The sequence below is a fragment of the Mus caroli genome, unplaced genomic scaffold (genome assembly GCF_978045245.1).
Source record: "Mus caroli unplaced genomic scaffold, Mus_caroli_1 scaffold_4, whole genome shotgun sequence".
Lineage (NCBI taxonomy): Eukaryota > Metazoa > Chordata > Mammalia > Rodentia > Muridae > Mus > Mus caroli.
In genome coordinates, this window is record NW_028227259.1 from 107,612,252 (window position 1) to 107,876,416 (window position 264,165).

At 43.5% G+C, this 264,165-nt stretch overlaps 3 protein-coding genes across 6 annotated transcripts; 1 reads left to right on the top strand and 2 right to left on the bottom strand.

Moving 5' to 3' along the window:
- The first annotated feature begins 8,520 nt into the window (after window positions 1-8,520).
- On the top strand, window positions 8,521-183,672 carry Ptpn13 (protein tyrosine phosphatase non-receptor type 13). 2 transcript variants are annotated; one of them, XM_085836937.1, is made up of 48 exons: window positions 8,521-8,855; window positions 47,601-47,720; window positions 62,336-62,514; window positions 70,466-70,531; window positions 73,719-73,904; window positions 76,321-76,408; window positions 85,777-86,322; window positions 100,629-100,724; window positions 101,795-101,876; window positions 107,985-108,207; window positions 110,329-110,403; window positions 110,508-110,688; window positions 111,567-111,720; window positions 113,358-113,496; window positions 114,229-114,381; window positions 117,870-118,052; window positions 121,367-121,529; window positions 125,474-125,888; window positions 126,027-126,121; window positions 127,915-127,971; window positions 134,544-134,633; window positions 135,064-135,171; window positions 135,368-135,499; window positions 140,408-140,865; window positions 141,797-141,943; window positions 143,417-143,510; window positions 144,671-144,756; window positions 145,418-145,580; window positions 147,456-147,670; window positions 147,804-147,902; window positions 149,642-149,964; window positions 150,725-150,899; window positions 154,049-154,207; window positions 155,454-155,625; window positions 155,722-155,932; window positions 159,792-159,859; window positions 161,890-161,951; window positions 166,052-166,145; window positions 166,873-167,010; window positions 167,851-167,933; window positions 169,937-169,974; window positions 173,717-173,820; window positions 175,054-175,202; window positions 176,890-176,980; window positions 178,025-178,362; window positions 180,518-180,733; window positions 181,830-181,892; window positions 183,024-183,672. In XM_085836937.1, the coding sequence occupies exons 2-48, from the start codon at window positions 47,606-47,608 to the stop codon at window positions 183,114-183,116; spliced, it is 7,365 nt and encodes a 2,454-aa protein (XP_085693063.1). In that variant the 5' UTR covers window positions 8,521-8,855; window positions 47,601-47,605; the 3' UTR covers window positions 183,117-183,672. The 2 variants fall into 2 exon arrangements, with proteins under 2 accessions (XP_085693063.1, XP_021017771.1); XM_021162112.3 differs by having other exon boundaries at window positions 141,797-141,928.
- Window positions 183,673-190,174: 6,502 nt separating this feature from the next.
- Window positions 190,175-214,246, bottom strand: Slc10a6 (solute carrier family 10 member 6). Its single transcript, XM_021163839.3, has 6 exons — window positions 213,630-214,246; window positions 203,094-203,212; window positions 202,370-202,458; window positions 196,920-197,092; window positions 193,488-193,645; window positions 190,175-191,212 (listed from the first exon to the last, which is right to left on the bottom strand). The coding sequence occupies exons 1-6, from the start codon at window positions 214,004-214,006 to the stop codon at window positions 191,007-191,009; spliced, it is 1,122 nt and encodes a 373-aa protein (XP_021019498.1). The 5' UTR covers window positions 214,007-214,246; the 3' UTR covers window positions 190,175-191,006.
- Window positions 214,247-225,608: 11,362 nt separating this feature from the next.
- On the bottom strand, window positions 225,609-233,995 carry CUNH4orf36 (chromosome unknown C4orf36 homolog). 3 transcript variants are annotated; one of them, XR_015046850.1, is made up of 5 exons: window positions 233,848-233,995; window positions 233,226-233,360; window positions 227,832-227,986; window positions 226,926-227,412; window positions 225,609-225,623 (listed from the first exon to the last, which is right to left on the bottom strand). XR_015046850.1 is itself a non-coding variant. In XM_021163312.2 (4 exons), the coding sequence occupies exons 2-4, from the start codon at window positions 233,288-233,290 to the stop codon at window positions 227,279-227,281; spliced, it is 354 nt and encodes a 117-aa protein (XP_021018971.1). In that variant the 5' UTR covers window positions 233,291-233,360; window positions 233,848-233,995; the 3' UTR covers window positions 226,549-227,278. The 3 variants fall into 3 exon arrangements, 2 of the variants coding, with proteins under 2 accessions (XP_021018971.1, XP_085692435.1); XM_021163312.2 differs by lacking the exon at window positions 225,609-225,623 and having other exon boundaries at window positions 226,549-227,412; XM_085836309.1 differs by lacking the exons at window positions 225,609-225,623; window positions 233,848-233,995 and adding an exon at window positions 233,492-233,604 and having other exon boundaries at window positions 226,549-227,412.
- Window positions 233,996-264,165: the final 30,170 nt, after the last annotated feature.

Genomic DNA, 264,165 nt, shown 5'->3' on the forward strand with positions numbered 1-264,165 from the left:
ATGAGTAGATAATTCTGCTTCCAGAAGTCAGAGATTATTAATTGTAAATCTTAGCTCTAGGATAAGCTACCTCCCTACCAGCTGCTGTCCAGGGAGGTCTGGAAAGCCCCCAGGACAATACAGGCGTAGTTACTGCTCTTGGTTGTTTTCTAGAACTAGACCGTAAGATGCTGTTGCTGAGGACATCATACACTCTGGATCCAGAACATAGAGCAGGAACTGGGCTGGAAGAGTCACCTCCCTGACGGCTAGGATTCATGATGCTAGGAAGTGTCATGCAGGCAGCTGGGGGAGAAAGGCCATCAGCTTTTTTCCTGTCTTGGATTGACTTGCACATCAATACACGAACTTAGCTTAGCATTGCTTTGCAGTTTTTAACATGTGCTAAGCCACATAGGCAAAAAACTCCCCAAAACAAAAAGGAAGCTCTATTAAGTGATCTTTTCTCAAACCATTAGTTTAGCCAATGGTACTCCCTTCTCTCTAAAAAGCATCCAGACTATTGCTACGGCCTCTGCATGTTGGAAAATGAGCTGTCTTGTCGGACAGTGCACATTCGTGTCCACTCCAGTTCAATCATCACTGCTAAGGGCCCTTCATTTATTTTCCTAAAGTGTTCAGATATTCACTGTGAACACCCTCCTGGGAGCTGGGATTACAACAGTCAACAAAAAGACACAAGCCCCATCTTCATGACACCTATGGAAAACCCAGCAAGTTTCCCACATGCTTATAATGAAGTCTTAAATTACATTTTATCTTCCTTCTCCTGTGTGTGCATGTGTATGTAGGTTATAGGACAATTTCCAGGAGTCAGTTCTTTCAGTCAATGGTTTGGGTCTTGCATCAAATTCAGAATTCAGCTTGTCAGTCTCGGTACCTTTATCTGCTGAGGCATCTTATTGGCCTCAAACTAAGATTTAGTTTGGGGGGGCGGGGGGGTGGAGGGTGGAGGGGCTAGAGAGATAGCTCAGAGGTTAAGAGCACTGACTCACAACCATCTGTAAATGGGATCCCATGCCCTTCTTCTGGTGTGTCTGAAGACAGGGGCAGTGTATTCATAAACATAAATCTTTTAAAAAGTTGTTTTGGATTTTATGTTAACTTATAAGTGCTTTTGCCTGCATGTCTGTAAGTGCACTGCATGTGTGCCTAGTACCTGTGGAAGCTAAAAGAGGATTATAGATCCCCTGACACTGGAGTTAACAGAAGGTTGTAAGTGACCGTGTAGGTGCTGGGAACTGAACCTATGTCTTCCTCAAGAGAAAGCACGTGTTCTTGAGCCATCTCTCCTGCACCCATATTCTTTTCTAATATAACATTTTAAATTTCTTGTTTGGTAATTTCATATATTCAGACTGACCAACCCCCCAGTTTCTCCTAATTTTATCCCCTCTTTTTTTCTTCAGTAATCCACTAAATTCCAATTAGTGGTTCCCATGTGCACGCGGGGTGGGGCGGGGCCACCCACTGGAACTACACTCCTGAAGAAAACTTTACCGCTCCTCCCCAATCTGTGATGGAATGCGGACTGGCTTGATCCTGTGCAGGTAACCACAGCTGTCAGGAGCGCAGAAGCACAATGGTCCTGTTATGTCTAGACGGCATGGTTTCACCTCAGTCTTCCTCAGTCTCTCGCTCTTACCGTCTGTCTTCCCACCCCGGGTGTTTCCTGAGCCTTATGGGAGGGGTCTAATATGGAGGTACTTTTTAATAGCTGAGCACTCTATAGACACTTTGTTCTCTGAACTTTGGCCAGTTATGAGTCTCTGTGTCAACCACTGTCCACCGCACAATGAAAGTTCTCTGACGAGGCCTGAGAGTCGCCCCTAATCTATGTGTATTTAGAAAGCGGTTTCATATTGTGTCTATTTTGCAAGATAATAGCAGTAGGTTTACATATAGAACCTATGAGGTACCTAGTTGTGGGCTCTCGGTCAGATTTACAGAACCAGGCAACCATGCATGGGTTTCCTTCTGTGGATCAGGCCTTAATGCCAACCAAAAGTCACAGGTTGCCCCTATAACATTCGTGCCACTCACTTGTATTCATGGTCGTATCTTGCCAGGATAGTTGCTGTTGTAGCTGGGTCCACGGCTACAGGAGGCCATTAACGGCTTTTCTCTGCTAGAAGTGTGCCTGTGTATGTTCCTTCCACTCTTATAAAAGCCAGTGAGCAGGGAGGATGCTTCTAGGCAGGTATCAGTTTAGTTTCTCCAAATTCTGTCACCAATGTATGTCTTCGGCAATAGGATCTCACCATCGGATTCTGTTAGGCAACCCAGAGCAACCCCACTAGCCTGCACTGATTTTTGGAGAGGTCTGAGGTCCCCTGACCAACAACTCAAGTAGCAGTGTCACACACCTGGCGCGGAGCTTCTTGGGGGATAGCCTGTAGCTTTGAGGAGAGTTACTCCCTAAGTAGATTAACTCCATTTAAATGTGCATGTGTACTTTTGTAAAACAATAGCTTTCTGCAGGGCTTTCCAAAGGTCCCTAAACTAGCTATCCCCACCCCTCCAACTCGCCCTCCCCTGTTTCCCATAGTCAAAACAAGTTTTACTGCTAATGTAAACAGGTAGTTTGATTTGTATGTACTTAAATAAATATTGGTGGGAAAGATAACTTTTATTGGAAATGAAATCAAGGTCTAAAAATGGTAAAAGTGATTAAGAAAAAAAAAAAACATGTCCTGCATATTCTCCTTCAAGAAGCTGGCCGCTGTTGAAAGGCTCTCCTCAGTTACCATGGGCAAGACAAGTGGGACATATTCCACATGTGCCATTCTAAATCTCGGAAGGTTATCCATTATCCATTCCCTCTAGTAAAACCAAAACAGAACACAGCCGATTCTGCACTCTAGAAAGAAAGCAGCACAGGGCCCTGGCCATGCAGCCTGGGTCAGGATCAGGTTACTTAATGAGTGTAAAAGAGTGCGAGGAGGTACATTGATTCCGTTTTAGAGTTCTCTACATTTGTTTTTACCTAAAGGACCACCTAAGGTAACAATGTCAGCGCAATTGTTAGGTAAGAGTTTCCTCCAGATTGAAACATTCCAGCCTGCAGGAAATTGCCTTCAACAGACTTCAACAACTCAGAATAGCTTCCGGAAGGCCCTGAAACTGGTGAGATCCACGAGGCCCTCCTTGCTAGAGGATAACAATAACAGCTAAGAGCCACTCTCAGAGAAGCCAAGATGCAGAGAAGACTCTTGAGACCTGACCAGAAGGTGGTTACTGCCTGCCTGGAAGAGGCTCAGACCCTGGAAAGGACAGTTTCCAACCTGTTGAGCTGCCTGCAGGCTGTGTCACATGCTGGAGGTTTCCTAGCTTTGTGAGCTGTCACTCATGCTGGGGTGGGCCTTGGAGATTCAGCTGTCTCAAGTCATTTCTGCTAATGTAAGTGACCCCGCACCCATATTACTGTTAGTAACCACCCCACCCCACCCCCAACCACATGGTTCACCAAGTTGGACATCAATGGTATCAAAGGGTTAGGGTTTGATCGGTCTTGGGCTTCCTATCTGAGTAGATGTGTGTTTCATCTCCCCAGGAAAAGCTTTGTCACACAACAAACATTAATTTTCTCCATGTATGTGAATATCATAAGCCCAGGTTGACCCTGAAGTGTTGGTCAGTCTCTGTATGAGACAAGTTTCATTCCGAGCTTCCTAGTAGACATTATTATGAGGGAAATAGAAAAACCAAGATAATCAGCTTCAATTTTTTTTCCCCTAAGAAACCGAAGCCTGGGTTTATTAAACTCCACCCAATGAAGCCTTTAATAATCAGCTCTCCACCCAGGCCTTACTCCCCTCACAGTGTCTCCTTTAAAACAGATCAGAAACTAGACAGCTTCCCTGTGCCTTCATCTCCACTTGGCAGGACACCTTCAATCCAAGATCAGCAGCCCCATGGGCTTTTCTCTACGGGTCCCATTGCCACGACAAAATATTCACATGAGGTTGCTTTGCGGATGTTCTAGCCTGGCTGCATGTAAAACAAAAGTAGTCTCTTGCCGTGCTCTCTTCAACCACGCTGAACAGGCGGTTGCATAACCTGCCGGGACAAGTTGCAGAATGAGTCAGGAAGGGACCAACCCCAGGAAAAATCATGAATTAGGCAGTTTGACTTCAGCGCCGCACCTACAGAACTCCACACACCTCCTTGATCCCTTCCCATGGTATCATTAGCCCTGAGGGTCACCAGCATACCACAAGCCTCTCCCCGGGCACACCAGATTCCTGTCTCCCGGCTGGCTTCTCATCCCTGAAACCGACTTCCCAACTTGCCTCTGCACTAATTAAAATTTACTGCTCCAGTATCTCTCTCCCTCAGGGTTTAAAGTGACAACGACCTAATCTGATAATGCCGGTCCACATTAATGTACAGAGAGAAAGCTAGAAGCTAAAGTGAATTTTAACCATGACCTAAAGATAACGTTAACCTCTGCAGTTGAACTCGTTAGCAGCTTGCAGTGAGAATCCCCCCGCCCCCCCTAAGGAATGTGGAAGAGGAAAATATTGGGGAGCTGGTACAGGCCTCAGCACTGGCAGGCCAAGTGGAAACAGAGGGACCACGTGAGCTAAACATATGGCCAGCACTAATCTGAAGATGAACAATCCCCGATCAAGGTGGCAAGTGAGAGACAAACACAAGAATTAAGTATCGAAAAGCAGCTTGGTGGCCATGGAAGGTTGAACTTTACGCGCGCCACAATTAAATTTTTCTTTCACAGGGCTCGCAAGTCCTAGGACCTACCAGGCGTTTTCCAACTTTTTTTCCTTAGAACAAAACTTACCTTCAAAAACCCTATCATGTAAAACATTCATTCCCCAACCATCTGGCTTCTGTTGTCTGATGGTTTAAACCCCTCCTTTCAAGTTTACAAACAGTTCTCAGACAGATGCGTATCTCAGTTTGATCCGGTGGTATGGTATGTTTCCAATCTCGACGGACAGATGGACGGACGTGCTGATTTATTTACTTCACTTTATGGTAGGAAAAGGAGGGTCAAGGAAGGCAGGCGTCTGGCCAGGATTTGAACCGGCCTTCTCAGCAGAGGGCTGTGTTCTTTTCACCTCTGAGCTGCCAGGCTGCCTCTCAGCATTTAGATTTATCTGTGCCTTTGCTGTCATGTAACCCTTGCATCCTAGGGGGATTCTTGTGTTTTAAAGAGAGTTCAGCTACTCCCCAGAAGAAAATAACCTGTGTATTCAGTGGCCCCGAGGGTACCTGTAGTCCTATCTGATTTCCATTACCACCCCACCCCCTCAGGTAATTCTTCATTCCCTTGGAAGTGTGAGTACCTGCATCTCTCTCACAAAGTCTTTCTTGAGCTGTGGTGCTCCGATTACCTGCTCATGTTTGGGTGGATTACCTATCTTGCCTCTGCTACTCACCTGGGCTGGGTTCCCATCATAGTTGTCTGTTTAGCAAGAAGGAACAATATGTTTCTGGGCTTAACACGAACATAGCTAGTTGAAGCCAGAATACAAGTGTTTCACACAGAGAAGAGCACAAGAAGCCAGCTGGGGAAAACTGGGCTGTTTACAGATGTAGATGAACTCGGAATTCATTTCAACCTTAGAAAAGCAAAAGAAAGACAGAGCTCGTGGAGGGGGTGGGGACGGTATTTCAAAGTGACCGATATTTAAATCACTCAGTCCTAACATTTTAGAGCGCTCGAGACTGCCTGCTTTTGTGGGTTTGTTGGAACATGTAGATGATTTCCGTAGAAGCAAAAGTTAGTTGGGTGCAAAACTTCATTTGGGCCTTGGGTTGTTTATTACTCAGAGACCATGCTTGGGACACACAACGTTCAGAATAGTTTATGCGGCATGGAAAGACCACCCTACAGCAGACCCCAACACTACATTCGAAGTACACGTAATGATAGAAACAGAGAACTCCTTCCACACGGCTTTCCCTTGACGTCCATCCGTATGTGCACACACGCACAATGATAGTAACAATAATAAGTAAGAAGTTTTGGATGAAAAAATAAAGTATAATTAAAAAAAAAGTCCACAAAAGTTTTAGAAGAAAACATGAGAGACTATTTTTTCGTAACGGGAAGTAAAATAGCTAGTAAGCACATAAAAGGAACCAAGATCACTCTGACTAACTTGCACTGTTACATTTAATTTCTCAGTCATGTTTCCTATCTAAGGGCACTATCAGTCTCACTGTTGCATGGTCAGATGGGAACATTCTTGCCTTGTCCCTGTCTGCAGTGGGAATAAATACAGTGTTTCATTATAATGCACATTGCTGGCTTTGTTGTAAAACAGCTATTTTAAAAAATTATCTTTTCCAAAGTAAACTTTTTATTAAGAGTGCTGATGGATATTACAAAAATTTTCAGCATCACTTGTCGAGTATACTATTATTTCCTTTGACCTAGGAACATAGTCAATTATATATTTTTTTTCTATTACTGGACTCTTTCTATATACATAAAATAATTCCTCTTAAATGTGTCATATCACTTGTAAGATGGTTCATGGTCCTGTTTATTAGTTTTTTCTTTGTTTAAAAAAATACAAACTACAGTATATTCAAACAGATTAGCTTGTAGGTTTCTCTTTTGTGTTTCTGGTTTTATTTTTAAGCAAGCCATTCAGCTTCTCCCAAACAGGGGATTACTATAGAAAGAAGCCTGAGGGCAGCCACCTGAAGTGGCTTCACGCAAAAGAAAAGAAATGGCTCACAACAGTATAGCTTATCCTTGTGTGTGTGTGTGTGTGTGTGTGTGTGTGTGTAAGTTTACAGCCACCATTCTCTCTGTACTGTTTCTACCTTCTTTCTGACAGATCACAAGCCATTGCAAGCTTTATGGATGGTTTCTTTCTTTCCAATAAATGTATCAATTTTCTTTCAGTGGCAAGCAGGCAAGTATTCCGTTTTTGTTCCTCTAAACAGGCCTCTCCCTATCTTACCTCCCTGATAAATGAGCCGGAACTTTAAAAACTGGGGGAAGGGCTACAAGTCTTCTCTGTCTCCACTCCCACAAGGCCGGCCCTGCTCAATGTTGTTTTCTGACCTCCTGCTGCTCTCTAGTTTTCTGTGGTGGTTCCCCTTAGCTGCTGTCGCTCAATTTAGCTCCATTCTTAAAGTCCAGATTAAGTTCCCTTCCTCCATTGGTATGCCTTTGCTGCTGTACGAAAACTGGCTAAACCTTTTGGTCCCAGTTTTCAGATTGTTCCTGGAGGGCTAGCTTTCTCCCTCAGGCTCCATGGTTGACTCCTTGAGGACAGGGATTTGGATTTCTGCTCTCATTTTCCATGGAGTTAGAGAGATGCCATTCAGTGCGTATGTGCAAGGCATATTTGAAGACATCCATCACAGCTATTCATTTAGTAAATGAGATAATGAAAACTCAAATAGTAGCCAAAGGTAAATCATTAATTAATTCCCTCATTCATCACACCTGTACCAAAGCCTCAGGGGCTGGGGAACCTGGGATTGCAGCTTGCCTGGAGAAGCCAGACGAGCCTCTTCTCTCCATTTTGAGGAGATCCTTAAAGTAAATAAAGGTCCATATAGGATCTCAGACAAAATCAATCCTGTATGTGTTACTGAATGTATTAGTAACCTTATATAGTACCAAAGAGAACGATAGCAAAACGACAACAACAACAACAACAAAAACCCTTTAAAACCCACATTACAAGATGCTATTCTGCTCGTGAATTCTGCAAGGCTTCCTTGCAAATAATTGAACTTAGAATGTTTTAGTTTGCAGGGAAGAAATCGCTAAGAGGATACACCTTCGCCAAGCTGTTGTGTGTTTAAAGAAATGGTTTATCAATTAGGTGCTTTTACCGTAAAACTTTAAACGCTGGGGTTGCCAAGTTCACAAAATATCAGGACAAAAATCTTGTTTCTCACGAAAACGCGAGTATTTGAGTTTTCCGGGGGGATCTTTGAGGCTGTGCTGTCGCAACACACCTTTGAAAGTCTCTACACAGCTGTGGGAACCCGGCGGAGCCGATTCACTGCCCACACCATTTCTCGGTTGCTGTGTAGCTGGGGGAGCTTGCAGGGCGACGTTCCCTCTCTCTCTACCTTCTTTCATTGCCTGGGTCGCCCGGAGAGAATCTGGGAGCGAGGCTGCGAGGAGAGGGAGGGGCCGGCTGCCTCGCGTCTGTCACTCTTCCTCGCGCGCCTCGGAAAGTTCTGGGTCTGAAGTTGGGGGAGCCCTCGAAGCTTCATCCTCAAGTCTGCGCAGTGGAGAGTGCACACAGCAAAACCCTGCCACGGCGCCATCGACCCCAGCGCGGGGCTACAAAAGAAGAGTGAGGAGTCCGACCCAAGGCACCGGTTGTCATGGCAACCGGGGCGCAGGTCTCCCCAGAGACTCGGTCCCAAGGGAGGAGGCGGGGCGGGGCTCCAGGCGGACCAATTGGGAGAAGCGGAGCGCAGGGTCCCGGACCTGCGGTCCTGTCCGCGCGCGGGCGGGGTTGACTGACAGGGCAAGGGGCGGGGCCGGTGCGTCGGGCCGAGGAGGAGCTGCGCGCCGCGAGGAGCTGGGCCGGGCGCGCCGGGGTGAGGGTGACACACCATGGTCACAGTTCTCGCAGGTCTCCGCGCCGCTGCCGAGCAGCGCTCCCCGGCTCTCTCGTCCGCCTCAGCCTCCTGGACAGCGCCGCGCGCGGGCGGCCGTTATTGAGGCGCTGCGAAGTCGCGGCGGGCCGGCGGGAGCTCGGCGGGGGTCGCCGCCCGGCGATGCTGCTTCTGTCGCCGCCGACCCTCTCTGCGCACGCCCGAAGCAGCTCGGGGAAGAAGAGGCGGCGGCTCTCGGTGCCCGCGCGCTGCGCTCCGGTCGCCGCACCGGGGCTCCCCACGCGCCGGTAAGAAGCACGCGTGGCCGGACCCGGGTGGTGGGATGTGCGGGCCTCTGGGACGTCCCTTCGGCTCCCCTCGGTTCGGATGGTGGCATCCCTGGTGCGCCGAGGGCGGGGAGCGCGAGCTGCTTGCAGTTTCATCCTGGTTGAGACCCCCGAGTGGGAGGGAGCGACGGGCTGTGGGCCACAGCCAGTGACGCTGCCCCGTGGAGCTGGTGCGGACAGCCTTGCGCCGAGCGCGCGGTGGGAAGGGCTCCCGGAGTCTGTTTCTAATTTCTGTAAATGATTGTGGACATGGTGTGGTTAGAAGCCGCCCAGAAGAATGTGTCTGTGTAAGGGCTCGGAGAAGGGGGTAGGGACGGGGACAGGCCCTAGTAAAGTTTGCTTCTCTCTGCTGCAGGCCAGCCTTTCTTTCTCCACTTTGCTCGATAACGTGAGCGCCGAGAGCTGCAAAGTTAAAAGTTAAGCCAAAGTCAAAGAACTTTGGAAATTTAATTTCCTTCTGTTGTGTATTGGAGAAGCGAGGATGGGGAGACACGGGAGCGAGTCACAGCATTGCAGGTTTCTTTCCCTGTGTAAGATCGACACCTCCCTGTATTCGCGACTAATCTTTTAGACAACCTTCTGTCATTTTCGCTTAATTGCATCTTTGAAATAACAAACGCGGTGACTTCATAGGTAGCTGCCTGGAGCTGAGTTTACCTTTCCGAAAATGGGGCAATTGGGTTTGTTTTCAAGGCGGGACATACAGAAAATGTGGGACACCTGATATGTGGGTTGAAGGACGCTGCTAACTAATTAGGAAGATTTAAAAAGGTCTGTCTAGAGAGCTTATTAAAGGACGGGAAGAAAAAAAGTACCTGTATTATGAAACAGGCGTTGGTATTTTCCCAAATTCTTGAACTGGGTTGGCAGGGTCGGGGTGAAAACCTGCTTCATTTTCATTGGCTGCCAGTAGTGGTGATGAGGTACAAGTTATTTTTCACTTGCATTTTTTTTTTTTTACTAAGTTCATAAAGATAGTGGCTCAGTAAATTAATATATTGATAGATAAGTTACCAGTCCCACATGTGTTTTGCAGTGTTTTTGGAACATCATGTTCTAAATTTGATGGTCTCCAGGTTTCCAGGGAGTACCTGTGGGGAGAAGGGAGACAGCTATTAGAATTTAAAGGTAGAAACTATTAAGGCTTCATTAAGAAGGGTACATTTTATGGTGTCTTTCACTTTCAACGTTAGAGAACCGTGGCCCCTTTCTACCATTGGATTTATCTTTGGATTTACACTGTCCCACCAACACTTTCCTAGTGGTATCCAGGCCCGCCCCCGACCCCCCCCCCCCCCCTTTTGAGGCTGATTATCAACATCTAAAAATAAACAGTTTTCATGATGCCTGTAAACACACACACACACACACACACACACACTAAAACCAGGGTCAGTTTGAAGGGCAGATTTGAATACCACAATAGGGTGCAAAAGTTGTAAAACTTGTTTTATCTTCTTTTTTGTTTGCTTTTAGAGATGACTCTTTTTTTATTTTTATTTTTTTTGGTTTTTCGAGACAGGGTTTCTCTGTGTAGCCCTGGCTGTCCTGGAACTCACTTTGTAGACCAGGCTGGCCTCGAACTCAGAAATCCGCCTGCCTCTGCCTCCCAAGTGGTGGGATTAAAGGCGTGCGCCACCACGCCCGGCTTAGACTTGACTCTTAAGTGCAGGATTTCACCAGGAGAATTGGCTAGCCATTTATTTTGGGGTGTTTAAAAGGTGTACATGGGGGAGGGAAAGCGTTGTGAGCTGGCAGGCCCTTATGCAGGCTAGGTGAGTGCTCCCGCTGCATGGAGCCGCATACCCTGCCCCTAAGTCTTTATCTCATTGAGCTTATCTTTTATTTAAGAGAAATGAGTCTAGCCATGTTTCACCTTTAACAGATAAAGAGCCGGGCAGGTGAGCAGTGTTTCTGACTTCAATAGCTGACTGCTTTTACATCTTATCTTGTATCTGGGGGAAACTTCAACATAGTTATCCTTTTTCCTTCCCCCATTTCTTTCTGCCGTTTAAAAAAATTAAGATGTGAACCACTTTCATAGTGTAATCAAATATTTAATCGTCTTTAAAATCGAAGTGAAACACAACCATGCAGCAAGCCAGTCCATTTGTCAGCTCTTATTTTGGAGAGTGTTTTGGGAAGTCAGTACCTCTCTTCAGAACAGTGAGCTGTTTATCAGGCCTCTGATGGAACCCATGTCTGCGTTGAGTTCCTGTCACTTTAAAAGGCCCAGGAAATGAGGAAAACTGCTGCAGCTTAGGGTAGAGAGCTCTTCAGTACTGGGAAAGGTAGAATATTTGCAACTCAGCTCTGGCTTCTCCTCACCCCATCCCTCCTCCTCCCCTGCACGTTTTTCTCCACTTAAAATTTAAAGTGAGTCTTGCACACAGGAACTGTATTTTTAAAAGATAGTTTTCGCCGGGCGTGGTGGCATGCGCCTTTAATCCCACCACTCCGGAGGCAGAGGCAGACGGATTTCTGAGTTCGAGGCCAGCCTGGTCTACAGAGTGAGTTCCAGGAAAGCCAGGGCTACACAGAGAAACCCTGTCTCGAAAAACCAGACCAAACCAAACGAAAACAAAACAAAAAAGATAGTTTTCATCAGTAAGTGGATATCTGATTTTTTTTAAAGATTTATTTATTTTTATGCATATGAGTACACAGTAGCTGTCTTCAGACACACCAGAAGAGTGTATCAGAAACCATTACAGATGGTTGTGAGCCACCATGTGGTTGCTGGGATTTGAACTCAGGACCTTCTGAAGAGCCGACAGTGCTCTTAACTGCTGAGCCATCTCTCCAACCCAGATATCTGATTTTTAATGAGCTAAATTAAAGTTGTAAGTTTTGTGTATTATAACAGAACTGAGGGCAGCCTACTTTGGGAGAGGGGGGCCTTAAAATAATTATTGACTCTAGGGGAAAGTATATGTTTTTTTTTAAAGATCATCTGCTTGTTTTGTTTTGAGACAGGCTCTCTGCAGAGCCCCTGCTGTTCTGAGACTCATTGTGTAGATCAGGCCAGCCTGGAATTGACAGCTTTTGGCAGCCTCTGTCTCCTGAGTGCTGGGATTAAAGGTGTGCACCACCACGCCCTGTTCTAGAGCTTTCTATTCTGGTGTCATGAGCAACTGCTCTCTTCTGCCCACCCCCATTCCTGAATACTTGGCCATCACCAATAGCTTGTGAAGCTATGTAGGAAAGCAATCATTTAGTTATTTACAAAATCCTAAACAAAACAAGACAGTAACTCCTAAGTCATTTGCAAAATCCAACAAAACAAAATAGTAACTCCTAAGCCATAGTATATAAGCCACATCTTGTAGATGTGGTCTTAGACTTCCCATGCTTCCCTCTTCATTTGCTGTCTGACGAACAGGAACTTTCCCAAGAGGAGCTGGTTAGTTACTTGTGTAAATGCTTGACCAAAGAACCTGCTTTCCTATTGTTTGTGTGAAGTGTTTTCAAGCAACTGGAGCAGAGCTTGCTGAGGACTCCACAGCAGCGCCCAACTGTCTGGCAGAGGTATCCAAACGCCAGAGACCTGAAGTTTACATCTGTCAGCTGCCAATAATTTAAGTGTCTACCCTTAGCTTGAAGATGAAATTAAGTTTATGTGCAGACGGGGTCAAGTGCAAATGGACATAGTCTTGTTTAGCCTGTTTGCCTCCATGTTGCCCTCTTACAGAATGAAATAGCATGAAGCTGATGACTGTCTCCTCGGGTCACCTCTGAAGGTCTAGAGCAGATGTTCTCAACCTTCCTAAGGCCTTGACCCCTAGACAGTTGTGGTGACTCTAAACCATAAAATCATTTCATTGTTACCTCATAACTAATTTTGCTACTGTTATGAATGACAATGTAAATATAAGCAGGATATCATATATGTGACCCCTGCTGAGACCCACAGATTGAGAACTGCTGGTCTAGACTGTAAATCATTGAATGTCAGAGCATCGTTTGTTTTGTTTGTTTTTTTTACTTGAATCTGGGTTGTCAAAGGCCACAATGTCTACCTCATGAGCACCCATGTTTCATTTCTAGCTTAGTGGTACCCAGCTGTGCTGTACCTTAGAGTCACTTAGATTTTAATACTTCATATGCTCAGACATTAGCCCATATTAAATAAAACAGTCCTTAGGATAAGATCCAGGCACCCGATTACACCTTACCAAAACTTTGGGAACCAGTGCTCTGGCCTCATCTACACAGTATAGAAAACCTGATTCTCATAAAGGCTGCAGGATTTTGGTGCCACAGTCTTCTCTGTGTATAAGTATGCTATGCTTGTTCATGAGAGCGCCTGCATGCGCACTCGTGTATCGCCTCCGAGTCAGTTTTCCTCCGATTTATCATTTAAGCTGTGTGCAGTCCTATTTGCTGTCTTCTCCAGTGCTGGGGGAACGCCTGGAGACCTGCGCATGTCAGGAAGCATGCTACCACTGACTCCATTCCCATTAACATTGCTTTCATCTGTGTGAATGAGGGAGTATTTTGCCTGCATGCATGTATGTGTACCATGTTTGGGTCTGGTCCATGGAGTCCAGATGGAGAGACCCTGGATACCATGAAACTGGGATTCCAGACACTTGTAAACTTTCACGTGAGTGCTGAGAACTGAGCCTGGCTCCTCTGCAAGAGCAAGAAGTGCTGTAACCCCTGAGCCACCTCTCTAGTCCTTCAAGATTGTTCCTTTTTAAAAAGGATAAATGCCATGTCCTTGTCATTTTATTAATACATCCTGTTCACTGACGATTGCACTGGGGTATATAATGCGTTCCAGTTACGATTCCCTCACCTCTGATCTCCCTCCCACACCTGCCAGTCTCTTTTTCTTTACAAACCTCTTTCCCATATTTGTGACTTTTTGTTTTGTATCTCACAGAGTTTTAGCAGGGCTGTCCCTGTGACCACCGGTTTTTAGCTCTCCACCGGAGCCTGGCGCACTCGCAGTGCCGCCACTGTGCTTTCTCTTGCTCCCCACATGTTTCAACTCGACTACATCTGATACTGACTAAAACCCAAATGTCTGAGCACACCTTTGAGGGATATCACCCCCCCCCCCCTTAATTAAAACATTTTAAGTGGGAAGACTCCCTTCTAACCCAGATCTTTGGGGTGAGAAGATCCACCTTTCATCTGGATCACATGTTCTGCTGACAGTCTATGTCAAGGCCATGGCCAACGGGAGTGTTTCATCTTTGCCTGCTTGCTATTGTACTCGCTGGGAAGTCCATTCCTTCACTAGATTAGAACCTACTGTAGACCGGCATATACTGAAGACCAGCTGAGACATTCAACCTCATAGACTGATTCTGGATTCTGAGGCCATTGTTGGATTAGCTGGACCATAGCCTGTAAGCCATCCTAATAAATTCTGTGTGTGTGTGTGTGTGTGTGTAATGTGTATATGTATATATTTCCCACCTGTAAGTTCTGTTCCTCTAGAGAACCATGCCTAATACTTTCCCAATAAGCAACAGGGCTAACAGGGCTATGGTACTCCTTCCCCATTCCCCACTGACTGTTGGCGTGGATGGAGTTTCTATAGGCCTGGTAGTCATGCTTAGAAAACAGCATTGTGTAGTACCTCTCTTTATCTTCTAGATTTCACAATCTTTGTCCCCTGTTCCGCCATGTTCTTTGAGCCCTAGAAGGGTGGTGTAATTGTTTAGGCTGAGTCCTCAAGTGGCCTTTATTATCAGCATCTTATGCAGCCATAGGTTTCTGCATTTCTTTCTTTTCATTGCAAAAAAGAAGTGACCTCTGAATGAGAATGTCCTTGTATGCTCAGATGTTTGAGTATACGCTTTCATTTGGTGTTTGGGTAGGTATGGGAAGTGTGACCTTGCTGGAGGAAGCATGACCCTGGGGGGCAGGCGGCCTTGAGGTTTCAACACCCCCCCCCCCCCCCCCCCCCGTGCCTCCTGCCTTTGGCGGGATGGGCTGACTCCCTCTCTTTCTGCAGTTGTAAGCCAAAATAAACTCTTTCTTAAGCTTCTGTGGCCTCCACAGTGTCTTGTCATAGCAATAGAAAAGTCACTGATACAGAACCTTTCTCTGATTAAGGCTAAATGGCCTTTGTTTGTAGGTATAAACATTAATGTTTAGAATGTGTTTTGAAGGTATTAATTCAACCAAGCAGCAGTCCAAGGTTTCCTCCTCCCAGGCCTTAAGGCCTCCATCATCATTGGTTTTTTGCACTGGGTATATATACATACATATGTGTGTGTGTGTATATATATATATATATATATATATATATATTTTGCACTGGGTATATATACATACATATGTGTGTGTGTATATATATATATATATATACACACATATATATTTTGCACTGGATATATATACATATATATGTATGTATGTGTGTGTGTGTATATATATATACATATACATACATACATATATATTTTGCACTGGGTATATATACATATATATGTGTGTATATATATATATACATATATATGTGTGTATATATATGTATGTATACATATACGTGGGTGTGTGTGTATATATATGCAAAACATATATAGTGTATATAGTGCAAAACATATAAATAGTATATAAATATATAGTACTAGGGCATGGATTCCCTCTTGTGGAACAGGCCTCAAGTGCCGTCATTAAGCAGTAGTCTACCCCATAACAACTGCACCACTATTCTTTCAGTGGGTACATCTTGCCTGGTACCTACAGGCCAGTATTGTACTGCCCAAGGTTCCTACTGGATAAGACCACTGATGCTCTTACTCCCCAGTAGCCTGTGCACACACAACACCATGCAGCTCTATGAAAACCAGCTACAGGGAGAAAGCTGCTAGCTCAGTTCCAGCTTGATGTGTCTGTAGCTTACATCCGAGGTGTGTGCTCAGCTCACCCACAGGTTCTGAGGAACTGGTTCTGGTGAGTAACTTTTCTAGTGAGCTCTTTCTTGCTCACCTCCAAACCATGTTGGAGGAAAGGGTTTATTTGACTTAGATTTTCATAGTTCATCATTGAGGGAAGTCGAGGCAGGACTGAAGCAGAGGCTACAAGGAATGCTGCTTATTTGCTTGTTCAGCAGCTTTTTAATACAGCTCAGGGCCACCTGCCCAGGACTGTACCACCCACAGTGGGCCCTCCTACAGGATTATTAATGAAGGCGTGCCCACAGGTCAGATCCTCTGTAGAGATACACTCTTCCCAGGTGCCTCCAACTTGGGTTAAGTTGACAAAAATTAACCAGCGCAGTAACCAAGAGAAATGACAAGAATCTGTATCGCTTCTGGGAGCTTCTGGGACCCACTGAGGTATCCGACATTTGGCACTGGGTAGTTTTAGTGACTTTTTACCTAGAACTAGCATTGACTTGGTTCTTTCTGTTGCTTTCAAACTGTCTGTTTTTAAATTGGGTTTCCAGACAGCAGGTTACTGAATGCTTTTCCATGCCCCTTTGTTTTGGTTAACCCTCCCATTCCTTTAGTTTCTCTGCTTGATTCTTGCCCCAGCATTTTCTCTCTCCCTTCACCTCACCTACTACTACTGTGACTCTCACTGAAGGCAACTCTCCACAGCACACACGCTGGACACCAGCATTACCACTGTGCCTGGTTCTAACATGGTTTCCTGAGTGCTCTAAATCCAACTGAATAGCTTAATTCCTCTCAGATGCTAAGCTTCACATGTGGAAATGCAATGCCCCAAACCCCCAAAATAGAAACAGTCCTCATTCTGCCTCCAGCGTTGGGATCAGAGAGCGGTTTCGAGAGTTTCCTTTTGAAGGAATCTCTCTCTCTCTCTCTCTTTTTTTTTCTCTCTTTCTCTTTTTTCTAATTATGCCCAGGAAAACTCTTAGTTATCCAACGACATGATCAGATTTTCAAAAAGAAACTCTTATTTGGTGTTAACATGAGCACACAGATACACAGATTTAAGAGTGACTTTGTGCCTCATCCCCAAAGCCTTCCCTTTAGAGAAAAAAGATTCCCAGAGGATTTTAGGAAATTGGAAGCTGACACCAAACCTTTGAGTTTAATGGTGACTGCCACGTGTCCCCTGCCGATGCCCAGCTTGAAAGAAGTGGTTTAATTTACCCTCCTGCACATATACTTGGGACTCCTAGAAGGATGGCCTTTGTCAAGGTTTCATTGTTTTAATGTAATCTTAGTATAAATGAAAATATATTAAAACTCTGCTGTCTCGGTAGGCCATTCTTTTTTTTTTCATATACTCTTTTCTGCTCCACAGGTGATACAGTGTTGCACACAGAATATTGGATCCCACAGATAACTGTAGTTTTGTTTACAGTACAGCCCACGATGGCTACAGATTCAGTATATATCCTTGATTGACCTTCAACTCGTGATCCACCTGCCTCAGTGGCGGGGCTACAGTGTACATACACAACCACAAGTTCTATGGTCATTGAATAAAAAAGAATCATTCTTACTGAACTAGGTTAGAACAGTTATGCACATGACATTAGAGCAAAGGCACTTGAAGTTGCATTTTGCTTTGTGTTTTGTTGAAAAAATGATATGGGACTTATTTAGAATAAGAGAACTTTTTCAAGAAGGGTAGTTCCCCTTGTTACTGTATTGTTTTCCCTTCTAGAGAAGTAGAACTTGGAGATACTTCAGCTGTCCACTGAAGTAAATAGTGTTTAAAACATTTACCTGAACAATCCCGTACAATCCAGCTTTTAAAGGAAGAGAATAATTAGTAACTTGCAAGAAGCATTTCGGCTTGGGGTAACCCATGATCCTGTCTGTATCTTTCACATGCCTGACATGGGAGCTGATTGTAATCGAGGACTCATTTGAACACAGTATTGATTATACTCAGTTCTCACACATGCTGTTTTATTTTTATGCTGCTTTTTATGTCTAGCTCAAGAAATGAGTTTATGGTAAGGATTCATACGTAATTTATCTTTCTCAGATTATAGAAATTTATCAAAGCCTTAAAAATCCCCCCTTTTCTGTAATTCATGTAATAAGTTGGAAATAGCAGCCTTTTTAAATCTTAAAAAAAAAAAAAAATTAACAAAGCAATTCAGTAACTGTAAAGGAAACCTTAGTTCAGGGATTCAGATCTAAATGGAACAAACCACACTGTGACCTGGAGTTCAGCCTGGCTAAGTGGGTGTCCTATGTAAAAATGAGTGACAAGTGTTACCATATAGTTCCCAGTAATACCAGTTAATATGTCAGTCTGGTGTATTCTCCTGTGCTTATGTTTATAGTACAGAATGTTTAGAGTCACAGTAAATAAATGTCCATCCGGGGATTTCGAATAGATCCTCAATATTAAGGTATAAGGGGGAATTTACTTGAAATTTATTTATTTATTTATTTATTTATTTATTTATTTATTTATTTATTTATTTGAGACTGTGTCTCTGTAGGCCTGGTTTTAAAGGCGTGTGTGCTACCACGCCTAGCTACTTAAACTTTTTTTTTTTTTTTTTTGGTTTTTCGAGACAGGGTTTCTCTGTGTAGCCCTGGCTGTCCTGGCACTCACTTTGTAGACCAGGCTGGCCTCGAACTCAGAAATCCGCCTGCCTCTGCCTCCAGAGTGGTGGGATTAAAGGCGTGCGCCACCACGCCCGGTGCTACTTAAACTTTTAAACAAAGTATTTTAATGTTGTTTCCTAATGTGCCACACTCAGTATACAACAACTACGAAGTAAATGCAGCAATTTTAAAGATTTATTGATTTTATTTATGAGTACACTGCAGCTGTCTTCAGACACAGCAGAACTGGGCATCAGACCCCATTACAGAGCCAACATGTGGTTGCTGGGAATTGAACTCAGGACTTCTGGAAGAGCAGTCAGGGCTCATAACCGCTGAGCTCTAACCCAGTGCAGCAATTTGAAATAACATTTTCTGTAAATCTTTCTTGAAATTTATAGAGCACATCAAACCCCTTACTTCAAAGGGATGCATGCCAAGCTCTAAGTAAGACACAGTTCAGATGTAATTCATAAAGACTACACTGGGATAGGGGCATTGTCTTTCTGCCCAAGTGGGTGCTTGACAACACTGCTGTGGATGGGTGGCTCAGAGTTCTCTAGAGCAGTCGTTGTGCTGTGTAAGGTGAGCTAGCTATATAGTATTCTCACAGTGTTCTCATAGTGCTCCGCTGTTCCTGTTAGGTACCCCCCAGTCTGCTGATGCACAGGGACCCAGGTTCTCCCTCTGCTCACTCAAGATCCTTTTCAGTGAACTACTTGTGCTATTTCATACGGCAGTGAGAAACTGCAGTGGGTAGCTAATGCAAGAAACCCAATGTAATAATGAGCTATGGTTGACTGGGATTTTTCTTTATTAATCACAGAATCTGGGCATAATCCTTTGGAGCTGGTTTGGCAGCTTCTGAAGATGTCATCGACTCTCTAGACATCTGCTTTCCTTCTCCGTTTCTGTACTGCAAAGGTTTCATCTTCAAAATGGCTTCACGGTTGTTTGCAAAATGGCTGCCAGCATGGAAATGTCAACCTTGCAGGCAGATATCCTTCGGATGAAGTGGGAAATCTTACATAGTATGCCTTTCCTCATCCAATGACTTTCATTCTTTTGGAGACCCCAACTTGTTAGGGAAACTGAAAGTTGTAGGTTTTTTTGGGGTAAACATTTGGTTGTGTTAAACAAATTAGAGTAGATATTGGGAATCCAATGACTGTTCTCTCTGGACTCTGCATCCTGTGTGTCTGTGTCTGTGTTTTGTTTTTGAGAGAGATCATCTTGTAGCCCAGGCTCGCCTTGAAGTATTTGTTCTTTGTTATCTCACCAGAGCTAGGATTACATTTGTGGGACCGCACAGGACTTATGGGGGGACCTTGAACACTGCACATGTCCCTTGGGGAGTCTAGCTTATGACTGTAAGGCCACTTGGTACCTTTGTCTTTTGCATTATTTGTATCTCATTCTTGGAAATGTATCATTCATGCATGCAGCTGATCGATCCGTCAGCACTTGGCCTACTACTGACCCACTAAGATGAGTTAGTGCTAACATTTTAAGGTCAGTGTCTATTTGTAGCCATTCATAAATGTTTAGTTCTCGTGGAAATGGAATCTGGAGTGTCATGCTTTGCTTATTCACAGTCGGAGGGAAGTTAGGAAGCAGAGCAGACAGAGTTTACATTTCTGAGTTTAGGTAGTCCTCAGTTTGAGTTTTAGCTCTTAGCCTAGTGATTTTGATTGATTGTTTCTGAATTTGTTTTGTAAAGTGGAAAACATAGTATCTACTCGATAAAGTTCTGTAAGCATTTTTTTCCTTTGGTTTTTCCAGACAGGGTTTCTCAAAACATAGTATCTACTCGATAAAGTTCTGTAAGCATTTTTTTCCTTTGGTTTTTCCAGACAGGGTTTCTCTGTGTAGCCCTGGCTGTCCTGAACTCACTCTGTAGACCAGGCTGGCCTCGGACTCAGAAATCTGCCTGCCTCTGCCTCCCGAGTGCTGGGATTAAAGGCATGCACCACCACGCCCGGCATAAGCTTTATTTTTGAATGACAAATTTATAAATGGTTAGCCAAGCCTACCAGTTGAGTTTGTAAGAGATCTTTGCTGTCATCTCATACTTCTGTATGCCTGAGGAAATCGAAGTTGAAGGAACATGGCCACAGAGCTGAGCCAGAGCCTGTGTTATCTCTCCATCACTCAGGGTTTAGATCTGGTTTACCGAGTTCTGAGGAGGCCTGCCTGTGCTTTTGCTATCAGATTGGTTTTTTCCTGTGAGTTTCTTTACTGCTTGTGCCTAAGCTACTTTAGGATTAAAAAGGAGACAAGATGTGTGACCCTTTGAAGATGGGACTTGAGGCCTTCAGGCATGAGAAAACCAGCTCTCAGTATCTGTTGATTGTAGCTAAGACAGCAACAGTCGTAAATGGTTCTGTAAATCATTGTTCTTTATGTAATCAGTTTACAAGACTGAAGACTTTGATTGGCTACTTTGTGTTTAAGACTACTTTATTTTGAGAAATACTGGAAAAAGAGAGGGTGGATAAAGAAAGAAGGTGGAGGGAGGGAGGAGAATGAGAGAGAAGAAAAGAAAAGGATGGCTTTTACCCCAGAACTCAAAAGTCTAGTTTTTTGGTTTTTTTTTTTTTCTCAAAGAAAAGATAGGAAACCATTGTTTATTGTGCAAAAGTAAGCACAATAAAAGTTCTCACAAATAAAGCGTGGGCTGACGAGAAGAGAGGACTCACGTGGGAAATGACACTTGTGGCCCTTGAGAACGAGTTTGTGGCACTTGGGAAAGAGCTTGCTGTGTCCTAGAGCAAAGCGGGAGAGAGAATGTGGGAGAAAGGAAGTGTCAGGCCGGAAGTGCTGTGGGGCGTGGGGTGGGGCAGGGGCGCTTGAGAAAGTGGAGAGACGGAAAAGGCCAAACCCTGGTTAAAGACCAGGGAAGTCTAATACCGGTGCCTTGGGGAGTCAGTGATTCCCGCTGCGGGCTGCCAGTGAGGTCAGAGTGGAGACAAAGGGCTGCTGGGAGAGTCTGATCCCTGAGCCGAGGGGCTGCGGAAGAGGGAGGAAGCTGTGAAAGAGATTGCACTGCGTGCCCTGCAGAGAGTTGAATGGTCTGGGAGGGTGCAGAAGATAAGAACAGTCGCTATTCTTACCAGGGAAGTGCTAGTCTTCGAGATTCAGAGAGATTGCCAGGAGCGCCTGTCCCGCCCCTCCTCCCCCGCCCCCCAGGCTCTGTCTGGAAGGAAAGGAGTGAGGTTTAGGTGGACGTATTGCTGTAATCAGGACTGCTTTCCCCTGTGAAATGAAGGGAAGGTGCAAAGTGGAAAGCGCTCTATCCAGCACTTTGTAAACTTACACCGTAAGCCAACTATTGGGTGGATTAAATTTATTTAACCTTGTTCTTCTGTCTGCCAGTTGTCAGAACAGATCAAATGTGTAAGGTATTTGCTTCGTTGAAAATGCTTGGTAATAAATTGCCGCTTAATTCACTTAATCTAGGCCTGGAGCTTGTGTTTCACATGAACCAGACAAGCTGTAAATTCAGAAACAGTTTAAATGAAGACAAATCCCGTCCCGTTGTCCAGCGTTCTGCTATCATAGCTGGGTTTAATTTGCCATTAGAGCAGTTGTGCTGTCAGCCTGTGTGCTTATTTATTGACAGTGATAATCACTAGGATTCAAGTCTCAAACAATTGGTAATGCTTTCTGAAAATTGCTTTTACTACAAGAGTTTTCCGCCCTCTTGGAGATTAACATTGGCCTTGGTGTGTGTTTTCTAAAAGTTTTGAAGTGAATCCTTAACTTTCAGTTTAAATCCAGCTAAATGTTGTATCTGGTACATCATTACATGTGAGCCAATAAGCACTTGATGTTTACTTTGTTTTTGTTTTTTTCCAGACAGGGTTTCTCTGTGTAGCCCTGGCTGTTCTGTAGACCAGGCTGGCCTCACACTCAGAAATCCACCTGCCTCTCTCTGCCTCCAAGTGCTGTGATTAAAGGCGTGCGCCACCACTGCCTGGCACTGTTTACTTTAAAAACACTTTAATTTATTGTGTGTGTATGGGTGTGAGTTTTGTATGCTCATGAGTGTGACATAGCACGTGTGGAAGTCGGAGGACAACTCTGGAATTGTTCTGGGGATTGAACCCAGGTCGGGCGGCTTAGCAGCAAGCGCCTTTACATTGAGCCCCCTCGCAGGCCCCTGAGCTACATATTTCATTTTCAGAGACACACGGGATTCCTTCACTGTCTACCAATACTCAATTGATTACTTCTGGTGACCTTGTTGATTCACTTCATCTGGTAACTGCAGATGTGATATAAGGTTCAACAATGTCATCCCCACTAGCCAAGTCATGAAGGAAGGGTCTACGTACTTGCCTCAATTAGTAAGGTGTATCTAATAGTCTTCTAGTGCACTGCCTTTGCTCTGAGTTTTTAAAAAAAGCTATTTTTTAAGGTTTTGAAAAATTACATTTATTGTGTGTGTGACACATACATATGAATGACACAAGCTATTAGCTGTCTTTGTACCTGTCTTGTGAGGTGGCTGCTTGTCCTGGTTAAAGTCATCTCAGAAGAGGAACCTCATTGAGAAAGTGTCTTCAGCGGATTGCCTGTAAGGAAGCCTGCAGGGCATTTTCTTGACTAATGATTGGCATGGGAGGGCTCAGCCTGAGGGCGGTGCCACCTCTGAGCAGGTCGGTCATTGGTGGTATAAGAAAGCAGGCTGAAGCCGGGCGTGGTGGCGCACGCCTTTAATCCCAGCACTCGGGAGGCAGAGGCAGGCAGATTTCTGAGTTCGAGGCCAGCCTGGTCTACAAAGTGAGTTCCAGGACAGCCAGGGCTACACAGAAAAACCCTGTCTCGAAAAAAAACCAAAAAAAAAAAAAAAAAAAAAAGAAAGCAGGCTGAGCAGTGGTCTCTGTTTTAGTTCCTGCCTCCAGGTTTCTTCCTTGAGTTCCTGACTTGGCTTCTCCTGGATGATTGACCCATCTGTAAACCCCCTATCGCTACCCCACCCAAGTTACTTTTGGTCCTGGCATTTTATCAGAGCAATAGAAACCAAACTAAGATACTGCCATTAATCCTACTTTATAGATGAGAACATGAGCTCAGAAATAATTAGCCCCCACAGGTCACACTGCACATTGATAGGGATCTGAACCCAGGTCTCTCTGACTCCCCAGTCAAATATCTTTTCCATAATTTCTCATGTAATTAGTGTCTTGAATTGAGCCGTGTGATGGAATAGGGTCAGAAAGTGATCTCAAAATTTGCAGCGATGGGTGGGATCTGGGCACTCTGACTTAGAACCTACCTTTATACAACATTCCACCAGTGTCTGTTGTGTGCTTTTCAAGGTCTTGACCCACTCACACGTCATGTGTGGTCGCAGCATTGAGTGCCTACAGAGCTAGGAAAGGAAGAAGCTCATAAAGAGGCTGTGAGAATGGTAGATCTCCAGGTGCTCCTTACAGTGCTGGCCAACAGTGATATAAAATTAGGACCAACAGAGTGTGCTTACAGGAAAGGAACGGAGGGAGAGTCTTTAAATTCTTATGTGTATTCTTGTGGTCAGCAAGAATTTGTAATAAAGAACTTTGCTTACATGAAAAGTTTCACGCAAAGGTTAGAAACTGGGGGAGGTACCCAAAACAGTGATTGTGTAAGCGACTATTAGCTTGTGAAGAATCTGTTGAATTGAGAAACGGATTATTATAATATTTGACTTGAAGATGCCTTTTAATTATGAAGTAGGTTAATTGATTCCCGTGTATTGTGTGATTCAGGCAAAGTCTTTTACTATGTAAACAAGAAGTACCTGAGGCTGGCTGACTGCATTACAAAGAAGTTTAGGTGATAACATTATCAACAGCTTCTGAAATACTCTGCTTAATGTAAAAGCTTCATCCCTGAGGGCAATTTATGGCACATGGTTCTGTTGTCTTCTTTCTTACAGATATCCGAAGTTGAGGTGTCACTATTAATTTATGCAAAGCAATGCAGAAAGTAAGTGGGAAAGCCCACGCTGTGTCTACACAGTCTAGTTCCATGCCTGGATACATGAATACTGCACACTAAGTTTTTCAAGGGAAAACCATGCCTAGCTGAGTTGGGGGCTGGAAGCAATGAACTTAGTGAGCTTAGCCTATAGCTTTGGCCACCCCACACTGGGCACCCCATGTGTCTGAAAAGGTCTCTGTTTTGTTTGGCAGCTGCTACTGACAAGCTTCCTTTCCTTTTGAGTCAGCTCTCTCAGGAAGCGCGGGTTCTTACTTTGCTCTTCATTGGATGGAGAGGTGGGGTTTGCACGTAGAGTTCCGCCCCCTTCAGTCTTTTTCTACCTTTCATTTCCGTTCTTAGGAATCATGTACACAGGCAGCAAGTTCACATGATCGATCGCACGACTCTCTCCTAAAACAACCTGGTTGCTGTCCACAGGGAGACAGGGGCCATGTAGACTTAAGTAAGTGCAGTGGATGTTTATTCTGTAGCATCTGACCTGCATCTCTAGAGTAAGAAATCTGTGCACTGTATGGCACTGACAGAATCTGTCACCTTCCTCCTTTACACCTAGGTACCCACCCCCCCCACCCCCCCGCAAAGTGACTTTGTGCATCCATCCCTCCTTCCCCTGGTGTCTGTCACCTGACAGTAAATATGTGGTGCTGGAAAGAATTTCTGCATCGGAAGCCTTCCGTCCTTTTTGTTTTTTCATGGAATAGCATATACTTCTTTTTTCCCCCCTCACATTACCTAATTAGTCAATTTCTGACACTTTTGAACTATTACCACTACTCCCCCCACCCCCTACCCCCACACCTACTGCGGCATTTAAGTTGGAAAATTTCCTTATAATGGTGTTGCTAAATACTGTATAAAACTGAAGCTGGATAATTTTATCTGAATTTTCTTATAGAGGATTAGGGAGCAAACCCCAGCAATTCTCATTTATTTATTTATTTACATACATACATACATATTCTCACTGTAGTCTCACCTGGCTGGCCTGGAACTTGCTATATAGACCAGACCCAGGTTTTACAGAGATCTGCCTGCCTCTGCTGGTGTGCTGGGACTAAAGGCATACATGTCACACCCTGGCTTTATATTTTTGAATTTAAAAACTAAAATTGTATTATTATTGGTGTGTGTATGGTGCACGTGTGCATGCATGTATGTGCGTGTGCATGCTTGCCACCATGTGCATATTGAAATCGGACGGCAACTTCGGGCAGTTGACTCCTTCCACAGGGGATTCTGGGGACCATACTCGGGTCACAGGGCCTGCACAGTAGCACCTTTACACACAGAGTCATCTCACCAGCAAGGCAATTTTTAAAACCATGTTTGTTTTCCTGTTTTTGTTGGTTTAAGCGCAGGGACCAATACTAGAGACTTAGTATGCACTTCTCTTACTGTGTACCTCAGGTTCAGAGTCTCTTCCCTGCCTAAACACCAGTGCATTGAAAAGGACACACCTCAACGTAATCTTCTGATAACATAGTGTCAGCTTTTTCTAAGTACTCTCCATTGCGAACCTTCCAAACAGCCCCGATGTTTCCAACTGTGAGCCGCATCTAACTCGCCTTTTCTGTTTAAACCCTAGAGAACACTTCCTGGAGTCAGAAAGCATCTCTGTCACTTATAACTGTGTTCCAGATGTGGCTTCCCAAGGTTGCTCGGCCTGTGCCTCAGCAGGTAGAACCCGCTAGCCATATCCAAGGCCCTGGGTTCCATCCCCAGCTCTGGGTTAAAAAACAAAACCCATTTTAAAGCCAAATGTGGCTTCCTCTTTTCATGTAGAACAGCATATCTTTTCTGGGGATTCCCCCTCTTAGGGATTGGCTATTTTGATTATGTGTGTATGTATTTCTTTAAGTTAACAACATATAGTTTAATGTGTTGGGACATTACCATTCAGTTTTTTTTTTCTCATAAATATCCAGAGGAGGAGAAAAAAAAAAAAAAAGGCCTAGCACCTGAGCAGTACGATGGAGAGATTTGACAGTGAACGTGGACGCCCTGGCCTATTGCTGCTTATCTTGAGGGCTACCATAACTCTTAACTCTTCTCCAGGATTTTTTGTATGAAGTCTCTTTTAACTTGTGGAATCTTCTAACTTCTAACTATTTGTTTAATATATAATATATGTATATATATATATATATTAACTATTGTGTGGCCAGTCGCCCTGCATGCCTACCAAGGCAAGCCTGTAGGCCAAACCAAGGCCATGGCTTGGCAGCGTGTGTTCTAGCCCGAGTCCTGGCTTCTCTCCCGTGAATTCACTATGTATATATTTTTGACATTTATTGGAGGATAATAGTGATAGGAATGATTCCAGATGGCTGGTCAATATCCCTCCCTTCTATATCACTGAAGTAAACACTGGGTTTTGTGTAAAGATCAGGATAGTCCTCACACACAAGATCTCTCAAGTGTCCATGTATCAGGGACTTGAATTCTCGGATTTCTCTATTGTCGGTCTTCCTCAAGGCCAGCCATTCTTCTTATGCCTGTGCAGTCAGTATCTCTGTGCTGTCTCTGTGAATGTTCTTTTCATTGGCAAGAATTGTAAAAAAAAAAAAAAAAAAAAGAAAGAAAAAGAAAAAAATCCTTCTTAGAGAAACTGTGAGGAAGGAAAATCACGTTGTAATTGACTTTAGCGGCACAAACTTCCAGACATTCTTCCTCATAGCATTAACATTCCTTAGCCTTAATACTATTCCTTTCAAATGTGCCTTTTAAACAGAAGAATGGTCGGCTTTAAGAACGTTAATGAAAAGACCCACAGAAATAATCTAAAGGGCCAACCTCTTAACTGTGTAAGATCTGACCCCAATCCATCAGGGGAGATTGGGCTGAGATGCCATTTACTGTGACTTAGTTTAGAGAAATAACTACAATAATCTTGTGAGAGTTCTGCTTCCAGCAAAGATGGAATAACAGGAATGAATTGTACCCGACTTCCTGCAAAAACTGGAATACAGATAAACTCTACCAAAGAATTTTTTGTACAGTGAACATCAGGTAATACAAGGCAGCGATCCCCAAGGCGAGGGCACAGCTTGCGCTGTGTGATTTTGCAGCTTTCTACATCGAGAGAGTTTCCAGGATGTGGCAGCAGAGAGGATAAACCTGGTAGAGAAATGACTGTCTGGGTTCAGAAAGCTGGTGTCAACGCGCTGAGTAGCGGGGGTGAGGAGGATGCTGGAGCCCCACAGAAGAAGGAGTCTTTGAGTTTCTAGATGAGTAACCAGATTCTCATGTGTGCAGGGAAACTACCCAAGCTTGAAAAAGGAACCAAACAAAAGAATGAGACGAAAAGCATTTGCTTCATGTTAGGCCAGTGATAACAAGACCCCCAAAAGCAGCCTGGAGGACCTCAAGACACCCAGGTATTGGGGTGTGCAGGGGGCAAGTTCCCTGGTAGGAAACAGTTGTTTGTCCCCACTGTGCATTGGCCTGGATAAGCTTAACTTATCTTTAAGACCTAAAAAATATCAAACTTCTAGTTCCTCAGATAATTTCACAGTCAACTGAACATTTTACCAACGTAAAATTCATTAAAAAATGCCCTGGGAGTCAAATAAGCAGAAGAAAAAAATGAGAAGATAACTCAGTAATCAAGACTGACTTATAAATAACAAAAATGTTAAAATTGTTAGATAAATTAAAATAAATTTTATGCTGTATACCAACTGTGCTTCTGTATAAACAAATGCTCAGAGATCCAACGGTTAGGGACATTTGGGGTTTGGTATAAAATGTCCCCAACCAACTGATTTTTACTATTGAGATGACTTACATTTTGACCATGTTCAGTGGTGGGCTAATCCACGGAAAAATTCTTAGCAGAATTATCTATTAGAGGGTGTGGCCTAGTTGGGGCTTGGGCTTCTGGGAGCATAGGTCCCTAAGTTCTCCCTCTCCCCGTGCTTACCGCTCTCTCTCCTCTTCCCTCGCCTTTCCTTCTCCTTCCTGCCCATTGTGAGGTGAGTCCCTTTGCTCCCGCGTGGGCTCCTTACCTGTGCTGTGCCTCACCATAGCTCTCAGTCAGTGGAACCAGATGACCATGGCTGAAACCATGAGCCAAAGTTAGCCATTTCCTCCTTTATGTTGTTGTTGGTGGTTATTGTGTTTGTATTTTTGCCATAGCAACAAAAAATTAACAGAACAATAAATTTATTAAGATTGAAAATAAATAGGATATCAATGAATATGAAAACTGTAAATGACCTAATAATTCATGTGAAATTTGAATCCTTGAGGAAGAGGGCAAAGAGGCATGAAATAAAAACTTGAGAAAATATGGGCTAAAATTTTCTAAATATTGTTAAAAATTAGGAATCGTCATGTATTAGTCAGAATTCTCTAGAGGAACACAACTTATAGAATGAATGCATATATATATATATATATATATATATATATATATATATATATATATACATACATGTGTGTATGCATGCTCAAGGGGCATTTATTAGAATGGCTTACAGGCTGGGGTCCAGCTAGTTCAGCAATGGCTGTATACCATCAAAAAGTCCAAATGTCTAGCAGCTGCTTGTTCTAGGAGGTTGGATGTCACTGATAGTCTTCTGTGTATCCTGGAATCTCAGAGAAGTAGGCTGTAGCACCAGTGAAGGAAGGCACGTTCCTGCAGGGTGAGAGCAAGCAGGCTCAGAGTTAAAGCTTCCTTCCTCTGTGGCCTTCACTTGGCTGCCAGCAGAGGTGCGGCCCACATCAAAGGTGGGTCTTCCCACCTCAAAAGGTCTGGATAAAAAGTGGATCTCATCCACTTCCCATGATTTAATTAAGAAAAAGAATTCCTCACAGGTATACCAGTCACTTCAGTTTTAGTTAGTCCCAAATGTAGTCAGATTGACAGCCAAGAGTAGCTGCCATCCTTCATGATCCTCAAACATATGAAAAAGAAAGGATCACTGAGGTGGTACATCCATAAATAAATTTTCTAAATCTGTGATTAAAAAAAAAGTCACCAAAGAGAAGAGTCACACTGATTTACAGAGGAGCAATGGTAAGAAAGACAGGATACTTTTTGCTGGGAAAAAAAAAAGTCCAAGAAGACAGTGAGGGGCTGGAGAGATGGCTCAGTGATTACGAGCACTAGCTGCTCTTCCAGAGGTCTTTAGTTCAATTCTCAGCAACCACATGGTGGCCCACAACCATCTGTAATGAGATCTGGTGCCTTCTTCTGACCCGAAGGCATACAAGCAGGCAGAATGCTGTATACATAATACATAAATCTTAAAGGAAAAACAAAACAAAACAGAACAATGCAGCCAAACCTTTGAATACTGAAGATTTTCTATCCATAGAAAATGACTTCCATAAACAAAACTACAAGAAACTGTTTTGGAAACACAATAGCTTAAAAGAATTAACCTTAAGCTTGTTGTTCATGCAGAAGGGAGACATTGGTCTCAAATAGATACACGCAACAAAATGAAGCACTGGAAATGATTACATTGACATGAACGCACGCATGCACAGCCCACAATCAATAAAAAGAGAAGAAAAGGAGAGAAACTTGTAAGAATTGAATTAAAAATTAAGAGTCTAATTTGCTTGCCTCTCTTCCCCTGTCCCATTGTTGCTGTGAAATATTACTGAGAATTTGTTATGTTCTGTCCCTGGTAGTTGTAGTGAGTATGACTGCCACTTGCAGGCATTGCCTATAGATATTATTCTAGCTAGCATTGAAGGTCCCTGAGGCTAACCTTGTGTTCCAGGTTTTACTAAGAGAACTAAGCACAAGAATTTCTTGTTGTTGTTTTTGTTTGTTTGTTTGTTTATTTGTTGGTTTTTTTTTTCCCCCCGATACAGGGTTTCTCTGTATAGCCCTGGCTGTCCTGGAACTCACTCTGTAGACCAGGCTGGCCTCGAACTCAGAAATCCACCTGCCTCTGCCTCCCAAGTGCTGGGATTAAAGGTGTGCACAACCACACCCGGCTAGCACAAGATTTTAAATGACAACACAAAGTGAGCTGGGCTGTGGTGGCGCATGCCTTTAATCCCAGCATTTGGGAGGCAGAGGCAGGTGGATTTCTGAGTTCGAGGCCAGCCTGGTCTACAAAGAGTTCCAGGACAGCCAGAGCTATACAGAGAAACCCTGTCTCATAAAAATCAAAAAACCAAAAAAGAACACAAAGTGATTGCAAAGATAAAAAGCAATTGGGCAAAGTCTCTCACTAGAGTCCCACCGAGTATGCTTAATTCCCAGTGGTGAGTTGACAATGTGTGTAAATGTTGCCTTCCTGGGAGTCTCACTGAGAATCAAACCCCAGGTTTTTACCCATAGTTGACTAAGTGGGCACACGTGGTCTGACACATGTTTAAAATCCCAGATTCCCAGGAGTGCTGGCGTCCAGCATAAACCACCTTGTTTGCACAAACCATTTCGACACAGCAAACCACTCAAAAGAGTTCCAGTATTGGGTTCTGGAAGTGGTGAGGACCCTTCTGAACCCTTAAGTTCCCAGAAGCCACCATTGTGACCAGGCTTGCTGTTTTAGCTCTTTTTGTGTGTGTTGCTGTTTGAATAATAACTACTTTCCCTCTCCTGTGTCTTATTAGCAGGAAGGCTTTGCATATGTTTTCCTTTACTAGATTCTGTCTCACTACCATTAGCTAGAGGTAATGACTGTGAAATGGTTATTTGTTTATGTTTTTTTTTTTTGAGAGACAATTTCTATGTGTACCTTTAGCTGTCCTGGAACTCACTCTGTAGACCAGACTGGCCTCAAACTCAGAGATCTGCCTACGTCTGCCCTTAGGATTATACTTGTGCGCCAGGCTTATTTTTATGTGTATGTGTGAAAAAAACTGTCTCTGTGTGGTTGATGTGTGTGTGTGTGTGTGTGTGCGCGCGCGCGCGCGCGCGCGCGCGCGCGCGCGCGCGCGCGCGCGCGCAGATACCAGATGAAGACAGACCTACAGTACCTGGAGTTATAGAGGATTCTGGGAACTGAACTTGGGTCCTATGGAAGAGCAGTAAGTGCTTTCAACTGCTGAGTCATATGTCCAGCCACTTCCTCTGGAGACTCTCTGAAGATAAATGTGGCCAGCAAGAGAAGAACACAGGGTGTGTGTGTGTGTGTGTGTGTGTTGGGAATATCTGTTAGGAAGTGTGTGTGTATGTGTTTAGATATACAAGACAGATTTGTAGACAATACTTTTTTCTTTTTTCTTTTTCTTTTACTTTTTTTCTTTTTTAACCTTTCTTGTATCCTGGGCTTGGCTTGAACTTCCATTGCGCTTAGAATGACCTTGAACTCCTGATCTGTGAGGCTGCACTATACTGACATGGTAGCGGGATCATGAGCAACCGTTTAACGTGGTGCTGGGGATTTAACCCAGGGCCTTGTGCAAGCCTGCTTCCCTGTCGCCCCCTCCCACAATCCTTTCATCCTCCCCCTCCTCCTCCACCCACTCCTCCTCCTCTCTTGGTATCCCACCACTCTGGCAAGTCAAGTCTCTGCGAGGCTAGGTGCCTCCTCTCCCACCAAGGCCAGCCAAGACAGCCCAGCTAGAAGAGCATATGCCGCGGGTCTGTGCTACTATTAAATGCTCATCTTTTATAACATAGGGACATTCGTCATTGCTAAGTTACTATTTCTTGATTTGACTTTTAGGAGTTACCTGTTCTGGAATAGAGCACTTTTGTTGTAGTCAGTTTAACAAGCAGCCAGATTAAATTAAGCTGAAAGCCAGTGTGCTTGTCAGGTGTGTCTGAAATGGGCACTGACAGTGAAACCTAAGTGACCAGAACCCATTCCTCATAGGAAAGCTGTGTGACATCGTGCAGGGTTAGAACCGTTTTTGTAAGGAGCATAGAATTTGCTTATCTTAAAAACCTTAGTGCTGAAGGGAGGCTACCAGTTCTAGGAAGGCACAATAATGTTTGCAAGCACCTGCAATATCAGGTGATAAAGGGGTAGACTTAGGTTTAAGAAAGATGAAATGTTCTTTATTAATAGCACATAGGAATTTTGCGCTCCTCCATCAGCCCTGGGATCAAGGGCAGACTTGTGCTCAAGGTGAACAGCTAGGTCTTGAAATACCTGTTAGGGATCCCGCCAGCAAGGCTCCCAGGAAGGCAGGAGAACCTCTGAGAGTTCCTGCCGATGGCTTTCTGCCTTCTCTACTTCTCTAGGACAACAGCTCTGGTTTCTCTGTGGTATAAGAAACTGTACCGAACTGATCACACCAGCGCAGCTCCGTTCTGCAGCCCGTCAGGTGTACATGGAACACACTGCTGTTTCCAAATGGAAGATGCTTTACCACTAAAAGAAATATCTCAGCCAGGCATGGTGCCACATGCTCATGACCATAAAACTCAGAGGCCGAGGCAAGAAGCCCAGGAGTTTAAGCCAGCCTGGGCTTACACACCAGCGTGCCAATCTCAAGGCTGCTTTTCTGTTTTAACGGAATGAATTCATGGTCTGAGGAACTTTCCGGGGAGTTCAGTGTTGATCTGCTTTATAAGATCTAAGCTGTTTCCAGCCTCAGTTCCTCGTGTGGTCTAACGTGGGCCCTTCAGAGAATTAGCACTGCCTGAGTATGTGTTATATGAATGCGAGAGTAAAAGTTAAACATTAAAAATCTCTACAAAGAACTGCCCCGGGCACATGGGGTCACCATTTAATGAAGCAAACTGTACACTCGATGCGCTTTACATTTTGGTGTGAAAAACATTCAGTGAAGGTCCCGTAACATACTGTCAGGTATTGAAGATGCTGTGAAGCTCCATGTAATTGGATAACGATGTGAGAGAGATTGGGGTTGGGAGGATCGGATAGTGTGACTGCTTTAGACTGAAAAGCCTCTTTGTGAGGAACAGCAGATCTCACATTACTGAATGGAGAGGAGCCCAGCCGATCTCTACAGTTAGAGTTGAGCATGCCATGACCAGAATGGAGAAAGCCAGTGAGTGCTTGCATAGGAGAGAAGCCTGACAAGGAATTGCATAGGGACCCGTAAACTAAAGCAGGGATGGGACGTCACGAAGCAGAGAGATGATGCTGTGATGAGCCAACACCGATAAAGACTCCTACAGCGCAACAGGCATAAGGTGCATGAGAGGACAGAGTCCTGCAGTAGTCTATTTCCATAATGTCTGCACCTGCACTGTGTGGCGTGGTACTCAGAAGTCAGACATGGTCACTGAAATGTACATCAGTCAAATTAAATTAAATTCCAACCTTCATTTTCTCAGTGGCTGCAGTCACATTTCAAAGATTTGTGAGCCTTATGTATCCTGTGCCTGTTTGAGCCGCACAGACGCACGTCAGGCAGCTGTTCTAGTTAGGTAAGAGGCGATGACTTGGTAGTGGAGTTATATTTAAGATACAATTTGGATGTAGAGCCAACAGAAAATTCTAACATATTGCTCCTGGAATACAAGGGAAAATAGCAATTGAATGATGCTAACTAAATCTACTCAGAGCAGAGGGAAGATTGGTTGTTGGTGTCAGAGATTTGCTTTTGTCTTGTTTTGTTTTGTATGGTGCCGGAGAATGACCCTTTTGTGTATGAGACAGATGCTTTGCCACTGGGCTAAATCTCCAGCTCTAAAGCTGTGTTGGTTTGCTGTCCCTGGGAGGCCTGCTCTTTTCTGAAGGGAGGAGGGATCTGGTGGGGCAGGGCTGGGAGCAGTGGAGGGGGGAAGTGTCATTGAGGTGTAATGTATGAGAGAAGAATAAATTTTAAAAAACCTATAAATTTGGGTTTGATAAATGACATTTGTTAGATTGATTATCAGATGAGTGTCATTAGATTTAGCCACCTGGAACTTAGTGCTGTAAAACTTTCAGTTAATGGGTTTTACATTAACTACTGTCACTGTAACATGCCAGGGCTGTGCATTGTGGACTTCCCCTGTCACTGAGGGTACAACTATATGGTCTGTAAATACATCAGAAAAGTCCCCAGATGTCCAACCACTTAAGAAGGTTGTACAGATTTATAAGCGATAATATAGAAACTCATAATTAAGAAGTGAAGTAACTATATCTAGATATTTCAAAAGCTTCCTAGTGGCCTTGAGGAACAGGGGACGTAAAGCAGAGGAAGTTGAGTATAGAAAATGCAGAGTGATTATATGCCCCAGTACAGGGGAATGCCAGGGCCAAAAAGTGGGAGTGGGTGGGTAGGGGAGTGGGTGGGTAGGGAAGTTGGGGGGAGGGTATGGGGGGACTTTTGGGATAGCATTGGAAATGTAAATGAGGAAAATACCTAATTTAAAAAAAAAAAAAAGAAAATGCAGAGTGAGATTCTTGATGCGTACAGAATGAGAGACAAGCAAAACGGAACACAGAACTACACCCACTTCGTTCACAAGCACGGAGTGATTGTGATGGGCATGCTAGGCACGAGGGATATCATGAGTGGTGAGTGTTATTGGAAAGCCTGGCTTGGCAGCCAGTGCCTGTCATCCCAGTTCTCAGGAGATGCAGGCTGGAGGATAACTGTTAACATTGAGGCCAGCCTGGTGCATGTAAGACATTCTAGACCAGCCAGAGCTACACGGTGAGACCCAGTCTGCTTGTTAGCTTTTGTCAACGTGAAACCACCTGAAGAGGACATCTAAACTAAAGAATTGCTTTAGTAAGGTTGTTCTATGGTCATTTTTTGGGGTGTTTTCTTGATTAACGGTTGATGTGGGGTGGCGCCACTCTGGGCAGGTGGTTTTGGGAGATCTAAGAGAGCAGACTGAAAGCCATGAAGAGTGAACCGGTAAGCAGCATTCCTCCGTGGACTCTGCCTGAGTTCCTGCCCTGACTTCTATCAGTGATGGGCTACGATGTGGCTGTGTAAGCCACATAAACCCTCTCCTCCCCAGGCACTTTTGGTCATAGCCTTTATCATGGCAACAGGAACCAAACTGAAACACACCACAACTAAAACATCTCCCACAATTGGGAAAATATGGTAGAGGGAATTACCATGAAATATTAAAGATCAAAGTTGTTTCTAAGATTTTCCTCTACTACCTCTCAAGGAATTGCCTTTTGTACCACATAGAAAATCCATTATCTCTTTTTCCTTTATTCTTTCTTTAATTCCCAGTGGTAGAACTAGGTAGCACAAAATTCAATGGTTTAGGACCACCAAAAAGCAGCGAGACTTAGTGAAAAATATATCTTTATATACCATTTCATTTGTTAAGTAAGAAGTAGAAAATGTACGTAAATAAAGCAGTCTTTGTGAAGAAACTTGAAATTTAACTGGTTGAGGTATGGAGTGTATGTCCATGCTGTCAGCAACATGGCTGTTTGGATGTGAGGTATTGATGTAGTTCTGGGTTATGACCCTTGGAGACAGGATTTCCTGTACTCCTCTGCATCAGTGCATGCACTGCACCAATGAGCCATCCTACCATCTTTATCTTGTCTTAAGAATGGGATTTTCTTCAGCTGTATTTCATGTACAAGTAACATGTATTTGGTATTTTTTGAAATGACTCATGTATACACTTGAAATTCTTTTAATAAATGGATATCATTGATATTAATTATTTCTCTGAATGGAAAAGAAGTAAAATGTTCTATAAGTAGATGGTAAATATAAAGTCGCTACCAACGTGATCCATGAAGTACAGTTCTATAGTTAGATGTGAGTTACGGGAAGAAAGCCTGCCCGTGCAACAACACTCTGACTAAGACATGTCTGTATTTGTTCAAAGAGGAGATTAGCAACAGCAACCACAAACTGGGAGTTCCTCTATTACCCAATCAGAAGAACCAGGAGGGAATTAAGAGAGTAGCTTGCTTATTGTTGGCAAGCTTGTCTAGAATTTAGTAAGAAATGATCTCTTATCATTAGTATCACTCTTAAGAAAAACTGTAGTTTAAGCCAAAGGTGATAATCATACATGTTAGAAAAATGTAGTGTGGTGATAAGAATTCACATTTAGATTTTCCCCTTTCCTCCGCTACTTTTCAGTCTGTTGCATAATAGTCTTCTCCAGGGAAGCTCCTTAAGCAGAAAGGTAAACAACTCAAAATAGCTACAGGAAGTCCCTGAAACTGAGCAGATTCATCATATCCCTCCCCGCCAGAGTAAGCAGTAAATGCTGAAAGTCTCTCTCAGACAAGCCAGGATGCAAAAACTCTGAGACTAGACCACTGCCTGGGAGAAGCAGAAACCAGCCGAGCTGTCTGGAAGAGGTGTAGACCAACTAAGGCACCTGGAAAGGACACTCACTCTCCAACTTGTTGAGCTGCCTGCAGGCTGTACAGTGTGTTCTAGGCTCTCAGCTTTGTGAGTTGTCACCCATGCTGTGGTGAGCTGTGGTGATTCAGTTGTCTTTGAGTAATTTCTACCAATGTGAGTAACCTTTCACCCATATTCCTGTAAATAATGTCCCCTCCTCAAAGAAATCTCCCATAGTTCACTAAGTTGGACTTTGATGGCATCTTAGTCACTGTTCTGTTCTATGAAGAGATGCCATGACCAATACAACTATTATAAGATAAAGCATTTGATTGAGGCCTTGATTACAATTTGGCATTAGAGAAACAAACCAACCAACATATTAAGTTCTTATAACAGGACAGAGAAATTATAACTACTTCCTTTCTCTGTTCATGGCAGTACTAGAAAAAATTCCACATAAGCCTTTTTGAGTAGTTGGTTTTCTCTGTCTCTGTCTCCCTGTCTCTGTCTCTCTCCCTCCCTCCCCCTTTTTGTCTCTTACCACCCTCCACCCCACAAACACACACATATGAGTAAAGATACCTAAAGCTTGGTGATGTTTATCTTACGAGTTTATAAGAGTAACACCAGTATATATTTTAAAAAACCAATGTCAGTAATTCTGTACATGATCCTGAATAAATCAACTAACAAAACTACAACTAACCAAAAAGTAACTTCTTTCTTCTTCTTTTTAATGTGTGTGTATGTGTGTATATGATGTGTGAATGCATTCATGTGTGTGGAGACACGTTGTTGGTTAATGGTGTGTGTATGGAACAACCGTGGGCGTCTGGCCTAACCTCCTTCAAGCTTGGCCTTCAGTGGAATGTTTGAATCGTGATATGGAGAGATCCTTGTATGGACACCCTTTTGCTTTTGCATGGTTCCTCAAACTGCAAGTTAATACTTGGCCCAGCATTTCATCCATCTAGGTATAAAGTCCTTTGTTGGTGTGAACACAGAGGTGTTTCTTAGGCTACTTCCTCCACATAGGCTCTGTCTCTTGTGTTGCATAGACTATAATGTGATTACTGGGAAGTTCACTTTACTGGGCCACATTTCTTCATGTTCATTCATCAAATTCTGATGGTTAAGTTTATTTTCACAATCTAGAACCTTCAAATACCCCAGGTGATCCCAGATAAAATCACTGCAATAGAGGTGATCTTGGAAATAAATGCCAAGTAAGGACGACGGTCACCATTGTTAGCTTCAGCTCTGGTTCTTTCTGAATACCCAGTGCTTATAGCTAATCGATCCTGGGTAATTACAGCTAATCGATCCTGGGGAAAGGTTCTTTTCTTGTCTCTTAAAGAATTGGGCGTTTCTTGTGAAACTTCTAATTCTCCAGAACACATATAACAAACCTGTTGTGTTGTATTGAAACCTCTCACTGGATGTGTCCATCTAATTTCTCTCTTACTGAATTCTGGGCACCGAGCAAGAAGACTGTAAGGCTGGGTTGCATGGCTGGAAGGTTGTGGCAGAAAAAAGTCCCCTGTGGGAAAGTGAAGGTGGTAACAATTCTGGAGTCAAAAACTCTTGTGTTCAGTGTAGGGGATCGAGTGCTTAGTTAAAAGTTGTATTTTCTGTCTCAAAAACAATCTCTGAGTATCATCTGCTTTGCCATATAAACCTTCATTGGTTTCAGTTCTGGCCTCTTCCTTGTTTTGTATCTTTAAATACAATAGAATTTCCTGTCATGGCAGCATGCCGCCTTACCAAATATGTGTTCCTGATCATTGTTAGAAGTAAGAGCATCTTGGGGCTGGAGAGATGGCTCAGCGGTTAAGATCACTGACTGTTCTTCCAGAGGTCCTGAGTTCAATTCCCAGCAACCACATGGTGGCTCGCAACCATCTGTTATGAGATCTGATGCCCTCTTCTGGTGTGTCTGAAGACAGCAACAGTGTACTCATAAATAAAATAAATCTTTTTTTTTTTTTAATAAATCTTTAAAAAAAAGAAGAAGAAGAAGTAAAGTAGCTAGTCATTCGCTCGAGCCCCATTTAAAACATTTATTTATTTACTGGTGGTAAGGCCTGGCTAAGCTGATAGGAAGGAATTATCTGTCCTGCTGGGTGTGCATAGCACTTCCTTCAGAATTGTAGATGGGGTGGATTATGGCACGCTGCCCAGAACTCTGACGGGCTTGTGCTCAGTTTATAATCCGAGAAACTGTTACTACTGAAGCGCACACAGTCCAGAGATTGTCTCTAGTAGTGCCGTCTTGTCTGGGAAGAAGATTGTCTGTATCATATATTAGGCTGCTTACATTTCCTTTTTCTTTCTCATTCTTTTATCAAGTAGTCTTTTAATTGTACAGGATGGCGGGTTTTGTGAGGGCATTCTCGTGTGTGTGAATGGCTCCTGACTGGATTCATTCATTCCCTCCTCATCACCTTCTCTGCCCAAGCTGCCTCTTCTACTTTCATTATTGAGTTTCCACAATAAAACATGAGATACTTGATCTTTCTTTGTTTTGTTTTTGAGAGTCCGGTTTATTTCCTTAACATGATGACCTCTAGTTCTTTTTTTTCTTGAAAACAGCATACTGTTGTTTTTGAAACAAATTGAAATTATTTTTCTTTTATGTGTATGAATGTCTGGCCTGCACAGTATCAGTGCACCATGAGCACGCAGTGCCTGGAGCAGCCTGAAGAGGGTGTCAGACCCTCTGGAGTTAGAGACGCAGAGTTGTGAGCCCCTGTGGGCACTAAATATTGAACCCGGGTCCTCTGCAAGAGCAGCCAGTGCTCTTAGCCACTGAGCTATCTGTCCAGCCCCAGTTTTGTTTTTTGTTTTTTTTTAATGAGTAGAAAATATTTGTGATATTTACATTTTCTTTCCCATTCATTCTTGATAGATGAGATGGAACCTCAGTGTAGTTTTGCACTGTATTACTCTCATTTTTGTAGTATGTTGACATTATTTAGTGTGTGTGCACGTGTACATGTATGTATGTAGCCATACACATGGTTCAGCACCTTGCATACGAAGGTCAGAGGACAACCCACAAGGTCCCCTACTCTGTGGTTCTGGGGATCAAACTCAGATGGTCAGCCTTGACAGCAAGCCCCCATACCCATCTTGCTGGTTTTCCTGTGAGAAATTTTTGTTTCTTTTTTTCCCTTTTGTTGGTAGCCTGATTCCTGATGTGTTTGATGTTTAGGTTTTCATTTGTTTGTTTGTTTTAAATAGAATCTAGATACTAACCTTTTTTTTTAAACTTTTTTTTTTTTTTTTGCTTATTTTTACTTTTTGGAATGTGTATGAATATTGTGCCTGCATGCATGCATGTGTGTGTACCACGTGTGTGCCTGTTGCATACACTGATACTGGGATTGTGAGCTACCATGTGGGTCCTTTGCAAGAGCAATGTATATTGTCTACTGCTGAGCCACCTCTCCAGCCCCCAGTCTTTTCTCATCAGAGTTGGCAAACGTTTCCTCTCATTTTGCCATGGTCTCTGCACTCACTGTTGTGGTCTCCCTTGCTGTTCAGGCGCTGCTGAAGTTCATGCAATGCCTTTGTTGATCCTTGTGGCTGTTCTCCATGTTCCTGGGTCCTTTTCAGGGAGACTTAGAGCAGGTGCTCCTAAATGCTGAGCTGTCTCTCTAGCTCTAGTTCACAAACATTTTGCTGACACATAAATGCCTATATTCATGAAGAAAATAGACGTATTTTTTTTTCCCTTATTGTATCCTTATACAGTTCAGAATGGAAGTAATGTAGACTTGAGAATGATTCAGACACGTTCCACCCCCACCCCCACCCCACCCTCACCCCCACCCTCTGCCCTTTTTCCTCAGGGTAATTTGAGAAGTGTTGAGGGTAGTTCTTTTCAGGTCTGGTAGAATTCAGCAGTGATGAGAACCAGTTGTTGAAGTTGCTGGTTACCAGTGTATTTGGACCTCTCTGTATGGTAGTGTTTATCACATAGAATATAGTGCATCAATATTTGAAGCTTAGATAGTCAATTATTTTATTAGCTTGTTGCCTTCGTCATAATGCAGTAAGCTTTATCAATTTTAACTATGATTTGAGGTTTGGTTTGCCAGTATATTTGTTCTTCCTTGCTTTAAGATTTCACTTATTTAGATATAATTTCCTATCCTTTCCCCCTCAGTCTATACATAATAGTTGGCTCTTGTGTTTGAATCTGTTTAAACAATGTGTCTTTTAACCAGAGAGTTAAGGATTACTTACATTTAGTTACCGGAAGGTCTATGATCATTTCTCTCTTCTTCATTTTGGAGGTTTGTTGCTTTACTGAGTTAATAATGTCTAGCTCTTTCTTAGTTCTTATTCATTTATTTCAACTAGTGAGATTTGCTCCTCGACAAACTTTTGACATCATTTGTCTGTCCTCAGCTTCTCTGTAGTCTTCCCTTATGTGTCATTTGCTCTGCTCAGCTAATGACCATGAATTGCTTTGGTTATGCTCATCATCATCAAGTTTTCGTTCCTCTTTTAACTTTTTTCCTCCCCCCCCCCCCTTCCCTTTCTCCCTCTTGCTCCCTGCTTGTTCTGGGCCCTGCTTGCTCCAACCCATAGGTTCTTTATTTGATTCTCATTACAGATGGCTGTAAGTCACCATGTGGTTGCTGGAATTTGAACTCATGACCTCCGGAAGAGCAGTTGGTGCTCTTAACCACTGAGCCATCTCACCAGCCCCTCTTTTAACTTTTAAGGGATATTTTTGTTGGGTATAATTTCATTGAGGATGGGATATTTTTGTTGGGTATAATAATTTTAGTTGGCAGTTACTTCATTTCAGGGCATGAAATATGTTGGTGTGGGTTCTTCTGGGCTTCATGCTTCTGCTATTGCTTTATCTTGATAGTTTTTGTGAGTAACTTGACAACTCTCTGCTGTCTCATAATTTTTATTTATTCCTTGCTCTTGGTGGCATTTCATCTATAGTATGTCCATGCTAAATGCTTACTATACTTAGATGTCCATTTCTTTTCCTAGATTTGGGGAATTTTATGCTAGTTTCTATGACTATGTTTTTTCTTTTTAATGCCATTAGTTTATATCTTAGTTCCCTCTCCTATAACACAAAGTTGTAAATTAAGCTTCTTAATAATTTTTGGTTTGGGAGCTGAAGAGATGGCTCATCAGTTAAGAACACTGACTGCTTCTCCAGAGTTCAATTTCCAGCAACCACATGGTGGTTCACCATCTGTAATGGGATATGATGCCCTCTCCTGGTGTGTCTGAAGACAGCTGTAGTGTACCCACATGCATAAAATAAATATATAATTCTTTTAAAAATAATTTTTGGTTTTCTTTTTTGTTTGTTTGTTTGTTTTTGATACAGGGTCTCTGTTATTTCAATTTTTTTGTTTGTTTGTTTTGTTTGTTGGTTTTTTGAAACAGGTTCTCTGGGTAGCCCTCACTGTCCTGGAACTCATTTTGTAGACCAGGTTGGCCTTGGAGCTCACAGAGATCTGCCTGCCTCTGGAGGTGTGTGCCATCACCGACCAGCTATTAAGTCAGTTTTTGCCTCAGCTTGTTACCTAACTAAGGATGAGCTTAAGTTCTGATGTTTTAGCCTGTGTCCTACGTGCAGAATTGCAGGCACACTAGGTCTGGTTTTTATGTGGATCAAATTCAGGTCTTGACATTTACAAGACAAGCACCTGAGCCACACTCCCAGTGCCCTCCAGAGGGCTTGGACACTAGTATGGGTGTACTTGCTTTGGTGGGTGTTATCTTAATGTTGTTGCTCTACTTCTTCATTTCCTGGGTCTCTGCTGCCATCTAGATCTATCTTGTTGGTGACTGCTTTCCACTGTTGATTTGATTCATTGAACTTTTTTTTTTTTTGGTTTTTCAAGACAGGGTTTCTCTGTGTAGCCCTGGCTGTCCTGGAACTCACTTTGTAGACCAGGCTGGCCTCGAACTCAGAAATCCACCTGCCTCTGCCTCCCGAGTGCTAGGATTAAAGGCGTGCGCCACCACGCCCGGCTTCATTGAACTTTTTGTTTACAGATTTTTATAGATGTTATTGCTGAACCTTTTTAGTTCATTTTTCTTCACTTAAAAATCTTCAATTGACAAAAATCAATCGTGATTTGAATTACCTTTTTCTTGTTTTAATGAATGTGAATTATAAAAACTAGATAGTTTTGGATTCTTTGGAATTTTCACCATTTCTTTGTTTTGGACTTGGATTTTAGAGAGTTACAAACTTTTGGAGAAGTCCCGTTGCCTCGATTATTCATTTATTTTGTGCTTCTGTGTTGGTATTTGTGTTGTTGAGTTAGAGTAGACTTCTGAGGTTTCTGAAGGTTGTTCTTAGTTAACAGCCTTTCTTGAGAGCTCATCCTCCTGTGCTGCCTGGAGAAATTTTAAGCAAACAAATGAAGCAAACACTTAACTTTGTAGCTGTTATATAGCATATACCAAGAACATAAATGAAATGAAATTGTTTTGCTTATGGAAGAAGCATACCATAGGCAAATAGTGGCAGTTACCTACATGTTCCCACAGTCTCTCACCTACATACATGTCCCAGCACAGTCACTCACCTACATGTCCCTCAGTAGTCACCTACATGTCCCCTGCACAGTGTCTAACTCCATCTCTAAAGGCAATACTTGAAACACCGAACTTTACACTTTTTCTAGCCAATTCTTCCCTTCATTTGTTGACTGCCTTAAAAGTTTCCACAACATTTTATCCTCAGATTGGATGACCAGGTGAGGTAGTTATTAAAAATCTTAAATCTTTTTTTTTTCTAGTAAAGATGTAAACTAAATAAAATCCATTGTGTTATCTTAATGGTACTATTTTGAAAATCAAATATTTTTGTGGTTTTAAACTTTAGCTACAAGAATGCCTAGAAACCTTATACTGAAAACAAACAAACATATTACTTCAAATAAAATTTAACAGATGGTTAATAAAATATAGCTCAGAACCCAGTGGCTCAGCATCAAACCAAGCACGGGAAAAGTTTCCTTGCATGAAAAGATATCTTTTGTTTTAAAAATTCTTTTTCTTCTATATAAGGAGTAAATAAGTGAAGCTTTGAAAACCAGTTTTGTTAAAAGTACAAACAAAAACTTGAAGATTTTAATTTTAGTGAATATATGTGTGTGCATACATACACACCACAAATACATTGCATTCCCAATGGTATGCCTAAGGTAGGATCATAGGTAACTTTGTATAACATTACTTCTCTTTGTTACTCAAAGGGAGTTTCTCTGCCCCTCTATATGAAACCCCAGTCCATCTTCTTCTCTTTACTCTTTGATAGCAGAAATAATTACAGTTACTTAAGTTAGAAGACACAGTGGAGTCCCTAATTAGAAGTACATCCTCAGCATATCATGGGTCAACATTGTTTTAAGCTTGCACCACAAGCTTGAGCTTCTCCCTCCCTAGTTAGGTGCCTGTACTGGCAGGCAGTGCTGACGGCAGCTGCTGTCCCCACTGGTCGGTTGCTCTGACTGTCCACATCACACTGAGAACTGAAAACGAGAGGGAGAGGGAGAAAGGCAGGCAGTCTTCCCCCTCACTCCTTGGTTCTGAACTGGGTATGTGGTTAGGGATGACCTGTGCTGTTTCAAATGGCTTTTAAGAGTCCTTCACTGGAACTACACTGCCTGTGACAGTCCAGAAAGGACAGCTCTCCCTGCAGCTAGCCAGTCTCCTGACCCTGGAGGGCTTCAGCCTGCCTCTCTCTCAGGCCACTCTCTAGTAGTGACTGTGATCCCTGTTCTTCCTTCCCTTTCCTCCTCTTCTCCCTTTATTCCTCTCCTTGTTCTTTCCCAGTTTGGCCTCTTCTCTGCATGCTTATCTTAGTACTTTGGGTAAGTACTTGACCCCCGACCCAGTGCCAAGGGAGGAACCTGTTTCATAAACAACATTTTGACATGAACTTCACAGATCATGCAAGTCACCATGTAGTATATCCCCTCAGTGGCGTTAGTTCCTTTAGGGGCTGTGCAGTACCACTCTAGAGCTGTGCAGCTGCAGTCACTGGGGTACTCAGAAGGGTGTCCGTTGTGTCCACTGTGCAGACTTGCTCCCCGAGTTCTGCTGCCCTGCCTTTCACCTTCCCCATAGAACTGGGGCCCTGCTTTGATATCCCATGCCCCCTCCCTCTTGGGGTACCTCAGGGTGATAACCACTATCTTTATCGGATACTGATCTAGCTGTAGAGAATGCACCAAGCACATCAAGTGGTCCAAATGAAACCTTTCATTCCCTTTAGGTTGAAAGGAAGGCCTCTTCCCACACCCCTTCCTCTATGGCAGACATGAAAACCAGCACAACTCTCTTCAAAGAATCCCTGCTTGTGCAATGTCTTTCTGCAGGGTGTGTAGGCCCAGGAGTCATCCGACCGGTTCTCAGACACTTTGGAAACTCGCTGCAGGGCATTCCCTCTCACAAGCCATGCTAGTATCTGATTGCTAATAGGATCTCCATGCCTCTGTTGAAACATCAGTTTATTAAAACATCTCACGAGGACGATAATAACTCACATATCTCTTAGCCGTGCATCTCCTCTTCTAATGATAGGCTGCTGTAATAATGAAGCACACGGAAACCTAGAAACAGTGTCTGAGAAAACAACCTCATTCCTTACACAAGCCACAGAGAAACTCTAGCTTTCTCAGCAGACTCTTCTGTCTTCCCTGTCAATGTCCATATTATACGTAGAGATAGACTGGTGAGAAGACGAGGCTGGCCTCACTTGTAGATAGAGTTGCTTTTCTTCAGACTAGACTGTAAGTCTAAATTTTTAGGTGTCCACCTTCCATGTTAGCACATCTGTTGGTGTGCTTGTTTGGCTCATTTAAGCATCAATGTTGTTGAGACTTTCTGGGTGTAATTTCTTTTTTGACATTTATAAGAGACACAGTCTCACACAAACTCCCTGTTCTTCTCTGTCTCTTTGACCCTTTGTCACCTCTTTCACAGTGATCCCAAGCCCTACTCTTGTGCAGGCATTGTGTTGTAGATGTGTTAGTTGGTACTGACTCCACAACCTTGCATTTTGATCAGTTGTGCTTGTATGTAACAATCTCTGTTTGTTGCAAAGACAAGATTCCTTGATGAGGGGTGAAGACTACACTTACCTGTGGGTACAAGGACAGGTCTTTATTGATTGTCGTTAGGATTATGCTAGTTTAGTAGCTCAAGAGGTTGTAAATTCTCTAGCATCCATGATTTCACTAGTGCTTGGTTGGCTAGGATTTCAGTACCAGGTATGTTTCTCCTCTTGTTGATTGTTCAGTTAGAGAGCTGCTGGCTACCTTTAAGGTATGAGCGACTACTGCACCCTCAGGGCATCATGCCACGCTGGCTGCTGCTGTGGATCATGGGCATAGTAGCCTGGTAGGACTGTTGGTGGCTTCCCTCCTTTGGATGCTTTCATGGCACCTTCTGGTATCATGAAAGTTAGTTCTCAGGGAGGAGGCATCCGTATCAGACACCTCAGGGTCTCTGGGCCTTGAGTCCAAGTGCACAGTATCTTCAGCAGTAGGGACTTGCCTTCCATCTCTGGGAGAAAGCCAATGGCAGTCGCAGTAAGCTGTGTTTCAGGAGCCTCTTGGACAACTCTGACCAACAGCTCAGTCGAGGACTTCTCATGCGCAGTGTTAGGTTTTTGCTGGTCGATGTATGGCTCTTGTGGAGAGCATTATCAGACTGGATGGAAAGGTTTTATTTAAACTATGTATGTATATCTGTGTACCAACTTACATGCATTGTAGATAGTATTAGGTAGATTAGTGACACTGTGATTGCTTACGGCTTCTTCAGGCACCCTTGCTGTTATTTTACCCTTTCCCTCCCTCCTGTATTTAACTTCCCCTCCCCAGTTAGAGGCACCCCGTTTTTCCCGTTGGCTCCTTCAGATCCCTTGATTGTTTTCTCAGTGGTTGGGTAAATGCAAGTTGACTGTCTAAACCAGATGTCTTTGTGGGCTAATTTTTAAACCTGTAATGACTGTGGTTAAGATAACTGCAATGCTTATTAACACATGCAGCTTCCTTCAGTCTGTTTCCAGCCCCCTGGCTTCTGTCTACCAACAGAGACTCTCCTACAGTGGTATCCCCGTTTATCGGATTTGGGGGAAGCACAAGTCTTAGCCATCACTGTAAAGGATCCATTTCTCTAGGCTATATCAGCTCAGGAATATGCATATGGGAAGATTTTAAGAAGTGATATTTTCTCCTTCCCAAATTAAAGTAGAATTATTGAGCCCAATAGAAAATCTTAAATTTTATGAATATACCACCTATAGAAACACGAGGAAAATTGTGATAAAAGTATAGCCTCAGAGAAACTTTTCTGGTCTTTTGTTAATTTAATTTCTGTAGGATGTTAAATTACAAAACACAGCCTCAGGCATACACTCTTTTCTTGTCATAGATTCCCAAAGGGGCACCACCACCACCACCACCATCATTCCCAGGCCACAGATGGGAAACAGGGGCTGAGGGGCAATGGCTTTCCTAGGAGCAGGAGGGGAATTCGCAGCAAGGCTAAGTGTAGGGGGAGCTGACACTCTCCAGTGTAAAATTGTGGTAATTGAGCATGAGCAATGGGTGTTTCTTATTCCCAGCTTCCTCTTGTGTGGCTGTGGGGGTCCTCTCTCTGCTCCTCTCTGAGTTTGAGATGGAAAGGAGAAAGCTTGCCCTGAGCACTGGAAAGCCTTGGGGGACCTGGTTCATCATCTGCAGGTGAGGACTCCTCTGTGTCCCCCGAGATTTCCTTCTTCCCTCACAAAGTACTCGTCAGTACTTTTCCCAAGAGTCTCTGTGGTTAACACTGTTAGGCAAACCGAGATGTTGTTCTAAGGGGCTTTTGTCCAGTTCCTTCACCTTTTCAAGTTTAAAACTGTAGGGCTGTGGTTAGATTGAAGGGCGCACTAAAGAAATGGGTAGATGAGAGTACACAGCTCGCCCCATATAGCACTTTTACTGATAAACGCACAGTGAAGATGCTCGGGAATTAATCTTCCCCTACTTTTATTTCCTAGATAATATGCATGTGTCACTGGCAGAGGCCCTGGAGGTTCGGGGTGGACCTCTGCAAGAGGAGGAAATATGGGCTGTATTAAATCAGAGTGCTGAAAGCCTGCAAGAAGTATTTAGAAGAGGTAAGTCATTTCTTATATTGCATGCTGAGTAGCTGAAAAACAGGGAACCGTAGTAAAGTAGATTTCTGTTTCAGTGTTCCTGCTTTTGATAGTTTAGAAAAAAATGCCTTATCATGTTTCTCAGACCTTCAAAATTCAACTTGCTCGTATTTATCTGAACACACTGCACATGCCTGTTTCTATACCTGTGGTTCTCAAAAGAAAAGCACTTGCTATTCACTGGGAGCTTATGTTTCAGTATACAGAATAACTAGTAATAAAGTACTGATATAAGCAAATATAGCTGTGGCAAGTGCTGTGAAGACAAGGCCTTCAGTGACTCTGAGATCACAGGGCAGGAGGATTTGACTTGGTATAGGGAGGAGAAGAAAGGCTTCCATGCAGTAAGTTTCCCCAGAGCTCAGGCTTGAAAGAAAAGTAGGAGTCGATCCTGTGAGAGGGAGTAACGAACAGGTTCCTGCCTGGAGAGGAGCAGGTGCAGTCCTGTTGCTGGTCCCTGGGCGACGCTGACTGAACAAGCGGTTCTGTGCTTCCCTCATGAGTGGTTGCTTGGCCCAGAAGGTCGCCTTGTGTTTGGGAGCTTGAAGTCAGCCTTCAGTTGTCTAAACTATTTGCTGAGATGTTGTGCATTCCACGTGGTTGCCACCTGTGTGGACAGGGAGCTTTGTCTAATGGAAGAATGAGTAGATAAACCAGACACAATAAACATGACAGAAATAGGTGACATTGAGGGGAATAATAGTCTGCAAAGTGTGGGATCTGGCTGGGCAGTAGAGTCTCAGTGGAGCCTTGTTAATATGCAAATGCCCAGGCCCACGCCCACGCCACAGACACACTAAAGTAAGAGACTCTCAGGGCAGCCCAGGAGTTTGTGATGAGCCCTTGAGGACACTGATGCACGCTGCAGTTTGAGAACTGTCTTAGGGTAAAATTGCTAACTGGGGATTGCTACGTCTCGGGAAGACGTAGGGATGAGCACATGTAGAAGGAGAGTCCAGAGCAGATGATCAGACTGTTTGGAGACAAGGGCTCGGGACAAATGGCTGACTTTGCTGATACTGTTGATGATTTTCAGTTCAGGGAAGAACTTGAACGAAAAGTACCTGGGCCCAGCTATCGCAGTTTGTCATTCAGGGGCTTGTCCTGAGATGCTTGAAGATCTTTGCTTACAACCAGGGTTAGTCAAAATAACAAAACTCTTTTTACCTGAAATCAGTTACAAAACCTATGTTAGAGAAACACTGTTGTTTGTCTTGTTTACTTTTTCAGAAAATTTAGAATTATAGGCAGTCCAGAGTACAGAACATACAGCCATGCTTCCAAGGTATCTTACTCAATTAGCAGTTAACAATAGTCAATTAACGTTAAGAAACCTCTCCCTGTGAGGTACTGTGGGAGGGGACAAAGAATGGAAGGTGTCATTGTTGCCCCTCGGGCATTGATTCAGATCAGACAGATGCATGTGAGAAACTTATGGCTTCCCAAACAGGGTGCCAGAGGGATGACAAGCAGTGCGCACTACAGATGTTCAGGGAGGGACAGATAGCAGCTCTTTCTTACACCAACTGGTCCTGACTCACAGAGTATGAAGCATCTTGCCTACTCTAAGTACCCTAGGGGGTTTTTCCTTCTTTCAAATTTCATAATGCTGTCAGAGATTGAAAGCTTGTATTCACAGCCTTCGTCACTGAGTGGTGATTGTTGCATAATATATTGGCACTTTACAATAAAAGACATGTTAGATGTGTTGTAAAATTCACTGCAAGGCAGCTGTGCCTCACATACCAACGGGAGTCGCTAGCTGGACGACCCTCAGTGTAAGCAGCAGAGTAATAGCGGTAATGGGAACAAATTAAGTTTGGCCTTGTTGACTGTTGGGAAATCACCAAGGATCTTGGTTCTCAGTTGGGAATTTCCACTTGTTAGGAGGAGCCCAGTGTTTGTTTGAGCTACACTGTCTTCATGCTTGATAATGCAGCGCCATTTTCTCGCAAGCTTTCCTCCTGACCCCATACAAGAAGCTAAAGGAAAATGATTCCTGTCTGGTTAGCTCAGGATGGACTGTGTTTGATGATTTAGATATGTGCATGAGTGACCCTGGGAGTGAGCAGGAGGAGCAGATGGAACGAATGACCTCCATCCGTTTATTTTTCTGAAATAATGTCTGCCCCTCTTGGCCATCTTCATCTCTCTCTGTCCTTGTATGAACCTTTCTCTGGTTCTTGGTGGTGGCTTTCCCCTGTCACCTTGAGCCTGTTGCTCTGTGTCCTTCCAGGACTCACGTGCAGTGTGCTGCTGGAGTCCCATGACGGGAGTGGAAGCAGCACTTGCCTGGGGATTGCTGAGCAAAGGGCCAGAACATAACCCAGGTCTCCTTCCTCGTCATCTTTCTGGCAGCTTAAAGCCAAGATACTTGCTGCCGTTACTCAGAGGGTAATGATGCGGAAGCAAAGCCTTGCTGACAGATAGCATCTTCAAAGGGGTTTCTTCTTGGAAAAGGCAAGATAGGGAATTGTTAGCATTCACTTGTGACACATGGCCGTGGTGGTGGTGGTGGTCTGTTCTCCCTTTGTCCTGGTTTCCCCCTCATGTCATGTCATGTGTAATCTCTGCGATTACCGACAAAGTTTAGAGGATTTCTAGCCGTTGCCATACAATCCAGCTTTGTAATTAGTCTTTGGCAATTTGAAAAGAGCAAGTTCTTTCAGCCTCCAAGCTATAAATCAGCGTTGTTAATGATTGATTCGAAAGGTCTGTAGCCTTCTTACTTTGGATGTGTGAACGGTAGTAATTCTTGGGGATAGTGAATGATGGCAACAGCTTAGAGCATCCCTTTATAACCACTCTACAGCTCAGCACTCGTCCCGATCTGTTCTGACCGTTGCCACCTGTGACCTTCTTCTTTGCCATTTGTGACAGTGCGTCTCTTCTTCCTCCATCTTTATGTGGGCTGTACTGTAACTGAATATTTTTTTGAATATGTAGCAGGGATGACATTTTTGTCTAGATGAGTGGTTGTTATTCTTTAATGTGAATGTGATAATTGAGATGGATTTTCTGGAGGAATTTCATCTAGGGTCACAACACATTGTATCTTCCTAATTGGGAAGCAGAATTCTATGTGCAGGGGAACATATAAATATATATTTTTAAAAACCCTCAATTTCTTCTGCACACTGTCATAAAAAAAGTATCCATAAGTAGCAGCGATGAAAACTTAGAAATTGAAATTTTCAGTTACAATTTTATAGAAATGTAACAATTAAAATAAGAAAATTTAAAATATGAAAAAATGAGAAATAAACCGGAGGAGAAATAAGTGAAGCCCTTCATAATGAAGTTAGAGGCCAGAGTGCATGGAGCTGTGCTGTGTTCCTTGGCGAGAAGGCGCTTTACTAAAGGCCGGCAGATTTCTCTAAATTGATGGTGAGTGTACTTCCAACAGGCTGTGGTTTTGTACAAAGTGAGAGTGGCCTAAAATCCATACAAAATTCTCTGTGCTTAAAAGTAGCCAAAGCATCCTTGCAAAGATAGAAACAAGTGTTGAAGATCACATGTTGATCAATCAACATAATAGTCCAAAAATAAATCCTCATAGATAGTGAACTTGAACCTGGCTTTTGGGACTTTTTCAAAGCCTTTATAGTAATCTATAAGAAGGTTTTATGGACTGAAAAATTTCAAGTAAATTTTTATACAGTAGTTCAGCTTTCAAAAGACCTGGCCCTACCTGATCACTCTTTATTGTATCCCTGTTTATCTGCCATCATACTTTAGTAGATTGAGAGGACTCATCAGTTGTCTCTGGCATGCTACATCTTGTCTTGTATTTGTAAGACCAGAATTAACAGGTCCTTCAAGTTAAATGTGTTTGAACTAGATGAAATTGCCCTATTTGTTCCCTGGAAACAAACCATAAAACAAGAAATTAAATTTAATATTTGACATTCTGAAAATAAGTAGTGTAGGCTGTCTGACAAGTGTGTGAAGCCCTTGTAGAGAACAGGCGGCACCCTGTGCGCTCGCGCGCACGCACACACACACACACACACACACACACTCCTCGGCAGGAGGCAGTGGATCCTCACATTATTTTGACTTTATGCCGTCTAATCAGTTTAAAAATGTAGAGAGCTTATAGGGGAAGGATGCTGCTCTCAAGTCCTATCCCTGGTGAGAAATGCAACATCACCTACTGAGCTTGTTTCTGTTTTGACACTTAGGGGAATTTTTTAAAGGTTGCATAATTTGTATAGTAAACAGTATTATTCTTAATTGTAACAACTGAAAAGGAACAATTTAGATCTCATCTCTCACCTGAATTTATTTCTTATACTATGATTTAATTATAATTTGGGTAAAGTTGTTACTAGTTTACACTTTCTGACTTGTCACAACTCTTTTTTTTTGTCTTACTTGTAGTTTTATAAGCTGCAACAAAAGCACATAAGCATTATTAAGGAACATCAAGCCACATATACTGTATCCTAGGAACATAAATCCACATATACTCTGTCTTAGGAACATACAGCCACATATACTTTATCCTAGGAACATCAAGCCATATACTTTATCCTAGGAACATAAAGCCACGTATACTCTGTCCTAGGAACATACAGCCACATATACTCTATCCTAGGAACATAAAGCCACATATTCTCTATCCTAGGAACATAAAGCCACATATACTCTATCCTAGGAACATAAAACCACATATACTCTGTCCTGGGAACATATAGCCACATATACTCTATCCTGGGAACATAAAGCCACATATACTCTATTCTAGGAACATAAAGCCACATATACTCTATCCTAGGAACATAAAGCCACATATACTCTGTCCTAGGAACATACAGCCACATATACTCTGTCCTAGGAACATAAAGCCACATATACTCTGTCCTGGGAACATACAGCCACATATACTCTATCCTAGGAACATAAAGCCACATATACTCTATCCTAGAAACATAAAGCCACATATACTCTATCCTAGGAACATACAGCCACATATACTCTATCCTAGGAACATACAGCCACATATACTCTATCCTAGGAACATAAAGCCACATATACTCTGTCCTAGGAACATAAAGCCACATATACTCTGTCCTAGGAACATACAGCCACATATACTCTGTCCTAGGAACATAAAGCCACATATACTCTGTCCTAGGAACATAAAGCCACATATACTCTGTCCTAGGAACATAAAGCCACATATATTCTGTCCTAGGAACATAAAGCCACATATACTCTGTCCTGGGAACATATAGCCACATATACTCTATCCTAGGAATATAAAGCCACATATACTCTGTCCTAGGAACATAAAGCCACATATACTCTATCCTAGGAACATAAAGCCATATATACTCTATCCTGTGATGAATTTGTCAATTGACATACAAATATGGATACGAACAAGAAGCAAGTCAGTTGAGCTGTGATACCATCTTTCCATAACAATGATATCCTGCCTGTAAATTGTAGTGATTCCCTCTTGAGGATAGGCTGGTGTGAACTGGTGAAATCCTGTTGGATGACCTGTACCCCTTCTCCTGAATTTGCAAGAAAGGTCTCTATGCTCAGAAACACAGGCCTGTGCTGTTTCTTAATGATGTGAAGCTCTTAAAATCAGACATTTTACAAGTATGTTTGAGTCACAGTTGAAAATCAAGCCTACCAAATAGAAGCATCCGACATGGATACAGTGTTTAGTGTTTTGGTGTTGAAGTTCAAAAACAGTGAAATTAAAAAACATTCCCCCACCTTGTGATCTGAAAATTTCCAAACTGAGGAGTTATCATCACCACAGAGCAGGGATGCAAGACTCACAGAGCAGGGATACAGGACTCACAGAGCAGGGGTGCAGGGCTTCACAGAGCAGGGATGCAGGGCATCACAGAGCAGGGATGCAGGACATCACAGAGCAGGGGTGCAGGGCTTCACAGAGCAGGGATGCAGGGCATCTCAGAGCAGGGATGCAGGGCTTCACAGAGCAGGGATGCAGGGCATCTCAGAGCAGGGATGCAGGGCTTCACAGAGCAGGGATGCAGGGCATCTCAGAGCAGGGATGCAGGGCTTCACAGAGCAGGGATGCACGGCATCTCAGAGCAGGGGTGCGGGGCTTCACAGAGCAGGGATGCAGGACATCACAGAGCAGGGGTGCAGGGCTTCACAGAGCAGGGATGCAGGACATCACAGAGCAGGGATGCAGGGCTTCACAGAGCAGGGATGCAGGGCATCTCAGAGCAGGGATGCAGGGCTTCACAGAGCAGGGATGCAGGGCATCTCAGAGCAGGGATGCAGGGCTTCACAGAGCAGGGATGCAGGGCATCTCAGAGCAGGGATGCAGGGCTTCACAGAGCAGGGATGCACGGCATCTCAGAGCAGGGATGCAGGGCTTCACAGAGCAGGGATGCAGGGCATCTCAGAGCAGGGATGCAGGGCTTCACAGAGCAGGGATGCACGGCATCTCAGAGCAGGGGTGCGGGGCTTCACAGAGCAGGGATGCAGGACATCACAGAGCAGGGGTGCAGGGCTTCACAGAGCAGGGATGCAGGGCATCTCAGAGCAGGGGTGCGGGGCTTCACAGAGCAGGGATGCAGGGCATCTCAGAGCAGGGGTGCAGGGCATCTCAGAGCAGGTGTGCGGGGCTTCACAGAGCAGGGATGCAGGACATCACAGAGCAGGGATGCAGGGCATCACAGAGCAGGGATGCAAGGCATCTTAGAGCAGGGATACAGGGCATCACAGAGCAGGGATGCAGGAAGTCTTTAAAAGCTTGTAGGTCTGTGGAATAGAACTGAAACTGAAGACAGATTGGTTTCTGTCAAGTGCTACCTGCTCTCCACATGTGTGAGTTCCACCCCATGAATTCAGACAACCTTGGAGTGAAAGTCTGACTTTCACTCCACACTGGTGGCTGTGTCTGCACTGAACAGAGGGTTTATCTTGTCATGATTCCTTGAACAATGCAGTACAGCAACTGTTCATAGAGCATTCAGTATTATAGAGATGTTCATAGTTTATATGTAAATAGCATGGATTTTTTATGTATAGGATTTGAGTAGTCCCAGATCTTGGTGTCCATGGAGGGTTCTCTAACCTCTAGGGACACTGACAGACATTTTTAGTATATAATGATGTACCTGATGGTTAGAGAATTCTGTTTTTATTTTTATTTTTTATTTTTTTTGGTTTTTGAGACAGGGTTTCTCTGTATAGTCCTGGCTGTCCTGGAACTCACTTTGTAGACCAGGCTGGCCTCAAACTCAGAAATCCACCTGCCTCTGCCTCCCAAGTGCTGGGATTAAAGGCGAGCACCACCACTGCCCAGCTCAGTTTCTATCCTTAACCACTTAATACTGTAGAAGAAATGTGTGGACTAGAGTTGCAAAGTGTTTTATTTATAACTTGTCATAACTTTTGGTGGTATAATTTTATTGATAATGAAGATTGTTGGTGTCATAGTTTGATTTCTGTGGTTGATAAAACACCATGGCCAGGAGTAACCTGAGGGTGAAAGCGACTTTTTCCATCCTGCACTTTCAGTTAACTGCCTGTCAATGAGGGTGTCAGGACAGGACCCTGAGACAGGAGCCCAAGCAGACAGCAGATGGAGGAACACTGCTTACAGACTTCTTGCTGAGGTTTTACTCAGCCTGCTTTCTTATATAACCCAGGATTACCTGCCCAGGGGTGGGCCCACATCAGGCAAGAAGTGCTCCACAGGCTTGCCTAGAGTGTAACTTTTAGAGACACTTTTTTTTTTTTTTTTTTGGTTTTTCGAGACAGGGTTTCTCTGTATAGCTCTGGCTGTCCTGGAACTCACTTTGTAGACCAGGCTGGCCTCGAACTCAGATTAAAGGCGTGCGCCACCACGCCCGGCTAGACACTTTTTTTTAAAAGATTTATTCATTTATGTATATGAGTACACTGTAGCTGTTTTCAGACACACCAGAAGAGGGCATCAGATCCCATTACAGATGGTGGTGAGCCAGCATTAGGTTGCTGGGAATTGAACTCAGGACCTCTGGGAGAGCAGTCAGTGCTCTCAACTACTGAGCCATCTCTCCAGCCCAGAGGCTCCCCCCGCCCTCCCAGTTTCGGTTCCCTCTTCCCAGATGATCCCAACTAATGTCAAGTTGCAAAACAAAACAAAGCAAAAAAAAAAAAAAAAACAAAAACAAACTAACCAGGACAACTGGGAAGCCAAGGGAAAATTAGAGAGGAATGTCTTATTATGTCGAAAGCTAGAACCGTTCCTGGGAATGTGATGGGGATGGAGAGGGAGAGGGAACTCCCCCTCCCTAGGCTGTTTTAGTTGGGTAGCCAAAGAGGAAAGTAAACCCTGAGGCTTGCTTTCCTCTGCTCGTGGCCAGGCATTAGGCCCTATTATTTTAGAACAATAACTCAGATCTCCCTTCTTCTACATTACCCAGTTGCATGATTGTGGCTCCCCTGAAGAATCTTGTAAGTACTTGAATACAAACTACCAGAAACCTAGTTGATCAGAAGCCATACCAGGGTCGCAGTGGCTGTGGCTTAGGCTGAAACTGCTTGTTTGATGGAGACAAAGAGACAGGAAGGAGGAAGGGAAAGGAAATGGATGGTTTGACTGCCATAGTTAGGAAATAAAGTATTTTAACTGGGCACATGCCATTCATCCCAGCACTCGGGAGACAGAGGCCAGTGGATCTCTCAGTTCAAGACCAGGCTGGTCTACAGAGTGAGTTCCAGGACAACCAGGGCTACAGAAGAGACCCTGTTTCGAAAAAACAAAGAATGAGATAAACAAACAAACAAAAACAAAATAAAATATTTTATCCTATTTTAGTGGGGAAAAAAAAAAAGATCTATCATATTGGAGTGACAGTTTTCTGCAATTTTTGTTACCAGACTTCTACAACTTCAGTTATAAGTAAAACAAATTCCAAAGCTGATACCATGGTGATCTATACTCACATAAATATTTTCACCAACTAAATCATGTTATAGTTTAAGCTAATTGCTAGGTACAGTAAAACATCAATTTGAAAAAGCAGCATAATTAGCTGCTCATGTACTAATTGGCTTGATTGTCAAACCTTAAAACAAGTGCTCTAACTTGAGGACTTTGCTAACTAGGAATGCTGTGCCTTAAGTAGACTACCGAGAGAAGAGACACTCTCAAAGGAGTTTAGTTCTAATTAAAGAATAAATTCATGGGGCTGTACTGAGTTCAATTCCCAGCAACCACATGGTGGCTCACAACCATCTGTAATGGGATCTCATGACCTCTTCTGGTGTGTCTGAAGACAGCAAAAGCTCACTCATATATAAAAAATAAATAATTCTTTTAAAAAATATTTCATATATCACAAAACTTCATTCTTCTAATTGTATTTTTAATATGACTTGTAGGTAAGAGATGCAAAAATAAAAGAGCAAACTCAGAGCTACCAGACACTGAGAGCACAGCAGTGTGATCTGGTTTTGGAACTTCAGGGACTTGTCTGTGGGGTGTTTTCTGCTTCTCCTGGGGGAGAACACAAGTCAACAGCCGATGGGGAGTGAAGCCGAGGTGTACTGTGCACACTAACTGCCTTTGGGGAGAGGTTCCGTGGTAATGAGGGAACTGTCCCATCCCCAGTAATCCTCAAAGCAGCTTCGTGGGCTCAGGACTGCTTTTCAGATGTGGAAGGAAGGGCACGGATCTATTTGCTCTTGAGACCACAGCGGTGAGATCTGAACATCAGGCTGAGGACTTGGAGGTGACTTCTGCTTCAGTCTGACTCTTGACTAGGTCATACTGTGAGGGAAGTATGCACTACTCAGAGTAATGAAGGTGGGTGGCATTTTAGAAGAATGAGAAGAAGCAGGCAGTTTCTCTGGTGTTTTGTACCCTCATGGATAAGTTTGTGGATTTGGGTGATGTCTTTGATCTGCAACCAAGCACAGGATGGTGTAAGTGCTGGAGACTCACAGGTTTATGGGAGCTTATATGAAATGCTTTTCAGTGACTGGCTATCTCAGCTAACGTCAGATGTCTTGTACGAGGTCATCATAGTGAGTTTGCCTTGTCACAGGTACACTGAGAGCATTTGTAAAGCATTTGTGTTGTTGTAGGTACAATGGGAGCATTAGTGTCACAGGTACACTGAGAGCATGAGTGTCACAGGTACACTGAGAGCATGAGTGTCACAGGTACACTGAGAGAACGAGTGTCACAGGTACACTGAGAGCATGAGTGTCACAGGTATGCTGAGAGCATGAGTGTCACAGGTACACTGAGAGCATTTGTCCAGTTTCATTTTAAGAATGGGAATGTTTATTCCATCCTGTTTCATGTTAGAGAAAGTGACATTTTGAAAGTAGGAACAAAATTTAGGAGCAAATAAGTTCTAGATTTATAATTAATCACCCTGTAGTATGTACTATAATTTCAGAAGATCATAATTTATCACAAAATGCTACTATGAGGAAAGAGGAAGGGAGATAAGGTGGCGGAGGGAGGGGGAGGGAGAAAGGAAGAGGCCTAGATGGTGGCGGAGGATGACAGGAAATGGAGAATAGCTGTCCCAAGCAGTTTTTGTTTCAGTATGAAGTTGAATCAGGAGATTGATTTATACGTTATATGGGTTCTAATGCACATATGAAAAGAACTGAGTATTTAGAGAATCCTGTATTATAAGTAGCTTTATCAAATTCTTCAGTTTTGGACAGTAAGCTCTACATAGATTTTTGTCAGCTACCCTAATAGAACATAGAACCAAGAGGTCTGTAAATTCTCTCCATGAACTGCTTGAACTAGAGCAGGAATGTGCACATGAGATGATTTTATTCTGAATTTCTTCATTAGTCCCTGTTGCCTTTGCAACTGTTTCCTTATACCATGTTTTTAGCCCAATTACAAAATCATCTACCTTTTTATTTTATTTATTTTTGGAGACAAGAGTCTTGCTATGCAACCCAAGATGTCCTTAAACTGCTAAATAGCCCAGGTTGTCCTCAGGCTCATAACGTGCCTGCCCTCCAGCCTCAGCATTCTGAGTGCTGGGATTACAGTCGCACAGTCCAAGGTGGAATTCTAAAGGAAATGGCAGGGCCCAAGAAGAAAGAAGGGCTGTTAAATTGTGATAGGTTTTTAGTTTGAGAGAACACTGAAATGTGCTTGAAGTTGTTTCTTTCCATAGCAAGTTTCTAACTGCACCCCTAGCTGATTGAGCTTGAACAGCAGCTCCTCCCCTGGAATGTTAGTAGTCTCCAGAAAGAACCACGCTGACTGCTGGAGTTGGTTCATATCAGGTTGACTTTTTCATAATAATAGCGTTCTTGGAGTGTGGTCAGCGCACAGCCGAAGCACGGGCTTTAGTGCTCACTCTAAGCTTCTGGAACCTACTTTTTGAATATTCTTTGGCCAACATTCTTTGAAGGATTTTGAAAACATTTGCTTTGAGTTCCTTCCGTTTGGTTGTCAGGAAGTGGGAATTAAAGACTGATTCCAGCCGCAACTCTAAAATCCCCTCACTTGTAGGTTTGCATAAGCCTTTATAATTATTTAAAAATATATTCTGTGGTTTGACTACATTACCTCAAGAATCCAGTACTTAAATGTCATGTATATGTTTTGGAAATTGAAAGCAATGCGTTTTGTGGTCACAATTGCTCCAGATTTATTACATGGCACTTTAAAACCACTTCGAAAACATTTGTGGCATTTCTGTGTGTTTTTGAAAGAGAAAAGTCATGCTGCCACCCCCCCCCCAACACACACTTTATAATTCAATTTCTCCGTATTTGGTACCATTTCTCTGCCAAAATTCTTGCTATTCCCTCTCCAGACTTAATTTCCTGATTGCCTTTGAGTCGGCTCTTTCTCTCTGGAAGACAACCATCCGCCATATTCAAGTGGTCATGTTCCTTTTAAAAGGCTACATGTAGTTAAAAAAAGAAACGTTTTGTCTGTACTATGGTTGAATTTTTTTTCTTTATCCACAGAGCTATCTTTTGTATTATCTGTTTCTCAGATGCTTTATGCGTTCTGTCTTCTGTCTGCTTATGTACCTATTCTGTCTCCCTGGTAGTGCCTTGGAGTCAAGTGGTTAATATGCATTAGTTATTTTATAAACGCATGTAAACAGCAGTTGTGTAAGGCAGAAGTTAAAATACTTCCTTTGTTCCCATGGTAATAGTTGTAGTGACCTTGGCTGTACTGACATTTCAGAGTGATAAGCCTTAAACAATGTTTTAAAATTATTACATTATGTACTTATTTAGTGTTTATTTAATATGTGTGGACATGTGCATGCAGAGAAACAGGTGTGGATCAGAGGGCAACATTCAAGAGTCTGTTCTCTCTCTCTCCACCATGAAACTGAGATGGAGCCCAGCTCCAGGCTTGGTAACAAGTGCCTTTACCTGCTGAGCTATCTCACCTGCTCAGTAATGGATTTTTAAAATTTAGTTTTCCTGCCTTGGCCCCCTCCCACCTACCCCTGGCCCTACGCTAGCAGTGGCTTGCTTTATCTTCAGTCCTTTTGAGTTTAGTCTAGTACTGAAGACAGAGCAGAGCTGGTCTCTGGTCATGGCCTGTGGTCAGAGATGCAGAGAATGAGGAGAGCAAGCCCTCTTCTGCTGTGTGTGGAACCCAGCATCAGGATAGCAAGACAGCACGTACACTTTTGGGTAGTATTCATGTGTCTGTGTTAGTTAAGCTAGTTAGTTAAGTTAATTAGTTAGTTAGTTGAAGAGGCTTAGGTAAGATCACAACGCATTGTTTTCAAGTATGAAGATTTCAGAAAATAAATAACAATATTATTTTAAAATAGAATTGGCCCTGAGGATTAGACTCCCAGGCTCCCAGTTCATGTTCAAATCCAGGTACTGTGGAGCTGGACAGAAAGGCCGCTGTGAAGGATGTTTTAATGAACTGTGTTAGGAGTGTGACAACACCTGTCCAGAACTGCTGGAGAAAGGCGGAGAAGGAACAGAGCCTGTGGTAGGAAGACCCCAAGACTCAGACCTAGATCTTCAATTTCTGTCTTAATGTATAGGATCACTGATCAAATCTCATGACTTTCAGTTCCACCCTTTATCCCAAGAAACGTCTATCCAGCCCTGACTCTGCCTCACGCTTCAAATCCAACTGCCTACCTGAAGTTTCCATTTGAACGTACGTAGCCTTGACGTTAGTAAGTCCACAGGAAAGGTGGGCCATTTTCCCAGGCCCCACTGCACAGCCTCTCACCTGTCTCTCTTCTATTAAGGTTGAGTACACCATTTCTCAGTCACTCGATGCCAAACCGTAGCATCACCCATACTCGGCTCCTTCTCTTTAATCTTGGAGGAATGTCTGTTATCACAACCTCTGAAATACATTCCATGCTTGTGCCCTGCTGCTGCCAGCCTGACTTCAGGGCTCCTTGCACATATTGGTGCATTGGCTCCAGCCACTGGCGGCCTGTTCCCCAAGTGGGTAATCTGAAGGGAACTTACACTGCTTTAATAGTGTCTCCAGCACCTCAAGGTTCTGAGTAACATCCTAGCCTTGTTTAAATCATCTTCTAACTGGACTATATGCTGATTGTTCACACCAGAGAGAAAGCTTTTAACAACAACAAAATGTGTACAGCGGCTTGTATTTATTTTTTATTTTTAAACTACATTTTATTTATTTTTGTGTTTATATGTATATGTAGAGCTTGCCTGTGCCACAGCCCGTGTTAGGAGGTCAGAGGATAACTTGTAGAAGTTGATTCTCCCCCTCTCCCAGGTGGAACCCAGGGAGTCAGCTCAGTTTGTCAGACTTGACGGTGAGGGTCTTTACTCAGTGAGCCATCTCACTGGCCTTAATTTTTGTTTAATCTAGATGTAAATATTTGTGAAAGGCAACAATATATGCAGATTGACCCGTTGTTTGGGTGCTGAGACCCCGAGTTTAGATTCCCAGCAGCCATGTGAGAGAACAAGCATGCAGCATGCACCTGTAATACCAGCACGACAGGAGAGCCCTGAGTGGACTGGCCAGCCCTCCCAGCCAGTCTGTGGGCTCCAAGCTCACAGAGAGACACCGTTCACAAGTTAAGGTGGAGAGAGGCACAAAGGAAGACATCTGCTTCTGCTCCAGTCCCCATGTAACCTAACCACATCCCCAAAACAAATGCTCTTAGTCCTCTGGTGTGTCATCCACAAATAAGCAACGGGAAGGTCAGGGAACTGGGACTTTATACATAAGAGCTGTACATGTACAGACAGTGTCTGGAAATGGTAGTTTCCACTGAGTGCTCAAAAGAATCCTTGATGAGAAAGTCCTGGGCCTTCTCCATTTCCATGTATCAGTATAAAATCAGGGTTAGCGTGTGTGAGCAGTTCCTAAGACCTGCCTTCCAGATGTGTAGTGATGACGCCAAATAAGGCCATGACTGTGAACAGTGACCGTGGCTGTATGTGGGTGACATCTATGCACAGGTGACATCCACTCGCATGCCATATTAGCTCTGTGTATGAAACTGTATACTGATGTCTGCAGTTAGGCTGGGATATCTCTTGAGGTGATTATAGATTCTTTGATTCCTAATCTTAAGAGATTATCCTTTCTTCTTTTGGCTTGGTGCACATACAACCAGTGAGCATTGCTGACCCTGCTGCGCTGGGCTTCATCATCTCTCCATGGTCGCTGCTGTTGCTGCCATCGGGCAGTGTGTCCTTTACGGATGAAAATGTCTCCAATCAGGACCTTCGAGCATTCACCGCGCCGGAGGTTCTTCAGAGCCATTCTCTGACTTCTCTCTCAGATGTAGAAAAGGTAAGGCTCAAGGCTTCTGTTTTATTTTCATTCTGTTTCTGATGTTTTATAGAAGTCAGGCAGGTCAAAACAATGGGCTGCCCTTACACAGTTCATGGAAAAATTTCTTTGAATGACTATATGTTTTAAGATTATATATATATTATATATAATTCAGAATTTTTAAGATGTTTTTAAGATTTTAAACCATGTTTTAAGATTTTATCAGAATTCAGCATTTGTATATGTTTAAAATTCAGAGTAATTCCAGGAAAACATATTGACCTAGGAAAAAATACTTTAAAAGGTGAATCATTATTAATTTGTATTTACAAGTAGTTATTAATTGCCTGCTATATATAAAGCAGCGCTTGGGGGAAAACTCAAGAGCTCGAGGTGTAGCTCTTGAGAGACAGCCCGCACTGCGTGAGGTCAGGCCACACTCAGTGTCCACAACAGCGGACATATGTGCAAGCATACTGTAATGTCTCTTAAGATGACTAGTATATACATCTTTACCTTATTTTCACAGTATGCATCCATTAAGTACCCTATACAGTTCACTCGTGCATGTAGTTTTAAAAGATGTGGTACGGTAAATGCAAGCTACTTAAATTAACTCTGTGAGGTTTCTGGTTTAAATTAATCCTGAGTGCCTACAGACCAATGAAGTGGCACACTGAGGTGTGAGCAGGCACTTGAGGGAGAGGGTGTCCCTAAGCATTCGCCCTCTTAAATGGGTGCAGCGACTTCGGGGAGAGATAAAAGAACCACGACATTACCGTGAATATCTCTTCAAAATTGTAAGAGAATCTCACCCTTTAGTTTTCAATAATTTTTGTAGCTATCTATAAATTTGCTCAATAAAAGTTTCAGGTCCATGCTGGGGATACAGTTCCATCAATGGGGGCCTGCTTAGCACTTCTGAGGTCTTGGTTTAATTCTCAGCTTGACATAAGCAGGTATAACAGAGCACACCTGTAACCCCAGTACATGGAGTTAGAGGCAGGAGGCTCAGAAACTCAGTGTCGTCTTCAGGTACATTGTAAGTCTAGCCTAAAGCTAGCCTGAGCTACACGAGACCCTTCCTTCTAAACAACAACAACAACCTCCCAAATAACAGTTAATAAAAAAGAGGCCAAGAAATTGAATGAGAACAAAGAAGATATATTAGACCATAACAAGGGGGACATGATGTTATATTATAATCTCAAAAATAAAAAAGTATTAGTAACAATAAAAACAAAACCAAATAAAATTTTCCAAGTAGGTAAAAACTGCCGTGTATTAGGGATCACACCTCAAACCCTGGCTGCTGTGTGCTCTGCACTGAGTGGCCAGTGCTGGGGATAAGGGGGTGTGGGAAGGTGAAGCTTGTGAGACTAACTCAAACATCTCCCTTGTTTTTTACTTCAGTTTTAATGCAAAACAGAGGTAGATGTCGTAGGATTTTATTGCTGTGAAGAGATACCATTACCAAGGCAACTCTCTTAACAAAGGAAAACATTTAATTGGGGCTGCCATACACTTTCAGAGGTTTAGTCCATTATCATCACGGAGGGAAGCATGGCAGCACGCAGTTAGACATGGTGTTGGAGAAGGAGTTGAGAGTTTTATATCTTGATCCGCAGGCAGCAGAAGGAGACTTTATGTTATAATGGGCATAGCTTGAGCATATGAGACCACAAAGTCCCCGCCTCCACAGTGATTCATTTCCTCCAATAAGGCCACGCATCCTAATAGTACCCTCCCTATGGGCCAAGACTCAAACACCTGAGTGTATGGGGGCCATCCCTACTCAAACCACCTCATTCTACTCCCCAGCCCCCATAGGCTGTGGCTATAACATAATTAAAATGCATTCCATCCAACTTCAGAAGTTCCCATGGTCTAGTCTCAAACCTGTTTTAAAATCTAAAGTTCACAGTCTCAAATTTTGAGATTCATGCAATCTCTTAACTGTAATCCTCTTAAAGTCAAATAAAAAAGCAGACCATATATTTCCAACATAAAATGGCACAGGAGATATATATATTCTCATTCCAAAATGGATTAAAGGAAGATTTTATAGAAATAATAACCGCCCCCCCCCCAAAAAAAAAAGGACCCAAACCAGCTGGGATTCTCCAGACTCTGCATCTCCATGTTTCATGTCAAATGCTCTTCAGATCTCCAACTCCTTTCATCTTTGTTGACTACAACACACTTCTCTTGGGCTGTTCCCACTTTCTGTTAGCAGCTTTCCTGAGCAGGCATCCCATGACTCTGGCATCTCCAACATCCTGGGGTCTCCAGGACAATCCAGGCTTCACCTTCACAGCCTCACACAATGCCCTCTCTGGGCCTCCATGCAGGAACACATGTACAACATGCTTGTCTCAGCAGCTCTCCTTAGTCATGGAGAACCCCCTTAGTCTAGAAAACCCTTTGCTTCTTTCCTCATCTCTAAAGCCAGAATCCCGTGGCTGAAGCTGCTAGGTTCTGCAGCTTGCTGGGGATGGAGTATTGCCCCTTGTTCAGTTATGTCTTCACCAGCTTTCTATTTTTAGTGGTTCCCTTCACTGCCTGAGCTTAGATGTCCTGAAACTTGCTCTGCATGCCTGTCTCCTAAGTGCTAGGATTAAAGGTGTATAGCACCACACCTGGACCTAAATTGTTCTTTAATTCCTTTTCACAAGATGGATGGAAGTTTAGCGGGGTGGGATCTTGCCTGAGGTCACCACTCCACATCTTTAGTCTGTTTATCTCATTAAATGCTGGATTCAGTTTCATTCCACTTCCTGGTGCCCCTTTTCTCCTTGAATCATAAATTTTGTATTCTTTCTTGTTTAGCTTGCTCTGTTTCACAAAAATATGCTTCATAAGAGTGAACCACAGGACAGAGTCTATGCTAGGCTGTTTTGAGATTTTTGCCAATGTAATTAAATCTCTCCACTTTAGTCTCAGGTAGACTCTTTGGACAAGGGCAAAAAGCAGCCACATTCTTCACCAAAATCTCACAAGAATGATCTCTAGGCAACATATCAAAATTCTCCTTTGAAACCTCTTGAGCCAGGCCCCCACAGTTCAAATCACCCTCAGTACCACTGTTTTCAATGTTTCTACTAGTACGGTCCATTAAGCAGTTCTTAAAGCAATCTACTGCTTTCCTAACCCCAAATCCCCAAGTCCACATACCTCCAAGTAAAAGCATGGGTAGGCCTATCATGGCAATACCCTAGTCCCAGTACCAACTCTGTTGTAGTTAGAGTTTTATTGCTGTGATGAGACACCATAACCAAGGGAACTCTTACAAAGTAAAAGACTTGAGATTGGCTTACAGTTTCAGAGGTTTAGTCTGTTACCATCCTGGCACAGAGGGAAGCATGGCAGCACACAGGCAGATATGGTGATGGAGAAGGAGCATCTTGATCAGCAGGCAGCAGAAGGACACTGTGTGCCATAGTAGGCATAGCTTCAGCATGTAAGACCTCAAAGTCCCTGTCCCCACAGTGACATAACTTCCTCCAACAAGGCCACACCTCCCAATAGTGCCGCTCCTTATGGGCCAATTATTCAAACACATAGGTCTGTGGTGGTCATACCTATTCAAACCACCACAACAGGGCCTGTTGCTTGGTCTGTTTATTTGTTTGTTTAAGCCTCATCTGCTTCAGTTTACATGCTGATCAAGGGAAGAACTGTTTTGCTTTTTTTTTTTTTTTTTTTAACCATCACTTTCCTGAACTCTTTATAAAAAACTCTCTACGCTTTGTGATGTGTGAATCTCCATAGCTACAGATTCAGAGATCTCGGATTGAAAATATTCAGGTGAACGGCACATGTAGGTTCTTCCTTCTTGTTTTTTAAACAGTACAGTGTATCATCCACATATTTCGCCTTTATGACTTTTTCCCTTTTACTGGGTAACCTTCTACTCCTTAATATAGTTACTACGAAATAAAAAAAAAAAAACAGAAGTAAGGAAGGATGTAGAAGGCCTAATTACCATGTGATTCTTCAGAATTTCAAAGATACATGCATACACCCATACCTACTGTACATGGTGTGTACTCTTATCAGTCGTGAACATTATGTACCCAGTAGAAGCAATATGAAAACTTGGCTCATGCTACAGCATGAACCTTGATAACTTTTTATTTTTTATTTTTTTATTTTTTTAAATTTTTTTTTTAAAGATTTATTTATTTATTATATGTAAGTACACTGTAGCTGTCTTCAGACACTCCAGAAGAGGGCGCCAGATCTCGTTACGGATGGTTGTGAGCCACCATGTGGTTGCTGGGATTTGAACTCTGGACCTTCGGAAGAGCAGTCGGGTGCTCTTACCCGCTGAGCCATCTCACCAGCCCGATAACTTTTTAAAAAAGGATTTATTTACAAGTATATGATCTCATGAAGTGTAAACTTAAGGGTTCTTTGGAAAGTCAGTTGTGTGAAGGAACATTTTGCTGAAGCAGACACAAGTAAAAGGATGTTTTGCTAAAGCAAGCACATTGTCTTAGTCAGGGTTTCTATTCCTGTACAAACATCATGACCAAGAAGCAGTTGGGGAGGAAAGGGTTTATTCAGCTTACACTTTCCACATTGCTGTTCATCACCAAGGAAGTCAGGACTGGAATTCAAGCAGGTCAGAAAGCAGGAGCTGATGCAGAAGCCATGGAGGGATGTTCTTTACTGGCTTGCTTCCCCTGGCTTGCTCAGCCTGCTGTCTTATAGGACCCAAGACTACCAGCCCAGAGATGGTACCACCCACAAGGGGCCTCTCCCACTTGATCACTAATTGAGAAAATGCCCCACAGCTGGATCTCATGGAGGCATTTCCCCAACTGAAGCTCCTTATTCTGTAATAATTCCAGCTTGTGTCAAGTTGACACAAAACTAGCCAGTACACACGTGAAATGCATGATGAAGGATTCCTTGCTAATGACACACATGTATTAGTTCACCTTCCATGTGATACTGTGCTCCATTTGTCATGACTCCACAGAGAGAAATGCACCCAAAAGACTTGTGGTGGTGCCCTGGCCCAGTTGACAGAGCGATGTCAGCTGGTATAGACTCACATGCTGAGGCAAGACACGTAGTGAGGCAAGACCCATGTAGGACACACCATGTTTGGAAGGAGCATAAATAGAACTCAACAGATTGTGACGGATGTGTGCTTATAGGGATAGCTTTGCAACACTGCTTGGTCTCTTGTCTTTGCTAATCTTTGCTTTGTTCAGAGAGGCACAGCCAAGAACTTCTCATGGCATCCCTGGTGGTCCTAATTCCTCCCACTGATTCATGCCTATTTGGCTGAGGCCTGACTATTTCTCCTAGGTCTTGCTGTTGCCGCTGCTGTCATGACACTACTAAACTGGACTGCTGGTATACTCGTGAAGTGTTTGCACGTGGATTGAGCTTCCCCTGCTGACTTGTGAACTAAACTGCTAAATTTCTGACAGCACAAATGGGATTTGCTCCAAAGAACCATTTCTAAACAAGTCCACTTCCCCCATATCCTAATAACCTTTCTTTTCCACTACCTCTGGTGGGTGGTAGACTCAGGGAACTTTGCTGAGGAGAAGTTGTAGAGATTGTAAGAGCTAGAGAAGATCAGGGGTTTGTTGAGAAATCATGTCTTCTAGTAATGTTAGAATCTACACCTGTAAAATCCCACCAGCACAACTCCCTAAACATGAGCTGAACAAGGAGGGCACCAATGGTCATGTTAACGTGGGCGAGAAAAAGTCGTGGAGGCCTCAGCCCTACACACAGAGCTACAGCTGACAGGAAAGTCAGAAGTGGAAGAGTTGGTCTTTGTGAATGGACCACACAGTGCTGCCCTGAATCTCCCACTCATTTAATTGAACTCAGCAGAGTTATAATATAATTGAATGTATACTCAATGTCCTGTGCTAATAGCTGAGATTGTGCTCCTACAGATAGATGTGTAGGACAGGCTGACTGTGGCACGAGTATCAGCTAACCACTTTACTTAAGATGCAGATGAAATTAATTGTTGTCCAAGGGAGATCGTGTCATCCTGTATAAAATGATTTACACGGTGAAAACATCATCTCTGGCTTATCACCAGTGGGCAGAACTTTAATTGACAAACACACACCATTTTTGGTAAGATGAACAGTGCTTAAGAAAAGTTTGGTCAACAAGCACAAGATAGAACGGAAAAAGAAAAGAGAAAAGCAGAGGCTCGACGAGGTGCTGCAGTGTTAGGTTCCAGTGCACACAGGCAGGCAGGAGGGAAGGGAGCCTAGAATTGCCTGTAGAGTCGAGGTGGGGGTCAGTCAGAGAGAGCTGAACAGGTATTAGAGATAATTTAGAGTTAAGAAAAGTGGAAGTATTGGAAATACTTAAAAATGGAAACTTTTTTCTTATAAGCTGGGAACAACTTTAGGTGGCAATGTAACAAGTCAGATGGAAGTGCTGTGGCCTAGTCAAGTAAAAACATTGTATTTGTACATAGATTTTTCTCCTACCTATTTCTAAAGAGAATTAACGACATCTTATAGAATTTAAAAACAAAGATTAAAAACAGGAACCAAATAAAATACAGGCAATAAAATAAGAAAAAGCTGAAGTACTCGCCCCCTTTCCCCAAGAAAAAACAACCCACCAGAAAACCCTCACATGGTGTTAGGTAAGACTCTCTGAACAACAGAAATAATAAAAATCAATCTAATGGTGTGTGTTTCTAATAAGTGTGTATTTATTAGAAAGCAGACTTACTAGATCTCTAATAAGGGGCATCTGTGCACTGGGATGCAGAGACACTTCGTAACTGCTCAGGACACAGATCTGTTGGCTTCAGCAGCCACTGTTTAGGTTACAGCCCAGAAGTTCTCAGGACACTATGTACTGTGTATTGGAAGCTCCCTGGGCAGTTGGTGATTTGTACTGTATTGGAAAGCTAAGGGCAGCAACAGCAGCAGCAGAACACACAGGCAGGCGGGCAGGCAGGTAGGCTGGTGGGCAGGCCGGCCTTTCTTAAGGTCCCATTCACCATTGCATCTATGTAAGCTCCTATAGTCTCTGCCTCCTGCAGAGACTCCACAGGCCACCTCCTGCCGGCAGGATCAGGAGGATCCCAGTGCCCCCTCCTCTTCAGCCTTTCTAGTGTTCCCCACAGGGCACATGCCAACACCACACTAGATTGTCTTTAAACCAGTGACCTCCTCCTCTCTTCTCTCCCAAACCCACAAATAAGCTAATCAATCCTCCAATTAGATTTTCCCATAACTTTCACACTGGCAAAAATCTAAATCCTATATGGAGACTTCTGTGTCACTAGTTGAAGTAAAAATGATAAAACTAATTTATAAGAAAATGCCACTCATTCATTTGGTCAGGGTGTGCACATTGTGTGTGTGTGTGTGAGTGTGTGTGTGTGTGTGTGTGTGTGTGTGGTATGTATATGTGTGTGTGTGCGTGGTGTGTATTGAAAGTTTTCTACAGGTGTAGCTTCCACATAATTTTGGAATCAACTTAAGAGAAATGTCTGCATATAAAAAATGTTTGCTGAAACACATATCAAAAGTTTGGAAAATCTTTATATTAAAACTGCAATAGACAGTACAATAAAGGATAAGCTCTCCAACAGTTAACATAGACATATCTCTGCTGGTAAATTAAGGAGGCAAGGCCTGACTCATTGTAAATGTCATGTAGAAGAAGGATTAGGAACATACGTTCACAGTTTTTTACGTTTGCATAAAAACCTAAGGAAAAGCAAGCAGCATGATTACTCATTGCACGGAGACTGGACTGCTGATGCGGATGGCGCATCTAGTCTAATCAGGGCCACTCTGATTTCTTATTTTAATCTCTCCAATGCTTTTATGTAAGATATGTAAAATGATTTTTCTCAAATTACATGTTATACTTTCTTTGGAGCAAAAAAAAAAGTATACTTGTTAATTTTTTTTATTTTGCTATAAAGTGACTTCTGTAAAAATTCTCTTCCCAGATCCATATTTATTCTCTTGGAATGACATTGTATTGGGGGGCTGACCATGAAGTACCTCAAAGCCAGGTAAGTCATTTCACATGTGTGATGTTTTTATACTGATACATATCTATACCCTTAAAAACGCTCTTCAGTGTGATTATGTGTATCCTCCTGCATGCCGCCAGGCGAACGGGCGTTTCATACTGATTGCTTATATATGCACTGGCAGGGTCAGAGTGAACTAACAGTGAGTGCTCGTGAAATCACTTTAAAGCTGTCCTAAGGACTGGGGCAGTCACTGCCCAGGTCACTGTCCGTGCCTGAGCCTGTGAGATGGAGACAGGCTCTGCCAGAAGGATTCTAATGTTAGAATACTTAATTTCTCACCACCTATCGATGTAGGATCTAAATGTCCGATGAGTCAGTCTTGCACTGACAGTAGTGAAGTAGCAGTTCTGTACCAGTGTGTTCCGGGAGATGCCACCTCTATCCCAGTCAGCCTGCCACAGCAGAGATATCACCCCCATTGACTCGACCTATTATAGCAGAGATGGCGCCTCTGTGCCATTCGGCTCGTGGTAGGGAAAGCAGGGGCTCTATTCCTGTTTCAGCCCGTTAAGGCTGTGGGAACTTGGATAATTTTGTGCACTTGGAATGTCAGAATCCTACTTCAGTTGCCCCCGCAATAGCAGGCACACACCTGAGGTTAGCTCTCAGACCCTTACTCTGGGGACATCATTAGGCCAGTTTTAGCATTTCTGTTCTAAAATAATTCTGCTTCCTGGAGTCTCAATATAAGCATAATAGAAATCAGGAATGAAAGCATTCAAAACAACTCTTTTTAACATTTAGCATGTCATTTAGGCCTGGGAGGCGGCTCAGATGTAACTTACTTGCCCCATGAACATGCATGGCAGCCTATCTTGGGATCTCTGTCACACACAAAAGCGGAGCATGACCAAGCATATTTGTAACACTGGTGCCTGGGGGATGCAGAGGCATAGTCCTAGGGCTCACTGGTCTGCCAGATGACTAGTGGGTATGCTGCAGTTTTGGTGAGAGACCCTGACTCAAACGGCCGTGTGGAAAAGGATAGTGGAAGAACCCAGTGTCAGCCTCTGGCCTCCACGTGTACACTTATATGTATGCATATCTGTACATATACCTATGTACCTGTGAGCACATACAAAAGGATGAAGAAGAGGAGGAATGAAAAGATGGGTTTATTTTAGTGATTTAGAAATAAAAAACAGGGGCTGGAGATATATATAGCTCAGTTGATAGAGTACTTGCCTCCTGTGTGTAAGGTCCCGGGTTCTAGCCTCAGTACTAGAAATAAAAAACAAAAGCAGTTGCATTTATTGAATATCAGATGAGTTAAATACTTTTAATTAATTTAAATACTTTTAGTATTTGAATAGCTTTTAATCCACAATTTATACATCTTAAAATTCATGAGATAAATGATATTATTCAACATAGCTCAATCTAATTTACCTCTTGGAAATTTTTGTATATTTTCTTTCTTTCCTTAGTTTTAATTCTGTAAATATAAATGAGAAAATCACTTGTTACTGGAGAAAACGATGTTATTTGTCATGCAACATAACTATCATGTAAAATGGAGCAGTCTACAAGTACATTTTATGTTCTTTTTTAATAACTAGAAATAAATTCAATATAAATAATAAAAAATTAGAGGGGTAATATAAAGTTATACTTTATGATCATAAAGCCTTACCATTTTAGTAATACTTTGGCATTAATGTCTGTACTGGCTGGTTTTGTGTGTCAACTTGACACAGCTGGAGTTATCACAGAGAAAGGAGCTTCAGTTGAGGAAATGCCTCCATGAGATCCAACTGTAAGGCATTTTCTCAATTAGTGATCAAGGGGGAAAGACCCCTTGTGGGTGGGACCATCCCTGAGTCTTGGGTTCTATAAGAGAGTAGGCTGAGCAAGCCAGGGGAGGCAAGCCAGTAAAGAACATCCCTCCATGGCCTCTGTATCAGCTCCTGCTCCCTGACCTGTCTGAGTTCCAGTCCTGACTTCCTTTGGTGATGAACAGCAGCATGGAAGTGTAAGCCGAATAAACCCTTTCCTCCCCAACTTGCTTCTTGGTCATGATGTTTGTACAGGAATAGAAACCCTGACTAAGACAATGTCAAAGTATTTAATAAGTAAATTTTTTATCAGACAAAACACTAGACTTTAGACCTACTGATAGGCCATACCTGTGAAATCTACTGGAAGATACAGATAGCTAAATAGATAATGACAATATAATGTAATGAATATTGTGTTAGGGGAAATGGAAAATCCAAGGTTGGATGTCTGATTAGAGCCCAAGAGTAGGTTTTTAAAGGAAATTGAATTTACTGCAACATGAGGGGAAAGTGATACCTCAGTGAATGTGGTGTCACGTGAAGCCATTGGTTAGACCAAATGCATCCACAGTGGCTGGCCAGTATGTAATGTTATTATATTTTAATTTATTAAATACATTCTCAGGGTATTGGAGAATTGAGCCTAGGACTTCACACGTACTGAGCAAGCAGACAGCCAGTGCGTTGCACCCCAGCCCAGAAGTCCCCTCCTGTGTCTGTTTTGTGTTTCTTCATGAATCGTGATGCTGACCATCCTTCTTTATGCTTATGGGCCACTAGCTGTAGTAACTTAAAAATCCTTTTAACTAACAAATGATGTCACAGTCTGACTTGTTTCATCTGAGTACTGAGCATTGCGATTAACTGCTCTCGAGTTACCTCAGCATCTGGAATCTTCCATCATTCAAATCCCAAATTATAGACAGAAGATTTATTGGACAGTGAATATTGAAATGCTGTCCTTATTTCTTAACAAGGATTCCACTTTTGGCAGACATGGCGGCACACACTTTTTAACTCCAGCATGTGGGAGGTGAGGCAGGAATCTCTGTGAGTTCAAGACCAGCCTGGTCTATATAGAGAGATCCAGGTCAGCCAGGGCTATTCAGTGAGACACTGTCAAACAAATGAACTAACAAAATAGAAAAAACCCACACTTCTTCATTATAAAATCAACAGCATTTTTGTTGTTGTTGTTGTTGTTACATTTTATGTCTAGGAAAACATGTTGACTTCCTTCTCTTATAGCTTTTGAATTAAACACATCAGCGAGACATAATTGCCAATAGAAAAGAATTCATTCCTGTGAACATTCGCTGTGTTCCTGAGATCCCATAAAGGCCTTTTATCTATGTTTATTAACATGGCCTTTGCTTTCATTTCAGCCCATCAAGCTGGGGGATCATCTTAATAGCATCCTGCTGGGCATGTGTGAGGATGGTATTTATGCTCGGGTGTCGGTTCGGACCGTCCTGGATGCTTGCAGTGCCCACATCAGGAACAGCAACTGTGCGCCTTCATTTTCTTATGTGAAACAGTTGGTAAAGCTGGTTCTGGGAAATATTTCTGGGGTAAGTAAGCTACAGTTGTAACATGTAAGCATAGTCATACTTGAAAGTCAGCAATATCACAACTTCTCTCTACATGTACAGTACAGTTTTTCAAGATAGAGAATTAAAAATTGGGACTTATTGTTTTAATGTTGATTGTTTACTACAAAAAATACTTTAAAATTTAGAATTCTATGCAGTTAATTAGACCTCCGTGTTATACAGAAACCTCTTTTTAAAGATCTTTATTCTAGAAAAGATTGTAGAAGGGTAACAGTTCTGTCCACCCCTACTTTCCTCCTCTGAGCCTCCCCAGAGATCTCTGAGCACAGCACTGTAAGCATCTTGAGGGAATGCATTCACCCAGAGTGATTTCAGAAACACTTACCCGACCTACTGTTCCCAGACTTCTTTCTTGCCCTCATCTGTCAGGGTCCCCCGAGAACTTCTCAACCTTCCTATCATCCTCTGGTGTGAAAGAATCCATGGTCTGCTGCTTCCTGACATTTGAACATCACCATTCTCTCTCATCCAGAATGAAAAGAACTGGAGAATAAAACCTGTATCTAATGATCCAACCTCTGCTCTTCTTCCCTCCAGTTGTGCTGTCCTGTTCTCTCTGGCTGGGTCTGTCACTTTCTGTGGCTTTCTGATAGGTACACACACACACACACACACACACACACACTCTTACCCACTCCTGCTGCGTGCTGGCCTTCATCCAATGCTTGTCCCTTCTCCATGTGGGATACAGTCTTGTTCTGTCACGTGGTGTTCTTCCTGGTTTCCTCTTAATTCTGAGTATATACATATTCCACATGCTTTGCCATATGGTAAGAAATAGGCTCAGAGGTCTCCTGGTCACATTGTGAACTAAACTTTAGCGATGCTCTGTTGGGGCTGGGGGGGTTGCAGTGGGGCTGATGGATGGAGTTCTCTTGCTCCGGCTGCTCCCATTTTATGCCCCGATGTCCCTTTTGGAAGCAGAACTAAAGCTACTAAAACTGTGCTGTGATATATAGTAAAGACACAGTCAGAAGCTGCACATCTCTGACCACAGGGCCTTGCTGTTCCTGCCTCCAGTGGGCACTGTGATGGTCAAAGGACTTACTTAAGATGAGTCAGCCGTGAGCCAGTCAGCAAGCCAGCTCAAGCGCCTTGGATCCTCTAGTCTTCAGTGCTTTGATCCTAATTTTGACTAACTGTAAGAGCTATGGTTATTACTAAACAGCATCCATCCATGTCACCAGGCATTGTGAAGGTGACAGAGCTGCTGTCAGGCACTCACACAGTGCTGCCACTTCCAAGCGTCTATAACAGCTACGGCAGTAAGAGTGGTGTGCACTACACCGGGTATGGCGTTGATAATATACCGGGTTGCTTTGAGAATTAGGTACGGTGTTGATAATGCACTGTTCAGGGCCTGGCATAACTGGTCGCTAAATGGCAGTTGTTACTGATAGCGGCCTCAAAGCAGGGATTCACATTATCTATAGTATTCACTGTGTTCCTGTTTCTATCGGTGTAGTATGACTGACTAGTTATGTCATTCAAGGACAGCATCATTTCGGAAATACTTCCTTTTAAATCTTCTTTCAAATATGAAATAAATTTCTTTGAGCTGTGAATATGCTAATAGAATTTTTATCTATTCGCAAACTTCAGTAATAAATATTAAAATGTGTGTGCACAGATGCAGGCGAAGGCACATGCCTTTGAACTACACTTTTAGCATCATTGTTCTCATCAACTTTAATCTGTATTTATCCTGTTTTTCTCATCTAAGTAAGCCAGTGTTCTAACTTTCATCCTATATAATATGGAGTTTGACCTAATTTGACATGGCTTACTTTCTATAAGTATGGTTTAAGGCATTGAAATTTCAGACCACTGAAACATGTTGTTATAGAGGATTCCATAATGCATCAGTTTAAATTGTCACTTGACAGCATACCCGGTTTAAAGATTTAGCAGACTATCTAATTATGCAAGCAGTATCTACGAAATTACTTCTGAAATAATTTAAACTAGTATTCTCAACATATAGCTGCAACCAGAGAAAGTTTTATTATACAAATTATTGTAGCCTTAAAATTATGTAAGTCTCAGTTGAGAGATGAAAGTAGTTATCAGAACGAGGAAAACAGAAGGCCGCAGTTACTGCTTTTGGAGCCACTTTTAATCTTGAGTCCCCAGGTACAGCTCGCTCTGTGTTTTGTGGCCTTGTAACTTTCTGAAGATAGACTGGCCAGTCCTGGTGCATATAAGCCTTACCCAAGCCATAGAGATTACAGTCAGATGTGGGGTCTCCTTACTTGCTACTAAACCCTGAAGGTTGGGAAATGTGCTATTCTGTGGACAGTCACTGACCCCCCACTCCCACTCTCCCCCCAAAGGATTATTTTATCAAACTTGATTTTTGATTACCTGTGTACAGACGGATCCGCTTTCCCGTAGCAGTGAACAAAAACCTGACCGGAGCCAGGCCATTCGAGACCGACTGAGAGGAAAAGGATTACCCACAGGTAAGAGAGTGTGGTAGAGCGGTGCTAGGCCTTAATGCCTGTCTCTTGTCCTTGGAAGTATGCTTGCCTGCCTTAGAAACCTGATCAATCAATTGTGACTGTGGTTCATGAGGGTCCAAGGATGCAGAGAGGAAACCCGGGATGGAGAAACACATCAGGCACAGCCATAAACAAACACTGCAGTTATGTAAAACGTTCACTGCCACAATCCCACATGTGCTTCTGCCCTTCCCAAGGCCCTTTGATCAGGACCACTGTCTACTTCATCAGGGCCATTTATATTAAGGTTAGATTTTACAGCATGACCAGATGAGCACATACACGTATTTATAAGCATCAAGACCCATGCAGGAAAAGCTCCAGAAAGCAGCATCGTTCTTCCTGCCCTCTGCTGTCCTCTGTTTTAGCTCCCTTCTAACAATAGGCAGGAGCCACTGAATTGATTCCATGAGGAAGTATTCCAGACCTTGCGCTTGTCAAATACTGCCATAGTTTATTTTGTAAATTACATTTGTTATTTTCTTTTTACTTATCAGGAGTTATTGAAAATAATGATAACATAAACGTTAGCAAGAATATTTTGTACAAAGAAAAAAATAAAAACAAGTATACCCAAATATGTTCTAATGTATGTAATTGTATAAACTAGATTAGAAAATTAGCATTTCTAATTTTTAACAGACAACCAACATTTATCTATCTTATTTAAAACAAAACACAACACAACAGCAAAAAAAGAAACCTGTGAGAAGCCTTTCTTGTCAAATTGATGTATAGACCCTTGTTTATCTGTACTGTTTGCAGAGTTCAGAAACTTCTTCAGCAAAAACTATGTACTCCAAACCAGGGTCCTGTTTCTCCTGAAGTCAATAAGAGCAGTACATAGGCTTTATGGGAATTCTGTGCTGTGCTCTGGTTGGATGTCCGTGTGTTTTGTGGGGGCTCTGCTGTGTTCTGGTTGGTTCGATGTCTGTGTGTTTTGTGGGGACTCTGTGCTGTGCTCTGGTTGGTCAGATGTCTGTTTTGTGGGGACTCTGTGCTGTGCTCTGGTTGGTCAGATGTCTGTGTGTTTTGTGGGGACTCTGTGCTGTGCTCTGGTTGGTCAGATGTCTGTTTTGTGGGGATTGTCTGCCATGCTCTAGTTGGTTAAATGGACATTTTGGTATTTTGCTTTCCTTGCTATAAATAAAGATGGTTATAGTTTCTGAAAAAGTATTTTAACTTTCATTTCAAGATACCAGAGGATTCTTTCTTAATATATATTATTTATATGTGAATAAAAGTACAAAGTGAGGTTTGTCTTAAGTTAGATATTAGAATTTTTGATAGCAGTTATTTTTAATTCCTTCTTTCAAGTCCTCATGTCCCTTGGATGTGTGACACACTGTGGCTAAAAGTCTGCTTCTCTTTGTACTGTATCAGGATTTACACTATGATAATGTATGTTCATTGGTGCAAAGGATCCATCAGTTTCAGCCACTCTCTTTTTTTGGACAGAACAATTATGGGAAATTATTTATGAATGTCAGTAGCAGTCTATAGTCACTCATTTTCCCGGGACTCACACTGACTGAGCATTGAAATAACGAGACATGAGATTGGCAACCTTGTTTTCTGTCTTTCCACTCTTCTTCCCTCTCTCCCCCACTCTCCCCCTTGAATGTTCTCCCCCTCTGGTCCCCTCCCTCATGCCTTCTACACCTCTTCCCTTCTGTGTCCTGATCTGTCCCCAGCCTTCCTGGAGTGTCCCACTATTCGCCACTCCTGCTGGTTACATGGTCGTGCTGTACAGTTAATGTCTCTGTGTTACTAATAAATATAATTTTATATATTAATAATTAATTCTTTTAGATGTTCTGGGTTCTTGCAAGAATGATGTGATATTTTTGTTCTAGTTCATACCAATCAAGGATCTATTGGGGGTAAAAAAAAATGACCCTGCCATTGCCACATTTAGTGTGTGAAGTCTTTTTTTTTTGTTTTGTTTTGTTTTTTTGTTCTTTGAGACAGGGTTTCTCTGTGTAGCCCTGCCTGTCCTGGAACTCACTCTGTAGACCAGGCTGGCCTCGAACTCAGAAATCCGCCTGCCTCTGCCTCCCAAGTGTTGGGATTAAAGGCGTGAACCACCACGCCCAGCTTGTGTGTGAAGTCTTAATGACTGTGAACTGTTAATATAATGCATTTAATTACCTTCAGTGATTCAGAATTTTTAGTGTTTCAGTGTTTTAGTGTTTTAGTGTTCAACTGTTACATGGTCATTTCAGAAGTAACAACTAGAGACTGAATTGAATCTATGTCTACTCTGCAGGCATATCCTAACTAGCAATTTATTACGTGTTTTTAAATAAGAAATTATGTAAGTTTATTTCTCTGGACATAGGGAAAACCCATTGATATATTAAGTGCGATAGGTTGTGTAAATGTTCAGTGAATATCTTTTGACTGTGTGAGCATGAGAAGGAATTGTATCAAAATGTTAGTCAGTGAAATATAGTAGAATCCTTTTTTTATAATCCAGCTTTTTAATGTTTCCATGAATATATGGGACTCCTGGTTAGTTCACTGATTGGGTGATACACGAGATAAAATCAAAGCAGAGCGCCTCGCCGTCTTGGCCTATATTACCTGACTTTTTCTTTAATAATTTTCTTTTTGTCATTTTTATGTGCATTTGTGTCTTGTCTGCACAAATGTGTGTATGGTGGAATCAGATGCCCTGGAACTAGAGTTACAGATGATTGTGAGCTGCCCTATGGATGCTGGGAATTGAACCAGGGTCCTCTGGAAGAGCAGCCAGTGCTCTTAACCATTGAGCCATCTCGCCATACTCTGATCCTTTTCTTACTGTAACAGTAAAAGCATTGTAAGTTGTTTGAGAATAAATTTTAATCCCTTTTAATTTATGGCTTTAATTTTATTCTAAAACGAGGCAATGACAATTCTAATATTCTTTAGGATTGGAGTCATGGACTGTTTCAAAACAGGTGATGAAGGAGTGCTCATGATTTACAAACTAATAGAAATCATTTATAGTTGGTTCACAATCTCTCCTCCCTTTAAACTGAAGAGATTTTGTAAAGAATTAACAATGTGCCACTCAGGTGAAACTGAATTTTTTCTTTTTGTTTTTTTTTGTTTTTTTTGTTTTTTGTTTTTTTTTGGAGTAGTAAAAGAATCAAGCATTTCCTCCAATTACACCCTTTTTGGTGAAGTATAAGGAGGAGGAATCCTGTGTTCCTAGCCAGTGCTTGCATGATAGTAATGATACTGTACAGGAGTCCTTTTGAGTTGTTTTTTCATTAAGGCCTCCATGAAGAGTAGCAATTAGCATCCAGTTGTCATGTACTAATTCAGAAGCTTAAGACTAGAAAAAAAGTTAGCTGTTAAAGAATAGAATTCTGGGGCTGGATAGATGGCTCAGTGATTATGAAGATACCAGATGTTCTTTCAGAGGTCCTGAGTTCAATTCCCAGCACCTACATGGTGGCTCATGACCATCTGTAACAAGATCTCCTCTTCTGACATGCAGGTGTACATGCAGATAGAGTATTCATATACATTAAATAAGTAATCACCATAGATATTCTTCTAGGATGCTGATGTTCCATTGCAGCAGGCTAGCTCACACCCCGGTTACTAGGAGCCAAGTAGCCTGAGCCCCACATTGCCAGTGAAGCATTCTCCTCATTGTTTACCCATTGGCAGTGTCCATGGGTAGGTAGTAGCGTCAGAGTATTAGGATCCAGATCACAGTGTTCAATAAAGAATGCAGTGAGACGTACGGGCAGAGAGATACAGAGGGCAGGTTGAAAGAAGCCAGCTAGTTCAGGGATAATGCCAGGATCTGTTGTGTGATTGCTAAGTTACTACCATTTGCTGTGTCAAGTATGAGTGGACGACCTTGGAGGGTGGCTCATGCATCTTCTGAGATAAGTCACAAAAGTAAACGTCTAAATTTGTGGGCTGTCATCCCCTATGGTTCTTAATGCTGTCATTACTGATTGCATGGTTTCCCTCTACACACATAGACACACACGCACACACATGAATGATTCTTGCCAAGCTTTATTTTAGGGGACACCTATACATACCACCATCAGGTAGGTAGGTCAGCATCATGGCTTCAGAAACCCGGGAGTGTGGATACCCCTGTTTCTTCTCTCTGTGGACTTGAGCACATTTTTAAGGAGAGACGAAGAAATTTTTAACAGTTTAATTGAAATAAATGTGGTACACTCCGTGAAGACTTTTTAAATTCATAAAATCTTTTTGTTTGTTTGTTTGTTTCTTTTTCAAGACAAGGTTTCTCTGTGTAGCCCTGTCTGTCCTGGATCTTGTTCTGTGGAAGTCTGGCTTCTAATTCAAGCTATTCACCTGCCTCTGCCTCTTGTGTTCTGGATTAAAGGGCTTGCCACTTCTGCCCTGATGTTCTTAAGTCTTTTATTTGTAGCTCTTCACTCGATGTTCATTCCTCCCTGTTTGGATTTGAGCAAACTGTGCCGTCTCCAGAAGGAAAGCATTTGTGTCTTCATGGTAAAACTGGATGCTTGTGATTGGTGATGATCCGTGTCCATGAACGGAGATCAGAGCCTCCTGAGAGACCTAACAGTCGCCTTTTATCCTACTGGGAATAGCGTGGCACTCTATTAAAGAAAAGGTCTAAGACTTTTATGGGGACCTTCTGATCTCTGGTCTCATCATTTCTCTCAAAAGAAGTTATAAATCCCCTCTTGGTAGGTAATCATGCCCCCAGGGAAACAAGGCAGAAACAGAAAGGAGAAAGAAAATCTAATTTACTCTGCTGTTGTTGAGAAGAGCTCAGAAAGTTCAGGTGGGTTAGCTCACTGATCCTGTCCTCTGTAAAGCAGACAATGTTAAATCATACCCTCGTGTTGTAGAGGGAAGAAAGGAAAGACATGGAAACTGACTGGCTGGCACAAGCTTGTGGGTGACTTAAAATCAGAGCCTCTCAATAGTAGTCTTTCTGCTCAACGATGCCGCCTAAGCTGGATTGTAAGTTTTAAAATCAATTCACTTGACCACCACTCTCTCCAAAGCTATTTCATAAGGAATTGTAAATATGAAACCAATAAGGCAGTCGCGTATTGTTCTGCCCGGGAGTACACATATGCACAGTTATACAGTATAAGGGATCATCTTTATAGTGAGACAATGTGCTCATTAATACAGGCAGGTCTGCTGTGCTCTGCTGCCTCGGGCTGAGGAACTGCCCCAGTGGCAGGGCTGCCATGCTTCCTTGGAGAGTGCAATGGTATTTATTGCTAACTGTGTAAAATAAGTAGCATGCACGCTTGTTAGCAATATTGGGAAAGCAGTCACCTGGTGTACGTTTTGTTTAGTCTCAAGTACAGATGAGCAGGTGCTGCTGCTGTTACCCGCACATGCTCTTTGGCCAGCAGACTTGAGCATCTAAGAAGCCTGGCATGCATGCCATGTTTCTTCTCACCCATAAGGTTACTAGATTAGTGGATTTTTCCCTAGTGCCTTAACAACGTAAAGCAATTATGCGGCTATACTATATCCTTACTTTATTTAGTGAGATTTGCAGTTTTTCAGAATTGTTATTTTATACCATATCTTGTTTTTATATAAAGAACCATCTTTTATGAAAAATAACTTTTCATCCTGCAATGGGTAAATTAGGCGCTTATGTGTCTGATTGTGTATTTGAAGACAGCAAGAACATCATTAGCATGACAGAGTGTGACTCAGAGTGACAGGCTATGACAGAGTGTGATGATAATCTGGCCAGATAGGAGCAGTTGGTTTAAAAATATTGGTTTAAAATTTTAGTTTAAAAGATAATGTGTTTGGGCCAACCTCCATCTGCTTTTACCATGTGCTGTTTCCATCCCTACCCAAGGACATGTCTCCTTTTCATTCCAAATGTCAATAAAACCAGTCACAGGCCAAGCATGGCAACAACAACCACTCAGCTTTCTTCTTCTCCTCCTCCTCCTCCCCCAGTGGGTTCTTCCTGCTTTAACATTTCTGTGACATACCTTTATAACTCTTAGACTTTTGCATTAGATGACTTATTACAAAGATCCCCCCACTTTAACATTTTTGTAAACTTTATAACTCAGTCTTTTGAATTTAGGTCATTTGTGACACGGATCTCATGCTGGCTTCCCACCTTGTTAGCCCAGCTTCCTCAGGTCTGTCTCCTCTCCTCATCTTTCTTTCTTCTTAGACTGTCTTTTTCTGTGGTCCCATTGGTCTCCAGCTAGACTTCAATTATGAACTGAGATCATCTTTTATAAGTAATTGCTGTGCGAAACTTTTAAGTCCGTGATTATCATCAGATAGGACTTGAAAACTTGAAGAATGAATTGCATATCTGTAGAAACAGAACAAAACTGTGATAATCTTTTAAGTAGATTGTTTTATTTTTCCTGTATATTTTCTTGTTGTTATATATATATATATATATATATATATATATATATATTTGTATTTTATTTGTACGAATGTGTGTCTAGTTTTATTTGAGAACTTCACACGTGACCGTTTGGCCTGCGTCACTCCTGCCTTTCCACCCCGAATTCCTGGCCTCTTCTACTGTGGTGACTGTGGCGTGTATCCAGCTACGTGTGTGTGTGCTCTCGCACAGTCTGCTGAGTCCCTTTAGCACTGGCCATCTTTATGTGTGTCCAGGACTGACCACAGTTTATTGGGATCCTGTCACTGGAGGAAGCTGATCCTTCCCTCCCTCATCAGCCATTGACAACCTAGAGTTCTTCATCTTGGGACAGGATTTGTGAAATTTCCTTCTGTCCATGTTGGCATGTCAACCAGTATTGTCAGGAGGCCACTATTGGTCAGGCAACCGCATAGTTGGGAGTTCATGGGAGTATTTTTATAATGTCTAAGGACTGCCTAGCCCAGCACGAGCACCCTGGTTCTTGGCACTTACAGTGCCTCTGCCCCCATTTCTATGATATGTTCCCTGATCCTTACATTTAAGGATTGCTCTGTAGATGTGTCAGTTGGGGCTGGGCACAGACACACCCTCACCTTAAGAAATTTTAAGTTTGGGAGTTTTAAAATCCCACTTATCAAAAAGATGTTATTTAAAGGATCATTAATAAAAATCTCTAAGGAAAACCTACAACTAAGTGGGGTGTGGGAGTAGTTCTGAACCTGACACTCGAGGAAACCCATTAAAGGATTAGGAAAAATCAAGAGCAGGTTAAGCAGCCTAAGCAGGTAGGGAAGCCACTAGTGATGTGCAAGTAGGGCTGCCGAGGCTGGATGCTGACCCAAGCAGTGGGAAATAGTGAACGGAAAGTAAGGCACTGGAAGAGCGTGGTCAGGAGAAGTGTGGTGATGGGAGGAGTCTGTCTTGGTTTGGTTTGCCATCTGAGAAAAATTAGATGGTATTTCTGTCTTAATGGGAACAGCTCAATAAAAGGGGAGAGATCCTGGCATCGTGTGTGCACAGCAGAGAAGTTAAGCAAGAACAAACACATTTGGTAAAGTAAACAGTGAGGGAAACTCAGATTACATGCTGGGGCCTGGCCTCCACTGCTTGGAAGCACCATGCTTTGAGGCAAGGAAAGTATCTGTACGTGGGTGGGTGGGTAGCCAGAGCCACAGGAGGATGAGGAGGCTCAGAGCCTCGGGAAGGTGCTGTTGCCTTGGTGGGAAGTGATGGGGGGTCACCAGTTCAGTGACAGTGAAAGTGGGCATCTGAAGAAGAGGAAAAGTGGACTCACTGTAGAAAGTGAGTTTACTGTTAGCACATGTTATCAAGGGAACGCAGTGGCTGAGCATGAATTTGTGGTGTCTGTACCCTGCTCAAATTTTCCAAAATTTGTTTGCTTGCCTAGAGTCAGGGTGACCAGAAAGAATGAGGACGGCTGCATTCATGTGTGGCTTGGGATCCCCGATCCTCTCAGTTCTTTTTTTTTTTTTTTTTTTTTTTTAATAGATACGTATTTTGTCAGCTTCCAAGAGTATGTCTTTTTTTCAGTCCATACAATTATTTTAAATTCATTAGTTTCAGGATGTGGTTTGTGTAAAAATTTCACTTACCTCTAAATATCTGTGACATGGCCATACTTACAGCGTTCCAGCTTAGATTAGAAGCTAGATGACCTGCCTGGGTGAGGTGTAGTATGTTTCCTAACGTCCTGTAGTTCCAGTACCTCAGATATGGAAGCTGACCACAGTTGCAGTTAACCAGCTCCGTTCACAGAGATAAGAACAAACAGCAGGGTGTTTGTGTTAATTATTGATCGCATCAGCTGATACGAATGTACTTGTCACTTGTATTGTTAGGGTAAATTTGTTTTCAAATAATTAAAGCTTACAGTCATTCCTGTGAAGAGACAACTGATTGCTTCAAATGAATTTGCAAGCAACTTCTTGTTACTCAGAAAGATCTAGTCATATTACATAGCATATTTGTTTTCAAAGAGAAACCACAGAATATACCAGAGACAATTGTCAGCGTTTTAGGATTATTGAGGTTGTAACTTCAAAATATTTTCTACATTTTTTTTCCTGGTATTGACTGGACAAATACCACTTTGGGTACTGAATATGTGGGTTTATATAATTGATATAGTTGGATGGACATTTTTGTTATGTCTCAAACAGAATAAATACCTAGTTTTAACTATCAGACTATAAAGATGAACCTAAATTTAGTATTGCAGCTAGTTTTTATCTAAATAATAATGTGTAGTGAAAAATTCAATTTCTTTAACAATTTCAATGGAAATGATCTGGGTTTTAGATATACTAAAGTTTTCTAAAAATATATCTGTAGTATAATCTTGAACTTAATAATTACATGCATTACAATTTTCTTTCTATACAGAATAGAAACAGTTTTGTTTTTCAGTTAAACATACCTATTTATAAGATGGGAATATACCAGGGCTTTTTACTTTGGAAACACATGTTTAAGTATTTAGAAGTTAAGAGCATATTTTAGGCATTATATTATCCTAAATCATTCCGTAGGTAATTGTTGTTCTACAAACGTTGCTGCCATTAGCGACTTGACTTCATTTTAAAACTAAATCATTTCCCTTTGATGACAGAAATACTACTCCGTAAATGTAATATATGTGAGCATCACTTGCTGTGTCTTAGGTGTTGTGATGCAGTATAGCTCAGCGGCTGAGTTATTGCATGGAGTGTCTCTGGCTTGGATTTCACCTCAGTATGTATTCAGCGGCCATGTTTCCACCCTTGGCATCCCTGAGGTCATCCGTCTCCCATCCTCCACTGTGTCACTTGGGGAGCTGACAGCACTTCCGTTCTCAGCAGTGGGTTACATGCTAGCTGATTCTCTAAAGATTCTGCTCCTACATGATAGATTCTTATCATTCCAGGAAGAAGCTGCACTTCAGACGCACTAGACATACACAAGGCTCCACTCTCTCAGCAGACCTTTCTTAACAAAGGGCTTAGTAAGTCTATGGGATTTCTGTCCATCAGAGACACACGAGATGAGGAAGATTATCTCAAGGATACTCCATCTGATAATAATTCCAGGCATGAAGAGTCTGAGACTTTCTCTTCCCCTTACCAGTTCAAAACTAGTACTCCACAAATTGATGTACTCTCTAAGAAGAAGACCTGGGCTTCCTCCATGGACTTGCTCTGTGCAGCTGACAGAGACATTTCTGGAGAGACGGGCAGGTACCAACGCTGTGACCCTGAGACAGTGACAGGACGGACGTCCATCACTCCTAGAAAAAAAGAAGGAAGGTACTCTGATGGAAGCATTGCCTTGGATATCTTTGGCCCTCAGAAGGTGGAGCCGGTGATCCACACCCGAGAACTGCCGACCTCCTCCGCGGTATCAAGCGCTTTGGACCGAATTCGAGAGAGACAAAAGAAACTTCAGGTTCTGAGAGAAGCCATGAATGTAGAAGGTTAGTGATTCTCTGTTTGTCTGAGAGATAAATGAATTAAAATATTAAACCATTTCAGCAGTCTAATTTCCATGGCCATCTGGGTCACATTGACTCCTGCCCACTTCTGTTCACTCTCTGATTAAAACTCTTATCAGAGTGCTACAGAGCCCTGCGGCAGGATACTCCCAGGCGCCTCTCTGCACTTTTAAATCTGAGTTCTTCAAGGGTCTGGCAGCTTTGAGTATGTTCTGTCTCTTTGGAGACTCCTGGTGCTGAGAAGCTGTGGGTGAGATCTAACCCATGGATTGAGCGAGCTATGTACAAGCTGGCCTCCAGACTGCTAGCTAGAAGGACCGGGCACACGGGTGTGAGGACAGGCACAGCTGGTGTGAAATAACCTTTGGGATATACATTTCCAAAAGTGTGGTATCTATGGGTGTAGATTTAAATAAAGTCAGTTTAGACTTTTCACGACTATGAGTTAGGTGCTCATCCCTAGTCTGAGTTATGCCACCTTTAAAATGGACCTTTAAAATAGATTAATTAAATAATGAGGGTAACGCGATTAAATAAGCCATTCGTGACATTTTTAATTTGAAGAGTGTAAGCTCAACTTTATAAGTTAGATAGCAAGGTCTCACTGTGCTCCTTTGGCTAGCCTGGAACTTGGAGATAATCTTGCTTGTGCTGTGTGCACCAGTGCTGGTACTCAAGGTATGCACCACCACGCCCAGCACATGTTAAGTTCTTTTATTTTTTTTTATTAAGATTTATTTATTATATGTAAGTACACCGTAGCTGTCTTCAGACACTCCAGAGAAGGGTGCCAGGTCTTATTACAGATGGTTGTGAGCCACCATGTGGTTGCTGGGATTTGAACTCAGGACCTTCAGAAGAGCAGTCAGTGCTCTTAACCACTGAACCATCTCTCCAGCCCCACATGTTAAGTTCCTATCATTCCATGTTAAAGCTGTTTTCAAAATATCCAAGCCACATACAAAAATAAAATCAGTACATTGAATTGAATAAAGTTATGTGTGAAACATATGGATAGTGGCTATTTTGCCATAAATGTATGTAAGAGAAAAGTGGATTTTCAATTAAACTTATATACAGACACACACACACACACACACACACACACGCCACACACAGACACACCTGCCCTGGAACCCATATATAGATCAAGCTGGCCAGATCTTGAATGTATTTGATGATGAAAGCTTTGTAACTTCCTTGTTTCTTAGTCATAAGTGTATTGTCCTTTGTCATAGCCATTGGGAAAACACTTTCTAACACTTTCTACTTAGAGTAAGGAGTACGGTACTTAAGGACATAACTGTCTTCTCTATGTGCAGAGGGATGCTTCTTCATGTGTGTGTAGATGCACATGTATTTGTGTGTATCTGGAGGCCAGAGATCAACCTTGGGTGGTGTTCTTCAGGAGCTAGCCACAGTTTCTCAAAAACAGACCTTGATTTTTAGCACTGTGCATATTTGGGGAGTGTGGCTGTTGTAAATTTGAGTGCAGTACTCTGGAGGCCAAAGGCATCAGATCCCCTAGAGCTGGGAGACATGACATAGGGGATTGGAGCCCAGCTTGGTTCCTTGGAAGAAAGTATATGCCCATAGCTGCTGAGCCATCTCTCCAGCCACCACCTTGTTTTCTGAGTCAGGGCTTCTCTCTGGATTCAAGGCTTTCTATTTAAATAGCAAGACCTAGAGATCTGCTTGTCCTCCATCATTCCCCATGCCAAGGCCCTCCTGCCCACACACAGTGTTAGGATTATTATAAGCCTTGTCCCAAGCATGGCTTTTACGTGGTGCTGGAGACCAGACTCAGGTCCTCATGTGCGCACAGCAGACCCTTGACGAAAGAGTTGCCCATGTCCCCCACACTCATAGCCATCTCAGGCAGTTGGTTCAGTACAGTCATTCCATAGACTGTCTTCTTTCTGCTGAAGGCTTGCTCTTCTGCTGCTTGAGTTGAAGGTATGTGCTCTTTCAGTAAAAGACATATTGCAGAATTTTCTTTAACTCAGAAAGTACTAATTAATAAATCTAGAATTATGGAGGAGATAGTGGATATTTAATTGATATTGTGAGCTTGTGTGTAATATGTATTGTATAAAGTATCAGCCCACCTTATGAGGAAATAAGACATATTCTTTACATGTTTGTGTGAGTGCTTCATGTGTGTCTGCACACTGTGAAGACCAGGAGAGAGCATCAAATCCCCTAGAACCAGAGGCACACATAGTTGTGAGCTTCCATGTGGGTGCTGGAAACCAAACCCAGGTCTTCTACGGGAGCAGCCAGTGCTCCTACCTGGCAAACCATCTCTCCAGCCCTGGTGCTATGTGTTCTTGATCTAAAATGGTTTCAAATCTTTCAGAGATGGGAAATAAAATGATACGTTTGTTCACTCTATCAGTTTTAGCTTTTACAATTGTGACAGCACAGAGCAGGCACCTTCTGTAGCTTGAGAGAAAGGACCGTGCCTTGGAAACTATGTTAGCCCCTGTGCGCTCACGAATAAATAAGACAGCTGTCAGTCAAACAGATGAAACTTACGTGTAACCTACAGAGAGTGAAAGATGCACACAGTCGAAATGAACAACCTACAGATGATATGGAAGTTGCACACAGTCGAGATGAGTATTTCTGACATTTAGAATGAGCAATCATTTTTTAATGTGAACATTCAAATAAAACCACGCAGCTGGATATATCTCAGGCTTTTAATCTCAGCATTTAGGAGGGAGACGATGGCAGATCTGTGAGTTTGAAGCCAGCCCTGTCTATATAGTAAGTTCCAGGCCAGCTAGGGCTACCTAGTGAGCCTCAATATCAATAATAATAGATAATAAATAATAATGATAAAACCATGGATCTGAGATGGCTAAGTGGGTAAGAACATTTTTTCTGTACAAAGTAACAGAATCCACAGAAACAAACATTGTGTAAGGAGCTAGGTGTGAACATACGCACTTGTGACCTCATAGTTTGGGGGCAGAATCCTACAGATCCCGAAACATGCAGCCAGCTTAGCCAAAACAGCAAGCTTCCAGTGTTCAGAGACTCTGCCTTAAGAAAATCCAGTGAAAAGCAGCAGTGCGGGTACCTGTTTTCTTCTGACCTGCACATGAGCAGACACACACACTTGGTACCCGCCTGTATGCACTGCAACACACACACACACACACACACACACACACAGGGAAAAAAAATAGTGTCTATATATTGCCTTTCAAGGATTATTTGCCTTAATATTTTGAAAGTTAATATTAGTATGGATTAGTAAAATTATTTATATTTGAACCTTGGTTTGAGAGCTAAAAGAGATCAAATATGAATGGAATGGGAAATTATAAATTGAACTATGGTTGTCAGCATAATATATTTTGTTTGCATAAGTAACTTTTAATTTGACTACCTATAACAAAATACATAGAGCATGTGATCTATTTGTCTCATGAAGTAGCATCATGCTTTAATAGAACTCAGATATGCAACTTGAGTTCAAACAGGTATTTTTTGAAGATAATATGTAGTATTTTTAAACCTTATTTATTCATATAACTATCTATACAAACATAAAACTAGCTTATACATCCTACCCAGATCTTGAAATTTTATGTTTGTTAGAGGATATAAACAAAAAGGAAAAGCTTTCTTTTTTAAAATTACAACATCTTTGAATTGTTTAACAACTGGACATTTTCCATTCTGAATCTTTCTACTGTGAATATTCCAAAACCATTTGCTGTCACTAAAAGCCTGCCTGTGTTTCCCAGAAGATATTTAAAAACCCAATAAACAAGACCTAAGACTGTGGGTTTGTTGTGCAAATACTTAGGTCATCCTGAATCATCCTCTATCATTATTATATTTAGAAGTAGTGGTAATTCACGCTTGCTTTACCAGCACATTATTTGTGGGAACATTTGAGGTATAGAATTCAAAAGCAAGAATCCTTACTAGTCATTCGTTTGGGGCTGATGGGTTTTCAACTGTGCTGTTTCTCTGCAGATGAGGTAATGGACACTAGCTAAGCAAACAGCAGTGCAGCGGATGTTTTAACTAGTGCACAAAGAAAGAGGAGAACAGAAATGAATCCTGTTTGTCTCACTGAATCCTTACGAAAATAGGGGCTTTATGTGTGATAAGCCAGGCAGAACAGTCTGTGTCACTAATGTACACACTATGTATATTTGTGTATTTCTTCTGTAAATATTCATATTTTAGGTAATTTTAAAATACTCTATTCAGTCTTTTGTGATCTTGAAACTGACAGCTGCTAATGGATTTCAGTAATTTTAGGATTAGATGACATCTTAAAGTGCATCTTCATTCAAACACTGTTTTGGGCTTTAATAGCATACTCAGTATCCCAGATCTGACTGGTGACTGAGTTTCTGTCAACTGGAGGGTGGTTATTTCCTCTCATGGATTTTCACAGTTCCCGAATTGGAGGATGGTTATTTCCACGGATTTCCACAGTTCTGGCTAGAGATTTTCTACTGTTAGTTCACTTAAAAGAAAAAAAAATTCTTGGGGCTGGGGATAGTGGTCCACCTTAAGTTTGATCCCTGGCACCCCCAAAGAAAAGTGATTTAAATGACTGAAACATAAACATAAAAATGATTTTAAACAACCTAACAGAAATGAAGTTGCCACATTTAGTTTGTTCTGTTGGTGTTGCAAGGAAGATCGCTGAACTGACAATCCACACAGGAATCTTCAACTGCAGCGCTTCTCTGGTGCAGAGCTGTCTTCCTGAAAGGGGTCTTTACCTCAGTCAGCTCCTGAAAGGGGTTTTACCTCAGTCAGCTCCATAGCACCTTAGCTGATGTTGGCCATTCAGCTCGCCTGTGGAGTTTGCAGCCACAAAGAGTCTGGGTATATTCGGCTCTCAGCTCATTGCCCAAGGCTTAAATAAATAAATAAATAAATAAATAAATAAATAAAAGTGATTTGCCAAAAGAGATACATGATGCATTCTTTACAGTCAAGCTGTTTTGAATCTGAGCTTCTTGAACCTAAACATAAGAATCTTCCATTGCTCACCCAGATTTCAGGAAGAAAGACCAGATACATTGTTAAGAGTTGTTACTGAGCTGGGCGTGGTGGCCCACGCCTTTAATCCCAGCACTCGGGAAGCAGAGGCGGGCGGATTTCTGAGTTCGAGGCCAGCCTGGTCTACAGAGTGAGTTCCAGGACAGCCAGGGCTACACAGAGAAACCCTGTCTTGAAAAACAAAAACAAACAAACAAAAAAGAGTTGTTACTGCCTGGGACAAAGGACTGTCTCTCCAAAGGTATATACATTGTAATATAATGGCACAAGATAGCATTGGAAAAGGAATGGTGGGAAGGAGATTGGGTTTTGTCTGCAAGTTGCCCTCCTGTGCCAGAGCTGAGACCCTTACTCTCCTGTCATGGGTATTCGGTGAGGTGCTACCATGGAGGAGTATCAGGGGCTAGACCTGCACTGAAGCAACAAAGAAAGGACCTGTCAGATGCTGTGTCTCACTGTGTACTCCAGCGTCTCTGGGAACAATGAGAATGTTAGACTCAACAAAGATCCGATGAAATTATAGTCAAAGCTCAAGGACTATAAGTTATCGATGTTAGGACAACACTTAAGCTTTCAGATAGCTCTACAAGGAAGCCAGACAGAAGGGAAAGGGCTCTGTGATTAAAAAACAGTTTTAAATTTGATGGTACATTCTTTACTGCTAATTCATTTTTTAAAAGAGTGAGCTGGAGAGATGGCTCACTGCTTGCTGCTCCTCCAGAGGACCCATTTCCAAATGCCCACATGATGACATGCAAATGTAGCTCCAGGTACAGGGGATCTAACACCATCTTTTCCTTGGTGGACATGCATGCGCATGATGCACAGATTCACACGCACATAAGACACACACACAAAACACAAATCAACGGGTTTTAAGCTTTATTTCCCTTTATGTCTGAGTGTTTTGTCAGCATGTGTATATATGTAGCACATGTGTGCAGTGCCTGCTGAGGCCAGAAGAGTCCACCGGATCTCCTGAAACAGAGGTTTCAGGTAGTTGTGAGCTGCCACATGGGCGCTGGGAGCCCAACTTCAGTCCTCTGCCGGGGCGTCTGCTGGAGCTCCATCCCCAGGCTTATGTCTTCACTTCAGCAGAAGGCCGCTGCTTTGGTCTTTCTTCCTTAGTGCCAGAATGTTTTCATTTCTATTTTCTGAACTTGGTCTTCATAGCTGTGAAGTTGTCTGGTTGTCACTAGGACTCTCTGACAAACGTCTCGTGTGTTGTAATTACCATTCATAATTATGAATTTTTCACTATGAGACTGATAAAGACACAGGAGGGTGAGGTTCCGACGACGGTCAGGGTTCCACTGCAGTTGGCATAAAACATAACAAGGGTAGATAAGACAATTTTCTTCTAAAATGGCACCTAGATATTATTTAGTTAGTGAGCTGTGCCACCAGTCTACCTAAACATTAGATATTGTGTCTTTTCAGCATTAAGACCTTTGGTCTTTTGAAAGAAGGAAGGAAGGAAGGAAGGGAGGAAGGAAGGAAGGAAGGAGAAGAGAGAGAGAAAGGGAAAGGAGAGAGATTGTTATCTCAAACCATTTGTAAGCCTCTATTGCATTGGTAACCGTTCCACAGAAGTAATTGCCAGTAAGCAGGAAAGTTACACTATTAGTAACTAGCTCTTGGATTCTAGTTACCAGTGACATTAATAGCAAGTGGCCCATGGATTCTAGATACCAATGACCTTATTAGTAAGTGGCCCATGGATCTTAGATACCAGTGGCATTATTATTAGAGCCATCCAGGTACAAGTGGATGCTGCACATTTGAAGCACACTATTGAGGATGAATCAACATGTTGGTTGGAAAGAACAAAGGGTGTGAAGTGCTTCACGGGACTGGCATCATGGAGGACTATTAAGTGCAGGAGATACTGTGTCTGCATGCTTTCTGCCTTTATAGCTGAGAGCCATATGAGGCTAGTCTGCATCAGCTGTGTGCCTGATGCAGCTGAGAAACTGGTTTATATTTTTGACACAGCCACATGGGCCAGGGGCCACCGTAGTCCGGTGTACCTATATAATTTTGTGGGAGACTGCTATTAGAAGCATTTGTTGGGGAGGGAGGATAGCAACAATTACTCTTCGGTATAAGTCACAGTAAATTGACCATAGATATTTCTATTAATTTATAAAATGGAAAAAATATTTTCAAACAAAAAGGATCAGTACAAATGCAAACTTTCTTGACTCTATATGGCTAATAACAAAATGTTAGATTTGGATCTACCAAAACAGTGACAAAACAAAACAAACTCTTTTTGTTAGAAGGCAACTCTAGCCATAGAGCCCTTCACTTAGAGACTCCATTTGGCTTGGGCACACACGCAGAGGCTGACAGACAGGTAGATCTTAAATATATATGTTACAGATGACTCTTGCCAGCAACAGTTCATCACAATATATAAGATCCAGCAATTTATTTGTTTCTTTGTTTGCTTTGTTCTGTTTGGGGTTTTTCTTTGTTTTGTTTTGTTTTAGCCAGAGCCAGCCTCTAACTTGCTGTACAGTTGAGTGATCTCAGTACTAAACCAGCTGAGATCCAGCAGTTTTAATCTGTACGCAGTTGTGTTTCTTCCAAGTACTTCTGTCCCTTTATAGTGTTCTGTCATAGGCAGAGGCTAAGGTCGCCCCTGCCTCTCTCCCTGCCTTATCCTTTAGGCTTTGTCTCCAGTCTCAAACTGTCTGCCTCTTCTTCTTTTCTTTCCCATTCCCTTTCTATAACTGCCTTCCCTTCTGTGTGTGCAGAGAAGGACATAAAGGAATGTGTTCTTACACACTTATATATAAGATGCATAAGGAACCTCCCATGCATTCTGCATATGTATAATATGAGAAAGTCCCGTCCATCTACCTAACAACTAAGCCTTATGGGGCTGTTTTGCATTTTTCATGCCTCCATCCGTGTAGCCACCCATCCTTCAGACTGTCAAATGTTTTAGGCATTGCCTAGTTCTGGGATATTTCTCTGATACCTCAGTTCAGGACAGTGACCTGTATTCATTTAATTGAACTTACTTATTTGTTTGTTTCTCATATTGTAAGCCTCAGAAAAATCTGTTCCAGTTCCCAGCTGTATGCCTGGCATATATCATTGCTCTGGACATACATTGGGTACTACACACGTGTTTGTTAATGTAACCCATATATTGCAGTGTGACTGTTAAAAAAAGTTTAGTGTACTTCATGATGCTACTTTGGAAATGGGATTCAGTGGTATTCTCTGGTCAATTATGGAGGGAATGATAATCTTCTCCTTGTTCACTCTGAGACTGAAGTAAAACACTCTGGGTAGTGAGAATCCTGGATGGCCCTGGATCAGGACTTGGAGTCACCACATAAGGCATGGCCCAGATATGGCCCCTGGGGGAGCCAGACACAGGCTCATCCAGTTCAGAGTACCCAGCAGGGCAACTTGTGTATCTCTGCTGTTTGCTAATTGAAATATTTAACTTATTAGGGCCATTTTCTTTTAAAAAGAGAGGGGGGCTAGAAAAGCAGCCACTGTTGTCATCGTCTCTAAAACTGACATTGTAATGTGAGTTCTATATCAAAGGCAAGCTGAACGTGGATTCCCGTTGCTGGAGTTGGCTGAACGGGCACCTTCTGTGTGTCAGTAATTGGAGCTTGACTATGTATTATAGTTTGTGCTGCCTTGGATTAGTTTAACGTGAAAATGATCCACCAAAAGAGCTTCCTGTAAGCCCAGAATCGTATGCAAGTCTTCATACTTGGAGTCTGGTGCCTAAACTTTGAAGCCACAGTGTTCATGAGTTCATGCCATGATTTCAAGCACCTAAGCCTCTAAGTGTGCTGTTGCACTAGCAGAGATTGTGACTCTTGGTTGTGAGGAGTGAGGTGCTGCTTGTTAATTGCTGTCAGGGAAGTCAGTGTGACCATAGAGTTGGTGCCAGTTCTGCTCACAGGATGAAGCTGTAAGTCAAGGGTAAAAGATGTTCCTATCGTGCTGAAGTAGTATGAGGAATACTCTTCAGGACACTCTTCTTTTTGAAAAAGTACTGTATGTAGTGTCACAAAATGTAACCAAAATTCTCAAAGTCATTCTTCTTTAATGCCTATTGGTTCCAGTGTTTCCTACTGTACAGATGATTTTGGAGCGTGTGTGTGTGCGCGCGTGTGTGTTTGCGGGAGGGCAAGGGGAGCACAGTTGGGTGACTTTGATCTCGCCATGTGCTTTTCAGTGCTCCTGACACTGTGATGACTTGTAGGACTTCATCTACTGCGTCTGAAAACCGCACACCCATAGCCATAGATACAGTTCTCTGAAGAATGAGATAGTCCGGAGTAAATAGACCCTTCTGTACCAGTTTCTTGACTGAAGGTTTTTTGTGCACATTTAATAGCAGATAAAAAAATATATAAACCAACAAATGAGGTATAGAGAGTAGTTTAACCCACCAAAGGTGAATACATTCTTCAGTCATAATGGCAAGAGCACAGAGTTTCCCCACTACACCAGGAAAACTGTGATAAACGTTTTGGGCACGTGGGAATCTTATAGAGTGTATTTTTAGATGTGTATATTGTGGGTTCATCGCATATGATCACTATTTTTATTATTCAGAAGACCTTGTAGTATTCTGTAAATATGTTTTTAAAAGGATCTTTTGGGGCTTTAGAAGTGGGTTAAGGTTTAGGAATGTAGCTCAGTTGCTAAATTAAATGTTTGGGGGGCACACATGACAATTTCATTTCAGTCTTTAGAACCCAAACAGAAGCAGGACATGGTATTGCACACCAACAATCCTAGTACCGGGGAAGTGAGGACAGGCAGATCTATAGGCGTACTGATACGAGCCTACCCAGATCCCTAAGCTCTGGCCTCTATAGGCATCTGTGCAGGTGAGCACATACATGTGTCTATGAGCAAATACATGCATATGCGCACATACATAGGCATGTGCACATAGTACACAAACATAAAATGGTCTGATACCAGTTAAATTCTAGTTGGTATTGAGAAATGTGTTTATGACATTTATCTTGTTTATTTTTCTATATATTTGGGAAATGTCATCATAATTGAGCTTTTTTCTTAATTACCCAATTAATACTACAGTCCTAGGACCTGAACCAAATCCTGAGTGCAAGAATTACACACTGAGATATGGAAAGAAAACACCTCCATTTGCAGTGGTACATGCCTTTAATCCCACCACTTATAAGGCAGGCATACTTCTGTATGTCTGAGGACATCCAGGGCTATAGAGAGAGACCCTGTCTCAAATATCCCAAAAAGAAACAGATAAATATTAGTAGCATTGTGTCTTTTAAAAACAAAATGTCCAATGATGCTAGGAAGCTTTACCAAACAATATGTCCTACCTGCCTGGTACTGACCAGAACAGAGAATGAGACCTGCATTTTTCTGGTCAGCACTGACTGAAACTTCTATGTATGTAGATCATCACTGAGCCAAGAAGTGTTGTGGCCCAAGTGGACTGTAAGGTGGAGCATGGGCTTCTCCATTTCATGTCAGATGGCCTCAACGAAGGACGTGTAATTTTACATTTCTGAAGTGGTTGGTAGTAGTAGCATTTAATGTAGAGAGGGAAAGTGCGTGCTTACAAAGGTCAAAGCTTTTTGCTTCCGCTGTAAGCATGACTATCTGGTAAATTGTGGCTTAGAGCTTTAATCTGATTAGAGACCTTTTCTTCGAAGCATGGTTGAGTAGAAAATATTGTGTGGAAATTTTTAGTTATATCCAGCACGTTATTAGATAAAAAGGATGTGCCTGCGAGCACTTTGACGACACGCAGAATACAAGAAGCTTAGAGAATTAATTCCTTCCATTTCAGCTAACACAGCTCTTGTGTCACACCCCTAGTTGCCCTGCCAGACAAAGGTAGTCGTCTAGAATGTTTCTAGAGAGCCAGGCCTCCAGCGTGTTCATTACATGGTGGACCCCCACCCCTGTGGTCCTGAGAAAGCATCTATGGACAAATGGTATCAGGGGAGAGTGCATCTATGAGAAGAGTGCATCTATGAGAAGTTTTCAGGAGGGTGAAGCAGAGTTGTTCTCATCTTCTTGAAGGAACTGGCTGAAAGGAAAAGAGAAAGCAGAGACCATAAACTAAAGGAAACACAGACGCAAAACAAGACCTTGCAAATGGAACTCAGTTCAGAGTTTAATTGCGATCGCATGCACGCAGCAGAAATACCCCAGAAGCAGTGAATATACAGCTGCTCTGCTCTGAGGCACAGTGTTCACATGTGAGCGCCCTCTCCAGTCAGTTTATTGGACAGGTTCAGGGCTCTTCCTCCTCTGCTGTGAGATAACAGAACTACACAGTCTCTCAGTCTGGGTCCTCTCCTTGGCCTTGCTGGTTTCTCTGTCCTGAAACTTGCATCTTTGGATTTATGATTTGTTTACGGTTCCCTGGAAAATTCCACAAGATTTTAGTGTGAGTGGTTGATAATGATAAAACAAAAGGACTTTGGTGCCTTTGAATGAAATAGTTCTCCTTTCATAACTGTTTAACTTACACATAGTTTATTATGTTATTAAATGGTATCACGTGAAACTTGTTTTCATTGAAACTTACTGTTTTGTTTTGTTTGTTTTGTTCCTCCATGGCCCTTTCAAATCACACTCACATTCAACGAGAGAATTTAAAATCTTATTTTAACATGAGATTTCCCTGTAGTAGAACACCATCATTTACAGAGGACTAGGAGATACTTCCCAATTCTGAAACTTTTTCTATTGATTATTGTTTAATACACGCGTTGACTATACACAAGGCTGGACGGTGCACTCATCGGCTGTAGTATGCCCTGTTCTTCAGATTACTATTATCCTAGGAATTTTCTTTTTAGTTAGTTTATGGCCAGTCCTCTGTTTTTCTTTCTTTTCTTTAAAGTTGTTGCTTTTCTCTCTGTCTAAGTATGTCTGTCTTTCTACCTGCCTACCTGCCTGCCTGCCCATCCCTCTTCCCTCTCATTTCCAGCATTTCACTCCTGGTTCCGCAAGCTTGGCTCTTGTGGTACCCTGTAACCACTCCATTATTCATTAACTCCATTTTCCTTTTAATGTCTCTTGAACACCTTCTAGCACAAACAAGACAATTAAGCCCTACTAAAATTTATGCATCCTAGCTCTAGGGCCACATGAAGATTCCCCGTGGGGTTCGCTGTCCATCACAGTCACAGGATAACGTGTCCCTGGGATCAGGATTCTAGCCACCATGCTCCCAGGACATGACTAGCTCTTTATCACCAGGTGATGCTCTCGCATCAGCAGCTTGAGGTCTCCTCCTCTTCCTTTGTTTATTTTTACCTTATTCTCTGCCCTCCATGTCTATGAAGAAGAACATGCTTCCTTTCTGTGGAGCCTCCCCCTTGTGATTTTCCATCTTTTCTATCCCTGGCACATTTCCCATCAGTCTCTCTGACAAACACCTGCAATTTCACAAATGGGCTTTTTGAAAACCATCTGAGAACATGAAGAGTCTGTGCACGCCAAAGGCTTGCTCACCTCCAAACGCACGGAGACAGCGTACATGGCCTTGTCACGCCTTACCATCCCTCCTCCTGACCTTTCCATTCTGTTTGTGCAACGAAAATTGACTCTTTTAAAGGTCCCCTTTCTGCAACCCTTGTTTTCATTCATTGTCTCAGCAAGTGTGCTGTGCTTGCTGTACACTGGGGCTATGCGGATGTAAGAGGAAGCTCACCTGTTTTTGTGAAAGACCTTGTCTAGTGGCTTAGTAAGAGAGCCGGCAGGGATGGAGGCACAACAGGTAATTAAGCAAAAGGAAATGTCCGTTTTGGGCTTAGTTTACAGAGGGATAAGGAAAAGCTGAAACATCAAAGGGGGTGGGGGCATTTCAGATAAGAGGAACACGGGTGGTACCCAGCATGCACTTCCAGGAAGTTTCTAAGGGCTACCCAGCATGCACTTTCAGGAAGTGCCTAAGGACTACCCAGCATGCACTTTCAGGAAGTGCCTAAGGACTACCCAGCATGCACTTTCAGGAAGTGCCTAAGGACTACCCAGCAACAGGTTTGGTGATATAGAGGAAGAATGTGGTGATGAGTTTGCTATATGAGTTTATTAAATTTCAATGCAAATTTTTGTGAAATGAGTTTGTGACTGTGAACAAAGCTTTGTACTTTCACGTAGAGTCTCACCAGAGTCCAGTCTCAAAATACAAAGAGCCACTGTTTTTATTTAGTGTGGAATGGAGGATACAGTCTTTGAGTAGCAACATGAAGAAATTAGAAACTGTCTTATGATGGATAGCATCCCCACAGGACAAAGGGATGGATAATGCCCACTGCAGGGACAGTGAGGACGAAGAACCAGAGTTGTGGCAGATCATAGCTGGATAGTACAGAGACAGAGGGGATGCGGAGGGCATGGACAGAAGTATGTAGCAAACAGGATGTGGAGTCTGGAGAGATGGCTCAACAGTTAAGAGCGCCGGCTCTCTCAGAGGACCCTCATTCAATTCTAAGCACTCAAGTGGCAGTTTACAGATTGTCTATATAACTCCAGTTCCCGGAGGATTTAATGCCCTCTTCTAGACTCTCGTGCATGCAGGCAAAGCACTCATACACATAAACATTCAAAAAAGGATTTTTTAAAAGCAGGATTTCAGTGTTAGTCTGTGCTTGCCTCTTAGGCCTTAGCCCCTTGCAAGGCACACTCTCTGAACACATCTGAGTCGGAGGCTGTCTTGACTCCGCTCTCCTCACTCTTGCATAAGTGAACATCCTGTCTTGCACTGTGTAGTTTTGTACTTACCTCTCCTATATGGTAAAGTCTCTTAGACTGTGCTCTTGCGTGTTTGATCCCTTATAGTAAGCACCTAACAGAAAACTACATGTGGCATCCTAAAATCTGCCATGAATATTGCTCCTGTAAGAACTGAGTGTTTATTAATTTAATTCTCAGAGTAACCGTATGCACTGTTGCTATAGCGGCCCCCCCCCCCCCTTTTTTGGGCTGAGTCACCGAGACCTTGAACTCTACTTACTGGTATTCAAATCTAGGCAGTTTGTTTTGGAGCAGATGCTCCGAACCCATATGCAGAGCACCTTAACAGTAGAGCCTCATTTCTCATTTTTCAGATACAGTCAGTCTAGTGAGTGGTAAATTTAAAGTAATATATAAAAGTTCTAATCATCCAAGATTGAATATGATGTTTTTTTAAAAAAATGTGTGGCATTGCTAATAAACTATCTCATTTTTAAAAATTCTTTTAGAGCCAGTTCGAAGATACAAAACTTACCACAGCGATATCTTTAGTATTTCCAGTGAAAGCCCATCTGTTATTTCCTCGGAATCAGACTTCAGACAAGGTAAGTGTCATCTGATGCGGGCAAAGTATCCTTTTGAAGAAACTGTTGTTTTTTAATGTTACTTAATGCTGTAGCCTATTTGATTACACTGTGAACCCAAGATTGTATTACTTACTAGATGAAACTGGTTTTTAGTTGTGGTGTAGCTCAGCCTTAGTACACACCTTTAACCCAAGAATTTAATGCTTGAATATTGTAAACAGGATTAAATAACCTGTCAACCATAGGTCAAGAGACAGCAAGCAACCAGTTGATAGGAAGTGAATGTAGTATGTCTAAGAAAAAACCATAGAGAGTAAGAGGGAGTCAGGAGGATGGATAGAGAGACACACAGGAAGTAGAAGGGAGGGACATTCAGTTTGGAGGAAGTTGTTGTTTGCTTTTGTGTTTTGGTTGTTTTGTTTTATTTTGTTTTACATGGATTGTCTGTGGGGATGTCAGTTGAGGAGGAAGGTCATCTGGGTGCTTTCTCTGAGCTAGCAGGCTTTCACCCCAACAGCTGGCTGCTCAGTCTGCCTTGGTAAAATAAATGATTGAGATTTTATAAAAAAAAAAAAAAAAAGAAAACCAAGACACAATAACAAAAACACCACAGTTTAAACAAAAGTTGTCAAAATGTTAAGATTGCAAAATGTTTCCTTTTAAAGGTGTTCTATCAAATAATAAAAGTTTCATAAAACAATGATAGCATTCCATCTTATATGAAGGAAGTCACTGTGTTTAAAACTTACCATGACTAGCCTGACATGGGGCACACAGCTTTAATCCTAGTTCTGAGGAGGCAGAGGCAAACAGATCTCTGTGAGTTCAAGGCCAGCCTGGTCTACAAAGCAAGTTCCTGGCCATCCAGGACTACACAGAGAAACCCTGTCTCAAAAAGAAACAAATCAACAGCAACAACAAAAACTAACATGACCCGACCTCAAAAGACTTGTATACCCTGTCCTTCATCTGTGTACACGATTGTGAGTTGTGTAAGTTACCTTCGTCACTAAGTGCCTGAGTTTTAGATGAGGTCGCTTTCATAGTTTTAACACTTCTGCTATTATTATATTTTTATTCACAATTAGTAAGAAAAAGTGAAGCTTCCAAGAGGTTCGAATCCAGCAGTGGTCTTCCCGGAGTAGATGAAACTGGTCAGTCACGACCAAGGTATGGCTTTGGAGAGCACTGGTTGCTCGTCTCAGGTGGTTGGTTTTGTATTTGTTTGCTTCTTCCTTGTTTGGTTTGGTTCTCATTAATTACAGCTGGCACGTGACTTCTTAAATTGTCAGTGCGAATGGATATAACAATCAAGGTTAAAGGCATGGCACTAAAAATCTGTGAAAACAGTAAACCTTTGTTTCTAAAATGTGAATATTTGATCTGTACCTTGAAAGGCTGGGGCAGGCTCAGGTATTCAGGGTGAAGTGGTTGAATGAATAATTAGATTACTACAATGTGAGCTATCAAGTAAGAAGTTAATTATTGGCTCACTGGTTGGCTTACAGAGCTGCTCTGGCATATTCTAATGCCTGTTTGGAGTTATGTAGCGTCCATGTCCATACTGGAATACTTAACAAGTTTCTTATGAAATGTAAGTGCCTGTGTGTGCTAGATCTGGGGCAGTTGTGCTACAGTTACGTAAACTTTGCTTTGTTTAAACTGAAAGAACAAGTGCTAGGTGTATTGATGTATATCACCGCCACATGCACACAGCTGCCTGGCCGGAACGCAGAGTGCTGAGTTCAGATTTTTAAGGTGACACTTGACATCCAAAGTTGGCTTGAAAGTGTATTTCCTAAGCGTGCAGACTCTAAACTCACTGTTGACTGCAGGTGCTTCTGATGATAGGAGAATCATCTGGAAAATTTCAACTATCTGTCCCTTAGCTAATGAATATGCCAGGCAGTGTCCATACCTGTAAACTGTTAATAGACCATGTGATCCTAGTGGTGTGGTTACAGCAGTTATTCATGGCTATGGTTCAGACAGTCAAGCTCATATACTAAAAAATTACTACTTAGTGGCCCACATTCTTTTCTTTCACTTCTTTTAAATACCTGTAATATTTTTTCTTTGTAGAAAATAATTTTCTGTTTACATAATGCCATTTTAATTACTACTTTGTTATGATGGACTCTTTATTATTTCTGTAGTTCTGTACTCAATATTACATGCTTTCTTGATGAAGCCACAGCGTTGGGATGAGCAGTAAGAAGCCAGTACTAAATTACCTTACAGTCAGTACTGGCCTGAGGGAGAAGTTTGTAGAATTTCCTCCTCTATATGTCCGATTTAGAAAAATTAAATCAGCCCTTTGTAGTTTCAGTAAGAGAAGGAAGAAAGATAACAACTAGAGAGAACATGGGGATTGTGCATTGACTCAAGATTGCAGCCTCTTAATTCAGGACACATTTCTTCAAAATAAGTCATCTTGGAAACTGTGTCCGTCTTCTCAATAAAGAATCTGAAACCCATGAGTCACAAGAGACGTAGTTTTGACGCTCTGAATTTTTTGTAATGAAATGTGAACATGGGGGCCACCTTAATTTGCTAACCCGTGTTGTAAGGGTAAACTGTCTTTAGGGAAGAGGCTTTATCTGGTGTTCACAGCAACTAAAGTAGATATAAATGTGGAGGAGAGAAGTCTGGGGCAGAGTGGTCTACAGTGTGCACATGTCGTCACATGGAAACTGCTGGACTCCCCTCTCCTGCCCATGAAAGTCCATGTCGACTACCGTACTGCCCAAGTTCCTATAGAGGCAGTGTAGGCTCTCCTGGCTGTGGGCCAGGAGCTCCTGATGAGTTCTCCGTGTAGCACTGTAGTTTTGCATGTTGCATGCATGCTTCCTTATGAGAAGTTTTCCATTCCCTTCAGCTAGAGTAAAATGGCGAAACAAAGCCAGTGACTGCTCTGATTTCTGCTGTGGTGTGGGGAAGACATGAACTGGAAATGATGTGTCAGGCGAGGCAGGCAGGATGACTAATTTCTAAGCTATCAAAAGTGTCTTTTAGTGACTAAAAAATATACTGAGAGCTGTTTATAAAGGATATCTCTTAGCCTTTTCTCCTGCTTTTAGCCCATTACCCATTGTCTTTTCCCACTGCCTCGTGCCTCTCTGTCCGGGTGACTCGCCTTCTTTCCCAGCATATTAACAAACTTCTTTCCCGAGTGCGTCAGCAGATAAGACACTCATTCTCCAGCAATGAGATACTTGTCTAGATCTGGAGCTTGTTTTTGTCTTTCTGTTGTTTTTGTTTTGTTTTGTTTTTTATATCTCAAATGCTTCGGTTCTTAATGAAATGTTTTACATCTATATTGAAAGAGATAAACTGATAAGTCTTTTTTACTGTTAAGTTTAGTTCTAGTTAATGAAATCTGCTTAATGAAATGTATTATTTGAGTTACAATGCAAAGACTCAAGTTCTTCCTGCTTTTGACTCCGGGTGAGGTAAATTACAGAAACACATTTACTCATTCACTCAGTGGCTGCTGGGCATTCACCATATACCAGATACTTTGAGGTACCAGAAGCAGAGCTGCGAAATACATATAAGCAAGGCTCACACAAGCACGGCTCACCCTAGGGATTACTAGATTTGAGAGCTGGCCCTCAGACAGTTGGAAGAGGGCAACAACACTCCCGCAGGGCAGCAGGCATGTCAGAGAGTGGGTTCTGGATCCTGCCTTATGTGCTAGTGTTTTCAGAGGAGGTGTCCCTCAAGGGGTGACACTGAGTATAAAATTCAAGTGAAGGAGTGGGAGGGGTGTTCAGATACAGAGGCGCTGAAGTAGGGGAGGGTGCTGGGTAGTTTTATGTCAGCTTGGCACAAGCCAAAGTAATCTGAGAAGAGGGAACCTCAATTTAAAAAAAAAAAAATGCTTCCTTAAGACTAGGCTGGAGGCAAGCCTATAAGGCATTTTCTTAGTTAGTGATGGATGACGAAAGGCCCAGCCCATTGTGGGTGATGCCATTCTTGGACTGTGGTCCTTGGTTCTATAAGAAAGTAGAGTAAGCAAGCCATGGTAGCAAGCCAGGAAGCAGCACCCTGCATGACCTCTGCACCAGCTCCTGTCTGCAGCTTCCTACCCTGTGTGAGTTCCTGTCCTGACTTCCTTCAGTGATAGACTATTCCCACCTGGCTTTTTGGTCATGGCGTTCCATCACAGCAATAACATTCTTCATTAATGAGAGGGAGACATGTCACCTTTCCTGTAATAGTGAAAAAGCAGTGTGCCCACAACAAAATGAATAAAGGACGTTGTACACTAGGGACAGTGGCCAAGAAATCAGGGCTCCAGTGGGTGAGCATGTCACAGATGCTAAGGACTCTACACGTTAGGGAAGCCATGGATCACTGAAGGCACAAAAAGGCAAGATGCAACTTAGCATTGCAGTGTCTGTTGCATGATGTGAAGACCAGAATGGCAGTTGGAAAGTAGGTAGCTTAGACGGCACAGACAGTCACTGCTGGAGGCAATCCAGATGTGGCTCTTATGGGCTATCCCTTCAGGATTCAATGCAAATGAGATTGGTAGTTTATAAGGAAGGAGAAATAAGGATGACTCTTAAGATTGTGTCCTTAGCAAATGGTAAATAATTGCAAGGACAGACACAGGAAGAAAGTAAAATGGCTTTGGTTTAGAAATGTTGAACCTGCTTCAGTCCTTCTTAGAAGGAAAACAAAATACTCACAGGAGCACATATGGAGATAATGTGTAGAGCAGAGACTGAAGGAAAGGCCATCCAGAGACTACCCTACCTGGGGATCCATCCTATATACAGTTACCAAACCGAGACACTATTCTGAATGCCAAGAAGTGCATGCTGATAGGAGCCTGATATAGCTGTCTCCTGAGAGGCCCTGCCAGAGCCTTACAAATAGAGGTGGATGCACACAGCCAACCATTGGACTGAGTGCAGGGTCCCCAATAGAGGAGTTAGAGAAAGGACTGAAGAAGTTGAAGGGGTTTGCAACCCCATAGGAAGAACAACAATAGCAAAAAACCAGACACCCTACCCCAGAGATCCCAGGGACTAAGCCACCAACCAAGGAGTACACATGGCTCCAGCTGCATATTTTGCAGAGGACAGCCTTGTCATGCATCAATGAGAGGAGAGGTCCGTGGTCCTATGAAGGCTCGGTAGATGCCCCAGTGGAGGGGGATTGAAGACAAGGAGGCAGGAGTGGGTGGGTGGGTGAAGGAACACCCACATAGAAGCAGGGGGAGGGAGGATGGAATAGGAGTTTGGGGGGGGGGACCAGGAAAGGTGATAACATTTGAAATGTAAATAAAGAAAATATCCAATAAAAAAGAAAGAAAATGTTAAACCAAAAGTGTATGTTAATATCCAAGTAGGGCACTTGCATTACTCTTTGTTTTAGTGAGAAGAATAAGGAAAAGCCATCTAGTGAGAGGAGGAGAGAGGATTGAAGCTTTAAAAGACAAGACAGCCCATGCTGACGAGGGCCCTGGGAGGTCAGGGAGCCTGGCTCTGTACTTAGCTGATGAGGTTGTACACAAAGAATGATTGCAAAGACGGACCTTAGGCTCCACACCAGGTAGGGCAAGAGGAGAGTAATGGAAGAATGGCCATGCCTTGAGCCAATATACGTCAGTGACTTACCTGACCAGGGAGGCTGGAGCACAGTGAACAAAGTAAGATGATAGAGAACATGGAAGAACATATATATGGAAGCCGTGACTTCTGGAGGCTACATGGTCGCCTGCTGAAGAAGAGAGGTGGTCAGAAGGTTAGAAGACTCCCCAGATCCACACACCATAACCATGAGTGGTGATGGGAGACTCGCATTGTTAGTGAAGGGAGGGAGGGAGGGAGGGAGAAGCAGATTGGAAAACACCCAGGACATGAGCAGGTGTTGTCCTGTCTCGCACTTAACGGGATGGATGGGCAAAGTGCAGTTCGGGCTCAGGACCTGAGTTCTGTCCCTAGGATCCCTGACAAAAGCCAGGGTGGCACATGCTTGGATCTCTGGGGAGCAGACACAGGCAGATCCAAGCTCACTGATCAGCTGGCCTTGATAAATCAGCCAAGCTCAGTTTCTGTCCTCTGTGTCTGAAACAACAAGACAGACATCTCCTAAGGAACGGTGCCTGAGGCTGACCTTTGACCTTCACCCACTTGACCACATCTGCTCACACAGATGAAAATACAACACAAGCAGAATGTCAGTGACCTTCAAGGCCTAGATCTATGGAAAGAAAACAGCCCCCCCGGCCGAGAGAGCTACCGGAAGGGCACTTCTTCTGAGGACCCTGGGGCGCTCCTCAGGAGGAACTAGGAGTGTTGATGGAAGTCTCATTCCACAGGCAATCAGTCTGGTTTTCTCCCCTCCCCTCCCCTCCCCCTCTCCTCTCCCACCCTCTTCCCTCTCCCCTCCTCTCCTCATCTAGGAAAAGTGATAGGAACTAGATTCAAAGACCAAATATCAAAACAAAGATTCTCTGATCACTCTTTTCGCGGGAAATTACAAAACATTACTATTATTTTATCGGGAACTGGACAAACATATATAATGACTATTATATATAAATAGATACAAAATTTATAAAAGATTTTATATATTATTTCTCTTATCATGCCACACTGTATAATACTGGCTCAGGTTCAGTTCTAGGACCCATATTAGACTGTTCACAACTACCTGTAACTCCAGTGCAGGAGGTCTAGTGCTCCTGGCCCCCACAGAGACGCGCACACATGTGGTCTACATAAACTCACATAAGGACACAAATATATACAGTAATTAAAAATAAACAGTCTTTAGAAAAAATAAGTAGATATTTACATTCCTTTTTTTTTTTTTTTGGAGACTGGGTTTCTCTGTATAGCTCTGGCTGTCCTGGAATTCACTCTGTAGACCAGGCTGGCCTTGAACTCAGAAATCTGCCTGTCCCTGCCCCCCCCCCCCCCTCCTTTGCTGGGATTAAAGTCGAGTGCCACCACGCCCAGCCAATATTTACATTCTTTTTTTTTTTTTTTTGGTTTTTCGAGACAGGGTTTCTCTGTATAGCCCTGGCTGTCCTGGCACTCACTTTGTAGACCAGGCTGGCCTCGAACTCAGAAATCCGCCTGCCTCTGCCTCCCGAGTGCTGGGATTAAAGACGTGCGCCACCACGCCCGGCTTATTTACATTCTTAATACCTTACTTGCCATGGAACTTGCTACATTATAGCCTTGAAACAGCTTTGTTTTTTGTTTTTTCTATTTTTTTTGGCCAGACTTTCTTTTTCCTTTTCTCTTTTCTCTGCAGTAGACAATATGAAACATCCCTTGAAGGCAACTTGGTCAATCAGGACATAATGCTAAGGCGTCAAGAGGAAGAAATGATGCAGTTGCAAGCCAGGATGGCTCTCCGACAGTCGCGGCTCAGCCTGTATCCAGGGGACACCGTCAAAGCTTCCATGCTCGACATCTCTAGAGACCCCCTAAGGGAAATGGCCCTGGAGACAGCCATGACCCAGAGGAAGCTCAGGGTGAGGCTGCTCTTGCCCACTGTGTCCAGACTGGCTCTTTGATGGTCAGTAGTAGGTTTTCTTCAGTAGAACAGCCACAGATGAGCTAGCTACCTGTCCTGTGGTAAATAGCCTCTCACACATGTTCCTGTCCGAGACCCTCGCTAAACTCAGCGGGCCACAAAGAACAGGTTTTTAAAAAGACCTGAAAGTAGAAGGAATACTGATTGGGAAGAGGACGGCGGCTGGGGAGGGACGGAAGAGAGGAGTGGATGGAAGTGTCGTGAGGAAACCCATTGTTTATAATTAATATATGCTAAATAAGAAGCTGCTATAGATATCCTTAAGATGCCTGTAAGTGAGATTGAGATTCCAAATTAGTTTTCCCCGGGATTAGATGTCTTGAGTGATAATAAAATCAGTATTTAGCTGCTTCCATGATTTCAGTTTCAGAATGTTACTAGGTGGGTTTAGAGTGGCTTAACTGCATTGTGATTTACATGTGTACCTGGGCATACCTGTCCATTCCTATACTCTGCGCTCAGGAGACTGAGTCAGAGCCATCATGATGCTGAGAGTAACCTGGGTGGCATAGATATCCCGTGGCCAGCCTAGGCTGCACAGCAAGATCACATCTTTCAGAGAGAAATACACATGTATTTCCCGGCATTAGTCTCAGGAGGTTGAAGCAAGCTCATTGTCTAGCAGTGTGAAGAATATCTGAGCAGCAGAGCACACCCATCTCAGGAGAAATGCTTACGAAGAAAACAAAAACAAAACAAAGACAAAAATATGAGTAACACATATATGATCCTTGAGGGCACCTGGCTTTTTTCAGTATAACAGGAAGCCACTTCCTTATAGTAAGGAATCCATTAGCCCATAGTCAACAGATGAGCTGTGGAGGTCAAGGCTGGTTCAGGAGCAGGAATACTTTTGTAAGTCCATCCACCTCTGCTCAGGCATTCAGGGTCCTCACTTACTGAGTCTCTTTTTCTATAAAATTCTCTCACCACCACCACCATCAGTAACATCATCTTACGTGTATGAGTGTTTTCCCTGCATATATGTCTGTGCACGCATGCATGTGTGCTTAGGGCCTGTAGAGGATAAAACACCACACCCTGAGAGTCCCCGAGAGCTGGCGTTTCTAAGGGTTATGAGCTGCCGTGTGGGTACAGGAAAACTGGGCTGCAGTCCCTTCCTTTTAGGAGCAGCCTGTGCTGACTGCCGGGCCCTCTCCCCAGCCCTGCCGAGCCTCTCAGAGACGACTGGACTAATGCCAAGCCTCAGGTTCTCACCCCAGTATTCAAGGCAGGAAGGAAAATGCTGGATCTCACATTCTGATCAGGGAAGGCCTTTCTGTTTGCCATATTCTTCTTTACGTACTAGACCCTGAACAGAACTCTGAACTGGGACTGTTTTCTCAAGGAGTATTGTGAACATTTCATCACCCTAATCTTTTATATGTGGAATTAATTCCTTAGACAATGTACCACTCCAAAGTTTTAGACTGACAATAAAACATGACTAAATGTATTCTGAGGTAAATGGAAGGAATTTGATGAAAGTTTACCAGTTAAATATTATAACCATACCTGTATCAAAAGGAGATGATAAATAGGATGTCATACAAATGATATGGGCTTCAGATGTGATAATTCTCTACAAGCATGGGGGGCACTCACATGCACAGACCCTCTCCCCGCACCTTAGTTTTAGCCACCTACATGAAAATACACACACACACACACACACACAGGGGTGCACGCACACACCATAAAAATCTCTGCATAGTTATGGTTATATATAGTTTTACATATATATATATATATATATATATATATATATATTAACAAGTTTGAAAGGGAATAAAATAAGTATGGTGGGGATTGGAAGTAGGAATGAAAATGGTTTAATTGCAGTTTTTAATTAAAAAATTAAAAGGTTGACTAAAAAAAAAATCTGCATAAAGCATGCTCCACTTCTAAGCAAAAGCCAGTGTCCTTCACTCAAAGTTTCTACACTTGCTTTGCAGCCTCTTCTTCTGATGTGTGCTTTCTTATTACTGCATTGCTGCCTTTTAAATAAGGACCTAGGATAAATAGTAAAAATAATATATTCCGCTTGTATGACTTGCAGAATTTCTTTGGACCTGAGTTTGTGAAGATGACAGTTGAGCCATTTGTATCTTTGGATTTGCCACGGTCTATCCTCGTAAGTAGGAACTCCAACTTCTGTCCCTCTTAGGACATGTGTCTAGTGATTCTCTAAAGCAAGTCTAATGGTCAAGGGCTGCTTTAATAAAGACTTCTTTTCAGTCGCAGACCAAGAAGGGGAAGAGTGAGGACCAGCGGAGGAAAGTGAACATAAGGCTCCTGAGCGGGCAGCGGCTGGAGCTCACCTGCGACACCAAGACCATCTGCAAGGATGTGTTCGACATGGTCGTGGCTCACATCGGCTTGGTGGAGCACCATTTGTTTGCTCTCGCCACCCGCAAAGGTATCTCCATGTTTTGATTCAGAGTTCGCAGTGGAAAACCTGGCATCAAGATGGCACCCTGGACCTCTTATTGAGCCAGGCTTCATTCGGGGGCGGGGGAAAGAGTAATTAAATAGGCAGGTCGGTGGATGCTGAGAAGGAGCAGAAGGCACTTAGAGACTTTTTCCCAGTTTCATTTATTGTGTTTGTGAGGCTCTTTCCATATCTATGTAGTTTTTTTTTAAATGCTTGTGCTTTAAAAATGAATAATCCATCCTGTAGAGTCACCCATTAAGTATGCAATTAAATTAGTACTTTCTTTTTTAATCTCGATTTAAAATAAAGTAGCCCCAGAGGGGTGGAAAGAGCTAGGACTTAACCTCTAGGGCTTACTCACCCCACCCCCATCCTGGACTGACCAAATAGTGTTATCTACCTGCAGATACCTTTGAGACAGATCTCTTTATTTCTTAAACATTCTGTGCACGTCAGGCTTTGTAGACCTGCTGTTTAATTAGTGACTAATAGCTAATACTCACTGCAGACCTGTGCTCTAAGGGTTGCCTTCCAGCGCACTTTATTTTGTCATTGGATTCTTATAATCGCCTACAGTGCAGAATCCAGCATCATCCTGATCTTACCGACAGGGAGATCGATGTCCGGGGTGGAAGAGGAATTTACTCTCACAGGCAGTAAGACGTGGCCGGGATCTCAGTCCAGGTCTGCCTGTCTCCGCCTGATTTTGAAGACTGATCCACACTGAGCCAGCCTTATGCAGCGCTCAGCCCCTGCTGTACTTCTGAAGGGCCTTGTTCTTTTTATTAATACATTCAACAGAAATGAAGACATCAAAGGAAAACTCTCCATGCTTGCTGAATGCCTTTCTCATTCTGTTTCAGAGAATGAATATTTCTTTGTTGATCCTGACTTAAAATTAACCAAAGTGGCCCCGGAGGGGTGGAAGGAAGAACCGAAGAGAAAGGGCAAGGCTGCCGTTGACTTTACGTTGTTTTTCCGAATTAAATTTTTCATGGATGATGTTAGTCTGATACAGTGAGTGCACAAGGCTTTCTCTCTTGCTCTTTCTGGGCCCACTCTGCTGACCTCTAACCGACTGGCACAAACCCCTTGATTTGGATCCAGGACGATCTCTTCTTTTTCATTTAAAAGAAATGTAACGGTCCTCCTTCATCCGTGTTCTTGTGGCCATGGTTTCAGTCACTAGTGCTCATTCATGATCAGACACTGCTCTGGAAAATTCCGTCCACAAACAGTTTTCATTCCTCTCTGTTATGTGATGCTCTGAGTGTTTTGATGAAATCTGTCACCCTTTACACTCGGCCTAGGGCACGAGCTGTCCCTTCACCCCGGGTACCCGTGCAGCGTTCACCTCCTGCCTGTTAATTGCTTAACTGTCTCATGTCATCAGTTCAGTGACACCACTGTGCTCCTGTTGGCGAAGCCACTACTTACTGGTGGCTCCAAAGCACAGGAGTCGTGACTGGCAGCTCTGGCAGGCCAGGGAGCTGTACAGTGCTTCCTTAAAGGGAGCAGGTAAAAGCTCTTGACCTAGTAAGGAAGCGAGAGAGTCTGCGAGACTGAGTTCCCTGTCATCGGTGCTTAGCTTCTTACTGCCCCTAAACTGTACTTTAGCCTTGACCCAGCAAGTGTGCGCTTAGGGAAATGCATTGTACAAGGTCTGGTGCTTTTCATAACTTCAGGCGTTTGCACAGCTCATGGAGTGTTCATATGACCTGCAAACTAAGGGTGCTGTCAGTATTGCCCTTAAACAACTTCTTTTTAAAAAAATTTTTTGTATTGAAAAAAAAAACTATAATTCTGGTCACATTTTCTCCTCCCTTATCTCCCCCAGATTTTCCCCACTTACTCAACTCCTCTCTCATTTTCTCTCTCTCTCTCCCTCTCCTTCTCTCTCTCATAACAAAGTAAATAAACAAGAAAAAGAAATACACACAGAAACCCTCAAAGCCAGAAAGCAAAATACACAAACAAATGACCAAGTAGACAAAATAAACAAGCCCCAACAAAGCAAAATGAAGCAGAAGGTCTACAAACTACCACTGAGTTGGCTTTGTGTTGTCCGCCTACTACTGGGCTTGAACCTGCTCTTAAGTATGGGCGCCACGCCCTGAGAGACTCCATTGGAGAAAATAAGTTTTCCTTTGCAAGCAGGTATCAATTGCAGGTAGCTTTTTGGTTATTGGTAGGAGCCTGTGTCCACTCCCAACTCTCAGGACTGAGACCCTGTCGGACTTGAACCTGTGCAGGCCTGTATGTGCTACCAGTCTCTGTGCACCAGTCCTGGGTCGTGTATGCCCAACACAGAGTCATGCATCTTACAGTGTGTCACCTCCTCTGCCACATGGCTCCCTGAACCCCGAGGGCAGGGTTTGATGGAGACATCCCCTTTAGGACCGAGCGCTCCAAAGCCTCCCACTTTCTGCTCATTATCCTGTCGTGGCTCTCCCTGTTAGTTCCCATTTACTGCACCAAGAAGCTTCCTGATGGTGGCCAAGCAAGGCAGTGGTCAAACTTGCACTGAGTGCCCTAGAACAGCTTAATAACAACCATAGTTGGAAACATGTATGCTAGAAACGATGCATATGATCAGAATCCTCCCAGGGTTCGACCTCTAGTCAAGGTATGCATGTGCATCTGTATTTCAACAGACACGACCTCACGTGCCATCAGTATTACCTTCAGCTGAGGAAAGACCTTCTGGACGAGAGGGTGCACTGTGACGACGAGGCCGCCCTGCTTCTCGCATCCTTGGCTCTCCAGGCAGAGTATGGAGATTATCAGCCAGAGGTAGGCTTGTTTTCCCCATGCCAGATGAAGTAGGTATTGGTAAATGTGTTCATTTTCTGTCTGTGTTTTGCTTTGCTTCGATGATGGCTATCAAAACCAGGGCATGCCAGACAAGCGTTTCCCACCAAGTTACAACATCAGCCTTCGCACTGTTCTTAGCGGAAATCATGGCTGACCTTACGATGATCTTAAACTCCTTTGGTTCCTCATAGTGCCCTGGCACCTATCCCCTAGGTGGACTCTGATTATTCTGTTTAAAACTGTCTTGTTTTGGAGGTTAGGGTTATCGAGTTCCAAACCCTCCATTCCCCATGTTCTAAGCAATAAAGAGACTCAGTAGAGGGTGTATTGGTCAAGCATGGACTTGAGGGACCCTGCCTTTCACACAGTGGCAGGCCATGAGCCAGGCAGAGGCCATGGTACAAAGAACCATGCTCAAAGCTCCATGTTCTTGAATGAAAGAGACCTAGTAGGAAGCAGATGATAGAGCCCACCCCTTGCATTACCACATTATGCTTAAGCTGTAATGGCACAAGGCCCTCTGTGTCCTCCCTTGAGACTTGCCAATAAGTCCAGCTATTCTAACTCACCAAAGAAAAGAGAGATGCATTCTCTAGAGAGAGGTTAAAGCATTTCTTCTCTTGGCAGAGACAAGAACTTTAAGAAGGAGAAAGAGGCCTGCCATCAGCGATAGGCAGGCAGGACTGTTGACAACAGCGTTCTTCCCCCTAGGTTCATGGCGTGTCCTACTTTCGCCTGGAACATTACCTGCCCGCCAGGGTGATGGAGAAGCTGGACGTGTCCTACATTAAAGAAGAGTTACCCAAACTGCATAACACCTATGCAGGCGCTTCCGAGAAGGAGACAGAGCTAGAGTTCTTAAAGGTAAGCATGCAGAGTGACCAGTAATAAGCAGTGTTGCAGGTTCATAGAAGCTGGGGGTTGGTATCTGACCCTCTGCAGTCTCCAGCTGCTTGCTTCTGCTTGCTGCCTGAAACTATAGCAGTTTAATTCTCATCTGTGAAAGAGAAAACAGGGCTCAAAGAAATCATGATGCTTTATGGTCGGGAGCACGGTGAGGGACAGAACTCTTAGTTGAACCCACACCTGCTGCCTGCCTGTGAATCCTGTGTCTTCACCCTGTTCTGTGTCTGAAAAATCAAGCTGTTTCACAAAAAGAAACAGTTGAACTGACTGAGTAGGTGTGAGGGGCAAGTTCACACTCATGCTAGAACTGCTTACCCTTATTCTGCAGATGAGAATTGGTCTTTGTATGAATGATAATTACCTCATAGATACAAAACGTCCGAAAAAAGTGGCTTATGATTTGAGCTTTGCCATCAGCTTACAGGTCAATAAAGTGTATTTATGATAGGAAAGGTTGAACTAATTAAGGTTTCAATATAAGAAGCTTAGAGAACATTCAGTTCCAGCAGCCATGGGGAGAGTATACCTTCTGTTTGCTGATCCATAGTGTAGAGAGCCAAGTTTCTCATTCTACACATATCTCGGAAGAGGCGTCATAACATCTCTAAAGTTTTTTTTATCTTTAAGGGATTCGTGATAAGAAAACCAAAGCAGGTTTGCTTTCAGTGCACACTTGAGGTCAGGCTGTGAACTCAGTTCTCCATAGCCGTTGTGTTCAGTATCTGGACGTGCTCAACAGCAGTGTGTATTTATAAGGATGCTGAAGCTCTGCAGCTCTCTAGCCACCTCCTCAAATGCAGCGCAGGCCCCGCTCTCCGCAGAGACAGCTGTGTCCTCCTCTGCCCTTTCCATCTTAGCCTTGAGGGTGGGTAAGAAGTGATGATGTTTAGGGTATTTAAAGATAGCTTTTAGATTTATTGATTTCTAATATTGCTTGTACATACACACATGTGTGCACACATATGTACATGTTTGTGTCTGTGTGTGTGTGTGCACACGTAAGTGTAGGTATCAATGGAAGCCACAGATGTCCCAGCCTCTAGAGCTGGAGTTATACACCATTGTGATTCACTCTACATGGGTGCTGGGAATCTTGTATAGAGCAGTATGTGATCTTAAGCACTGAGTCATTTCTCCAGCCCCAGAATTACAAGTTTAGTTTGTCTTTCTTATTATTTTCATTGACTATTTTCTTATGTTTCATTTTCCACTTATCTAGCTGCTTTTTTGATATGTATACTTAAACATTTTTCAATTTCCCTCCCATCTGATTGACTCAGCAAAGTATGCTTCCATTATATATTATGGATATAGTTCCTTTGCCAGATGCATGCCTGACATATACTTATTTCTCAGTCTGAGTCTGCCCTTATATTCTGTCACTGACTGTCAGAAGCCATTTAAGAAAAGCTAAAGACATGCAAGTGGATATTCTGGAGATGGCCCACCATTTTTCATGGCCTGCCATGGATGAACTCTAAGAATGCAGGGTCTTTAGAGACTTCATCCCAGGATTGCTTTTTGCAGTTGATATATCTTTCCTGTCACTATTAGACAGCCTAATGATTCCTGGGCATTTGCCCACCCTATTAGGCAGACTTTCTACAAATCAACATGAAGATGTACTCTCATACAGTAATGCTGTGTAGACAAGTTGATGATTTCATAATTCCTAATAATGAATTTATAGAGTTCCTAAATGTATGCAAGTACAGGTCCTCTGTAGTGTAGAAGCTGCAGGTAGAGCTCTGTAGACCTTCATGTGTCACGGGCTAATTGCACTAAAAGAAGAAATCAGGCTTGGAACAAGTTTACGATGAAGGAAAACATTCCTTTAGGTCAGGTATGAGATCATTCCCTGGTCACTAGAGGTCATGAACTGGAAATGGACAAGGACCTGTAGGTACAAGGACAAAAAATAAAGCATTGACTAGTTTATCTATACAAAACTTCAAAACTAGTAACACACAAGGCAAATGATTTGTCTCTTGACAAAACCATGCTAACTTATGGCATAAAAATTTTAGTTTTAAACTTATAATGAACTTATGGGGGGGGGGCTAGTAACAGATAATGAATCTTTAGTGAGATACCAGTCTTAATGGAAAGACATGTAAACAATGTTGCTGTAACTCTTTAGACCTTATCAATCTATGACATGAATCCATGCCTTAAACTTACTATGAAATTATTGGAATGTAAAAGTATTTAGAAAACCATATAATTTATTATCCCACTTTGATGTTTGCCTGACAGTTGTGTGAGATAATCTTAGAGACAGTATATATATATATACTGAGAACAGAAAATCGTGGTTGTTGGAGCTTGCCATATGGAGCTTTGCTCCTCCCACTAAGTAAGTGTGTATGTGTGAGAGAGAGTGTGTGTGTGAGTGTGTGTGTGTGTGAGTGTGTGTGTGTGTGTGTGTGTGTGTGTGTGTGTGTGTGTGTGTGTAAAGTGGTTGGAGCCTTTCTTTCTCTGCTTTATCCAGAATGAGTGTTTTTTCTTAGTGCCTGGATTTTCTCTCATTTCTTTCTTTTATTCTTTTCTTTTCTCTCTGGTTCACGAAGAGTTAAAGAACTCGAACCTCCCACATTTTCAGTGAGGGACCCTAGAGCCAGAGAGAAAAGAGTATATTAACTAAGACTTTTCTTTCCTTTCTCTCTTTCTTTCTTTCTTTCTTTCTTTCTTTCTTTCTTTCTTTCTTTCGTTCTTTCGTTCTTTCGTTCTTTCGTTCTTTCGTTCTTTCGTTCTTTCTTAGATTTATTTTATGAATGCGAGTACACTGTGGCTGTCTTCAGACACATCAGAAGAAGACATCAGATCCCACTACAGATGGGTTGTGAGCCACCATGTGGTTGCTGGAAATTGAACTCAGGGCTCAGAGCCTCTGGAAATGGTTCCAGTTTTCATAACTGCTGAACCATCTCTCAATCCCAAGCTTCCCCCCCACCCCCTTAGTCCCCTGCTGCTAACAGCAGGAGCTAATTATCAGAAGCCAGTGGCTTTTTGTCTTAGAATAGCATAGAGTTAAAGGAAGAGAAAAATTCATAAATAGTAAGCATCTTTAGCCCCACAATCAGAGACAGACAGCCATTGCTTACCTCCCTGGGAAACCTGTGACAGCAGGCTGGTTACCAGCAGCTGACTTCTTTTGTTACTGCTATGACTTCTTGTTGCTTCTTTTAGTGTTTTCCATGTCCTGACTTAGTGCTCTTGGCCTCATCCACCCTTACAAGTTCTTTAAGTGTCAGACACTTGGCTCCTTCCTCTTTTTAGCCCTCTAATGTGGTTTGGGTTTGTTTTCATTTGTCACTTAAAGCGAGTACTGGGAATACATTTTCGGAATATGGATGTCACATGTTACTGAGTGCGCTGACCCAAGTCTAACCCCTCCCCTGTACACCACTGTTAACGCACGTGCATCACTCTGTGTGTTCCAACAGGTCTGCCAAAGGCTGACAGAGTATGGCGTTCACTTTCACCGGGTACACCCTGAGAAGAAGTCACAGACAGGAATACTGCTGGGGGTCTGTTCCAAAGGTGTGCTGGTCTTTGAGGTTCACAATGGAGTCCGTGCCTTGGTCCTTCGCTTCCCGTGGAGGGAAACAAAAAAGATTTCCTTTTCAGTATGTCTATTTTAAGCTCTTTTTGTTATATTGTTAACTGGTGTAACTGATTTTAATTGTAACAGTTTACTGACTTTCCATCGTAAACCTTAGTACTACATAAAGCTCTTTCCCCTTTTTAGTTATAGGTGATCTTACTGAGATTTCGCTTCTGGTTTCTGGTTTTGTTTTGATCTTCCCAAAGCCTAGGGATGCATTCCTAACTGGTTATATGCTCAATTAATTTGAGTTAAATTACAACTGAGTTGGACTCTACTAGATGAGAACTTACTCTACAGCCATAATCCCTCGCGTAGAGGAACACCCCTGATATTTCTAAGATAGATGGTTATCTCCCTTCTAATGAGCCTGTGACGCTCAAGGGTGGGGCTCTCATAGGCCTGTTATGTGAGGCCAGAGGTCCGGTGACCACTGAGCTTCAGAAACTAATGCCATGAATTGCTAAAATTTTAGATTTTAGAGTCTACCCTCTACCGTGATATTATTAGAAAAGTGACTTTTAGCAGGGGGGTGGGAAATGCATTTAAAAAGGTAGTTATCACCAGGCGTGATGGTGCACATCTTTAATCCCAGCACTCAGGAGGCAAAGGCAGGTGGATTTCTGAGTTCGAGGCCAGCCTGGTCTACAAAGTGAGTTCCAGGACAGCAAGGGCTATACAGAGAAACCCTGTCTTGAAGGGAAAAAAAAAAAAAAAAGGTAGTTATCTCCAAAACATATTCTGTTCTTGAATGTGGAGTATCTGAACATTGAAGTGTCATCTGGCACACCTCAGAGCCTCAGAGAAGAACAAAAATACATTTGTGTACTTATGGTCTAATGATATTTGAGGACTACTGATATTTGGGCTGACATAGGTTCTCACAAAAATAATATTCATAAGAATATAAAGATTCTGCTGTATTCTGGATAAGGCGCCTTTAAAATCAGATCTAGACCTTGGGGTTGGTTGCTTCCTATGACATGTAGAGTTTCCCTCTGAGATTGACAGATCTTTCATCATTTTAAAACTGTTGAAACCAAGAAATTACCTGGACTTAATTAATTTTTTCAAGTGGGTATTTAGTAGAACAAATTTATGAAGGAAACTTAGATAAAGTTATCCTGCACCCCTCTCAGTTCTCACAAGCCCTCCCTCGTATGCACTTTCTGTCCATCCAATCAGCCATCGGAACCAAGCATTCTGCTCATTTGTCTCAAACGGCACATTGTGTGTAATGCAGCCTTCTGTAATTACTCTGGACCTCTAGGTCCCTCTGGCGGGGGGCTCTGCCTACCGTTGGCTGTTTATTCTAGATCCCTGTCCTGCAGCTCTTCTGAAGATTGAGTAGATTCTACCTTCCATGCTGATCACTAGATTTACTGCAGTGGATTTTAGTGTCTTGAGAACTCCGTGGCAGTAGTTAAGGGGTACATTTGTTAGGGATAACAATATAGCCAGCCATCTGAACAGTTACTAGGTGTGCCCGTAATCAAGATTCTAGTTTGATGCCACTCTATTTTAACATATTCTCACACTTGCTGGGTTTTATTTTTAACAAAGTGAAGTCAGGTTCCATCCCAGAGATTCAGGAGCACCAATCTCTACCTAGAACTTAAGAATGTTTCTCTAACTTACTGCGTTCATTATAATGTCTTTCCCTTTGTTTTCTAGTGTTCATTTTTATTGTTGCATTTTGTTTATGGTATTAGTATTAGTTTCTAATTAAAATTATAAAAAAAAATTTTTAATTTTATTTTATTTATATGAGTACACTGTAGCTATCTTCAGAGACACCAGAAGAAGGCATCAGATCCCATTACAGATGGTTGTGAGCCACCATATTGTAGCTAGAAATTGAACTCAGGACCTCTGGAAGAGCAGTCAGTGTTCTTAACTGCTGAGCCATCTCTCCAGCCCAAGTATAAAGATCTTTAATGTAAATTTATATAAGAAGTCTATTTAAAATTTTATACATCAGTAAGGCTGCAGTGTTTTAGGTAGTATTCTCATCATATAATTTTGGGCTCTTACTAAATCTGACTTTTCTGTGCCTATTTCTATGTTTGAAGTAAAGATAGTAGAGACTAATTTGCATAGTAGGTAATAGCTGGAATAGAATCTAACCTCACTTAAGTAAATGTCCATTATTTGCTGTGTTCCCTGGCTTGTTAGATGCATCTTTTTTTTAAGGTGTAGGGACCACCTGAAAACTTCAGCACAGACCACAGGTTCTAGGAGGCTCTCTTCGTAAGTTATATCATCTTTCAAGAAATATCAGCCAAAAGAAATTGGTTTATTATTTTTCTACTTTTCTTGAACTTGGTAAAAAATAGCCATCTCTAAATACTAAAGTATTTAAGTCTCAAGTTATATCACTTGGTATCACTTCTGTCATGTGTTTCTTTTCTTTATCCCCACCCCCTTGTTGTCTGGGAGGCCATATGCTCATGCTGCCAACGCTGGTCCTGAGTTTCCAGGCTCCAGTGCTCCTCTTGCCTCCTCCTCCTCTTTCTCTTCCTCCTCCTCTTCCTCCTCCTCCTCCCATGTACCTCCTCCCCTTCCTCCTCCTCCTCCTACCCCGTACCTGGGAATGCGGGGATGGGATGTACCTCCCCTGCCCAGCTGTGCCACCACAGCTTTGTACCCCCCAGACCCTCCTTAGCTGAATCATAACTCTAGCATTACTGTCAATTTTAAAATGTCTTTAACTCTTACATACTCGGGTTACTGAATACATAGTTCTTATCATTCTTAGTAATATTCACGAACATTCCCATCAACTCAAAAGTATAAATGTGATTTCTAAAACTTACTTCAATTTCTGGAAGAAGATGTTCAAAATACATCCATGAACTCAGCCTACATGTATGTCTGTGCCACCTGCATTCAGTGCCTCTGGAGGCCAGAGAGGGTGTTGGGTCCCCTAAGCTGGGGTTACACCTATGTATTAGGTGCTCACAGCCAGGTCCTCTGTCAAAGCAGCCATTGCTTTAACCACTGACTCATCTCTCCAGCTTCCCTGCCACCCCCCGCACCTCCCAGCAGTATTTCAAAATTTTTCTTGATGATGAATCGAGTACAGTGTGATTGAAGCTACAATTGCTGAAAGTGGCAGTTAATACTAATTTATGTGTCAACTTTGCTTAGTTATAGAATCATAGTTCCTACATTTATATTTATATTTGGTATCAGTGAAAGGATGTTAAAGGATACTTATCCTAATAAATGGAAATATAAATATCTCTACATATTAATTATAGGTTAAAATATTTGGTCATATAGAAAGTCATGGGAAAACTTCCTAATTAGAAATACCTCCGGTTACTATTACAGAAGAAGAAAATCACGTTACAGAACACGTCAGATGGAATCAAGCATGCGTTCCAGACAGACAGCAGCAAGGCATGCCAGTACCTGCTGCACTTGTGCTCCTCCCAGCACAAGTTCCAATTGCAGATGAGGGCGCGGCAGAGCAACCAGGATGCCCAAGACATAGGTAAGGGGGCGTGGCCCGCTTCATGTGACTCCGGGGGAGGGGGAAGCCACCTGTCTCCTGTGACTCCGGGAGAGTGGCCTGCTTCACACAGCTGGCACCAGGACGAATGCATGATTTCTGCCACACATTTTTAAAAGAAACTGCGAAAGTGTTTGGATGAAACTTCACAGGGTATCCCTTTGTCTAACTTAAGTCTGTATAGTTGCCAAGCCAGCATCCTGTTCACTTGGAAACAGTACTGCAGAGAAGCATGGACTCTTGAAAAGGGGTTAAAAGCTTTTACCACTGTGGAAGTCTCAGCTCTGAAATGATAATCTGCAGGGAGGTTTTAAATTATCCCATTTCACACATGTGAGTGTTTTGTCTGACTGTATACCACATGTGTACAGGGCTCACAGAAGCCAGGAGAAAGAATCGGCTCCTCTGGAACTATAGTTACAGAGGGTTGTGAACCATCCTGTGTGCTGGGAATCAAACGTGGGTCCTATGGAAGGGCAGCAGCTAGTGCTCCTAATTTCAGAGCCATCTTAAGGAATGATACCGTGTGGGCTCTGGGATCCACATGACTCAAAGGAGGAAGGCCTGAGCTCTGAGAGGTGACAGTTGACTTATGGACTTATGGACTTAAGGACAAATGTTAAAGAGTTTGGAGATCGGCGTGGGAAGAACCATGGCAGACAGGGTCCAGGCAGAGCAAGTGGCACCCCAGCAGTGAATCATCCCTGCCTGGAGGCTGTGATAAGTAACCATAGAAACCAGGACAGTGGGTTTTCTGCTGCAAAAATAACCCAGCTCTAGCAGGAATCTCTCAGACGGGGCTGAGATTTAAAGCTGATTATGCACAATCACATGTTGAGATTAAAGATTTGAAATTGCTTCTTTCTAGTAAATCCTTACAGACTTAAGTGGATCACTCTGAAGTATGTGAGTTAGCATTTAATAACATACATGGGTGACCCATGTTTCTGAATGCTTTTCTGAAACTTTCTCATTCTGAAGTCTTACAGAAAAGGTTTTTCTATCCCATGGCCTAGGGGAAGACAACTGTGAGTACATGTTTCTCACCTCAGGATCAAAGTGGAAACCATGTGTTCCCCTAAGGGAAAGATTCTAGGAGCTTATAGGAACCTGCAAAATCACAATCTTTGGAAGTTGGGTCCCCAGGATCTGCATTTTAACCTAATTGCCTCATATTTTAAAAATATGATAGCCATGCTTTTTAGCAAATTACCTTTTATTGTGTTACTTTGCTCTGCTAAAAATTGTATGTGCTTTTATATATTCTTAAAGTACAAGATACCAATCCTATTATAGCTATCAGCATTCCTGCTTGGATCAATGCTCAGTACAAACCAGAACTGGACCGTGAGAGATCGTACCTTTTCAGTGTGATAGCATAGGGGAATCAGAAGAGAAAAGTCTCAAGTTGAAGCTTGCACAGCATTACACAGAAAGTACAGTTTGTTCTCCCCGATCCAAATTTTGGGTGTGGGGGGACCAAAAATGTTTCATATTTTTCAGTTTTTGAGAGGTTAGAATATCTGCAGACACATATCTGCATGTGAAGGATGGGCCTTAACACTAAAGAGAATCTGTCTCTGCCTCATCTTCACGTTACACGCGTGAGCCTACAGATAATTTTAGATGCTCCGTTTTGTGTTCTGACTAAAATCTGTAAAAGGAAGTCAAGCGCTGAGCTTCCATTTGAAATGTCTGTTCAGCTCTTAGAGGATTTTAGATTTTAGATTTTCACATTAGGGAATGCTTGACTATAGTCATGCATGATTATCATCTGAAGAAAAATTTCTTATGTTTAAACCAGACTGTTAGAGACTCAGAAATCCCAGTCATGCTTCAAAAGTTCTGTTTCTTAGTTCTTCAGTCTGTAAATTATTGTTACAGTGATGGTCTGTGTATCAAAGGGTTGTTTCAAAGTAACATTCATACCTATAGAGCACTTCAAGTGTATCCAGCAGATGGTCTATGTATCAAAGGGTTGTTACAAAGTAACATTCATACCTATAGAGCACTTCAAGTGTATCCAGCAGATGGTCTATGTATCAAAGGGTTGTTACAAAGTAACATTCATACCTATAGAAAACTTCAAGCAGAGCAGACTTGGCCATACATTGAGTGGAAATGAGCTTGTGGCATATGTAAGATCCTGGGTTCAGTCCCCATCAGTCCCTCTACTTACTACTAATCAGTAACATGGTGCCATGAGTGCCAGTAGTAATTGTGGTGGTAGCAGCAGTAGTAGACGCTACACTGGCACTGTGCTGTGTGCTTCTGTGCTCCACACTGCATGCCACACAGCAGGAGCATGGTCATGTACGAACAGTCTTAGGAAAGAAGCTGAATTTTCAGAGTCTCATTTTCTTTCTCCACAGAAGGGAGCACTCTGCACATGTCACAAACTCAGTTGCAGCTACAGGGCTGCAAGCTTCAGTCTGAAACACAGCCCTGCTGTTAGACTCCAGCTCCTGTTGTCTTAACTGTTGGTCCACACTGACATATGTTCCAGTAGAAGGCAGTGGGATGGATGAGATCAACTGTGGTTACATTCACATCCTGTGTCTGAGATGGTAGCTGTGAGCATTTTGCCATGTTTAGGAGACAAAACCTAAGTGAACTGGTCACCATTATTGCTGCCATCAGTGGTGTTTGCCATCTTTGCATTGATTGTTTTCTTCTTAGATTACAGAGTCTTCTCATAGTAAAAGAGAGTACAATGTTAACTGCTCTAATAGAAACCCCACATACCAAGTTTAAGGTGATTAGGAATTCTGTGGTATGAATGAAGATCTTGAATTCTGCTTCAGTCACAGACAAGGACCACTGCCCCTGGTGATAGTGGGGCATGTTAACTCAAGGCTCATTTTGATGCATAAACATTAAAATCACAATTCCTTTCTACCCATTGTAAATACTATTAATCTAGTGTGCAGTAGAAGACAAGAGAAATGGTATCTAAGTCACCTGTCTGACATGATGTCGTACCCCTCTCCCGACAGAGTGCACCTCATCCTATAGTTACAGTGGGACCCAGAGAGCCCAGTGTGGTGCGGTAGCCTAACTCACAAACAGCAAAATCACCCAAGGCTCTGTTGCTTAGTCATCTTCTTGTGCTACAGTGGTTTTGCTAAGAGGTTCAAATGTCAAATACTGCTGTGATGATGGAGAAGAACCAAGGGCGTGATCTAAAAGTTTTCTAAATTTAACTTCTAAAAGCAGGCTTTTTGGTCTTCATTGAGTAGTAAACAATATTTACATATAGACAATTCACGTTTATAAATAGGAAAAGTGGGGAAGTCTGGGGTCTTTGATGGTTCATTTGGAAGGTGGTGGAGACAGGAAGGTGGGATTGGCGTAGTGGTGACATACGTGAGAATGCATCCCAAAGGCTCACCCCAGCATTGCTGAGCTTCAGCGGGCATGGCATACAGTTGTGGTGTACTCATTCATGGTTCCTTTGTGTATCCACGAGGGCTACACCATCTTCTCAGTCTGTACTAAGCTTTTAAAAATATAACAGTGATGAAGGACTTCTCTGGGCAAAGCTCTCCTCCGCAGAGCTGCTTTGGCAGACATTCCCCACTTCTCCCCGTTCTTAGTTTGCTGGTATTTTAGCAGAAACATTGTGAGTGTTAAATGCCCCCTGTAAGTGTGTAAAGCCATAAGGGATTTGGGTGTGCCAGCCTAAGTCATCACGCATGGGATGAAAGAGAGTTCATAGGCGAAGTAGGAAATGGTTAGGCTTAGGCTGGCAAAAGCTCAAAGGATGGAGAGATGTATAAAAGCAGGGCCTTGTAACTCTTTCTGAAACCCTGCCAACTTTGCAGCTACCGGCTAATGCTTAAAACCTGCATGCTGTATCCCACTATTAAAATAACTCTTCTCATAAAGGTGTTTCCGTCATGTAAAGCAATCCTATTTCCTTGTAGAGAGAGCTTCGTTTAGGAGCCTGAACCTGCAAGCAGAGTCTGTTAGAGGATTTAATATGGGCCGCGCGATCAGCACGGGCAGTCTGGCCAGCAGCACCGTCAACAAACTTGCCGTCCGGCCCCTGTCAGCTCAAGCTGAGATTCTGAAGAGGCTGTCCAGCTCAGAGTGGTCGCTTTACCAGCCCCTGCAGAACAGTTCAAAAGAGAAGACTGACAAAGCTTCCTGGGAGGAAAAGCCTAGAGGGATGAGCAAATCGTATCACGATCTCAGTCAGGCCTCTCTCTGTCCTCACCGGAAACAGGTCATTAACATGGAGGCCCTCCCACAAGCCTTTGCGGAGCTGGTGGGAAAACCCTTGTACCCGATGGCAAGATCTGACACAGAGTCACTGGCAGGACTCCCCAAGCTTGATAAGTAAGAGCACGATTGACTAACCCGGAGTAAAGCCTTTGCAGCCCCCACTCCTGTCATGCGTTTGTTTTCCTTTTATTATTTTCACCGTGTTCTTTTTGCATTGACACTCCCCCTCCTGCCTTCCTCTTCCCTCTGTAGTTCAAAGTCTGTTGCCAGTTTAAATAGAAGCCCCGAAAGGAGGAACCATGAATCAGACTCATCCACTGAAGACCCTGGCCAAGCATATGTTGTAGGTCAGCACTGCCAAGCTTTCTTCCCTCTTTCTTTCTTCCCGTAGTGAAGCGAGCAGAGCTGTGCTAACTGCCAGTCTGTTGCTGTGGATTCCGTCATCATCTTCTCCTCGCTCAGACTATGAATGCCTAAAATGCCTCAAGTAAAAATCTGAGTGAATTTGGAACTGCCTCGTGCCCTTAGGTTGCTCTTGGTCGGGGAGACCACGAGGATCCTAGAAAGCACCCAGGCCTCGCACACAGCGCTGCCATCCCCTGGCTGCTTCCCACAAGCCTCTGGGAGTGGGCTCTGATAGTTGTGCTTGCTTCTTGAAGGATACATTAGGTTTCTACTATTTTAAAAGCAGGTTGATGCCCCCCCAAAACCTTAGATAACTTGATGCAAACCTCTGTGGTTGATAGTCGGCAAGTTTTAATTGGCTTAACTTCTCTTCAGATTTTATCTGCTTGTTACTTGGGGCCAGTTAATTACCTTAGATTTTGAAATTGTGTGACTCTCAGTGCAGTGAGGTGTTGTATGTATGTGGTAACTACAGCAGAGGAGACTGAAGTCAGAAGATTGTGAGTTCAAGACCAAGATAGTAAGACCCTGTCCCCATTAAAGGGATGCAAGCTGTTTCTGTGAAAGCGTATGTACATCCATGGTTTTGTGTGTATATCTGAACATCACCATAAGTTGAACAGTTCTTTGCCTCGTGCATCTTAAAAAGGAAATCCCAGTGAAGCCCCACCAAAAAGCGTAGATATGTGAGCACAGGAAGCTAAATTGCTGCCCAGAAGGGGCAGGGAGAAGCAGGACTCCTCCTGACGAGGCATCAAATTCTACTCATTTTTCTCCTTTGAGAAAAGTTGAGTACAAAGTTGAGCCCTAATTATCTGAAGTGCAACTTACTTTGCATTTTGTAGTTGGATTGGACACCACAGGAGAAGTCTGCATGGTAGCTGATAGGTGTTTGCAGCATGCTGCATGGCTTTGTGAATGGAGGCATCAGCATCTTTCAGAGATTGTGCTATCGTCAGTTGAGACAGAGCCAGTGGAAAAGACTGGAGCAGTTACAGGGCGCAACTTCATCCCATAGGGTAACCTTATGTTGAAAATTAGAGTAAGAGAGACCTTCATTATTTCAGGAAATGATTTTCACATTATGCTTCCATATAATGAGGTCTTACGAGCTGTAAGCCTCCCCCATCAGGAAGGCTTCAGTCTGCATGAAAGGTCTGTGATACATCAAGGGAGTTAAGGCTGTTCAGTAAGAAATCCTGGGTACCCTGCCCTGGAAGTGCATGACATGTAGTCCCAGCACCTGTGGGGCAGAGGCAGAGGGTCAAGAGTTCAAGGCTATACAGTGGGCTTGAGGCTAGCCTAAGCTATGTGAGACCCTGTCTCCAAAAAGAAAAACAGAGTAGAGATTCAGAAATAAAGTCAATCTATAAGATCCACTTAATTTTCTGAATTAACTTTTTATTTTATCCATCCTCATTGAATATTACATTTGCTTTTAACATTTGGTCAAGTGTTTTTGAAACTCATTATAAATGTTTCACATTTGATGTATTTGTCATTGTCAGAAACACCACATTTAAATTTATGGGCCCAAACAAGTAAATATGATTAATTACTATTTTTTAAATAGTAAGTGTGCCCCTGGTGATAAGACATTTCTCTCAGCGCAAGTCAAGGAAAACAGTACTGCCTTAATGTTTCATTGATCTTTGTGAATTTTTTCAGGAAAAAAAATACTTCTATAGTTTCTGGCCATTTTATAAAATGTCTAATAATTTAATTTATACCACAGGAATGAGTTTGCCTAGCTCTGGAAAATCTTCATCCCAAGTCCCCTTTAAAGACAATGGTAGGTGTACACGCTGCTCTCCTGATTTCCGTCATATCCTCTCTCTGTTGTTCCGTACGTACTGATCTGGAAGTAAGTGGGGGGATTGTCCCATGCCAAGGATTTAGCCCTGTGGGACAGTAAAGGGGGAGTAGTGTTCTTCCATGTCACCGCAGGGTACTGGTACCTGTGGTTTTGCTATTGCTGACAAAGGAAATGAATGAGAAGTTAGGAAAGGACATTGCTTGGAAGGAAGGCTAAGATGGTAGTCAGGGGAGAGAAAGTTTTGAGGTAATTCTAAAGGGATGCTTGAGCTAATTTTGTTGTTGTTGCTGTTGGTGTTGCTGTTTCAAATATCAAGGGAGTACTCAACAGCCTCACAGAGGAGGGTTTTTCTGGAAGCAGCAGAGATGAGCATTTTAGATCAAGGGCACAGTTTGATTAGAGACATGGAAATATAAGCCAAACTAATAGCAAGAGTGTTGGTGGAAGCTCATGGTGCAGCGTGAGGTCGGGGGACATGGGTGCTGGTGCAGAAGCTTACGGGGCAGCAGGAGGCCGAGGGACATAGGGGTGCTGGTTGGTGCAGAAGCTCACGCGGCAGTGTGAGGTTGGGGACACAGGGATGCTGGTGCAGAAACTCACAGGACAGCGGGAAGTCGGGGGACACAGGGATGCTGGTGCAGAAGCTCACAGGACAGCGGGACGTCGGAGGACACTTTGGGAGCAGTTTTGGGTCTTATCCTGAGTGTTAGAACTAAAGACTTTAAACATGAGTCTTTTCAACTTAGACCCCCAAGAAACAAAGCTGGATTGGGAGACCAGGTGTGGACAGTGACTTCAGTCTGTACTCAGAATTTTTGTAATTTAAATGTAAAGAATTGTTACATCTTACTTGGTCTTTCTAACAGCTTTATGGGTAGGAAAAAAATATTTCATTAGTATCTACCTATACATTACTTTGTTCCAAGTCTTACCCTTAAATCCTGAAAGCTGGGTTAATGAAAAGCCTAGTGAGAATGAAGGAGGTTTGCAAGGAAAATTGGTGATGTCATTGGCTGGCTAGAGCCCTTGTTCTTGCAGAGGACCTGGAGTTGGTCTCCAGCACCCCACGGTGGCTCACAAAGGCCTGTAGCTCCAACTCCAGGGGATCTGATGCCCTCTTCTGGGCTTTTTGGGCACCTGTACCCAGACAAATACCCACAGAGAAATAGACACACATGCACATAATTCAAAATATGAATAATAACATAGCTGAATTTGATGACTCTAAATTTAGTTCTAATTTTCCTAATAGTAAAGGCAAAAAAGGAAATTGTGAAGTTGAACCATGCTGTGGAGTAAGGTTGGACTATATAGCATTGTGCTGTGGAGTAAGGTTGGACCATATAGAATTGTGTTGTGGAGTAAGGTTGGACCATATAGAATTGTGCTGTGGAGTAAGGTTGGACCATGTAGAATTGTGCTGTGGAGTAAGGTTGGACCATGTAGAATTGTGCTGTGGAGTAAGGTTAGACCATATGGAATTGTGCTTCTGTGGCCAAAACTTCCAGCCCCGGCATGCATACATGTTTCATTCCCTCCAGTAGAAATCAACATGCCAGTTACTCAGGGGAAGAGTGTGTAATGGAGACAGTTGATTCAGAGACTATAGATGCTGCCTTCAGTACACATGGGGAATGAAGAAGGGGTGAGGGTTGCTTGTATTCCTTCCCCATTACCAGTCCTCAGAAAAGCTATCATAAGCTAAATGAGCGTGTGCATGGGCCGAGGTCAGGGCGCACCGTGCTGACAATTAGGCTTCTTACCTGGACTGAGGTTTGGTGTCTGTGCAGCTTGTATAATTTCGCTGTGCCACATCCACAGTGGTAATAATCTGCATTGACAGTCCCTGAGGGCTTGCTGTGCCCTCCACCATCCTAAGACTTCAGCTGACTTGTCACGTAGACTCCCGTCTGCTGGGCGCTGATGTTAAGGCCTTTCCACAAATGAGAAACCAGAAATGAGCTCTGCAGAAGGCTGCAGAGCCGAAGAGCAGCGGAGCCGCGATCTGAATGCAGAGATAGACCAAGTTCCGGTCCCCTCCAGACCCTCCTGGCGTGAGACTGTGAACTGTTAGTACATGGGCCAAGCTTGGAAAGGATTGCTAGTACGTGCTCTGTGGTGATAGCACACACGTGTTTTGAGTTAAGTTCTCATAGACGAGAATGTTAATTTGTACCAACTCTCCATGAACTGTAAGAACTTTCTCCCTTTGAATTTCTAGAAGCCTCACCTCACCAGCCAGTCCCCTGGCTACGGAGGGACTCAGTTAATCTTTCTCTTCACAATCCCTTCTGAACCTGCTCAACCAAGGGGGTTAAAACTCTACTGAGAGTTAAAATTTCTGCTGCTGGTGGTGGTGCACACCCTTAGTCCCAGCATTTGGGAACTGAGGGCAGGCAGCTCACTATGAGTTTGAGGTCAGTCTGATCTACAGAGCAAGTTCCAAGACAACCAAACCACACAGAGAAACCCAGTCTCGGAAAAAGAGAAGAAAGAAGAAGAAGAGGAAGAGGAAGGAGGAGGAGGAGGAGGAAGAGGAGGAAAAATAAAAAACCCAGGAACAATAAAGAAAAGAAATAACTCTTGTCCAGAGTAACATAGTACAGGCCCTGAAATTAACTTTATCTAATTTCATGGTAATTATCATGGCCAATGCTAAGTAATACAGTGTTCAAGAATAAATAAAATCCCACAATATACCGTGTTCAGCCTGACATCAAGGACAATTATAATATCTAAAGCTAGTCTTCCTGTGAGGTTCAGTTACAATATCTGCAAAGCTGAAGGTTAAAATTAAAATAAAAGTCCAGAGTGAGCATAAAAACAGAGCAGACAGAAAAACTCACTGGATGCATAAGAAGTAAACTGAGAAGAGACAGGGTCATTTCACTCAGTGTGGAAAAACATTTATACACACCACACCTTTCCAGGATGTGGACTGTGTACATCCAATGGACAGGATATGGTCCCAACTGCCTTAGCAAATATGTAATATGCTGATATAGAAATTTAAAAATAGGGGGCTGGAGAGATGGCTCAGTGGTTGAGCCCTGACTGCTCTCCCAAAGGTCCTGAGTTCAAATCCTAGCAACCACATGGTAGCTCACAACCACCCGTAATGAAATCTGACACTCTCCAATAGAAGACCACACAGCATCCACAGGAACTCCTGGGAGATAAGCAGGTCCTAGTCAGGAGGCCTCCCACACAGTCCTGTCACCCTCTCCTACGTAGACATGACTGGGTATAGCACAGGCTTGCTTTGTGTAAAGAACTGGACATTTCAAGTTTCTTTTTCACTAACAAGTAGTTGCAATTGCTGTAGTATGTATGGTACATATTAATAGGAAAAGATAATTCTTTTAAGGATCTTGGAATAAGCCCTCCTGGTATTTATACTCGCCTTCATGTAGTTAAAAGGCCTGAGAAATGTCTTCATAATTAAGTATCTAGCTCACAGATTCTCCAGCTCTACCTTGAATAGAACCTATAGGCAGATAACTTGAAGTTTGCATGGATGCTTCCTCAGGAACAACAAGTACAAAAGTATGTTGAGCATCTGCAATGTGCAGAGACCTGAGTAAAGACACTGAGCTGGTGCATATGCTGAGGTACCGGCACCTGCATGCGGTCCCACCGGCCGTCCTGACCTGTCACTGCAAACACCACAAGACTGAGGGATCGAGGAGGCTGAAACGGGAGGGTGGCAGAGCCTCCTTGTCTGATCAGTACTCCTTCATCTCCTGCTGGCCAGCTTACCCTTTTCCCCATCTTTCACCTCCAGGCGTCGCTCCGCCTCACCTTCTGTGACCCTCTGATTTGGGACCGAGCAGTTGTTTGGAGCATCCTATCCTGTCACCCCATTGATACCCAGGGAGAAGCTGTCACCTCTGTCAAGGCTGCAGCACTTCCTAGCACTACTCTGTAGGCCTGACACGTGCTTTGGGAATGCAGCCATTTGACTGATATTATTTTTTCCCTTTTATTATCAACACGGGTGTTTTTCTGACAGCAGCAGTCTGGCGCCATCCCACTTGCTGTCCTGCTGGCTCTCATAGCCACAGCCAATGCCCTGTTTTATTTCCCCCAATGCCTAATGATAAACGGCGACAGGAACACTCCCCAGTAGACAATCAGTAGACAGTAGAGTAACTGAATAAAAGAATAAGTACTGAAGTCACAGTCAGGCACCTTTGGATCAGCAGGCTCTGTGGCTTCTAAATAGGGAGAATGTGCACGGGCATGCACACAAACACACATGCACTCACAAACACAAACTGACTCATGCTCGCATGCATGCACATACACACTATTAACCAGACAAGTGTTATAAAGACCTAATCCTGTGAACCCATTAGAAGTAGAAACGAAGAGGCTTGTCTTCTTGCTCTTTGAAAGAAGCCTCTGTGACCTCACAGACACCTCACAAGACCAGTCGTAAAACCGAAGAGAGCAGAAAGACCGGACAAGGTGGACCTTTTCCTGACAACTGTGAGCTGAGTTTCCACTCACAACCTACCCAGGTTTAATGCCTTTCTAGGCTTAAGCTCCAACCAGCAGGAGAATAACCACATTTCCACCTTGCCTAATTTTTATTTTATTTTATCCTGTTCTTACTGACAGGGAATCTGATTTTGTACTAACTGCATGCATTTGGACTTTCCAAGTACCATGGAATAATGTCTTTCATCAGTTTCTAAATCTCCAAATCCCTATGCACTAAGAGTTTAGATCTGAAACTTGTAGCAGGGTTGAAAAGTTCAAAGCCACTGTTACCATTTAATTGTTTTACAGTACACTTTGATTATATCTGGGTTTTTTTTTTCCTAGCCACCTTAATTAAATACTTTTTAAATTTCAGTTATGAATGTGGCCTTGCTTTTGTTTGCTTTATTTTTATGGGTCCTCTTCTGTATTGTTTTATGTTTATTCCAGATGAAAGCTAAAGCTCATTACCTATTTCAGGAAGACCAAGTTGAGAATGTATAGATGATGATGTCAAAGCTGCTCATGAAACAGCTGGTGCATGTTTCTTAGTACCGCCTGTTATAGATGGAGCCTCACAACATTATCCGGTGATGTTGTGTGTAATTTCACCAAAACGTCGTTAGTGATACCACATAGCTACTACTGTTACCGAGTGCCAATGAGTTCTAGTTCCAGAAGAGCGTATGAGCTACAGAGAGCATCCAATTTGTATTAAGATGGCCCTTACGACACAAGGCTAAATTCACTGCTGATAGAAAATAAGGGTTATTGTTTCCTCGGGGTAAAAGATCTTATTTCTAGGCATTGGGGTGTGCTTTTTATTACTAAGGCATCAGTACATACTATGTGTCAGTTACTAGCATATTCATGCTAATTTATGTCCATGCATGGCCTTCAATGTTGAAACACCTATATGGTCTGTAAGGTCTGCATTGACAGTGGTCCTGGTTATTAGAGGAATGTGTGTGGAGCTTTAACTCCAAACAAACTCTGATTTGTGCTTTAGTGAAGCCAGAATGTCTGGGTGTTGTGTTTTGGATGTTTTGTTTTGTTTTTTCAAAAAGCATCAGTGTGGTTAAAAACAATATAGACTTGAATTTAAAATTTTAATTTATAAAAATAGCTGAGTGTTAAAACTCACCTCCACGACCACCTTCATATACAGACCAGTCAGCGTTAACAACACATTTGTGTATGCAAATGCCTATGTGTGTCTGCATGTGTGTGTGTGTGTCTGTCTGTATGCTCAAATTGTTGAATGTAGCAATTTCTTCAGTACTGTTGCAATTAAGTGTTTTACTAAGATCTTTGGAAATGATAAAAAAAATCAAGGAGAAAGTAGAAAAAGCAAATTGTAGCACAGATGTTGAAATTCATTTAAGTAATTGACTTAATTTCCCAATTATTTGTTAGTCATTATTCTAGATGATGAATACCAGCACTGAGATCAGAAAGGTTGAACTGTTTGTGTTCACCTGCAAATAGTGCTTGGAAGTCTTTGGAGTGTGGCTGTGCTAGACAAGTCCGTATCTTATAGAAAATCCACACGAGCAGTAGGATTTTAAAAGCTACATCCTGTTTATTTTATTAGCATTTTATTCAGGAACTTACTAATAATAATTTACTAATTTATAAATAATATGTCAAACATCCCGGAGGGAAATTTTTCTTTTTCTTTTATGAGTCTTGAGTGTTTTACCTGCATGTATGTCAATACAGCACATGCATGCAGTGCCCCCAACAGCTGCCACGTGGGTGCTAGGAACTGAACCCAGGTCCTCTGCAAGAGCAACACCTGCTTTTTGCTATTACTCCATCACCCAGGCCCGGAGAGAAAATTTTAATGTGATAATTGTCAAAGTGAAACAATCTACTATGATGCAACAGAAAGATGGAATCAGAAAAACCTGTGTCTGAAAGTTCAGTGCCCTGCAGTGGTGGCCAACTGTTAGCATGGCTCACAGCATCAGTGCCCTGAGGTCTACTAATATTTATGCTTAATCTAAATGCCTAAATCTATTATGTTTTTTGTTTTTGTTTTTACTGCAAACTCTTAATAGATACACTGCGCAAAAGATGGAGCATTGTCTCGTCACCAGAAAGGGAGATCACACTGGTGAACCTGAAGAAAGATCCAAAGCATGGCTTAGGTGAGTCGCTCTGAGGGTCACAGGAGAGAGCCTGCGCTTAGACATCAGGGCTGATGGCCATCCTCAGCCTCTGGCCGTCACCTTCCCCTCCTGTTGTATATTAACTTACTGGCTAGTGTACAAACCCGTGGGTTTCGTGGCGCCATTTGCAGACACATGCGCCTCTATATGTGCTGCTTCTTGCCCTCCCCTGCCCTCACCTATGTCTGTCTCCTGGGATCCGCTCTCACCAAGATGCTGACTGTCCACTCCAGTCCATCATTTGCCACCCCGGTCATCAAATGCTAGGGATATAGACTTAAACAGGTGGTCTCATCTCCCATATTAATCATTTTATCTCAGAATCTATATTTGTTTCAAGCAGACAAATCATGGAGACATTAAAAGATTCAGTACCATTAAAGTCTCTTTTTAATGTGGTATTTTACAGGATTTCAAATTATCGGTGGGGAAAAAATGGGAAGACTGGATCTAGGAGTGTTTATCAGTGCAGTTACCCCTGGAGGACCTGCTGACCTGGATGGATGCTTAAAGCCTGGTACTTGACGTTTTGATAATTTCCCATGTGCTTTCTAATGAATAAATTTGCACAGAGGACAAAATGTAGACAAAACAACAACAACAACAATAATAATAATAATAATAAAAAGTGATAGTGAGAAAGGGTTAAATTTCTAAGGCTTGATATGAGCTTTGCTTTGTTGCTAATGGACATTGGATGGTGTATTTTCCAGGAGACCGTTTGATATCTGTGAACAGTGTGAGTCTGGAAGGGGTCAGTCACCATGCTGCAGTGGACATTCTGCAGAATGCACCTGACGATGTGACACTTGTCATCTCCCAGCCAAAAGAAAAACCGTCCAAAGGTAATGCATGCTGTGCAAGCCCCATCATAAGTGCCTCGATGTGTCCGTCGGTCCAGCAGACTGGATTGAAGCTGTTAATTTCTCCCCAGCAGTCTGCCACATGCCCTTCTGGTTGCTGTAATTCATGTATCAGTGCAACATTTGTGCCTTCAGTAATATGAACAGAACTGAATTTAGTCGTGTAATTGAGGTCACTTACATTCTGAAATCTTGGTATGTTCCTTCTCTTCTTGCTCCTGTGAGAATTAAAAGAATTAGACCTTTTTGTCATTACTGGTGTGGTTACATAACACTTACCTGTGATGTCCTGTCCAAATGTAAACTGTTCTGAGAAGGAAAATAATAGACCAGAAATTTAATGAAAGCAAAAAGATCATGTTCTTGCTGCTAAAAAAACCAGACAGTAGCCTGCACCCATCCTGCCTGCCTTCCTCACATCACTGAGGACTAGCAAGGACACACACCCTGGAGCACACAGCCTGTGTGTGGGTAAACAGCGCCAGTAGCCAGGCACCAGTCCACAGCAATCTCTGCCACTCGGACTTGACTGAACGCCCTGAGCACATGAAGCCTAACTGTGCTCAGAGAGCAAATGGTGAAATTATATGATCAGTACATTTCAATTACATATTAAGAACTTAAAAGTGTCCATTTTGACTGTCATTATTAATTACAGTTTTCAAAGATAGCACAATGCTAAAGGTTGTATAAGTAACTTGAGTCCTTGAGATACTAGAACTGCATTAATGAATTTAACATTAGAACTGGTGTTGGCTACAATACCTGTCATCCCACCATCGGAGAGGATGAAGCAGAGGCATCAACACAGGAGTGAGGCCATCTTAGGCCACATAACAGTTACCAGGCCATCCAGGGCTACATTGCAAGACCCTAACTCAGTGAATTGGGGAACAAAATAACTAAAAATTCATTGAAAAATAGTTTAGATAGTAAATTCCAGGTACAATATAGATGCTGGGATAAAAGTTGCAAAACCGTCCTGTGCTGTGCTATAGCATAAAGTCTCTTAAATTTCACACCGTTTGTCTAAGGCTTACTCTTGGATTCAGTAACTGTTAAACAGGAGAATGTGCGTATGATTTTAATTTTCTTCTAATAGATGTTCTATGGAAAACGGATCCATTGTTCAGATATTTATTACATGTGTAGAACGTACAAAATACAGAGCCCGTGGCTTCGTAAGCTTTTATCAGAGGAGACAAGTATTAAACACCCAGTGAGAAAATGCTTGGTTAGAGCTGTGCTATGAGAGGTTAGGGTGATAAAACAGCTCGTGATGGGGATGTCACCTTAAGTGCTGACCAACCAAAGAAGGATGTTTTGGTCTGGTTTGTTTTCCAAAACTGAAATGGGATTATGTAATAGTTTTCTTCAGGAAGCTAGATTCATTTTATCATGATGTATATCTATTCTATCCTGTTACTTTAACAAAAGACAAAAGACAAACAAGCCAGAAGTTTTACCAGCGTGTACTCCAGGCTCCCCTCTCAATTACATTACTAAAGAAGGAGGGGTTTGTCTTGGTCCATTTGGTGCTGCTATACCCCCACCCAGTTATATCTGTGGTACAGTAATACAACCACCCAATTATTTATGTGGGGGATAGTTTCTAAAGACAGTCTCCTTTGTAGCCCATGTTTGCCTAGAATTCACTATATAACGTTGTAGGCATAAATTTTTTTTTGCAACCTACTTTCAATAAGGATTCAACCTCTCCTCCAGCCCACCACCAGCAGAGGGAGCAGGAGAGAGAAGCTGTTAGGATCTGGGGGAAGTGGACCTGTTCTTTCGGGGTGAGCTTGATCTTCTTGGGCAGCAGCTCAGTTCTGTAGCAAACACCAAATAAGACTCAGCAGCTGCAGACCAGTCCTCTAGGCAGACAGACAGACACCAGGCAGCTGTAGTTCAATCTTGAAGAAAGCGCCAGGCTTACCAACCAGCCTAAGGCAAGGCCACAGAAGCGGCAAGCTGCCGCAGGAACCTCAGGCAAGGTTCTTGGGAGAGTTTCCCTCAGTGGTGGAGTTATCACACGTTGATTTCAGAGCATGTGTGTTATTAGCCAAGAATAACGAGGCAGAGCCAACCAAACCAAGGTTCACTGCTCTCGCCAGTCTGTGCAGTCATGGTTATACCTCTTCGTCACGGGTCCTTTCAAGTGTTTGCTACATCCAAACATCCTTTTACCTGTGTGCCCCAGCAAAACATCATTTGACATAACTAACCCTGCAAACAACTAGACATTTCCACTTCACAACATAGGCGGGCCTGAAATAGCCATCCTCCTGCTTAGGTTCCCGATTCTGCCATTACAGACATGCACTGCCATGCTAGGCATAACGATGGGTAGTTTAGAGAACAGGTATTTCCTAAAGCTGGGGAGACCAGGGACCGAAGGTCATGACTGCATCATGTGGGGAACGTCTTGCTAAGGCATCCCATGGCAGAGCTTGTACACAGGAGACGCTTTGCTCACACCGGCTATAACCCATTCGTGAGGGTGGAGCCTCCTGGTCGTGACACCTCCATCATAAGCTGCAGCAGTCCCCTGCGCATGCACTTCAAGGGCACATTCTTACTATAGCAGTACACTCATGTGTTCTCTCTCTCTCTCTCTCTCTCTCTCTCTCTCTCTCTCTCTCTCTCTCTCTGTCTCTCTGCAAAATAGGGGAAAGAAGAACCCACATGTTCTTAAGAAATACAATGACTTTTCTTTTATATTTTTAATAATTTATTTAATGTATATAAGTACACTGTAGCTGTCTTCAGACACACCAGAAGAGGGCATCAGATCCCATTCCAGGTGGCGTTGAGCCACCCTGTGGTCGCCGGAACTTGAACTCAGGACCTGTGGAAGAGCAGTCAGTACTCTTAATCTCGGATCCGTCTCTCTAGCCCAGTGACGTCTCTTTATAGACTTATTTCTAAGTTTGTTTAGATTTCTGTCCATGTGTGATATCTTTGTTTCTGAGAAGTTTGCTTTTTTTTTCATTAGATATTTTCTTTATTTACATTTCAAATGCTATCCCGAAAGTTTCCTATACCCTCCCCCCGCCCTGCTCCCCTACCCACCCAATCCCACTTATTGGCCCTGGCATTCCTCTGTACTGGGGCATATAAAGTTTGCAAGACCAAGGGCCTCTCTTCCCAATGATGGCCAACTAGGCCATCGTCTGCTACATATGCAGCTAGAGACACGAGCTTTGGGGGTACTGGTTAGTTCATATTGTTGTTCCACCTATAGGGTTGCAGACCCCTTCAGCTCCTTGGATACTTTCTCTAGCTCCTCCATTTGGGGCCCTGTGTTCCATCCTATAGATGACTGTGAGCATCCACTTCTGTATTTGCCAGGCACTGGCCTAGCCTCACTCGAGGCAGCTATATCAGGGTCCTTTCAGAGCTCCAGAAGCTGGACTCCAGAAATTCAAATAATCCCATTAAAAAATGGGGTACAGAGCTGAACAAAGAATTCTCAAGTGAGGAATACCAAAGGGCTGAGAAGCACCTAAAAAAATGTTAAACATCCTTAATCATCAGGGAAATGCAAATCAAAACAACCTTGAGATTCCACCTCACTCCAGTCAGAATGGCTAAGATCAAAAATTCAGGTGACAGCAGATGCTGGCAAGGATGTGGAGAAAGAGGAACACTCCTCCATTGCTGGTGGGATTGCAAGCTTGTACAACCACTCTGGAAATCAGGCTGGTGGATCCTCAGAAAATTGGACATAGTACTACCAGAAGATCCAGCAATACCTCTCCTGGGCATATACCCAGAAGATGTTCCAACTGGTAATAAGGACACATGCTCCACTATGTTCATAGCAGCCTTATTTATAATAGCCAGAAGCTGGAAAGAACTCAGATGTCCCTCAACAGAGGAATGGATACAGAAAATGTGGTACATTTAGACAATGGAGTACTACTCAGCTATTAAAAATAATGAATTTATGAAATTCTTGGGCAAATGGATATATCTGGAGGATATCATCCTTAGTGAGGTAACCCAGTCACATAAGAAGTCATTAGATATGCACTCACTGATAAGTAGATATTAGCCCAGAAATCTAGAATACCCAAGATACAATTTTTTTAACTGATTGTTTTTGTCTTATTTTTGTTCATTATTCTTTGACTCTTTTACCCTCCGTGTCAATACATAGAAACTGTAATACTTTTATAAATCACATGTGTAGTTCTCACACATGACTTTGGCATAGACTATGCATGAGGATTTAGAGATGGCCCTTCTGAGACATTACCTGGAGTCCAAAACACACAGGCTGGCTGGGCTGAGGCTCTGTGGGAGAGACATGGTTTGCATTCACAAGGCCCTAGGTTTGAGTACTGATACCCTTAAAAATACATAAAATAAAATGAAACAAAAAGACAAGGGCCAGAAACACAGTCTGCCAAGATGATAGAAAGCAAGTATAGATATAAATAGGACCAAATACCTAGGGATGCGGCTCAGGGTAGCATGACTACATAACATGTGTGAGACCCTGGGTGCAGTCCAGTTCTGCAAACAGTCAATTTAATGATCAGATTAATAGTTTTAGAGACTCAACGAAACTGTAAGTTATCTTCAGAAAGGAAAATGGAGATAGGACCAAAGGCATCTTTCATAATGCAGGGCATTTTGAGGAGACAGAAACAAAAGAGTCTCACAGTCTGCTCTGTGTGCTGTGAATGTGATTTCTTCGTAAAGTCTTCCTACCTAGCTTTGTAAAATCTCATGTGTGCATGCACATACACACACACACCATGTGCTTATGTATATGTGTGTGTGTGTGTGTGTTTGAATTTATGTGCTTGTGTGTGTATAGCAGGGTGTGTATTTACAGGCACGTGTCATTGACTTACTATTTTTTTTTTTTTTAACTTTTAGTGCCTTCTACTCCTGTTCATTTTGCCAATGGGATGAAAAGCTACACAAAGAAACCGGCATACATGCAGGACAGTGCTATGGACCCATCAGAGGACCAGCCCTGGCCACGGGGTACTCTGAGGCACATCCCAGAGAGTCCCTTTGGGCTGTCTGGGGGCCTGCGGGAGGGAAGCCTCAGTTCCCAAGATTCCAGGACTGAAAGTGCCAGCCTATCCCAGAGCCAAGTCAACGGCTTCTTTGCCAGCCACTTAGGCGACAGAGGCTGGCAGGAACCACAGCATAGCAGCACATCGCCATCTGTGACAACCAAGGTCAACGAGAAGACCTTCTCCGACAGTAACCGAAGCAAGGCCAAGCGGCGAGGCATCTCTGATTTGATTGAACACCTCGACTGTGCTGATTCCGACAAAGACGATTCCACTTACACCAGCAGTCAAGACCATCAAATGCCAAAACAGGCATGGTTTAATTTTAATCCTTTGGGGAGAGCCACTGTGTTTTCATTTAACGAGCAGAGAGATGGTACATCCATTAGAGAGTGGCATGGCCTGCTATGATGCTCACGTGGTTCTGGGAAGGAAGAAGCAGCTCGTATCTTCCTCTTCTAACTGCTGCTGCATATGATGCTGACTGGCAATCCAAGGCTTTGAATACTAACCCTGAGGTGGCTATGCTCCAATTAAGTTTCATCTCCTACATATTTAAACACATGTCAGTAGAGAACTTTGATATTTGCAGAGCTGCAAATGGTTCATAGTATGGACAGTCAGATTTGCCCAGACCACCTAGGATATTCTGAACTTCTGTGTGGGAGACAGCAGCGGCAGGGGGATAGCCTCATTCTCAACATGTTGGGAACGTAAGCTCACATTCAGAAGCAGTTTCAGAGGGAAGCTCACAGCTCTGCTTCTTGGGGCAGGCGGGGAGGATACACGGGCATTCCACACGGAAGCCCTCCACCCTCAGGAAGAGAGCGCTTAGCTGACATTTAGACTGTGCTTGCACGCAGGAGCAGAGTAAGCCTGAGGCTGGCTAGCCTAGACACCAATTAGTCCGCTTCTTTGGTACATACAGACTCCTAAAGAAAGTGTGCATACGTCAAGCCCAGGACCCGGAGGCATGCGCAGAGGCTCTTCCGAAGCTTAAGTTCTGTTTCCTTCCACCCGGTCCAGCTTCACTTTCTGAGCGTCAGGTGTCTAAACAATAAATGAGTGTTTCCTGACCTGACAGTGTCTGGAAAACCCCCCCAGCCTTCATAGTCTTGATATACTCTATTCCTTCATGCCTTGATTTAGAAAAAAATTTTTTTTTTCAAAAGCGTTTGTTTGCAGTAAGAGTTCGTTTGGGCTCTAATGAGAGATCCTCCTTTGTCTGTTTTTCTTCGTCAAGGAACCTTCCTCCTCACTGAGTACATCGAACAAAACGAGCTTTCCAACCTTGGCTGCGTCACCTCCTAAGCCCGGAGACACGTTTGAGGTTGAGCTGGCTAAAACTGATGGCAGCCTGGGGATAAGTGTCACGGTACTGTTTGACAAGGTTCACGCCTTCTCTTCTTCACCCCCAGCAGACCGTTGTAGCCCAATCTGTTAGCTGAGTTACAGTGGCTCAGATGGGACACTTATCAAATGCTTCCAAAAGCTAAAAATTGGCTATCCGAAAACTCCTTTAAAATGTGTACACTACTCCCCCCCCCCAAATCCCCTGTGGTTTTAAAAAAATTGGGAATTGCTTGTTCTCCATACATTTTTTACTTGCTTAATTTAAGCATATCATGTGCAGAATATGAAATGTATGGTTATTTTTCGTATATTTCTAACAGTGAAGTCATGAGATGACCTCTCTTTAATCTATCCCATGAATAGCTAAAGAATGTGGATATTTATCCGCTAACTCTCTCCAAAATACATATTACCTTGTAACACATTTAAAACCTTAAAAGTAGAGGTTCCAAACTGTCCATATATCTTTAAGATCACAGAGATATCTACAAAGACTATTTGATAACATTATATTACAATTCTATAATATGTTATCCAGGAACTGCAGCATTATATTTGTCACAGTCTAAGATCACTGGTCATTGCATAAAGCCATTAAAGATGTGGTTGAGCCAGCATGGGAGGTGAGACACCCACATTAAAAACAACCAAAACAGGATACACAGTGCACAGTGCAACCCTGCACTGGGGAGACAGAAGGGTTACAGGGCTTGCTGTTCATCCAGTCCAGCCCAGACAGCAGGCTTAGTGTTCAGAGAGAGACCCTAACTCACAAATCAGAGAAGTGATTCAAGAAGACTCCCAGCATCAACCTCTAGACTAACATGCATGCACATGAATGTACACATGCACACCCGTGAATGTGCACCTCCATGCTTGCATGCACAGGCATACACATGAATGTACACCTGCATGGATGTGTGCATGCATACAAATGAGTGTACACCTTCACAAATGCGTGAATTCATGTACACACACACATTTTCTGCCAAAGCTTTCATTTTTTAGTTTAGTTTAGGTTTTTGGGTTTTTTTGTTTTTAGTTTGTTTTGTTTTCTTTTGTTGTGTTTGTTTTGAGACTGAATCTATCCATGTAGCCCTGCCTGGCCTGAGATCACTTGCCTCTGTCTCCCAAGTGCTTGGATTAAAGGTGTATCCCGCCATCCTCCGGCTTTTTTACATTGCTTTCTGCTTGCTCATCATGCGGGACCCAGAAAGGGGCAACAGTTCCTTACTAGTCAAGACACAGCATAGTGACACTTTCTGGACTCAGTAAAGAGGAGAGACAGACAGACAGACACAGAGAGTCAGACTGAAAGAGAGAACAACAAAAGAGCGGGCTGCCTTCAACATTTGGGGCTGTAGCTAGCAGTGCTCCTGGGCATTCAGATAATTTGAACATGCTGATGTGGAGTTGGTTCTGGTGATTTGAACCCTTTTTAGCACTTAACCTTTGAAAGCATGCAAATTATTTTCATGTCAATACGTGCCACTTTGTTTTTTCTATTTAGGGAGGTGTGAATACCAGCGTTCGACATGGTGGTATTTATGTGAAAGCCATTATTCCCAAAGGAGCGGCAGAGTCAGATGGAAGAATTCACAAAGGTATGGTGTCTATATGGATGCAGAAATCACGTGCACAAATATCACAATAAAGAAGAAATTAAGACCAAATGCAGAACATGCTTCTAACCCTAGTACTTGGGAGACTGAAGCAGGCAGATCTCTTGAGTTCTGAGGCCTCTGTAAGGTGAGTTAGAGGTTATCCAGGGCTGCACAGAGAGACCTTGTCTCAGGGGGAAAAAATGAAGACATTACAGAGATTTAAGTCATGAAGGAATATGTTTTGCTGTCAAGCAACATTTAAAAATCTGTGACCTGGAGAGTTGACCCAGTGGTTTGGAACAATTGTTCTTGCAAAGGACCTGAGTTTGATTCCCAGCACCCACCTGGAGGCGCAGCGCTTCCTCAGGGAGCTGGTATGTATGTGGTGCACAGACATACTTGCGAGCAAAGTAATCTTGAATAAAGCAAACCAAAAAATAATTATTAAAAATAGTACTACTTACTTGGGCTAGAGAGATGGCTCAGTGGTTAAGAGCACTGATTGCTCTTCCAGAGGTCCTGAGTTCAATTCCCAGCAACCATGTGGCAGCTCACAATCATCTGTAATGGGCATCCATCCAATGCCCTCTTCTGGTGTGTGTCTGAAGAGTACAGTGTACTCACATACATGATATAAAGTACTACTTGATGCCACAGCAAAACTTCATCTTGCAGCTCATCCCTTAGCAGAGAATGGCTAAGGGTTCCTGTGGCTTCTTACTGCGCTCAGCAATATGGTGCTGAGCAGAGGAGACACAGGAAAAGCGGGCAGCCCCTGACTGAACATCACATAGATCTTGCTAGAAATGGGCTGCCGGTGTGTGCTCAGCATCTCTGTCTTCATGGTTTAAGTCTTGCTATACGTTCTAGCCAGGTGGGTGGTGCATACCTACTGGCCTGACCTTGGGAAGGTGAGGCAGGAGGTCACACATTGTGACCAGCCTGGAGAGGGCAGGGTCTCACTGTCACATCCACTGAGGTTAACAGTGTTTCCTTTCCTCGTTCTTTGGATTACTGGGAACACTTGAGCGACATTCAGTTTTCTCCAGAACCCAGCCAAGTCTCTCCCCAAGTCAGCATAAAACAAGCCCCTAGGTATTAAAAACCCCAAATGTTTGCTTTATAATTCACATCTTCCAAAGCAACCCCCTACCTTGCAGGTGATCGTGTGCTGGCTGTTAATGGAGTCAGTCTGGAAGGAGCTACCCACAAGCAAGCTGTGGAAACGTTAAGAAACACAGGGCAGGTAAGAGGCCATGATATCAAACTGCCACGATCATTAAGAAGACAGTAGCATGGAGATAATATCAAACTCACTGAACCTGTCAGCAAAGCCAGTTCTGCAGACACTCAGCATTCAAGTCAGGTATCCTGAGGAGATTCTCCACTGAGGAGGCCAACCCTCGGTGTTGTGTTTAGCCCTGCTTTAGCAGACGGCCTGATACGAAGTGGTGGAGCCTGCATCTGTAATGTATTGTAAAGGTGTATGAATTTCTAGTGATTTTTCACTCCTCTCATCCCTCAACCCAAAAGCTAGATTCATTGTGTTCAAATACCTTTTCAACCAGGGGTCAACCAAACTGTTTATAATGCTATTTATAATCGCTGCCTAGTGACTTTCTCCGAAAACCCAAATTATCTATAACGTACACACACACAACATACATATGTCTTTGACATGTTTGATAATAGCTTTTTTCCTCTTAATATTTTCATGCAGAAAATAATAAAAAGTTCCATTTTGAGACGTTGAGTTCCGTTTTTCTGCTCCCATGTTGTTTCTCTCTCTGCCTGTATTCTGCTGGAGCAAGCTGTTCCTGTATTATACCTCCCGCTCTTCAAAGTCCTAAAGCATCATCTAGTTCACCATCCTTCTCAGTTCACGATGCACTGTTCTGTTTTCTCAGGTGGTCCATCTGTTGTTAGAAAAGGGGCAGGTGCCAACATCTAGAGAACAAGATCCTGCAGGCCCACAGAGCCCCCCTCCAGACCAAGACGCCCAAAGCCAAGCCCCGGAAAAGATGGCAAAGCAAACACCCCATGTTAAAGACTACAGCTTTGTTACTGAAGGTCAGGCCTTGAGGTTCAGGTCTTGTTATTAAAACTCTGAGCCTATTCAAATTTTGTATGTTGAGTTAGAATTTATGCTTCAGTAGCTCTGTTCCTGTCAGTTACAGAACACAGGTAGCACCAGCCTGACCAACACACCCTTGAAAATCCAGGGTAATGATGTCATGTCTGAATGTGGTCACTTAGTAACATTATAAATACCTGTCAATTATTTCTCCACACAGCAATAGTTTATTCAGAAGCGTGTGTTTAGTTTGTTCAGACACGATTCATTTATCACTAAAGAAAGAGCAGCCCTTGCACCTGAAATAGAATAGTAAACGGTTACAGTATAGAGTTGTTAAATTTTAAATGAAATTTGGTAAGGATAAATTAAGTATATATAATTGAATGGCTTCAAACCCACTTGCACCTTAAATTTTGGTTCATCTGATTTTGATTACAGATCTAACTCCTTAACTCAAGGTGGCCTTGTTACTTATTGTGTAACCAAAGTTGGCCTCTGTTTTCCAAGTACTGGTGTGTTACAAGCATATACAATCACACATAGCTGTTGACTTTTTATATTTCTATTTAGGGTTACCCTAAACAGGAATCTATTATGGTGGTCTTCTTAGAAATGTGCCTGTCTATATAGACACAATAGTAATTGGCAATAAGCAAACAGATGAAGGCAGATGTCCTGTGAGTTCTCACGAGGTTGCTGTGCTCCTAATCCTGGTGTGCCCTTTGCTCTCGGGTCCCTTAAGCAATTCACACACTCTTATTTAGAACTGCTGATACAGTGAATGTTTTTTCTCTACCACAGTTTTATTTCACAAATCTTACTAAACCTGAGTCAGTCCAGAGCACAGACCAGCCCGTGTTTCTGTTCTGACATTGACTTGAAATAGGATGTCTCTACTTGATCACATTCCTCTTTTCTTTCTTGAAGTGGGTACATTTTTTTTTCTGGTTTTAATTCTATTACTGTATTTCCCTTATGAGAATTTTGTCAGAATGTCATTATAGCTTAGTTGGATGAAATTAGGCCTCGAGAAAGCATTGCAATATCTACTTGTCTTCCCTCACGCCATGCTGGCATTAGTTTTAGTCTTCTTCATTGCATACCTGGAATTTCTTGTAATTCTCCCCTCCCCCTTTTTAACTTGTTCTTCTAAAGCACATGGCTCCCCATGAGAGCCTTGTGTATCCAGGCTTCCCACTCGAGCAGCCTACTCAGTTACCTCGAGTTTTATTAGTGGGGTTGGAGGGATGGCTCAGTTAGTCAGGTGTCTGCAAAGCGTGAAGTAAGTTCTGAGTTTGGATCCCCAGCACCCATGTAAAAAGCTGGGCATGGTAGAGCCATCTGTGTCCTTAGAGGTGACAAGGAAGGAATCAGTGGGATCCAGGGTCCACAGAAGACCCTGTCTCAGAAAATACAAAGAATAGAATAGGCAACAGGTGGAGAGGGATGCACTAGACATCAGCATCTGGTTTTTTACACACACTGATACAGACACACACACACACAATGACACATAGACTGAAAAGTAAGGATGAGAGTGAGTGAGTGTATGGAACATGCTGAAGAAAGCATGCCTGAATAAGCTTCCTTAAAGCATGTCTAGGGCTGGAGAGATAGATGCCCCAGCGGTTAAAGGCACTGACAGCTTGTCCAGAGGTCCTGAGTTCAATTCCCAGCAACCACATGGTGACTCACAACCATCTGTAATGGGATCTGATGCCCTCTTCTGGTCTGTCTGAAGAAAGTGACTATACTCACATACACTAAATAAAGAAATCTCTTTTAAAAGCATATCTAAGAGTATGTGTGTTTTTGTATTCATATGTACACAGCTTAATAATATGTAACTTTTTCATCTTTTTCTCTAGATAATACATTTGAGGTCAAGCTGTTTAAAAATAGCTCAGGCCTTGGATTCAGTTTTTCTCGGGAAGATAATCTTATACCAGAGCAAATAAATGGCAGCATAGTAAGGGTTAAAAAGCTCTTCCCTGGACAGCCGGCAGCAGAAAGTGGGAAAATCGATGTTGGAGATGTTATATTGAAAGTTAACGGAGCCCCCTTGAAGGGACTGTCTCAGCAGGTAAGCCAGGAGCCTCAGGCAGGGCAAGGGTTCAGTTTATCTGAGGATGGGCCAGTAGGCGGTGGGCTGGCTCTTTGCCTCCTCCTGGCTTCCCTCCATCATCCTCTGTGACCTTTCCCTTGTGTGCCTCCAGGACGTCATCTCTGCTCTCAGGGGAACAGCTCCAGAAGTGTCCTTGCTCCTCTGCAGACCACCACCTGGTGTGCTACCAGAAATCGATACTACATTTTTGGTAAGGTCGTTTGATACTAATGTCTGTTTTCATAGAATACCAGCTTGCTAATTCAGCTGCATATACTGGGATTCACACCTCCATATTTAACTAGGAAGTATTATCTTGTATTCTGATGGTGTTTTTAAGAAATTCTGCCTTTGGCCTCTCAGCTGAGGAGTTCACTCATAATGCCGTTCTAAGATATGGATGGAAGAGCTGAGGGAGGGAATGTGTGAGAGGGATGTAACAGCAGAGGGGAGTTTCTGATTTAATAGAAGTAGCATTTGAAGGGGCCAAAAAGAGCACAAACTACACAGAGTCCCCTAAAACTTTCTGAAACTCCAGCTCCAGGGAATCTGGTGCCACCTTCTGTCCTCCTCAGACACTTACGTGCACGCACGCACATATACACACACATACACAAATGCATGCACGCTCATACATGCACCCGCACACATACTCACATGTATACACACATGCACATCTGCATGCACACATCACACATGTACATGCACGCATATACTTACATACACAAATGCATGCACACATCACACTCAGACACACGTGTACACACCTGCACTGCATACACATATGCACCCATGCACATACTCACACGCATACACACAGAGATTACATTGATTTGAAACATCAAAAACTAAGGACTGAAAACAATCATCCTGGTGAGTACACCATTTGGTCAAGTATTTCTAGAAAGCAATTTGGAAGTATTTTAAACGGGCCTTGAAAACATTCTGTGTATGTGATAATGTAGAGAATTACAGGAGAACAGGGACCTGCATACATGTGGTGCACCATACATGCACTCAGGCATATATACATTTGTAAAATAATCAACAAATCTTAAAAGTATATATTAACTGGTTTTTTTTGTTGTTGGTTTTTTTGTTTGTTTTTTTTTAATTATATCTAAGTACACTGTAGCTGTCCTCAGACACTCCAGAAGAGGGAGTCAGATCTCATTACGGATGGTTATGAGCCACCATGTGGTTGCTGGGATTTGAACTCCAGACCTTCGGAAGAGCAGTCGGGTGCTCTTACCCACTGAGCCATCTCACCAGCCCATATTAGCTGTTTTTAAAAAGTTAGAAAGCATTCATTATAAAATCCTAAATTTTGGAAATAGGATACAAAGTACAATATATAATCCAACTCTTCTTCTGATGTAAGAGTGTAAGTCAGGGGTGGCAGGCGGCTTGCTGTAGAAAGCCTGCCATCAGTTGGACCCCAGGCAACCATGTAAATGTGATAGGAGAGAGCTGACTCAACAGAACTGTCCTCTCACCTACACACATTGCCACACATGGCATGCACAAACACATGGAAATATGTAAAATACAGTTTGGAGATGAAATTTAAGTCAGTCTGTCCAGGAGGCTCACCAGGTAAGGGTGCTTACTGCCAAGCCCAGGGACCTGAGTTCAAGCCCAGGAACCCTCCTGGGTGGAAAGAGAACCAACCATAAGTTGTTCTCTGACCTTTATACATGCACTGTGGGATTTGTACACTGACACAATGATACTCCAGAATTAATCACTGTAATGAATAAAATGTAACTCCTACAGTATTAGAAGTTGTCATTTTATATTTCCCTTTAAAGAGCATAAATTATGTTTGTTATCAGAAACTTTATATTTTTATATAAAGTACTACTTCTTAGCATGCTCACAATGAGCTGGCCGTTTCGAAAATTGATACAGGTTGTCCCCCTCTGATGTCCTTCAATGTGTCCCTTTCAGAACCCACTCTACTCTCCAGCAGTAAACAGCAGTAAAGAGACTTCGCAGCCATCATCCTTCTCAGTAGAGCAGGGTGCCAGCTCAGACGTCAATGGGGTGTCTGGCAACACCAAGAACCATTGCAGGGCTCCAGCCAGGAGAGAGAGTTACAGCGACCACAGCGAGAGTGGAGAGGATGACTCTGTGAGAGCGCCAGCCAAGATGCCAAATGTGACCCGAGTGGCGGCCTTTCCACACGAAGCACCGAGAAGCCAGGAAGAGTCCATATGTGCCATGTTTTACCTCCCTCGGAAAATACCCGGAAAGCTGGAGTCAGAGAGCAGGTATTGCCGGTCTTACAGTGTCCAGAGCAGCTGGTGGGGTAGCAGGGCACCAGCAACATAAAGTGCTCTAAAAAAAGCAACATCCAGTAGGCTGGAGACATTCTTGCCTACATTTTCTCTACCTCCCTCCCTCCCTCCATCTACTCCTTCCTGCTCCCACTAGCTATCATCTGTCCGTCATCCATCCATCCATCCATCCATCTTTCCTTCCTCCCCCCTTCTGTGCTTCCTATTCTTTCAGCCAGAGTGGCCGTGGGAACCACCTTATTATCCCAGGCCAGCCTAGACCAAAGAGCAGTGGGTCACATAGGCTACTCATGAAGAAGAGCCTGACTGAGTGCAATCCCCAATTTTGGAAAGTAAGTATATAAGTAAAAATAATGACAAGAGTAAGACTTTTTCTTTTCTTATTTCTCCTTTTCCTAATAGGTCAAAATACAAATTAGATCCCTGGTCACATTAGTTTCCATCTTGAGTAACGACAAGGTATAAAAAGCATACCTAATTCTAGCCTGCCTTACCATCCTTACATAGCCTACAGAGCTTATTCAAAGTTGGACCTGCACAGAGAATAATTAATAAATGTTAACATATAGTAGATGTTGAATAAGTCGGTAGTCTAAACACAGATGAAAGCCAGTGACGGTCTCACTTAGAACCAGACAGAAACATCTGTTGGCCACGAACACATCTGCTGTGTTCTAAACTAAATATTGGCCCTGAAATGTGTCCACAAGTATTGTCGTTTCTTGTCTTGTAGCCATCCTCCTCCACTGGATGTGAGCCCTGGACAGACCCCCCAGCCCCCGGCTGAGTGCACTCCCTCTGACGCCACTGGCAAATACTTTACACATCTTGCCTCTCAGCTCAGCAAAGAGGAAAACATAACAACTTTGAAAAATGACTTGGGAAACCACCTTGAGGATTCTGAGCTGGTGAGCTTCTCTCTCTCTCTCTATTATAAACCATAAGACACCTTTGGTTTTTCTCGGTGATGTTATAGCCATGTGCTTGCTGTTTCTGTTAGTTAGCGAGAAAGCTATGCTGTGTTACACTTGCTAAATGAGTAACACCCCTCTCTGATGTTTCCCTGCTGAGAAATTAGGGGACGATAAAAGCATTGTGTGTCACCCTGACTTTCTCACTGCCTTGACACAATTTTGGCAGCCGTCCATAGAGAAATCACCGACCTTTTGTGATTCCTAGTAGCTTTGGGAACAAAATGTGTGTGCATGTTCACACATTTGCATGAGGAAGAGTGGTCGTGCAGGCACATGCGTGTGCACGTGCATGTGGAGACCAGAGGTCAGCCTTAGACAGTGTCTTTCTAGAGCCATTCGTTTTGACTTTTTATTAATCTTGATTGATTCTTTGGGTATTTATTTAAATTAATGAATTACATCCTGGCTGCAGTTTCCTCCCTCCTTTCCTCCTGGTCCCTCCCCCAACCTCTCCTCTCCCCCAGTCCTCCCATCCTCTCCTCTCTTTCTCTTCAAAAAAGAGCAGTGCTCCCGTGGGTGTCAACCACCCTTGGCATGCCATGCTGCCTTAAGACTAGGTCCCTCCCCCTCTCCTATTAAGGCTAGATCAGGCAACTCAGTAGGAGAAAAGGGTCCCAGAGGCAATCTCCAGAATCAGAGACAGCCCCCACTCACTCACTGTTAAGAATCCCACTGAAGACCGAGCTATACTACTGTAACCTATGTGCGGAGGGCCTATGCAGTCCCACGCAGGCTCCCTGGTGGCAGTTTGGCTGGAGAGATGGCTTAGCCATTAAAGGCTCACAACTAGAAATAGAAGAGGACTTCATGCACGTATGAAATGTATCTTGACCACATTCACACTCCCTTATTCTTCACCCCACAATCCTCCCATTCCTCCCTCATCCCTACCGAAGCTCAAGTACCCCTCTTTTTCTCTAGATAGCCCAAGTTCTGTTTATGCTGTGCATATATTCATGGAAGTGGGGCCAGCCACTGGAGCAGTTGACTATCAATTGCCACACCCATAGAACTAACTCACTACCCCAACAGCTGTCAGTGGCTTGGATGGGGCTCTTGTGAGTCCCTCCCTCCATGCTTCAGTGCTGACTGGCTTGCCTTGTCATGGCTGCCACAGCTGCCATGAGCTCATGAGTATAGTAGCCCTGTAGTGCCCAGAAAACACAGCTTCACGCTGACCCTTCCTGACCTCTGGCTCTTACACTCTTTCACACACATACCCTTCCATTATGTCCACTGAATGGGGAAAGGGCAGTATAATATAGGTGCCCCATTTACTTCTGAACAGCCCACACACATGGTCTCAGTAATTGGCCAGTGGTGGATATCTGTATTAACTATTTTTCACAGTACAAAGAAACTTTTCTGATAAGATCTAAAAGTTGTGCTGATATTTAGGTATAGAGTTAACAGATTTAGAGCACAGGTTGTCTATTTACCAAAAATAACAGTAGTAGGTTGATGCCAGGAGCCTGTGAACACTCCAGCAATGTGTTCCTGGCCTGAGTTACAGTACTGGGCCTGCATCTCCTATTGCATGGACCCTAAATTCAATTAGAGAACAATTGGCTGCTCCCATAATATTTGTCCCACTATCGTACCATAGTGTTTCTTGCCTTGCCAGTCACTGTTAGAACTTACAGCGTTCACAGCTGGGTAAGACTGCTGATGTCTTTTAACCTAGCATCCTGCCCAGCACCTTCCAGCTCTGTGAAAGCGAGCCAGCAGGGAGGAAACTCCTGGGCAATAACCTGGTTTTTCCATGCCCTGTGTCTAAGGTATGTGGTGTCTTGAGCAGTTGATCTTACCATTAAGTCCTGGAGGACAACCAAGAGCCATGGCAATAGCTTGTTGTTTGGAGGGGTCTCTGGGACATGCATGACCAGCAGCCAACTCATTGGGGAAGTACCCCACCCTTGGCACTGATATCCTCTGTAATTCCAATTAAAACTCTTCCTCATGAGAGAAAAAAATAAACATACACACTAGAACTTCATAAAACAGTAGATTTCCATATGACTTTATTAAGATCCTTGATGTTAGTGAGCGCTCTCAACCCTTTCAACCCTACCCTGCCATCCATCCCTGTTCCCAGTTTAACCCACACATCCTCATTTTATTACAGCCTGCAGATCAGGCTTAGGAACCAATTCCAAGACTGATAGTTCTTTGAATTGAATTGAAAGTCAGCCTTTTTCACTGTTGACTAGCTAAGTAATAAATGTTTATGTCAAAACCTTATAAAATAAGTAAAGGAGAAGAAACGCCTGTGACATCAGCATCCCACGCTAGAGGATTGTGGACCCAATGGTCTTTCCGTAATTTCCATGTTTTCTACAATCATAGGTGTGTGTATTGGGGTGTGGATGGGTGTGAGAGAGAGCGACAGGGACAGACAGAGAAGATGAGTGGGTGTACCTCGTCATCTGAGCATTCTCAGGTTCATTCTAAGCAATAAACTCTCTCGTTGGCCTCACAAGCATTCCCCCCACCCCCAACTAAAATCTTTTGAGTTTGTTGCACGTCTTAGTAAGGGAAGCTGTGATCTTCAAGCATCCAGGCACTTCATATTTTTACAAAAGCAGCAACAAACAAAAACTTCCTTTTGTGTCTCCTGGTTTCTGTTTTGGTTGTTTAAAAACGTGAAGGATTTGTTTAAAAACATGAAGAATTTTTCTAAACCACCTCCCCCCCCCCCACCCAAGTCTTTGATTGTCCACGTGTCACCACTTGGCTGCCTTGTTTCTCCTGGCTATGCCCTGCTCGCTCTGGAGAGCCCTGCCTGGCGTGTGTGAGGCTCTTGATACAGTCCTGGCTCTTCCAGATAGGAAAAGTCTTATAAGATGAAGGAGAATGAAGAGGGGGAGGAAGCATGGAGGGAAAGACTGGAGACAACCATTAACTTTATACTTCAAAATATGTTATATGCTTGGAAAGAAAAGAGCTTCCTGTCTAGAGCTGAGACGACTTGGCCAAGTTAAGATTTGTGTTTCTTGTCTCTTAACCAAGGGCAGCAATAATCATGTGTGTTTGTCTATAGGAGAAAGAGGACAACCTTATGTCAATTTGTGTTTTTTCTCTAGGAAGTAGAGCTTCTCATTACCCTGGTTAAATCAGAAAAAGGAAGTCTGGGTTTTACAGTAACCAAAGGCAGTCACAGTATTGGTTGTTATGTCCATGATGTCATACAGGATCCAGCCAAAGGTGATGGAAGGCTAAAGCCTGGAGACCGGCTTATAAAGGTGAGACACCAAGGGGCTGGAGAGGTGGCTCAGTGGTTTAAGAGCACAGGCTGTTCTTCCAGAGGACCTGGATTCAAATTCCATCACCAACATGCCTGTAACTCCAGTTCCAGGGATTTCCAGTCCTGGCCTCTGCAGCTATCAGGCACACAGATGACACACAGACATAGATAATAGGCAAAACACTCAAATGCTCAATATAAAATAATAATTTTTTAAGTGAGACAATTAAGGGGAATGGAGACATTTTTACAAATGTGACTGGCTGTCTCAATCTATTTTTATCACTATCATGAAATACCTTACACAAGCTAACTGAAAACAAAAGAAGCTTAGTTATCTCACTGCATGGGAGCTTTGAAGACACAGCTACAGCAGCTAGCCTGAGTGAAGGCATCACCTGTGTGAGAGGAAGAGATCCCACCTCAGGAGGATGCCAGAGAGTCCGGGGTCCTGCTGCTCCTTCTGCAGGTGCACCTCCGGTCTAGTCACGCGGAGGACCTAGCCTCTAACATGAGAGCCACATCCAGACCATAGCCATGAGCAAAACCAAGTCAGCACTGGGGAAGGAAGGAAGCTAAGTTATGACAGTTTCTCTGGTTTATGTTTTCTTCCCCCACCACTTAAAAATTAAAGGCAGAGTGCACCACCTGACGTCTCAGCGCTTGGCGGGTAGAGGCAGTCAGGTCAGGAATACAAGATCACTCTTGACTAAGTAACAAGCTCAGCATGAGACCCTGTCTCTTTAAGTAGGTGGTGGGGACTAGGAGTGTCACTCAGTTGATAGCGCATGTGTAGCTTGCACAGAGCCCTGGACTCAAGCCGCAGCACTACAGAGAATTAACACAGTGGCACCCATCTATAATCCCAGCACGAGGGATGTGAAGGCAGGGAGGGGGTCAGACCATTCTCCGCTACAGCCTTTATATACATATATTTGTATACATATATACGTAGATTCTTGGGAATTGCTGCAAGCTGCTGCTTAAACTGAAAGTCCTTTTGATCTCAGGTCCATGAGACAGCCAGTTTCTTACATTCTGGAGGACAATGAAGTATGCACTTATTTGTTAGCGACTTTATATTCATAATGGCTTGACCATCGTCTCTCTAATCTCTGCAGGCAAAGAGATTCTAATAAATTAGAGATTGCATCACCATAAATCTCTTATTGGCTGATAAGGATTATAATTATGTTTCCTGTTCCAAAAACCAAACCTTAGCTTACCTCTCTCTCCTTCTGTAGGTTAATGATACAGACGTTACAAACATGACCCACACAGATGCGGTGAATCTTCTGCGAGCCGCACCCAAAACAGTCAGATTAGTTCTCGGGCGGATCCTGGAGTTACCCAGGATGCCAGTATTTCCCCATCTGCTGCCTGACATTACAGTCACGTGCCACGGAGAGGAGTTAGGTAAGGAAAGCACAAGCTTTGCTCAAGACGGCCTCCATGTGTCATTAAAAGCAAAACTCCTATGACTGAGAAATAATTATTTTCTGTTCTTTGAAGGATTTTCCCTGTCTGGAGGTCAAGGCAGTCCACATGGAGTAGTGTATATTAGTGATATCAACCCAAGGTCAGCTGCAGCTGTTGATGGTAGTCTCCAGCTGTTAGACATCATCCATTATGTGAACGGAGTCAGCACACAAGGAATGACCTTGGAAGAAGCCAACAGGACATTGGACCTGTCACTTCCTTCAGTGGTGCTGAAAGTAACAAGGTAGGAAATGGGCAGTAGTCTTAAGCATTGGGTATATGTATGCATGCATAAAGCACTGGGCAGTAATCTACAGCCTGGGTGTGTGTGTGCATAAGGAACTGGGCAGTAGTCTACAGCCTGGGTATGTGTGTGCACAAGGTACTGGGCAGTAGTCTACAGCCTTATAGTTGTGTATGTCTGCATGCACAAGATACTGGACAGTCATTTACAGCCTTGCAGGTCTATAAGCATGCAGTTCAGTCATTGGTTGTGCTTGTACCCTCATACAGGCATTACAGAATTACTAATTCACAGCCAATAAAAGAGTAACAGTAGAAGAGAGTTCCATAAAGAGTCTAAGAAGGGACACAGCTAAGCAGGGAAATGCTTCAGTATGACTCCAATTAATAGGCAGTTAGTACATATCAAGTACATCGTACCAGAAACATACCTCAGTTCTGTTTGGCCAAGAAAGGGAGTTTATTGGTTTGTGTAAGTCATCGGGTTCCCCTTGCTCTTTGCCATTATCTCTGGTGTATCGGTTTTCTCTATGGTGACCAGATGATTGCTCCAGCTATGCTTCTCACACCCCTCCATCTAGAGCCATCTTCAAGCGGGGATCCCACAGTCACCACTGTTGTGCCCAGGCCTACAATATGGCCAATCTGTGAACTGCAGCAGAAGATAGAAATAAACCAGGTGCCTTTGGGTGGCCACGCCTCATTCCCAGAACCTGGGTGGAATCAGCCCTCTTAGCACTATTGCATACGCCAGCAAGATTTTGCTGATAGGACCCTGATATAGCTGTCTCCAGTGAGACTACGTCAGGGCCTAGCAAACACAAAAGTGGATGCTCACAGTCATCTATTGGATGGAACACAGGGCCCCCAATGGAGGAGCTACAGAAAATACCCAAGGAGCTAAGGGGTCTGCAGCCCTATAGGAGGATCAACAATATGAACTAACCAGTACCCCCCAGAGCTTGTGTCTCTAGCTGCATATGTAGCAGAAGATGGCCTAGTCGGCCATCAATGGAAGGGAGTCCCCTTGGACTTGCGAAGATCATATGCCCCAGTACAGGGGAACACCAGGGCCAGGAAGCAGGAGTGGGTGGGTTGGGGAGCAGGGCTGGGGGAGGGTATAGGGGACTTTCAGGATAACATTTGAAATGTAAATGAAGAAAATATCTAATAAAAAATATTTAAAAGAAAAGAAGAACTTGCATCAACTGGTGAAGCACAGCAGAGCCACGCCCACAGCATCAAATGCTGACAGCAGCTTCCTTCACTTGTACAGGGCAACTGTTAGAACACATGGGTATTGATTTCCCATGGCTCCTCTGACAAATTACAGTAAACAACACAAGATTATGATCTCTGCAGTTTTGGAGGTCAGAAATACTAATGGCTCTCACTGGGTGCTCAGGGTATCAGTGGGATCATGTTCCTTCTGTAGGTTACGAGAAGAACCCAGTGTCTTGCATTCACCACTTTCCCTGGCTTCTTGCCCACCCATGTTTAAGGCAGCACCTGCCATACTTCTGTTGCTCAGCCTCTGTCTCTAACTTTGGCTTTCCTGCCTCATCCTTGACCTACTAGGGTTCCAGCAGTGACAACAGGGTCCTAATAGTCCAAGTTCTGTTCCCGTTTCTTGTGCTCTGTAAAGCGGCGTCTTCATGGTTCTCAGGACTCCAGGCATCTTTGGAAAGCACTTACCTCCCACAGTGCCCACGAATCCAGGCTTTCTGGATTGGAGACTAAACCAAGCTATGTGAAGGGAAATTTGACAGTTGTGTCTGTCTGTGAATACAAATGAAAAACCATGGATAAGGTCTTGCCTGTCCTTTTAGATTATCCCTGACCCGAATCTCTGTGTGTCTAAATGTTGGATTGACACAGTTTTCCTTAGTGAATGGGAACAGGTTGGGGAAGGGAAGATACTTTGTGGACATCACCATCACTGCCAAGCTTAGTTATAGACTCAGTGCTTTGCCTCGGATCAGGAGAACACTCTTCACTCAGTCCTGAATCGTGTTCCATTCCTTTGCTACCCTCGTCTTAGCTGCTGTCGCTACGAATGTCATAGTTACGGCCTCCATGTTCTTCCTTCAGCTCTCCCTGTTAACCTCTGGGCTTTTCCACTGGGCCTCTTTGTTCCCAGAAATAACGACTCAGACTATTTACTAATATAAATGCTTAGTCCATAAGCTTCAGGTAGTTCTCTAACTAGCTCATAACTCAGTTATCCCTTTTATTCTAATTTGAGTTCAACTACATGGCTGGTTTCCTCTCCTCGTCTTCTTATGTCCATCTCCTCAGCATTCCTATTTCCCAGAATTCTCTCCCTGCCAGATGTCCCACGTCCTATTTCCTGCCTCAGCTCATAGGCCATAGACTCTTTATTGACAAGTGATATTTTTAAGAGATTCTCCACTCTGACCATCTTTATAGTCCACAATAAATCATAGACACAGTAATGGAAGTATGGATATTTGTGGTGACTGTATATCTCAGGAACTATAAAAGGGGTAGAATTTTATTTATTAATTGCAAGCTAGTGACCCTAGCCTGGAGCAGAGGATGTACCTGAAGAAATAAATGACCTACTGCTAATGACACAGCAAGCACATGATCTTGGTGTGGATCTCACATGTGTCCACATCTGTCCAGAGGCCCCAGAGAAGGTGTGCTTAGGTCTAACGGAGATCACAGGAAACTGTTGGAGTGACCACAGCAACCCCCTCATTTCATAGCAGCCTCTGACGAGAGCCTGGGCTGGTTGGCTTGGTTTGGTTAGTTGAAAGGATGTGCCATATATCAGGACTGCTCCCTGCAAACATAACCTTGAGAGGTAACCCATGTGAAAGCTGAAAGGAGCTGGCGTTCCCCAGTGGCCCAGTGACAGCATGCAGGTGTGCCAAGGGAGCGTAGTGTGACGTGTCTGCCAACACAGTGTCCCTTAGGTATCCTTGAGATCGTACAAGATGGCATACTACACACTGTTGTTCCCAGTGTGCTCACTTTGTGGCTACTCTCAACCTTGGGTAGTATTGATTCTTAGAATAAATGGCTTTTTTCACCTCTATTTTCACTCTGAAAGAAGAGCAGGTTCATATCAAGGCCTTCTATATTAAAACATGTAAACTGTGCCTAACTGTCCACCAAATGACAGCTATGTAAGCTGTCAGTCATCACAGTCACCATAATGTTCCTAAGTGGGCAGGGCACTAGACAGATGTGCTGGACTGAAACCTAAAGAAAGATGAAGCAGAGAGGTTCATTCTCGGAGTGGAGATAAGTTCAGGCCAGCCTCCGGCTCTGTCACTAACAATAGTAATACTAAGGACTCAGTGCTTGCTGAGTGTGGTTTACACGCCCATAATTCCTGTACTTGGAACCAAAAGCAAGAAGATCGGTGTTTAACACAACCTCGCTACAGAACAGAGCTAAGGAAAATGGAGAAGGGAAAAGAAGAGAAAAAAAAATCCTTAATTTTCTTCTCTCTTTTTTTTTTCAACCTTTATGAGGAGAGGTTGGGAGCTGTGTGTCTGACCCTCACGTGGCTGTAGATCACCCTCACTGCACTGTGTTTGAGAGGGGGCTTCTTGTTCACTGCCACATGTGTCAGGCCAGCCTGCGAGTTTCCAAGATTGTTGGATCGTCCTGCATCTGCCCTCCATTTCACTGTGGGGGGCTGGGAACACAGACACACACATGAAGAGGTTCATTAAATCCTGTCCACACTTTGTGAGGTGCCAGGACTCACCCCTATAAAGTGAAGCTTCCGGATGACTGGAACCTGGTCCCGAGGGTGTTTAAGCTATTTGAAACCTTTGTAATTGCTTTGTTTCCCCTTCGTAATTCCTTTGTCTGTTGTGCAGAGATGGTTGTCCAGTGGTGCCTACAACAAGAGCTGCCATTTCTGTGCCCAGGTTCACCAAAGCCAACGGTATGAACATTTACTTTCACACACTTTATGGAGAGGTGAAGCTCTTTAGCTTTCTAGGATGTTTTACTGGGTCTAAGTGGAAATACTCTATTTAAGTGTTAACATCACTGGAACTCAATATATATTAGAAAAATGAGTAGACCATGAAATGCATAGTGCAGTGGAGCTGAAGCCATGTCCTTGGGAGGCCCCCAGTGCTTCTAGGAGCCTCCATCTCCTACAGTGTGACCCTACCTAGTCTCCACCTCAAGAGGCTCTAATGAGGCCTGGATAGCGCTAAGTAATTTATATAGTTATTCACAGAGTGTCCCCTGTCCTAGGGACCCAACTGGGCATTGTGGATATACAAATCTAGACACGACTATCCACCTCCCGTGGCAGCGGCATGACAGAAACAGTAGCAAAGCTGTAGCGGCCATTGTCTTTAATATTCATTCTGGTCAAAGCATTCCTGTCTGCGATTTAACCCTCATAAAAACTGGATAATTCTAAAGTTGCTGTTTTGTCACTTCATAGAAAGAGGAACTGAGGCACCGAGAAGTTTGATAACTTTGCCAAAGCCCACAAAGTTAATAAAGAGCAAGCCCAAAACTTAAACCCAGAAATTATGATTCCCACCTGTTTATATAACCGGGACCTACAAACGTAGCTTTCATTGCTCATGGTAGGAGAGATGTCAGGCACAGAGGCATGGGTATGAAGTAGGGCTTAGTACTCTGCACAGAGCGAGTCTTACATGTTTGCAGAGAGCAGCGTCTTGAGTACTAACAGCATGCTGGAAACCGCCCAGTGTGTCTGCTAAGCTAAAGCTCCTGAAAACCAGAGGTCCTTCCCCTGCTCTTGATCAGTTCACTTTAGAGCAGACAAAAACCGTGACAAGCATTTGCCGTCCACCTGTCTTTCTAGGGCTCCACACCTGGGGAAAGCTCCTTGGGCTCTGTCTGTTCTCTTGCTTGACTCCCATGGGACAAACTTGTTTGAGACCAATAGGGGAAAGAGAATTATAGAGTAGGATGGGAAATTTTAAATAAGCTACCTATAATTTCTTACGGTGTGTGGGGAGGACTGTTAGATCTAATAGCTTATTTACGATAGGGTTTTAAATGTATTTTTCCAAGAGTTCTGAAATGCTTTCTATATTGCTTTCAAATAAAGTGAAACAATTCTTAGGGTCTTTATAACAGCAACCATAAAGTCATAGAAATACATTCATAAGATTCCACAACCGCCATTTTCTGCCAGAATTACCTACAGGTCATTCTCAGCTAGAAACCCTAGAACTCGTGTGCTGCCAAGAGAGAAAAGTGTTGATCTAGAAATCCACTAAAGAGCTTTTCCATGTATCCACCCCATGGTGCCCGTGCTAAAGCACTCTGTGAAATGAACAGTCTGCTCATGAATCGCTCCCCACAGTAAGAGTGGCTACAGTTCTGCCCTTACGATCCCGTGCAGGTGGAATAGTTTCCATGCAGGGTCTCCTACCTGAATCATTCAGTTCTGAACAGTTTTGTTTTGTGAAACTTGGTACAGGGTCTCCTTCTGTAACCCAGGCTAGCTTCAAGTTTGTAGCAATCCTCCTGCCTCTGCCTCCAAAGTGCTGGAATTGCAGATGAAAGCAGTATATACAGGTTCATTTTTTTTTTTTTTTTTAGTTTTGCTTGTTTCAAGACAGGGTTTCTTTGTGTAACACTGTCTATCCTGGAACTGACTTTGTAATCCAGGCTGGCCTTGAACTCATAGAAAGAACCACCTGCCTCCGCATCCCAAGCACATTAAAAGTGTGCACCACCACGGCTACCTGGCTCCCAGTCAGCTTTCATGTGAACTCTTCTCTCAGGGATGTGGTTCCCCTGGCCGTGATGTGGTGGTGCACACCTAATTCCACCACTTCTGAGATGTCCGCAAGAGGGTGAGGTGCTCAGGCATTCTCATATGTACAAGCTGAGGCCAGCCTAGGCCATGTGAGACCCATCTTCATGTGTATCTGGTAATGTCGGTCGCCTCACACCACCCTGTGCTTTCTCTTTCAGGCCTTACCAGCATGGAGCCTTGTGGACAGCCTGCACTCATGCCCAAGAACTCCTTCTCCAAGGCAAGAACAAAACCTTTCTTTCAAGTCATAGCCATTTTTAATAACCAATGTGCTATGTTTCATACCAAATTGATTTCATGCCGCAGACCCCTCTGGGCCCCTTTGTCTGCGTGGAACGGGTCTCTAGTCTCGGGTGGGCAAAGCGTCGGATGAATTGACAGACAGATGCACGCAGGAGAGGTTGTGTTGGATCTGAATGTAATTTGTCAAATCGAGCATCAGATTTTTTTATACAGAAGACAATAAGGAAGTTGGGTGACATACCTGCAAGGTACAAATGAGGTAACCGGATGCGTAATGACTCTTACACAGAACAGAGGAATGAAAACGCAAAGACTGGCAGGAACTGGGCAATAAAATAACTGAGATAAAGTCAGCCCTATCTAAGGTCAGCTATAGTCTTAGAAGCCAGGTGTGAGATCTTTTCACTCCTAGGGCAAGGGCTTTCACACCCAAGTCATGGTTCTAACTAGGGAGTTCTGTTCTAGCTAACCATCTCATGAATAATGCAATACTCTAAAACCACAGCCTGATCTACTTCCTAAACCATTGTAAATCCCTGTATATGGGTGTAACTCAGCTATAATTCTAAGTATCTATTCTGGTTTCTCCTACAGTCAGAAACTTCTTTCTTCCTTGGTGATGGTAGATTCCTGTGAAAGACAGTGACCTAACGTTTACTCAAAGTGATAGTGTAATACCAGGGGCAGTACTGAATTCCAAGACCAAGGTCTTGCTCAAGGACGTTCTAGGACTGTTGGAACACTGGCTTTAGCTATGTCAGAATTCAATCTTAAAAGGCCCTTATAATAGGATAATACTAAGAGAGAGCACGTGGATCCATACACTAGACTAACTCGAGAATGGAAAATTAATGTATGGGTTAGAGAGGACACCAGACTCCAGGAGTGAGTTTCCGTGAAACTCTTCTGCCTCAGTGAGTAGCTTCCAAGCCTCAGCTTGTCAAGCTGACTCGACCAGAGCGCGTGGCAATTTCATAATTAAATGCTCTTCAGACACATGCTAACAGTAGGACTGTTCTGTGATGAACTAACAGGTTTTGCTAGGTAATCTCACACTGCAGAGCCTTCAAGCCTGCACTCTCTGCACATGGGCTCTTTTGGGCTAATGACTGGACTGACGAATGCCAGTGTCTGGCCGGTTTAGCTGGTATGCACAGTTCCTTCACTTGTCTCTCAGAGTGTGGGAAGAGAAGTGTGTAACTGACAATTAGACTTGCCCTTGTGCATTAGTGTTAGCACAAGTGGCCTGAGACTCAAGGCCAAACTCATGACCCTGGTAAGCAGCGACAGCACTGGCCAAAGAAATAGATGCTCTTGTTTTGACCCACTCAGGATGAGCACAGAGACACTGGAGTAATCTGGCAAAGCTTTAAATGTTCTGTGAGCTCCACTCTGTATGCTCCCTTTACAGGCACTTGTATACCTCTAACTTATTTTTAGCAAGTTTTTATATTTTTATTATTTTCTTCCTTCCATGTTATATGAGTTGTCATAGCGGATTCTGGCTGGGTTTTTAATTGTGTTGATCCATCTTATCCTACACTTACACCATGCAGTCCAGTATGCCCCTGTCTATTCAGGTGTGTGTCTGCTCATGTAATTTAAAAGGCATATCTTCCCATGCAAAATGATAAGAAAAACCACACCATCTCAACACGTTCTGGACATGAGCTGGGTTTTGAAGAAGAGGATTCGTATAGTAAACAGAGGCCCCATTCTGTGCCTTTCTCATAGCACACAGTGCCGTGGTGCACATTCTAGGTAGACATCCTGAGACACATTACAACTGTGGCAGGAGTGCTGTGAGGGCAGAAATGACTTGACACCAAGTGGTGCCTGTGCACATGCCCTGTGTGCCCTGCACTGTAGCAGTGGCCTCTGTGCACACACCCTGTGTGCCCTGCGCTGTTGCAGAGCTTGCCTCCCTGCTGATCCAGGTCTTTAGCTTCACAGAGCTGCAGCAACTGAATTTTCATGTTATTCGTGCTGCACAGTGTTTGTTTTCTTTTTAAATATCAGCGTGTTGAAAGAAGGAAGTGTAGAGTTTCTGTTGAACCAACATCAAACCCTAGAATCTAGGAGTTTTATTATTGTGGGTGCCAACATTTCTGTTGGAATTAAAATGTTCCAAGAAATCTCCTGGACAACATTCTGTCCTTGATCAGTAATGCCCAGAGCATGAGTTTCTCATGGAAAATGGGATTTCACAACTGCTGATGCTGTGGGTGCCACATCCCAGCTTATGAAATGTAACTCTGTTGTATCTAACGTCTTAGTAGAAAGAGTTAGGCCTTCAGAGCAAACCACAGCACATACTTGCTGTGATTTAGTTTAGTCATTCAATTTTACAGTTTATCCAAATCTACCTTTTTCTTCTCTTTTAAATTTAAAAATGTATTATTTTCTTTTATTGACCACAGATTATTTTCATACATTTATATTCTGACCATGGTTTCCCTCCCCAGCTCTGCCCCCCAGCTTTTCTGAGAGCACCCCCCTCCTCTCCGTCAGAGTCCAATCCTATCTGTCTCTCACTTGAAACCAAATAGACATCTAAAGAATAATAATAAAATAAGATAAAACAAAAACAAATAGAAACAAAAACAAGCCAGAATATGACAAAGCAAACAGAAGAAAAAGAAAAAAAAAAAAGGCATGAGATACACATGTAGACACAAAGATACACGTGTTTGCATATGCTGGTATCATTTAAAAATCACAAAACTGGAAGCTATAATGTATATTTAAAAACCTGTAAGATAAGATAAAAATAAAATGATAGAAGTTAAAAGAGCCCTGTCAAACCCTTATGAGGCAAAGTCCTTCCAAAGATGCTGCTGAGTTCACCTGAGTTGGCATCACCTGAGCATGGGGCTGGGCCTTAAGAGGGGCTTACATCCCCAATGAGACTCTGCTGGAATGGACCAGTTTTTCACTTGTGAGTGAGTGGTTATCACTTGGACATAGAACTGAAGGCAAGATAGGTAGGCCAGAGACTTAGGGGAAAACCAAATAATGTTCTGCTAAAGGAACGTAGCCATAAAATGACTCTGAACAACATTCTACAATGCTCATAGACCAGTTCTTCCTCAGTGTCCTCAGGAAAGCTTCCTCCTACAGTCTGAGAACAAACATGGAGACCCACAGCTGGGCAAGACAGTGAGAAACCTTAAAACATTTAGTCCTAAGTGGGATGTTTCCATGAGATTCCCCCCCTCCCAAGGGCTCAGGGAATCTTGGGAAGAGGCGGGGGGAGCGGGGGGAGGGAGTAAGATTCTAAGAGCCAGCAGGATGGAAGGCACTAAGGCCCCTTGAATGAAGCCGACAGACAGACGCATAAACTCACAGAACCTGGCAGCGCGTGCAGAGCCTGCAGGGTCTGCACCTGTGAGGGGCCTAGCACAAGAGGAGAAGTGGACACGGGCCACAATCCCAGAGATTAGGTCTCTCTCTAAATTGTGCTGGGGAATGGACCCAGCTGTGCAGGTGCTCCAGCACTGAGCTCCGTGGCTCACACTGACCTCAGAGTCTGGAAGTGCGTCACCATCTGCTGCTGCACTGGAATGTTGCGGTCAGTCCAGTGGATATTTAAAAATCACATTGTCAATTCATTGTTATGACCATGAACTCACAAGAGTTAAACTGCACTGGAAAATCTAGGAATGTTGGCCCACATACAATCCCAGCATTGAAGCAACAGGGATGTGTGTCTGAGGCTTCTCTGCTGCATAACAAGACCCCATCTCAAAAGAAAAGAAAAAGACCCAAAATAGTTTCAGTCCTTTCTCTCAACTTCTAAGGTTAAACTTTCCTAAAATGTTCTTTGAAAGTCAGATCTCAAAATATATCTCAAGTTAAGAGCTTTGTGTAGTCCAATTATTTTAAGAATTAGCACAATGTGTTTGATGGTAGGAACTCATATCCACTTTGCACACTTCATGGGTGTTCCCTAGTCACACGGATTCAGGGTGCAAAGGTGGACCGTGAGCCTTGTACTAAACAGGTAGACGGAGGAGCCGCACTCAATCTCTAATCCCAGAAGCTAACAAAACAGTAACCTGCTGGTCTGCACTTCAGGTTAACGGGGAAGAAGTACATGAAGCTGTGTGCCCTGGAGGAGAAGGCTCATCTTCTCAGATGAAGGAATCAGCAGGCCTGACTGAAACCAAAGGTAGTTTTCAAATAAACCATCCTGTTACCATAAATGATCTAAAAGTATAAAAAACAAACAGGTCGCTAATCCCCTCCTGTCACCCCATGTGCTTTAAAGGGGAAGATTATTTGAGGAAATGAAGAGGATATAAAACTAGTGTCATTGATTGCCCTGTGCTCAGTCATCCAGCATCCCTTCTCACCCTTAAGGCTTCATAGACTGCCAAATGTTTAGAAAATGTACATTGAGGATATTTTATATGGCCTGTTATATCCACATGATAGAAGGAAAGAACAAATTCCCACAGTTATCCTGACCTCCCTCATGTGTGCCACAGCTTGCCCCATACACACAATAAATAAATGAATATTTGAAAGTTAAAATAAAAAAAAAGACACTGTTCCAAAAAAAAAAAAAAAAAAAAAAAAGAAATTTTACATTGAGGATATTTTATATGACCTGTTATATATCCTCTTTATTTCTTTCATGAATAAAAATTTGACATTAATTTTATGAAATAGGCATCAACTTGTTTAATATTCATTATTGCTTCTAAGCTGCAGTTTAAGCTGTGGTTGGTTATCACAGTTATGTAGCAGCCAGCATACATCTAGACTAAAAGCACTAGGAGACCATGTCTACCCTTTAAAGGAAACATCACGAACTTCAAAGTACCTGGCATGTTCAGGCTGAGACTTATCCCTTTCTCACCTCAGTACTTTTAAAATAAATTCCTGTTTTTAAGAATCTAACTCCCGGGATGATGACATCTATGATGATCCTCAAGAAGCTGAAGTTATCCAGTCCTTGCTGGATGTTGTGGACGAGGAAGCACAGAACCTCTTAAACCAGAGGCATGCCACCAGAAGATCCTATTCTCCAGGTGGGGGAGCCAGATGGGTGAGCCAGCTTACCTGGGGGGGGCTCAAGCTCAGGGGTGGGGAGGAGCGAGATGAGTGAGCCAGCAAATCCCAGAGCTCAATCTCAGGGGTGGGGAGAGGAGCCAGATGAGTGAGCCATCTTACCCTGAGCTCAAGGGTGGGGAAAGTTGTTGAGTAAAACTGAAATATATTAGCAACATCTTCATTCATCAATTTCTGGGCAGTGTTTTCAGAAACGAAACAAGATAACATTTATTGTCTGTTCCGTGTGTTTGTGAGTGAGTTGCCTTGTTAATGAGATTTAACAATGTATCATTAGAAGCTGTGGGTGTAGCTGTGGGTAGAGTACTATCCTAGCAAGCATAAAGCCCTGGGCTCAGTGCCCAGCACTGTATAAACCAGGCTTCGTGATACATGCCTGTAATCCCAGCACTTGGGATGTGGAGCCAGGAATACTAGAAGCTCACTATCATCTTCAGCTACATAGCAAGTTCAAGGCCAGCCAAGATTATGTGAGTGAGATGAGACTCTCTAAAAAGCAAACTAACAAGTATCATACATAAGGTGTCATAGCTTTTATAATTACATCGTCGTAAATACCTTCCATTCCGCTGACAAGAAGCCACTGTTAAAGCATGGCCGCTTCACAGACAAGCTTTACAAGTACTTCACGCTGTGTATCCCATTGTCGCTCGCTCTTGGCTTGGTTAAAGGGCTCGCACTGCTGCTGTGCAGTGGTCTGCTTACTGCCGCCTTCTGTGAGTAAACGTGGTTATATGGAAAGGCGGCTGCTGCCTCAGTACATGTCTTAGTGTCTCTTGACCTGTACATTCCCCCCCCAGATCCACTGAGGACGAAGTGGGAGGCACCAGAAGAAGGAGATACCGACTATGATGGGTCTCCGCTACCTGAGGACATCCCTGAGGTGAGGACAGTACCTACATGAACAGCCTGGTGCTGCACTTAGCTAGAATTCTGCTTCTACTCCAAAGAGGAAATAAATGGTGGTGTGGCTTGTTCTACCGTCAGATTACATTTGGGGTGTTGGGGGGTAGAGAAAGGTAGTTTTATTTTCTTACATTGCAGTGTCATCTGCACCTAACAAAACTTTGAATCAATTGAAAGAAAGAACAGGGCTAGAGAGATGGCTCAGTGGTTAAGAGCACTGACTGCTCTTCCAGAGGTCCTTAGTTCAAATCCCAGCAACCACGTGATGGTTCACAACAATCTGTAATGAGAGCTGACGCCCTCTTCTGGTGTGTCTGAAGACAACTACTGTATATATATATATATATATATATATATATATACAATAAATCTTTAAAAAAGAAAGGAAGGAAGGAAGGAAGGAAAGGGGGAAAGGAGAGGATGTCAGAGTTGCTGATGTAGACAGTTTCCAGTTTCAACTGCCCGAATGTGTACTTAGACACCGCCTCAAACACATTCATTGTGTACTTAAGAGGTTAGTAGTATGGACGGATGTCGATAAGCTTGTGTGTGTGTTATGAGAATTTCTTTCTTTCTTTCTTTCTTTTTTTGTTTTTTTCGAAACAGGGTTTCTCTGTGTAGCCCTGGCTGTCCTGGAACTCACTCTGTAGACCAGGCTGGCCTCGAACTCAGAAATCCGCCTGCCTCTGCCTCCCAAGTGCTGGGATTAAAGGCGTGCGCCACCACGCCCAGCTCTGATCATTTCTTAATGCATAAGAATTATATGAACATTGACTATCTCAAAATACACCATTTTCTTGAGGGTTTAAGATGTTCCTTTATACGATCTTAGTAATAGTAGTTATACCACAGCTCTTTGAGGGGTGCATGACTCATGCCAGTCTTAACAATGTAATTGTATGTTCACTACAATATTTTGAAACTGACGTTTAATAGGGATATTCTAAATGTCCCTTTTAGCTACAAGTAAATTAAAGCTTTGCTTGCCATCTTAAAAATTGCCCTCTAAAATGTATTTTCTCTTAAAAGCATATAATGTAGATTCTTCATTATAATGACCCATGATAACAGTCATTTATGTCAGAAAACTTAATTATATTGGTTTTTAGGATATATTTTCATTATAAAAATCACTTTAAATGTAACTATCAATATAAAATTCCTTTTTAATAATTCTGTCCACGCTTGTCTTCTCCTGTTCTTGGCCTTCCCTCTATATTAGCTCCTGCCTGGCATCTGTGCCTCTTCTTTAAGCCCCCAGTTGTATTGATCAGGAGGCCCACACCTCTACTCTTACCACACCTGAGATCTATCTACCTTACCACACCTCTGATCTCTCTTACCTGTTATTAACACATTTTTAAAAAGGTCGAGACCTGTATTACATAAATTGAAACTATACAAAGGATGTGAAAAAGTATAAAGAAAAAGTAGCTGACTATGGTTGGCCTCGTGCTCTACAGAGGTGTGGTTTTGCCAGCTGCAGACAGCTTCTGCGATTGTGTGATATTTGGAATTCTGGGAACTTTTCAGAGGTTATATAAATGCAAGGGCTCCAGTACAAGAGGTGGGGTTGCTGTTTGAGGTTTGTTAGTAGTTGGGGCTCAAAGAATTAACAAGAGGAAAGAAGTTAGGGTCAGGGACCTCTCTCCCCTCCTATCCATCTTTCTCTCTCTCTAGTGATCAGGGCCAAAACGGGGGGTGAGCTGGGGAAGGGTGGGGAAAATAAGAGCTCACAAGGCGGCAGAAATCATACATTTAACTAAAGGTAAGCAGAGAAAGTAATTACTATTAACCGACAAAATTCCCAGGCCACTGCAGATGTCTCAGGCACTCTGTGTAGTATGGTAATTGAATGGCATGAGTAATATGAGAATAATAACAGTAACAACATAAAAGTAACTCGCAGAAAAACTTAAGCTTTATGAGATTGGCTTTGGTATAGTGAACTAATCTGATTTTTATTTCTCTTCATCATAGTCAGTGAGCGGCGGAGAAGGAAAAATAGACCTTGCAAGGTAAAGCACGTGCAAGACGCTCTGTCCTTTTATCTTGCGCAATGATTATTTTTGTTTCCAATAAAACGTTAATTAAATTATGGAGTGATGGTTAAATATAGATAAGTCCTGTTGTTGTTATTTGAGACAAGACATAGTTCTGATTGGCCTAGAACTTACTGTGTAGACCAGGTTGGCCTCAAACTAGCAAAGATCTACCTCTGTCTCCCGGAATGCTGGGATTCAAGGTGTGTGCCACCACACCCAACCTGAATATTATTTTCTAAGATGTGTTCCAGGCATATTCTCTTGACATCTTTATACTATACCTGTTGCTCAAAAAGACAAAACAAAAATCAACAAGAAAGAAACAAATGGGTCTAAAAGAAAGTGTACCAGAAATGGTGATTTTTCTGCTAAGATTATGGGTGGATTTTTGGGTTGGTTTGGTTTAACTTTTGCCTGTTTTTCTGTACTTTCAAATTTTTATGTTTTAATTTCTAAGAAAATGAAGCCAGGGTCAGCAAGATGGCTCAGTGAATAAAGGGGCTTGCCCCAAAGCCTGATGACCCAAGTTCAGTCCCTAGGACCCACATGTTTGTGAACTGTGGCATGTGTGCAAATACACATTAAATAGTTAAATGTAATAAAACTATTTCAAATAATATGAAACCAAGGATGTTAGGAAGTTATTTTTTATTTTTTATCATGCTTTTAAGAAAAGGTCTCACTGTGTAAGCCCCAGCTAACCTGGAACTTGTTATGTAGACCAGGCTTGACTTAAACTCATGGAGATCTGCCATTCTCTGCCTCCCTTGTATTAGATTAAAGGCATTCACCACCACACTTGATCTAAATTCCTTTAAACACCACAAAACAATTCTCTCTTTGAAAATAGTTTCCAGAGGCTGGAGAGATGGCTCTGATATTAAGGGCACTGGCTGCTCTTCCAGAAGATCCTGGTTCAGTTTCCAGCAACCACACAGCAGCTCACACATGTCTGTAACTCCAGTTCTAGGAGGATCTGACACGCTCATCACAGACATACACACAAGCAAAAGACCAAGCACATAAAAAATTATTATTATTATTATTATTAAAAAAGAAGAAGAAGAAAGAAAAGAGTTTGTGGCACCTGGCGAGCCAGTGGTAGCACACACCTTTTTCCCTGCACTCCAGAGGCTGGTGGATCTCTGTGAGTTCAAGGCCAACCTGATCTACAGAACAAGTTCCAGCATATAGTTTCTAGCTTAAATAAGATTTTTTTAATATGTCAAAAAACATTTTACATGTATATATATATACACATATTTATAGTTTAGTAAATAATTCAACATAAATTTTATATCTGATGAGGTTATTTGTATTTTTCTAAAAAGACAGTATTAGAATTTTCACTAAACTAGAAAAGAAAAAAACATATTGTTAATAAAGTCATGAGGAGTTAGAGAGATGGCTCAGCAGTTAAGAACACTGGGGGGCTTTTCCAGAGAACCTGGGCTTGGTTCTCAGCAAACCCGTCCAGCATCTCATAGCTGCCATAACTTAGGGGAGTAACCTCCTCTTCTGCCTCCATAGACACACATAATCTTTTTGTCAAATGAAGTAATGAAAACAACTTTATACCTACTCATCAGCAGACATCCGAAAAATAGAGTATACCTTGTTGGACAGACTAGGAAGAAAAGGATAATAAACAAGTGCAGTCTCCCAGGAAGACAGTGAAAATCACCGGGGTTCTTTTTTGTACATTACTGATTCTTGAATATGCTTAACTTTGTTTTAATGTCATTAAAACCATGAAAAAACGTGGTACCCTTCAACCTACCAATATGATTTTAAAGAATTTATTCCAGGGCCTATAAGAGAATATTCTTATAGAATCATGGTGGCAAAATAATTGCAACATGTTTGCAGCAGAAGACAGCATAAAAGAAATGATAAAGTCAGAGGCCCAGGTATACTGTGAAATACCACAGAAAACATGTCTCTGTAAACACAGGGTATGTCCTGGAAGGCAAAATCAATTCTCATAGACAGTAAAGAGGTGGCTCAGCAGTTAAGACTGTACACTGCTCTTCCAGAAGACCCAAGTTCAGTTCCAAGCACCAATGTGGTGTAGATTATAACTGCCTATAATTCTCCCTCCAGGGTGGACACACAGGTGCATACACACACACACACACACACAACCTTGCAGAAGCAGAACTCAGCAAGTGTGAAATACAGTCCACAGTGAGTTGAAGCAGGAAAATATTCCCACAGTAAAACCAACACAGGGGTCTGGATGGCTCAGCTCAAAGCCTGAATCGGTTCCTAGCCTAGTCGGTTCCTTGGGGATAAGGCAGTCACAACCACATGCATCTACACTTCCAAATTACCTGCTGGTGTCTTCTGACCTCCATAAGCAGCAGGCTGGTGCCCATCCAGACACACAGACTACACTCAGACACATAAATAGAAAAACAACCGATGCCCTGCTTTTGACATTTGGAGAGCATCCGTGTGTGCTTTAATGGTGTGCACTGGTGACCTCAGACAGACAACTCTGCCTGTTCCCGACTGTCAGAAAGTGAGAATCAAGATTAACCTAGTCCTGTTTACCTCACCTACGCCTGAACACTAATGTGCTGCCTCGGCTTCCCTTCTAACCACTTACCTCACCAAGGATGATCTGTGAATTAGCTTTCCACAGCTACAACCAAGTATCTGGAATAAATTACGCTCACGGAGGAAGGTTCCGGGGGCCATGATGTCATAGGTTTCTGTTGATCTTGCTTGACCCCATTGCTCCTCTGTGACCTGAGTTTGAGCCTTAGAACCCACATTAAAATAAAGCTGAGAGTGATGCTCAGTGCTTGCAACCAAGCACCGAGGAGGTAGAACCAGGCAGACCCTGAGGTTAGTAACTGGCCAGCCTTGAATGTTTGGCAGGTTCCAAGATTTTGAGATACCCCATCTAGGAAAAGAAAAAAAAGGCAGATGACACATGAGAAGTAGTTCCCGTTGTAGGTCCTTGCTCGTGCACACACAAGTTCATGCATCCGCATCCCCTCACACGTGTGCACATAGACCCCGACTCTGCACATGCAAGTGCTTGCAGCCCTCATACACCTACGCACACGAGTGAAAGAATAAGGGTTAGATGCTGAGAAGCTTATGGCATCCATGTTGACACAAAACCATCCCCAAGAGACTCCTTCAGTCTAAGACTCAGAGACCTGGAGTCTGTCTCCAACTAAAACTGCTACTGTGCGCTTCACGTTAACATCTACCATGATTTTAAGAGTTATGGATTGGATCCACACAAGTTCTTGCTATTTTCCCAGGCTGGTGTCCAACTCCAAGTTTCAGCTGATCCTCCTGCCTCAGCCACCAGAGGAGCTAATAGCATAGACATGTGCTACCATACCAGTCTGAACTTGATTTTTTTTTTCAAAATAAGAGAGTTTAATTTTTCCATGTATCTATGTACTGTGTGTGTGTGTGTGTGTGAGACAGAGAGAGACAGAGAAATGCATGTTGACACACGTGTTGCATTGCAAGTATATTGGTCAGAGAGCAACTAAGACAGTTCTTTACCTTCGCCGTGAGTCCCAGGGATGAAACTGGGACATCAGACCTGACGGGACTCAGACTGAGTCACCTCACCAGCTCAGACAGTGTAACAGTATCATAGTTATAGAGAAAACAAATAACTTGAATCGTGATATTTAAAATTATGCTGGAGACAAAAATATTTCAAGTCTGTTTGTTGGCATAGCTTAACTGCGGCATCACAAGAAGAGAAGCCCGTCGAAGAGGACGCCACACAGGAAAGCAGAAACTCGACAACGGAGACAACAGACAGTGAAGATTCCAGCAAAGGCAAGGATTTTAGGACCAGCTTCTTGCATTTAAAACAGCAAGTAGGGAGGTGAAAGCTCTAAGTGATAATTTCACAATTCATGGATGGTATTGCCGTATGTATATGCTCTTTGGTGTTACGCATACACGGCATATGCACATATACGATGTCTAAGTCACGTAGACATCGGCTTTGGTGGCCATAACTAAATTATTTGCATAGCTAGAGCCTAAAGCTCTCGGTGGCTTAGGGGAAAGCACAAAGTATTGTGACTTAAAAATGGAAACTGCAAGTCTTTGTTCTGCTGTGGACTGGTGAGAGATAAGGAGCTCTGCTCGCCGGGCACAGAGCTGCTGAGACATCTGAAATGCGAGGGAGAAGTTGCCCTTGACTGCTGGCCTGGCTTTTTCCGGCTCGCTCTGTCCTTCTGCAGGCTCCTGCGGACGCCTGCAGCACACTCTTCCACTTAGCTTTCCTGCTCCAATTGCAGTCCTGTTCTTCAGAAAGAGTTAACCTATTTCAGATGAGCAGACTGGATCCCCACTGACCATGCCCCACCAGGCGCTGAACTCCTTGAGGCATCTTGTCCAGCCCTGGATCCCTCATGGCGCTCAGCCTTACTGCCCCCTGCAGGAAGTTAGCTGCAGCACCACCATGCCCTAACTGCTTGAGGATTCTCCGGCATTGTCTAGGAAAGCAATTGCCTTGTGTTGTAAATGATCCGTACAGCGGGTACTCACTCAGACCCCAGGCTCTTCTAGGGTACCTGTGTAATACAGCTCCTAAATAGTCCAAGGAAAGTACTCTGTGCAGGAAGAACACTGCCCGATCCAGGAATCAGCATTGAGGGCTTAAGAGGAGGCACGGAAAAGGGAAGGCTTTTGTCTAATGACAATCTCCTCACATGTGGGATTTCTGACCTCATGTCTCTGTCTTCCCCAGTGCTTAGAATCCAAGTAACAGGGGAACTGGGTAGGTTTTCCTCACATAAACAGTGTCAGTAAAGTCAAACAAAAATGAGCATATGTTCCTTTCAAGAGCTAAACAACTGGGAGTCGCCCGCCTTCCAGACCTGTGAGCAGTGGGGAGGTAGCTGCTTCAAGGCTGGGTGAGGTAGCGGTGTAGTAGCAAAACCTGTGTGGCCTGCAGTCATCAGCCAGGCTGCTGCCCCCTTTCCTGAGACAGTGGGAAGTGAGAAGAGGCTCAAGGGAGCTCTGGAGAGAACTGAAGAGCCATCTGGTCCTTTCTGATAGATCCCCCCTTTCTGACGAATGAGGAGCTGGCAGCCCTGCCGGTGGTCAGAGTCCCTCCCTCTGGCAAGTACACGGGCACACAGCTGCAGGCCACCATCCGCACGCTGCAAGGCTTGCTCGACCAAGGGATCCCTTCTAAGGAGCTGGAGGTAAGTGCTCCCTGTGTTTATTTGAATGGAAAATGTGTTCACGGTTAGGAAATGTGCTTCAAGGTGGAACACATTCCATCTCTTTGAAAATACCAATTCCTTTCTGTCTTAGTGTTCTATCGCTGTGAAGAAACAGCACGGCAGCAGCGGCAACTCTTAAAAGAGACAACATTTAACTGGGACTGGCTCACAGTTCAGAGGTTCAGTCCATTATCATCATGGAGGGAAGCATGGCTGTGTGCAGGCAGACATGGTACTGGAGATGTAGCAGGGAATTCTACATCTGGATTGGGAGGCAACAGGAAGCACTGAAACACTGGGTGTGGTTTGAATATTTGAGACCTCAAAGCCCACCCCCCCCCCAGTGACACATTTATTCCAACAAGACCACACCTACTCCAACAGGGCCATATTTCCTGATAGTGCCACTTCCTATGGGCCTATGGGGGCCATTTTCATTCAGACCACCAGACTTTGCAACACTACTCTGTAGGGCTAACTTCCAACTCTAAAAAGCATCATTTTGTCATAACTAATGATAAATTAATTTTCTCAGTGAGGATCTTAATGATTCTAGTTTAACAAGATTATCTTAACTGCTCAGAACTTGACAGATTTTTCTAATGATATTCTGTATTCCTCATATGTAAAAATAAAAATGTTTTAATTAAAGTCTGGTCCTAATGGCACATGTCTATGTTCCCACCCCTTGGGAGTAAATGCAGGAGGGTCAAAAGTTCAGTCTTCCTGGCGTCTGCAGTGAGGTGTGTTGGTACAAGCAGCTGCTGTAGGTAGACACAGCCCTCTGGGGTATGCATGCCAGGTTGCTGCCCTTGCTCCTGTGTTGCAGGAAAAACGCAGCCCCACTGGGCTCAGGGGTCACCTTGTCCCCTTCTCTCAAACCCCCAGCTTCACTGCTCACTCGCCACTGAAAGGAGGTGCTCCTCTGAGAGCTGCTGCGATGTGCTTACACTCTGAAGGTGCCATGGAACCAGTCAGTACCGGAGGTGTATGCCTCCTCTCCTTGAGTCTGGCTTTGTAGAAGTGGTTGTGTCTTCTTTAAGGTTTGGGGCTAAGCATCGTTATCCCCATCCCAGCACCTCTGAACCACAGCTGTTACCCTCCCCCAGCATCTAAATCTCCAAAAGGCATGTCCCCATGTTTGTTTATTTCCACATTGTCTCTTGGGAGCTGAAAGTTCCCCGAGATAGACTGTGCCTTCACTTACACCACGTTCTCTGCACTCATTGCACCAACACTTACCACAGTGCCTTGCACATATATAGAAGCAGTCATGAAAAGGAGAAGGAATTGACTATCTGCACGGTGGACTGTCCACAACAGCAATACTACACACCGTGGTCTGTGACTCTATCCATGATATTGTCAAGAAAGTACTCCAGATGTTGCCTTAAGCCAGACTTGCCTTTGTAGGGTTTTTGTTTGTTTGTTTTAGGATTATAGACAGTTTTAAACTGAATTTAGAACATAGGTTAAGAAATGCTATTAGTCAGCTGATCATGACCTGTCCAGTCAAAGGTTCTTGCAGTAAATTCATTCAGCAGCAGCTTACAAATCTGTGTCCGTTAGCACTCACATCCCAATCGGTGCAGTAGAAGCATTGCTCTTAACTAAATTATTGCTTTAGTTGACAAATTTAACCTTATGTCCATTTTGTTACTTGTAGAACCTTCAAGAATTAAAACCTTTGGATCAGTGTCTGATTGGACAGACAAAGGAAAACCGCAGGAAGAACAGATACAAAAATATCCTTCCCTGTGAGTTCCAGTGTGGGTCTGTGTGTGAGAGTTCCAATGTGGGTCTAACTGTGTGTGTCTGTGAGTTCTAGTGTGGCTCTAATCGAGTGTGTACGTGCAGTGAGTTCCAGACCAGCCTAGACCACATAGAGAAGCCACGTCTCTAGAAAGGAAAGGAATCTAAGAAAGGTTTTAAATGGAGTAGATCAGGATTCAGCATGAAGGAGATGGGAGTTGTTATATGAGGCCAAAACCATGCAGATTTTATCTTAAAACCAGAACTGGGAAAACTATAAATACAAAGTAATTTATTGTTAGGAAGCAAACTGAACTAAGATGAAAGCCAAGCAATAAATCTTGAAACCCAATTTTAAAGGTTCATCCTTGGTTGCCACCACAACTAACTTATTAAATTTATAAATATTTAAACTAAATATGAGGCCAGGTAAAGAAAGGTACTTGCCACCAAGGGGAGACAGACAGTCCTGTTAAGGTGTCTTCTGTCCTCCACATGTGTGGGTGGCAGCCACACACACACACAAGCCACTCAAATAATAATACAAAATGACAAAATAAAAGATTCTCCTCACGTATCCACAAGATCTAGAGATGCCAGTCATGTCCCTAGCAGCCACTTTGACAGCGTCACTTCAGAGTGAGCTTTTGTTCTATGAAAGAGTTTGTCCCATCATTCAGAACCCTTGTCACTGGTATCTAAATACTGACAGAGAAGTAACAATGTTTATGTTTGTTTCTCTCCTTACTGTGCCGGTCTACTGTTTGTTAAGTTACTTTGTTCCATGTTACCACACTAATAATACATACTCTATGTCAGTAAACCCCAAGTTTTATAGAAAGCCATCATACTGACATTTAGATAGAGTGTAACAAACACCATAAATATCATCTGGACTGCTGCTGGTTGAAATGCACTTCATCAACGCCCATGATGGCGAGCCCAAGGAGGGCCCTAGGAACCACTGTAGTCATTGACTCCAGCTTCTTGTGAAACTTGTGGTGACAATACATGGTGGTGACATGCCCTTTCGCTGTGGACATTCACAGATGACACCACAAGAGTGCCTCTTGGAGATGAAGGTGGATACATCAATGCCAGTTTCATCAGGATCCCGGTAGGGACCCAGGAATTCGTGTACATTGCCTGCCAGGGGCCGTTGCCCACCACCGTGGGGGATTTTTGGCAGATGGTTTGGGAGCAGAACTCCACAGTGATAGCAATGATGACGCAGGAGGTGGAAGGAGAAAAGATCAAATGTCAGCGGTACTGGCCAAGCATCCTGGGCACAACCACCATGGCCAACGAGAGGCTGCGCCTGGCCCTCCTGAGGATGCAGCAGCTGAAGGGCTTCATCGTGCGGGTGATGGCCCTGGAGGATATTCAGGTCAGTCACTTGTCAGAAAGCAGACCTGCATGCTCTCCGGGAGGCCACAACAAAAGCAGGGTACCCACTGTCTTTTATTTTTGAGACCAGGTCTCATATAGCCCAGACTAGCCTCAAAGTCATTATACAGCAACCACAACCCGGAAATCCTGATCCCCCTGCTTCTGTCTCCTGGGTACTGGGATTACAGGAATGTGTGTGATCCTGTAAAACCACACGCAGCTTCCAGGAGAGTTTTAAGGGTGGCCTTCATACAGTTTCCTCTAGTATATGCTGTATTAGAACAAACATGGGGTTCTAACATGATCATCAGTCTGTGCTTAGGAATAAACAGCACAAAACAGTTTATAAGCTGTAGTGTACATAGAAACATTACTGTTGTTGTTTTTATTATTGTTGTTGTTGTTTTTTTTTGGGGGGGGGGGGGAGGTAAGGTTTCCCTGTGTAGCCCTGGCTGTCCTGGAACGCGATCTGTAGACCAGGCTAGGCTGGCCTTGAACTCGAGATTGGCCTACTTCTGCTTGCCAAGTGCTGGGATTAAAGGCATGTGCCAGCACACCTGATGAAACTTGCTTTAACACCTACAAGGTCCAATTTTAAGTAGACTAATTGAAGCTGTTTTAAGAAATCTGTGGCTATCAGAACACATCTGGTGAAGGCAGCCTACATGTTTAGCAGGTGTGCACAGCTCTGCCATATCAGCTGTCATTGACACACTTGCCAGACACACTGGATAAAACTAGTGCATGCTAGCTCTGTCTGAAGGCCAGAGCCAGCCGTCTGTCTCTTCAGTGTGGCGTTCCCTCACCTGGTGCACCCTTCCTGGAAATATGAGCTATGCAAAGCCATGTTTGCTCCTGAATCTTTATAACTTTCTTCAACATTTCTTTTGTTTTTCCTTCTCTGTGTGTATATGTGTTTGTGTGTGTGCATAGATGTGTAGGTATGTCTGTGCGCATGTGTACACTAGAGGCTGATGTAGGAATCTTCCTTCCTCTGTGGCTCTCTGCCTCCCTTGAGAAAGACTCCGTCACTGAACACAGAGCTCCCAGATTGAACTGCTCCGGCTGCCTTCCTGCCCCAGGAATCCTCCTGCCTCCATCTCCCCAGCACGGGATTAAAGGGCAGTCCCCATGCCCAACTTTTTCTGTGGATGCTGGGGATGCAAGCTCAGACTCCATGCTTATGTGACAAGCACTTTACCCCTGAGCTTTCTTCAGCTTTTCTAGAAGGAAAACAAAACAAAACAAAAACAAAACAGTACGCTGATTCACTTCCATTGGCGGCATATAAACGTGTTATGAGACTTTCCTTATTATTTACAAAGTGTCGGAGCTTTTATTCCTTTATGAAACCTAAACATTTTAGTTAATGCATTTTAATTAATGCTCCTAGGTCCCACCAGGTGATGTTTTGGCTCACACGAGCTTACCCATTGCTCAGATGAGCTTAGCACTTCCGTGTTCCTCAAGTGACCTGATCATGAATCACAGTAGAGTAGTCGAACTCAAACCCTGGCATGGACCCCAGGTCCAGCATTTTAACAACAGGCAGACAGCCATTCAGTACCCCCATGGAGCTTGCTGCCTGCGTGGGCGGGCTGTGTTAGTTGTGCTGCTGGGAAAACAAAACCGAAAGGAAGGGTTGCTGGACTCTGAGATGCAGGCTGTGTGTTCAGCAACACAGGACGGCCTGAGAGGCTGCATTTGAGGAAAACGAAGCAGATAATAAAACCACAGAGGATGCTGGGGGAGGAGGAGTTCTAATGGGAAAGAAAGAATAAAGGTTCTGAGACTGACATTGCCAAACATATCATTTAAATGAGCCCACGGAAGCCTGGGTACCAACCCTAGCCACTAGGACTGGGCGGTGGTGATGCAGTCCATGTATTTTTCAATCTGTTGTTGTCGGTTTTAGCCACAGTCTTGCTCTCTACCCTAAGCTGGCCTTGAATACTCCGTCCTCCTCTCTCAGTCTAAATTCTGGAAATTAGGCATATGCCACCATCTTCGTGTGTTTATACCTTTTTATCTCTTCCATTTTTTCTTTTGATCTGATTCAATATACCACTCAAATTCGAAAGATGGAAATGATACTGTAAGGACCTGACTTAGGGACAGGTGACATTGTAACTCACTACATTTTACACTTTCAGACAGGGGAGGTGCGACATATTTCTCATCTGAATTTCACTGCCTGGCCAGACCACGATACACCATCCCAGCCAGACGACCTGCTCACATTCATCTCCTACATGAGACACATCCGTAGGTCGGGCCCAGTCATCACACACTGCAGCGCTGGCATTGGACGCTCAGGAACCCTCATTTGCATAGACGTGGTCCTAGGGCTAATCAGCCAGGATCTGGAAGTAAGTACAAGATACGGCCGAGTGCTGGGCGATGTGACTATCTGTCTAAATGTGTTGTTCTCACCTCGTACAGACATTAAGCCTCTCTGTGAGATTGTCAGTACTGTTGCCATGACTACAGGAAATACTGAGGTCCAAAAGACAGTCCATGTTTTAAAAGAAAAATATTGAGCTTTGTCCTTGTTACCTATAGATAAGAAATGGGTAATTTTGTTTGAAAATTAATACTAATCTATTACTCTAAGTAGTTACTCTTAATTTTTAAATATTACTAAAGCAAGTAACAGTGTGATCTTACTTTGACTGTAATCCAAATTTTTATGAAACCTCCTTAATTGCCAAAATATCTTGTATTTAAATATATATAGTTTTTGTATATAATTGTATATAATCAATATATAGTATGTATATATATGTATGTGTGTAGTTAGATAGATAGAGATATAGAGATTAAAACCACTGTCTCTTTTTTTTTTTTTAGATTTTATTTATTTATTTATTATATGTAAATACACTGTAGCTGTCCTCGGATACTCCAGAAGAGGGCATCGGATTTCGTTACAGATGGTTGTGAGCCACCATGTGGTTGCTGGGATTTGAACTCAGGACCTTCAGAAGAGCAGTTGGTGCTCTTAACTACTGAGCCATCTCACCAGCCCCAAAACCACTGTCTCTTAAAGGGTTTTAGATGATGCAGTTCTACCCAGTTCTTGATACTCCTATAACCTATGATAACTGAAGTGGGGCAGACCCAGCAGTCCAGTCTGCCCTCGTCTCAGACTGTCAAGTATCAGCTAAATTAAAAGGAAATGGAATTTTATTCTGGACATTAGTGTGTGAGGAATATTGCTTACATTATTTTTTTATAGTTTAAGAAATTAGCTAAATTTCAGAGGAAGAGAATGTGTATTAAAGATGTTCAAACATAGTAGACTCTAATTCTTAGAAAAACTGTATCATAAAAAGTCACTTCAGGAAGTCATTATATACTGGAGAGTTTGACGAGTCGTGAGGAGGGGCAGGGGTGAGGACCCCACAGGGGAACGCCTTCACATCACCCAGGTTGTGTCTAATGCACCACTCTGTGTCCTGGCAGTTCGACATCTCTGACCTAGTGCGCTGCATGAGGCTTCAAAGGCACGGCATGGTGCAGACCGAGGTGAGGAGGATTTGTTCTGAGACTAATAGTTTAAAAGTTGCTCTTGAATTTGTATTCTCGTTCTGTCTGTCTTTCTGAGATGATCTTGCTATGGCCCAGGCTAACCTGGGCTCAAGCGCTCTTCTTGTCTCAGCCTTCAGGTAACAGGATGGCAGAGGAAGGCACTACCCTTTGCCCAGTGATCTCTTTGAAGGCTTCCTTCCATGTTATAACATAAAGCCAACATCTCTTGTCATAAAGGACCCTTCTATAGCATTAAGACTAGTTCAGAAAAAAAAAAAGAATTTCAGACTATCATTTTAGATACTACCTTAATTTTTTTTTAATGGAGAACAGGAGCTGTCACAGAAACTCAGATGAGCAGCAGGAAGCCTGGAGGCAGCTAACATCCCAGTCTCTCCGTAGGCTGCCAATGTCATAGGTGTGCACAGGATTCCTGTTCACATATGTATGCGCAACAGTGAGAACCGAGCTCCTGCCATGCTTGTTTGATTACTTTCCATTTAATATACTGTGGGTTTTTGTTTTTGTTTTTGTTTTTGTTTTTTTTTTAAAGATTTGACTTTAAGATCTAGAGCTGCACCTACAGGCCGCTGTGAGCCGCCACGTGCACTCTAGGAGCTAGACCTCTATATTAAAAATGTTGAAAGGGAAATTATTTCATATTTAAATAATACTTCAACATTACATTTAAAATTTATTTCTATATTTTTGCTCTGAAATACCTAAGAAGTTTGTTTTAGTAGATTTGTGGCTATTAACTTTTTCACATTTTAAAACAAGATGAGTTCAGTCAGTGTAGAGAAATCTAGGTTTTAGAGATTGGGGGTATAGCTCAGTAATGGAGCGCTTGTCTAGCAAGCCTGCAGCCCTGGGTTTGGCCCCAGCACCAGAAAATAAGATCAGAGAGAAAGGGGTTTCTTAGGAAATGTATACAATCCCAGGTCATCATCGACATAACCCCTTGGCTCTTCCCCTCCTCTTCTCAATTTTCTTGTTTATAGTTTTTATGGCACTTCACAGTTCTGTACACTGACTCAAAAAGTTCTTATGTCCAAATTTCTCAAGCACCTACTGTGAATAAATTTAAGTTATTCAAATCTCCCTGTCTCTCCTGCCACCTCCCCACAGGGTCAGTATGTCTTCTGCTATCAAGTCATCCTCTATGTCCTGACTCATCTTCAGGCTGAAGAACAGAAGGCACAGCCAGGGCTCCCACAGTGATGCAGAGCAGCCTCCAAAGGCTCCCTTCCTTCCTGCATCCAGCCGACTCCTGCTCTCCACTCTTGAGAGCAGCAAGGCCAAGCGAGCAGCACCGTGAAGCTTAGTCCCTCCTGCTTGAAGGACAGGCGTTCCCGTCAGATACGGACGTCAAGATGCTGTGTTTTTACAGCCAATTCAACCACTGATGGTCATCAAAACTCCTTTTTCACTAACTGAACCAGCAGGTCTTAGGGCTGGAGACAGCATTTGATCATAGTGGACGTTGTTACAAAGACACACTGAGTCTATTTTTAATGTACCAAATCCTGTTTATAGCAAAAATTTTCCAGTATTTTAATAAAGTAGATTTATTTTAGAGGGGATACTTGAAGCCAGTATTTAAGCTTTTAATGACAGTAATATTGGCATAGAAGACAAACTAGCAATGTTTACTGTATCCATTTCTAATGTTTACTATATAATTTCCTGTAATATATTTATATACTTTTCATGAACATGGAGTTAGCAGATACCGTTTGTACCTGTGTCATCTCACTTTGTAAATAAAACTACACTTTAAAACATAGACAACCGGGGCTGGTGAGATGGCTCAGTGGTTAAGAGCGCCGATTGCTCTTCTGAAGGTCCCCAAGTTCAAATCCCAGCAACCACATGGTGGCTCACAACCATCTGTAACAAAATCTAATGCCCTCTTCTGGAGTATCTGAGGACAGCTACAGTGTACTCACATATAATAAATAAATCTTAAAAAAAAAAAAAAAAAAAAAAAAACCATAGACAACCAATTCAGACATCCTCAGTGTCCCCTGCCTCTGGCTGTTAGCCAGAGACTACCGGCTGTTCCCCATGTGGGACACGGCACACACGAAGCCCTGGTGGATATTAATAGGGCTGGCTTGGGGTCATGATCTGACTTGCATTTCCCTACCTTTGAGTGGCACCTCACTCCCAGCTTCCCGGTCAGATGCTCATAATACACAGCCAGCCAAGGCACAGGCAGAGCTATCTGCTCCCTGGGGTTTATTTTTGATTTTTCAGAGCAGGAAGGACAAGGCTTATGCTCCAAGAAAGGGCACAGTGATTCTCTGAGCACCTTGCTGGCAGATTTCACCAAATCCTGACTCAGGCACCCCTACCCCTAGCCCCCTTTCAAACACCCAGGTCTCCTACACCCCCTCCCAGCCTGCTCCACTCCTGAGCCATTTCTGATCTTACAAGTACAGCTGAGATGTACTTGTAAGATGCTGAGATTTGTACCTGAGGAGATGAGGCTCTGAAAGCAGCACATATCCCGTGTGGTGCCTTTGAGTACCTCACTACCAGGAAACAGGTCTGAGGAGTGACCCTGCCTCAGAATTGGCTCCACTGGACACAAAAACCATCCTCACCTGACTCCTAATCCAAAGCACATTCATAGGTTAAGTTGTAACCAACACCATCATTGTTGGGTGGGGGGGAGGGAGGGGAGGAAGGGAGGGAGATTTATTGGTGTCAGAGGGTGCCTGGGCCTCAGAGGGCTGGGAGCCAGCACAGCTGGGGGCCATTAGCATCTTGAAGTCTGCATAACCCCAGAGCAGCTCTGGAGGAGAGTTTCTAGAAAGAATGTAGCAAGAATGTCGCCAGGAAATAAATGGAAACTGGGAAGAAGATGTGAGTTGAGATCTCTGGCTGAGTCCAACTGGAAGGTTTTTATGATTGTTCGCCAAACTAATCCCGGCCCCAGCTCCACCCCATGGAATGGCAGGGTCACAATGGTTAAAGTGCCAGGTTAAGAAGTCCACAGGGCCAGGGATGGATGTGTTGGGGAACTCAGATGCCAAGTCCTGACCTAAGGCAGCCCTGTACTTTGTACTGGAAACATCAGCCAAAGCTTACAGTGGTTCAGTGATTGATTCTAGACTATATGCCAGTTCTGGGAAGCGAACAGCCCAGCAGTGTCTCTCTGTCTCCCTGCCTCTCTCTGTATTCCCTCCGTTTTTAAGAACCTAGGCTGGTGGCTGCTCTGAATGACAAGTAGCTCTCCAGGTCATCCTCAAAAGAGCACGAATGGCCACATGTAGGGTAGATGCAAGCAAACACAGTCAGGCCTGGCCACACATGACATCACTGCTCTTACCATTTTGTCTAGGCTGCTTGCCCCTCCTCCCTTCCCTCTCTTGGGCTCTTCCCTTCCTCCTCTCTCCACAAGACCATGGCTGGAGGCGGTGGTGGCTTCAGTGGCGGCTTCTTCTTCTTCTTCTTCTTCTTCTTCTTCTTCTTCTTCTTCAGTGGCGGCTTCTTCTTCTTCAGTGGCGGCTTCTTCTTCCTCCTCCTCCTCTTCCTCTTCCCCTTCTCTTTATTTCTATCTCCCTCCCCTTCTCTGTCTCTACTACCCTGTCAGCTCCCCCTCCCATGCCCTGAATAAACTCTTAATTCTATACTATAGAATAGAGCTGGTCCCTCAGGGGAAGGGATGCCTCAGCATGGGCCCACAGAGGCACCCCCTTCTCCCACACCTTACCACACCTCCACCAAACATATTCCTTCTCCTTATTTTTATAAAACAAAACAAGTGCCACAAGGTCCATCTGGGAGAACAGGCCAGGTGACAGCTGGCTAGTGACGTAGCTGCTCCCTGAGACAACTCTGCCATAGAAAGGAGGCCCCATGATAAAGGAAGATCTTAGAAGACTGAAGTAGATTATGTCCCCAAATAAATGCTGGAGAGGACAAAACCTGTGGAGAAAATGGAAGTCGTGTCCAATGTTGGTAGGGAGAGAAATTAGTGCAGCCATTGAGATGAAGTAGGGTACTTCCTCAGACATCTCCACTTGGACTACCTTGTGGTCCAGCTTATACCATACCACCAAAAGAAATGCCTGTACACTGGTGTTTACTGTAGCTCTTGGGAGTCAGAATGGCTGTGCTGCAGTACCAGCCCACGTGCCCCTCAGCAGATCCATGGATTTTGTTAAGTACTTACACAGAGGATTATCATTCAGCTATCAAGACTGAAATCTGCCACTGTCAGAAGGGTGGATGTACCTGGAGACGCCCCTTTCAAACAGAGAGAGACAAGTTCTCTCCTACATGTGGAAATACAAGGAAAAGTCTTGAGACTCTTCATTACTGGGGGATAGGGAGGAGTTTCCGGTGCAGGGCGAGGATGGGAGGGGATTGCCAGGATATGACCAATGCTTGCCACTCACTGTATGGAAATAATGTCGTGAATTCCACTCACAGGTACAGGTAATGTGTTCATTTTAACAGTGTGGCATTGTATAGTCACGAGTGCTGCAGAATGAGAACCAGGCATTGAGGCTCACACCTGTAATCCCCGCACCAAGTCAGGACTGCCATGGGTTTAAGGCCAACCCAGGCTACAGAGTTCCAAAGCAGCATAGTGAGAGACCTGCATCTATCTCTGGTAGATGCGCCTGGTAGAGATGCTTCTAAATAGTCATGATAAGCAAGGGAGAAGTGGACATCGAGGAAAGGTGGGTTTCAGCTTTGTTCACAGAGAGCCTGCCTGAGCTTTTAGTTTGGAGATAACCAGGTATTAAGATGTGGTAAGACAAAGCCAAGAAACTCAGAGCAGCTTACAGCAGCAGCTTCAGTCACAGGCACTTGGCAGCGGGAGACGTGTTTGTAATATTTAATTCAGAAACATCTGAGGTACTTTTCTTTTGAGAGGGGTGGGGGTCGGTTCTGGCTGTCTTGGAAATCACTCTGTAGACCAGGCTGGCCTGACAGAGACCTGCCTGCCTCTGCCTCCCAAGTGCTAGCACTAAAGGTGTGTGCCACCACTGCACAGCTTCAAGGTACCTTTTTTTTTTTCCTCCCCCGAGACAGGGTTTCTCTGTATAGCTCTGGCTGTCCTGGAACTCACTTTGTAGACCAGGCTGGCCTCGAACTCATAAATCCACCTGCCTCTGCCTCCTGAGTGCTGGAATTAAAGGCCTGCACCACCACGCCCGGCTCAAGGTACCTTTTTAGAATGGAGACGTGTTTGACAAATTACAGGTTAACCTGCAGAAAATTCGAAGACAATAAAATGTACCAATTTCAGTTTGGATTTTAGTACAGATAACCAAAAAGCACCCAAGCGTGCTGACCCAAACAGGACATCTGTTTTCTTACTATGAGGAAGCAAGCTCAGAATGTGAAGGGGACTTGTGACGCGTCACCCATGGGTCACCAGTGGGGATTTGGCTGATGGAGCTGACAAAACCAGGGTTTCCTTCCTCCCTCAAGTCTCCATCTCTGTCCCTCTAGAAGTTCGGTGGGTCAAAGAAAATGACCTCTGCCAGTGGAGGTCAAGGGTGAGTGGGCAGGTGAGCTTCCCTTCCAGGATTTACAAACAAGCTCAGGCAGGCCTCGGGATCAGGGAAGTATAGCTCAGGACTGTCAGCTGCTTTATGGAACACCCCGGCCTTTCTTCATGGTTTGGGAATGGTTGCATCAGTTGCTGATTCCGCCGGAGCTCACAGTATCCTAGATATTTGCCTGAGAAACAACCAGTGCTCAGAAGACAGTGCCCTCCTTCCCATCTGCCGCCATGACCTTGCCGAGCTCCAGCCATGCTGTGTCGCACTGGCCCTTTGGCCCTGCCTCTGAGTGTCATATGAGGCCCAGCTTTTAGTCGCCTGCTCGTGGTTGCATCAACTACAACCCACTTAGATCTTTGGAATTCTTAGTTTGCTTTCTATCGCTGTGATAAAGACCGCGACCAAAAGCATCTTGAGGAGGAGACGGTTTGACTTACCCACCCACGTCACACTCCGTCACTGAGGGATGTCAGGGCAGGGATGGTGGAGAAACACTGTTGCTTCCCATGGTCTATTCAGTTTGCTTAAATCCAGCCCAACACCTCTGCCCAGGGGTGGTACAGCCCACAGAGTTGGGTAGGCCCTCCCACATCAATCCCAAATCAAGAAAAACGTCTCCCACAGACTTGCTCACAGGCCAATCTAATGGAAGCATCTTCTCAGACGATGTTCTCTCTTTCCAGATGACTCCAATTTGTATCAAGTTGAAAAACAAAACCTAATCAGCCTGCCAAATCTTGCCCTTTGTTCTAAGAACCTTGGCTGGATGGCCGTCCCTGCAAGCCGCCTGGTGCTGCAGAGAGCCAGTGGCAGTCCTCGGATGTCTGTGATGACTGGTGGCTCTGTCTTTAACAAGACAGCCTTTCACATGCTCCCCTTCCTGGGGATGTTCCAAGGGGCGAGCATTGACCACATTGTTGCTCCTAAGCAGCATTCTTCCCATAGAAAGAGAAACATTGAGAAACCTCCTCACTGATCCCTCAACCCTCTCAGTGAGGCTCCTTTTGGACCCCTCCTACCCGTGTCCTTCTGGGCAGTCTGTCTGCCTCCTCCCAGGGGAAAGAACCTGCTCTGCTCTCTGCTCTGCTCTGCTTGTCCTGTGAGGTCACACTTGGCAGACCAGCTCCCATCTGAACATTTACCAAGTGGAAAAGCAAAGATTCCCATGCAGTAAAGCAACAGCTAGGAACTAGCAACCCTGCCGCGAATGTGAGGATTTGGTATTCTTAAATCCTGCCCATACTGCCACACACTCTGAACTGGAAAACCATCTTAAGAATCACTGAAGCCATTACCCAAAGAATACGGAGAAAACCTATGAGACAAATGGGTAAAACATTTAACCCCAGGTTACACACTCTCTCACATTACAAAAATCTACAAACACAGGGCTGTCAAGATGGCTCAGCAGGTAAGAGCACTGAATGAGTTCAAATCCCAGAAACCACATGGTGGTTCACAACTACCTGTAATGAAATCTGACTTCCTCTTCTGGTGCATATGAAGTCAGCTACAATGTGCATATATATAATAATAAATAAATCTTTGAGCCAGAGAGAGCAGGGACTGAGCAAGCAGGGCAGACTGGAGTGAGCAGAGGTCCTAAAAATTCAATCCCCAACAGTGTACTCGCATACGTTAAATAAATAAATAAATCATTTTTTTAAATCTACAAATGCACATATGTCTGAAATTAAGTCAGGGTCCCAACAACATACACATTACATAGAGGACTGCATGTGTGGTCCCATGGTGGAGTGCTTACTTGGTATGCACGAGGCCTTGGGTTCAGACCCTACCACCACCAAGTAAATAAAATAAATAAGTAAAATGTATGTGAGGTTTTGGGATAAAGGAAACATTTCAATGTGCACAGAAAAGATAAATGATTGAATGCATGATGTTGTGATAATAAACCTATATCCCAGAAGTTCACTGGACAACCACCCCAGCACACACAGTGACCAACACAAGATCCCATCTTAAACCAGGCAGAGGGCAAGGACTAACACATGAGGCTGGTGTCTGACCTCCATGCATACACATGCATGCCTTGACATGTGTAGCCGCCCCCCCCAACACATGCGTACACACAGAAGTAAATAAGAACAGATTTTTAAAAATAGAATTTTAACACACTGTACCAAGAATGAGTTAAAAAACAGTGGAAATAGCCACCCACGCATCGCATTCATAGAGGAAGCAAAGGAGTGTATGGGAAACTGTATTTAATGATGTCAGGATAGAGAGCAGCAGATTCACTCCCTGCCAGGCAAATACCCTCCAATGAGAGCAAACCGTAAAGTCCCAAAAATAACCGAAAGGGGACCACATGCGTTGTCTACAAGAGGCATATGACAACCTATAACCTACACAAAAATTAATATCCCAGCCTCTGGCCTTTACAACATCTTCTAAAAGACTGATCAAGCTAAAACATATGAGAAATAAGAATCTCAACAGCCAAAGACACAAAAGTCAAAAGCTGAGAGAGCGGTGTCAGTACCCAGGACCCGGGCATGGTCAACTCCAAAGGAAAAGCAAAGCCACTGGCAACAGTGCCTCACACTGCACTTGGGAAGACCAGAGATGCTGAGGCAGGAGGATTTTTGAAAGTGTAAAGCCACCCTGGGACTATGCTGTGAAATTCTGTCTTCAAAAAAGGCAACAGAAAAATATCACAGAAAAACAAACTAGACAGGACAAACACACAGAGAAGTAAATGAACAGGAAAGGGTTCTGGTTGGTAATTCTGAGATCATAATTTTAATGAGATGTTTTCACAAGTCAAAACAATGAGCAATCATTTCTAAGGACTGGCGGGAGTGAACGACAAAGCCCTTTTGAGACAGAACAGTCTGTCTGGGATTCTGAGGAGCTGTGGGCCTGCCCACTGGAGCTGCAGGAAGGAGCCTACGGGGACATGGGGTCAGGGCCAGGGGTTCGCAGTAGCCCTGCGCTGGAAGATGTCTAAATACTTATAAAGATGCCTTCAATAAATTACAGTCCTATATTACACAACATTTGGACACAGCCACTGTTCTAAGGAATGAGGTAGGTAACACAGGTGTGTGAAGATGTTCTGAGATAATCACTGATCAGCTATGAAAACAAACAGAAAACAAGCCACGGGCTTTTCTGGTGATTTGGTGCTCAGAATACTTGAATGGATGAACGTGTGTCTCTGTTTTTTTGGAGACTGAGGCGAGCCTGTATATCTACAGTTTGGAGATTCTAGGCATCTGTTCCTCTCAAGAGAAAGAGCTAGCCCGCTTGCATTACACACATAATCAAAATTAAACAATGCTCGATTCCTTAAGAATAAGCATCACACCACCGAAGCTAATCTTCTCTTGTGTCTCTTCTCTAGTTCTCCAGAGCACCTGCCTGAAGTCAAGAAGCCCGTGGACGCTCTGTCCTGCAGTGTGAGTGATGTCTCCTCTGCATGGCATTCTCTCTCTTGGATTACATTCCACAATGGGAGGACAGCTTTGTGGGGTGACGCCTCTGCTTTCTTCCAACCGCACATGGTCTTCACTGGCCACGGAGGAGGATGGAGGGTCAAGCTGGTCCGTGCCTCCCACTATTCACATGAAGGAATGTGGCTGGTCAGCTCAGCAGCCCTATGGTGCTCCTCCGGCTGCACTGGCCCCAGAGTTACAGCAGCCTCATCCCCTTTATCCAAGAAAGCACTGGTCTCTCTGGGCTGCTTCTCGTAGCAGACATCTGGGCAATCCGGGTGCTGTCTCCTGCATTTACTCTTCTGCCTCCTCTTGTATGCCTGATATGCTGGGTGTAAAAACAAACAGCATTAAAATCACTTTAGCAGAGGCACAATTGTGGGATCCCACACGTTCATCCACACTCCAGGGACAGGTGAAGGAAAGGAGAAGATAAATCTGCAGAACGAACGCATGTGGGGTACAGACTAAGGCTGGTCCTAAATATATATCAACAAAAACAACGGAAAGCACACATACACACGGAAGCTGAACAACGCTCTACTCAATGATAACTTGGTCAAGGGACCTGAGAGATGGCTCAGCAGTTAAGAACACTGAGTGCTCTTCCACTGGTCCTGAGTTCAATTCCCAGCAACCATACGGTGGCTCACAACCATCTGTAATGAGATCTGATGCCCTCTTCTGGTGTGTCTGAAAACAGCTACAGTGTACTCATAAATTAAATAAATAAATAAATCTTTTAAAAAAAGAAATTAAAGGCCTTTTAGAATTTAATGAAAATGAAGACACATCATACCAAAACTTATGGGACACAATGGAAGCAGTGCTAAAAGGAAAACTCATAGCTCTAAGCACCTCCATAAAGAAACTAAAGAGAGCTTATTCCAGCAGCTTGACAGCACACCTGAAAGTTCTAGAACAAAAAGAAGCAAATGCACCCAAGAGGAGTAGCCTGCAGGAAATAATCAAACTCGGGGCTGAAATCAACCAAATAGAAACAAAAAGAACTATATAAAGAATCAACAAAACCAGGAGCTGGTTCTTTGAGAAATTCAACAAGATAGATAAACCCTTAGCCAGACTAAAACAGAGGGCACAGAGACAGTATCCAAATTAATAAAATAAGAAATAAAAAGGGATACATAACAAAATAAATCTTAAAATAATTATTCTGTTTGTTGAATATTAACAGTTGAAAATATTGAAATCATGTTCTACAAATGAAAGAAAGAAAGAAAGAAAGAAAGAGGAAAAGAAAAGAAAGAAAAAGAAAGAATGGTGATGCAGAATGGATCTTTCTATCCAGAGTTGGGATTCGTTTCTCAGCTTTCTCGGAGAGTATTCATTCAGTCAGTCAACAAACCCTTGTAAGGTGCTTAATGTGCCTCGGGTACTTACCTGAGTGCTAGGATGTAGCTCCAAGAAGCTCAGCAGGATGTTTCTCTAAACCTTTGGGTCTCAGAACCAGCAGCTTGTTCTAATAGAACAGTTTCCCGTAACCCCTGGGAAACCCCTGGTCCTAAGTGTCCCTCACATCATTGTTGCTATGCCAATAGCATATAATAATCAGTATGTGTGGTAGTTTGTATGAGAATCGGCCCCATAGGCTCATGTGTTTGAACACTTGGTACCCAGTGTGGAGTGTTGTTTACAGGCAGTGTAGAATGTTTAGGAGACAGAGCCTTGCCTGAGGACACTGGGGACAGAGTTAGGGTTTTATAACTTGGCCCCACTTCCTATGCTCTCTCTGCTTCCTGCTCAAAGGTGACATCCAAGCAGCCTACCTAAGCAAGTATAGAATAGCATGTGTGAGTGCACACATAAAAGTGTCTGTTCCTGCCTCCTGCTGCCATGCCTCCCTCACCATTATGAACTCTTCTCTCTTTCTCTCTCTCTCTCTCTCTCTCTCTCTCTCCCTCCCTCCCTCCCTCCCTCCCTCTCTCTCTCTCTCTCCAAAACTGTAAAACAATATAAGATCTTTCTTCTATAATTTGCTTTTGAGCACTGCATTTTATCACGGCAACCGAAAACTACACAGTGTGCAATCAATTTTGGATGCCATCACTAATCTTACTCAGAGCGTATTCCAAGGCCAAAGTAAATAAATGTGCGTGTACATGTGTGTCTTCACACCTTCTCGCAATGTACCTTCCATACATAAGGATTTACCCTCAAATAATGCAGATAGGTGAGTAACATGTTTTGGACATAGACGTGCATAAAATCTCACTGTGTCTACACTTCTGTATATGCGTTATGTTTTGTATTTGAAAAATACGTCGCAGCCACTCAGCTCAAGTTTTAGTGTCTGTGGCACAGAAGTAACTGAGCATTTGGGAAAGCAAAGTTCAAGGCTCTGCGAAAGACATGGCGTAAACGCTCTCATGATGGTTTTGTGCAATGACTTGTTTCTGCTTATAAAATCTCACCTAAATGGCTTTTAAAGTATTTTCTGTGAAACACCCACTGAATCCAAGAACCCTGGCTTTATATATTATGGTCCCCAAAAGTATCAGGCTAAAACTATATCACAAGAGCAGTACCAAAAGGCTGGCTTGATAATAAATCAGTTAACTGGTGTGCAGAGGGAATTCACGCACCTGCAACAATGAGCAGCCCATGCAGCACTTGGAAGAGTCCATAGGCCAATGCAAAGTTTAGCAGCTGGACCAGGTACTCGGCAGAGAAGGACAGCTGCAGCATGGCGATGCACAGCTGGATGTTCTGAGCGCCAGTCTCTATGGAAATCGTCCTGCACCTGGTGGTGAAAGGATTCAAGAGTTACAAAGTAGCAAAGGGAACCATGCTTGAGCGTTCCCTTTGAATAAGGACAAGAACAGGCTCAGGCAACTAAAAGGATGTGTTCCTTGACAGTAGTGGGGTCCTCCTGTGTATGCCCTGAGGAACAGGACCCCAAGAACCCTGACCTAGAACTTGGGGTAGGAGAATAACAAGCTCACCAGAAAACAATGCCCACCAATGGTCAGGCCCAGAAGATGCTACAGAAACGCAGCTGAGCGACAAAAGTGACTCCAGAAAGCTGTGCAGAGGCTGAAGCTACAGAACAGGAAGAGGTGCTACACATCAGGGAGAGGCAGAAGGAAAAGTTGCAGATACAGTGTAAGCTTGGCCCCCTGAGGAGGCACTTCTTGTACTGCAAGCCAGTCCTCTGCATTCGGACTGGAGGAGACGAGAATTGGAAAAGTCAGAGGCCAGAAACTGAACAAACTAAAAAGCACCAAAAACTCTCAATAGAAAACAAATATCAGAAAAGGTTGCTTTTTGGTGACGAGTTCAATTTCTCTCATTTCTACTTTTTTTTTTTACATCTTTTTTTTTTTTTTGATTGCAGAAAATGGAACGAATCTTACTTGAAGATGGAAAAAATGAGAGATAAGGGAAGTAAAAGCAGGAGTGTGGAGGGTGGGTCAAGCAACTCCATTTGTCTCCGATTTCTAATTTATAAGGCGCTTGCAGCCAGCAGAGTGAGGTGAAAAGTTACAGATGCTTTGTTTGGCTGGAGCTGGGATTCCACGTGGAGGCCACAGGGTGTCCAATGTGAGGGTAGGAAATTTTTGAGTGGCAAGGTCTGCACCACACTGTGTATCTCTTACCTTCATGCAAAGTACACTTCCCTCAGAGTTCCTAGCTCAACGTAGTAATGCTACAAAGTTGCAGCTCACCTGGACCATTCGCAAAGCAAATGCAATTACCTCCAGACTCATCCTTGTCTGGCTATAGGATGGATGTGAGAAAGGCCAGACCATTGACAACACTTTGTCATAAGAGTTCTTCCTTCCTCTGTAGACCTGGTCATCAGCTTCCATCATTCAGCAGTCTATGCTCTTGACCTGGAAACCAGCCCAGGTTCAAATCCAAACTCTACCACTTTCTAGCTCTAGGAACTTGATTGAGTTCCTACTCATCCCTGAAGGGCTTACTCATCCGCAGAGTAATCACGGCTACCTGTCAGGTTGCAACAAGAAGAAAGCAGGATAGACGAGTTAGGGCCTCACCCAGTGCTTGTGAAACGCTCTGAGTTCTGGGATGGAATGGGAACAGCTTCAGAGTGACCTAACCCTTCCCAGCCCAGCCACTTTCCTGTAATCCCTCTCCTGATTTAAAAGTAAATCCACTTACTGAGAAATGAAAAACATTCTCAGGAAATATGAAAGAATTGAAATCATCTTTAACTTCCCTGTTCAAAATTGCAATTTCTTCCAATATCTTTCCATATTCTTTTTGCTTCCCCTTCATCCCCAAGGTAGAAATAAAAATTTTAAAACAAGTTTAGCTCTGGAGTGTCGTCCCTGGCGTCATTGAGATTTGATGCTTCGTACCATCACAGGCATGCTTCATAAATAAACATGTCCCTATTGTTAGATATTTAAATCATTTCCATTTTTGCCTTTATAATGGGCACTGCAATTAGCATCTTATCATATCAGCAATCACATGTATGCCTGGTAATCTAAATCTAGAACAGATTACTGCAGAGTGTGGTGATACATCTATAGGTGGACAGAGTTCAAGGCCACCAGAGCTACATAGCAAGACCCTGTTCTCAACTAGAGTTAAAGTACTGAGTTAATAACCACAAACACATATAACACACATCGCCTTTCGGAAAGCTTCTGCCAGCTGTCGGCACTCCTCATTAGTGTATGGTTGCATCATGTCATAGCATGCATGCCAACATGGGCTCTTACCAGCTTTAATATTTCACAATGTTTATAAGTGTATGCCCCAATCCAAATGATAAGACAAATTCCTAATGAGTATTATACATAAACAGTAATTCCTTAAAAATCCGGCATAATCAACAAGGATTTAATCTCTTTAAAACTTACTCTAGACCTACGATGGTCTCTATATTGAGCGAAACAAGTTCACTCCTCCCACACCAACCTTGGAATTCCCACACCACCCTTCTCAGTTTCATAGTTGAGACAAGGTCTGGCAGGGTAGCCCCAACTGGCCTTTACTGTTCAGAGACCAGCAAGACATACTAAAGACCTAATCCTAACTTCATAAATTACAACTCTGTGGTGACTAGTTTTATATCAACCGGAGACAAGCTGGAGTTGTTTGAAGGAACTTAATTGAGGAAACTTCAATTAAGAAACTGCATCCAATGGTCTGGAGAGATGGCTCAGAGGTTAAGAGCACTGGCTGCTCTTCCAGAGGTCCTGAGTTCAATTCCCAGCAACCACATGGTGTCTCACAGCCATCTGTAATGGGATCTGATGCCCTCTTCTGATGTGTCTGAAGACAGCTACAGTGTACTCACATACATAAAATAAATAATAATCATTAAAAAAAAAAAAAACTGCCTCCAAAAGATCTGGCTATAGGCAAGCCTGTGTGGCATTTTTTAAGTTGGTGATTGACAGGGGAGGGCCCAGCTGATTGTGCCACCCCTGTGCAGGCGGTCCTGGTTCTAAAAGAAAGCAGGCTGAGCAAGCCATGATGAGCAAGCCAGTAAGCAGCACTCCTCCATGGCCTCTGCATCAGCTCCAGCCTCAGGTTCCAGCCCTGAGTTTTTTCCATCCTACCTCCCTCGGATGATGAACAGCAGTGTGGGATGTAAGCTGAGCAAACTCTTCCCTCCCCAAGCTGCTTTTGGTTCAAGGTATTTCATCACAGCCATGGTGGCTCTCACTAGGACAAACCCCACCTATGTGGCCTTTGTCTGTGTGAAAAATTACCACACCGCCAGCGAAGCTTGCCACGGCAGTGTGGCCAGTACGCCTGCCTCAAAAACGCTTATGGAGCTGGGTGTGAGTCAAAGAGATAGACTTTATGTCTCACATACACAGGTCTGAAAATCTGAGCCCCAGACATGCACATGTACATATATACACACACTCACACACACATATATAGGCACATGCACACACACACACACACACACACACACGCACATGCATGCACACATGTAGGTGGGCACACACGTGCATGCACTCATGTGAGTGCACAGGCACCCATATGTACACACTCACACACACACCTTATAGGGTATGTGACTGTACCTTTGCCAAGATTGGTGGGTGAGGAATGCCAGCAGGAAGCCCGTGACATGGCCGACCAAGGGAAAAATGCAGCTGATGACCAGGAGAGTGACATCTGTGTTCCAGCCCTTTGCCAGGACCATGCCAGTAACTGCCACCACCAGGAGCAGCATGCCACCCAGAACGGCTCCGACCTAAGCATCAAAGCAACACGGTAAGTGCCTGTGAGCAACTTCAGGACTCTTCCCTCCACGATGCTGAGCTCAGCACAGGTGTAAAAGGTTTGACCATCAGAAGTCGTAGAACTCAGAGACTATCAGACCCAATTCCCTGTTAAAGTTACCTTCCTTCTCTTGTGCACAGTGAGTGTGTTCCACAATGCCAAGCGAGTTCCTAAACTCAGATATAGTGAATGTCAAATCTTGTATAATGCCCGGGCTATGTTCTTGCTCTGCAGGCATAACTATGATGAAGTAGATTAACAACCAGGAGCAAATTAACAGATGGGTTGTCCCTGATCAAGGCCAGTGGATAATGGTATGTAAATAATAAATGGGAAATAATAGAAATAATGAAAGGTTCCCAGTTAGCTAACGCTGTTATAGTCTAGTTTTCTCTCTCTTGCTGTGATGGAACACCCTAGCTAAAAGCAATGTAGAGGAGAAAAGAGTTTATTTGGCTTACATTTCCAGATCTCCGTCCATTACTGAAAGAAGTCAGGGCAAACCCTGGAGGCAGAAATCACAGAGAAATGCTGCTTGCTGGCTTGGTCTCAACCTCATGCTTAGCTAGCTTTCTTTTCTTTTAAAAAAAAAAATATTTTTAAAAATAAATATTATGATGCCAGGCGTGGTGGTACACGCCTTTAATCCCAGCACTCGGGAGGCAGAGGCAGGTGGATTTCTGAGTTCGAGGCCAGCCTGGTCTACAAAGTGAGTTCCAGGACAGCCAGGGCTATACAGAGAAACCGTGTCTTGAAAAACCAAAAATAAAATAAAATAAAATATTATGTATACACATTACTTACATATATTATATAATATGTAATCTTTCATGGGAAAATGTTGAACACTTTCAGGTATTTTTTTTTAGCTAATCCTATTTTTATTTATTGGAATTTGTACATACCAACAATGGGCCTTAATCAAATCCCTCCCCATGTCCTCCTCTTCAGTACTTTCTATCTCACTACCACTATTCCTGCTCAATTTCACATGTTCTCTTTTCTTAAACTCATGAGGTCCAATTACAGTTGCCAGTGTATGCATAGGGACAGGGCCAACTATTGGAATATAAGTAGACTCTTAGGAACCGGAGCCCTAAAGCTCCTTCTCCCAGCTTAGCTAACTTTCTTATAAAGCCCAAGACTATCTGCCTAGGAATGGTGCCACCCACGGTGGTCTGGGCCCTCCTTCATCAATCAATAAGACCAACCATTCCACTGCTGTGCCCAAAGGTCAGTCGAATCCAGGAAGGTCCTCATTTGAGGCTTTCTTCTCAAATAGCACTAGACTGTGTCAAGTTGATGATTAAAGCTAATTAGATGCTAAGGACACTGACTTCAGAAATCTTCTGATCTAGGAAGGACTCTCCTGACCTAAGGCTGTGATAAAACCTTCTTGGACCTGGTGTCAAATCATCACCGCATTTACAGACTGATGTGACAGACAAGGTGAAGGGACACCTCTCATTGTAAACAGGACAGTTCAACATTTCATCACACTAAATACAGTGCTTCCTGATTTAAAATAAATGAGTTGTTTATCTCTGAAATTCTTTTATCTAATATATTTTTCTATGGTCTACCTCAGAGAGCAGAACCTAGAGAACGGAAGGCTGGATGGGGAACTACTGTATCTAGGAAAATCCCAGCTCCACAATGGTCAAGAAGCTGAACTGTAAGAAATTAGTAGGCTGGGACAGAAACGAGAAGTCTTCTTATTTTTAGGATCAGCATATTTCCCTTTCGAGTAGAGAAGTAAACTGGAGGACTTGGCTTTCATAAATAAAATTATATTATAAAATAACCAGGCCCTGACAATGCCTCCTTAGTCCACTTCTAATGCTGTCACAAAATACTCAACTCAGGTCGCTTTCAATACAGTTCCTTCAGCTTGCAATGCAGAAGCCAGGAGCAATGGCATCGCTTAGCACTGCTGAGGTCTCATGACAGATGTCGTCACAGCGGTGTGACCACAGAAGAGAATGATAAGCAGTGTATGAGGAAGAACTTGGAAACAGTGCCAGGCTCTGCACAGCGAGCCATCCTCACAGGGGCTAATCCAGCCCCTCAGGCCTCCACTCACGACTTCCACGAGGAATACTGTCATGACCTCATTACCCAGTAGCAGGTCCCACCTCTTACAGGTGCCAGGAACTCCAGCTTACACACTGGACCAAACCTGACATGTCAGAAGGGCAAATGACAGCAGCAGCTGACACCCCCACACACCAAAGGCCCCTTCCTGGTAACTCCTGTTCATGGCCTGACAATTGTCCTCAAGGTCACCCTGTGAGCCAATCACATCCTACTTCTTAGACCCCTGTCTCTCTCTACCAAGATAAAAACATGCCCATTTCCACCAGACAGTCTGAGCTAACATTAAGAGAAGTGTTCTATCCTCTCTCACATGGATACTGCCTCTTATACTTGTGATTTAAAATCACAAGGCTGCAAGATGTGGCATATACCTAGAACCCAGCACTCAGGACATAAAGGCAGGAGGACAGACTCCCACAAGCTCTATGCTAATCTGTATCACTCTCTCTCCCTCCCTCTCTTTCCCTCCCTCCCTGACTCACTCACTCATTCAAAAAAAAAAAAAAAAAGGGGGGGGGGATGTGTGAATAAATCCAATGCCTGAGTTGATATCCCAGGATGCTTAGAGCAATTTGGATCTTTGCAAGCTCTCATTGGTCTCCTGGGGACAGCAGACTGTGGACCATGACCTAGTTACAATATCAGTCTTTACTTGAAATGATTCAGACGCAAAGGAGCCCCTGCAGTAGTACTAAAGAAAATGGAAACAAGTTATTGTCGTTTGAATAGGAAAGACTCCCTGGGTGTCCCTGTGTTAAAGCCCAGACAGACAGACATGGCATTATTTTGAAAGGCGCTAAAGCATTAAGGACATGAGGACTGGGCAAATGGGTCACTAGGGTGCAGGTCGCTGAGGTTGTTTTGTTTCTGGCCTTTGCCTGTTTTGACCAGCTCTTTTGTGTCACGTCACACATCCTTGCCTCAATGATGTTCTTCTGCCTTAAACAGGCCCAGAACACATTGCTCAGTGAACACAGACTGAATGACTACACTGTAAGCCAACTTTCCCCCTTTTAAGCTGCTTTCCAGGTCACGCATGTTGCCACAAGTATGCAAAAGTAACTAAATGTACAAACAAGAAATGTATCAGCCGGGCGTGGTGGCGCACGCCTTTAATCCCAGCACTCGGGAGGCAGAGGCAGGCAGATTTCTGAGTTCGAGGCCAGCCTGGTCTACAAAGTGAGTGCCAGGACAGCCAGGGCTACACAGAGAAACCCTGTCTCCAAAAAGACCAAAAAAAAAAAAAAAAAAAAAAAAGAAATGTATCATTGCTTGGAGGGCAGATCTAAATACAGGGACATGTGGGCTCTGGCCTGGTAGGGAAATGCAGAGCCCCACAAAGCTCTCACTGTCAGAATCTTCCTCTATCAAAAGCAATGTCAAAGTTTAAAATCCTTCAGAAGCATGTTACTGGGAAAGTGCGTCAAACCCAAGGATAAGAGCTGATACATTGTGTCAGGCCAATACATGGTATTGGCACATGGCCCTGATCTTAGCTGCTTGTGAAACTGATGTAGCGGGACCATGAGTTTGAGGCCAGCCTGTGCTACAGACTGAGGCTCTACCTCAAAATAAATAAACATACTAAAATAATGATTAAACTATAGGGTCTAGTTTACGTATATTATTTAATATATTTTAATAGAAATCCCAGACAGCTGGGCGGCGGTGGCGCATGCCTTTAATCCCAACACTCGGGAGGCAGAGGCAGTCGGATTTCTGAGTTCAAGGCCAGCCTGGTCTACAGAGTGATTTCCAGGACAGCCAGGGCTATATAGAGAAACCCTGTCTCGAAAAGCCAAAAAAAGAAAAAAGAAAAGAAAAGAAAAGAAAAGAAAAGAAAAGAAAAGAAAAGAAAAGAAAAGAAAAGAAGAGAAAAGAAAAGGAAATCCCAGAGAATTGCTGAAAGAATTTGTTTGCTAGGGGGAGGACAATAGGGTCTCATATGGTCCAGGCTGGGCTTGAAATACGTAGCAGAGACTTTTCCTGCCTCTGTGTCCCAAGTGCTGGGATTCTAAGCCTGTGCCACCATGCTTGCTTCAAGAAAGGAGTTTTTAAACCTGTTCTCTACAGATAACAAAACAGACATACAGAAAATGTATCTGGTTTCTCCACTAACACTAACAGTCACAAGTACACAAAAAAACACTAAAATAGAATATATTCTTAATCATCATTGAATGACCTTTTAAGAAAATAATCAATGACAAAGTACTTGAAAATTTCCATGATCACACTATCCTCTTGCTCTATGAACATTTCCCACTGGGAGTGTTCTCCTTTTAAAGTGACAGTGACAAGCCTGGGAAAGGAGAGGCTTTGTCCCATGAGTACAGCCCAGAAAGAGTGAAATTCGGTCTTGCAGTGTGCAAGGCACTGTGTTCCCTACACACTGCCTCCCTCCCCTGTCCTGTCTGGCTCTCACTGGGCATTGCTCAACTAGGAAAGGAGCCAATAGAGACAGAGTGAGCATAGATTGGACCAGACTATCAACCACAAGGTTTCTACCGAACCTCCAAGGAACCCCGAAACGCTCATTTCTTTATACATGTAAAATAGGCTGAGATTCCCTTTTCAGCATTGAAGAAACACAAACTTATGTCTTCTGGGGTGATTTTAACAGTCATCCGGCAAGGGCAGGTACTTGTTTCTCAAGCAGACAAAAGACAGCACTGAGAATGAGTCAAGGGAAGGTGGGATGCCGAGGTTCCCACCATTCCATGGCCACCCCTCAACGCTTTCAGGCTGATTTCATCCACACGGTGCCGGTGCCGTGAGGTCAGCAGTCCTTGCTGTGTACACCAATTACAAGTCTAGTGATGTGTTCTCGGGAGTGCTTAGGCAAGCCCACCCTTCATCCAGTTCTAAGAAACCTCCCATGCTCCCACACACTGGGGCTCCTTTGTGCTCAAGGCAGGGAGGAGCCTCACCTTACAGATGCTTGTGGGAAGCCTAGGGGCGGGGCGGGGCCAGACATTCTCAGCCCATGCCAGGCCCTAGTGTTTCTGTCTCTATCAGCACCTGTGTGGGCTGGTGGGAGTGACAGAGCTCCCAGCAAAGGACAGGAAGGGGCTGTACTATGACAACTCATTGGTTCTGTCTTTTAGTCTCTGTATCTGTGATGTGTTGTGCGTGGGAGGTGGCTCCTGACCTTGAGAATGACTGTTGCTTGCTTTGGCCACCTATAATTCACATAGATGCCGGAGGCCACAGGAACCACCATGGACACAAGGGTAATTCCTAAAAAGAATGAAAATCCATCAGACAGGGTCCCCTCTTCCCCTAATGCCTCCTCCATTCCCAGCAACTTCCATTTCCATTAGTTAACAGATTTGAAAGACATTTTTTGAAGACTATGTGCTATGAATACACACCATCACACCCGGGCCACTGTTTCTCTCAGAATCCTCCAACGGGGAATCACAGGAATTTTAGAGACAACAGAAATGTAATGGTTAGAAATGAGAATGGTCCCTCTAAGTATGTGAAAATTCCAGCCAGGAAGAGGGCTCATAAGGACCTATGCCATGGAGTGTGGACACCTAGCCATTGTGAGATACAATGTGAGCTCAATAAACCTTCTTCTTCATAAATATCATGCCTTGGGCATTTCACTCCACCTACAAAACCTAGCACACAGGGGCTAAGAGTAAGGATGTTAAAGGGGGACTACTGAGTTCCAACTTCGGTCTACATTGCATGATCTACAGACAGTTACTCGACCTCTCGAAGCATGAAAGTGTAAGAAATAGAAATGGAGACCAAGAGGACTGATTTAGGTAATGCTAAAACCCACATAAAGAGCTTTGTCATTGTCTGCTATCTGTACCATCGCTGTTGCTGTTTCTGCTCAGTTACACAAGCCCCATACAGACCTATACTCTGATACGGAATGACGAGGTTCTGTGTCTGAGTCCAGGACCGGGTGTAGATGTAGAGGCAGAGAGGCATCATTCCCAGGGCGGCCACTGTGGAACAGGTTGTCATACTGATGCTGGAAATAAAATGAAAGAGCTTAGGAGGGGAAGCTGGAGACTGAGAGCCTGGTCCTTACTTTAGTGATGTGTTCTCTGGCCAGATGCAGTGGCCCAAGCCTTTAATCCCAGCACTGGATACAAAGAGACAGGTGGATGTCTGTGAATTTAAGGCCAGCCAGGTCTACATAGTGAGAACCTGCCTCAAAAATTAATTAATTAATTAGGAATGTAGTCTCGGTGGCTGGAGAGATGGGTCAGTGGTTAAGAGCACTGACTGCTCTTCCAAGGTCCTGAGTTCAATTCCCAGCAACCATACTGTGGCTCACAACCATCTGTAATGGGATCTGATGCCCTCTTCTGGTGTGTCTGAAGACAGCTACAGTGTACTCATATATGTAAAATAAATAAATAATGTTAAAAAAAAATAAAAATGTAGTCTCTACCAAAAGCAACTCCTGGACCCTCCTCAGAGATTACTTCAGGGCTTGCATAAGACAAGTTAAAATACCAGAAAGCTGACTTACTAACACCTGCCTGGTGCAAAGTATTACTAAATATCAAGAAGCCATCCAAACACTTATGATAAAATTCCCAGTGGATGCAAAAGAGCCTGTGGTTGCCGATTCCGGACAGGGGACATTGGAAAGAGTGAGCCAGGAGTCAGAGAATCATGAGAGATGGTTGACTGGACTAAACATTCTTCTCCAAATGGATACTGTGTAGCCTTCTCACTAGGAACAGGGGTTGACTTGAAACAACTCTGCTTCTGTAGCAGGGCTCCTCCATCATGGAATCTCAGCACCAAAAGCCTAGAATTTTCCATTTGCTAGATATTTGCCCAAAGCTTGGATTTGCAGTGCGGACTCTGCCCCTCTGACATCTCCCAAGAGGACTGAGAAACAGGTCTCATTGTACCCTATTACAAGTTACTTCTCCAAAGCCACTCTCTTTCATGCTTCCGGCCTCTTCTATGCCTTTCTCCCTGGACAGTCTGACCTATCTGACCTCTTCTTCCTACCCAGAGGGAACTCTGAAAATGTATGACTCAAGACTTCTCGATAAATTTACCGTTTATCTTAGACTTTGTTCATGATGTTTATCATAATTAAAATGTATGTGGTTAAAGCTGTTGAGTTTTTTGTTTGTTTTGTTTTGTTTTGTTTTCCAGGTGTGGTAGCTCGGCCCTTTAATCCCAGCACTCAAGAGGCAGAGGCTGGTAGATCTCTATGAGTGAGGCCAGCTTGGTCTACAGAGAATTCTAGGCCAGTCAATGCTACATAGTAAGTTTGTCTCAGAACCTATAAAGGGCTGTTGTTCCTTGGTGTCCTCTAAGCTGCTCATCTTGTGAAGCTATCCTCCATTCCCCCTTCATTCAGACATCACCTCTACATCGTACTTCTTTAAGACTTGATACTCTATGTTTCTATTTTCAGCCCATTTTAAGTTTATATTTTACATGGTATAAGATATGAAACTATCCTGTTTTGAGAGTCAAGGGCCTGAATAAATTTTTCTCACTAAACTGAAGTGCCTCCTTTACATATGAATTAAATGACCAAGTTTGTTAAAATATTTTTAGAAAACTCTAATCTAGACCATTGCTAAGTAATTTTGGTTTTTCCTAAACAAATACCAGACTGTTTTAACTAAACTGTCTTCATAAAAAAAAATAGGGTCAATGTTTCCACATAAATTTTTCTTTGCACACTTTTTTTTTTAATTAAAAAAAAAGTCTTGCATAACTTTCACTCCATATAAGGCCTAAAAGTATTTGATTATTCTGAGTAAGCTCTGGGGCCCATTCCCAACACCAAAACCAAAACACAGATATCTTCCTGCTAAGCTAGAGGGAGATTTGGCTGCCACTCTAAGCCAGTTTCCGTAGAGACGGTACCTAAGAAAGTTTTCCAAATACTTGACCAATGCTATATGCCTTGGCTCTCTGTTTACCGAGTCCTAGAAGGACTTCTTCATTGTGTCAGTTTAATCTTGAACTATGAAGTGTGGAATGTTCCACGCCACCCCCACATGGTTTTGGCTCCAGCAGCAAAAGGCTGAAATTCCTCACTGTAAAAAGCCAAGTGTTGGTGGTTGTGAAACCTCGAGTCCCCAGGCTGTTGTCCCTGGCCTCCACAGGATCATCTGATCCCATAATACATTTAATGATGGTGGTGGAAGACAAGAGAAGATCTAATGATCTGCCAGCAACCAAACTGGAGATGCACAGAAACTGTGTGATGTGCAAGGGGAAGCCACGCCTTCCAGTGCAGGGCCAAGGAATTCCAATGTGGCATTAGCAGAGGATGTGGCTAGCTGGATCGCTCCACTGTTCACGTGGTGGAACTCGCTGGCATTATCTAGCTTCGGCAGAACAAGATTCCACTCTCACAAAGAATAGCATCATCTATAGCTATGGGAGAGAGGGAGACAGGTTCAACGAGACTGGGCAAGCAGGTAAATCCTGGGCTCCCTCACAGCAAAGCAGAGCCACACATTCCACTAGAAGGCAGCCAATCGCATTCTGCGATTTGGGCTTAAGTTATTCAATGATACTTTGATTTTTAAGCCCACGAAATCAAGAATCCTAGTTCTCCAAACTAAACCGTTTCTCCATAAAAGAAGAAATGATCTGGTTAGCTGAATGGACACCAGTTTGCTGTAAGACCACATCCACAGACGCCATCCTAGGACAGGTCACAGCTTGATTCTCCTTTCCTAAACAGAGATGGCTGCTTCCCTGTGCTGCCTCCAGGAAGGACAGAGAGCATTTACTGAGTGCTGGGTACTGTTGGCCTCATTTTGTGGCTCCAACTCTTATGAATTCATTTTTTTTCCTTCTCACTTTTACAATAACTGTGTAGATGGTATCTCTATCTCGATAACAATGACATTAAGGTATTACTTGAGTCTGGAATGTCCCCCTACAGGTTCATGTTTTGAACACACAGTCCACAGCTTGTGCCACTAAGTTAAATTCCTTGGAGCCTTTGGGAGATGGGGTCTGAGCTGGGGTGTAGCTCAGTCAGTGCAGTGTCCACTCACCTAGCATGCAAGAAACCCTGGGTTTGATCCCCAGCTCTGAATGAAAACAGGTGTGATTTCACATGCCTATAATCTCGGCCCTTGGGAATTGGAGAAGGGAAGGTCAGAAGTTCAAGGTCATCTTCCACTACATAGCAAGTTCCAGGCCAGCAGAATTTAGAATAGAGGGCCTGGGGGTGGGGCAGAGGTAGGTCACTAGGGAAAGCCACTGAAAATGCTATACCCATCTGTGGTTGCCACCCTTGTCTTGGTTTTCTGGTCTATACCATGTGATCAGTCATTGCCTTGTGTTCCTGCTATCTTCCCTGCAAGAAAGGATGGCACTTTCTGACACTATGGACTGAAATAAAGCTTTTCTCCCTTATATTACTTCTGTTGGTATTTTGTCATAGTTTCAAACAAAAGAAAAGAAAAGTAACTAACACAGGTTCAATCTCAATGCTCTCTCCAAAACCCAAAGGCCAGGTCAGACCTAAATAATCACGTACGATTCCTCAAATCTACCAAGGACCAAGAAGTTCGGTTCAGAGGAGAAAACCAGGCATGCAGTGCACTCCTGTAATCATGGAACTCGGGAGGGCGAGACAGGAGGATCAGAAGGTCAAGGTCATCTTTTGCTGCTTCAAGGTTGACTCCATCCTGGGCTGCATGAGGCCTGTCTCAAAATAAATAAATATAAAAATGGAAGGAAGCTCAAGAGGGCTTCCCTGATCAGCATTGGCCACTGAACTACACAGACACCCAGGCTCGTGTCCAGAATCCTGTAACTGAGATTACACATGCATCCTCAATAGATCCTCTCACCAGAGATAGCAAGAGGCCGTGTGAGCAGTCCTGAGTTGCATTAATAAACAGTCCTCGTTTGGGGGATGGTTACTGTAGTAACACTGACAAAAGACACCGTCTCTGTGTCAATCACTCACCTAGAAAGGCCGTGACACCACCAGGCTGGCACTGAGTGTGTGTACACAAACAAAGCCTCAAGCAATTGGCACACCTGATAAATGAGGCTGGCAGTCTTACAGGGAGGGGCAAGGCCTTCCAACAGGAGACCAAATGTTTTATCATTCACATGAAATATTAAAATTAGGATAGGGCACTCTGGAAGTAGGGGCAAGCAGAACTCTCAGAGCTCGAGGCCAGCCTGTTCTACACAGTGAGCTTAGGGCAGCCTGGTCTATACACTCAGATCATCTCACAACATAGGGTAGGGGATGGAGAGGCTTGGGTTTTCCAATTCATTTCTCGTCCAGTTCCTTGTGGTGCTCAGATCTACTCTGGAGTATACATCCAAGCTGGAAAGCAAGCACACAATGGTATCCCCATTTCATGCTGCACTATTTATAGGAGTCGAGAGGTGGTACAAGCTAGTGATCCCAGTACTCTGGAAGCCAGACGCAGGAGGAGCCACACCAGCCAGGATGACATAGGGAAGCCTCGTCACAAAGCAAGAAACCAAAGGAAGAAACAGCTTGATGGCTACTGAGGAGTGGACATGCAAAGCAGGACACAGACGGATGGATGGATGGACACACACACACACACACACACCATTCAACATCAAACAGAAAGGAATTGTAGCGGAATGGCCTGAGGATGATGACCCCACAAGGTGTTAGGTAGCCAGACTGCAGAAGACAGGTATCATGTGAGTCACATATATAAGACATCCAAGGAGCCAAACATGAGACCTGGAGCAGAGAGGCTGTGTAAGTTTGTGAATGTTTTGTTTTGTTTAGTGTAGAGTAGAGTTTATTTAGGGCATGGGAAGGAGAGGTGAGAAAGGAGGTGGGGGAGGAGGAAAGGCTGGCCAGGACCATGTGGAGAGGCGGGAGGGCGAAGGAGGAAGAGAGAGAAAAGGGATCAGGAAGACAAGAGTCAGAGAAGGAACAGAGAGTATCTGAATGTGTTTAATGGTGCATTGTATTGTGTGTATTTTATAATGAGCTTAAGACAAAAGAGAACGTCAGAGAGTCCTTGGTCAATATGGGAACTTGAGAGCCAGGCTTGGTGGCCCATGCTGTGAGTGTAGTACTTGGGAGTCAGAGGCAGGAGGATTAGGAATTTAAAGATGTCTTTAGCTATGAATCAAGTTTGAGGCCAGCCTGAGCTCCATTAGATCCTGTCTCACAACCCAACAAAACACATCTGGAAACGGTGCAGTGAGAGCTCCAACGTGCTCAGCTTCCTGAGCAGATACAGTGCCCTACGGTCTGCCTCGGAAATCACAGGTCAGTTGGTGGATTGTGTCAAGAAAGACACGCACACAAGTATATATGTATGCAAGCAAGCACACACAATAAATAATTTGCATAACATGCCCAGACGGCTGTGCCGGTCAGCATCCAGTTAGTAAGCCCTGAATGACAGCCTTAGCTGGGCACTGTACTGCCAGTTAGTAATTCCTGAGTCCTCCCCTCAAAAGGAAGAATCTCTTTATCTCAAATAGAGTATACTGACTGCAGAAAATGTTGCAATTCCTTATCCATGTTCGCTACAATGTAACTTTCTAGTCTAGCTGTGAAGGGGCCAATCAGCTTCCTGCGCCCCTGAACGGGAACTGGCCTTACTGTTTGTATTGGTCATGGGACGTGGCTGAACAGATGGTGATTGAGGTTCAAGTTCAGGCCTCACAAAGCTTTGCATGTTTCTTCTTCCTCAGAATCCTGTGAGCAGATCTAGTGGGACTCAACACAGAAAGAGAAGGAGGGAGACGGAGAAGGAAACGGACACAGAAACAGACAGACACAGAGCACATGTGAACAATAAATAAGTTGTCTCCCAGATGAAGCCATCTGAGCTTAGTCCACACATCTAACTAACCTCTGACCACCAAAGAACAGCTTGGCTGCTCAGCTGGGTCCTGGTACCGGATGTCTACACATTACAGTCAGAGGGAACTGATTTGGCCGTATTGGGCTCCTGGTCACCAGGGCTGTCTTCAACCCTGGCAAAGTGGATATTGGTGCCATCAGTGATCCCTTCCTTGACCTCAGCTACAGGGTCTACATGTTTCGGTAGGATTCCACACACAGCAAGGACCACGGCACAGTCAAGGCTGAGAACAGGAACCCTGTTGCCAATGGGAAGGCCACCTCTGTACTTCCAGGACTCTCCAACAGCAAATAGAGCAAGGCTGGTGCCCAGTATGTTGTGGAATCTACTGTTGTTTTCATGGCCACAGAGAAGGCTGACCCCTTTAGCAGGTAGAGCGGAAAAGGTCCTCCTCCATGCCCCTTCGGCTGATGGGGTCCCCATGTTTGTGATGACACTCAAGGTTATCAGCAGAGCATCCAGTGCCACCAACTGGGCAGGCCTCTAGCCAAAAAGTCATCCGTGACAACTTTGGCATCGCCCTCAACAACCACTTTGCCAACTCATTTCCTGGTATAACAAGGAAGTTTGGCAACAGCAACTCGGTGATACTCCTCACGGTCCTCATGACCTCCAAGCAGTAAGAATCCCTGGGCAACCCAACCCCAGTGAGAACAGGAGAGGAAGAGAAAGTCCCTGCTCCAATTCAGCCCGGAGCGCCTCTCCCCCCCCCCCCCCCCGCCCCTTCCTGGTTTTCATCCCAGATTCCCGAAGAAGGAATGGCGGTACTTTCCCAAATCCAAACATCAATAAAGTTCACTGTACAAAAAAAAAAAAAGAAAAAGAAAAAGAAAGGAAGGAAGAGAAAAAGGAGGCCCACAGCCAGAGTCTGCTTTATCTATTTACAATAAAATGATAACAGAAAGACTGAATTTGGAGAGAACACTGGAGGATACAATGATTAGCCATGAAAGAACTCACTAGAGTGTGTGTGACACAAGGAAGCAACAGATGGATGGATGACAGGACGCTAGAGCGGTAAACAGTTCAGCAAGAGTGCTGGCCTGAGAGCAAGCTGAGAAAATGAAGGCAGGAGCGGGGAGGAAAGGGTGTGTGTGAGGAGGGGAACAAGTCCTTGAAGCAGGAGAAGACTACAGTGAGGCTCACAGGATGTTGGGAAGGCACTGGGCATTGTCATACGCAGTGCATAGACACTGCTCTAGTCTGAAATACCTGCTTAAGATGGGTGCATGAAAAAACACCCCCAGAATAAATAAAGCAACGGAACTACACCCGGGGTCATCTCTAAGAGCTTCGCCTCGGTTTCCCCATTTGTGAAATAAAGATGTGGGGTGAAGCACACTTCGATCTCATCCAGCACTGTGGAGAGAGTGCCGATCCAAGACCAGCCACTGAGCTCTACTGTGACTTTCGTAGGTAATTATTGTGAATCGACACACTGTCATACGGGCATGGTTTCACCCATGAAGATGGAATATTCTAGTTGATACTTTTCCTGAAATTTAAGCATTAATTAGTGTTCTATACATAAGTTTTCAAAATCTAATTTTTAGTATATACTCTAAAATTAGTATACACTGGAGCTGGGCAGTGGTGGCACATGCCTTTAATCCAAGCACGCAGAGGCAGAGGCAGAGGCAGAGGCAGAGGCAGAGGCAGAGGCAGAGGCAGAGGCAGAGGCAGAGGCAGAGGCAGAGGCAGAGGCAGAGGCAGAGGCAGAGGCAGAGGCAGAGGCAGAGGCAGAGGCAGAGGCAGAGGCAGAGGCAGAGGCAGAGGCAGAGGCAGAGGCAGAGGCAGAGGCAGGAGGATCTCTGAGGTCAAGGCCAGAATGGTCTACAAAGTGAGTTCTAAGACAGCCAGGGCTACACAGGGAAACCCTGTTGAGAGAGGGGGAGGGGAAGGGGAGGGGGAGAGGAAGGGAGAGGGAGAGGGAGAGGGAGAGGGAGGGAGAGGGAGAGGGAGAGGGAGAGGGAGAGGGAGAGGGAGAGGGAGAGGGAGAGGGAGAGAGAGAGATATTGTTATCATCTCAATGCCAGTCTAGGCTATTGAATTTGAGACCAACCTGGGCAACACTGAAAGACCCTATCTCAAAAATACACCAACAAATTGTGTTTAGGAAACTCAAAATCAAAATTTAGGAAAAGGAAAAAAAAAAAAAACACAGGATATAGGCACGCAATGGTGGAGTAGTTGCCAAAGAAAGCACCTAACGTTTACTAAATGCCTACTGTGTACTGGCTCTGTGTTACTGCATTCCTACTGTGTACTGGCTCTGTGTCATATGTGTGTGTGTGTGTGTATTTATTCTCAGGCAAGTTACTTTAATCATATCTAAATGGTAGGGCTGGAGAGATGGCTCAGTGGTAAGAGCACTGACTGTTCTTCCAGAGGACCCAGGTTCCATCCCTAAAACCCATATGGTGGCAAACAGCCATCTATAACTCCAGTTCCAGAGAATTTAATACCCTTTTCTGGCTTCATCTGGAACCTGATATGCATGTGGTACACAAACATACATGCAAGCATCCACATACATTAAAATAAGTGAATACTTTTTTTCTTTTAAGTTTAAAACTGATTAAGCCAGACAGGATGGCACAGGCCTTTAATCCTGGCACTCTAGAGGCAGAAGTATCTCTGAGTTCGAGCAAGTGAGCTCCAGAACAGCCAGGACTACACAGAGAAACCCTGCCTCAAAAACAAAAACAAACAAACAAACAAACAAAACCCCCAAATCCCAAACCAAACCAAACCAAGCACAACAAAGCCTACTGAGGACAGAGTTGGTGCCAGACATGGTGGTACACACCTGTAATCCCAGCACTAGGGAATTGGAAACAAAAAGAGCAGGAGTTCAAAGCCAGGCTGGCCTATATGAGACCTTGTCTCAATAAAACAAAAGCAAAATAAGCAAAAGCGACAGTGTTGGTAACAAGAAACAAAAGGAGCATTAGCTTCCCCACACTTTCTGTACATGAGTGTGCTTGTGACAGCGCTGATGAAGCAGGGGGTGCTGGTGATAAATATTCTCTTACGCAGAAGTGCTTCAAAACACTGCTAAAGACTTCAGCTCTTACTCCAGATGATGCAGTTGTGCTGCCAAATGTCATGGGGGAAACTAAGTTACAAAGATATAAACCAGATGCGAATTCCAGAGTGAGCTCTGCTCTATTCTTTGCAGCTATTGCTGAGCTACTAAACTGACTTGAATCTTTTTTTTTTTTCAGAATAATAAACGGTCACTTACAAGGTGACTATGAGAATCCGGGAGAGAAGGTGAAGCCCACGCCTCCCCAGGACCTCTGAATACCAGTTCCCTTTCTTTCCAGAAGTCCTCGGGACCTGGACTTCATCACTGTCAGGTGAGTGTTGATGGACAGCTTCACTGAACTTCAAGTAGGGGCATTAGGAGCGGAGCTACAAGGTGATCAAGAATTTCCTTTCGAGTCTCTTGTAAGTGAGTGACTAAGAGTCATTACCATACAAGAATTAATTACCTGTCTATGTGGTATGCACCTATTAAAATGTATAAGTGAAATCTGTTCCATATATGAAATATTCAGTATGTGCAAGAGAACTAGAAACCAAAACTGAAGCTGACTCACTGATGTCAACGCCCATTTCAGTCACAACTGCTGACTTCATTCCTTCATTCATTCATCCTAGGGTAAATCTCCAATGGTGTGTACATGCAAAGATTTAAATTTACATGGCGCATTTTCTCCAGGCAGGATTTAAGCACACTTACAAGCATTTAAGCACTAGAAAGACCATTGTTTTTAACTCTCCATCCCCCTCCCCCAATACTGACTCATCTAGTCATTCTTCAAAGGCTCTTCTCTTTTCCATCAAAATATTTGACTTCAAAATTGTGATTCATTCACCCTTGTTAACATTTGAGTAAATGATAAGGTTCAATTTCTCCTGGACTATTGACCTGCCCCTTAGCTGGAATCAGCTCTGGCTTAAACCTAGGAAGCAAAGGCAACAAGGTGTTTTTCATCCTGGGGGCTCCAAGTGCTCCCTAAATCACACCAGTCACATCTATCAGGTACCCCAGAGTCCTTGTGCGTGGACCTAAAACGTTACTTCAAAACAAGGATATTTTGGAAACATTGCTGAGAGCGAAGTAGACAAAGAGAGACCAAAAGAAAAAGAAAAAGAGCCAGGTGGGTTTCATTTGGTTGATATCTCTTGCTGCCACCACCACCGTTAGCATCAGTTCTGTGGGATAATTGGTGACATCCTGGGAAATTATTGTTAGAAACTCGCCCCAAAAGGCATGGGATGAGTCTATGCTTAGGAGAGGTCTTTACTTCATACGAACCAAGTGCTTGCTCAGGATAGAAAAGGCTGCCATGAAAGCAGAAGCTAGCTAATCACAGCAGAGCGAGCTCGGGCTCAGAGAGTCTGTCCAAGGCTCAGTGATGTTTGTAGTACTTCCCACTCAGAGCTACCCAGAGATTGCTTAAATCTTTTCTTTAAGCACAACTGTGTGCCCCAGACTCCCAGGTGGAGATGGGGCAACCCTGCAGAGCTTCCCTTCTGTTGACTTACCTGAGATCCATATCTCCATCAACCCAGAAGGTGAGAACATTAGAGATGGTGCCCCCAGGGCAGCTCCCCATCATGAGAACAGCAATAGCTTGGAATGGTTTCAGACCGAAGCCAATGGCTAACAGATAAGCTGTCAGAGGCATAAGTCCAAACTGGGAAAGCAGGCCCACTGCGATGCCCCAGGGTCTTCTGAGGTGCACCCAGAGCTTCTGACTCTCCACAGAACATCCAAAAGAGAACATGACCAAACCCACCATCACAGCCGAGAGCACTGTGAAAAGCAGCTTCAGATTCGCATGGCCCTCCATTCCCACGGGCGGGTCTTCCTCCGTACTGTTGACAGGGCAGGTGGAGTTGCCGGCACAGTCTGCGCTCATCTCCTCTCATGAATTAGAACACAGGAACACAAAGGAACATGAGCAGCAAGCACTGGGCAGGTCTTCCCAGACACGGTTCCTAATAACGCAACAAAGTAACACGTGGAGAGTCCTTCCAGTTGCTATTGGCTAACCATATGCTAATCTGATCAAGTTATTCCCAAGGGACTTGGTAAAAGTAATGTGCTCGGGCAGGAAACACAGCAAATGATGGGAAGCTGGGCTTTCCACTCTAATTTCGCTAGCCACTGAGTGTTCAATGCTGGGAATGAGACAGATGAGCATATTGTCAGCTGGAATGCCTGGCCCATGTCGACAGTGGCACATCGTGTTCTAGGGAAGTAGGCCAGATGCCAAGACATCACTTCTCCAAATGCAGCAGGGATTTCAAACAGCAGGGCTGTGATGTTATGCTGACTGAACGACTAAGTCAGGAAAAAACAAGGAGAGCCGTGCCAAAGCCGCGCCTCCCCGGCCAGCCTGACAGCCGGCATTCACAAAACACTTCAGATAGTAAAGAGAAGCAGGCCAGTCTGGAAAACATCAGAGGCTGAGGATCAGTTCAGGAGACTTTAAATTGGCCCTTTCTTTTTCTTCTGTCATTTCTCTGAGGATTTGTGTCTAAAGCCAATAATTAGACACCTATGAGAATAAAATGGAATTAAACACTTGGTTGTGTCTCATAAAACATGTGGAAACTCGTTTCCCTCCCAACACAATTCAAGGGAGCTGTCTTCTTCTTTTGGAGACTTAAGTCTACTTTGAGACACACACCCTTGGGCCACCTAGTGAAGTCTGGGAGTCTTGCAAATGTTCCCCTTGAAGAGCGTAATCTGAGGGCCACTTCTGATGCTGTGCACCATGGCCCATTCTAAGCTGAGGGGAAACCAGACCACAACAGTATGGTTCTGGGAGATCAAAGTTCAAAACTATCAGCTGCCACCCTCTTCACGCTGACAGCAGAGGTGTTTTTGTCTCATTGTTTGTTTGCAGTGTGCTGAGTGAGAACAAGGCTCATTTTGTCAACCCCTCCCTTTCCTTAAGAGAGATGCTTGCTGCGCTTGTTCTTGGTTTAGCAAACCTGTTCCATGACAAAATGACCATGGCGGCATGCTGACTCCATTTGTTCACAGGTTGAGTGCAGGTGAAATATAAAGACAAGCTACAGAAGACACATCCCGACAGCAGCTCAGTCAGGCTCTGTCTCAGCCCACGACACACACAAGAGAAAAAAAAAAAAAAAAAACACAATTCTACCAGTGAGGAGGCAGACACAGGGAAAATCCTGGAGCTCAGTGGCCAGCTGCTCTTGCCAAATTGGTGCGCTCTAGGATTGGTGAGAGACCTTGTCTCAAAAAATAAGGACAGCAACTGAGTGAGACACCAAATATTGAACACACACACACACACACACACTAAAAAGACAGAAAATCCCATAGGGAGGGGGAGGGGCAAAGGCAACCCTGTGGGAGGAAAATTTCAAAACTGGCAATCACAAAAAATTCGGGATTCGTAGATGTGTAGACATGACACAAGGTCAGAGGACATATTCAAGATCTTTTTTAAAAGCTAGACTTCAGAAATAAAAAATGAATATCCCACAGGAAAAAAGACAAAATACTAGAAAAGGAGATTTACCTACAGCAGGCCTAGGAGTGTAGTTCAGTGACACAGGGCCTTCCCAGCCTGCCAGGCCTGAGGTCTAGCTCAGTGACACAGGCTTCCCTAATCCGACAAACCCTAATATGTTTTCACAGCACTGAAAAATAAGGTGAGGTGACTATCACTTACATGTAGGTATTGAGGGAAGCAAGATATCCTTCTGATCTCAATTTCAATCAGGCTGAAACTCCATACAGAATTTCTGGGAGGGAAACATATGTAGCAATAGACTTGGAGTAACTACGAGTCTGAGAAGATGTCTAGTAAATGTAGTAAATAAGCTTAAATACTGGCAAAGGCATACTTGTTCTTCTTTGGGGACAGACGTTCTTATTCACAGCAGTACTGTTTCTTAGAAATGTGGTCTTAATTATAATAACATTGTATTTATAAAGCAGAAACCTAGAAACAAATGTCCAAACAGAGACTAAGAAAATTATAGCACAAGTAATAGTGAGGTCTTATGGGCTATTAAGAGGTAAGCATTTCACAAAGAAACAATGCTATGCTAGTTAAACAAGGGGAAGAAATCAAGACCAAGTGGTATGAAGAGACCGCTCCCAGCTATCTTAAAACAATAAACAGAAGCTGTGCAGGAGGCATAGCTCAGAGGCTGAGGACAATGTTAACCTGTTCAAGGCCCTGGGTTTGATTCCTCACAACTCACTCACACATACAAACATACACACACACACACGCACGCACACACGCACACACTCACTTACAGAATACATACAATATACTTGTACACACATACCCACACACAACACAACACACATACCATACACACACATACCCACATACAACATACACACATACATATATAACGCACACAACATACATACACACACAATGTACCTGCATACAACACATACAAAATACACATGTACCCACACATACACACACACATATACCATGCACACACAGCATACATACCCATATACAACATACAAACATATACATACACACACATACATATACAACACACACAACATACTACCACAACACACAGCATACACACACACAATTATCATTGTTGTTAAATAGACAGAAAGAAAAGTCATGGTGATGACTTCTAGCTGAAGGACACTTGCTTCTTAGTCCTTTTGCTTTGTTTGCACCATCTGTCATATTTGAGGGGTCTGGTGATCATTGTTTTTATAACTGAGAAGAAAGGAAGACTGGGGAAAAGGGGGGTGGGTGAAGTGAGGAAGCTGTGGCTAGCTCCAGCCGCTCTCCAAAGGAGGACCACGTGATGCCCTAGGGACAAGAGGAATCAGACTGTCACAAGGTCACAATGTCCATGTGTTCTTAACTTTATACAGGGGAGGGCAGTAAATAACAAGCTTCCAGGTGGTAACACCTGAAGACATAGCAGGTCAGCCAGGTCTGGAGGGAGGCCGGCCTGCCAGGCGACAGTCAGCAGAGGTGGAAAATCTCGGAGTTGCCAGGTGACTGTCAGCAGAGGTGGAAAATCTCGGAGTTGCTAGGTGTTTCACCCGAACAGCACTGCACCCATCTTCAGCGTGAAATAGCAGAGGAAAAGTAGCAGGGTAAGGAACCCTGCCCTGCCGTCCCTTAGACTAGAGCTTCTGTCCCTCTGCCCAGCTGTCTTTTCTGGCCTCAGTTTACCAGGTTGTATGTTGCATTGTAACTATGAATTCTCAAAAGATGTTTAAATGCTGGAACTAGGGTTGGAGAGATGGCTCAGCGGTTCAGAGCACTGCCTGTTCTTCCAGAGGTCCTGAGTTCAATTCCGAGCAACCACATGGTGACTCATAACTATCTGTAATAGATCTGATACTCTCTTCTGCTGTGTCTGAAGAGAGCAACAGTGTATTAATATACATAAAAAAATGTGTTTTAAAAATAAATAAATGCTGGAATTATGGGGAGAAATTTTATCATATGTTATAATAAAAGAAATGTATCAGGTTTGACAGCACAAGAGAGAATTCTAATGCAGGTGTTCCATGAGAACAGCCACATTCACTGAGTGCTCCTGTGCCTGGGGCCTCGGGGTGAACACTACACGTCTCTCACTCAGGCCTCCCTGCAACCCTGTGAGGTAGACATCATCAGGACTCTGAACTACCCTGGTTGTAATGGCCACGGCAGAGATGAAGCAGCCTGCCAGGCTGGTTAGGGAGTAAGGCAAGATGTGGAAGCCACATCCAAGTCTAGACTATGAAAATCAGTAAAAACATGGGGCATGCTGGCCCACCTGTAATCTAGCACTCCCAAGGCAGGTGGCTCTCTCTTAGTTTAAGGCCATCCTGGGTTACCTAATGAGTTCCAGGACAGCCTGATGACTTCAGTTTTATTACACGTAAGTAAATTAAAATAAATAAAACTCTCCCGTGAGTTATTTAAAAAGAAGACAGAAGCATGAAGTTTTATTGTATATTATCTTGCCACTGATACTCAAGTTAAATGCCATGCCCTGTCAGTATCTATGTACCTTAACCTTTGCGTGCTCTAACACACAAGTACTAAATGCATATATGCAATAAGTACGCTAATAGACATCCTGACAGAACGTGTTGGAAAGGATAGCATCCTGACTTATTCTCTAGTTTGAAGTAATGACTTGGTTCAAAAGCTCATGAGCCTAAGCACGAAGAGTATTCCTAGCATCATTACGGGCTCGGAATTGCTTAGTAAAATAATCAAAATATGTAAGTAATGTGGTGTGCAATGACACCTATCATCCCTGCACTTGGGAGACTGAGACAGGAGGATTGCCAGGAGTTCCAGGCTACCCTAGGCTACAGAATAGGACTCTGTCTCAAAGCATACAAGTAAACAAAACAGGGAAGGGGAGGGAGATCCAGGACCCATGTGGACAGGAAAAAAAAAAAAAAAACGTCCTTCCTTCTTCAATCTCTTCTCTTAATGGGCTCAATTTTCCAAACAATGGCTTGTTTCATAGGTAATTTTTGTTATTGTTTGACTGTTTCAAATGTTTAAATAATGAGTGAACGTTAGCTACTTTCTTCTCTATTGTCATCATTTTCCTTCCTCAACAGAAGCCCTCTCATGTCTTCATTTTGTGTGTGACCCATTGAGGTGAATAAGTGACTCACCCGACTGGGGGTGCAAGATCCTCTTCCTTCACTGCAGGGAAGGCCAAAGCCGAGACCTGCCCTGTTATGGACATCAAGGGCAAGCATCGTAGGAAGGAGAATGATGCCACCGTAAAGGCCAAGCAGTGTGTCACTGGGCAGCAGGTAGCCACGGACAAATGCCGCAGGCTGTCTGATACGATGTCCCATCATGCCTTGCTTCCCAGGAGTTTTGTGGTCAGGGGCAGGGGGAGGGGGAGGGGAAGGGGGGGAGGAACTATCAAGCGATGGACCTAAGACTTTAAAACACGGCAGACATTCTGAGGAACCACGGTTTTCTCCTAGACCTTAGATCCTACTGCTCCCATTAGCCCAGAGAGGAAACTAAGGTTAGAACAGGACAATGGAGTTGAGAGGCGAACCCAGACGTACTGCGTACTGCGTACACCTGGCTCCTCTGGGTTTTGAACCTCCTAGCTTTTCCTACACCAGCTTGATTAATTGTCCTGGGTCTGCCCTGGCCCTATGAGTGCCCAGAGGTGGCTGAATCTGAGATACCTCTACCTAACAAAGGCAATTAAAAACCTCTGGGCTTTTGTTGTTATTGTTTTTTGTTTGTTTTGGTTTGGTTTTTTTGCTTGCTTGCTTCATTTTTGTTTGTTTTCGTTTGTTTTAGACAGGGTTTCTTTGTTTAACAGAGCCCTGGCTGTCCTGGACTTTATTTATACACCAAGCTGCCTCAAGCGCACAGGGATCCACCTGCCTCTGCACCCTCCCCTCCCCACCCCCACCCCCTACCCGAGTGCTGGGACTAAAGGTGTGCACCACCATGCCCAGCCCCCAAACCTCTGTTTTTAAGGAGAGAGAAAAAAATAACTAGCTTGAGCATAAGTGGGTGGTTACTTAGTGGAACAAACACCAAGAAAGAGAATGACACTGCCCTGTAGTCATTCGATGCTAATGCCCCTCTAGAAACAGCCGGACCTTGTGACATGTCAACCACTGTGGCAGTGAGCTTGGGCATGCGCTGCCTGTCACTCCCGGAAGCTGTCTTTTTACTGCACAACTCTTACAATTTGTCTGCCCTTCCCAGCTTCTGTATTGTTCCGAGGCTTGAAGGAGATGACATGGCTAACCGTTGAGGATTGAGCTGTCACCAACACTTATTCATACTTTGGCTACTTATGGGTTTCAGCTTTGTCTGCACCTGCTTCAGTGAAAAGCTTCCCCAAAAAAGACGGGGCACAGCAATAATCTACTTGTAGAGGCATGAGTACTCAGAGGCAGTTTGACAAGGAAACCAGTTAGCAGAGCAATGATAGCAGGTTCTCCTCCGGGACCTATAACCTCCACAGCCAGGCTCTTATGCAGGATTGCAGAACCGGGCATAACTTCGCTGCTGTAAAGCAAACCTCAAATCCAATCAGAAAACAGTTGGTTACTGTGCTGTCTGATTTTATGTCAACGTGACAGAGGCTAGGGTTATCTGAGAGGAGGGAACCTCAATTGAGAAAATTCCTCCATAAGACTGAACTGTAGGCAAGCCTAGAGAGCATTTTCTTAGTGATTGCTGTGGGCCCCATCGTGGGTGGCGCCATCCCTGGACTGGAGTCCTGGGGTGCTGTTAGATATCAGGATAAGTGAGCCGTGAGGAGCAAGCCAGTAAGCAGGACAATTCCACCACCTCTGCATCAGCTCCTGCCTCCGGGTTCCCACCCTCCTTGAGTTCCTGTCCTGCATGAGTTCCTGTCCAGACTTTGCAATAATGAGCAATGATATGAAAGTGTAAGATGGGGCTGGCGAGATAGTTCAGTGGGTAAGAGCACTGACTGCTCTTCCAATGGTCCTGAGTTCAAATCCCAGCAACCACATGGTGGATCACAGCCACCCGTAATGAGATCTGGTACCCTCTTCTGGCACATCTGAAGTCAGCTACAGTGTACTTATGTATAATAATAAATAAATCTAAATAAATAAATAAATAAATAAATAAATAAAAAGTGTAAGATGAATAAACCATTTCCCTCCTGCTTTGGTTCATTATAGCAATAGCGAACCTAAGACAAGTTGATACTAGGATGGGGGAGGGGGTGCGTATTGCTGTGACATCCCTGACCATGTTTTGGGGAGGATTATGGAAGGAGTTTGGAACTTTGGCCTAGAAAACGCATTGAGAGTTGAGAGCTTGGAAATCTGGCTTACGACATCTCCGAGGGAAGCAAAGGCTCTTCTGGGCCTTCTGTGTGAAGAATCGGGGGTTCTGATCAGCTGTGATCAAGAAGAGACCGGTATCACTGAGGTAAAGTCTTCTAGGAAGAGTTTCCTCAGGGGCAGCCCACAGAAGCTGTGGTCCAAAGTTGTATCTCCTGCTTGCAGCTAAACTTGGTAGTGTAAGAGTCACCCAGGTGGTACTGGTTTTGAAGGCATGGAAGGGTCATAGGGAACAGCTGAGGCTTGGCACTGAGGGGCCAGGAGAGGCCATTGGTGAAGGTGCAGCCAGAATAGCTGTTGAAGCCCCAGGACTGAAGGGTCATACAGAGAAGTTGAGTTTGGAACCATGAAGAGAGCCCAGAAAAAGCTATTGGTGGAAGTTCAACCCAGTTACAAATGAAGACACCAGCATTTTCGAGATTCTAATGAATCTAGGAGTGACCTAGCTGCCATGGTGGTATGGAGCTAGCCTGAGCTTAGAAGACAGGCTGTGTGCACTGCAGAGGGCAGACATGAATGACCCAGGTCCCCTGGAGGAGCCCAGAAGATCGAGAGTGAATTTTAGACATTGAACACTAAATTATTTACACTGTTGGAGTTTGGTTTTGCTTGGTTCAGGTTGTAACTGTGCCCTGGTTCTTCCATCTTAAAGTAAGAAAGTGTTTAGCTTATTTCTTTTATATTATAGGAGCCCACAGTTGAGAGACTTTGAATTTTGAAAAGAGAATTTGGATTTTAAAAGATTTTGGATTTTCACAGAGACTAAACTTTTAAGGTGTTTGAATTGGTAAAGACTGTGGGACTTTTGTTTGTAATATGTTTAATATTTGTAGTATTAATCTGAGCTCTTGGGAAAGAATAGGAAAAAAAAGAAAAGATGTGTCTTTAAAAGTATTGTTTGCCAAGTTGACAAGGGGTCAACTGTGCTGGCTAATTCTTTGTCATCCTGACACAGGCTAGAGTCATCATCTGAAAGGAGGGAGCCCTAATTGAGAAACTGTCTCCATAAAATTAAGCTAAAGGCAAGAAGAGCTTTTCGTAATTAGTGATTGATGTGGAAGGGCCCAACCCACTGTGGGTAGAGACACCCAGAAAGCAGGCTAAAGTGGCCAGCACCTGGGAGACAGAGGCAGGCCTGGTCTACAGAGTTAGTTTCAGGACAGCCAGGGCTACACAAACAAACCTTGCCAGAAAAAACAAACCTTGCCAGAAAAAACAAACAAACAAACAAACAAACAAACAAACCAAAAACCAAACCAAAACAAAACAGAAGCAGGCTGAGCAAACCTAGGAAGCAAGCCAGTAAGCCGCATCCCTCCATGGCCTCTGCATCAGCTTCTGCCTCCAGACTCCTCCCCCTTTTGAGTTCCTGTCCTGACTTCCTTTGGTGATGAACAGGGCTGTGGAAGTGTAAGCCAAATACACCCTTTCCTCCCCAAGTTGCTTTGGTCATTGTGTCTCATTACAGCAACAGTAACCCTGACTAAGACAGTTACCTGTAAGGAGTAGCCACACTATTGCACTGGAGAGCACACTGTAGCTTGAGTGTACCCACAGTAGGGCTGGTGACAGCTCTCCTTCCCCAGCAGCCTCTGTAGCATCTTCTAGGTGGTTAGTGGTGTAGCACCTACCAGGCTGGATGTTGAATTTATTAAAGATGTTTTCTGTATTTGCTGAGATGCTCATGTGATCCCCACCATGTAATCTATCAGTCAGACCACTTATATGACAAATTACATTTGCTGATTCCAGTCATCCCTGCACGCCGGCAGTAAAGTCAGCTTGATCACCCAGAAGGACCTTTTTTTTTTTTTTGGTTTTTTCGAGACAGGGTTTCTCTGTGTAGCCCTGGCTGTCCTGGCACTCACTTTGTAGACCAGGCTGGCCTCGAACTCAGAAATCCGCCTGCCTCTGCCTCCCGAGTGCTGGGATTAAAGGCGTGCGCCACCACGCCCGGCCAGAAGGACCTTTTTGATGTGTTGAATTTAGTTAGCGAGTATCTTCGAGTATCTTCGTGAGAATTTTATGCTCCTGGGGGAGACTGGTCGGCAATGTTTGTTTTGGTCTTGTCTGGCATCAGGATTAGAATGGCAGTTGAATGAGGAGCTCGCATCCCTCCTGCCCAGTTTTACGGAGTCATTGGAGACCGTCTCCTGTTACTTCTTTTTGCACAACTGGTTGAATGCTGTAACCATCCCTTTGGACCTGAGCATTTTCAGCTGTAATCTCTCCCTTTTCATCTCTATTACTATTAATCAGGGCTTCTTTCTTTCAGTTCATCTGGACGATGGCTTGTCAGTAATATGCCAAATGTCCTCAGGCTTCATGCGTTACAGCATGTGACTCTCCCAACACACACACTCATAATAGTAAGTCAAGCTGAGGACACACGTAACTCAAAGAGAAGCCATGCTCATGGTGGGCTGATGATCACCACAGTAAATAAAGGGGTTTGCTGCCAACTCTTGCAGTCTGAGTTCACTCTCCGGGACCCACACGGCAGAGAGAGTTGTCCTCTGACCATGGCCCACACTTGAAAACAGATGTACATCAGAAACACATATAAGCACGCAAGCAGTAATGATGAGGGGATCTTCATTGTTTTAAAAAGAGAAATCCGAGAGCTAGCTGGCACCCCGAGTCTGGCAACATAGCAAGAGATGGTAACTGGGAACCTGAAAGCAGGCCTCGCCAGGTGCTGGGTTTTCTTTATCTGAGGATATCTGAGGAAAAAACATTGTTTATGAGCCAGTTTTTGAGATTTTTATTATAGCAGCTCAAATATAGCAATATTATTGACTGAGAAAAATCATAATAGAGTCTAACTATATTTAGAAGGAGATAGAAATGTTATTTTTTGAGTTGAGACTGGAGCAAAGAGAAACTGCATAATCTTTTTTTTTTCCTGCTAGTAAATCAATATATTGTCCTCCAAAAGAAAAAAAAAATCTCAATATCACACGAGAAGTCACAGAAGAAGAGAGAGCAGGCACAGCCATCTGTCTTCAGAGTGGGAACTAGGAGGAGAGGGTGCTACTGTCTCCAGAAGTAAATTTCTACTGGGCCCTTTAAATTCACATTGGTTTGATTTTTAACTTTTTAGGCTAGCAATAAACATCTGCATGACATCATCATGTGGCAATACAGCTTGGACCTGTTTGTTTCTCTACTACAAGATACATTTATAACTGGGTTTTTGTTTTTGTTTTTTATTTTTCGAGACAGAATTTCTCTGTGTAGCCCTGGCTGTCCTGGAACTCACTTTGTAGACCAGGCTGGTCTTGAACTCAAAAATCCACCTGCCTCTGCCTCCTGAGTGCTGGGATTAAAGGTGTGTGCCACCACGCCTGGCACATAACTGGGTATTTTACAAGAGAAAAATATACTGCTTTCTGAGGGAACTCAGATTTTTTTTTCCTCAAGAGAACACAATAAGAGTGACTAAAAGCCAAATATATAAACCAAAAACCTAGACATTTGTATCTTTCTTAAATCTGTATTTTAAGGTATTAAAACTAACAGTCCTATCAGGCATTTTGTTCAGTAGACTTGTAAACTTTTGGAAACATTTGCAGTCTCAAAGGAAAGGATTGGAGATGTTATCTGTGGGACACAACGGATCAGTGAAGGAAACTAAAATGAACACAAACACTCAGCAACCAGGCTGTGAGCTAAAAATAAGCACATGACATTCATGTCATGACAGCACAAAACACAAAATACTAAAAAAAAAAAAATTAGGATTATTTTTGCTTTTATTTCTCTCTCTCTCTCTCTGTGTGTGTGTGTGTGTGTGTGTGTGTGTGTGTGTGTGTGTGTGTCTTGATAGATTTGCTTACAGAAATATTGGTGATAGTTTATTCAGGAAAGTATAGACATCTTGCTAGCAGTTACAATATTGAAGAAAATGTTTCCCATTTGCAATTTCTCTTGAAAACTTGGAACATTTTCCACTTGAAGAAAACAGAATTAGAAAGTCTCCCCTGCTATCAAGGCAGCGTGGTGTCAACAGGGTGAGCATAGAGGCCACCTGCCCTGCAGCAAGAATCATGTCTGTAAACTCTCAAGTCTGTACTTCATCTTTAAATCTTCACTGACTTGTTTTGATTGTTGATGCTTCTTACTTGATAACTAGATGACTGTGCTTGGACTCACAGTGCCCATCCTTCTCGATACTGGGACGGAGGGGGTGGTCATAAATACCTGTCTTACTTAGTACCAGGAGGAGTGAGCCCATAAAGCCTGCCTTGCTTTATACTGAGAGGTGTGGGTCTAGAATGCCTGTCTTATGCATGGTCTTTAAATCCTAGAGTGGATGTCAACAAGAATTGTTCAAGACCAAAAACAAAATGGCAGGCCTGCTGGCATGATACACTCACCTTTAATCCTAGCACTGGGGAGACAGAAGCAGGTGGATGTAAGGAACCGCCTTCACATTCGCCATTACAAGATGGCGCTGATGGCACTGACACCCGTGTTCTAAGTAGTAAACAAGCAAGCTGCGCATGTGCCGGGGTAGCTTTCCACGCCATGTGCTCTGCCTTTCCCGTGACGACAACTCCGGCTGATGGGCTGCAGCCAATCAGGGAGTGACACGTCCAAGGCGGAGGACAGTCCTCCATAAAAGGGAGGGGGCTCCGCCATCGCTCTCTCTCTCTGGCTCTCTTCTCCACTGGCTCCTGATGGGGTAACCAATAAAGTTTGTGCTGCAGAAGATTCCGGTTGCCCTGAGCGTGTTCTTACCAGGGGGACACAAAAGCGGCGGGCAATAGGTGGATCTTTGTGAATTCCAGGCCAGTCCACAGTGAATCAGAACAGCCAGAGCCACCATGTGTGTCCTGAAAATCACGCCAGGGTCATATGCAAGAACAACAAGTGCTCTTAACCTCTAAGCGGTCTCTCCAGCCCTTGAGATTGGCTCTCAAAAGAGTGGTAGTTTGGATGCAAGGTAAGAGGCTACTAAAAAAAGAAGTAAACAGAACAGCTCATTCCGGCATCAGGGACTAGCTCTTTTTTTCAAAATGCCTACCTAAGTTTCAACAGAAGTTATAAGACATGCAAAGCCCAAGGCCGTTGTTCATCTAAATACTGCTATATCGTGGTACCTTTTATGAATCCAGGGGAGGAGAAGATCCTGAGATGCCTGTTGAATGTCTTTTAAGAAACAGTGCTTAAGGGGCTGGAGAGATGGCTCAGCGGTTAAGAGCAATGACTATTCTTAGGTCCTGAGTTCAATTCCCAGCAACCACATGGTGGCTCACAACCATCCTTAATGAGATCTGAAGACAGCTACAGTGTACTTACATATAATAAATAAATAAATAAATAAATAAATAAATAAATAAAATCTTAAAAAACAAACAAAAAAACAGTGCTTAAAAGTCGGGCATGGTGGCTTTAAACCCAGCACTCGGGAGGCAGAGGCAGGTGGATTTCTGAGTTCGAGGCCAGCCTGGTCTACAGAGTGAGTTCTAGGACAGCCAGGGCTACACAGAGAAACCCTGTCTCGAAAAACCAAAAAAAAAAAAAAAAGAAAGAAAAGAAAAAGAAATGGTGCTTAAATAAAATGCTAGTATCCAAATATGCTTTATTGGATTCAAATTCTAGAAAACTTTGTCCATACAAACTCAGTTCTTCCTCTTTATTTGCTCATTCCCCAGCCACTCTGCAAATATAAATTTTCCTCACAGTTAGGCCGTCTTTGTCCCTCCGTGTCCCCTTCACGTATGTGTGCCGCACCTGCTCCAGGTCCATTGTAGAAAGAATGTTAGACAGAAGGAAAGCGGCTTCACGGTTTTTTCCAGGAGAACAAAGACAAAGTAAGTCTTATTTTAAAGTACTACGTGGATTAAAAAAAAATTGAAAGTGAAGTGCCACGTGAGAATGACCGAAAATTGGTAACTATAGCGTTAACAGAAATGAAATCTAAAGCAGAAAAAGGAAAATTGCAGTTTCTCCTTGTAAAAGAACTTCTTTCTGACCTTCATTTTGAGAAGTCTCCTTAGGATCTCAAATGTCTCTTCAGACCGCTGCCTCTCACAAGAACTGTCTTCTTCCGCACGCAATCTTATAAGCATTGAAACGCGTAACACAAAATGACTCAACTCCAGATGTGTTTTCATCTACTTACAGGGAGGGCTGCTGTATGGGACACAAAGAACAAGAGTGTAGCAGGAACCTGGGGGCTCTGTCACAGTGTCCACGGAGCCGTGTCTGGAAACATTGGCCTCATCGCCATAGGCACACTGCTGTGTCGACTTGACGCTATGAAAGAGTCCAAGAGCTTCATCCCCAGGGATGCCAGAAACAGGTTCAGCTTCAACAATATGTTGAGTCACTTAGGCTGAAGTGGTCTTCTCAGGCCGACTTTCTTTTCCCTCAGCGAAACCTGGATTTCTTTACACACATTCTCCTGACACTTCAGTTTTGCTAGGCGCTTTGTTTCATACTCCTTTTCAAGTGTCATGGCTTTAAAAAAATAAATAAATAAAAATAAGATAAAGCGCCGGGCGTGGTGGCACACACCTTTAATCCCAGCACTTGGGAGGCAGAGGCAGGTGGATTTCTGAGTTCGAGGCCAGCCTGGTCTACAGAGAGTTCCAGGACAGCCAGAGCTATGCAGAGAAACCCTGTCTCGAAAAGCCAAAATAATAATAACAATAATAATAATAACAACAACAATAAAATAAAGCAAATGAAGCCATCTGAGCGGCAATTCCCCCGGCGCCATCTCAAAGCCGAGTAGCACACAGTGGGTGGACACTGTTGAGGAATTAACTTTACTGAGAACTGACAGGAGGCATGGGTGTGGATAACAAACTTAAAAGTTCTTGTGGTAACTAGTCAAGGGTATAATCGCTAACTTATTAAAGTGGAACTTAACTCACATTGCATTGAAGGAAGCTGGCATTCCTGTTTGGTTTGGCTTGCCAAGAGATTCATAGGACTACCAAATACGATTTCTCCCAAGAATGGCAGCCTGATGCTCGTCAAGTTTGTATACCAGGTCTTTGTGAGCTCCGCAAGGTCCCATGGCTCCTGTCTGAGGCAAAATTTCACGTGCTTATTCAACCAATTTTCACTGGGCGCACTGCATGATGTACAGATGATGTCTCGCTGCCTTTCCCTCCACTTTCGCTAACGGAAGATTTTTTCAGTGTTCTCATCCCAACAAGGAAGAAAATCCTATTAACATTGGTAAAAGTCCAGAAACTATGTCCGGTGCAGCAACCTACAATTCCAGCCAATCTACAAATGAGATTGTGAACAAGAACTATAAACTACAATGTCTGTCTGTCTGTCTGTCTTTATTTACTTATTTGTGTGTTTATGTACTTATTTATTTATATATTTTGACACAGGGTCTCATTAGGACAGCCTAGCTGGCCTTGAACTTCTGTGTAGACCAGGTTTGCCTCAAACTCACAGAGATCTGCCTGCTTCTGCCTCCCAAATGCTGGGTTAAAAGGCGTGCATCAACATACCCAACTACATCATCTATTGTGGCTGACCAAATAATGTCGCAAGCTGGATTACAGTAGTGTACACTTATCATCCCAAGAGCAGAGGGGCACAACTGTAATCCTAGTACTTAGGAGGCAGAGGCAGGAAGACAGAGTTTGAAGACAGCCTAGACTGTACAGTACGATCCAGAGCAGCCCAGTGCACGTGGTAGAGCCCTGTCTCAAGGAACAACAAAAGGATGGGGCTGGAGAAATAGATCAGTGGTTAAGAGCTCTTGTTGCTCTTTTAGACAATCCAGGTTGAATTCCTAGCCCCCACAAGGCAGCTCACAACCATCTGTAGCTCCAGTTTCAGGGGCTCCAACAGGCACACAAGCAAACCATTCACATGCATAAAGTAAAATAAATAAAGATAAAATGAAATAACAACAAAGAGTTGTTTGGAAATGGTCAGAGTGTTCAGTGGGTAAAGGCACTGGCTGCTAAGCCTGACCACCTGCAATTCACCCCCGCAGGACCGAAGAAGTCATCACTTCCTGAAAACTGGTCTCTGACCTCCACTTATACACACAGGCGTACACATACACAAATATATGTAAGTAGATAAATATCTGATGTCTTAAGCAAAAAATAGATGTGTTCAAGGATGTAAGAGATTGATGATAGGTAGATGAATGGAGATAGATGATAGATAGATACATACATGGATACATACATAGATACACACATAGATACATACATAGATACATAAATATATAGATACATAGATGATAAATAGATAGATAAATGATAGGCAGATAGACGCTTGCTAGATAGATAGATAGATACATAGATAGATACATAGATAGATTAGAGGATAGATAGATAGATGGAGAGATGGAGATATATATAGATATAGATATATTCAAGGATGTATATATATATATTGAATATATAGATATATTCAAAAAATAGATATATTCAAGGATGTAAGAAGGATGTAAGAGATTGATGATAGGTAGATGAATGGAGATAGATGATAGATACATAGATAGATACATACATGGATACATACATAGATACACATCTATATATATATATACATACATACATACATACATACATACATACATACATGGATGGAGAGATGGAGAGATAGATAGATAGATAGATAGATAGATAGATAGATAGATAGATACATACATACATACATACATACATACATACATACATACACACATGGATGGAGACATGGAGAAAGAGAGAGAGAGAGAGATACATAGATACATAGATAGATGATAGAGTATATTCACAAAAGTAAGAAAGGGGCCAGAGAGATGTTTACTGGTAAACAGCAATGACTCTTGCTGAGGACCAGGATTCAGTTCTCAACACCCACACAATGGTTCACAACCATCTGTAACATCAGTTCCAGGGAATCCACTGCCCACTTCTGACCTCTGAAGGCACTGCATGCACATATGGCACATAGACATGCAGGCAAAATACTTACACACAAAAAAATAAACCTTGGGGCTGGAGAGATGACTCAGTGGTTAAGAGCCCCGACTGCTCTTCCAGCGGTCCTGAGTTCAATTCCCAGCAACCACATGGTGGGTCACAGCCATCTGCAATGGAATCTGTTGCCCTCTTCTGGTGTGTCTGAAGACAGTGACATCGTACTCACACAGAAAATAATAAAATCTTAAAAAAATAAATAAATAAACCTAAAGATGGTAAAACAGAGCATCATCACACGGAGCAGGTGTGTGGCTCATACAAAGGCTGTGGTGTATAATCTTGAGAAATAAATAAGTTCACATTGAAAGTGATTTCTATATACTTAAACTTTGCTTAATTCTGAAGGATAATTTTCAGCTACATGTTTGTCATCTGTAGTCCTTAACACTTCAGCCTCATTTGCTTTAGACTGAATAGGGGGGATGATCTGAGATAAATATTATCCCAATGGGCTGGTCTGATGGCTCAGGGGATAAGAGCACTGACTGCTCTTCTGAAGGTCCTGAATTCAAATTCCAGCAACCACATGGTGGCTCATAACCATCCGTAAGTAGATCTGACTCCCTCTTCTGGTACATCTGAAGTCAGCTACAGTGCACTTATGTATAATAATAAATAAATCTTTAGGCCGGAGCAAACAGGGACTGAGGGAGCGGAGTTGACCAGAGAGAGTGGGGTTGACTAGAGCAAGCCCATAAAAGTGCCTGCTAGCAAGATTGATAACCTAGGCTTAGTTCAGAGGATCCCTTGTGGATGGAAGGAACCAGCTCCAAAAGCTGTCTTCTGACCTCCAACATACATGTGCTTAGTATGTGAACAGAGAGAGGGGGGGGAGAGAGGGAGAGAGGGAGATAAAGAGAGAGAGGGAGAGGAATATTTTTAAATGAAAGTTATTAAAAGCACAGAAATCATCTCAAAGACTATTAAGAAAGACACACCTAAGAGTCTGGAGTTGTAGCTCAGCTACTAGATTGTTTACCAACCATGCATGGGGGCCTGGATTTCATTCCCAGCACTGCACAAAAACAGTATTTCCTATTTTTTTTCTTTTATACAGTGTCTATTCTGTGTTGGTGGGTTTTCTGCGAGTTCGGGGTGTTTTATGACTAATGTATTTATTTTTACTTAACTGCATAGGCAGGTCTTCGATTTATAATCTTCCTGCCTCAGTCTCCCAAGTGGCTGGGTTTACAGGCCTGTGCCACCTGACCTATAATTGAAGTGATACTTATTAGAATGGTACTGTCTGTAGTCCGAGGTCTAAACCACACCTAACTAGCAAACCTGAACCGAGTGTAATGAATCGTGATCTTGTGCAGCCCGTGAAGGATCCACACTGACATCTTAGAACACTGTTTGAAAAGAAAACTTTGCTTGCCTCATGATGGTACATGCCATAAACCAAGCAGAGGGGTTAAAAGGTAAAAGCCAAGCATGGTTGTGCATGCCTTTTAGTCCCCGCATCTGGGAGACAGAAGTTAAAAAACAGCCTGGTCTGGTCTACATGGCCAGTTCATGAAGGCCAGCTAAGGTTACACAGATAAGTCCCTGTATCAAAAGAAGAGGAGGAGGAGGAGGAGGAAGAGGAAACAATTTTTTTTTTTTTTTTTTTTTTTTTTTTTGGTTTTTCGAGACAGGGTTTCTCTGTATAGCCCTGGCTGTCCTGGAGCTCACATTGTAGACCAGGCTGGCCTCGAACTCAGAAATCCGCCTGCCTCTGCCTCCCGAGTGCTGGGATTAAAGGCGTGTGCCACCACGCCCGGCTCAAGGAAACAATTTTTAAGTACCACAGAGTGCAACTTCTTGCACAGCGATGCTTCCATTATGTGCTCTCTGTATTCCACGAAACCAGCAGGTCTTAGACGAGCATTGTTTCAGTGGCTAGCCCCACCCAACAGACAGACGTGCATTGTGTCACAGATGTAGGCATTAAAGCTAAGACACAGTGTGCAGAGATGCCAGGCTTGGAGCTCAGGGTTTCAGACTGAAATGCCCACGTTGTTATACACAGCCTGCCCAAGAGGACAGAAAGCTAAACTGACCCTTTGTACCAGCCAAAAACGTGTGTTTTAAAAACACGGGCATTGTTAGTACATTTGTACACTATAACTGGGTTTTAAGATGGGAGTAGTAAAGGTGTTTTTGAATGACTGAAACTAAAGAAAAATGATACACAGACAATAAATATGTATGTATGTATGTGTATATATAGACACATATGCACACACATATATACAAATGAAACCCATTATTTTAGATGCTAACCTAAAAAAATACTTTTAGAATGTCTTTAAACAAGGTGACACAATGTCTCCCAGAACATAAGCATATGACTTTGGTTTGATCAGCTTAGAAACCTCTATTTTCTCATTTCAAAGTATTGCTTCGGTGTGAAGTCTTACTAGAATTGTCTATTGGCTTTAACTGTCCACTTGACACAGCCAGGAGTGGCCTAAGAAGGGATCCTCAACTGAGGGATTTCTCAGATCAAAAGGCCTCTGGCCATATCATCTGTGGGGAATGGGGCCCAGCCCGCTGCAGGCTGTGCCACTACCTGGAAGGTGATCTGGGATAAGGTTAGCTGAGCGCAAGCCTGTGAGCTTGCCAGCAAGCAGCGTTTCTCCATGGTTTCTGCTTCAAGCTTCCAACTTGAGTTTCTGCCCTGATTTCCTTCAGTGATGACTTGTAATCTAAAAGCATCCTGGAAATGAAGCTGACTAAATCCTTCCCTCCCCTGAGTGCACATTTTAATTTTTCAGATTATTTTATGTAGGTGTTTTGCTTGCATATATGTCTATTTCATGCATGCTTTGTGCCCATTTGGTCCAGAAGGGGGCGACAGATCTAATGAAACCGGAGTTAGGGAGCCACCTTGTGGGAGGTTGTGAGCCACCTTGTGGGAGGTTGCAGGTCTCTAGCCCCTGTTCACATATTCTTACAAAAGTACCATTCGGGAAGCTGGAAAGATGGATCACCCATTAAGAGCACAAACTGCTTTTGCAAATAGGACCTAGGTTTGGTTCCCAGCATCTACAGAGAGACGCTGTAACACCTGTATCTTCAATACCAGCCGATCTGACACAGTCTTTTGGTCTTCATGGGCACCTGCTCAAATGCAGTGTGCATACAGAGGCAGGTACAAACACAAAATAAAAATAATTTTCAACTAGTCTTTTAAAGACAAAATCCAGATCCATTCAAGTGCTTCCATATACTCCAGTAACAATGCGAACAGAAGTGCCCAGCCCCTGTTGCAAGCTCCAGCCATGGTAATTAGTGTGTGTGTGTGTGTGTGTGTGTGTGTGTGTGTGTACTTACACTTTATAACAGCTGCCCTTCAAAATGGTTTGTACTGTGTTCCTTCTTGGCAAGCCATACGCCATGACAAATGATCACAGTGGTTTCCTTACATAGGAGCCTGATGTAACATCTGCACCGCTGTTTGCACTTTGCCTGAAAGAACAGCAACAGGCCTAGTTAACAGCTCTCATTTGAATAGTTTTATGGCCAAATAATCAAAGGCTAGGAGAAAGCATTTGGGGCTGTCAAGAATCATATTCACTGGACCTGAACCATGAACATACAAGCTAGTTCTGTTCATTTCCAGGAAGTCGCTCAATCAGTTCAGTAAGAGTCTAAGGTGAGGGAAAGCCAGGCGAGGGTCATCCCGGTCAAGACTGCAGTTGGCAACCCCAGCACCCAGGCACGGTAGGCGGTCATTGAGTACGCCTGAGTCCCGTCGCCTGGTCTCGTAGCTGCGCGCCCTAGTGGTTGTGGTGGGGACAGCGACCCAGCCTCACCAGCATGGAACCCAGGGGTGCACTGGCTACCTAAGGGCACAGCCCTTTCCTGATCTCAGTTCCAGACAGAACCGGCTAGGGCGCTGTCGCGAGTGCCGGCCTCGCCCTCCCAGCCCGTGCCGCTCCCGGAACCCCTATACCCCGCAGGTCAGCCGCGCCCTGGCCGCGCCCCCGACCCAGGGCAGCCTGCGCTAGGTGCACATGGCCGCGCACTCGCAGCGGCCCAGCCGCGGACAAGCGCTGGCTTGCTTGCTCGTGCTCCTGCTTGCTCGTGCGCCTGATTGCTCAGGTGCGGGGCTCACCCGGCGCCTACCCTGCGTCACCCGGTGCCTCAATAAAGGGCTTTGTGTACGCGCGGGGCGCAGATCCAGCCTGCCCAATGGGAGTCACTTCGCTCGGTGGGTGACAGTCGTTGTCCCACGCCCACTCTCGAGGATCCAGCGACAGCTCCGTGTTCCTGTCCATGTAGGCACCTCTTAGGGTCCCAAGCAAACCGTGGCACTATGCCGGAGGGTTTTGCTAGAGTTGTCCCTTGCTAACACCAGGGCCTTCCCTGTGTCCCTCCTTCGAGCCTAAATGACGTCATAAAGCAAAGAGGATATCATATGTGTATGTTTCACGGGTTATGAGAACTAAAGACTAGGCCTGCGAGCTTCTGGCCCGGGGTAAGGGTTACATCATTGTGAGTTTAGTAACAACGCTATGAAACAGGGTTCTGATGAGAGGGAAGGAATGAAACTCCTCCATTTATAGTGAATTCAGGGCGAGCTTTTAAGGTTAAATACTCTGATCACTCTACCTGTCGCTGTTCTTTTCTGTTTTTGTTGAAACAGTCCAGACTGGCCTAGAACCACTATGTAGCCCAGGCTTGCTTCAGACTTGCAGCAAATCTATTTCAGTTTCCCAAGTTCTAGGCTGTAACTACAGGAAAGTACCATCCGCCCTGCCTAGCAAATTCTCCTAGCGCAAAGCATGAACACACACACACACACACACACACACACACACACACACACACACACACCAGGATAGTGATCTATCACTGAGCCTAGAATGTCCTGGAAAACATGTCCGGGCTTTCTCCATAATCCAAAAGAAAAAGAAAAAAGAAAAGTTGTGGGAAGTTAAGGGAGGGAAAGCTCTGACGAGCTGCATGATGGGATGTCCGCCAGCAACTGCGGAGCTGGGTTATCTGTAGAAGGTGCTGCTGTGCCTACAAGAAACTAGAACGTATAGAAGCCTGACTCATTGCGTCTGTAGTCCAAATGGGGAATGTGTGTGCCACAGGAGTGAAGCCCCCTGCCCTATGGATTATGTGACCAGTGTAGTAGAGTTCAACCTGATTTGATTTCAGTTAGCATAGATGGAGACTTCAATGTGCCCACCTGCATAAGTTTGGTTCCAAGCACCCATGTGGTGGCTCACAGCCATCAATGACTCAGACTCCTGGGTGTGTAGCACCCTCTTCTGAACTCCGAAGGCACCAGGCATGCAGGGGGTGCACATACATGCACAGTCTTGACTGAAACTCCATAGAGACCCAAAGCTAGAACCATCAACTCAACAGCTCCAGGATTTCTGGTTGTCAGAAAATAAGACAGATTTAGGATCTAGTTCAACTGAACCCAGGGGCTGTCTGGGTTCAACACCCAGCACCAAAGTGGCTCTTGTGGTGGCATATGCGTGCACGCCCAGCATTTGGAAGGTAGAGGCAGGAGGATCAGAATGTTGAGCCTATTCTTAGCCACAGAGCCAATAGTAGAATAAGCGACATGAGACCCTGTCTCAACAACAAATATAATGTTCATTGGTTTAATCCATTAACTGTTGGAGTAAAGATTATACAGCAGATTATATTGCATATTCCATGTCTTATTGTGAGGAGTACTCTTTATAGAAAAAAAACTTTATTTTTTTAAAGAAATTCTTTAAAAAAAAAAGATTAATTTATTTATTCATTATATGTAAGTAGACTGTAGCTGCCTTCAGACACTCCTGAAGAGGAAGTCAGATCTCATTATGGATGGTTGTGAGCCACCATGTGGTTGCTGGGATTTGAACTCAGGACCTTTGGAAGAGCAGTCAGTGCTCTTACCTGATGAGCCATCTCTCCAGCCCTCACCCCCACTCCCACTCCCTTTTTGGGGGAGAGGGGGTTTCAAGACAGGGTTTCTCTGTGTAGCCCTGGCTGGCTGTCCTGGAACTTACTTTGTAGACCAGGCTGGATTTGAGAACTCAGAAATCTGCCTGCCTCTACCTCCCTAGTGCTGGGACTGAAGGCGTGCGCCACCACTGCCTTCCTTTTTTATTTTTAAACTTGCATTTCTCTGTGTGTGTGTGTTTATGTGTGTTTGTGTGTTTATGTATGTGTGTGTATGTTTGTGTGTGTATGTGTGCATGTGTGTATATGTGTATCTGTGTGTATGTGTGTTTGTATATGTGTGTATGTGTATGTATATGTGTGTTTGTGTATGTGTGTTTGTATATGTGTATGTATGTGTGTGTGTGTATGTTTGTGTATGTGTGTGTGTGTATGTGTGTGTGTGTATGTGTGTGTGTGTGTGTGTTTGTGTGCATGTGTTTGCCTGTGTTTGGGAATACACATGCTGTGACCTGAGTGTGCAAGTCACAAGGCAGCTTGTAAGAACCAGTTCTCTCCTGGCACATCACTCAGGTCCTAAGGACTAAACTCGGGTCATCAGGCTTGGCTGCAAGCCTTTATTCCCTGAGCCATCTCACAACCCCGCCTCATTTCATAATTAATATTAATACTAAGTGCTTACCAGGCAGAGGAGATACCATGATTGCAGGGTGGTTTTCCCAGGGTGAGGCTTATCCAGTGTCCTCTGGACATGCTGACCCCAGTGAGTTCCCCACTATGAGAAAGTAACCACATGGTTTATGGTAGAGGACTGAATTCATATTTCCACCTAAATTAGAAGAGGAAGAGGAGGAGAAAGTAAGATAAAAATGAACAGAACCCACACTTTTATAGACATTCACCCTAAGAGGATCCTGTGAACTCTTACCCAGAGCCACTTAGAACCCATAAACACAGTCAGCAAACAGCATGACACCTCTGTACCCACACTGTTCCAGGAGAAAGAAAGCTAAACATTCAAAGGATGTGGAGGGAGGCTATCCGCTAAAGATTTACAAACAAAATACATTTTCTGAAATTCCTTTTGAAAATACCAAACTCGGGCTGGAGAAATATCTCAGTGGTGAAGAACAGGCGTTGCTCTTCAGAAGATCTGGTCCATTCCCAGAGCCTATATGGCAGCTACTATTGGCTCTGTGGCTAAGAATAGGCTCAACATTCTGATCCTCCTGCCTCTACCTCCCAAATGCTGGCGTGCACGCTTATGCCACCACAAGAGCCATTTTGGTGCTGGGTGTTGAACCCAGACAGCCCCTGGGTTCAGTTGAACTAGATCCTAAATCTGTCTTATTTTCTGACAACCAGAAATCCTGGAGCTGTTGAGTTGATGGTTCTAGCTTTGGGTCTCTATGGAGTTTCAGTCAAGACTGTGTATGTATGTGCACCCCCTGCATGCCTGGTGCCTTCGGAGTTCAGAAGAGGGTGCTACACACCCAGGAGTCTGAGTCGTTGATGGCTCCAGTTCCAGAGGATTCCACACCCTCTTCTGGCCTTTGAGGGCATTGCACATATATAATGCACAGACATGCATGCAGAGAAAATACCCGAATATATAAAATAAAGTCATAAGGGCTGGAGAGATGGCTCAGCAGTTAAGAGCACTGGCTGCTCTATAAAAGGACCCAGGTTCGAATCCCAGCACCTATGTAGCCACTCATGGCCCTCTGTAACTGCAGTCCGAAGAGATCTGATGCCCTCATCTAAACACACCACATACGCACGGTGGACATACATACATATATGCAAGGAAAACACCCATACACATCAAAATAAAGTGAAATGTTGTTTTAAAGAAAGGAAATACCAAATTCTAGAGGGGAGGGGACATAAGCAAAGGCAGTAAGAAAAGATAGTAAACTAGAAGAAAATATCATGGCATGTATATGAAGATCCTGGGGGTAATCCTATTATTTGAAAGCTAACTAAAAATAATAACTAAATTCTACCTCTCTCTCTCTCACCCCCCATCTTCCTCTCTCCTCTACAGGTTTAAGCTCATCTCCACCCCTATCTCTGTATCAGTCTCCCTGTTTTGTTGGTTGATACCTCATCCTCTTCTTCCACTTAGATTGTATCTAGTCCAGAAAGTTCTTGTGGGCCTTTTTAATTGTTTAAGTGAACACTGCTGCCACCTAGTGTTAAGATGAAGTTACAAAGGAGAATGCAAAAGAGATGAGACTGTCCAATCATACATAACAAAACTGTGGCAGTGTTTACCATGCTCTAAATGCCGTTCGATAGACTGTACTCACTGGCTCATTTAATTATCACATATTGATGGCATTATTAGTTTTGTGATTTTGTGGTGTTTTAATATTTATTTGTATTCTCTCTCTCTCTCTCTCTCTCTCTCTCTCTCTCTCTCTCGTGTGTGTGTGTGTGTGTGTGTGTGTGTGTGTGTTTCTTTGTGTAAGTGCTGGTACCTGAATGGTCAGGTCCCCTTGTGTTACCAGTGAACTCCATCCCAGGAAGAGCATCCATTATGTGTTCTTAACCAGCAAGCCCCTTGTGATGGTATTTTAGAGATGGCATTTTGAGCACCAGTAACATTGAATATCACAGGGCTTGAACTCAAGACCACCTGATTCTGATCTTTGTTCTTTCTGCACCATACCTCCCCACTACACCGTCTCCCCAGATGACACTCAATGCAAGGCTATGATCTGCGGTAAGTTCTGCTCCAACTGCCCTTTGCCATCAGGAGACTCTCACATGTGTACACCCATCCTGATTCCAAAGACATTTTACTTCTCTTAAGATGCAAACCACATATTCAGCTTCCAAGTTTTTATGACTGTTTCTAAAACTTCCCATGTATTAATTGCATAACTTTCGAAGATAATGATGAAAAGGTACATCCCATAATTTTAAGGCCGCCGACTGACAGCCGTCAATGCCATACACTCCATACTCCTCCGTACTGATGCTTTGCAGTGCTCTCTGCTCCCAGGTCATTCTTCCCCTGGCTTTTTTTTAATGTATGAGTGCTCTGTCTGCATGTATACTAGCCTGACAGGGGAGGGCATCAGATCCCATGACAGATGGTTGTGAGCCACCATGTAGTTGCTGGGAATTGAACTCAGGGCCTCTGGAAGAGCAGACAGCACTCTTAACCACTGAGCCATTGCTCCAGCCCCTTCATTCTTTAACTCTGTGCATGCTGAGGCTGTGTCAACCCTTCTGTTACCTCACCAAGCCTCCTGGCCCTCCTCTCACCAGGGTAGCCATCATTTTCTGTGAGTCAGACCCAGAAAGGATTCACTAGCCAGCCTGGGCTTCTAGCTTGGATTTCTAGCCCATGCTTCCACCAGATGGAGGAACTCTCCCATTTGACTGATAAAGGTTTCAACACAATCCAAATATCCTCCCAGCCCTCAACCTCTCTCTCTCTGCTATTCTTAAAATGACCCAGTGGTGCCTGAGCCAGTCTTGGCGCAGAGGCGTCAGTCATTTTTACCACATTTTGCTGACATCTGCTTCATGGAAGCCATCATTCCGAACCTCTTCTCATGACATCCTGATCTTCACGGATCAGTGGGGAAGAAGGTGATATTTTACCTGGTGTTGGTAAGGGAAGACAATGTAGAGAACCATACCATGGCACGAGGAGTATTGGTTGGTTCTCAGAGTGGCACCTTCCTCTGCCATCGAAGCCGTTCCTGCTCTGGAATGGCACATCACGAGGGCTCAGTCCTTGAGTCTCTCTCTGAGCGTTAGGGCTGAGAACAGGGGAAGCAGCCTGACCTCACACATCGGCCTCTGGGGATTCACAGTAATATTTCTCCAAGACGTATGAATTCAAAGGACTTGTCTGCCTCAGTATAGGTGGAAACCTCATTCATGCTAGTTTATGAATTACAACAAGCTGGAGGAGAAATTCAGTCTCTGAGAGTATTGATTGTTCTTATAGAGGACACGGGTTTAGTTCCCATACCTGCATCAGGTAGTTCATAGCTATCTGTAACTCCAGCTCCTGGGACTCTGACATCTACTCTGGCTTCCATCAATATCTGCATGTATGTGGTACACACAAAACCATACACACAGTGGGTGCTGGAGGCAGGCAGATCTCTGTGAATTCGAGGCCAGCCTGTTCTACAAAGTGAGTTCCAGGACAGCTAGGGGCTGTTATACAGAGAAACCCTGTCTCTCAAAAACAAACAAACTAACTAAAAAATACATTCTAGTAAAAAAAAAAAAATCAGTAGCTAGATCATTAATGAGCTTACTAAGAAAGTAATTAGAAAATATATCCCTAGCTGGGCGTGGTGGCGCATGCCTTTAATCCCAGCACTCAGGAGGCAGAGGCAGGCGGATTTCTGAGTTTGAGGCCAGCCTGGTCTACAAAGTGAGTTCCAGGACAGCCAGGGCTATACAGAGAAACCCTGTCTCGAAAAACCAAAAAAAAAAAAAAAAAAAAAAAGAAAAAGAAAATATATCCCACTAACAATGGGGGAGACAAGACCTGGGACAAACTAAAGTGACCAAAGAAGTTAAAGATGTCACATGAAAACTTTTTTTGTTTTGTTTGTTTGTTTTGTTTTGTTCTTTGAGACAGGGTTTCTCTGTGTAGCCCTGGCTGTCCTGGAACTCATTCTGTAGACCAGGCTAGCCTCAAACTCACACAGATCTGCCTGCCTCTGCCTCCCCAGTGCTGGACTTAAAGATGTGCACCATCACCACCTAGTACAATGAAAATTTTAAGACAATGAAAAAAATTGGGGGGAGAATTCAAGTTCTCTTAATTTGGCAGAATTAATACTGTGAAAATGACTAATCTATGGATTCTATGAAAGCCCATCAAAATTCCAACGCTATTTGTCCTAGAACTAGAAAAAAAAAAAAAAAAAACAACAAAACAAAACATAAAGTCACATGGGGCCTGGCGTGGTGGTGCACGCCTTTAATCCCAGCACAGAGGCGGAGGCAGGTGGATTTCGAGAAACCCTGTCTCGAAAAACTAAAACAAACAAACAAACAAACAAATAAACAAAAAAGTCGCATAGGGACAGTAAGGGCCAGATTGGCAAAGCAATCTTGAGCAGAAAGAAACTGCCAGAGATGTCACAGTACCTAACCTCATACTGCAGTCATTCACAGTGACAGAGACAGAAATGAAACGTAGGCCACCAGAACTTAACAGTGAACCCTGAAATCAACACACAGTTACTGTCTAGCTTTTGATGAAGGGGTCAAATATATATACTGGATATACTGGGATATTCTCCCAGATAGTGCTGGGAGAACCTGGGCATCTGCCTGCAGAATAATTAAACTACATTCAGTTTTCTCTTTCTGCATAAAAATCAGTTCATCACAGATTAAAGGCCTTAATTTACTGCTAAAGCGCTGAGCTTGCTAGAGGAAGATGGAGGGCATTTCAAGACACAGACACAGATGAGGGGTTCCAAGGAGGAGCGAAGGAGCAGAGAAACCAAGAGTCAGAATGAGATTGCACTGAAGGAAACCAAGCGAGCTGAACCGCTGGTCCGCGGGGCACGAGAAAGTTCTTGCCAGCATACATAGACAGGAAGTGATTATCTAGAATATACATAAAGGTCTGTAAAAATCAAACCCCAACAAACTCCGGGGCATCATGATACACACCTTTAATCCCAGCACTTAGGAGGCAGGTGAAGGTGAGTTTGAAGCAAGCCTGGTCTACATAGTGAATACCCATATAGCCAGGGCTAGAGAGAGAGAGAGACTTTGTCTCAAAACAACAACAGCAGCAACAACAAAATAAGTAAGTAAGTTAATAAATAAATAAATAAATAAACTCCAGGCAGGAGTGGTGGCACTTGCCTTTAATCCCTAACACAGAGGTAAGCAGATCTCTGAGTTTAAGGCTAGTCTGGTCTATACAGGAAGTTCCAGGATAGCTAGGGTTATACAGAGAAACCCTGTCTCAAAGAAAGGGAAGGAAGGAAGGAAGGAAGGAAGGAAGGAAGGAAGGAAGGAAGGAAGGAAGGAAGGAAGGAAGGAAGGAAGAAAGGATTTTTAAAATGGCCAACCCTAGAGATATCTATTTTTTTAATATTTTTAATATTTTTATTAGATATTTTCCTCAATTACATTTCCAATGCTATCCCAAAAGTCCCCCATACCCCCCCCCAACTCCCCTACCCACCCACTCTCACTTTTTGGCCCTGGCATTCCCCTGTACTGGGGCATATAAAGTTTGCATGTCCAATGGGTCTCTCTTTCCAGTGATGGCTGATTAAGCCATCTTTTGATACATATGCAACCAGAGTCAAGAGCTCCGGGGTACTGGTTAGTTCATAATGTTGTTCCACCTATAGGATTGCAGATCCCTTTAGCTCCTTGGATACTTTCTCTAGCTCCTCCATTGGGGACCCTGTGATCCATCCATGAGCTGACTGTGAGCATCCACTTATGTGTTTGCTAGGCCCCGGGATAGTCTCACAAGAGACAGCTATATCTGGGTCCTTTCAGCAAAATCTTGCTAGTGAATGCAATGGTGTCATCGTTTGGAGGCTGATTATCAGATGGATCCCTGGATATGGCAGTCTCTAAATGGTCCATCCTTTTGTCTCAGCTCCAAACTTTGTCTCTGTAACTCCTTCCATGTGTCTCTTGTTCCCAATTCTAAGAAGGGGCAAAGTGTCCACACTTTGGTCTTCGTTCTTCTCCAGTTTCATGTGTTTTGCAAATTGTATATTATATCTAGGTATACTAAGTTTCTGGGCTAAATCCACTTATCAGTGAGTACATATCATTTGAGTTCTTTTGTGATTGTGTTACCTCACTCAGGATGATGCCCTCCAGGTCCAACCATTTGCCTAGGAATTTCATAAATTCATTCTTTTTAATAGCTGAGTAGTACTCCATCGTGTAAATGTACCACAGTTTTTGTATCCATTCCTCTGTTGAGGGGCATCTGGATTCTTTCCAGGTTCTGGCTATTATAAATAAGGCTGCTATGAACATAGTGGAGCATGTGTCCTTCTTACCAGTTGGAACATCTTCTGGGTATATGCCCAGGAGAGGTATTGCAGGATCCTCCGGTAGTACTATGTCCAATTTTCTGAGGAACTGCCAGACTGATTTCCAGAGTGGTTGTACAAGCTTGCAATCCCACCAACAATGGAGGAGTGTTCCTCTTTCTCCACATCCTCACCAGCATCGGCTGTCACCTGAATTTTTGATCTTAGCCATTCTGACTGGTGTGAGATGGAATCTCAGGGTTGTTTTGATTTGCATTTCTCTGATGATGAAGGATGCTGAACATTTTTTCAGGTGCTTCTCAGCCATTCGGTATTCCTCACATGAGAATTCTTTGTTTAGCTCTGAGCCCCATTTTTTAATGGGGTTATTTGATTTTCTGGAGTCCACCTCCTTGAGTTCTTTATATATATATTGGATATTAGTCCCCTATCTGATTTAGGATAGGTAAAGATCCTTTCCCAATCTGTTGGTGGCCTTTTTGTCTTATTGACGGTGTCTTTTGCCTTGCAGAAGCTTTGCAGTTTCATGAGGTCCCATTTGTCAATTCTTGATCTGACAGCACAAGCCATTGCTGTTCTATTCCGGAATTTTTCCCCTGTGCCCATATCTTCAAGGCTTTCCCCCACTTTCGCCTCTATAAGTTTCAGTGTCTCTGGTTTTATGTGGAGTTCCTTGATCCACTTAGATTTGACCTTAGTACAAGGAGATAGGAATAGATCAATTCACATTCTTCTACATGATAACCACCAGTGTGCCAGCACCATTTGTTGAAAATGCTGTCTTTTTTCCACTGGATGGTTTTAGCTCCCTTATTGAAGATCAAGTGACCATAGGTGTGTGGGTTCATTTCTGGGTCTTCAATTCTAGTCCATTGGTCTACTTGTCTGTCACTATACCAGTACCATGCAGTTTTTAACACAATTGCTCTGTAGTAAAGCTTTAGGTCAGGCATGGTGATTCCACCAGATGTTCTTTTATCCTTGAGAAGAGTTTTTGCTATTCTAGGTTTTTTGTTATTCTAGATGAATTTCCAGATTGCTCTTTCTAATTCATTGAAGAATTGAGTTGGAATTTTGATGGGGATTGCATTGAATCTGTAGATTGCTTTTGGTAAGAGAGCCATTTTTACAATGTTGATCCTGCCAATCCATGAGCATGAGAGATCTTTCCATCTTCTGAGATCTTCTTTAATTTCTTTCTTCAGAGACTTGAAGTTCTTATCATACAGATCTTTCACTTCCTTAGTTAGAGTCATGCCAAGGTATTTTATATTATTTGTGACTATTGAGAAAGGTGTTGTTTCCCTAATTTCTTTCTCAGCCTGTTTATTCTTTGTGTAGAGAAAGGCCATTGACTTGTTTGAGTGAATTTTATATCCAGCTACTTCACTGAAGCTGTTTATCAGGTTTAGGAGTTCTCTGGTGGAATTTTTAGGGTCACTTATATATACTATCATATCATCTCCATAAAGTGATATTTTGACTTCTTCTTTTCCAATTTGTATCCCCTTGATCTCCTTTTGTTGTCGAATTGCTCTGGCTAGGACTTCAAGTACAATGTTGAATAGGTATGGAGAAAGTGGGCAGCCTTGTCTAGTCCCTGATTTTAGTGGGATTGCTTCCAGCTTCTCACCATTTACTTTGATGTTGGCTACTGGTTTGCTGTAGATTGCTTTTATCATGTTTAGGTATGGGCCTTGAATTCCTGATCTTTCCAAGACTTTTATCATGAATGGGTGTTGGATCTTGTTGAATGCTTTTTCTGCATCTAACGAGATGATCATGTGCTTTTTGTCTTTGAGTTTGTTTATATAATGGATTACGTTGATGGATTTCCATATATTAAACCATCCCTGCATCCCTGGAATAAAACCTACTTGGTCAGGATGGATGATTGTTTTAATGTGTTCTTGAATTCGGTTAGCGAGAATTTTATTGAGTATTTTTGCATTGATATTCATAAGGGAAGATGGTCTGAAGGTCTCTATCTTTGTTGGATCTTTCTGTGGTTTAGGTATCAAAGTAATTGTGGCTTCATAGAATGAGTTGGGTACAGTACCTTCTACTTCTATTTTGTGGAATAGTTTGTGCAGAACTGGAATTAGATCTTCTTTGAAGATCTGATAGAACTCTGCACTAAACCCATCTGGTCCTGGGCTTTTTTTTTTGGTTGAGAGACTATTAATGACTGCTTCTATTTCTTTAGGGGATATGGGACTGTTTAGATCGTTACCTTGATCCTGATTTAAATTTGGTACCTGGTATCTGTCTAGAAATTTGTCCATTTTGTCCAGGTTTTCCAGTTTTGTTGAGTATAGCCTTTTGTAGAAGGATCTGATGGTGTTTTGGATTTCTTCAGGATCTGTTGTTATGTCTCCCTTTTCATTCCTGATTTTGTTAATTAGGATGCTGTCCCTGTGCCCTCTAGTGATTCTAGCTAAGGGTTTATCTATCTTATTGATTTTCTCAAAGAACCAGCTCCTCGTTTGGTTGATTCTTTGAATAGTTCCTCTTGTTTCCACTTGGTTGATTTCGCCCCTGAGTTTGATTATTTCCTGTCTAGTCCTCTTGGGTGAATTTGCTTCCTTTTTTTTCTAGAGCTTTTAGGTGTGTTGTCAAGCTGCTAGTGTGTGCTCTCTCTAGTTTCTTTTTGCAGGCACTCAGAGCTAAGAGTTTTCCTCTTAGAAATGCTTTCATTGTGTCCCATAAGTTTGGGTATGTTGTGGCTTCATTTTCATTAAACTCTAAAAAGTCTTTAATTTCTTTCTTTATTCCTTCCTTGACCAAGGTATCATTGAGAAGAGTGTTGTTCATTTTCCACGTGAATGTTGGCTTTCCATTATTTATGTTGTTATTGAAGATCAGCCTTAGTCCATGGTGGTCTGATAGGATGAATGGGACAATTTCAATATTTTTGTATCTGTTGAGGCCTGTTTTGTGACCAATTATATGGTCAATTTTGAAGAAGGTCCTGTGAGGTGCTAAGAAGAAGGTATATCCTTTTGTTTTAGGATAAAATGTTCTGTAGATATCTGCTAAGTCCATTTGTTTCATAACTTCTGTTAGTTTCATTGTGTCCCTGTTTAGTTTCTGTTTCCACGATCTGTCCATTGATGAAAGTGGTGTGTTGAAGTCTCCCACTATTATTTTGTGAGGTGCAATGTGTGCTTTGTGCTTTACTAAAGTTTCTTTAATGAATGTGGCTGCCCTTGTAATTGGAGCATAGATATTGAGAATTGAGAGTTCCTCTTGGAGGATTTTACCTTTGATGAGTATGAAGTGTCCCTCCTTGTCTTTTTTGATAATTTTGGGTTGGAAGTCGATTTTATTCGATATTAGAATGGCTACTCCAGCTTGTTTCTTCAGACCATTTGCTTGGAAAATTGTTTTTTAGCCTTTCACTCTGAGGTAGTGTCTGTCTTTTTCCCTGAGATGGGTTTCCTGTAAGCAGCAGAATGTTGGGTCCTGTTTGTGTAGCCAGTCTGTTAGTCTATGTCTTTTTATTGGGGAATTGAGTCCATTGATATTAAGAGATATTAAGGAAAAGTAATTGTTGCTTCCTATTATTTTTGTTGTTAGAGTTGGCATTCTGTTCTTGTGGCTGTCTTCTTTTTTGGTTTGTTGAGGGACTAGTTTCTTGCTTTTTCTAGGGCGTGGTTTCCATCCTTGTATTGGTTTTTTTTCTGTTATTATCCTTTGAAGGGCTGGATTCGTGGAAATATAATGTGTGAATTTGGTTTTGTCGTGGAATACTTTGGTTTCTCCATCTATGGTAATTGAGAGTTTGGCTGGGTATAGTATCCTGGGCTGGCATTTGTGTCCTCTTAGTGTCTGTATAACATCTGTCCAGGATCTTCTGGCTTTCATAGTCTCTGGTGAAAAGTCTGGTCTAATTCTGATAGGCTTGCCTTTATATGTTACTTGACCTTTCTCCCTTACTGCTTTTAATATTCTCTCTTTATTTAGTGCATTTGTTGTTCTGATTATTATGTGTCAGGAGGAATTTCTTTTCTGGTCCAGTCTATTTGGACTTCTGTAGGCTTCTTGTATGTTCATGGGCATATCTTTCTTTAGGTTTGGGAAATTTTCTTCTATAATTTTGTTGAAGATATTTGCTGGCCCTTTAAGTTGAAATCTTCATTCTCATCTACTCCTATTATCCGTAGGTTTGGTCTTCTCATTGTGCCCTGGATTTCCTGGATGTTTCGAGTTAGGATCCTTTTGCATTTTGTATTTTCTTTGATTGTAGTGCCGATGTTCTCTATGGAATCTTCTGCACCTGAGATTCTCTCTTCCATCTCTTGTATTCTGTTGCTGATGCTCACATCTATGGTTCCAGATTTCTTTCCTAGGGTTTCTATCTCCAGCGTTGCCTCACTTTGGGTTTTCTTTATTGTGTCTACTTCCCTTCTTAGGTCTTGGATGGTTTAATCAATTCCATCACCTGTTTAGTCGTGCTTTCCTGCAATTCTTTAAGGTATTTTTATGTTTCCTCTTTAAGGTCTTCTACCTGTTTAGCTGTGTTCTCCTGTATTTCTTTAAGTGAGTTATTAAAGTCCTTCTTGATGTCCTCTACCATCATCATGAGATATGCTTTTAAATCCGGGTCTAGCTTTTCGGTTGTGTTGGGGTGCCCAGGACTAGGTGGGGTGGGAGTGCTACGTTCTGATGATGGTGAGTGGTCTTGGTTTCTGTTAGTAAGATTCTTATGTTTGCCTTTCGCCATCTGGCAATCTCTGGAGTTAGTTGTTATAGTTGTCTCTGGTTAGAGCTTGTTCCTCAAGTGATTATGTTAGCCTCTATCAGCAGACCTGGGGGACTAGCTCTCTCCTTAGTTTCAGTGGTCAGAGTACTCTCTGCAGGCAAGCTCTCCTCTTGCAGGGAAGGTGCCCAGATATCTGGTGTTCGAACCTGCCTCCTGGCAGAAGTTGTGTTCCACTCACCAGAGGTCTTAAGGAGGGTCCTGTGGGGTCCTTGCGGGTGTCCAGAGACTCTGTGCCCAAGGAACCCCGGTGCTGGCATGGACCGGAAGGGACTTGTGACCCTGATCAGGCTGGGTTTTCTGCTTCCCTAATTAATGCAGTCTCAGGTCCCGCATGATTGGATTGGAGCAGACGCTGTGTTCCACTCACCAGAGGTCTTTAAGATCCCGTGGAGGGTCCTGTGGGGTCCTTGCAGGTGTCCAGAGACTCCACGCCCAAGGAACCCCGATGCTGGCCGAGATATTTATTTTTAATTTTTGTAATTAAAAAGAAAAAGTGGCACAATAAAGCAGAGAATGAGATCGTTTGTCTTCACATCCTTGCCAGCTTTTAGTGTCCTATCCTTTGCCTGCCTGACTTGACTTTCTTTTCCTCCCTTCTCTCTCTCTCTCTCTCTCTCTCTCTCTCTCTCTCTCGCTCTCTCGCTCTCTTGCTCTCGCTCTCACTCTCTCTTGCTCGCTCTCTCTCTCTCTCTCTTGCTCTCTCTCGCTCTCTTGTTCTCTCGTTCTCTCGCTCTCTCTTCTCCCTTCTGTTCTTTGAGAAAGGGACTGACTATGTAGCTGTATAGCTCTGGTGTCCTGGAACTTCAAAGATCTGCCTGCCTCTACCTCCTGAGTGCTGGGATAACAGACATGAGCCACCACTGCCTGGCCTTTTTTTGTGATGTAAGATTTCAGACTGAGGTCCTAATAGTTGGGGGTGAAGCCACCCAGGATGCTAGAAAATTGCTTTCAGTAAGAACCAGTTTCTTCGATACAAAAGAAGTGCTCACCCGCAGTCTTGGTCCACAGTGTGCAGTCACTGTGAGGATAAAGAGGGCAGCGTTGGCAGGTGATAACTGTGCTTCTCCAAGCAAGGCAGACAGTACCCTAAACACTTCTGCAACAGCCTTTGCACCCCCTCTGTGCCTGGCAAGGGTCCAGTTCAGTCTAGAAAGCAGGTTTTACAAGTGGCAGAGGGCTTGGTCCTGGTTGGTCCTCAGGGAGACAACTAAGTGCTCCAAAGGTAACGCGTGGGAAACTGGAACACTGAAGAAGGCCTTGCTAATGTTAACTGGAGTCAGGGTATCTGGTCAGAGCCGAGTGAGGTTTACAAAGTGTGGAGTCGGGCTGGAGAGATGGCTCAGTGGTTAAGAGCACTGACTGCTCTGCCAGAGGTCCTGAGTTCAATTCCAAGCAACCATATGGTGGCTCACAACCATCTGTAATGGGATCCAATGCCCTCTTCTGGTGCGTCTGAAGACAGCTACCATGTACTCATACACATAAAATAAATAAATCTTTAAAAAAAAAAAAAAAAGTACTTGATTCTTAAAAAACAAACAAACAAACAAAAACAAAGCGTGGAGTTGCGAGTGAAGCACTCCGCAAGTTGAGAGACAGTCTTCAGTGCTCCACGCCCCCACCCTCACCCCCCACCCCAGCCTCACGCACTGTTCCCTGCTGTGTTGTCACCACACTAGACTTTACTTCTGAGAGCAGGTGTTTGGTTCAGCACGGCAAGCAAGGCTTTGGCATTGAAGGAGAAGCAGCCTAGTAACCTGAGATAGGCTCCAGAAAAACCGGAGTCCCTGTGCCCAGCAAGGCAGTTCCCAACACGACTCAATCTTCTCAAGTTCGGATTGTGTTTTGTCTTGTTCTTTTTTGTTGTTGTCGTTGTTGTTTGTTTTGTTTTGAACTCTTCCTAGGGCTTTGTTTTTTGTTTTTCTGTTTTTTATGTGCATTTGCCTGGTTGTTTGTATGTACACTTTTAGTGTACAGGTGATACAGATCCAGAAATGAGCATCAGATCTCCCAGAACTGGAGTTATGTTGAGAGCCACACGGTGTGGGTTTTGGAAACGGAACCTGGGTCCACAGCAAATGTTCTTGGTCCCTGCCCCAGCTCCTGCGCCAGCATTTCATGGGCTTGACGATAGCGTTCAGGGGCAGACATGACTATCTCACATAAACCCTCACCAGCTCCAACCATCTCAGAGGCTGTGCCCGCTGGCTGACCTTGAGACACTTCCCAGGAAATGCTCAGCAAGCAGCTCAGCGTGGACCCTGAGGGCCAGGAAGGGACAACTTTCAGATCAATATTTATTAGTGAGGAGGACTTGCTCTTTCCTCTCCTCCTCTCTCCAGGGGGCCTTTGTGGCTGTAATGCAGAGATCAACAATGCATGTCAAAGGACAATTTCTGAATGTCCTGACAGTCAGGCAGGGAATGAATTTGAAATACAGAACTCCAGGCCCTGCTCTGGATTCAGTCAGTCTGGAACAGTTCAAGAACAGAATTGTTGTTATTGTTTTGGTTTTTTTTTATTATTTGCTTGCTTGTTTGTTTTGTTTAGTTTATAAATACCTAACCCCATCCTCTTTCAGATAATATTGAATGATCATTTAACCAAAATTGACATGGACTGGCCACCCACCTGGAGGATTAGAGAGAAATACATATTCTCTCTAACCCTGAGTTTTCACTTTTTGGTGGTTGTGAGTGGACTGAGACAGGCCCTCTTGATGCCTCCCTGGCTGGCCTGAGGCTTACTAAGCAGTTCAAGAAGGCTGCAAGCCTTTCTCACACACACACACACACACACACACACACATGCATTCCCACAGTGCACACATTAGTTAGGGGTGGAGTCTAAACACAGATGGAACAGGGGTGGAGGCAGAGTAGGTAGGAGCAGGAAGAGGTTTGCTAAGGGAAACTGAGGCAGAGGAGCTGAGGGACTCCGTTGTAGTCAGGGAAAACTCAAACTCCTAATTTTGGTTTAATTCTCCTTCCTCTCTTGCCCCAGAAAATTAAGCAAACTACTTTTATTTCTCTGTTTCAAATACCCTCTTTTTAATATGTATTTGTGTATTTTATGTATGTGAGTACTCTGTCTTGGTGCACACCAGAAGAACATATTAGATCCCATTACAGATGGTTGTGAGTCACCATGTGGTTGCTGGGAATTGAACTCAGGACCTCTGGAAGAGAGTCAAGTGCTCATATCCGGTGAGCCATCTCTCTGACTCCCTCGCCTCTTTTTGTTTCCACAGAGCCATACACAGCTCAGGCCAGGCTCAAGCTTGCTATGTGGCTGAGGATGTTCTTGAACTGCCAATCCTCCTGCCTCCACCTCCCAAGCCATAAGATTAAAGGCATGGGCCACCATGTCTGACTGCTTTTTTCAAAATGTGGTCTCACTCTGGTCCTGGCCAAACTGGAATTCTCTGTGTAGCCCAGGTTTGCCCCAATTTCAGTGCAATCCTCCATTCTCAGACTCCCAAGTACGAGGGTTATATACAAGTGAGAGTCACGATCCCCTGCTCTGCTCTCATGTTTCTTACCCAACAGTGACCACAGAGGCAGTAATGAAAGATAGTCAGCAGGTTTTCATACCTTAATGTAACACAGCCATAACTAATTGCTTCAGTTTCTTTTTCTCTTGAGGCAGGGTCTTACCATGTAACTGGTTAGCCTAGAACTATATGTGGACCAGGCTGGACTCAAACTTACAGAGATCCATCTGCCTCTACCTCCTGAGTGCAGGGGCTTATGGTGTGCTCCACCATCTCTGGATAATACATCATACTTTAATCTGATTTTTTTTTATCAGATACAGAATTATGAGGTATGGGACTGCCTATCTATCCTTGAAAACAATTACCAGTGTGAAGAAAACAAAAGCCTTTCCACCCGATCTTATATCACCTCAAATCCACCTCCCAAAATATTCTTCAGGTTTCTCATAGTATTTGAAATAAATAAGACCTCAAAATAAAGGAGAGAAAGATGAAATTAAAGCCATATAATAAAGTCAAACTCTGAAGTTTTATAATCTTTTGTTTTTGTTTTTTTGTTTTTTTCCGAGACAGGGTTTCTCTGTATAGCCATGGCTGTCCTGGAACTCACTCTGTAGACCAGGCTGGCCTCGAATTCAGAAATCCCCCTGCCTCTGCCTCCCAAGTACTGGGACTAAAGGCGTGCGCAACCATGCCTGGCTTCAAGTTTTATAATCTTAATCTAGAAGCATTAAATCACAACTCTTTAAATTAAGTCAACTTTATTTTTAAAAATAGTATAACTTCCAGAGAACTAGATTAAACCAAAGCGTTTACTGGTTTATCCTGTGGTCACAGGGCAGAAACTCAGCCAGCCCTCAGGAAAAACTGAAACCAAGAGAAGGCAGCTCTCACTGCTCTACCTGTCTCCCGGGGCTGCCCTCTGCCTTGGCTATTGGGCACTGCTTCCTTCTGCCACAGCGGACTTTGCTGTTCTTCAGAGCACAAGATGGAAGGGGCACAGTTGCTTTTCTGGAATTTGAAGCTGGTTTGAAGGGCATAGGAACTGACTTTCTCTGTACCAGTACCACAGAGGGAGAATCTCACTGCTTAAACTTGGGGTCAACATTTCTCCCCTGAACCAATCAGCCTGGTTTTGAGGATGGAGGCCTGAGGGGCAAGCTTCTGTATAAACCAAAACTGGGATCCCACCCAGTGATGGCCTGAGACCCCTCCTAGATACAGGGGGCAGGGACTCCAGACTGTGTGCTTTGCCTGATACACCAGACAGGGGATAGATAATATGGCACTCACCTAAAACCAATCCAGAGATACATGGTTTCCCAAGAGGACTCAAAAAAAAAAAAAAAATCAAGCCTTTCTACAGCTTCCTATGGAGACTAAGAGGATGAGAGACAGTCAATAAGAAGGCCGGGGCCTCAAGGTCTGGGCACTGGGGAAGCTGTAATTAAGTCAGAATCAATAGTTAAGCAAAGCACTTCCTGGAACGTAGTAAACATTGTTGATTGCCTTCCTATCTCCCTCTTCCTTCAGCCACATCTATATTTGGGTATCTGCGCCGCCTCTATACCATATACTAAAGTCAAACTCTGAAGTTTTGTGTAGACTCTTCTTGTGAAGGAATGTCACTAGTCCAATACTTCCTTTGTCCCACATTGTGTTAGGCATGACACAATGGCAATAGTCTGTCCAGTGAGACACGCTGTAAAATCACCTGCAACTTCCTGAGGAAGATGCCCGAAGGCCTAAAGAATATAGAGAGGTAGACATCATCTCCCCTTCCTCTCCGTCATCTCTGCCTGGATGGTAGATATACCTGGAGCTGCTGCAGCCATCTCGTAAGCGTAAGTAGCCCAGGAAAAAGAAGAGGTGGCCCACGCTCCCAGCACACAGGAGGCAGAGGCAGGGGAGGTTATGAGTTTAAGCCCAACCTCCAGTGCTTGAGGACTGGAAAAAAAGCCAAACAGGTGTGGTAGCCACCTGAAATCTCAATATTAGAGAAGCAGAGACAGGATTCCCTTGGGCAAGCCAGCTGGGACTGGATTGGAGAGTTCTGGGTTCATAGAGACCCACCTCATAAATAAATGGGAAAGATTGGGGAAAACTTGACATCCACAGGTGTTACGCACATAACCTACCCACATATACACATGCATCACACAGACACTGCTATTTATCAGTGAATCAAGCTGTTTGGAAATTATCCTGCCTTTAAAGCTTTTATGCCAGGTAGATTTTTACATTTAAGCTGCTTTGAGCTTTTTCTCAATCTCTTGAGGCTGAAGATCTTCTAACTAGAGCAGAAGGTCTGGAGGGGGGAAAACAAACAAACGAACAAAAATCTAACAAGGCAAGCAAGTCAGAGGCCATACGCCAACCTAGCAACAACCTCATGTAGGGAAGCCAGCCAACAACATCACGTAGGGAAATACTCAATTATCATTCAAGCACTCACGGAAAATAATATTTTGGTAAATACAAAACTTCAAATTGTACTTGCTCACATGTAATCCTTCTGAGGAATCTGCTTATGGTTTTAAAGAGAAATGCACTCCCATAGGCTCATGAGCCTGGATAGCTGGTTTATAACTAGTGTGCTGTTTGGGAAGGCTATGGAACCTTTAGGAAGTGGAGCCTGGCTGGAGAAAGTGGGCTACTGGGGGCAGGCCGTGAAGTTTCATGTCCTCTTCCTACTTGCTGTTCTCTTTCTGCTTCCTGACTTCATACGCCATGGGTCCAGTTACCTCCTATCCATCCCTACCACAGCTCCTTCCTACCATGAGGGGCCAGATCTAAGCTGTGGGCCCAAATAAGACTTCCCTCCCCTAAACTGCTTCTTGTAGAGTATTGGTCATAGAAGTGAGAAAAGTTGACACACTATGCGCTTCTCCAAAATGAGGGAAAACAACAAATCAGGAAGAGGGGGGTCCAGTAAAGGAGAGTTCCCTTTGAGCAGCCAGGAGGTTCCAGCTGGTGTTTGTGAACAAGACTGAGAGAGCATCGAGTCTGGAGCGAGCACATGGGTCCTGAGGTGATGGCTTTAAGATGAAATTGGGGATCTGATGTATTGAAGATTACAAGAGGAGCTTTCCAAATGGACCCGCACATGGGAGGGAACAGAAGAACAGTGCGGCGCAGCAGCCTGGTGCCGCCCTGCATGACCCAACCTGAAGTACCGTTGAGATGAACACTGATTTGTGTAAAATTGTGATTTTTTTAAATTTTTATTTATTTATTTTATGTATATGAATACACTATAGCTATCTTCAGACACACCAGAAGAGGGCATCAGATCCCATTACAGATGGTTGTGAGCCACCATGTGGTTGCTGGGAATTGAACTCAGTACCATTAGAAGAGCAGTGCTCTTAACCACTGAGCCATATCTCTAGCCCTAAAATTGTAATTTTATTGTCAATAGCATAGTGCTTAAACAAGAAGGCTGGATTTCATCCTAGCACTGTTAATTAACAAATTTGCTGCATAAGCATTTACATTTAGAGATGTGGAGGGAATTCCATAACCACCAAATAGGAACACAAATTGTGGGGCTGGACAGAGGCTCTGTGAGGAAGGAGGGGCATGGGTTGTTAATCCTGGGGACCTGGGCTTAGATTCCCCCATCAGGCAATTCGGAACTGACTGTAATTGAAAACCAGGGTGATAGACATCTCTCAGTACTCACGTGCACATGCCCACATATGGCCACATGCATCATTAAAAATAATAAAGTCCAGCCGGGCGTGGTGGTGTGCGCCTTTAATCCCAGCACTCGGGAGGCAGAGGCAGACGGATCTCTGAGTTCGAGGCCAGCCTGGTCTACAGAGTGAGTTCCAGGACAGTCAGGGCTACACAGAGAAACCTTGTCTCGAAAAAACAAACAAACAAAATAATAATAATAATAATGTCTTTTTCATTTTGTTTTGTTTTGTGATAGGATCAGATCTCTCTATTTAGTCTTGGCTGTCCTGGAATTCACTATATAGGCCAGGTTGGCCTTGAACTGAAACAGATCCACTTGCCTCTGCCTCCCAAGTGCTGGGGTTAAAGGTCTATGCCACAATACTCAGCAAAATTAAAAAATTTAGAAGAAATAAAATTATGGTCTCTAAGGAAAGGAAAATTGCTCTGGACAGGGGCTGTCTTTTATATCATAGTCCTTAGGGGCTCTTTGTTTTACTGAGTGTACAAAGGTTTCAGCTTAGTATGAAAAACAATTCATGACAAGATTTTAAAAGAAACAACCATCGTCAAAGAGGAAGGAAGCGAGGCGTCGTGTGTCTCGGGTAGAAACTTGCAAAGGCCCATCCCAACACATGGGGCCTAAAGCCAAGGCCACAGCTCCATAGTCAAATGGCCATCCAGGGTACCAGAAGCCCTGGGTCTGAGCCATACCGCTGGAAGAAACACAGCCCAAACATCAGTGTGTTCTTAGGGTCCAGAGGATGGGACATGGAGCCTCTGTTGGATAAGCAGACAGCATGCCCTGGCAGGACACTGCCTATAATCCAATCCCAGCAGAGAAGGGGAGGCAGGAGAATCGGAAGTTCAGGATGATGTAAAGAGACTGCTCTGTGTGGTGAGGGAGTGGCAAAATAAATAAATAAATTAATTAATTAATTAAAAAAAAAAAAAGGCAGAAGGACCAGATAGGAAGTTTGAGGGATGGAGGAGTGGTGGAGGTTCATCAAGGTGGCACAGGCCTGGAGGTAGAGGCAAAAAGCCAGGAATTCAGTGACATCTGTGGCCACATACTAAGGTGGAGGACAGCCTGAGATCCACATGACTCTGTTTCAAAAAGCAATAAAAAGCTTCGCACAAAACAACCAAGTTATAATGAAAAGGAATCAGGGCAGAGATTGTAAAGCAGTGAGGCTTGGTAAATGAAGGTGACTGGATAGAGGTTCAGCTGGGTGAGGGGGCATCTTAGGAGGCTGGGTCCTGAGCAGTAGTGACCTCTCAGGAGCAAAGAACGCCTTTGCAACGGAGCCTGGGAGTATCCAACATCCAGGTCACTCAGCTCAGGCTAAACCTTATCAACAGCCGATTAATACAGAGGCTGCTTTCCCAGCTGGTGTAAGGGACAGAAAACACTCACCCCCGGCACTGCACCAAGTCCTTGTCTCTCTGAGCTCAGGCAAAGATTTTGTAAAGGTTTTGGCTTTGTTTCTTTCTTTGATTGATCCTCCTGCTGCAGCTTGCATCCCAGGAGTTCCAGCAACAATACCCAATGCTCCTAAATTGTCAGGCGCTTCACTCACTGTTGCTTTTTTGTCCTAATATCCTTGTTCAGGGAGAAGCTAGGTCTCAGGACTGTTAAGGAAGCTGTCGGCTGCACTTAGCTAGAAACTCTGGAGAGCAGTCACTGGGCCACTGCGATCTTTGGTGAGCTCGTGTGAAGCATCCTCCCCTTCCTCTGACAACAGGTCTCTCAGGGGCCAGTTCTTGCCTTCGACTATTTGTCCTATCACTCGCTCTTAGCAAGAATTTACAAGTTAAGATTAGCGCCAGGCCCAATGGCACACACTTGTATTCCCAGTGCAGGTGGAGGTAGGGAGGATCAGAAATTCAAGGTAAGAAGCTGGGAGAGTGTAAAGACCTAAGCTTGGATCCCCCACTCACAAATACATCCAAAATTGACAGCACAAATCTGTAACCCAGGGCTGGAGCTCCAGAGGGAGGGACAGAGACATGACTGTCTCAGGACATTTGATCCCACTGTGAAGCCTGAGATTGTGTCATTTATTGAAAAAACTTCTTTCTAGTTGTGGTGTGGCTCCACCCTTAGCACACACTTCTAATCCCTCTGACTGGAATACAGACACGCCCTTAGCACATACCTTTAATTCCAAACAATGAAGGTAAAGTTAGTTTGTAGAAGGGAACATGTTTGGAAGTGATGTCTAGTTGAGTTGCAAAGTGACAAATCAGAGAAAGATCTGACAGAATAGGATCTGCCCAACTCTCAAAGAACAGAGGAAAGGGAAGCTACTGAAGAGATCAGTGCAGACAGAGAAGAGAAAAAGAGAAATGGGAAAAGAGGCAGGGCAGTTTTTACCAGGAGGGTTATACAGAAACAGGTTGAAGAGAGAACGAGCTAGACACAGGTGAAGGCAGAGTGAGCCAGAGAATCAGAAGGAGCCAGAAGATTAGAACAGTTTGCCAAAGTTAGTATGAGATGAAGCACAGCAATTCAGAAGAGGCTAAGAGAGAGAAGCCAGACTGAATCAGTCAGCTTAGAGGAGTTTGAGCCAGAAGAGCTAAGTTGACCAGCCAGCCAGAGCTCAGAAAAAAACTAGGAAGGGGTAAGGTTATTCAGCAGTAAGTCTCAGAGGCTGAAAACATTCTATGCCTAGTTAAGATTGTTTGGAGGCTAGAAGCTTCCAGGACCAGCCCTAGATTAGCAGATAGAGGCAGTAAACCGAGGAGATAACAAATAAAACAGAAAAATAAAAGTTACTTTTACAACCATCCCTGGAGCTTTCTGATCAACCAGTCTAGGCACTCAGGGAGCTCTGTATGCGACTTTAACCAAATAAATAAATAAATAAATAAATAAATAAATAAATAAATAAATAAGGGAGTAAGTTATTCAGCTAGGGTGACGGTGGTACACACCTTTAGTCCCAGCACTTGGGAAGCAGAGGCAGTCAAGACACTGAGGTTGAGGCCAGCCTGGTCTACAGAGTGAGTTCCAGGACAGCCAGGGCTACAAATTGAAACCCTGTAGCCAATCTTTGCTACTTTGTAGGTTCTTCTTTTGTCCCACCCTCTAACCCCTCCTTTTCCCTCTCCCCCACGTCTTCCCTCTATTACTAGATAGAAGAGGTAGAAGGATAGAGAAGAGAGATCCCTGAGTCTAATTTTTTTCCTTTAGCTTCTTATTTGAGCATGACTACTACCAAACCATGACCAACAACCACCGACCCTGCCTCTCAGGGCCCTTGCATTTATCTACCTTCTGAAAAGTTCCCAGAACTCCAAACGTCACCCTCACAGAAACTCTCTGCAGCTGGTAAAACCATACCTCTGCTAGAGCCTGAGGAAAATCATGGTCAGCTGCTGTGAAGCAGACCCATATCCCCACACCTGGCATTAGAACAAAAGCATGTTCTTATACTATGGGCTGGAAAGATGGCTCAGTGGGTAAGAGCATGGACTGCCCTTCCAGAGGTCCTGAGTTCAAATCGCAGTAACCACATGGTGGTTCACAACCATCTGTAATGAGATCTGATGCCCTCTTCTGGTGTGTCTGAAGACAGCTACAGTGTAATCACTATAATAAATAAATAAATCTTTACAAAAACCCAAATTCCAGAATTTTCACCTCAAAACAAACAATAAAATATTCAACTTCAGCCTTTGTCTCCTTATCTACAAATTTGAATATGCACGTGAATGCACAAAAAAAAAAAAAAAAAAAAAACTTCCATAATCTCGCACCACTATCCTAACCTCTCACCACATTGTCAGTGAGTGATTCAACCTTCTTTTGGGTGGTCAAAGTCTCATGTAGGCCAGGCTGGCCTTGAGCTTGCTGTATAGCTGGTTGGTATTTCATCTGTGTCTGCTTTGTAAAACAGCTGTTTGCTGCAGCTCTGGGCAAACATGAACCAGGCAGTGGGAGAGGCATCAGCACAAGGTGGGCAGTGTGACCCACAACACAAACCCAAGGCTTCTTCCAGCTTAGTGGCCAGGCAGAGTCCATGCTGGCTTCTGAGGGAGTCCGAGGTGCTGGGAGGGGGTAGGGGAGGAAGGTTCCCTCTGCTTTCACCTGGACAATTTATTCCTTCTCTGGTATGCCTTGTTTAACTTGGCTGGTACGATCTGAGACAGCAAGAAGTCTTTATCATTTTCCTCAGTATTTTGCTTTACAGTTGGACTTTCTGGGTTTAAGACATTCTTACCTGGCCCTGGTTTGAAAAATAGAACTTGAGCAAGGCTCAGGTGTGACCTCAGCACATGGGAGGTGGAAGCATGGACCAGCAGTTCAACACCACCATGAGTTTGAAGGCAGCCTGGTCAACATACTGAAGTCCAGGCTAGCAAGGACTAGTGGGACCCAGTATCAAAAATAAATGAATAGCCAGGCAGTGGTGATGGACGCCTTTAATCCCAGCACTTAGGAGACAGAGGCAGGCGGATTTCTGAGTTTGAGGCCAGCCTGGTTTACAGAGTGAGTTCCAGGACAGCCAGGGCTATACAGAGAGAAACCCTGTCTCAAAAAAAAAAAAAAAAAAAAAAAAAAAAAAAAAAAATTTAAGAATAAATAAACGGATGTCTGGGGTATATATTCCAGATGTATATTCCAGATGTAGATCAACAGTAGGATTCACTTAACAGAATGCCCAGCCCTGAAACAGAACTGAGCTAAAGCTCCCTGTGGTGAGGGTGATTAACATCCATACTGAACGTTCAGATGCTTCCCCGTGGCTGTTGCTGAATGAAAACAGCCCACAAATCATTTCCTAACGCCTGCAGTATATATCTTATAGCAACCTATGGATGACCTAAAGTATACAAGAGGATGTGTGTAAGGTGAATGCAGATACTAGACCATTTTATATATGATCTGAGTATCCATGGAGTCCCTTCTAGGGTGGGGCTCCTGAAACCAATCCTCAGGGTAGGGAGGTATGACTGTTTTGTGTTTTGTTGTTCACATTTATACACTTAAGTTATCCCGTGTGTCTAACTTTATATATGATGTTAGGAATGATGTAACTCATGATGTTTTACTATTTCCATATGGCTGCCAGCTCCCCATTTATCTAATATTCTTGTGCCAATACTTATTTATTTGCAATGTAAGCCACTTTTTATTCCAGTTTCCAACACTGACTTAGCTATTTAGGGACTTTCCCCTCCTGTGAAAATTTATCAACTTCCTTAAAATCTTATTTTATTTATTTATTTATTTATTTATTTATTTATTTATTTTTAAGACAGGCTTTGCCGGGCAGTGGTGGCATACGCCTTTAATCCCAGCACTCGGGAGGCAGAGGCAGGCTGATTTCTGAGTTCGAGGCCAGCCTGGTCTACAAAGTGAGTTCCAGGACAGCCAGGGCTATACAGAGAAACCCTGTCTCAAAGAAAACAAAACAAAACAAAACAACAAAAAAAGACAAGACAGGCTTTCTCTACATCAGCCTAATTGTCTTGGAACTCACAAGGTTGGCCTTGAACTCACAGAGGATTTTACCATAGTTTACCATAGGATTAAACCATAGTTTTAAATATTTGTGGGGGTGGTTCCATGGTTAAGAGAACTTGTTGCCTTTTCAGATGACTCCGGTTTGGTTCCCAGTACCACACACCCTCTGGAACTCCAATTCCCAGGGATCTAATGGTGTCTGACTTCTGTAGATACCAAGCTTACACATGGTGCATATACACACATGCAGGCAAGACAGCATATAAAACATAACATAAAAATAATTTTTAGAGCTGGAGAGATGGCTCAGTGGTTAAGAACACCGACTGCTCTTCCGAAGGTCCTGAGTTCAAATCCCAGCAACCACAATGGTGGCTCACAACCATCCGTAATGAGATCTGATGCCCTCTTCTGGTTCATCTGAAGACAGCTACAGTGTAATTACATATAATAATAAATACATCTTTAAAAAAAATAATAATTTTTAAAGTGCTTGCTCAAAAATCTTGAGCATGCAGGTTCAGATCCAGCACCCTGTAAGAAGCTGGGTGTCCAGCTCATGCCTGTCACTTGAGCTCCAAGGAGGATAGAAACAGGGGGCTGCTGGCTTCCATCCTAGCCAAGAAACAGGAGCCCCAGTGAAGAAAGAGACTGCCTCAGATGGAGTAACAGGGAGGAAGTGATAGGGTCTAACCTCTGCTAGTGGATGGATCAAATGTGTTCACATACTCACACACACATACATTTTTTTAAGTGCATCTAACACTTTGGAGGCAGAGATAGGAAAATGAATTTTGAGAACAGACTGGTTTACAAAAGAAGATTGCAGATCTCTGGAAGTTCCAGGACCCCCGGGACCTACATAGAGAGACACTGCCTCAAAAGAAAACAAAAAAACCCAAAACAAACAAACAAATAAAACCTAAACAAACAACCCCCCCAAGGGCTCAGCAAGCTGTCTCAACTCGTAGAGATGCAAGTTTCCAAGGTCAGTTTCCAGGCCCCACACACGTGATGGAGGGAGAGAATCCAGCCCTGCAGGTTGTCCTATGGCCTCCACCTGCGTACTCTGATACACACCGGCACATACACAAATGCAGGATAAATAAGAAACGTAATAAAAGTATATAGCAAATTTTATAATGTGAAACTACATCTATTTCTAGTTAAACTTCAACAGCTTTGTAAGGTGCTTAAACAAAGCCCCACCCAGTAATAACCTTGACATTGCTGAAGGAAAACCTGCCCAGTGGGATAGCCTTCTACACGCGGCTAAGTCATTTCCCCCCAACCCCCAAGGCATGTCTATCTGTGACTGTGACCTCATTGGAGAATGATATTGCTACAGATGCCGTTGAGTTAAAATGGGGTCATACCAGACAGGATAGTTCCTAAATGCAGTGACACGTAAATGCAGTGACACATGTCCTTATAATAAAGGGAAGTCTGGACACAGACACATATGGAAAATTCCATGTGTTAATGATGGAGACAAGTACTTGAGAGATATGTCTTGAGCCAGCATTTGCCAAGGGTTGCTAGAAGGCAACAGACACTACAAATAAGTAAAGAAGATGCCTCTCTAAGAGCCTGCAGAAGGAGCATAGTCATACTAACCTTACTTCAGGTGTTACACCTCGAGAGCTGAGAAGCAAGGCACTTCTGATGCTCTGTGTGTGAGTGTGTGCGTGTGTGTGTGTGTGTGTGTGTGTTTATGACACTGTAATTAGTCTTTGCAGCCCTAGGAGCATAATACATCTCTTTTGTTTGCAATGAGAAGGCGTGTATCCTTCCATCGGCTTGTGTATAGATGGAAACAATCCAGCCAGCCAGATGGTCAGAAGAGAGAAAAACCTGAAGCTATTGTGCCAAAGAAGTATGGGAGCAAGGAGTGTCACGGGCCTTTCTTAGCAAAGATGGCATCCGAGAGATATGTATGTCTTTGTGACTCACAAAGGAGACTCACTGTAAGCATGCTCTTACAGAACAATATAACATAGTCCGTAGACGCCAAACAATCTTGTTCTTCTCACTCCCTGGGCTCGTACACAATGTGTCCATGATGGGAAAGGTGGATTCTGGGCATGCGCTCCACGATGTAGACCAAGGCTGACCTGGCTAACACGGTTGCTGAGAGCCTTATTTGCCATCTGCAGACACCAGCCTCAAACTCTTCTCTCCACTCTGTCCTTGACTGCTGCAGGAGGGAAGGCTAGCTCTACACTCTCTTACATAACGGATTCTCAACTCATTTGTGCGGGCTCTTATGATACAACCTAACCAATTCTCAAAGACCTTGCCTCCAAATACTGTTTAGTTTGGGGGTGGGATTTTCAAACTAGGAATTTGAAGGGAGACCACAGCAGTGATAAGACACCTTTAAGGGGCTGGCGAGATGGCTCAGTGGGTAAGAGCACCCGACTGCTCTTCCGAAGGTCCAGAGTTCAAATCCCAGCAACCACATGGTGGCTCACAACCATCCGTAACGAGATCTGACGCCCTCTTCTGGTGCATCTGAAGACAGCTACAGTGAACTTACATATAATCAATAAATAAATCTTTTTTTAAAAAAAGACACCTTTAAGGACAGGGTTCCTACAAGCTTCGGCGTTTGCATTGTCTGTGGAGAGCCGTGAGCAATCGCCATTACAAGATGGCGCTGGCTTCTGCTGTGCCTAACTAGTAAACAAGCCTTGTGTGCAGGTGCAAGAGTGAATTCACACCAAGTCACTGCCTATCTAGGGGCGTAGTAATGAGGTGATGGGCGAGCAACAAATCAGGTGCTGACACGCCATGCTGAGGGCTATATAAGCAGCACCATTTTCCGGGTTCTGGGTCTTCCCTCCTGAAGAAGCAATAAAGCTTTTGCTGCAGAAGAATCCGGTCGTCCGAGACTATTTTTCAAACATTTCCTCCACAGCCAGTGTATCCAGGTCTGGAAGTCAAGATGCGTGATCAGGAGAGACAATTATTCATGAGCAGTCCACTCAGAAAAAGTCTCTTCTTGTCTTGGTAGCACTGAGGTTTGCTGATTTAACTAATTCCCTCCAAGAATTCCACCAGGATACAGCCATGTGGCCATGAGTTTGGAAGACGATACTACTGCTTGCCTGTCTTAAGCTCCTTCACAGCCTGGTGACCAGGACAGAAGGTCTCTGTATGGAGAGAGTGACTGGTCACAACCATCAAGAATCCCAGCCACACTGAGGTGCTACTGTACCGCCAGAGCAGGAGTATGTGTTACATCAATGCCCGATAGTACATACTAATAGAAAAGTGTAACAAACACATCACAAAGGAATGGGAAATCCATTGTCTGAGAGGTTAGGACACTTCATAGGCCTGCAGACCAGCTGACATAGGAACAAAGGAAATAGGAAGTAGGCAGTAGAAAGAGAACAAATCAGCTCCTCAGCTCTGGCCTCAGGACCAGCAGCAAAGACAGGGTAGTTTCACATTCGTACTCATTACATGTGCGCTGATTCATAAGGATCCATTGTTATTTTCTTTTATGTCCATTAGCATTTCATGTTCAGGCTGCTGGGAGTTAGTTTTACGTCTCAGACTCTGGGGAACAGAATATCTAGTAGAAACAGGACTGAAATGAAAAGCAGTCAGTCAGTAGCCAGCTGTGGTGGGGTGTGTCTTCCTTCACAGCTCTTTCTGGGTACAGGCAGGAGGATCAGGAGTTCAAGGCTAGCTGGGCTATAGGAACCCTGTCCTGCCCATATCCCCCCCCCAAACCCCACAGGACGAAGGGGTCAAGGGTATGGCTCAGTAGGTTAAGACACTTGCTGCCAGCCGGGCGTGGTGGCACACGTCTTTAATCCCAGCACTTGGGAGGCAGAGGCAGGCAGATTTCTGAGTTCGAGGCCAGCCTGGTCTACAAAGTGAGTTCCTGGACAGCCAGGTCT

What these genes read in the sequence shown, in the direction of transcription:
- Ptpn13 (XM_085836937.1), top strand. Translation starts at nt 47,606, where the DNA reads ATGCATGTGTCACTGGCAGAGGCCCTGGAGGTTCGGGGTGGACCTCTG. An exon ending in ACTGGTCAGTCACGACCAAG is followed by an intron (nt 101,877 to 107,984) that starts GTATGGCTTTGG and finishes TTTTCTCTGCAG; the next exon opens with TAGACAATATGAAACATCCC. An exon ending in TCACGGTACTGTTTGACAAG is followed by an intron (nt 141,944 to 143,416) that starts GTTCACGCCTTC and finishes TTTTCTATTTAG; the next exon opens with GGAGGTGTGAATACCAGCGT.
- Slc10a6 (XM_021163839.3), bottom strand. Translation starts at nt 214,006, where the DNA reads ATGAGCGCAGACTGTGCCGGCAACTCCACCTGCCCTGTCAACAGTACG. An exon ending in GATGGAGATATGGATCTCAG is followed by an intron (nt 203,213 to 213,629) that starts GTAAGTCAACAG and finishes TTTTATTTCCAG; the next exon opens with CATCAGTATGACAACCTGTT. An exon ending in CATTCCGTATCAGAGTATAG is followed by an intron (nt 202,459 to 203,093) that starts GTCTGTATGGGG and finishes CATTCTTTTTAG; the next exon opens with GAATTACCCTTGTGTCCATG.
- CUNH4orf36 (XM_021163312.2), bottom strand. Translation starts at nt 233,290, where the DNA reads ATGGCGTATGGCTTGCCAAGAAGGAACACAGTACAAACCATTTTGAAG. An exon ending in AAGGGCAGCTGTTATAAAGT is followed by an intron (nt 227,987 to 233,225) that starts GTAAGTACACAC and finishes ATTTTGCCTCAG; the next exon opens with ACAGGAGCCATGGGACCTTG. An exon ending in CCAGCTTCCTTCAATGCAAT is followed by an intron (nt 227,413 to 227,831) that starts GTGAGTTAAGTT and finishes ATTTTTTTAAAG; the next exon opens with CCATGACACTTGAAAAGGAG.